General features: G+C 36.9%; 2 protein-coding genes across 2 annotated transcripts; both read left to right on the plus strand.

Moving 5' to 3' along the window:
* Positions 1–111386: 111386 nt before the first annotated feature.
* On the plus strand, positions 111387–199663 carry INTU (inturned planar cell polarity protein). Its single transcript, XM_047091957.1, has 16 exons — positions 111387–111529; positions 125335–125873; positions 135268–135353; positions 146909–147112; positions 151174–151292; positions 157483–157572; positions 165108–165185; positions 172228–172417; positions 174127–174180; positions 174850–174912; positions 175718–175939; positions 176541–177023; positions 178857–178954; positions 183250–183439; positions 189843–190000; positions 199525–199663. The coding sequence occupies exons 1-16, from the start codon at positions 111387–111389 to the stop codon at positions 199634–199636; spliced, it is 2829 nt and encodes a 942-aa protein (XP_046947913.1). The 3' UTR covers positions 199637–199663.
* Positions 199664–206009: 6346 nt separating this feature from the next.
* On the plus strand, positions 206010–233770 carry SLC25A31 (solute carrier family 25 member 31). Its single transcript, XM_047092158.1, has 6 exons — positions 206010–206253; positions 215500–215627; positions 224697–224814; positions 227614–227768; positions 229262–229387; positions 233570–233770. Exons 1-6 carry the CDS (start codon positions 206010–206012, stop codon positions 233768–233770), a joined length of 972 nt encoding a protein of 323 aa, XP_046948114.1.
* Positions 233771–245674: the final 11904 nt, after the last annotated feature.

The raw sequence follows: 245674 nt of genomic DNA on the forward strand, positions 1-245674 counted from the left end.
TGGAACAGCTTCAAAAGAATCTGTATTAACACTTTTCTAAATATTTGGGAGAATTCCTCTGGGAAGCCATCCAGCCCTGAACTTTTGTTTATTGGGAGATTTTTGATTACTGTTTTAATTTCTTTGCTGGTTATCAGTCTTTTCAAATTTTCTATTTCTGCCTGTTTGTTTGATAGTTTATATGTTTCTAGTAATTCATCCATTTCTTCCAGATTGCCCAGTTTGTTGGCATATAATTTTTCATAGAATTCTTTTATACATTTGTTTGTATTTCTGTGGTGCTGGTTGTGATCTCTCCTCTTTCACTCATGATTTTATCTACTTGGGTTCTCTCTCTCTCTCTCTCTCTCTCTCTTTCTGTCTTTAATATGTCTGGCTAGAGGTTAATCAATTTTGTTAATTCTTTCAAAGAACCAGCTCCTAGTTTCATTGATCTACTGGGTTGTTTTTTTTTTTTAAATATATTATTGGTTTCTGCTCTAATCTTTATTATTTTCCTTCTTCTGCTGGTTTTGGGCTTTATTCACTGTTCTTTTTCCAGCTCCTTTAGGTGTAAAGTTAGGTTGTATATTGAGACTTGCTTCCTTTTTTGGGAAGGCTTAAATTGCTATACACATCCCTTTTATGACCACCTTTGTTGCATCCCAGAGGTTTTGGACTATCATGTTTTCATTTTCATTGGCTTCCATGTACTTTTTTATTTCCCTTTAATTTCTTTGTTAACCCATTCATTTTTTAGTAGGATGTTCTGAAATTCCAGTATTTGTGTCCTATCCAAACTTTTTCTTGTGATTGATTTCAAGTTTCATAGTGTTGTGTTCTGAAAATATTTATAATATGATATCGATCTTTTTGTACTTGTTGAGGGCTGATTTGTGACCCAGTATGGAGAAGGTTCCATTTGTACTTGAGGAGAATGTGTATTCTGCTGCTTTAGGATGAAATATTCTGAATATATCCATTAAGTCCCTCTGGTCCAGTGTGTCATACAAAGCCATTGTTTCCTTGTTGATTTTTTGCTTAGATGATCTGTCCATTGTTGTAAGTGGGGTGTTAAAGTCCCCTACTATTACTGTCTTATTATCAATGAGTTTCTTTATGTTTGTGAGTAAATGATTTATATATTTGGACACACTGAGAGGCTGGAAACTGGGTTTTTTAATTTGCCTATTTTGGATTTCTTGTAAGGTTTTGCATCTCTTTACATACTCATTGGTCATTTGGGATTTTTCCTTCTGTGAATTGCTTATTTGTGCACTGTGCCCATTTAAATTGGCTTTCCTATGTTATCCTTGCTGATTTGCTGAAGTTTCTTATATATTCTAGGTATTAATCTCTTTCTGGTTATACATGCTACAGATGTCTTCTCTCAGTCTGTCCCTGTCGGTTGCCTTTGCCTAATACTTTCCCTTTCCTTGCAGTCCACCCAACTTTCCCAATCTAAAACATCGGGCAGGTCACAACTTCAACCAACTTTATGTGTTAGCTATTTCAATCTTATCACTGCTATCCTAGTATTTAATGTTCTGAATAAAATATCTTAATACAAAATACAAATACCTTAATACAAAATACCTTAAAGGCTGTCAGATTCTATAATATTGAGGATTTACCAATGAATTTGCCCAGAGAATAAGTTTGCCCCAGCTGGAGGAATACATAATGTTAGAAAATAGCAGGCTATATAAAGTGGTGAAAAGAAATACTGTGTTTTCTTAAACTTAGTCTACCCCCCCCCCACACACACACACACAACTTCCCCATATCTACTTATTTGCTTATGAGGAAGTAAAGTGCGGTGGTAAACCTTTCAGATGACAGACATGATTTAAAATCCCAGAGCCTCCATTTTCTATATAGAATCAAGTTAGTAATATCTACCTCACAGGACCTTTCAAGAAAAAACAATCGTGTATGTAAGTGTTTCTTTAGGAAGTGCCTGGGCTATAGTTAATACCCAGGAAATAGTAGCCATGATTATCACCTAGATAGCCCTTCCTCAGCCCATTCTCCTTTGCAACCTGGCAAAAGCCCTTCTACTTATCTTTCAAAGCCCATTTCAAAAGACATTCCTTCCATAAAATTATCCCCGAATCAGTGCAAGCCAACTCTAGCACACCACTGCTAAAACCTCACTTTCACTCCAAAATATTAATCACTCTCTTTTCTGTGGTCTCGAGCACATTATTCATTTGACTTGTATGTATCTGAGAATACTGTGATGAACTCAATACATGACTATTTACTATAATAAAATGTGAACTCCCTAAATTCAGGAATAATTACCGAGGTCACCAGTCTTTAACACAATGAAGGGTTTTCTTCTTAAATACAGCAAGCAACTAGGCTAAACACATTATATAGATACAATGATAAAGGGACCAGAGACAAGAGAAACAATTTTGACCTATCATTTAAAAAATTATCTTTTAAAATCACAGAAGAAGGAGGAAGGAGGAGAAAGAGGAGGAAAGAAAAAGGAAGGTGGGGGAGGGCAGGGGAAGTGGAGGAGAAAAAGCTTGTGAAAAAGAAACCTATAGAAGATTTGAAATATTATGATATCCTATAATACTAACCCCTTTGCAAAGTTCAACTATACACACTATATGAATTTCATCAGTAGAGTGTATTTAAATTGCTATTTTAAAATAAATATATATCTACCATTGATTAAAGGCAAAGTGTCAGTCACCTTTCATTTTTAATTTTATGTAAAAGTTACAATCATTTTTTTCAACAAGTCATTGTGAAAGCCCACAAGGTGAGAAACTTTACCTACATGTGGAAACTTTCACTTCTGGGTGAAAATTAAGTGCTTAATTAAAATGGTCTTTTATGGGCTCCCTGTCTGTAACACTCATCTTTCTGAAAACGGTGTCATATATCACAACACCCATAGTGTGAAAGCCAAATGCTAAAAATATTTCTATTCTGTTTTAATGATGAAAGAATAAAGAAAAGAACATATATATATGATTCAACATTTAAATAAAATATAGTTTAATCTTAAAATACAAGGTTTTTATTTTTACTTTAATTTTTGACTTCTGAGGTAAAATAAGACAAGTTACTTTTATTTAATAAACACATACTTGAATAATGTTTACCCTACTTCCTGGTGGTTAACTCATTTTTAAAATTAAAATTTTAAATCATAATTAAAAATGAGTACCAATTACTTGATATATAATTCTTATCTTTGAGTATGTCCTGGTTATCTATTTTGACCAAAAAAATCACTCTAAATTGAAGTGGCTTAAAACAGCAATCATTTTATTATTTTCCATGGTTTCTATGGGCCAAGAATTTAGGGAAGTCTCATCTGGGGGAAACTGGCTTTGGGCCTGTCATGTATACCATGTATTTTATGATGCCTTAGAACTTTCTGAAGTCTTACAAATAATACTCTAGCCATATCTATCCCTTAGATCTTTGTCCCTTTTCAAATCTGAAAATGATTTGCTATCTGAAAAGCCTGCTCTGAATCCTTTGCATTTTCTATGATTTCCATTCAAAATTAAATAATTTGTTCATTAGTTCATCACTCTATTTTCATTGTATTATAGGCAGCAAAGGAAGCCACATCACTGAGTTCATGAGGCCCACAGTCTATGTTCCACATTCACATAGGCAAGAATTTTGCTAAACTTACTGCCAGTACATAACAAGGGTTCCCTTTTCTGCAACTTCCAATTATGTTTTCCTCACTCTGCTTTAAGCCCTCACAGACAGACTTCTTGAAGCCCTGTAGGCTTCTGCTAACACTCCTCAAGTTCCTTCCAGCTTTCAGTAACATCCTCCCTAGGTGCTTCAGGATTTCACTAACAGTCTCTTCCTAAAGGATTCTGTCCACATTAGGTTTTTCCAATGTCAGCACTCCATTTCTGCATCAAATTCTACTCCAATTATCTATTGCTGCATGATAAATCACCCCAAAATGTAGTTGCTTAATACAAGAATATTTTATTATCTTTAATGATAATAGGTCAGGAATTCAGAAAGGGCTCAACTTACAGTTCTGGCACAGTCACTCATTTGTAGTCACACAGTAGCTGGACTGGAACAATAAGGAGCTGGAGCATCTGAGATGGCTAGATTTATGTCTCTTTCCATGCAAATTCAATATTTCTGCTCTTTCCATGTGGCTAATCTGGGCTTCCTCACAGCACATCAGTATCAGGGGATTTGGTCAGTTTACATGGTCTGACTTCCTCTAGAGCAGTCATCTCTTGAGAACCAAATAGAAGTTTATAGTCTGTTCTTAGCTAGTATCATGCAAAGTCACCTCAGCTACATTCTGTATGTGAAACAATTGCAATCCCACCCAAATTCAAGGCAAGGGAGTGAATTAGACACTTTATGGGTCAGTGGCAAGGTTCTAAAAGTACATACCAGAGAGTTATTCTGCAACAATTTGTCAAAAATACAATCTGCTACTTAATATTACTTTTAGACTTTGTTCCATATGGTTTCTTTCTCTGGGTTTTTTTGTTGTTGTTGTTGTTGTTGTTGTTGTTGTTGTTTTAAGCAGGAAGTGAAACAAACTATTGGCCATTGAAATAGGATCCCAGTGGGGGCTAGAGGGTGGGGCCAACATTTAATACTTGGTAGCCACTTTTTTTGTTTTTTGTTATTTTTTTAACCATGACTTCAAAATTGTGGATCCATAACCCTGACTGCTACATGAAATTGGGTTTTCAGCATATACTCAAAAGGAAAGCTTGTTTTTTCATGAAAATGTTTATATATAAATAAAAATAAATACAACTGTTTTGTTCTTCTATGAAATGCTAGAATATATTTCTATTGCACACCTTAATTCCTATACAGTGAATGGTGTAAAATATCAAACATTTATTTCTTCACTCATTTTCCATACATATAGCACCATTTATAAAGTTTTCTTCTAAATAACTTTATCAACACACCAAATAATAGCAAAAGTCGTATCTGGTTGGTGGTGTTAAAACTAATTTTTACCTTTTTTCGAAACATTTTTTACAGTGACCAAATCTTCCAGTGAAAGTTACTATTTCTGGGGCACCTGGGTAGCTCAGTTGGTTAAGCGTCAGAGTCTTGACTTTGTCTCAAGTAATGATCTCACAGTTTGTGGGATGGAGGTATGCACTGGCAGTGCAGAGCCTGCTTGGGATTCTCTCTCTCCCTCTCTCCCCTTGTGTCCTCTCTCTCTCTCTCTTTCTCTCTGAAAATAAACTTAAAAAATGAAAAAAAGGAAAAATTATTTCTATTATTAGAAAAAAATCAAAATTCTTTTCAATTTAACTTTATCCCCTCGTGTGGTGTGTTAATATGCTGGAAACTTAAGAAAGATTATATTTTCAGTGATTCCAACACCTCCAAATTTCAGTATATGTTGCCATAAGCACATAATTAGTAGAAAGACAAATATATGAAAATAAAGTATAATAAGCAGTTTAACACATTTAATACCATATATACACATACAAAACTTTCTCTTGCTTTAAAGAAGTATTAATAAAATGATACCATATCCCCTAGAAAGAATGACCCATCCATTTGTGATTCTGTTGCAATTTGGGAAAGCAGGCCCTCTGGACCCATTCCCACTATCTATACAATGCCCCATGTGTCTTTATAGCTAAGGAAAACACATAATCAGACAGTGTAAATTCCTTGTCTCTATCTCTGAGTAAAGTGACTTTTACTTGAATGGAACATACTGTTGATTTTTTGGACAGCCCAATTCCAAAGGTTGTGTCTTATAAGTGTGTTTATATGTCTCAATTTTTGATGGAGAAAATCTAGGTCTTCCATCCTAACACCTCTAGAAAGTCCTATGCCAACACATAAGCATCAGTCCAGGTGCAAATATAACTTGGCATCACTGAAATGGAAAGTGCATGGATTTTGAAGTCATAAAGACTTCATCAAGCCCTACTGGCTCACATATTGATTGAGCTTTGATTGTAGTGATGGTTTCACAGGTGTTTAGGTATGTTCAAACCCACTGAATTATATGCATTAAATATGTGCAGTTCTTTCATTATCAATCACACCCCAATTAAGCTGTTTGAAAAATAGTATATGGTATAATATCCCTACCTCAGAAAGTAGATTTGGGAGATATATGGAAGAATATAAAGTATGGGCCACATGAATAGTCTGAAAGCTATTTTTTGGTAGTAAAGGTTTGGCTTTTTTTACTTGGATTATTGCAAGGTTCTAAGAAATGCCGAGAGAAAAGAGGAAGTGGAAGTATAACTGGACTAGAGAGAGTGTCTTCCCTTAAAATAACTTTGCTTTCCTTCAAAAGCGATAGAAGTCATTTCCCTGAGAAACAGAGCCTGCTAAATTAGGCTAAAGGAGCATTTTAGCTTTAGCTCTATGAGAATGAGACCCTGATTCCAACTGCAATCTTCCTATGTTGACTAGTCAGGGTTCATACCCATTCTAATGCAAACACATGAAAATAATTAAACAGCTAAATTCCAGCCTGGTTTCTCAATACTATGGCTTATTTAGCTCTTAGCAGGGGATACTGCTGTGGCCAAAAAAACCTGGTTTACCACAGAGTGATTTCTGCAGAGAATGCAAAATCATATCAGCAGGTTTGTTACAAATCATATCTTGGCAGCAGAATAAAGCTTGAATATTCAGTTGGCAGTGTGTTTGTATACCTCCTGTATGACCATATCTACCCTAGAAGATTAAAGTGGAAGATTAAAAATAGCCTAGATAATTTGGGGAAGAAGAACAATAATACAACCTGCTGTGTATTCATGGAGAAAAATGGTGATGGTTCCAATATATGAATTATATGAACTCAAATATTTGGAACATTTATACTTACAGATAATTTTATCATTATATTTACAGGGAATTAGCCATCTTTCCACTTTCTTTTATGTGTTTTGACACAGCTCAATATTATAGTATTAGCAGAATCAAGATCTTCTAAAGACTTTAGTTTCCACCACCAGACTCAAACCTTCACATTTAAATCCAGCTAAAAATATAAGTAGAATTATTTTAATTTCTGTAAACCAAGATAGAATCTTTTTCAAAAGATGCAACAACTGGAGGATCTCTAGATAATCGAGATGGCAACTCATTTTTAATCATATAAAAATTATGCATTTCACATCTAGCTATCATGGAGCAACTGAGACATTACTCGGAGATAAAGTTGAAGTCTGCAGAAATAATATGATAATATATACTAAAGCTTTACATCATATATGTGATTTTTCATTCATCATAAAAATGTGTGATGTAAGCAAAGGTAGTTTGTCTCCAGGTTATGAAAATAATTACTCAATAAAAACAGAAATGGAAGGAATAAAACATTATAAATGTTCAGGAAATCAGTAGGGACATATCCCAAAACTTTCATATTAAAAAAAAATTGGAAGAATCTTTCCTCTGGAAATCTCAGATTGTAACAGTTCAGCATATTCAAAACCATAAAGACCATATTGTTGATTCCATATTTTTCATGTCATGGCATTTTCCTGTAAGTTACTTTTCAAATGATTATATCCTTCCCTACAATAAAACACATAATTTCCTAAATTAGAGGTAGCACTTGCTAAGGAGAAAAGAATGAATGAATAAGTGAATGAATTTCACAATATTTTTAAACACCAGAATCTTGAAAATGGAAATGAAGAAAAAGAAATTTAGTCTCTCTTTCCAAGTTAGTAACCTAAAAATCAGTCTTTGCTCATGAAATAGTAACACAGAATCCTTTTCCAGGAACTTTATATAAATCACTTTTTTCTTGTGAGTAGAGTCTTACTTCCTTCCTCTAATATATAAATCACTAATCCATTAACTTTCTAAAGCTTATCCAAGACGCTTGTATGAGGAGATGGGTCCTCTTTTTCATGGAATTCTTTTATGGTAAAACATACATATAACATAAAATTTGCCATTTTAACCAGTATTAAGTATCATTAATTACATGTGCAGTGTTTTGCAAACATCGCCACTGTTTGATAGGCTCCCTTTGCCCAGAGGAGAGCCAAAATTTTTCTTAGAAAACAATTCTGCAGAAATCAGCATTGAGTATTATTTTTCCTTCACTTTTCTAGACTCTCAAAACTCTGTTCTCTGAGTTAATGACTTACCTAACTATATGTTCATAGAGTGTGGGACATCATACTTTCCAAACATACAAAGTGTCACTGCCAATTTCAATTAAAAAGTTATTTCAAGAATCTGGGGTATTGGGAAGTCTAAAGCCTATATGAGTCAGAGATCAGAACAGTCATCTCCAACAATCCCTCTTTCTCTGTAGCAAGAAGATAATGATGAAGATACAGAAAGTAGAATATTCCTTTTTCTCAAAAAAAAAACAACAATTTTTAGGTTAGAAGACAAAGATTATGGTGATTATCTATTCAGACAAGAAAGGTGGTTGGATCATCTCATTTTTACAAGACAATTGCAAACCTATCTTTTGCTCTTTTTTTCCCCAAGATGATTTCTATGCATATAGATCTGCTCTTAAGAACACAGAACACATGAACTTAGGTTCCTTGCCAAAAAATGCAGCCTCCTGTTGCCTATTAACCAATTTTTATCAAAGGCCTAGCTACAAAAAAAAAAAAAAATAGCATTACTGAAAGGATACACAATCCATTCATTCCATGAAAAGTTTAAATTTTATTCCTGTATATTAAGATAATATTTAGAGATATCAAATCAAGGTTTCCATCATCCTACAACCAGTTTTCCAGCACTCTGCCTTCAACTCTGAGGCACTAGCAGTAGCTTTCCATATAAACTGTCCCTGGGCTAGAGCAGTTACACAAGAAAACAGTCAAATTCTTGGCTTTCAGGTTGGTAAGTGGACTTTTATAAATCTGTGGCATAGTCCTGGCTCTGAATTGCACTGCTAAGGTACAAGAAAGTAACAGAGTGTTTTGAATTTTTTTTAATGTTTTTGTTTATTTTTGAGAGAGACAGAACATGAGCAGGGAAGGGGCAGAGAGAGAGACAGAAACACAGAATCCAAAGCAGGCTCTAGGCTCTGAGCTGTCAACACAGAACCCGATGGGGGGCTCGAACTCATGAATCATGAGATCATGACCTGAGCCGAAGTCAGACACCAAGTCAGACACCAAACCGACTGTGCCACCCAGGCGCCCTTGAATTGTTTTTTAAGATTAACTTCCTTAAAAATATAAAAATTCAGGAGTGCCTGGGTGGCTCAGTTGGTTAAGCATCCAGCTCAGGTCATGATCTCATGGTTTGTGAGTTTGAGCCCTGCATTGGGCTCTATGCTGACAGCTCAGAGCCTGGAGCCTGCTTCTCTCTCTGCCCCTCCCCTACTCACTCTCTCTCTCTCTCTCTCTCTCTCTCTCTCTCTCTCAAAAATAAAATAAAAATTTTAATATATACATATAAATTCAAAACCTAGTATATATACTGTGAATATAGAGTAAGGAGGCATGTTTGATAGCATAAAATCAGATTTTTTGCCCCCAAAGTAATAAGAATTCAGTGAGAATGAGAGAGAAAAAGATCCGAGAATATATGGCCAGGTGTGAGATGCTAGTAGGTACATGAGAAAGGATTCCAGTACTCTGTTCCCAAATCATAGTTGGATCTAGAAGCTAGGCATTTTCAGATGGAGCAATGCTGTAAAGCAGGCTGCTCTATCTGCAACGGGAGATTGTTAACTCTTTGGGGCTCCTGTTCCTTGGAACTTACAGTAAAGCATCTGGTGGTAGGCCTGGGGATGCTGTTGGTCAGTAGGGCAGGCAGTCAGGAAGGAGAAATAAAAGCAGAGTGGAGAAGTACAAGTATGAATGGAAACTGCTGGCATCTTGGCATGCCTTCACTGCCTCTAACTGATGACAACTTTCCAAATATAATGGCTGCTGCTTTAATTTCTGCCTCTCAAATCTCCTACAGCTTCACTTATGGTCAACTTTAACTTAGAATCTTACCGTGAAACATAGTTCACAGCGTGAGCGAATTTATAATAGAAGAATCTAGCACAAGAGATTAGACTACTGAGAGATGAAGTAAGAATTAGAGGATTTGTTAAGCAAGGATACACAGAAAGGAGGGAAGAAGGCATTCCAGATGAAGCAACAGAGTGACCAAAGGCACAAAAGTGGAATAAACAAAGTTTAGATAGGAGTCCAAAACCTGTAGGAGAGCAAGAGGACACAGGTTGCTAGGTTAGTTAGGGAAGCCATGGGAAGGAGGGCACAAATGTCAAAGTTTACAGATAGAGTAAGTTCTTGTGGAAATTACTAACATGATAGAAGATTAGCATAAGCTTAGCATGCACAGTGATTTAGAGTGGAAAGAGGCTCACAGGGGTCACTTAGGTGATTGCTCAATGTGAGATTATGAAAACATGGACGAGGGTAAGTGACAATGTGACAGAGAAGAAAAAAAAATCTAAAAGACATACTAATTGACAAATCAACAGAACTTAACACCAACCATAAGGCAGAACTTCCAGAGGATAAAACATTGGGTGGCAGTTTAACAAAAGAATGCTTTCATTGATTTATTCCACTGACATGATTTGGAACTATGACAACTGAGTTAAGATTTATGCACTAGAACTCTTTACCACCAATTCTACTGAAATATATAAAGCAACTGGGATAAAACAGCTTCCCCAATTGTGTAGACTGACCCCTTGCTCAAGATGGTGTTTGTTACAGTTGACCACTAACTACCTTAGTTCAGCCTCCTATGGGCCATTTCATTTCCTGGTGTGGGAATATATGAAGATAACCCATATGAAAACAAATACAGGCTATTTATTCAGAGTTTGCTGTATCAAGGGAGTCAGTCATCATCTCTTGTGTTTGGCAAAGATGCAAAAGCAGGTGGGGGTGAGAAATCTTTATAGCACGAAAAAAATGGAAAGGCTTCAGGTATGCTCCAATTGGAAGTTGTTGACATAGGGAAGCTGGAGATGAGCTATATCATGTTATTGGTTTGGAGAACATATTTGGCTTTCTCTAATTGGTCCTGATTTGGAAGTAGTGGCAAAAATAGGAAAGTTGGTTGTCATTGACCAGCCCTGAGGTATGGTTTGGCTTCCTGGGCTTTTTCCCAGTGTCATATATGATCTGGCCGTTGTTCATTTACATAATTAACACTTTCACTGGAAATATTTGGATGATAGTACACTGGTTTTCATTAATTCAGTAGCTTCACAGATTTATATATCTGTGAGTTTTACTGCCCAAACTATGTAATTGTGTTTAAATACATGAAAAACACTAATTATAATGGAAATCTTCCAAGGGGAAGAAAAAAGGTAGTTGTTATCCTGGAAGAGGAGTGTATTTCTCACTACATCCATAATAGTGGTATAATCTTCCTATAACACAACTCTTATCATGTCATAATTCAATTCAAAAGTCTATGATGACTTCCTGATTTTAGCCTTCTTTGCATAATATCAAATTTCACCATCCGTTTATCTCTCAAACAGTTATTAAGTGCCTACAACTATTAGGCATTGTGTTGAATGTTGGGGACACAGTATCTGCCTGAATAAAAAAGCCAGTGATTAATATGTAATGTTATAAATACCAATACAGGACATTGTGAGAACATGGAGGAGGAACATTAAAAGCAAATAGGATACCTCCCAGCCCTCCACCCAGTGGCAGAAGGCAACCACCAAACCCAGGCTTTCACAGTCCTCCACACATCAGCAAGACACTGCTGTTGTCTTCTGGTCCTCCACCCAGTGGCAAAGAGTAACCCAGATACAATGTCTCTTGACCTTTCACCAGTGGCAGAAGGCAGCCACAGGAGGCACTTTCTTCCTGCAAAAGCAGAGACTGAGCAGGAAACACACTGGCACTGTTTGACCAAAGAACCCACCAGGTGAAATGCTTTCCATCCCAAAACGTCCACCATCCCCCATTCACCATCTAGTAACATGGGAGGCCCAACGAAGATTTTCTGTCCCCACAAGTGCCACCAGCAGGGACCAAATGGGAGCCCAAGCAGTAGGAAGAACAAAGCAGACCAGAATGCATTGAAAGCATTCTGAAAATTAAAATGTCATTAGAACGACATTCCACAAAAGTAAGCCAGAACCTACACACTAACACATAAATAAGGTGACTGTGGTTAAAAGAGAAGATTTAAATAGAATCAAGATTCTTCTGGGGCACCTGGGTGGCTCAGTTGGTTGAGCATCTAACTGTTAATTTCCACTCAGGTCATGATCCCAGAGTCATGCATCGGGTTCTGCACTGAGCGTGAAGCCTGTTCTCTCTCTCTCTCTCTCTCTCTCTCTCTCTCTCTCTCTCTCCCTTTCTCTCTCTCTCAAAAAAATCAAGACTCTTCTAACATAATATCTAAAATTTCCAGGATACAATAAAAAAGCAGTCATCATTGCAGAAAACAAGAAAATCATAACTTGAATAAGAAAGGATACTTGTCTGACACCAAAACTGAGATGAATCAGAAGTTGGAATTATCTAAGAGGGATTTAAAAACAACCATCATGGCAAAGATTCTTGAATAGGCAATTACAAAATCTCTAAAAACAAATGAAAAATAGAAAAATCTCAGCAAAGAGAATTTATTAAAAAAAAGAACCAAATGGAAATTCTAGAGATGAAAAGTCTAATAACCAAAACAAAAAACAAAAAAACTTACTGGATGGGCTCAGTAGAATAGTAGAGATGACAGAGAATAGAATCAGTGAACTTGAGGACAAATCAATAGAATTTATTCAATCTGAACAGGAAAAAACAGATTTAAAAAAATGAACAGAGCCTCAGAGATCTTTAAGACGTTAACAGAAGGTCTAACATTTGTATCACTGTAGTCCCAGAAGGAGAGGAGAAAAAAATGTAGGGCTAAAAAAAGTGTTCAGAGAAGAAAAATGGCTGAAAACTTCTCAATTGGCAAAAAGACAGAAATATACAGTTTCAAAAAGCTGAGAAAACCCCAACTAATGTAAGTGCAAGTAAATCCATACCAAGACACATCATAATTAAACTTCTGTAAACGAAAGACAAAGAAAAAAATCTTAAAAGCAACCAGAGAGAAACAACACATATGCCTATCGGGGAAACACCAATTCTAATGATGGCAGACAGCTTTTTTCATCTGAAACCGTGGAGGCCAGAAGGAAGTACAACATTTTCAAGCGCTGAAATAAAAAAACTGTTGACAGCAAGTTCTATATCTGGGGAAGTATCCGCCAGAAATAAAGAGGAAATAAAGACAAAGAAAAAAATTAAGAGAATTTATTACTAGCAGACATACCCTTAAAGAATGGCTGAAAAAGCTCTCCAAACAGGTAAGATGCAACAGAAGAAGGCTTGGAATGTCAGAAAGGAAAGAAAATCAGAATGTTTGAAAATCTGGGTAAATGTAGTAGACTATCCTATTCATTAATTTTTGTAATCATTTGATAGTTAAAGCAAAAACTATGACACCATCTGATGTGGACCTCAATATTTAGAGAGGAAATACTTAATACACTTGTATTCAAAAAGTGAGGAAGGCAAAGAGACCTAAATGGAAATAAGTTTCAGTACTTCACTTGAAGTGGTAATATAGTGTGACATGCAGTAGGTTGTAGTTAATTTTGTATACATATTGTAATAGCTAGAGCAATCACTAAGAAAACTATCTGAAGTAAAATACTCAAAAATGCATTTAATAAGTTAAAAATGGAATTCTAGGGGCGCCTGGGTGGCGCAGTTGGTTAAGCGTCCGACTTCAGCCAGGTCACGATCTCGCGGTCCGTGAGTTCGAGCCCCGCGTCTGGCTCTGGGCTGATGACTCAGAGCCTGGAGCCTGTTTCCGATTCTGTGTCTCCCTCTCTCTCTGCCCCTCCCCCGTTCATGCTCTGTCTCTCTCTGTCCCAAAAATAAATAAACGTTGAAAAAAAAAATTAAAAAATGGAATTCTAAAATATGTCCAAGTAACCCAAAGAAGTCATACTGGTCAGGCCCCTTGCAGTGCTCTGACTTTCTGGAAAAAATGTGAGCAAGTTGATCAGAATCATCTTAGCTTGGTCCAGTCAACCTGTAATCTAGCAAGAAGTAATTTCAAAAATTCTGTTTTTTTTTTTTTAAAAAAAAAGCTTTGTTTTTTTACAATAGTTTTAGATTTACAACAAAATTGAGAGAAGGGTAGAGAGATTTCCCATAGACCCCCTACCCTCACACACACACACACACACACATACACAGCCTCCCCCATTATCAACATCACTCACCAGAATGGTATATTTCTTTCTTACCAAGTATAACTTTACATTGACACATTATAATTACCCAAAGTCCACAGTTAAGTTTAGAGTTCACTCTTGGTATTGTACATTCTATGAGTTGGGACAAATGTTTAATGACATATATCTGCCATCATAATATCATACGGAGTATTTTTACTGCCCTAAAAATCCTCTGTGCTCAGCCTGTTCCTCTCTCCCCCAACACACACACACACACACACACACACACACACACACACACCCTGGCAGCAATTGACCTTTTTATTGTCTCCCTAGTTGTGCCTTTTCTAGAATGACATAGAATTGGAATCATACAATGTGTAAGTAATCTTTTCATATTGGCTTCTTTCACTTAGTAATATGCACTTTACTTTCCTCCATGTCTTTTCATAGCTTGGTACCTCATTTCTTTTTAACACTGAATAATATTCCATTGTCTGGATATACTCCAGTTTATCCATTTACCAACTGGAGGACGTCTTGATTGCTTCCAAGTTTTGACAATTATGAATAAAGCTGCCAGAAACAACCTTGTGCAGGTTTTCTGTTAGACATAAGTTTTCAAGTCCTTTGAGTTGAAATAGCAAGGAAGATGATTGCTGGATCTTATGGGTAAGAGTATTTTCAGTTTTATAAGAAACTGCCAAACTATGTTCCAAAGTGACTGTAGCATTTTGCATTCCCATGTGCGATGCCTGAGAGTTCCTGTTGCTCCATATCCTTGTCAGCATTTGGTATTGTCAGTGTTCTGGATTTTGGCCATTCTAATAGGTGTGTAGTGATATCTCATTGCTTTCTTCATTTTCATTTTTCTGATGACATGAAATGGGGGAGCATCTTTTCATATGCTTATATGCCATCTGTATATTCTTTTTGTTTTTTTTTTTTTTAATTTTTTTTTCAACGTTTATTTATTTTTGGGACAGAGAGAGACAGAGCATGAACGGGGGAAGGGCAGAGAGAGAGGGAGACACAGAATCGGAAACAGGCTCCAGGCTCTGAGCCATCAGCCCAGAGCCCGACGCGGGGCTCGAACTCACGGACCGCGAGATCGTGACCTGGCTGAAGTCGGACGCTTAACCGACTGCGCCACCCAGGCGCCCCTGTATATTCTTTTTGATGAGGAATCTGCTTCGGTCTTTAGCCCATTTTTTTTTTTAACAGAATGTTTGTTTTCTTAGTGTTGAGCTTTAGTCATTCTTTGTATATTTTAGATAGCTGTCCTTTATCAGATGTGTCTTTCGCAAATATATTTTTCCAGTCTGTGGCTTGTCTTCTAATTGTCTTGTTATTGTCTCTCACAGAGCAGAAGTTTTTGATTTTAATGAGGTTCAGCTTCAATTCTTTCTTTCATAGATAACATCTTTGGTGTTGTATAACAAATGCTGTTTTAAGACACTACATTTTTTCAGTTATTTGTTATGCACAGTAGTTAACTGGTACTCACCTCAAAAGCCATGACTAAAAAAAAAAACCTAAATTGATCAACTTCATTGCTGTGAAAAATATGCTTTTCCTATTTAGTTGATCTAGTTAGCCTAAAATCTAGGTGTCCTCCTAGTGTCTTCCCACTCCTTAATTTATTTTATTCTATAGACAAAAAAGAGCCTCTGAAAGATTTTAAGCAGGGGAAACATGATCAGATTTATACTTTAAAAGGATCTATACCAGCAGTTCTTGAAAGGTGGTGTAAGAAGCTCTAAGGTCCCCAAGACTATTTTAGAAGGTTTGCAAAGTCAAAAATATTTTCATAATAATACTGTTTACTCTCATTCTTTTATGAGTGTACAGTGAAGACTTACAGAGACTACATAACATTTGACACCCCAGCAGATTGAAAGTAGCAATAGATATGTGAATCCATGTGTCTCCTATTAAATCAAACATTACGGAGACTTGCAAAAAAAATTTTTTTTAATGCCACTCTTCTCACTAAATTTTATTTGGTTTTGTAAAATGTATTTTTAATAAAAATATTTATGTTGACATGAAATGAAATTTTTTTCATCTTAAAATTTTTAACTGAATTTTTAAATTTCTCAGTGTTAATTTCTAATGTGGAAAATATTTCTATCACTGTTATAAACAAAAGCTTTCTCAGGTTCTCAGTAATTTTTGGGGGTGTAAAACATTCTTGAGACAAAAAAAAATTAAAAATACTTACCTAGACTATAGGCAATATGGTAGATATTTTTTAAAAATACCAGATTATAGGCAAGAAGCTAGGTTGGATACTTTCAGAGTGAAAGGTATGCCAACATACATAATAGCAATGTGGATGGCAAGAAGAGATGGATAAAAGAGATGTTAAGGAGATAGAATCAATCAACCATAAAGACTGAAGGCATTTGTAGAGAATAAAGGAATGGAAAGAATCTAGGAAGACTCTTCCATTTCTAGCTTAGAAAATTATCCACTTGAAAAACTACAACTTATCCTTAAAGCCCAGGTCTTCTGCTCTGTGAAGCCTTTATTGACCTAACCAAGTTTGGTGTCACCTATGACTGAAATGCAACTCCATTAATATGCCTGTGCCACTGATTACAATCATTTGTCTGATATGCTTGTACCCTCTCTTGAACTTGAGTTTCCTGATGTTGGAGATAATACCTTATTCACTTATGTCCTCAGTGCCTCCACAGTACCTGCCATATGTAATAGGCACTCAGTAGATGTCAGATGAATGTGTAATAGGTAGAATACTGATTGATCCCCACCTTTTCTGCTCACAGAATGGATCTTGTCTTGATCTGCTAGCTTCCCTGCCACTTTGGCCCATCCAGATGAGTTCAGTTTTTCAAGAAATTCTTAGATTTTGAGAGAGGGACAAACTGGAAAAGCAAAGAGAGAAGACAAAGAAAATTAAGAGACACAGAGCCAGGTTTGAGAGACAGGGACATGAGAGAAGCGGGAAGAAGAAAAGAGCTTCTAGAAGTGTTACTAAGGGTTACAAACTCATTGTTCATTTCTTATTCTTAAGGAGGCCCAAATAAATGTGGGAATTACTTTTTAATTACTTTTGGTTGCTAGACTGTGTTTCTTTAATGTGGTACTGTGCCAAGACCGGGCCATATGGGGCTTAGGAGTTTATTTGGATTATAAATGAAGCAGGCATGCATGAACTAAATATGAGGCATTTTTTTGCTAACAGAGTTTGTGTGTCATAGTATTCTATGTGCATTTTTGTTAAGCATGTACAGGGGCTTTGGTTTCAGCTTAAGTTGTCACCTCTGCTGGGGTTCAGACACATCTTGGCATGTCTGATGAGGTAGTAGCAGCCCACAGGAGTCTGTACAAATTGATCCACCTAGACTTGCACTGTGGCTGCAGAGAACAGGGTTTTTCAAGGCATATTATGGGAGACTGGGACTTGAAGGGAATAACATGGTGGCTATCCTACTCAAGACTCATAGACTCACATTTGAGCTCTAAGGAGAGAGAGGTACTACAGGGCACAAAACGAAAAAAACTGTTTTCCTTAAGGAACTTAGGAGACACTGTCTAAAACCCTCTTTGTGTGTCCTCTAACAAAATATATTCTGTGTGGAACACAGCTTGTATCTGGGCCAGGGTCAATTGCAGGCCATGCAACTCTATCTCGTCTCTCAAGTTTGTAGCTTGGGGGATGACAGCAGGCAACAATAGCACTGAGGTATTTTCTCAAACAGGGAACAGCATTGAGCAGAATGGCTTTATGGGTGCATTGGAGAGATAAAGATACCTAACAATATATTTGGCAGGGAATTTTCAGGAGGCTAATGCTCTCGAAGTCTAGTAAGATTTGAGTTGTTAGAGTTAATGTGACCTCGTTGGTGCCCGATTCATAACACAAATGATGACACAAACCTAACACCATGCTTTGAGGAAGCCTTGTTAAAATACAAATTACTGTTGCACTGATGAGTGGATCTCTTACTTTATTCAGTGAATAAATCTTACTGCATTTCAAAAGGGATTTGAGGCAGCTGGGTACTAATTTAATGGAGTTGCGACCTGAAGCTATTCAGTGAAAGAAACAGTTTTTCCCTAAAACCTAAGAGACATCATGATCAAAAACCCTATTTGTTAAGCATTTACTCACAAATAGTGTTACACTAAGGCTCTTCAAGAAGGCTTTACAAACATGACCCACGTCCTTCAGAATTCTGCAGTGTAAAGTAGGTTAAGAGCTCATTTTAGGAATGGAAGGATGAAATTAGAAGTTTCTATTTATAAAGAATGAGAAAAAGGAAAAATTAGCATTCAGGTACAGAAGCAGGTGTCCTCTATACTGAATGTTGTATACAACACATGTTTTGTTTTCTTTTGTAACAAGACTGTATAGAAACCTTCTTTTCCCTGTACATCATCTATTACAACCATTTTGGATTTTCATAGCATATGCACCCAAAGGCCTCACAAATCTCTCAAAAGATGTAATAAGGTAGAGGATATGTGCTATTTTGTTTTGTGATAGTGAATCTGTGATAGTCCTTCAAAGAATAGTTTACTCCCGTGCACGTGGTTTTGGTTTTCACTGATAACTGAGTGAGAATGTGCCCCAGAGGTGAGATGACCTGCAAAGATCTGAATGAAGAACAGGAAATGGATCAAAATTAGCCTTCAGGAGTCTAAAAATATGCAATATCATGGTTCTTCTTGTTTTTCCTTCCCTACAAGTTAGAAACTTTCTCCCAAGACACCATTCTTTTTCATTTCTAAAACACCTAACATAAAACAGGGAAAATCTTTTTTTATTTTTTTTATTTTTTTTTTAATTTTTTTTTCAACGTTTATTTATTTTTGGGACAGAGAGAGACAGAGCATGAACGGGGGAGGGGCAGAGAGAGAGGGAGACACAGAATCGGAAACAGGCTCCAGGCTCTGAGCCATCAGCCCAGAGCCTGATGCGGGGCTCGAACTCCCGGACCGCGAGATCGTGACCTGGCTGAAGTCGGACGCTTAACCGACTGCGCCACCCAGGCGCCCCGGAAAATCTTTTTTTTAGATTGGTTTTACTTTTTCTTTAGAATTCCTGTATACCCTTAGAAAGGATTTATCCTGATTCTAATGCCAGCAAAAGGAATCTGAAATTTGATCTGCTTTTGGTAGTAAATTAAATAAAGATTTTTAGACACCAATCGAATCTCATACTACTTCACAGATGAGGCAATGAAAAAGTCAAAACCTGTTACAGTTTCCAATTAGTAAACTGCTCCTTTCCATTGCTGGGCTGGCAGATAAACACAGGTACTGTGATAAATGTGGAGATACAGAGGTTTGGGCCATGGTCAGACATTACACAGGTGTCCTTCATAAATGTCAGAGACAAAATCAACTATTCCTTGGAGACTGGAGTTTTCAGGGCTAAAGCTCTAGACACATTCATCACAGAAGCCGGCAAGATGCCATTGCCCCGAAGCAGAGCCAAGCCAAGCATGCTTAGTTACATTAAAATCTTGCAGCACATCTAGTAATCAGAGGCCCTAAAATGGAAACCCAAGCATTAGTGTAGAAAAGTCATCATGGGAAGTAAAATCACAGACGTTCAGTTTCAACTTGTGAAGCTTATGAGAGAATTGCAGGCATTTTCTCTGGACTCTCTACAGCAAAAGGAAATCAAATTATTCCAGGAGGAAAATATGCTGTGGTTTTCTTTTCCGAGGAAAACACAATTTGCTCTCTCCTATTATGTTTGACTGAGGTCAGAATTGACATTGTTGCCAGTGTGTCTGCTATTAAAAGTCTTGAATAAGCCTCTAAATAATGACATGTTAAAATACTGAGCAGAAACAGAAAACCCCAAAGGTTTTCTTTTTGAAGATAATATGAATCATTCATTTATTTCAGTAGCTTGAGACATGTGTGTATAAACACACTTAGAAGAATTAGTGATACTATACATAACATGAGTCATTTAAAACCTCATCTTCTTTCATTAGAAAGTCCAATCGTTAAACTTGCTCAGTTTGGGCAAATGTTTCGTGAGTCAAGCATTCATTCTGTATTTTAGTGCTAGGTCTACAACTTAGCTTCATTCTAAATGTTATTTGACCTAAATTTTTAGGTTTGAGTTTCCTCTCAACCAGTTAGGAATTTCTCATTAAAAAACATTTATTAAGAACAGCCAATAGAATTTAGGAAGTTTATACTAACCCAAGCATAAAATTCTTAGAGAATTCTAAGACAGTGATTAGTGACAGTTTAGATTAAACAGCTATAACAAAGACATCCAAAACAGAGTGGTTCAAACAAATGGAATTTTATTTTTCTTCCATGAAACAATTCAGATACAGATGGCTAGTCCACAAAACCACCCGGGACCCAGGTTCCTTGTATCTTTTTATTCTGCATCTCCTAAAGTGTTGTCCTGCACCATATGGTCAAAATTGAGTTACCAGCAATTAGGTGTTCCAGCCAGCAAGAATGGAGAAAGATAGAAAGTACAAGGCAAGCAACTTCCTTTTAAAGGAGTAATACAAGTTGCCCCCATCACTTTTGCTCACATTCTACTAGCAAAAACTTATTTGCAGGGCCAAAACTGGTTATAAAGAAGCTGGAAAATATAGTGTTTAGCTGAAAGACTATGTGCCTACCTAAAATTCAGAGGTTCTCTGACTAAAAGAACAAAGAGAATAAGTACTGGAGGAAAATTGCAGCCTCTGCCGTAGACAGTATATCCTGAAGTGGTTTAAGGAAACACTAGTTCTGTAAGATGTCCGCATCTTGCCAATAAATAAGTTCTTTATATCTGGATTTATCAGAGCCTTTAATACACTAACTTTTTTTTTTCTAATTTTTATTGATTTTTGAGACAGAGACAGAAAGAGAGGCAGAGAGAAAGGGGAGAGAGAATCCCAAGCAGACTCTGTGCTGTCGTGCAGAGCCCAACTTGGGGCTCGAACTCACGAACTGTGAGATCCTGATCTGAGCAGAAACCAAGAGTTAGACACTTAACTGACTGAGCCACCCAGGCACCCCTGATACACTAACAGTTAAACTCAATGAGGGAGGAATAGATTTGCTACATTCCTCATATTTATTTGACCATGGATCCCATTTTTCAAAGGTCAACTCTTAGAACTAATATGTGGGGGAACACATTTTGGGAACCACTACTCTAGAATACTACATTTAAAATTATTAACTCTGGAGGCACCTGTGTGGCTTAGTCGATTAAGCATCCAACTCTTGATTTTGGCTCAGGTCATGATCTCACAGTTCGTGTGATCGAGCCCTGTGTCAGTCTCTGCACTGACAGCATGGAGCCTGCTTAGGATTCTCTCTCTCCCTCTTTCTGCCCCTCCCCAGCTCACACCTCTCTCTCTCTCTCTCTGCCTCTCTCTCAAAATAAATAAACTTAAAAAATAATAATAATAAAATAAATTTATTAACTCTGGCTACATATCAAAATCTATCCAAGTGAAAAATGAAAACATTGTCATATGTTCACATGCTATACATTTGTGAAAGCATCTTGCTTTTTCCTTAAAAAGTGGGGAAAGGGAATTTCTTTATTAAAGGCAAAATAATGGTCTAGCCCAAGCTAAATTAGTAAGCCTCTAAAACCAGGATCATAGGGCCACAAGTCAAACAGCTTAACAAATGAAATATCAGTTACACAGTGTTTAAAGTGCCAGGTCACTGGACTCTAACAAGCAAAGCTATAGGGCAGGGTCCAGTTAATTAGAGCCCTCGTATCGCCTTGCATACACATTGCTGGGGTACAGGATGAGGCAGTGGAAACTAAAGAGCATTATCTTTGCTACACAGGCCAAGAAAACAGTCTGAGACTAGTCCATAGGTCATATCAGCAGAGTCATCACTAGTGCTTATTTTTCTTATCTTCAAGGAAAGTCAAGAGTCTAAGACACTCTAATGTCATCATACAAAAAATTACTACCAAGTCTTGCCATTTGGGAAATGGATTTTTATATCATTTGTGTGATTTACGTTGCCTATATCAGTGGGTGGTTTCCCTTACCCTGAATGAGCACTGCTAAAATCGTGGTAAAAAGATCTTTGGAACACACCAGACTTGTGTTTGAATTCTGGTGTCAGCACTTCCGTCCTGTGCTGCTACAAACAAGCTATCTAACACGATCCTCAAGTTCCTCATCAATAATACAAAGACTATAGTATCTACCTCATAAAGATTTTGTGAGCATGAAATGGGAGGTAGTATATAAAGTACCTAGCACAGCGGCTGCCACGTAATAGTGGTCCTAAAATGTTAGTTTTCTTCCATTCTTACCACTCTTCCCCAGCATAGTGATTAAGATCATGGGTGATAAAGACATATATACCTAAATTTCAGTCCTTGCTCTACCACTTAGTAGCTATGTGACCTTGAACCAGTTATTTAATCATTCTAATCCTCTGTTTCCTCATCTAAAAACTTAGTATTTAATAGTACTTACCTCACGGGCTTATTGAGGATGAAATGTAATATTAAGGGGGTGCCTGGTGGCTCAGTCGGTTAAGCGTCCAACTTTGGCTCAGGTCATGATCTCAGGATTCATAGGTTCAAGCCCCAAATAGGACTCTGCTCTCAGAGTAGAGCCTGCTTTGGATCCTCTGTCTCCTTCTCTGTCTGTCCCTCTCCTCCTCTCAAAAGTAAACATTAAAAAAATAATACAAAGAAATGTAATATTAAGAAAATAGTACAGTGGCTAGTATACGTTGTACTCCATCAAAACTAAGACTTCATCAATTTTAAGATGCATCCTGATTTCATAGATGGTTAAACATGGAAGAAAAATATGTGCACCTTAGAATTGATAAAATATGGTAAGAAGCACTTCATAAATATTAGTTGTTGTTATCAAATATAATTTATTATTAAGGAGATTTATGGGGACACCTGGGGTAGAGCTTATAGAGATTGGAAAGATCAACAACTTTCATCCTAGAAAGCTAAATGAAACTAAGAGAGTTAGCATTACGGCCACAATATAGTGTGATTAATGTAATATAAAACTATATCTATGGTGGGGAGATACCAGAGAAAAAGCTACAGTAAACTCTGGTTTAAGATTATGGGGCAGGAAAGTTGGAAAGGAAAGGCTTCACAAAGAATTGATTCATAAAAAGTGTTTTGAACAATAAACAAAGTGTTTAGCAGCTAGGAAAGGACATCCCAGACAGAAGAGAAAGCAGCTGAGAAATCACCAGTGTTGGAGGAACACAAAATAGCTCAGCATTACTGGAATGTAAATTGCTTTCATCCTGGATGAGAGAGTTCACAGGAATCCACATGGCCAGCAAAGATAAGCTCTCTTCGTTCCCTAAAGGGACAGCTTCTAAGTAAAGGAATTTAAATCCATTCAGAGAAGAAAAAAAATAAATGTACCTAATCGCCTAACCCTGTAGGATAATACAAAAGAGATGAATAAAATCTCTCAGGCAATAAGAAAAATAGACTTGGAGATCCTATTTCCTAAAGAAAAGTATGTCCTAATCAAAGAACAAAAGATGACAAATTTGAGTGCCCTTCAGGTTTCCAAGAGACTAGTCCCAAACAAATCCATTAGCAATTAGATCATTCTTTAAAACAATAAAAACACTAAGTCAAGCACATTTTATTTCCATTCTAAATTTTAAAATTTACTTTGCTACCAGTACAATGATCCCTACTTTTTGGTCTTAAAGCACATTCAATTTCATTCCAGTTCTTGTGCTAATATCAGTTTCTAAATAACAATTGCATTTTGTACATATTCTGAGTATTACATATTTTACAAATGTGTAGAAAATACACTCTGACCACCAAATCATTTGGTATCAGTAGACAGTCGATCTTTGATCCAAAAATTTGCAGCAGAAAGGTCAAGATGAGAAGAGCATGTTACTTTTTTTTTTAATGTTTATTTATTTTTGAGGGAGAAAGACAGAGATGGAGTGAGAGTAGGAGAGGGGCAGACAGAGAGGGAGACCCAAAATCCGAAGCAGGCTCCAAGCTCTGAACTGACAGTACAAGAGCCCAACGCTGGGCTCAAACTCATGGACCACGAGATCATGACCTAAGCCGAAGTCTGACAGTTAACTGACTGAGCCACCCAGGCATCCTGATAATCCTCATTCATGATATTTCATGGGTAGGACATGGAATGAATCTCAAGTTTCTACTTCACTCTTGATGTACTACACTTTCAGTCTTTCATATATGCCTATTTATGACCACTTTGCATATATAATGAGAATTTTAAATGAAAGCAGAAAATGAAAAACACGAACCTTACACATCTTGACAAATCGTTTAGTTTTTGAATACCTTGTTTGGCACTGTATGAGAGGGTATACTGAGATTCTCCCTGCAGTATTACTGAGGACATCGTCTAGGAATACACAGAATGGGCTACGATATGGCAGGGCTCCAGCAATGATCACAGTAAACATAAAACCCTGCTTTCGGGGGCGCCTGGGTGGCTCAGTCAGTTACGTGTCCAACTTTTGATTTCAGTTCAGGTCATGATTTCATGGTTCATGGCATAGGGACCCCCATTAGGCTCCATGCTTTCAGTGTGGAGCCTGCTTGGTATTCTTTCTCTTTCTCTCTGCCCCTCCCTCACTTGCTCTTTCTCTCTCTCTCTCTCTCTCTCTCTCTCTCTCAAAATAAATAAATAAACATTTCTTAAAAATTTATTAAAAAAAAAAACTCTGTCAGGAAGCATATGTAGACTAAGTCAAACAATAGAAATGAAAAGCAAGAAACAATGAGAATAAACCCTACATTAGAGGATTTATTCTCTACCTGGAGGTGGATTCTCTCTGTGGAGACAACATCTGAGAGGCTACCACTGGAGTCCCCTGACCCAAGGCACTGACACCAGTGGTGTTACAAAACCAGTGTCAGGGTTTGGTTGCACCAATCTGTTCCTCTCACCCTCCTTCCCAACCTCCAAATATAAATACCCAAAGGCACCAACCCTATTTTAAACTGCTCTTGACCATCAAAATCTTAGCTGGGATTGTGTGACCAGCCACTGTGAAAAAGAGTGAGACTCAGGAGGATCAGAAAGGAAGAATAGGATACTCATAACAAAGAGGAGCATGTGCCCAGGGTCTGCTAATGCTCAAGTGCTTTCCACTCAAGACCCCTTTGGCTAGTGTTTGCAGGCTTTCTCAAAAAGCAGCATGTCCCCTTTGGTTCCCTAATCCCCAATCACTGGTTGAGGTTTCTCTGCTTTAGTTCTATTTCTTTTCCTTGTATGAAAGAATTTCCTTAAATTCCCATCACCCTCCTCCGTTATGTTTAGGTTCCATAGCAATCAGTTGGGGGCAACATTTAATGATTTACAGCTTTGAGGCTTTTTTACAGACTATTTTAAGATAGAGAGGGAGATTTTCATGTCACAGAATTGAGCTGTTACAGAAATAGAACAAGGGAAAGAATTTCACACCTTTCATTACACCCTTACAGCTTTTGCTCTCTGTGCTTGGGGCCAAGGGTTGGTCTCCGTAGAGGCCCTCTCCTCAGGGTAATGACAGCCCTGAATCTGAGGCCAGGGAAGACTGAAGATGCAAGAAAGTAGGGATGTGGAGCGCCTGGGTAGCTCCCAATTCTTGATTTTGGCTCAGGTCATGATCCCAGGGTAGTAGGATCCAGCCCTGCTTTCAGGCTCCACCTCTCTCCCCTGCTCATGCTCTCTCTCTCTTTTTCTCTCTGTAAAATAAATGTTAAAAAATAAAGAGAGAAATTAGGGATGCAACCAGGGCATGAGGAATTAACAGAGAATCAGTAATAACTAACATCTCTTCTTTTTTTTAATTTTTTTTTCAACGTTTATTTTTTTTGGGACAGAGAGAGACAGAGCATGAACGGGGGAGGGGCAGAGAGAGAGGGAGACACAGAATCGGAAACAGGCTCCAGGCTCCGAGCCATCAGCCCAGAGCCTGACGCGGGGCTCGAACTCACGGACCGCGAGATCGTGACCTGGCTGAAGTCGGACGCTTAACCGACTGCGCCACCCAGGCGCCCCTACTAACTTCTCTTCTTCCAGCCATTCTTTGTCATCTCAGAGGACATATTTGGCTTTGAAAAACATTTTCTAGAAACAGTGGTTGTTCTTTCAACACAGAAAAAAAAAAAAAGAATATCTTTTGAAAGTTTATTTTACACAAAGTCAGAGGACAGAGGCAGGGGCAGTAGACTATGTGCACAAAAGAAGTAAACAGTTAATAAGCAGAGAGAAGCAGAGACAGACCAGGGTGGGTAAAATGCAATGAGGATGACTTCGGTAGAGTAGCTCTTGCAATTTGTGATCTACAGGCTGATCTCTTGATAGGCATTCTGTTTAAAAAATAAAAATCCCCAGGGCACCTGGGTGGCTTGGTCAGCTGGGCGTCCGACTTCAGCTCCGGTCATGATATCATGGTTCATGAGTTCAAGCCCCGCGTTGGGCTCTGTGCTGACAGCTTAGAACCTGGAGCCTGTTTCAGATTCTCTGTCTCCCTCTCTTTCTGCCCGTCCCCTGCTTATGCTCTCGCTCTCTCTCTCTCTCTCTCTCTCTCTCTCTCTCTCTCTCTCTTTCTCAAAAATAAATAAACATTAGGGGCGCCTGGGTGGCTCAGTTGGTTCAGTGACCGACTTCGGCTCAGGTCATGATCTCACAGTTTGTGAGTTCGAACCTCAAGTCAGGCTCTGTGCTGACAGCTCAGAGCCTGGAGCCTACTTCGGATTCTGTGTCTCCCCCCTCTCTGCCCCTCCCCTGCTGATGCTCTGTGTGTCTCTGTCTCTCAACAATAAATAAATGTTAAAAAAAATAAAAATAAGTAAATAAACATTAAAAAAAATAAAAATTCCCTGGGAAAAAAATTATCTTCCTCATTATAAATGTCCTTTTCTTCCTTTCTGATGCCCTTAAAATAAAGTCACTCTCGGGTACCTGGGTGGCTCAGTGGGTTAAGCCTCCAACTTCGGCTCAGGTCATGATCTCACTGTTGCTAGATTGAAGCCCCAAGTCAGGCTCTGTGCTAACAGCTCAGAGCCTGGAGCCTGCTTCAGATTCTGAGTCTCCCTCTGTCTCTGCCCCTCCCCTGCTCATGCTCTGTCTCTCTCTCAAAAATAAATTAACATTAAAAAAATTTTTTTAATAAATAAGTAAAAAAATAAAATCAATCTCTCATGATCTGAGCTTACATCTCAATCTTGGTCTCACTCACTGGCTGGTAAAATAATTCCGGCTAAGTTTTTAACTTGATAGTCAAGAGCAGTTTAAGTTGAAGAAACACATAATGAAGCAAATTTAAACTGTATTTGTATTTCTAGAATTCCTCTAATTTGCAGTGAAAGGGGTGGAGTAGAGGTGAATACACTGCATGTTTCCTAAATTCATTTTTCCATAGAGCTCTTTTTCTTTTTTTTTTTCTTTTTTTTTTTTCAAAATATACAAAGAGTTCACTATTTATTTGGGAATAAAACAGCAATCAACAATACCAACAGGACTTCTGGGAATCTTCTTGTTTTTTTAAGATCCAAGTAGTTAGGTTTAAAGCCTGGAGTCCCTCAAATGTTCTTTTCCACAGTGTGTGTGTATGTGTAAGCTCATGTTTTGATACTTGCCAAGAAAAGAGGGTGGGATCTGTTGAGATTTCAGGATAAATTCATATGGATCATAATGATTCTTTTCACTCTTAGAATGAGGGACTAGTACATGGTGGTTAAAATTTCTTACTGAGACTATGCTAATAATAACCTACACTCTGGGAATTAAAGGTTGGGTGTTGGTCTTTTTTCTCTCTGCAAGTCACTTAGTAAGAATGGCAAGTTAGTCTTTATGGCCTCTCCAGAGGTTCCATGTAAATCTTTCAGGTTGAAACGTCAGGCCCTCCCTTGTCTGTTCCTGTCTCTCATCTCCAACATGGCAGATGAGCATCTAAAAGGGTGCATGCTTCCTCCTTAGACTCCAAAACATTGCCAATGCGATTGATAACATTACTAACTCTAGGAACCCATGTTTCCCTTCTAAATTATAACCGTCTATAGCTCATTTAGAAGCATTACTTGTGGACACGTGGGAACTCACTTAGTTCTTCACTTCCAACCACATCTTGATTTTGGACCTGTAATGTCTTTATTATTTTTTTTCCAAGGCAGACTGTGTTTTATGTTATTTTATTATTAAATTTATTGTCAAATTGGTTTCCATACAACACCCAGTGCTCATCCCAACAGGTGCCCTCCTCAATGCCCATCACCCACTTTCCCCTCCCTCCCACCCCCCCATCAACCCTCAGTTTATTCTCAGTTTTTAAGAGTCTCTTATGATTTGGTAGAGCTCTTTTTCTAAGCACTTTATCTCCTCATGGAAGACAAATATGTATGAGGAAATATTGGGTTCTGTGCTAAAGCACAGTATTTTGGTCTCAGGACTCTTTTGCACTCTTAAAAATTATCAAAGACCCCAAAGGGCTTTTGTTTATTAATATTTGCCACATTGGAAATTAAAACTTAGAAAATTTAAAATTTGATTAATTCTTTTAAAAAGACAATAATAAACTTGTTACATGTTCACATAAATAACATTTTTTGTTAAAAAAAAAAACCTATTTTCCAAAACAAAAATATTTTCTGAAGAGATTGGCATTTAGATTTTTGCAAATCTCTTTAATGTCCGGATTAATAGGAGACAATTAGATTCTCATATCTGCTTCTGCATTACATCTATTGTGTAAGTCATGTAATCTCTGGAAAACTCTCCTGTACACTCATGAAAGAATAAATGTGAAAAAGGCCAATGTCATCTTAGCATTGTTATCAAAATAGTTTAAATCTCAAGGACTCCCTAAAAGAGTCTGAAAGATCCCCCACAGGACCCCATACTCCCATACTTTGAAAACTGTTGGACTAGGGCATGAATGGCCTGTAAAAAAGGAATGGGAGAAAGGAAAGAACAAACCATTTATGAGTGTCTACCACACGCTAAGAAAGTTGCTAGGAATTTTCATTAACGTTAATTCACTTCACCTAGAAACGATTTAAGGAGGTAGTCATTATTTCCTTTGTCTATACAGGTGAAGAAACAGATTCAGGAGGATTGTGTAATTTACCTAAGATCAAACAGCTAGTAAGACACAGTGCTAGTTTGAGGCTGATTTATGGACACCAACATATCTTAAAGAAGCAGTTTTCAATGCTATGTCACTGTGCTAGTTTTCTATCGCTGTATAACAAATTACCACAAATTTAGCAGCTTAAAACAACATCCATTTATTCTCACAATTATGTAAGTCAGAAGTCCTAGAGGTGCCCAAGTGGGTTCCCTGCTTTAGGTCTCACATTCAAACTATTAGCCTCATCCAGAGGTTCTGAGGAAGAATGTGCTTCCAAGCTCATTAAAGCCATTGGCCAAATTGAATTCGTCACAGTTGTAGGACTGAGATTCCCATTTTCTTGCTGGCTGCTGGTCAGGGGTCACTCTCAGCATCTTTTTATTCTCAGGTCCCAGACTCTCAGCTCTCTCCATCTTCAAACCAGGAATGGGAAATCTCCCTTATGTGCTTAAGAACTTTTGCATCCACTTGCTTCTTCCATTTCCCAACCTTCCCAGAGCTGAAAAATATGTGCTAACCTCAATGTGCATTCTGTTCCAGGATGAATGCATGCATCTGGGGTCAGTAGCCCAGTCCTGTCCCAGGGCCACCCTCAGTGTATGACACAGAGCCCGGCAGACAAAACCTGTTTCACGGCAACTGAGCTGTTACCTCCCTGCACCTTCTGGATTCAAATAGCCAGTCTTGGCTTCTCCCCCCAGACCCTGTGGTTCCATGTCTCCAACTTTAAATAAGGAGAGGGATTAACTTCCACGGGTCACACTGCCAGCCCTCTTTCATCTGCTCTCAAAATGTCTTTTCTCCTTTTTCCTTTCCTCCCCATAAAAATAGATTCAGACCTTCTTATATCACTCCTTTCAGATAGTACTAAATGTAGAGATCATCTCTATAGAACTTGCTACAAAACAGCTTCATTAAGTGCATAATACATGATTTTAGGATTAAAGGCTTTGGAGTTCTACAAATCCTAGTCAAAACATCATTAAATATTAAAGAGAATTCATATTAATTTTGTTTAGAGAAATTTATAAGAATATTACAAAAGCATTTAATGTAGCTGAAAATCAACTCCCTTTCCTCCTTTCCTGCTGAGTTGTTGTAAAATTAATGCCATCCAAAAAGCACAGCATGCTTTATAAGCAGACTTTTTTTTTGCTTTACTTTTATTTATATACATTTTCACTTCTAAATTTTAAAAAGAAAACATTCAGAGAATAATGTCACTAATCATCTTCCACATGTAGATACTCATGATTCATGTGGAATACTAATTTAATTGGCACTGGTAGGGGAATTAGCTCAGGGATTTGTGAATTGGATTACAGCAGTCACAGAGCATGTAAAGGACAGGAACAAGAGAAAGAAAAGAAATGAAGTATGAAGAGGAAAGGAGAGGGAAGAGGAGTCAGGAAGAGCCATGAAAAAGAAGTACAAACAGAACATTAACATACCATAAAAAAAAAGCAAAGATTATCAGAATTATTATGCTTTAACTGACCAACTAATATTTGTTCGCTTAGGCACTTTTAGGATCTTCTATTTGTGTCTGGAGATACACACAAATAAATTTCATTGTAAATCTACCAGTCAGAACTTTAAAAAATTTGCATATTGGGGCACCTGAGTGGCTTGGTCGGTTAGGCATCCAACTCTTGGTTTTGGCACAGGTCATGATCTCACAGTTTATGGGTTTGTGGGTTTGAGCCCTGCGTCAGGCTCTGTCAGCACAGAGCCTGTTTGGGATTCTCTCTCTCCCTCTCTCTCTGCCTCTCCCCTGCTCGCTCTCTCAGTCTCTCTCTCAAAATAAATAAATAAACATTAAAAAAAAATTCACATATTAAGCCATGAGTCAGGTCTAAGTCCCAAGGTTTTGGCCTGGAGATCCAAGTGCAAATGCAATAAAAGAAAATTTTAGAAACTCCAGTCAATGTGGAATTGCCTCTTTGGATGTATATTCATGCATAGGTAACAGTATTAATCTAAAAAGTAGAAAATCATACTTTTTTAACCAAAAAGAATCTGTGTGGTTTGCTCAAATGGTAATGTGATTATAGTTCCTGAAGAATGAAAATTATACCAGTCAGTACCATCCTTTTGACAGCACTTGTGTCCAGATTATTTGCAGGTATAGACATTTTCTTTTTTTTTTATTTTATTTATTTTTTTTTAATTTTTTTTAACATTTATTCATTTTTAAGAGTGAGAGAGACACAGCATGAGCAGGGAAGGGGCAGAGAGAGAGAGGGAGACACAGAATCCGAAGCAGGCTCCAGGCTCTGAGCTGTCAGCACAGAGCCCAACACGGGGCTTGAACTCATGGACCATGAGATCATGACCTGAGCTGAAGTCAGACATTTAACCGACTGAGCCAGCCACCCAGGTGCCCCTAGACATTTTCTTTAATACTTTTCCTTTCTTTTTCCAATCATTCACAGATAGACTCTCATTCTTTACAAGTCTCCTGTGTCATTTTGATATAGTTTTTTGTTGTTTGTTTGTTTGTTTGTTTGTTTAATGTAAGTTTGCTCTGGCTGCCATAACAAAGTACCTCAAACTGGGTGGCTTAAACCACAGAAATTTATTTCTTCACAGTTCTGGAGGCTAGAAGTCCAAGAGCAAAGTGCAGGCAGGGTTGGTTCCTTCTGAGGGTCTTTCTCTTCTGTTTGTCACAGCCATCTTCTCCCCATATCTTTATATAGCTTTTTGTGTGATCTGTCTCCTAACCTCCTCTTTTTGTGAGGACTAGGGCCCTCCCTAATGACTTCATTTTACCTTGGTTACCTCTTTGAAGACCTGATCTCCAAATACACATTCTGAGCTACTAGGAATTAGGACTTCAACATACGAATCGGGAGGCGGGGGTGGGGGGGGACATAATTCTGCCCATAACAGTGGTCCTTCGAGAAACTTTACTCTGATAAAATAGATTCATATCTGTGGATATAAGTCATTTTAATCAACTGTTGCTGCCATGTTTAATGCAGATTTTTGCATTAAAAAGACAAAACCCACCAAGGTTTTCACAAATATAAACTCTGAAAGAAAAGTTTCAAAACAGGCAAAAGAACAAGCAAAACCTCGTTTAATCCCTTGAGTTTTACATTCTACTTGTGACTTTCTCACATTAATTCTGACTCTACTACCATGCCATGCATGAAGGAAACATGCCCCTGTTTTCTTTTTGTTTGGTTATTTAAAATTTGCTTAATTTATTGCCTTTAATAAAAGAGGGTTGTAAAACATTTTTTTAATGTGGAAATTATAGCTTTAAATTCAGGTGAGCTCTAAAAAAGCCTAACCAATGAATAACTGAAAATAATATTTAAATCCTACCTCTGCAACTCACATAAAGCTAGGCTGCCTACTATTCATATTTTGTGCCTTAGTTTCTTTACCTGTATAATAGGAACAGTAATTCCCCTGTGGGCACAATGAAAAGAATCCCAAATCTGGTGGGTTTGGACAGCTAACATTGGCACACTCCTGCTCCCTGGTGGCAGTTTTTAGAAATATGTGGGAAAAGACAAGGGCAAAACTAAAATGTGGAAGCCATGAAACAAAAACCATGAGATGACTTCCACTAACGCTTCCAGTACTAACACTAATACTTCCAAGATGACTGCCAGCACACTTTTTAATTGTAATTTTCTTGCCTTCTCAATACATATTCCCTCCTACTACTATCAGTAGTCCAAAACAAACAGCACAGGAAATTTCAGAAGTCATTCCATTACCCCAGAGGAATTGTGGTATATATTTTTTATCTTTATTTTTCCTTCTCCTCTAAACCACAAGGATTCGTGACAAATATCCATCTTTTTGTCATTAATGAGTTTTTCTACAATTGTGATAAAATGCACATAACATGAAATTTACCATCCTAATCCTTTGTAAGCATATAGTTAAGTACATTCTCATTATGCTAACCTGAAAAAAATTTTATTGTGTTTTCCTAATTAAAAAAAATTATTATAATCATTATAAATAGTTTAGAGGTATGTTAAAAACAGAAGTAAAATATTACCCCAAATTCCACCACCAGAAAAAAAAATCATTTTTTATGTTGATGAACTTCTGTGAATATCTAACCCAAACATTAGCTACAGTCCCCGTGACTGGTGAGACTCATGTATATTTTGGCACTAACCCTAACTGCACTGTTTCCCCACCTCCATTCTGTGTTTCTATGCATAGTGACCCAGCTGGCCACTGCTCTACCTCTTCACTATGCAAAATACTTCCTAATGAAGGCTATACGTGTAGTATAAACCACAGATTCTTAAGACAACAGTAGGGAGAGCAGAGAAAAGTAATCAAGGTAGGGGTGCCTGGGCTCAATAGTTGAGTATTCCACTCTTGATTTTGGCTCAGGTCATGATCCCAGGGTTGTGGGATCAAGCTCTGCTCAATGTGGAGCCTGCTTAAGATTCTCTCTCTCCTCCCCCCCCTCACCGTGTCTCTCTCCCTCCCTCTGCCCCTCTCCCGTGCTCATGTGCTCTCTCTAAAATAAAAATCAATGTAAAATTTCATTTTATGCATCCTGTTCTTTTGAAGAAGTCCCTAAGCCATTTCTTCTCCAAGAAAATTTTTACCTACCACATGTTCCGTCTTCCCTGCTGCTGTATAACCTTCTTATGTCTTCGCTCTCCACCCTCTCTGGCTAGCATCTAATCCCAAAATTCCTTTGAATTTCTTCCATAGAAGAGTTCAGCTTTCTCTTTATCCCTTTCCTACCTGTAACAGCTATGCCAACAGAGCCTCATCTTTATGAAGGAGCACACCCATCTAAAATAATCACTGTTTTCTCCCAGAGAATTCTGAGCGCATCATTTAAATACTAGTTTTTTCTCTCTACATATATATAAAATTTTAAACAACAACAACAAAAATAGTATCACACTATCAGGGCTACTACATTGCTCTATTCTGGGGGCACTATTCACATCCTAGTCTATGTGGATGGGCCTCCCTGAGATTGGTGTCTCTATATCTCTACACAAAGAGTCCCTCAATACTATACTTCTTAGTTTGTAATTCCGCAGTGCCATGGACATTTTTCCCTGTGACTAATTATGGTTTCATATCATTATTTTTAATAGCTGTGTAGTATTCCATATTATATAATGTTCCATGGTCTATGACAGACACTCATAACTGACCCTTATTTCTCATTATTATGAAAAATGCTGTAATTAACTCTGCAAACACATACCTTTGTGAAGATATCAAATTATATCCTTAGAATAAATTCCTAGATACAGAATAAAATATATATACATTATAAATTTTGCCACAATTCCAAACTGCCATCTTAAGAAGTGCTAGATTTTACTATATGGGAGTTCTTTTTCTTACACACAATTTCCAGTCATCGACATTATTATAATCTTTCTCCTTTTTTAATATGAAAGGTAAAAAGGACATCTTAATAAGTTTTTTTTTCTTTTCTCTGATTATAAGCAAAGTTGAATGTCTGTTATGTATATGTATTGGCTATTTGCACTTCTCCATTTGTGAATAATATCTTTATCATTTGGTCCACTTTTCAATCAGTGGATTTATTTATTCCTATCAATGTTTAAAACCCATTTAAAAATTAACAAAATACTTATCTAATGCTCATTTTTGTTTTCCATTTTGGAAATTCCCTTTCTCCTCAAGGCCCTCCCACAATTCAAACTAGATCGTGACAATGAGACATTGCTTCAATAGCGTGATAAACATGATGAAAAGAAAAAATTCAGATTCTTGACTTTAAGTTCCAAGATAACCACTTCTGTAGTACAGAAGATAATCTCAAAAGTCAAAACCTTTGATAGAAAAAAAAAATTATGTTCTAGTCCATATCTGTCATATATGTTCCCAATATTTTTATGGGTTGTTTTGGTTTAGTCTTTGTTTCTTTATTTGTTGCCTTACAGATCTTTGAATTTGTTCTTTTATTTTCTTGATTAGATTTGAAGTTTTCTTAACCCCCATATCATAAAAATATTCAACATTTTCTCTGTTAGTCTTATGGCTTCATTTCTTGTAATTAAAACTTTGATGCATCTAAATTCATTTAAGGGCAGAGACTAAGAGAAGAAATCCAGCTATTTTTTTCCAAATGATCATCAACTTTCCCAACATGATTCATTAAATAGTTTATATTTTCCTTAAGAAGTTTAGGAATTGCAATTCATTATGAATTACATTTCTATATATACAAGAGTCTATATCTGAATTTTACTTCATTAATCCATATGGCTACTAATACACCAGACTATTTTAACTGCTAAAGCTTCATAATATATTTTAATATGTGACTGATCAAGTATCCCCTCATTAAAATTTATTTTAAGAAATTTTCTAAATGTGATTAGATATCACATATTTCTTCTTTCAGATAAAATTTAATTTTGTCAGAGTTTGCCCAAAATGTGTTTTCAACTTTTTATTTATATTCAATGAAATTATAGATTATTTTTGTACCACCGTGTCTTCCTATTCAAAATAATTTATGAATTAACATATGGAAATTAGTAGCCCTCCTCTATACAATCAATAACCAGTTAGAAGATGTAAATGAGGGGAAAAAAAACCATTAACAATAGCAGCAAAGAAGTTAAAATTCTTGGGAAAAATTTACCAAGAAATATGCAAATCCTGTATTAGGAAAACTTTAAAACACTCCTGAAAGACATAAAGCTGAATAAATAGAAAGCGATTCCTTGTTCTTGGATAAAAATACTCAACATCTTAAAGATGGCAGTTGTTTCTAAGTTGATTTAGAAATCTAATACAATCTCTCAGTAAAAATACCAACACGCTCTTCAATGGAACTAGACTAGACAGTTGATACTGAACTTCATGTGGAGAAATAAACATGTAAAAATAGTCAGAAAAACATAGAAAAGCTATGATGGAAGGAGTAGTGACTAACTCTACCAGGTATTAAAATACTATAGAGGGCACCTTGGTGGCTTAGTTGGTTGAGCATCTAACTTCAGCTCGCGTCATGATTTTGCAGTTAGTGAGTTCGAGTCCCGTATCGGGTAAGCTCAAGCCCCACTTTGGGTAAAAAACACACGAGCCCCACTTCGGGTAAGCCCTGCTTCTCTCTCTCTCTCTCTCTCTCTCTCTCTCTCTCTCTCTCTCTCTTTCTCTCTCTCTCTCTCTCTCTCTCTCTCTCTCTCTTTCTCTCTCTCTCTCTCTGCCCCTTGCTCACTTGCACCCTCTGTCTCTTGTAAATAAATAAAATAAATAAATACATACATACATACATACCATAGAACCATGTTAATCAAAAAAATGTGGCATTGGTATTTAAACAGACCTGTCAAACTAAACAGAAATTCAAATAATAGATTCAGAAAATATTAAACTTTAGTATATGATAAAAATGGCCTCTCAACTCACAACAGCAAAAATGGACTTTATTATCAATGGGACTGCAGCAACTGTTGAGCCATCTAAAGGAAAAAGAAAAGATAAAATTAGATCCATACACCAGAGTATATACACACACATATACACATATCCAAATAGAATAAAGAGCTTAATGTAAAAAATAAAGCTATCCAAGTACTAGGAAAAAAAACATGGTTAAATTCTTCATTAGCCTGGCATAGGAATTTTCTAACCATGACTAAAAACCCAGAAGCAATTTTTCTTTAATTTTTTTAATTTTTTTTTAAATTTATTATTGAGACAGAGAAACACAGAGCATGAGCAGGGGAGGGGCAGAGAGAGGGAGACACAGAATCGGAAACAGGTTCCAGGCTCTGAACTGTCAGCATATAGCCTGACGCGGGGCTCAAACTCACGGACTGTGAGATCATGACCTGAGCCGAAGTTGGACGCTTAACCGACTGAGCCACCCAGGTGCCCCCTTTCTTTAAAAAAAAAAAAATTATTTTTAATGTCCCAGAAGCAATTTTTAAAAGATTGATAAATTTGACTCCATAAAAGATAACAACTACATTGCAAAAAAAAAAAAAAAAAAGGCGGGGCGCCTGGGTGGCTCAGTCCGTTGGGTATCTGACTTCAGCTCAGGTCATGATCTTGCAGTTCGTGGGTTTGAGCCCCGCGTGGGGCTCTGTGCTGACAGCTCGGAGCCTGGAGCCTGCTTCACATTCTGTCTCCCTCTTTCTGCCCCTCCCCTGCTTCTGCTGTCTCTCTCTCTCTCTCTCTGTCTCTCTCTCTCTCAGAAATGAACAAATATTAAAAATTTTTTAAAAAGTAAAATGATAACTGACAAAATGAGAAAAATATTTACAACATGTATCACAGATAAAAAGCTAATATCCCTAATATATAAAGAATTCTTAAAAATTGAGATGTTCTGCGTTGAATGTTCTGTGCTAAGTGTCTGAGAATTATGAGAGCAAAGAAGAGGGCATTCAACAGACTAGGAGGGGAGGGCTTCTTGGAAGAAGTGATGCCTAAACCAGTATGAGTGAGGCAGAAAAAGAAAAGGAAAGGGAAGGTCAAGAGATAAGAACTTGCACTTCATCATATCCACAAGATAGAGTCATTGTGGTATCTTAAGGAAAATGGTAGTGCTTAATTCCACAGGAGATATAATCGGGACCAGAACACCTAATGGCTAACAGGCCATTGCACTTTACAGTATGAGCGGACTCTTTAACTCTGCTTTTTCTAGCTTCCATGACTGACTAGTGCTTTCCGTAAGTGAGAGGATACATTCAATCAGGTTACAGTGAAGTCTGGCTCACCTGGGGGCCATTTGGATTTTTACAGTCGGATCATTCTGTGCTAATATTAAACTTTCCCTCCCAAACGGTAATCTGATTCCCAAACTCTTGGGAAATACCTCAACACAGAGCCCATCTCAGGGTATAAATGGTCGGGTGCATATTTCAAATACATATATCATTCTTTCTGTAATGTACATAACAGATTGCAGACAGCAATGACTTCCCAATATGAAAACCAGGTAGTGGAATATAGAAATGGTCTAGCAGAGAAATGATGAGAATCCAACTAGGGTAATCAGGATGGGGATGAAGAGAAGGGGCCTGAAATCACAATCTTCCTCCCATGTATGCAGAAATTACTTTTCTCATTATAAAGCAGAAGCCTGAAAATATCTTAAGCTAGAATTAAATTAATATTATCAAGAATATCCCATACACAGTAAAGCAACTTTATAACTTCATTTTTATTTTTTAGTTCAGAATTTGATCATTGGATTAGTATTTTTCTGGAAAGAAAGAAAGAAAGAAAGAAAGAAAGAAAGAAAGAAAGAAAGAGGTATTTGTGATGATGTTCATTGAGGTAGAATTTACCTGGCACCATAAATGGACAGACTTCATGTCAATCTTGTAAACAAACATAATATGAAAATATAATCACAAAAGTGACAGAATTAAAATAATGATCAGATTTCTCGTTATGAATGAGCCTCAAGAAATGAATTAGCAACATCTCCAAAAATGGCACTTAGTGATTTTACAGAGGGTCTGGAAGAGTTACAGAGAAAATAGCACTTTTTTATGTTTGGTTTCTGTTAACTGTGCTATTTTCCAAAAGGAATTCTCTTTCTTTTTTTTCTTACTCACTTCTTGTTCTTGGTTGTAATCTCTCAATATTATGTAGCCCAATAAACTTTAATTGCTTTATATTTAAACTACTTAAATTAGTTCCTTTATTTCTTTTTAGGTGAGATTCTTTTCTCTCTGCACCTATGCTTTTCTCAAACTACTCACAACTATGTGTGTGTGCGTGTGTGTGAACCTATGTATATGTACATATATATACATAAATATTACATACAATATGTTTTGCAATGCAGCTTCACTTATCACATAATATAGGTACATCACAAAAAACAAGAACTTCTTTTTCTATGAATCTTTACCTAGTAGCTTAGGAAAGGGGTCTTTGTAAACTTTATCACTTGCTATTGAGTTATAGAATCAATAGTAAGGTTGAGATTGCAGTAGCATTTCCTAACTTCAACAGCAAAAAACTGTCTCACACAGGAGATGAGAGTCTGATTAAATCTGCAAAAGTTTTCCTTCTAGAAGTGATGAACATTTTTAAAATTTAGATATCTGGTATTTTATGACTTGCTTGAGAATTACTTAAAATCTTACACCACATAGGTCTTTAAGAGTATTTGCCTCTTACCTAATGCCATCTGTTGTAGATCAACTTATTATATATAGCATCATCTCCAAAGAATTCTCTGCATTATTTATAAATATTATAATATGGGTTGTAATAAGTTATGAAAAAAATGCAAACACATCTGGAGGTCATTTAACAGAAATCAATAAATCCTTTATGAATTGAATTATTATTCAGATCTTAATCTGATTGGCTCACTAAACATTTCCATTGTTTCACTAAACATTGCCAGTTTGTCCAAACATGCCTCAAAAGTCGATCAAAAGACTCAGTGACTACATAAAACACTAATTAAGTTTTTCATAACACTATTCCTTAGAAAGCTATAATCCTCTCACATTGGTGAATCTTTATTTGGTCAACAGAAATGTAAGCATGGAAATTCTGGCAATAGAATTGCAAACATTTAAAGCTACACAGGCAAAAGGAAATATATTTGTAGAGGGCAGTCCATATAAGAGAAACTACTCATTAAAGATTACTTTGTCCAGTTTTCTAAATCATTACTTCAAACCTTAACACCCCTTTGTCTATGCCAATATAAGTATCACAGAGCCCCAGAAAAGGAGTCCTTTGTACATTTTCAAACCACCAAAACCACAGTTACACATATTTAGAATCCCAATGGACTTTCCCTTGCAAGATTCCCATTGATTTCAGCAGGACACACCCATTCCCCAGAATACAGTCAGCTTTTCTCATCTACTCTAATGAGAGAAAACATTCTATTAACAAAACAGATGGCAACCATTACAAATGTCTTATTAAATATTAAGTAGTGGGTGCTTTCTCTGAGCCAAGGAACAGTAATAGGCAATATCCATTATGTACACTGTACTGGCAAAGTCAGTCTTTTATAGACTCTCACCAGAATTGAGTGGTTTGACACCTTACCCTAAAAGACAGGAAGGTCACAGTTTCTGCCAGCCTACCTTGGACTAAGCACAGTATTAGATACATTATATGCATTATTACTTTACAAATAACTGAGGTTCTTATAGGTCACAATAAATTACCTACTACAGAACATTATTTTAAAGGGTCAGGCAGACTCCAAAGTCCAACCCTTCCCACTTTACTATACCCTGCACAACCTAATCTGAGGTATAAAACAAAAAAAATGTGAAAGCATTGTAAATTAACTCACATATCAGCCCAAGTGTTACAGAGATAACATGGCTTCTTCACTTTGAAGTTAATATGGTTTTTCTTCATCAGCCCCCACACTGTATATAGGCAGAAAAACTACTAATGTCAAGTCTGGTTTAAACCTTAGTGCAATCCAATAATTTTAACTGTCTCCACAGGTAGCATCTAGTGGTCCCTTTAGAGCATACTCTTCTAGTACAGAGCAGCACGACTCATGTTCTGGATGGCCAGGCAAGTGGCACCCCCTCTACCCTAGAAAGGAGTGCTCCAAATTTGTTCCTTGTTAATGATAAAGGGGGGAAACATGATTTTGAAAAACGCTTTCTCATTGATAACCTGGCTTGCAATACTATGGTCTTGGAGCAAATTTGAATTCAGGAGCTACATTTCTTCCATACCTTCTCTCCATCCCCGCCCCAAGTAAATGGATTTCTAAACCAGCCAGAGCTAAGTTTATGTATTCAGAAAAGCAAAAGAGAAAATCATATTAATAAATTTCAAAATAAGTTCGTTTTACAATTCATTTTATAATCATACAAGCATGGATACATGCAGCTAGTCCAATAGGACCACAATTTTATAAAATTATTTTTAATTTGAAAACATAAACTTTTAATTATTAACACATAGCATATACTATATACACAGTGGATGATAAATTATTGCAGAACCCTTTTTAAAATTTTTTTTTGTTTATTTATTTTTGAGAGAGAGAGTGCAAGCAGGTGAATGGCAGAAAGAGAAGGAGACACAGAATCTGAAGCAGGTTCCAGGCTCTGAACTGTCAGCACAGAGCCCGACATGGGGCTCGAACTCACGAACATGAGATCATGACCTAAGCTGAAGTCGGATGCTTAACTGACTGAGCCACCCAAGCACCCCTGTTGCATAATCTTTTAAAATGGTTTGCCTACTCAATTTCCTTCGTTAAAATATTTAAGTATTAAATTAAGAATCAATTCACAAAATAAAGCAAATATATGTATATATATTCATAATAATTTCCCTTGCACTTCACTTCCCAAGGTAACAAGACTAATGTTAACATCCTTGTCTGTATTTTTCCACACCTACACCCACACTCATACAAGTATATAGAGACATGCAGACATATGAATAGGGATTTTTGTATCATTATATAAAAAATCTATATATATTACTCTGCAACTTGCTTTTTTCATTTAACATTCATTAAAATTTAATTCTCAAACTGGTTAAAACAAAACCCCACACAAATAGTATGGGAACATGTTTAAATTTCATTTGACTCACTAATGAGGGAGTCAGCAGAATAACAACATTGATTCCATTTCAATACAAGAAACTTGGACTTAAATGAACAGTGAAAAAAGGAATGCTATAAATAAGACTGCTAGATTAAATATAAAATTGGTCATTGTCCTACGGGGAAATAAAATATAACCTTTGGGGTTATCTGCTTTACTATGCAGAAAAAAAAAATCATCACACCTTATTGGATTTCTACAAGTTAACCTTTAATTTTACCGAGTTGTAAAATGCCTGGGCCCTAATCAGCTGTAAACACTAAGTCAAGTCAAATCTCTCTTCCTCAAGAAAGAGCTAGATGACCCTCAGACTGGCTTGTAGAAAATGCTATAGCAAGATATTAAGAGCATGCAATCATCTTTGTTTTTTTTTTTTACCTTACTTCCAAGTTTTGGAAAATTTTCCTAAACATAACAGATCATGGATGTCCCTTTGGATTAATAGATATGTTACTTCCAATTCATTTTTTAATAACTGTATAATCAATCTGTAGTATAAGTGCTCTACAAACAATCCAACAATCTCCCTACTGATAAACATACAGGTTTTTTGTTTGTTTGTTTGTTTGTTTGGTTGGTTGGTTGGTTGGTTGTTTTCAGGGATAGAATTTAGTGATTCATCCCTTACATATACTACCCAGCACTCATCCCAACAATTGCCCTTCTTAATGCCCATCACTCATTTAGCCCAATCCCCTCCCACCCCCCCACCAGCAACCCTCAGTTTGTTCTCTATAGTTAAGAGTCTCCTAAGGTTTGCCTCCCCCTCTGTTTTTAACTTATTTTATATTTTTCCTTCCATTCCCCTATGTGCATCATTTTGTTTCTTAAATTCCACATATGAGTGAAATCATATGGTATTTGTCTTTCTCTGACTGACTTTTTTTGCTTAGCGTAATACACTCTAGTTCCAGCCACGATGTTGCAAATGGCAAGATTTAATTCTTTTTGATGGCTGAGTAATATTCCATTATAGATAGATAGATAGATAGATAGATAGATAGATAGATAGATAGATATAGAGGTATAGATACCACATCTCTTTATCCATTCATCAGCCAATGGACATTTGGAGTCTTTCCATAATTTGGTTATTGTTTTTAGTGCTGCTATAAATATTGGGGTGCATGTGCTCCTTTGAATCAGTATACTTCGGATAAGTACCTGGTAGTGCAGTTGATGGGTCATAGAGAAGTTCTATTTTAAACTCTTCGAGGAACCTCCATACTGTTTTCCAGAGTGGATGCACCAGTTTGCATTCCCACCAGCAGTGAAAGAAGGTTCTCCTTTCTCTGCATCCTTGCCAACATCTGTTGTTTCCTGATTATTCATTTTAGCCACTGTGACAGATGTGAGGTGGTATCTCATTGTGGTTTTGATTTGTATTTCCCTAATGATGAGTGATGTTGGGCATCTTTTTGTGTGTTTATTAGCCATCTGCGTGTCTTCTTTGGAAAAGTATCTGTTCATGTCTTTTGCCTATTTCTTCACTGGATTATTTGGGTTTTTTTGTGTGTTTGATAAGTTCTTTATAGTTTGATAAGTTCTTTATAGATTTTGGATACTAACCCTATATCAGATATGTCATTTACAAATATCTTCTCCCATTCCATAGGTTGCCTTTTAGTTTTTTGATTATTTCCTTAGCAGTGCAGAAGCTTTTTATCTCAATGAAGTTCCAATAGTTCATTTTTGCTTTTGTTTCCCTAGCTTCCAGAGACGTGTCTAGTAAGAAGTTGCTGCAGTTGAGGTCAAAGAGGTAGTTGCTTGTGTTCTCCTCTAGGATTTTGGTGGTTTCCTGTCTCACATGTATTTTTTTTCTAACCCCCTCCCACCACACCCATCTCACATTTAGGTCTTTCATCCATTTTGAATTTATTTTTGTGGATGGTGTAAGAAAGTGGTCCACTTTTCCCAACACGATTTGCTAAAGATTGTTAAAAAATTGTCTTTTTTCCATTGGATATTCTTTCCTGCTGTATTAAACATTAGTTGACCATATAGTTGTGGGTCCATTTCTTAGTTTTGTTGATTGTTTCCTTCACTGTGCAGAAGCTTTATATCTTGATGAGGTCTCAATAGTTCATTTTGCTTTTGTTTCCCTTGCCTCCAGAGGCATATCTAGTAAGAAGTTGCTGCAGCTGAGGTTAAAGAGGTTGTTGCCTGTTTCCTGCTCTCGGATTTTGATGGTTTCTGTCTTACATTTAGGTATTTCATCAATTTTGAGTTTATTTTTGTGTATGGTATAAGAAAGTGGTCCAGGTTCATTCTTCTACATGTTGCTGTCCAGTTTTCCAACACAATTTGCTGGAGAGACTCTTTTTTCCATTGGATATTCTTTCCTGCTTTGTTGAAGATTAGTTGGCCATACACCTGTGGGTCAGTTTCTGGGTTATTTATTCTGTTCCATTGATCTTTGTTTTTGTGCTAGTACCATACTGTCCTGACAATTATAGCTTTGTAATACAGCTTGAAGTCTGGAATTGTGATGCCTCCACTTTGCTTTTCTTTTTCAAGATTGCTTCAGCTATTCAGGTAATCTTTTCTGGTTCCATACAAATTTTAGAATTGTTTTTTTAGCTCTGTGAAAAATGTTGGTGTTATTTTGATAGGCATTGCATTGAATGTGTACATTGCTTTGGGTAGTGTAGACATTTTAACAATATTTGTTCTTCCATCCATGAACATGGAATGTTTTTCCATTTCTTTGTTGTCTTCTTCAATTTCTATCATAAGTGTTCTATAGTTTTCATAGTACATATCTTTTACCTCTTTGGTTAAGTTTATTCCTAGGTGTCTTATGGTTTTTGGTGCAACAGGTTTTTTCCCAACATTTTGACCATGGCAAATAATGCTACTTTAGTATCTTTGTATATATGTTCTTTGATACTGATGCTTCTATTGCTAAAATAGAGTTCCAAAAGCAAAGGCATCAAGATCAAAGAAAATACATATTTTAATTTAACACCTATTGTCATACTCTTTTATGAGTGTTGACAGTTTTGGATGTAGTCTTGTGTATATTTTTCTCCCAGTTAAGTCAAAATAATCCTAACAAGATTGAAAATGCTAATACCTACCAGGTGTGCCATCCCATGAAAAGATAACAAGTTTCATGCCATCAAACATAATGACAATGACTACTCAAACTCTGAATCAATAATAATAATAATAATGTATACATTTATATTGATTCAAAATAAAATGTTAACTTCTTTGTTATTTGCTTCCCTTGTTGATACTAAATCATTGCATTTGGTACTATTTGGCACTATTGATTTATTGATTAAATTTCCCTTTTAGTTATTATATACTAGTTTGTTTCTTGTCTAGTTCAAGAAATTGCTGGGGCGCCTGGGTGGCTCAGTCGGTTGAGCGTCCGACTTCAGCTCAGGTCACGATCTCGCGGTCCGTGAGTTCGAGCCCCGCGTCAGGCTCTGGGCTGATGGCTCAGGGCCTGGAGCCTGCTTCCGATTCTGTGTCTCCCTCTCTCTCTGCCCCTCCCCCGTTCATGCTCTGTCTCTCTCTGTCTCAAAAATAAATAAACCTAAAAAAAAAAAAAAGAAATTGCTGAAGTAATCAGGTTATGCTATTATTGTTTCCAAAACACTCAGATCCATGAACTTCCAATAGCAGGAATAATACCGTATTTTTAATTGAGCTTTTAAAGTTAATATCAAGTATTTGTTAATATAGAAAATGTATAAACAACTTGCATATCCCTCAATATGATCAAATATGTTATAAACTGATGAAATATATTATGCTACCTCCATATTCCATAATACTATGCAGTCTTTCCTTCAACCATAACTTCTTGTTTCTGCCTTTGTGCCAGGACTGTATCAGACACTGAGAATATAAAAGTGCTCCAAAAAAACCCCCACAATTATAGTTGGGAGGATACCAGTAAACACACTAATAAATTTATAATTACAAACAAACTAATAGTCTGAAAGAAATACAGTTGTGTAAAGGTCTATAACAAACAGGATTCATCTAGACTTGCCCTGATCTGGGATCAGTTAGCAAAAGGGAAAAAAGAATTTTTCAGAGGGACAAGCATGTGCAAAGAATCTGGAGAATGTAAATGTGATAAAATATATTATACTTCATTCTGCCTTGGCCTGAGAGATCCTTTTCTTACACCCAGCAAAGAATGAAAGAAGGATGAAACTCCAAGCTGGTATGGAGAACTGTATCTGGGTGCTTCACATTTCCTGCTGTGTACCCAAGCTGTATCAGTGCAGCCTTGAGTCTTCTTCTTTAATGGCCTGTGTCAATTGTTAAATAATTGTCTCAAAAAAAAAAATAATTGTCTTGGCTCCAAAACTACTCTTCTATGCTCTGATTTGTGATGCTAGGGCTGGCATTCTGCAAACCACACATCAGCTTTGCCAGCTAACTCCCTGTTTAGGCTTTTCCAGTGGTGGTGGGTGGGGGAAGTTAGGGGAGGCTGAAAAGGTGAAGGAGGGAAAAGAGACATGGTCCTTCCTTATTGCTTCCTATAGGCTTCCCATCTTCTTGCTGTTCCCAACTCCACCTCTTCATCCCAGGAGCAGCAGCTCCTTCCCATTAACAGGCTTTGACTACAGTTGTGACTTTTCCAGTATATTCAGAACCAGCCTCAAGCATCCCTCAAAGGCTCCAGGACCAACCAAGCAATAGACCCTCCACAGAGGTCTGAGTTTCAACTCTGCAGGGCTCATGCAAGTTTCTAAGTTTTAATAATTCTAATATTTTTTAGTGTTTATTTATTTATTTTAATGTTTATTTCTGACAGAGAGAGAACATGAGCAGGGGGGGAGGCAGAGAGAGAGAGAGACACAGAATCCAAAGTAGGCTCCAGGTTCTGAGCTGTCAGCACAGAGCCTGACACAGGTTGGACACCCAACCGACTGAGCCACCCAGGTGCCCCTAATGTTTATTTATTTTTGAAAGAGAGAGAGAGAGAGCACAAGCAGGGAAGAGGCAGAGAGAGAGAGAGGGAGGCACAGAATCTGAAGCAGGCTCCAGGCTCTGAGCTGTCAGCACAGAGCTTGATGTGGGGCTCGAACCCACAAACCTCGAGATCATGACCTGAGCTGAAGTCGGTCGCTTAACTTGCAACTGAGCTACCCAGGCACCGTTAATAATTCTAATCTTTAATAATTCCAATCCCTTGGTTCCATATTGTACTAAACGCCCCTGAATTGTTCACTTCAATATGACTACTTTTATGTTATGACAATTTCACTTTAATAAAAACAAACAAACAAACAAACAAATAGCTGGTGTGGTTTCCACCACCACACTGGGCCCTGACTAATAAGTGGGCCTTCATTACACAAATAGCAGCCTTTGAGTTTGCTTTTACTGTCTAAGCCACGTAGTCTCTCATCAGCCCATGTTCTTGTCTATTTCTCTAGTTCCTGCTGTTCAGGAGATGACTGACTGTCAGAGGAAAGCATTGTCTTGACCTGTGCTGTCCAGTACAGTAGTCACCAGCCACATATGGCTATTTAAATTTAAATTTAATTAAATAATTCTGTTCCACTTACACTTTTCAAGTGGTCACTACCCTCACTGACTAGTGGCTACAGTAGTGCACAGAATATTTCCATCATCGCAAGAAAGTTCTACTGAATGGTTGTTGGTCCACACCTCCTCAAAGTTCTTTCCAAAGTATTTTGTGGCTGTTCATCAGCTGGTAGTTAACAGCCTCCCTTGGAGCCTAAATGAGAAAAATCAGGAAAGAGGAGGTTGGGTCAAGAACATGTGTCTTTGCAGCTTTCAACACCTCACTCTGCCTTTTCTTCAACCCATCAGCTCCATTCTTATTCACCACTCTCCCTACATACACATCAGCAATTACTATATGTGTAAGTCTACATTTATTTTGATTACATACTAGTTTGACTGTGAAATTATAAACTTCTCCAGACCAGTGTTTGGGTTTTTTTCATATACCCTCCCCACATTCATGGTATATTCCTTGAACACTCTTATTGAACATCCGAAGAGGCTAGCTCTGGTTTCAGGGGATTAATTCCAAACTGAAAAAGTGAAACCTCTGCCAGCACAGTGGTGACAACCTGCCTAAATAAACAGAAGTGATTTGAAATGCTCTACTCCTATGATTTCTTCTGGTTTTGATTTTTTTTTTTTAATGAGCATACCACTTCAAAAACATTCCTAGTGTGGTTCACCCCAGATAACTCTAGTAGGAGATGGTAGCTTTCCTTTGTGAAAATCAGCCCAGCCCCAAATCCTTTTTGTTCTTGGGTCACAGATCAGATCCAAGATCAACCCTGAGTGATACAAGACAGAGAGATATGCTGAATGCAATGCCCTTCCTTCAAGATTTTTCCCTGACCGTGCTTCCTACTTTTAAAAGATACACTGAGGCGTATTAAAACTTTTAAGGTTGAACAAAAATTTGTTCGAATAAGGCAGTACCAAAGCAGAAGTGGTTAGGAGCACTCCACAGACAGGAGTTCAGGGAAAGACTTTCATAGAGAAAAGGCAGGAGCAAAGTAAGGAAATTATTCACTGGCTATAGTTTAAAGCCTAGTTGGCTCTTTGTGATTGGTTCTTCTTCTGTTTCAGTTGCATAACCTTGAGTATTTACAGTCTTAGATTTTGGTTTGCTTACATAGGCCAACATGGCATTAGGGCCACCTCAGTCCAATGGCCTCATTGTTTAATTAATTTACAATGTTTTGTTGTGTGGCTTTCAGGGAAGGCCCCTGAATGTCTGAATGCAAGGTTCCAATCATAAGGTTAACTGATCAGTAGTAGTAGTTGAATGACTTTTTGTAAGCTTTCATCAGGTTTTGAAATATTAGTCTGTAGGTTATGACAACTTTCTCAATATTTATGAAACCTGAATATGGGTTTGAGGAAAAATTTGTGCTTTGTGTAGTTTACAGACTATGTTTGCAGGCATAAATCTGTGTTGGGTTGGTAAGGAGTATTTTCTTCCTACTTTACTACACATATGATATTATCATTCTACATTGAAAGTGGGAATGATCAACATTCATGAATGCTTTGGCAAGTAGCTCAACCTTGCTTACTAAAGGAATAATAAAAGAAAATATTAAAAAAGTAAAGTGGATAGGGGCACCTGGATGGCTCAGTCGGTTGAGCGTCTAACTTTGGCTCAAGTCATGATCTCATGGTCTATGAGTTCGAGCCCCATGTCAGGCTCTGTGCTGATAGCTCAGAGCCTGGAGCCTGCTTCGGATTCTGTGTGTGTCTCTCTCTCTGCCCTTCCCCCGCTCATGCTCTCTCTCTCTCTCTCTCTCTCTGTGTCAAAAATAAATAAACATTAAAATTTTTTTTAAATTAAGTGGATAAATAACAGAGTCCAATTGATATGAGGCCTTGAATATTCCATAAAGATATCCATGTGGTTATGTGAGCCAATTATCATTGGCACTGTCACATTCCCATCTCTTACTTCTACTTCCTCTACTACTTTCTCTCTCCACACTTACAGAAATGACTTCCCTCTCTCTCCAAGTTATATTTGGCCAGTTTTCAGAGTGGTTGACACATACGGAAACCCACTTTAAAATTGTGAGCAGATGAATATAGAGTGGTAGAAGCCATCGGTGCCTTTCCCATATCGCCTGGGGCAGGGCTTTATCAGTCCTGTGCCCTTGGGCTGACCTCCAACTGATAACATCTGCATCTCTTTGCCTGCGGGCCTTCTCACACAACAGAAAGGAAGTATCAGGGAATTAACACCTCCCAGGAGAAGTCTTTACCCAATGATGGATGACAGTTGGTAAAAAATACCCAGTTCTCTTGCCCCTTGGGTGAGATCACTGTGAAATGTATGTTCCACATTGGCTCCCAGCATTTTCCAGTGGGATGAAGCCCTAGTTTTCCAGGGTGGTAACTTGCCTTTATTGGCTGCCTTCTCTTCTATTTCACATCCTCACTGACTTACTGATGTTTACTGGGATCATCTCCCAAATAAACTACTTGCACTCAGATCTTTGTTTCAAGAGCTGCCACTTGAAGACATATGGTAATGATAATAGTTATCATTTGTTCAGCATATGTCATATGAGAGACACTGTTTTAAGAGCTTTATATGTATTCCTTGGATAAGGTAAATACTATCATTATTAGGCCCAGTATACAGATGGGGGAGCTATAGCACAGTAAGATTAAATACTTATCATTTGAACCTAGCCAGCATTGTTCCAGAGCCTGTTCACCTATACTATGCTATGTTGCTCACTGACTCAAATAGGCCTTTGAGAAATAAATAAAAGTGAGAAAGGAATAAAATAAAAAAGAATTAATTCATAAATTTTAAGTGCCTGGCAAAGAAAGAACTAGCAGACTTGGGTACTTATTAAATAAGAAGTCAAGAGAGGGGAGCAAATATGAATGCAATGATGAAAGGAGGTATGCCCCCTAAATAAAAATTACATTGACTCTAGAAGATTAAAGATGGTGGCATATGTTTTGCTACTCCTCCTATTGAGAGGTGGAGGTTAATTTGTCTCCTTCTTGAATCTGGACTGGAATCAGTGAATTGCTTGAACAGTGGAATGCACAGGAAGTAATATTCTGACCTCCAAAGTTAGATGCAAGAAGCCTTGCAGCTCTGCGTGGGTCTTTTAGGAAACTCTTCTCTGGGAACCCTGTACTACTATGTGAGAAGTCTGACTAGCCAGAGGCGGCCATGCTGGAGAGGCCACAAGTAGGAGGTCCAGCTGATACTGTCAGCTGAGCACAACTTTTCAGCCATCCCTGAGAAGGCCCCAAACATCCGGGACACTCCAAACCTATAGTGTACCAATCTGTCTGAAATGCAGGCAATAAATGGATTCGTTATATGCACAGAATTTTAAAAGAATAATAAAACAAACAAAATGCTGGTCTGCTTTTTATTATCACCATGAACTAGCAATTCTTATCAATGTCAGTGATAAACTATTACTACCTAAAGACATCTTCTATTGCCCTAATTTATAAATAATTGCTATGGTTACTGTTTAGTTTTAATAATATGCACGTAAACTTCAAATTAGCATATTTGTGTTACTTATCCTTCAACAAACACTATATTCTACATGGAGGTCAATGTGGAGAATTCCCAGTTATACAGTCAACCCCCAACACATCCAATCTCAGCAAAAGCATGATCATTTCAAGCTCTCAAAAAAGGAAAAAATCTCCCAGATTTTCACCTATGTAGGGAAAGACCCAGTTCTTCCCTACCAGGTGTTTCTTGTGTGTCTCCATTACTACTCACACAGAACACTTCACTTCTGACACTTCTGGTCACCAAATGTGTGGAGGTTTTTCCCCCAAACAAGCAATTCTCTCTGACACCAGCTGAGTGTCCTACAATGCAACTCATTATCTGACTCTAACTACCAGGAGAGAGCATCAGACCCCACAAGTTAAGGGCTCAGACCCACAAGACTGCCCTCCACATACACACGCTTCAGACACTAGTCACAAGTCCAGGTCATTCCCTGTGCTTCTAACCAATCAGTTACAAGTTGGAGGTACCAATGACCTCCTCCTTGAGTTCAATTAATTTGTTAGAGCAGCTTACAGAACTCAGGGGAAACACGTTTATTAAAGGATATGATAAAGGATATAGGTAAATAGCCACGTGAAGATATACATGAGGCAAGATCTGAGAGGGTCCCAACTACAGGAGCTTCTGTCCCTGTGGAGTTGGGGTGTATCATCCTCCTGGTGTAGATGTATTTCCAGCCTGGAAGCTCTCCAAACCCCTACTACTGGGATTTTATGAAGGCCTCCTCACCTAGGCACAATCAATGATTAAGTTCATTTTTAGCTCCTCTCCCCTCTCTGGAGGATGGGGGATGAGGCTGAAAGTTCCAAGCTTCTGTTCATGGCTTGGTCCTTATGGTCACCAGTCCCCATCCAAAAGCCTTCCAGGAGCGCACACAGAGTGACTTCAATAGAACAAATGATGTGTCTAGTGCTCATATCACTTAGGATAAGTGTTTACAAGAGTTTTAGGAGCCCTGTGCCAGGAAGTGGGGCAGATATAGATAGATATAGATATAGATATAAATATAGATTATAATTTCACTCTCTATGTGTGGATATTGTGGTGGTGTGTGTTCTCCAGTCTCTGGAGGACTACATATTCCTGGATTTAGAGGATAGACTCCAATAAACAATGATAGAACAGTAGTTGCAAAGACAAAGAAACAAAACTTCAATTTAATCATTCTATCTGAACACTTGGATGTTTCTTTGTATTTTAAAAATCTAAAACACTTGGCACAAAAACAGACACATAGACCAATGGAATAGAATAGAAACCCCAGAACTGGACCCACAAACGTACGGCCAACTCATCTTTGACAAAGCAGGAAAGAACATCCAATGGAAAAAAGACAGTCTCTTTAACAAATGGTGCTGGGAGAACTGGACAGCAACATGCAGAAGGTTGAAACTAGACCACTTTCTCACACCATTCACAAAAATAAACTCAAAATGGATAAAGGACCTGAATGTGAGACAGGAAACCATCAAAACCTTAGAGGAGAAAGCGGAAAAGACCTCTCTGACCTCAGCCGTAGCAATCTCTTACTCGACACATCCCCAAAGGCAAGGGAATTAAAAGCAAAAGTGAATTACTGGGACCTTATGAAGATAAAAAGCTTCTGCACAGCAAAGGAAACAACCAACAAAACTAAAAGGCAACCAACGGAATGGGAAAAGATATTTGCAAATGACATATCGGACAAAGGGCTAGTATCCAAAATCTATAAAGAGCTCACCAAACTCCACACCCGAAAAACAAATAACCCAGTGAAGAAATGGGCAGAAACCATGAATAGACACTTCTCTAAAGAAGACATCCGGATGGCCAACAGGCACATGAAAAGATGTTCAGCGTCGCTCCTTATCAGGGAAATACAAATCAAAACCACACTCAGGTATCACCTCACGCCAGTCAGAGTGGCCAAAATGAACAAATCAGGAGACTATAGATGCTGGAGAGGATGTGGAGAAACGGGAACCCTCTTGCACTGTTGGTGGGAATGCAAATTGGTGCAGCCGCTCTGGAAAGCAGTGTGGAAGTTCCTCAGAAAATTAAAAATAGACCTACCCTATGACCCAGCAATAGCACTGCTAGGAATTTACCCAAGGGATACAGGAGTACTGATGCATAGGGGCACTTGTACCCCAATGTTTATAGCAGCACTCCCAACAATAGCCAAATTATGGAAAGAGCCTAACTGTCCCTCAAGTGATGAATGGATAAAGAAATTGTGGTTTATATACACAATGGAATACTACGTGGCAATGAGAAAGAATGAAATATGGCCTTTTGTAGCAACGTGGATGGAACTGGAGAGTGTGGTGCTAAGTGAAATAAGCCATACAGAGAAAGACAGATACCATATGGTTTCACTCTTATGTGGATCCTAAGAAACTTAACAGAAACCCATGGGGGAAGGGAAGAAAAAAAAAAAAAAGAGGTTGGAGTGGGAGAGAGCCAAAACATAAGAGACTGTTGAAAACTGAAAACTGAGAACAAACTGAGGGTTGATAGGGGGTGGGAGGGAGGGGAGGGTGGGTGATGGGTATTGAGGAGGGCACCTTTTAGGATGAGCACTGGGTGTAGTATGGAAACCATTTTGACAATAAATTTCATATATTAAAAAAAAAAGATATTATGAGCAAAAAATAAAATTACCTTAATTATTCTCAAAAAAAATAAATAAATAAAATAAAAATCTAAAACACTGAAACAAAGTGCAAATTGTGAAGTGTAATATTAACGATTGGTAAGTGAAAATTCATACATGAAAACTGGCTCAATTTAAATAATATTTCTACAAATTAAAGTTTGTTCTTCTATTTTAATTTTAATTGTTTTAAACTTAAAAAACAAATACAGAAAATACAATATTATATCAATAGTACAATTTAGTAATTGCCCAAACTGTACCAGTTGCAGACTTTTCAACTGTTATAAAATTCATTTATTAGTGGTTGAACAATTATTTACTTAACATATTATTATATCACACTGTAACCAAAAGTTCAAACTATGTAGATTAGACAGAAAAACTACTGAATAAATAGTTGTGCATTTCCCTTTTTTATTGTACTGTATGTAGTATCTTTTTTTTTTAACTGGTATGATTATTTATACAAAATTCAACGAAAATTTGTTTTCACTATCTCCATTTCTTTTGTGGGCATTGTTAGTTTCATTTCATGTTGTTATTGAGAATAGAAATGTTCTAAACAATTATCTATTCTGTGCACCAGGTACACAGATACACCAGACCAGTTCATCAGGCAGCTGAATAACAAGTGACCAACATAAACACCACGTAGAATCACCTAGCCAAGCCCTGCCTGAATCTCAGAGTCATGAAATATAACAAAATAATCATTGTTTCAAGCTGCCATACTCTAGGATGGCTTAAGATAATGGCAAAAGATAACTGAAACATTTCCAAAGCTGGAAAACTAGAATGTTTATAAGATTCTTCACTTTCTAAAATGGTTTAACATGAATTTGAGTTTTTTCATGCAAGGCTTGATTTATTTTTTGTTATTTATAATTCTAATAATCAGTAGTTCTCAACTCATAAAGTTCCCTGGCTGATTCTGATAAACTCACTTCCCAAACCACTACATTTCAACATCTTTGAGAAGAAAAGCACTAATTAATGATAACTGGAAATATATCATAATCTGAGGGTTTCAGGGAGTCTGGATTTAATTACTTTAACAATATTTGTTGACCTATTATATGCCAGGCACTCTTGTAGGCACTAAGACGTAACAGTGAGCAAGACAAGGTCCCTGCCTTCACAGAACTTATAGCCCAGTAAATTATGATAATGAGTTTACTTTCAGATATGTTTTATTTCAGAGACCACTGGAATATTCAACTGGCAGTATACAGTAGACACCTAGAAACAAAAGTAAGTGCTAGCAGACAGAACTGAAAACTCAGATTTTAAAATGATTAGAATTTGGCATGTGTTTTACTCAGTGATAAAGACTAAAAGAAAATTTTAATTACATGGCTCCTCATTAACTGGAAGGCCAACATAAGCATCAGGCACACCTGGATCTGGATGCTCAAAGAAGACCACAAGGGTAGCTGCTCTTTTCTATTCCTTCAAGCTGCTTTTTCTTGTGTTAACTTCATTCTTGGGTAAGCCTTCCCCTCTCCTTGTGGCAGTACTGATGGCTATAGACAAGTCCCGGTTCATGTCATTCAGAGTCCATGCACAGTGCTCGGCACAGAGTATGCAGTCAATAAGTATTTGGTAAATGAATTTCATCTTATAATCCCAGATTTTAAGAAGTGGCCCTCCCTCCCCCAGCACCCATATAAAAATCCCAAATGGACTCTGATTAGTCCTGCTTTCACAATGTGTCCATACCTAGACAAATAACCATGTTCAAGAAAGACAAATTTTCTAATCTGGCTCAGGTGCCAACCATGAAAGTCCCACTTGTAATTCTTTGGCATGAGAAAGGGACAATTCTTAAAAAGAAAAGATACCTAACAGGCAAAGTGGTGACAGGTATTTTCCCACAAGTGTGAAAAAGAGAAAAACAGAGTGGCTACAAAAAAAGTTAAAACAATATTCACAATAAAAGGCTAATAAAAGAAAAGTCTAAAAGTAGGGACTAAATCAGGAGTATGTAATACTCTAGGAAGTAAGGGATAGAGATGGTTTCAAATAGCACAGAGAACTCAACAAAACCTAATCCAGCACATGAAGGAGGAAATCAACCAAGAATGAATCCCCAAATAGCATGATTTACTAGAGATTTTAGAGATGTGTAATGAATGTCTACTATGTGCCAAGTCTGTGCTAAGGACTGGAAATATATTGGTATCTTCATGCAGTTTATAGTCTCTTTTGGAATATGCAGAAGCAAACTGGCAAACGCAGAGCAAGAGCTTTGTCTATAGAAAGCACTTGTGGCAAGAAGCATAAAACCATTCCCACAGTGGCTACAGTGTATTTTCAGGTATTTACCCTTAAGTCTTTGTTGCATATTAATCGATCAGTAAATAGGGGAGCTTGGGTCGCTCAGTTGGTTAGGCATACGACTTCGGCTCGGGTCATGACCTCACCGTTCATGAGTTCAAGCCCTGCATCGGGCTCTGTGCTGACAGCTCAGAGCCTGGAGATCTCTTTGGATTCTGTGCCTCCCTCTCTCTCACCCCCTCTCTCTCCCCCTCCCCTAATCACACTGTGTCTTTCTCTCAAAAATAAATAAAATTTTTTAAAAATCAGTAAATAAATAAACAAGAGCAGATGAAAATAGAAATTTTAAAAATAAGTGTTACATTATACTTCTACTAGTGTAAAACTGTCCTTAATGCTACAGATGACCAAATGCCACAAACATAGAAAGTGGCTTGCAAACTGTTTTTATCAATTCCATGGTCCAAAGGATATATGTAGAGTCCATTTTATCCCAAAATGTAATAGAGTTGTCCTAAAAATGTTCTATAATATTTTAATTCTAATCAGTGTGAGGCTCTTTGAGTATTAGAATTCACTTAGCGTGGTTCATAAGTTACATGTAAGATATCAAAGACCCAGGGGCACCTGGGTGGCTCAGTTGGTTAGGCGTCTGACTTTGGCTCAGGTCATGATCTCAAAGTTTGTGAGTTTGGGCCCTGCAACAGGTGGGCTCTGTGCTGACAGCTCAGAGCCTGCTTCAGAGCCTGCTTGAGATTCTGCGTCACCCTCTTTATTTCTTTCTGTCTCTCAAAAGGTAAACTTAAAAAATTTTTTTAATTAAAAAACATTTTAAGATATCAAAGACCTAAATAAATGGAGACATAGACTGTGTCCATGGATTAGAAGAATCAACAGAGTAAAAATATCAACTCTCCCCAAATTGATCTATAGATATAATGCAAATTCTATCAAAATCCCAGCAAGCATTTTTATACACATAAACAAACTTATTCTAAAATTTCTATAGAAAGGCTCAGAGCACAGACTAGCTAAAACAATTTTGAAAAAAAAATAATAAAGTCAAAAAAATCACTGTACTCAATATTAAAATTTTCTATGTAGCTATGGTCACTGTGGTATTGGTAGAGACAAAGATACATAAATCAATAGAATAGTGTAGAAAACCCAGAAATAGACCCACACAAACACACATAGCTGGTTTTTGACAAAGGTGCAAAGTTAACTCAGTAGAGAAAGGATAGCCTTTTAAAGAAACAGTGCTGAAGCAATTGAACATCCACAGGCAAAAGAGCAAAGTTAGACCTAATCTAACCCCTTATACAAAAATTAACTCAAAACGGATCATATACTTACATGTAAAACCTAAAATTACAAGATTAGAAAATAAAAACATAGGAGAAAATCTTTGTGATCTAGGGTGAGGAAGAATTTTTAGACTTGACACCAAAATCACAATCCATGAGAAGATAAATGGATAAATTTGTCTTCATCAAAACTGAAAACTTTTAATCTGCGAAAGACTGTGTGAAAAAGATGCAAAGACAAGCTACAAGCTGGGAGGAAATATTTGTAAACCACATATCTGAAAAAAAACTAGTATGTAGAATATATGAAGAACTCTCAGAATTCAATGATATAAAATAAAATCCAATTAGAAAATGGGCCAAAGACATTTCACTGAAGAGGATATGCAGAAGAATAATAGGCACATGAGAAGATCAACATCATTAGCCATTAAGGAAATGCAAATTAAAACCATAATAAGATGGTACTATACAGGGGCGCCTGGGTAGCTCAGTTGGTTAAGCGTCTGACTTTGGCTCAGGTTATGATCTCACAGTCCGGGAGTTCAGGCCCTACGTTGGGCTCCATGCTGACAGCTCAGAGCCTGGAGCCTGCTTTGGATTCTGTGTCTCCCTCTCTCTCTCTCTCTGCTCCTCCCCCTGCTGGTTCTCTCTCTCTCTCTCTCTCTCAAAAATAAATAAACATTTTTTAAAAATTTTTAAATAACAATAAAAAACATTTTTAAAAAAGATGGTATTATACAGCTATCAGAATGGCAAAAATAAAAAACAGTGACAACACTAAATGCTGGCAAGAATTCATAGAAACTAGACCACTCCTACAGCTCTGGGGGAATGTAAAATGGTATGGACACTCTGGAAAACAGTTTGGCAGTTTCTTATAAAACTAGACATGCAACTACCACATGACACAGCAACTGCACTCAGCAGTAAAAAAGAATGAAGTATTAATACATGCAGCAATAGATGAACCTCCAGGGAATTATGCTGAGTAAAAAGGCTAATCCCCAAAGATTACTTAGTGTATGATCCAATTTATATAACTTTCTCAAAATAACAAAATTTTAGAAATGGAGAACAGATTTGTGGTTGCCAAAGATTAGGAATGAGGAAGGAGAATGTTGTAAAAGGGCAACACAGGGGATCCTTGTGGTAATGAAACTTTTTTTATCTTTCTTTTATCTCTGGTGTGGTTACACAACCCTACAGATGTGACAATAAATTGAAAAAAACTAAGTGCCAGTAAATATGAAAAAGATCCGTGTATTACCTGTAATATTATACTTTAGTTTTATAAGATGTTACCATTAGGAAAAACTGGGTAAAGGATAACATAGCATCTCTCTGTATTATTTCTTACTATGGTGTCTGAATCTATATTTATCTCAAAATGAGAAGCTTAATTTTAAAAAATTATCTCTGGATTTTAGTCATCAAAATAATGCAGTATACTAATACTAACCCTTAACCCATAACAGTTCTCATGAAGTTGGAACAAGGATCCCAGGTCTCATTGATTTTGCCCAGTCCTGGTTGCTGCATTATGCAGCATTATATGAGATGATTACAATCAAAAGAATTAGAATCACCTTGGTTGGATTGTATGCTGCTGGGTAAAAATCGTGAGGCACACAGGAGCAAAAAAAGGAAAGTGGCAGCTTCTTACAAGAGAAGCTGTGTTCACTGCCTTACAAATGGGTCCACAAAGCCGAAATTAAGTCAGAATAGGTCTTTGTAGATGGACAATAGCCGATTCACAGAAGACACCAACACAGAAGAAAACAATCAGGTTGGGTGTATTGTTAAAGCCACCGCCAATTTGGAAACTGCCGCCTCTGTCTTTGCTGCCCACGTGGATTCAGAGGATGGAGAGCCCCACTGTCTCTAAAGAAAAGACTGCAATTCCCTCTTTAGAACAATGCCAGTAAAACTATTTCACAGATAAAGAAACCAAAGGGCAGACGTGGGAAGTGAATTGCCAACATCTCAGAGTTAGTAAATGACAAAGCCAGGATTCAAAACCCAGTTCTCTAATTCCAAGGTCGTATTCCCTCCAAGGTCAGCTACCCCACGACTGCTGCAGCTTAGACAGACTTTGGCTAATAACCGTGCAGAACATTTCAACTGGCAGAAGAAGAGCTGCACGATTACATCGAACATTCTCACCTTTCATCATGTGGATTTTGAATATTACTTGGAGAGATAAACCTTTGAGTTCATATGTAGAAAAACTCTATTACATATGAATATTTCATTTCATTAATAACATATTAAATGCTTTCAAGTACACTTGATCCTCACACAATCCTATAAAATAGGTAGGCCTGGATTTCTTATAACCATTTATTAAAATGAGAAAAATGAGGCTCAGTGAGACTAAGTAACTTGCCAAGGATGACATAGTTTTATATTAGAGGTGGAATTGGAACAAGAACACATTCTCTATCCACAGTTTTTTACACTTCTTTTTCTATTTTATTAATTTTCTTTTACCTACAAAAGGATGTACATTACGATCAACCACCCAGCTTAAGAAACTGATCTTAGCTTAGATGTTGAAATCCCTGTACTCTCCTCCCCAAGGGTTGCTGTGCTTCACAACTCCAGCAGTCATAGAATATAGTGGAAAGGGTGACCCCTGGAGTTGTTCCCCTGAGAGCCTGTCCCCAGCTCATCTCTCCTTTCCATTCTGAACTGTGTTTGTCATTATCTTACTTTTCTTGATATTTTACCATGTATCTTTATTACTCTAAAAAAATAGTTTAATTCTGCCTACTTTTTTAAATATTTATTTTAAGAGAGAGAGCATGCACGCAAGTCGGGGAGAGGCAGAGAGAGAGGAAGAGAGAGAATACCAAGCAGGCTTCATGCCCAGCACGAAGCCCCGACTCAGAGCTTGATCCCACAACCCCGTGAGATCATGACCTGAGCTGAAATCAAGTGTTGGATATTTAACTGACTGAGTCTCTCAGGCGCCCCTAATTGTGCCTAATTTGTATAATTTTTAAACAGAATCATACTGTTCATAGTCTGCCACAACTTGTTATTTCACTCCCTGTTTTGTGTGTGAACTGTATTCATGTTGATGCAAGTAGCTGTACTTCATTTTCTGCTGCAGTTTGGTATTCCACAATATGAATTTGCCACAATTTGTTTGTCTAGTCTCCTGACATTGAACCTTTGGGTTGTTTCCAGATTGGCACTATTGTAAACAATGCAACTATAAATATTCTTGTACATGTCTCCTGATTCATATGTTTAAGAGTTTCACCTAGGCATAAAAGTAAGAGTGCAATTACTAGCTTGTAAGATTTATACATCTTCAACAAAACTAGATAATTTTTAATTATTTTCTAAGATTTTGTACAATTTATATTTCTAACATCAGTGTGTAAGAATTTCTACTTTATTCACATCCTTAGCAACCACTGGAATTATACATTTTATTTTTTACCATTATAATGTATATAAAACAGTACTATATTGTATCTTATGTAGTTCTAATTTGTATCTCCCTGACTACTAATGGATTTAAGCATCTTTTCATAATTTTTTGGTTACCTAAGTCTCTTCTTCTGAGCAACGGCTGGTCCTGTACTGGCCCATTTTTCTGTTTAGTTGCTTACTTTTTTCTTATTGATCTTTTAAAAGGAATCTGTATATTTTAGGCAACATTTCTTTGTCAGTTATATATGTGGTAAATTCTTCTCTCAAATTAAGTCTTGTGTTTCACTTAAAGTATCTTTTGATAAACGGATCTTGATTTTAATACAAGCATGTTGATAGAGTAATATTCCATGCCTCATGGTTTCTCTGTGGAAAGATATATACCTACTAATTCAACTTCTTCAAACGTTATACAATAACTCGTGTTTTTAAAACCTTCTTAAGTCAATTAGGGTAAACATTTTCCTAGGAATTTGTCCACTTTGTTTTTAAATTTATTGGCATAAAGTTGTTTGTGGTTTTCTCATGTCTTTTTTAATCTCCACTGTATATGTACTTAGTCCTCTTTTTCATTCTTTGTGACCTTTCTCTTTTTGATACAAATCTTGCTGTGTACTTGATAATGTTACTAGTATTTCAAAGAATCAACTTTAGACTTTTTGATTACCTTTATTGTATCTTTTTTAAATTTTATTACTTTCTCACTTACCTTTATTGTTTTCTTACTTTTACTTTACTTATACCATTCTCCTGTGCTTTTCTAATTTCTAAAGAAACTTGATAAAGTCAATAATTTTTAATTTTTTTTCTTTTATAATACAAAGTATTTAAGGCTATAAGTTTCCTGCAAGTTCTTTCTTATTCCAGAACAAATTTTCCTCATTCCTAACAAGATTTTTTCTTTGATCAAAGAACTATAGAAAGGTTTTTTTTATTTCCAAATATAAGGTGGTTATTTTGTTACCTTATTGTTTTATTATCTTATTGATTTCTAACAACTGTCTTGAAGTCAAAACACATGAACTATATGATACTGACTCCTTAAATTCTTACTCTATGTCCCAGAATATAATCAGTTTTTATAAATGACCCATGAGCTTGAGAAGTATGTATATACACCAATTGTAGGGTTCATTTCTATATATGTCCATTAGATTTAACTTGTTAATTATTATTTAAATCTTTTATATCTTCACTGAATTTTTTTGGCTTAATCTATAAATTACTGAAAGAATTATTAAAAATTTCCCCTAGTGTTCAGTGATATTTGCCAATTTTATAAATGGTGGATACATAGTAAATATATCAGTTTCTAATTATAATTCTACTAATTTTTGCTTTAATACTTAAAGTTATGTTATTAAATACATCTAAGCTTGGAATGATAAATTAAACCTTTTAAAATTAATTATGTGCTGATCTTCTTTTCCACTCTTTGATATTAAAATCTATTCTGTCCAACATTAATATGGCTATGCCAGCTTTCATTTCATACATATTTCCTTATCTTCTGATACCCTTTTACTTTCAACGTTTGGTATCTTTATACCCTCAAGGATGTATGTGTGAGAGAGTGTGTGTATGTGTGTGCCTGTGTATTCCAGGCTGACAATGTTTGCTTTTTTTTTTTTTAATTTTTTTTAACGTTTATTTATTTTTGGGACAGAAAGAGACAGAGCATGAACGGGGAAGGGGCAGAGAGAGAGGGAGACACAGAATCGGAAGCAGGCTCCAGGCTCTGAGCCATCAGCCCAGAGCCTGACGCGGGGCTTGAACTCACGGACCGTGAGATCGTGGCCTGAGCCGAAGTCGGATGCTTAACCGACTGAGCCACCCAGGCGCCCCGACAATGTTTGCTTTTAACTGGAGAATTCAGCTAACTTATTTTCATTGAAAACACATATACTTATGGAAAACATATATATTTGGATTTATTGTTTATTTTGTACTTTCATTTTATCCTATATTTCTGTTTCTTTTTTCCCCTTGTCTTTTTTTTTTTTTTTGATTGATTTTTCCCCTCTTCTTTTTTCATTTCTCTCTAATGACTGGGAATATGTATATTCTATTTCTATTTTTCTTCCATCTCCCCAGAAACTTAAATACATATTAAATCTAACAAAATCTGAAATTAATCAATATATTTACTGTCAACTAAAGAATACATAAGATTTGGAATGCTTTAAATATGCTTTTAATCACCACTGCATCCTCCACTTAAATAATAGCATGTTGCCTAATAGAAAAAATTAGACCAGAACAAGGGGACTCAGGAAAGCTGGGAAGAATGAGACAGGATGCAATTTTAAATATAGTGGGCAGGGGCACCTGGGTGGCTCAGTCGATTAAGCATCTGACTCTTGGTCAGGTGATGATCTTGCAGTTTTGTGGATTCAAGCCCTGCATCAGGCTCTGCACTGATGGCTTAGAGACTTCTTGGGACTCTGTCTCCCTCTCTCTCTCTCTCTCTGTCCCTCCCCCACTCAGGCTGTCTCTCTCAAAATTAAAAAAAAAAAAAAAAAGTTTTAAATACAGTGGTCAATTTGGACAACATTGAGAAGGTATTTGAGCAAAGATGTGGAAGAGATGGTGTTAGGCATACAGAATCTAGGGCAACAGCATTCCAATCAAAGGGATCAGCAAGTGCAAAAGCCCTAAGGAAGGAACAAGGTTGGAGAGTTCTAGGAACAGCAAGGAGAACAGTGTGACTGGAGCAGAGTGAGTGACTTGGGGGATAGTACTAGAAAATCCAGTCAGAGGGGCGCCTGGGTGGTTCAGTCGGTTAAGCGTCCAACTTCGGCTCAGGTCATGATCTCCCGGTCTGTGAGTTCGAGCCCCGCGTCAGGCTCTGTGCTGACAGCTCAGAGCCTGGAGCATGTTTCAGATTCTGTGTCTCCCTCTCTCTGACCCTCCCCCATTCATGCTCTGTCTCTCTCTGTCTCAAAAATAAATAAACATTAAAAAAAGAAAAAAAGAAAATGCAGTCAGACAAGCAATGGAGGATGGGTTCAGGTGAGACTTTGTGAGCTATTTTGAAGACATGTAGCTTTTACTTAAAGTAACATGTGCAGGGCGCCTGGGTGGCGCAGTCGGTTAAGCGTCCGACTTCAGCCAGGTCACGATCTCGCGGTCCGTGAGTTCGAGCCCCGCGTCAGGCTCTGGGCTGATGGCTCAGAGCCTGGAGCCTGTTTCTGATTCTGTGTCTCCCTCTCTCTCTGCCCCTCCCCCGTTCATGCTCTGTCTTTCTCTGTCCCAAAAATAAAATAAAACGTTGAAAAAAAAATTTTTTTTAAATAAAAAAAAAATAAAGTAACATGTGAAGATTTTAGAGGGTTTTGAGCTGAGAAATGACATGAATTGACTTTTACAATTCAAAGCCTCTCCCTTATTTAAATACTAAGATACTAGAGAGCTTTCCTCAAAACCGATATTTTATTTCTACAAATACATGCATGTACAAATGTGTTTTACTTGGACAAAGGATCTAAAGAAATCTCATGAAAGATGATTTTAAATATTTGCTTTTATGCTAACTAAGCCTTTCTTTTTTTTTTTTTTTTAATTTTTTTTTTCAACGTTTATTTATTTTTGGGACAGAGAGAGACAGAGCATGAACGGGGGAGGGGCAGAGAGAGAGGGAGACACAGAATGGGAAACAGGCTCCAGGCTCTGAGCCATCAGCCCAGAGCCTGACGCGGGGCTCGAACTCACGGACCGCGAGATTGTGACCTGGCTGAAGTCGGACGCTTAACCGACTGCGCCACCCAGGCGCCCCTAACTAAGCCTTTCTTAATCTAAGTTTTGGGTAGAAAAAGTTAAAAGCATAGGTGATCAGAATGAAAAATTTTGCCCTTGTTACCCAACTACTCCATGTGTAAATATATAATATATAAAAATCTGTTGCCTAAAAGACACATGAAAAGATGCTCAGTATCACTAATTATCAGGGAAATATAAATCAAAACTACAATTAGATATCACCTTACATCTATCAAGATACCTAAAATTAACAACACAGTAAACAACAGATGTTGGAGAGGATGTGGAGAAAGGGGAACTCTCTTACACTGTTGGTGGGAATGCAAACTGATGCAGCCACTCTAGAAAACAGTATGGAGGTTCCACAAAAAGTTAATAGAATTACCATATGATCCAGCTATTGCACTACTAAGCGTTTACCCAAAGAATACAACATTACTAATTCCTGATGTTTATAGCAGCATTATCAACAATAGCCAAATAATGGAAAAGGCCCAATGTTCATCTATCCATGAATGGATAAAGAAGTTGTAGTATATATATTCAAGGGAATATTACTCTGCCACCAAAAAGAATGAAATCTTGGGGTGCCTGGGTGGCTCAGTGGGTTAAGTCTCTAACTTCGTCTCAGTTCATGATCTCACAGTTCATGAGTTCAAGCCCTGCATCGGGCTCTGTACTGATAGCTCAGAGCCTGGAGCCTGCTTTGGATTCTGTGTCTCCCTCTCTCTCTGCCCGTCCCATGCTCACACTCTCTCTCTCTCAAAAATAAAAAACATTTTTTTTTAAATTAAAACAGGGGTGCCTGGGTGGCTCAGTCAGTTGAGCACCCGACTTCAGCTCAGGTCATGATCTCATGGTTCATGAGTTCGAGCCCCACGTTGGGCTCTGTGCTGATAGCTCAGAGCCTGGAGCCTGCTTCAGATTCTGTGTCCCCCTCTCTCTCTGCCCCACCCCTGCTTGGGCTCTGTCTCTCTGTCTTTCAAAAATGAATAAACATAAAATAAATTGTTTTTAAATAAAAATTAAAAAAAATTAAAACAAAAAAAAGAATGAAATCTTGGGCACCTGAGTGGCTCAGTCAGTTGAGCATCCAGCTCTTGGTTTCAGCTCAGGTCATGATCTCAGGTTCAGGAGTTCGAGCCCCACATTGGGCTCCACACTGGCAGTGCAGAGCCTACTAGGGATTCTCTGTCTCCCTCTCTGTCTGCCTCTCCCCTGCTTGTGTTCTCTCTCTCTCTCTCTCTCTGTCAAAAAAAAAAATAAGTGAATAAAACATAAAAAAATAAAAGAATGAAATCTTGCCATTTGCAATGATGTGAATGGAGCTAGGGTATTACGCTAAGCAAAATAAGTCAGAAAAAGACAAATACCATATGATTTCATTCTTACATGTAATTTAAGAAACAAAACAGATGAAAATAGGGGAGGAAAAAAGAAAAAAGGGAGGAAAACAAGCCATAAGAGACTCTTAACTATAGAAAACAAAGTGAGGGGTATTATAGGGGAGGTGGGCAGTGAGATGGATTAAATAGGTGATGGGTATTAAGGAGGGCACTTGTTGTGATGAGCATTGGGTGTTGTATGTAAGTGATGAACCACTAAATTTTAAATTTTACACCTAAAACTAATATTACACTGTATGTTAATGAACTGAAATTTAAATAAAAACTTAGGAGGACAAAGGAATAAAAACAAAACAAAAACAAAAAATCTGCTTTCCACTTAATAATACACTACGAAATTTTCCATCCAAACAAATATATACCCAAATTTGTTTTTCATGGCTAGGTAATATTCCACTAAATACTTGGACCATAATTTACTTTTTCCAGCTTTATGAGATATAATTGATATATAAGTTTAAGGGATACAATGTGTTGACTTGATACACATATATTGGAAAATGATTACCATTGTAGTGTTAGCTAACACTTTCATCACCTCTCACATAATTGCCATTTTCTTTTTGTGGTGAGAACACTTCAGATCTACTCTCTTAGCAATTTTCAAGTATATAATACAGTATTATTAACTATAATCGCCATATTGTACATCAGATCCCCAAACTTACTCATAACTTAAAGTTTGTGTACTTTGACCAACATTTCCCCATTACCCTCACCCCACAGACCCTGGTAACAACCATTCTATGCTCTGTTTCTATGAATTCAGCTATTTTAGATTCCACATATAAATGATAATATACTATATTTTCATACTGGCTTATTTCACTTAGGGTACCTTCAGGGTCCATCCATGTTGTTGCAAATGGCAGGATTTCTTTCCCATGCTGAATAATATTCAATTATATCATATATATGTATATATTCCTGATTATATGATATTCAATAATATTCAATCCTGATTATATATGTGAATATTTATATCACATATATATATAATCCTGATATATATTATACATATGTATATAATCATACACTTCTATTCATTCATCTATTGACAGACATTTAAATTATTTCCATATCTTGTCTATTTATAAGTACTGCTGCAGTGAACATGGAGGTACAGGTATCTCTTCAAGATCCTGATTTCAATTCCTTTGGATATATACACAGAAGTGAAAATACTGGCTCATATGGTGGTTCTGTTTTGTTTTTGTTTTTGTTTTGTTTTAGGTGCCTTCATATTATTTTCCACAGTGGCTGTTCCAATTTAAGTTCCCACATATAGTGCATAAGGGTTACCTTTTTTCTTCATCACCACCACATTTGTAATCTCACCTTTTTGATGATAGTCATTGTATCACGTGTGAGGGATATCTCAATGTGATTTTTATTTGCATCTCCCTAATGACAAATGACATTGAGCATCTTTTCATGTACCTTTTGGCTTTCTCTGTATATTCTTTGGGAAAATGTCTATATATAAAGATCCTCTGTCCATTTTTATTTTTTTTTATTTTTTTTTTAATTTTTCAACGTTTATTTATTTTTTTGGGACAGAGAGAGACAGAGCATGAACGGGGGAGGGGCAGAGAGAGAGGGAGACACAGAATCGGAAACAGGCTCCAGGCTCTGAGCCATCAGCCCAGAGCCCGACGTGGGGCTCGAACTCACGGACCGCGAGATCGTGACCTGGCTGAAGTCGGACGCTTAACCGACTGCGCCACCCAGGCGCCCCCCTCTGTCCATTTTTAAATGAGATTGTTGGGTTTTTTTGCTTTTGAGTTGTATGAGTTCTTTATATCTTTTAGATGTTAGCTCCTTATTAGATATATGACTGGCAAATATTTTCTATTTGGTAAGTTGCCTTTTCATTTTGTTGATAGTTTCCTTTGCTGTGCAGTAGCTTTTTTGTTTAATGTAGTACCACTTACTAATTTTTGCTTTTGTTATTTGTGCTTTTAGTGTCATATCCAAAACAACATTGTCAAGACCAATGTCACGGAGCTTTTCCCCTGTGGGTTTTTTCTAGGAGTTTTATAGTTTCAGGTTTCATGTTTAAGTCTTTAATCCAATTTGGGTTGATTTTTGTGAGTGTTATAAGATAACAATCCTTCTTCATGCCTCTGCATGTGGTTTTTCAGTTTTCCCAATATCATTTATTGAAGGGACTATCCTTTTTCCATTAAGTATTCTGGCTTCCTTGTCAAATATTAGTTATCCATATAGGTTAGGGTTTATTTCTGTTATGTTCAATTATGTTCCATTGGTCTATGTGTCTGTTTTATGCTAGTACCATATTGATTTGGTTACTATAGCTTTGTAGCATAGTTTGAAATCACAAAGTGCGATGCCTCCAGCTTTGTTCTTCTTTCTTGGGATTACTTACTCAGGATCTTTTTTGGCTCCATACAAATTTTAGGATTGTTTCATCTGTTTCTGTGGAAAATGCCACTGGAATTTTAATAGAGATTGTATTGAGTATACAAATGGCTTTGGGTAGTATGGACATTTTAACAATATTAATTCTCCCAACTCAAGAACACAGAATATATAAACAGAACAAACTATTGTTTGTGTCTTCTTCAATTTCTTTCATCAACATCTTAAAGTTTTTCAGTGTACGTATCTTTCACTTCCTTATTTAAATTTATTCCTAAGTATTTTATTGGTTTTGATGCTATTATGAATGGGACTGTTTTCTTTATTTTTCTGATAGTTTATTGTTAGTGTCTAGAAATGAAACTAATTTCTGTGATTTTGTATTCTGCAACTTTACTGAATTAGTTGATTAGTTCTAACATTTTTTTGGTAGAGTCTTTAGGATTTTCTATATATAAGATCATATCATCTGCAAACAAATACAATTTTACTTCTTCCTTTCTAATTCATTTTACTCCTTCCTTTTTTTCCTGATTAATTGCTCTGGCTAAAACTTCCAATGCTATATTAATAGGGGTAGTGAGAGTGAGCACCCTTTTCTTGTTCCTGATCTTAAAGGAAAAGCTTTCAATCTCTCACTACACAGCATGATGTTTGCTATGGGTTTGTCATATATGGGCTTTATTATGTTGAGGGTTGTTTCTTCTATATCTAACTTGCTGAGAGTTTTTATCATGAAAGTATGTTATATTCTGTCAAATGTTTTTTTTTTCTGTATCTATTGAGATCATTATGTGATTTTGATCTCATTCTATTAATGCAGTGTGTCACATTTATTTATTTTATTTTATTTTTTATTTTTTAAAATTTACATTCAAATTAGCATATAGTGCAACAATGATTTCAGGAGTAGAATCCTTAGTTCCCCTTACCCATTTAACCCATCCTCCTTCCCACAACCCCTCCAGTAACCCTCAGTTTGTGCTCCATATTTATGAGTCCCTTCTGTTTTGTCCCCCTCCCTATTTTTACATTATTTTTTTCCCTTCCCTTATGTTCATCTGTTTTGTCTCTTAAAGTCCTCATATGAGTGAAGTAATATGATTTTTGTCTTTCTCTGACTGACTAATTTCACTTAGCATAATAGCCTCCAGTTCCATCCACACAGTTGCAAATGGCAAGATTTCATTGTTTTTGATTGCCGAGTAATACTCCATTGTGTATATATATACCACCTTTTCTTTATCCATTCATCCATTGATGGACATTTGGGCTTTTTCCATACTTTGGCTATTGTTGATAGTGCTGCTATAAACATGGGGGTGCATGTGTCCCTTCGAAACAGCACCCCTGTATCCCTTGGATAAATGCCTAGTAGTGAAATTGCTGGATCGTAGTGTAGTACTATTTTTAGTTTTTTGAGGAACCTCCATACTGTTTTCCAGAGTGGCTGCACCAGCTTGCATTCCCATACATTTATTGATTTCCATATATTGAACCATCCTATTCCACTATGAGGCTTACATCACTCCCATAATTAATTTTTAAAATATTTTTTAATTCCCCTAAATATTTCCATATACATTTAAGCTGTTTCTTATTTTTGCTATTATAGACAACTCTTCAATGAGCAGCTTTGTATTTACAACTTTGTTTACCTGCTGCATTACTTCCTGACTATAAATGTCTAGATGTGGTATTGCTAAGTCATTTTTCCAATTTTCAAGATTCCTAACTCTTTGGAATCTTCTTGTTCATTTGACTTTCTGGAAAATGATTGAATGCATTATTTCAATACAGTCATCCCCACCCTGTTGGTCAATAAATCCAAGTATTACCCAAGCTGCATAGTGCCAAAGAGTATTTAGCCAGGTGTGGACAGAGAAAGAACAAGCCAGCTAATCTGAATCCTTTGGGATGTGTGCATGATGGTCTTCTCCCACAAGGAAAACAAAACAAAGACACGGCAACATCTCAAAGAAAACTTTGGAAAGCTAAAACCTGCTATTCTTTGGTTTCAGCATTTCTGATGATTATTATGTCATTTGCAAATAATGGTCCAGGTTATTCTGCTCAGATAACACATATTTCTCTTCTCCAAAGATGTTAGCCTTTTATGTCTTCTTTCTAAATGTTCTACAAAATGTTATCTCTGGAGAAAAGAAAAGAATTAAAAACAAGGAAGAATTTCTGGCAGAACAGTATGATCTGCCCCATTAAATGTGCTCTGTCTTTCCTCCAGTTTCTCCCCTACTTAATAACTCTCCAGAAAAAAAAAAAATTTTTTTTTTTTACTGATAGAATTATTTTCCGTAATCTCTGTGTAGTTTTAATTTGGAAATAGTCCTAGACCAACATCCAAAATAATTTAGGACAAGTGGAAAAGGTGAATCAGACTTGACCAAAATTCAAGTAATCACTCTTGGTTGGTTCTGTCAGAGGAACTGGTGATTGGAAGGCAGAACTATGGCAGGAACTAACAGAGAAAGGCTTCAACCTTCACCTCCCTGAGTGGTCCAGAGCTTGCTGGTTGGAAGAGTTGGGCAAGAACGTGATCAAAGAGTGAAGTGGCATCCTGTAAAGAACACCAAACTGGGAATATAACAGCTTTGGTTTGTAGTTTAAGACCCAACTGCTCCAACTATCAACTTGGAACACATTGTCATTTAGAAGCAGTAGAGTATGGTGGCCCAGCTTTCAAATCAAGCAAAGGAAAAATAGAAAGCCTTGTCCCAAAACTTAAGAAGCTTGGATACCGGAATTTTTTTAGTATCTAAACAAAAAACATTAATTGTCAGAAAGCTTCTTTTTATAGCAATCTCACTGCCAGTCAAGAGGAAAATTGCCTCTACCTCTGAATCCTGTGTCTGCTGTTTATTGAGACTCTGGTCTTGTCTAAGTTTCTTTAGTTCTCTTAGCCTCAGTGTCCTTATCTTTAAAATAGGGGGTAATAATGTCTACCCCACATGGTTGTCATGGGGATTAAATGTATAAAGCGCTCAGTAGAGTGCTTGACACAGAATGCTATAGCTATGATTATATTATTATGATTATCCTTACTAAATCACAATTGACTCATCTGTGATATAAGATGTTACTTATTACTACAGCATCTCCTAATTCAATTTTTCAATTGTAATTCAAGTATCTTACATTTAGAATACTGTGCAAGTCGGGTGCCTGGGTGGCTCAGTCGGTTAAGGGTCTGACTCTTGATTTCAGCTCAGGTCATGATTTCACCATTCGTGAGTTCAAGCCCCACATCGGGCTCTGCACTTACAGCACTAAGTCTGCTTGGGACTCTGTCTCCCTCCCTCTCTGCCCCTCCCCTGCTCATGTGCACACACTCTCTGTCTCCAGATAAATAAATTTTTTATTAAAAAAATTTTTAATAAATAAATATTGTGCAAGTAGAAAAAAAAAAAGATTGGCGGGGGGGGCACCTGGGTGGCTTGGTTGAGCATGCAACTCGATTTCAGCTCAGGTCATGATCCCACGGTCATGGGATCAAGCCTTGAGTCAAGTTCCACGCTGAGCATGGAGCCTGCTTAAGACTGTCTCTCCCTCGGCTCCTCTCTCCCACTCGCATTCCCTCTTTTGTGCAAGTACAAAATCTGGCCCTACACTTGAGATTTAATCATAGTGCTTTAGCTTTAAAAATATATATGTTGTTCACTTGTAAACTATTCTCAGATAAACAGATCATCATGGTTAAATGCCTGTCACCGTAACTAACAACTGAGTTCTCAACTTCCATTTAACCCAGTGAGGTACAGAATATAAATATTCAAGAAAATTATTTTAATGTTTATTTATTTTTGAGAGAGAGAGACAAGACAGAGCATGAGCAGGGGACGGGCAGAGACAGAGGGAGGCACAGAATCTGAAGCAGGCTCTAGGCTCTGAGCTCTCAGCACAGAGCCCCACGCAGGGCTCAAACCCACGAACTGGGAGATGGTGACCTGAGCCGAAGTTGGACGCTTAACTGACTGAGCCACCCAGGCACCCTCAGAACATACACATTCAAACACATGATCTCTTCCCCTGTCTTCACCTCTCTGAGCTCATTTTCTGCAACACTCTCTCTCCTTAGCCCTCTCCAGCCTCAGTAGTCTCTTTTTTATTCCTCTGAATACGCAGTGCACAATCCCAACTCAGAGTGTTTATACTTGCTGTTCCCTCTTCCTAGAACATCCTTCCCCTAGATGTTCACAAGTCTTGCTGCCTCATTTCATACAAGTCTCCCATCAGAAAGGCTTTCCCTGACCACAACCCTCTATGTTATCAGTCTGTATCCCTATATCCTCAGTATTTATTGCTCTGTATATTACATATGTTTCTGTTCGTGCCCTTCATTACAAAGTATTTTCCATAATGGGATATATTTTATTCCTGTCCCTACCTGGATCCCCAGAGTCTGGAAGTATGCTTGGTATATAGTAGGAACTCAGTAAACATTTGACAGTTGAATGAATAAATGAATGAATGGATGGATGGATGAATGGATGAGAAAGAAAGGGAGGAAATAAAGAAATAAAGACCCATGAAGAATGGATAGAGGATTAAAAGGGTAATCTGTTATTCCTTTTCTGAAAAATGTGTATACAATCTATTAGGAGCCTTAATTACTTCCACTCATATGCACTTTTTTCCTTTCTTTCTTTTTTTTCCTTCTAGCTTTAGCAAGAAAGAACAGTGTTAATTCAAGCATATGTTTGGTTGTAGAGAGTTGAAGGAAAGAGTGTCTTAGACTGGGCCAGAATTTACTTAGCCAAGTTTGTGAAGATGCTCAGCTATAGAAGTCCTGCTAAGTAAGTAAAGAGGAGAAAACTGTAAGTTGTGAGTCTTCAGGAAATATGGAAGCCCATCTCCACACTACCAGCTGGGAGACCTACTGTCTTTTTCTCTTTAAAGGGGTTGCTTGCTCCTCTTTGAACAGAAAGTTGGAGGAAAAATGGGTTTTGATGTTCTTTGTCTTCTTTACCTTGAGCTAAATGAAGACGGGAACTAACCCATAACAGAAATACAATCACTTTTGTTTTTACTCACGATAAAATTTTCTGATTTTTTTCTTAATTTTAAGTTAACAACCAAGAATGAGTTTAATTTTGCTTCAATAGTCTAAGCAAGTGTTATAAATTTAATTCCAGGGGCACCTGGGTGGCTCAGTCGGTTGAACTTCTGACTCTTGGTTTCAGCTTGGGTAATGGTCTCACAGTTCATGGGATCAGGCGCCGCTACAGGTTCTGAGCTGGCAGTGTGGGGCCTGCTTGGGATTCTCTCTCTCCCTCTCTTGCTTTCTCTCAAAATAAATATTTTTAAAAAGTGTTACCAAAAAAAATTAATTCCAGGCCCAAGGAAAATTTGAAAGACAATTCTTTTCATATGTACTCCCAAATAGAAAATTGACTTTATTATGTTCCTGCTGGCATGAAGAGGGGACAAAATCTGTCAGAAAGACACCTTTTCAAAGAATTCCTAGTATTATGGTTTAGTCCTATGGGTCTTGCCTTTCTGCACTGTTCCTGCTAATACTCCAACAAACAAGAGTTCCTGATATTGAAAACAAACAAAAAAAGCAGTCATAAGGAAGAATGTTTATATTTATAGACATTCTCTTATATGTACCATTTTATCAATGATAAATACAATGGCTTATTTCAGCAACCCTTTGCTGACTACCATATGCCCTAAGTTTGGGGCTAGATACCAGAAACAATGGATGTATCTGAAGCAGCTCCTGCCCATAAGAAGTTTTCAGCCTAGGAGGGGACACAGAGGAGTGTGATGATAGGAAGTGGTAAAGGGTAGTGCAGAATAATCAATAGGATTGGAAGGAGGTGGCATGTGACACAGGCAGGGGCATGTGGACATCATTCACTCACTGAACATTTATTGAATGCTTATCTACAAGCATTGTTGGGGCACCTGGGTAGCTCAGTTGGTTAAGCATCCGACTTCGGCTCAGGTCATGATCTTGTGGTCCGTGAGTTTGAGCCCCGCGTCGGGCTCTGTGCTGACAGCTCAGAGCCTGGAGCCCGTTTCAGATTCTGTGTCTCCCTCTCCCTCTTACCCTCCCCTGTTCATGCTCTCTCTCTGTCTCAAAAATAAATAAACGTTAAAAAAAATTTTAAAAAAGCGTTGTTATGACCAAATATTCTTAGTTCTTGCCACAAAATCCTTGAGTTCCACCTGTGTTATTTTCTGCATCCTATTTACAAAATACAAAAGCTCATTTTTTTACATAATACATTATAGATTCCTTTTACATACCGCATGCATACCACAAAAGTTATGTGCACATTTTGAAAAGTTACATGAATTTTTAAAGACTATTTTTAAAGAATGCTTATATGATTATACCAGTAATGAACTGCAAAGAGTTTTGAAAAAATAGAAAGAAACAACAACAGTTTTACCATGCACACATAATCTCTGTTAATAATTTATTGTAGGGGCATCTGGGTGGCTCAGTCCATTAAGTGTCTGACTTTGGCTCAGGTCATGATCTCAGTTCATGAGTTCGAGCCCTGCGTCGGGCTCTGTGCTGACAGCTCAGAGTCTGGAGCCTGCTTCAGATTCTGGCTCTCCCTCTCTCTGCCCTTCCCCGCTCACCCTCTGTCTCTCTCTCTCTCTCTCAAAAATAAATAAACAATAATTTTTTTAATTTATTGTATTACACACACACACATGCACACACACACACACACATCCACACATGCACAGCACATACACACTTAGGCAAACATACACTTTACACATAGTTGGGATTATACAGGGCATACAGTTTTGTATTGTGCAGTTTTCACTTAAAATTAAATATGCAATATCCTAAAGGGGGTATATACAACCTTCCCATGTGATCATATGTGCAATGACAATTCATTTCAAAGAATTTTTTGTCAGTTCCAAAAAGTCTAATTTGCATTAAGGAACTCATCTGTTATAACTCTGAACTTTTCTCTTGAAGGTTTTATTAAAGCAAAATAAATTTATAGAAATAAATTAGCTTGAGAATTTCTTCTTTCCACCTATAATAAAGAAACACTAATCTGAGACCTTTATTTTTTTCTGCCTTTCATAAAAGAGTACCAAGTAAGTTGTATATTTCCACCTTATTATGATAGTGACCATGCCATAAACATTTTAATGTCCTTAATAATAAATTTATAAATTTATTGGCAAAAAATTAGGAAATTAACTGGCTTGATAAAAATAAAATGTCCAGCATGATATTTTAAAAATTCAGAATGATCATTTTTAGAACGTTATTTTTCCTATTATAAAAGTGATACATGCTTCTTAAGGATAATCTGAGAAATGTAAATGTAGAAAATGCAATAGAAATACCACCCCAAGATATCTTTTCTAACATTTTGCTGAATATACATTTTTTCCACTTCAGTGATTTAAAAGTTATAATCACAATTTGTCTCATGATTTTTAATTAACATTATAAAAATCATTAAATCCTGCTTATAATTTTAAAACATTGTTTTAATAACATAATATCCATCATGAATGGAGTGCCTGGGTGGCTTAGTGTTAGACCTTACCAAGTTGGAGGTGGCTGTGGGGCACACAAATAACACTATGTAACACTAAATTATCTAATTTAGAAATTTAGACCTGGACTGCAAAAGTGAGGTCAATAAAAACCTAATTACTTATAACGTGTTCACACCAAGTCAAGTGAATGTGTTGAATGAATGTGTCCATGTTTTTCCCTCTTATAAGCAGTTTGAGCTGCAAATAGCAGTTGGTATAGAAAGCCCTTTCCCCCAACAGTGCTTTCCACAAAGTTCCCCCATTATGACATACTTTAGAGTCTACATGGATTCTGGAAAAAAAGAAATAGAGGAAAAGATTTTGGAAAGAAGTGTTCTACAAAATGATTAAAATCTTGATTAAAATCCAGAAGCTTCACAACCTCCCTACGGGTGAACTGACCCTGGACCTCTGGAAAGATGGGAATTTCATCTTATTCAAGTATATATCCTCATGGCAGGTGCTCAATAACTAATTACAGAAGGAAAGAAGGAAGGGAGGAAGAAAGGAAAGAATACAGGGAGGGAAAATGCCACATTTACCAATGGATAAGTACATTGTCATTAAATGTTATGCAAAATGGCTGTAACAAAGTGAGATGGTGGGAGAAAAAAAGGGAGAAATCGTTTCAGGACCAAGAAATATAGTTACTATCTGGGATTTAAAGTTCAGAATTATTTATTCAGATGTACTTAAAAAGTAAGAATCAATAGTGAAACCAGTTGTACTGCACTTAAATTATTATATATTTTATAAATATCCACTTTTTTGTATTGAACAGATGGTCAAAATCAAGTTTCAGGCAATAACCAAGTAACTTTGTGCAACATAAACCTATAACTCACTTTCGGAATAGTTGTACATTTGGAATGGAACCATAGAACACACATGACTAAACCCCATTCTCTGGTTAAGCAACTTTATACCATGCAAATAAGTGGACAGTCTGTAAGTGAGACCTAGGATTTATACAATTTTCCAAGTTTTAAAAATAAGTAATGTATTTTAATGGTCTTAATATTTTTAAAATCTCAGATACTATTTTTATGATAAAAATGGATTCCAGATCATACCACAAGCATATATTATGTATACATTAGAAGGATTAACTTAATCAAAGTAATTCCCCTGATAGCTCTGATCTACATACAGATTTTTAGCTGAAAGGTGCATACAGCATGAAATACTTTTCAACCTTAAAGAATAATTCATTAAGTGTATGGATTTTGCATAATTAATAATAATAAGTGAATAAACAGGAAAAAATCAAGTAACATATGATTAAGTACTCCGGCATCAATATACGTATTTCTGAAATAAATGAAATCTCATTTCTTTGTCAGTTATCTATTTCTGATTGGGGAACTACTTCTCTCTCTTAAAAAAAATATTTTTTAGTGTTTTATTCCCTTTTACTGTCCAAATATGCCATTTACTTTATATATACTATGCTAAAAAGGATATTTTTTCTATACATAGTCTCCAAATCCACTGGTTAAAAATAACTATAAGGATGCTTAGGTGGCTCAGTCAGCTGAGTGTCGAACTTGATTTTGGCTCAGATTGTGATCCCAGGGTCGTGGGATAGAGCCCCACATCAGGCTCCATACTGAGCATGGAGCCTGCTTGGTATCCTTTCTCCCTCTCTCTCTCTCTCTCTCTCTCTCTCTGTCTCCTTGTGCCCCTCTTCCCCATTCATGCTCGCACTCTCTCTCTCTCTCAAATTAATTAATTAATTAACTAATTAAGTAATTAAAGGAAGCACCTGGATGGCTCAGTTGGTTAAGCATCTAACTTTGGCTCAGGTCATGATCTCATAGTTTGTGGGTTCAAGCCCTGCATGGGGTTCTGTGCTGACAGCTCAGAGCCTGGAGCCTGCTTTGGATTCTGTATCTTCCTCTCTCTCTGCCCCTCCCCTACTTGTGCTCTCTCTCTCAAAAATAAATAACAAACATTAAACATTTTTAAATTAAACATTAAATAAATAAACATAAAAATAAAAAATTTTAAATAAAAAATAACTACAGAGGAAATAAAAAGCACAAATATTTTTAAAACATAAAAAATTAAAAGATCTATTAAGGGCACTTTGTAACACTTCAATGACAGCTAAAGTTTGAACATAATAGAAAGACATAGGATAAGTTTTGAATAATAGTTTTTGTTCTTTGAAAAATTCTCAAAAGTCCCTAAGAACTTTTGTAAGTCTGATTCTTTATTCCCCAGATGACAAGATATTTGCTACAGATTTTAGCTTCAAAGCCTTTCTATTTTTAGGCTACATTAAGATTTTTTGAGAGAGAGAGAAGGGGGGAGAGCAAGTGGGGGGGAGGGCAGAGGAAGAGGGAGAGAGAAACTTCTTTTTTTTTTTTTTTATGCTTATTTTTTGTGAGAGAGAGAGTCAGAGTGCAAGCAGGGGATGGGCAGAGAGAGAGGGAGACACAGAATCCAAAGCAGGCTCCAGGCTCTGAGCTGACAGTAGAGCCCAATGTGGGACTCAAATTCACAAACCATGAGATCATGACCTGAGCCACAGTTGAAAGCGTAGCCAACTGAGTCACCGAGGCACCCCAAGGGAGAGAGAGAATCTTAAGCAGGCTCCACACCCAGCGTGGAGTCCAATGCAGGCTCGGTCTCATGATCCTGAGCTCATGACCTAAGCTGAAATCAAGAGTTGGTCGCTTAACCAATTGAACCACCTAGGCGACTCAAGATTTATATTTTTTATGTTGGCTCTGCTACTTATTGTTTAACTTTGGGGTAGTCAAGCCCTAGTTTTCTTATTTGTAAAATGGAAACAATAATATCTGCCTCATAGGTGTTTGTGAGGATTTAAAGAAATATCATAAAGTGCCTAGCACAGGACCTGGCCTGTTATACACAGCCAACACTTGGTGGCAATTGTGGTGGAGATAGAAGTGGTGGTGGTGGCTATTGATTGCCTATGCAAGAAAACAGAGAAGTGTTTCCTGGACTTCATTATAGAGAACAAACTGGAAGGTGGATGGGAGATGGGTGAAATAGGTGATAGAGATTAAGGAGTGCACTTGTCTTGGTGAGCACTGAGTAATTAAAATAAAAACTTAAAATAAAAGAATACGTCAAAGTAATTATACAATTAAATATGCTTTTTAAAACCAAATATGCTGTTCTGGGGATGCCTGGGTCAGTTAAGTGCCTGACTCTTGATTTCAGCTCAGGTCATGATCTCACCATTTGTGAGACTGAGCCCCATGTCAGGCTCTGTGCTGAGCATGGAGCTTGCTTGGGATTCTCTCTCCCCCCTCTCTCCATCTCCCCCACTCCTCCACCTCTCTCTCTCTCTCTCTCTCCTCTCTCTCTCTCTCAAAATAAATAAATAAACTAAAAAAAAGAACTAAATATGATCTTCTGAATTCTGATGTCACCACCAGCTACTTTCCAGAATACACCTCACCCCCCTCCCACACCAGACACATCTACAATATTTGCACAAAAACACTGACTCTAAAACAGAGCCATTGTTTACAAAAACAGTGAGTACTTTGCTCCCTCAGACCTAATTCCATACTCAAAGGACAGCAAATTTATTAGTCAAACTTTCTAATTATCTGCACTAAAAAGGGTAACTAAATGCAGAAATAAAAAATAACAGTGAATAATCCAAAAGTCGTATTTCTTACTTTGGAATGCTAACTGATTTACTTTTCCAATTATGTTTAATCTATTGCTGCATTTCCTAATCCTACATTGATTTATAATATGGAGACAGACCAGAAACAGTGCTGATTGAAAGAAGCCAGTGGAAGTTCCAAACATGTTAGAATAATCCAAAAAACAGATAACCCAAATACAGAAACTTGAGACCCAAGATATTATAAGGTTAGTGACTTAAAAAATGGAAATAACTTTTTGCCATCTTTTTCTCATCCTGTAGGTTGGTAGCATTACAAGACAATTGAAAAAATCATTTTTATAGTTCTGTAATTTTCCCTCATTTGACATAATTTTCCCTTGTTTTTATCTTTGCCTTTCTCTTCCACCTTCTGATGTACCTAGAAACTATCCATCAACTAGATTGTCATTTCTCAGGAAAGCAGTGAAGCAAAAAGGAGGGAAGAAGTCATAAGATGAGTTATCATCCCTGTTTTTTACAGATAAAAACAGTTACCTAATAAATATCAAAGTCAGAATTCAAACCCCAAAGTGGCAACGTTGTGCAGTTAAAGAGCACTTTAAAATTTTAAAGGGACTTTCTACGTATTATTTCAATTTATTTAACTTTCAGTAGACTCCTCCTTGATCTGAAAAAAAATGAGTTTCTAAAGGCAGGGGTGAGACATGTTAAGATTCATGTTTATGACACTTGGAGTCAAAAAATTTTTCATATATATGCAAAATTTATGGCATAAATGTTAAGTTTATTGAATTAAATAATTTTATTAAATTAAAGTTAATAAATTTTAATAAATAAATTAAATTTTATTTAAAATGCATAATTTATGGCATAATCTAAAAATGTTAAGACAATGTTTGTTTCTTTGGATTCTTGTTAAACCATGTAGTTTTATAAAGTTACCTGTATATAAAATTGTTAGTGTGACTTTACCTATTGTGGTCTAAAATCAAGCAAATAAATATTTAATCATATGACTAGTCCAAAAAAATCGAGGCTAAAAGAAATCACTACTTTTTTCGGTCATTTCAAGGCAAAATCTGCGAGGATTTGTACTTATCCTCAAATTATTTGAACACACTTTGCTGTGACATACACACAATATTTGAGAATTGCGATACCCAACACAATGCCACAATACCTTGTGAATGCAGAATGTACCCTAAAAAATAGTTGCATTCATAAATGAACAAGTTAAATGGTATAAGGCACCAAGAATAGGAAGATAAAATAAGGAAGATTTAGGGGTGGCTGGGTGGCTCAATCGATTAAGCTTCTGACTTCAGCTGAGGTCATGATCTCACATTTCGTGAGTTCGAGCCCCGGGACAGGCTCTGTGATTACAGCTCAGAGCCTAGAGCTGCTTCAGATTCTGTCTCCCTCTCTCTCTGCCCCTCATGCTCTGCCTCTCTCTCTCAAAAATAAATAATAAATCATTAAAAAAATATTTTTTAAATAAGAAGGATTTAGAATGTAAATAAAAGTGGGGCAACTTCAGTGATACTTTATATTAAAATGACAATTGAAGAGTGCATAAATTCATTTAACTCATTGATGTTACTTCTACATCATAATTTATGTTTATATTTTTAAATTCCATATGCATTTAAGTAAAGGTAAGACAAATGTTATGTCAGGTTTGTTTTTCTATGCTGGCAATTCTGAAAATGATATTTTGCATTATTTGTTGATATATTTTAAGAGAGACTGTCAAATTATTTAAGGCTTTGTTTCCATTATAAACTTCAGTATATATTGAGTATTCTTGTGCCCTATTGCCCACTCATCCATTTTTTATTTTTGCTTTTGTTTATTTGTTTAGTATTCAGTGGTATGCTATTTCTGTAAACTCCTGGCTTAGCTGATTTTATATAAATCTAAACTATTTTAAAATACAAATTCAGTAACCAACATTTTTACATTTTCTAACACATATTATTTTTAAATTGCCCTGCTAGTAATTACTATCAATATTCCGTATGCTGACATATTTTAGAAAATGAAAATTTTCATATTCTATTTCTCAAGAGTATGAACAAATTGCATTGGAAAGTATAAAAATAAAGCATACAAATGTCTTTGAACAGAGCAATGAATGCCCCCTAGTGTTTCTTGTTAGAATATCAGTTTTGATAAGATAAATTGAATATGTATATGATATTTTTATAGCTACTTAAAAAGTAAACTCACAAACAATAGAATCTGAATGTGTATAATGCTTTAAATTTCACCAAAAATGGAGTGGCTAGACATTTAGCTAAAAGGTGTCTTAAGTAAAGAATAGATCATTATATTGCATACAGAAGGGTGACAGAAATCACAGCTGTTCTGAGAGTTACTCAGATATGGGGCAGCTGACACTCCTGAAACACATATCCTGCCTTTCTTCTAATGCCTTTCTAGCTAACTCCAAACTAAAGTCATTACAGGACTTATTTTTTTAAACAGCAATATACAAGTAATTAGTCCCAAAAGCCACACTTGTGCCCTGTCCATGGGCATGCCTATACAGAGCTTCTAACCCTGGAGATGAAACACTATTTCCATGACCATCTTCTGCCTCTGCTCTTGTCCCCCTGTTGGTAATGGCCACGATGAAAATAGAAAGGAGCAAAGGAACACAATTTACTTGGGCATGTGTAAAACCTGCAATGTTTCAGTGTACCTTGCCTTAACTTTACACAATGGCACTCATACCAAAAATTAAAAAAATGCCAATGCCTCAGTGGTCAAGAGCCAGTCTCTGATCTATCTAATGCAGTATTTGCTTAGAGAGAAGGAGCAAATGCACCAAAAAAGCATGTTGGTGGATACCTGAGTTCGTCACAACTTAACAGATTACTGCATTCTTATCTCTGTAACTAAGGAAAATGATTATTACTACCACAGACAAGCAAACAAACAAAAAAACATTAGAAAACATTTGAGTTGAACACATCAAGCATTGGTATTTGTTATTTTTTTCTTTCCCGGTATCTCTTTGCCTTTTGGGGGGCACCACCCCTCTCTGGTGCATGGGTCTGATATTGCATGGAGGATATTTTACCTTCACAGGGCTAAGAGGTGGGCACAGAATGCAACCTTTACCAGACTTTAACTTGAGAAATATGAATCTTAGAACAAAAAGAGGATGCAAAATTGCTCCCTAGATCCCCAGAGCTGCCTATTCCTGCACATCATAAGGCACAGATGGTCAAGTTTTCCTTGGAATCTGTGTGAGATACCTGTATCTTATTAATTTCTCATTTTCCTTATGTTAACCAGAATAAGGATTTCTAACAGAACTACTTCATAATAATAATGTTACACTTATCACATTTAGGTTGCAAAAAATATGAAGAATAAAGTGGTAGAACTGTGTTTTAACTATAAATGAATAATTCATAGGCAATATTTTATTATTATAGAATAACATTGTCAGCTACAGTTTAAAACAGAGTTTGTGAGGGGTGCCTGCATGGCTCAGTTGGTTAAGCGACCAACTTTGGCTCAGGTCATGATCTCACAGTTTGTGAGTTTGAGCGCCGCGTCAGGCTCTGTGCTGACAGCTCAGAGCCTCGAGCCTACTTCAGATTCTATGTCTCCCCCTCTCTCTACCCCTCCCCTGCTCACGCTCTGTGTCTGTCTGTCTCTCAATAATAAATAAACGTTAAAAAAATTTTAAAACAGAGTTCGTGGAGATAAGTTACACTATCAATATACTTTCATGAAAACCTCCCAAAAAAGCACAATAAAAAAATATTAGAGCAAAAATATTTTTTATGCTCATATTTGCAAATAAATAAAAATGCCTTCTTTCATTCTTTGCTTTAGTTGTCAGGAGGTATAAATATGTCCTCCTTCTTCCATCACTACGATTCAAACTAAGAGAATTATTTCTCAATATCATCCAAATCATTCACTCAGTTTAAATTTATACTCACTTTTGTTTACATTTTTAGCTTTTCAAAGGGTAGTTCCATGATAAAATTTTTTCTTCATGACTAAATAATTCATATATTTTATGTGACAGAAGCAAAGCAAAATAAGGCCACTTTTGTTTATTTAAACTGTTTATGTGTGTCAATTATACTTTAATTAAATTTTTTTATTTAAATAGTTAAGAACATTTTTATTTAAGAAATCTCTTAGCATGGACCATAAAGTCCATATCTCCTATAAAAGGTCAGAATACCTACTGGCCTTCTTTAGCAGATATTTTCATTAGAAATACAATTCAAAGGGGGCACCCGGGTGGCTCAGCTGGTTAAGCGCTCAACTTCAGCTCAGGTCATGATCTCACAGTTCATGGGTTCAAGCCCCACGTCAGGCTGTGTACTGACAGCTCAGAGCCTGGAGACTGCTTCAATTTCTGTGTCTCCGTCTCTCTCTGTCCCTCCCTGGCTCGCACTCTATCTGTTTCTCTCTCTCAAAAATAAACATTGAAAATAAAAGAAAGAAAGAAAAAGAAAAATACCATTCAACAGTGGTGCCCTGCTGACTTAGTAAAGCATACGATTATTGATCTCTGGGTTGTGAGTTTGAGCCCCACGCTCAGTGTAGAGATTACTTAAAAATAAAATCTTTAAAAAGAAAGAAAGAAAGAAAAAGAAAGAAATACAATTAAACAACAATAGTATAACTTTAATATGGTGCTTTGGCTTCCCAAATGTTTCCGTGTGAATTATTTCATTTAAGTCTAACGACTATGTGAGTCAAAGATTTGTACCACCATCTTACAGATAAGGAAACTGAGGCCAAAAGAAGGCAAGTGGCTTACCCAAACTTGAGAGTTATCATGTAGTGAAGCCAACTCGAATCCAGATACTCTATCTCTCAGGCTATGGTTCTTTCCATTATGCCACGCTACAAAGTAGTGTAAAGTTTTATTTTCCTAGAGTTGTATTACCTCTTAGTGATACTATCACTATACTTACCATCAGTAATACTTAGTATCAGTGAGTCAAAAGTAAACCAAGGACATAGCCATGACACAAGACCCCTGGGCAATTTCCAGGAGTTGTAAGTTACCAGTGCCCAGTGCCTTTCTATCAAAACTGCAATGTTTTTCACTCTATAACATTGGTTATTCTCCAGAATATTCCAATAATGTATGCCCCCTTTCAATGATAAAGCGAAACAAATCTGAATCCACATTTGAATCATCACCAGCACTTAATATTAAATTGTAATACTGAATATAATTGATTGTGTGGGTACAAAGATGATGTTAAAGTCCCTCCCTCCATACATTAAAAAAAAAATCTTTGAAGGTATTTTTCTAGAAGAGGTGTTGGATTTGCCTGGATTAATCATCACTCTTGCCCAAATGCCATTTTGACTGATACAAACAATGAGACTGTTGGTTAACTTAGAAATCCAACATGTGGCCATGGAATCTCAAAGCTGAGTGTCCTCAAAGGACACATGCCCTTTTCCATACATACACTAATTAACCAAGCTAGGAGAGACCCAGACCTGATTTTAAGATGTCAAAATCTAATTTAATACATAAGAACCAGATTTTAGACAACCCAGCCACTAGAATATTACATATTAGATAATATTATTATTAATATTAGATATTCATAGATATGGCTCCACTTTCATATTTTCCACAAAACTTCCAGGAGTGGTGTTGTGTTAGTCCAGAATCTCTAAGAAGCAAGACCAAGACAGGATTAAACATGCAAAGATAGGGGCAGCTGGGTGGCTCAGTCGGTTAAGCATTCGACTTCAACTCAGGTCATGATCTCATAGTTCGTGGGTTCGAGCCCCACATCGGGCTCTGTGCTGACAGCTCAGATCCTGGAGCCTGCTTCAGATTCTGTGTCTCCCTCTCTCTTTGCCTCTCTCCCACTCCCACCCTGTCTCTCTCTCTCTCAAAAACAAACATTAAAAAACATGCAAGGATAGACATTGATGAAAGTAACTGAAGACATCACAAACAAATGGAAAGATATATCATGCTCATGGATTCAAAGAATTAATATTGTTTAAATGTCCATACTACCCAAAGACATACATGTGCTAATAGACACATGAAAAGATGTTCAACATCATCATCAGGGAAATGTACATTAAAACTGCAATGAGATATCACCTCATACCAGTCAAAATGGCTAAAATCAACAACACAGAAACAACAGGTGTTGGTAAGAATGTGGAGAAATGGGAATCCTCATGAACTATGGGTAGGAATGTAAATTGTTGCAATGACTGTGGAAAACAGTATGAAGTTTCCTCAAAAAATTAAAGATAGAAATAGCATATGACCCACTAATTCCACTATGGGGTATTTACCCAAAGGAAACAAAAACAGTAATTCAAAATGATATATGCCCTTCTATCTTTATTGCAGCATTATTTATATGGAAGCAACTGAAGTATCTTCAAGGTATTTTTTGATAGATGAATAGATAAAGAAAATGTGGTACACACACACACAGACACACAGACAAAATGGAATATGACTCAGTCATAAAAAAAAAGAATAATATCTCACCACTTGTGACAACATGGATGCCCCTAGAGGGTATTATACTAGGTGAAATAAGGTAGAGAAAGAAGAATACCATATAAGTTCACTTATACGTGAAACATAAAAAAAAACAAAAAACAAACAAACAAATGAAATAACAGACTCTTAAATACAGAGAACTGGTGGTTGCTAGATGGGAGGTGGGTAGGAGGATAGGCAAAATAGATGAAGGGGATTAAGAAGTACAAATTTCCAGGTATAAAGTAAATAAGTTACAGAGATAAGTTAACAGAGGAAACATAGTCAATAATATTGTAATAGCATTGTATGGTGACAAATGGTGACTGACTATACTTACCATGGTGAGCACTGAGTAATGCATAGAATTGTCTGATCAATATATTGCATATATTGATATATACTGAAGCTAATATAATGTATGTCAACTATACTTCAATAATTTTTTTTAAGTAGAACTCATAGAAGCAGATAATAGAAGAGTGGTTATCAGGGGCTGAGGAAATAGGAAGACATTGGTCAAAGAGTACAAATATGCAGTTATATAAGATGAATAAGCCAGAGATCTAATGTACAGGCAGATGACTATATTTAATGTTACTGTACTGATTACTGGAAATACGCTAAGAGAACAGATTTCAGGGGCACTCACACACACAAAATAGTAGCTGTATGAGGAGGAGGTGAAATGTTAATTAGCCTGACTCTGGTCATGCCACCATGCATATATGTATCAAACCATCATGTTGCACACCTTAAGTTATACACAATCTTTATTTAAAATGCATAAATAAATGAAAAAATGCAAGGATTTTATTAGAAGGAAATGCCTGTGTGTAAAGAAATAAGGAGGGAGCTGGAGAAAGCTGGGAGAGCTGTCAGACTGTATGCAAGTTTAATCTGAAAGAATAAGATTGCGGGGGGTCGCCTATGTGGTTCAGTCGGATAAGTGTCCAACTTTGGCTCAGGTCATGTTCTGGCGGTTCGTGAGTTCAGGCACAACCTCCAGCTCTGTGCTGACAGTTCAGAGCCTGGAGCCTCCTTCAGATTCTGTGTCTCCCCTCTTTCTGTCCCTCCCCCACTCACACTCTGTCTCTCTCAAAAATAAACATTAAAAAAAATTTTTTTTTAAGAATAAGATTGAGAGATGGTTGAACGGTTGAATGGACACATCTGAGACTGCTGTGCAGTCTAAGGAAGGTTTGGCAAAACCCTAGGGAAGTACTGGAGTCAAAGTGGGCCAATAAAGGAATCACACCTATCTTCCAGAACTGAGAATGGGCCTCAATACATCACTGTATTCAGTCCTTAGATGGAGCAACCAATGAGAAGTATAGCCTGGAGCAAACCAAGGGGTGGATGGATCTCAAATAGTAGTTGCTGGGGCCCTCCCTCTGTGAGAGGCATTGTTACTGTTCTACCACAGATAGATATAAAGGACACGCTTAGGAGAGAAACTTTTCTAAAACTTTTTAAAACATTAGAGGGAAGGGGTGCCTGGGCTGCTCAGTTGGTTGAGCATCTGACTCTTGGTTTTAGCTAAAGTCATGATTTCATGGTTCATGGGTTCAAGCCCACACTGGGCTCTGTGCTGACAGCGTGCAGCCTGCTGGGGATTCTTTCTCTCCCTCTCTCTCTGCCCCTCCCCCACACACTTTCTCTCTCTCTCTCTCTCTCTCTCTCTCTCTCAAAATAAATAAATAAACTTAAAAAAAGAAACATTAGATGAAGCCCATTTTTGTAAGAAATGAATTAGTTTACGAACAATATTTAGCATTACTATAAATAGAATAGAATACTGAGCAAAGCATTCTGAATTATAATTTGTAGAAAATGAAAAATTATAAATCATCAAATAAAAATTGTTCAGTAGTTTTGTTCAACACCAGGTGGAGCTCTTTTGCTTTTTAAAACAGTGAAAGAGAATTTTTTTTTTCTTAATTTAATACAGGTTTAGGCGGATTATGCATAGCTCTGAAGTCATCTTTTAAAATCATGTGAGTGCTTTCACACCATATATGTCACCATCGTAAATCTGATCTTTTTTCCAAATACCACAGACTAGATCAAACTACAATGTTACTAAAATAAGGCCACTAAGGCTAAAAATACTGTTAAATCCCTAAAAGAAAGTTGTAAATAATACCACTTCAAATGTCTACATTCTTCTAAAAGAAAGTTAAGAACCTAATTTAAATCTCATAGTCAATCTTTAAACAAATCAACAGCTACTGCAAATCCTCTCCCAAGTCTTCAAGTTGCTCCATAATCATTCTCTTTTTATGCAAAATACCTTCTCCGTAGGACAGATACTAAGCAGGTTTTAGATTATAAAGATAAAGTATAATATTTTCACAACTTTCCTATGCCAATTCTCAGAAGAACCTAAAGGATTAAATTAGCTATGTTTATACTGTAGACATGCTGTTTCACCAGTAACTTGTGACACCTGGGAGGCATTACTTTGTGCCTGTGCTTCAGAGTTCTTTCATATTCATTGCAGGGCAACAAATACAGATACAAATAAATGAGTCTTTGCAATCAAAAAGTAATTTTTTAATGGTAAAGTTAACATACCTTTAAAGGAACATATTTACTGCAGTAGTTTATATATCTATTTATTCTCTCATCCATTCAGGAAATACTTATAGGGAGCTTGCCATATGCTGAAGAGATAGGAAGGAAAAAGACAAACAGTGCCTGCTGTCTTGGAGCATGAGAGTTCAGAAGACATACAATGAAGCAAGCAGTTATAATATAGGCTATTGTAATTAAGAAAAAAAAAATAGAGTACTAGCGGATCACAGAGCAAGGGAACTTAATGGCTGACCTGATCTAAGAGACAGAGGAAGACCTTCCCAAATAAGTGAAATTTAAGCTGAGACTCCTCTGTAAGAGAAAATGAGGTGGAAAACCAAAGGTTTTAAGGATGTTTAAGGTGAAGAAACAGCTTTTACAAAGTCCTGGGGATGAGATAGAGCATTTCAGCATAGCTAAAACACAAGGTTCTTGGGGGAAGGGAGAAAAATAAAAGATTTGGAAAGATTTGTGAGAACTGGATTGTAAGATCTGTTAAATGAATTAAGAAATGGGAATTTTATCCGAGAACAATTGGAAGTATAAATCAAGGTTCTAAGTTAAAACTTTAAAGGATGTGATAAGCAGGCTAAGAAATGTTCAGTGTCTAAAGGAGCAGTATGTTGGATGAATGATCAATATCTCTAACAAAATAAACTACTTAGATGTGGTCATTTTCACGTTTCTAATCCATTAGGGCAATAACATTGAAATACAGACTCAATTCATATAATGACTGATGGTTTCAATGACTTTTTATCATAACAACTCTTAAAAAGTTATATTGCTTTTCAGACTCTTTTTTCTTGTTATAATTATATTTATTCCCAACCCATGCTAATTAAATTCACTGTAAATAGTGATATTTCAATGTTTCAGTTTTAGAAAGACAGTCACTAGTTTACTCAATACATTTCTGGTTGGGACATTGCAAATGGAGTGCATTTGAATTGAGCTCCACATCTGGAGGATCCAACATTTTGCTAAGCAGACCTCTGTACGCCAAAAGATCTGTGCTCTGTAGTTTGTCAGCTATTTCCATGTGTTTCAAAGCTCTCTAATGTTTTATCTTGCCCTGAAGTTGTTTTCAATTGCTATAACTTTATTTTTAGTGCAAAATAATCATGAAGCTTCTTCAGGTCAAACTGATGAAGATCGTGTAGAAAGAACGCACCTTTCTAAGAATGACTGTTTTGCACCCTCTTCCACCACCCACTATGGTATGTTTTATGGTAGGGATTTCAGGAATGAAATAGTATCGCCAATGCTGAAGACATGTCAATAACTGTAACTAAGCTTCCACAAAATAAGAAATTATAACAGGGAAATAACCATTAAAACAGGGTAATTTTAAAGTTATAAGAGATAACTTTGTAAATGAATGTGAACTAGATGAACTGAATAATTTCCTAGGAAATACCTAGGCCAGTAAAGGAGAGATATATGGGTTTGAAAGCCCCACTCCGGTAACTAAGGAGTGTATCTCTGGGCACAGGTGACTTCAACCCCTAGGCCCACCTGGCCCCCCCGGAGGCATTCCAGATGATGACTGAACCTAGTCGGTTAATGTACAGAATGATTCATTTGTTCCTAGGTGCATTGTCTCTCTGAGAATGTGTGAAGCATGGGTTTCTAAGACTTTTTCAGCCCCTTCCTGGCACCTCAGACTGAGGCAAACGCATTGTTCTTCTGGCCTCATGTGGTTAGGAGGTCATGTCCCTGTAACTGTTCCGCTTGAGGTGTTGAGAAATGGAGGGCCTTTCATGAGAACAGCAAACGCAGATTATAGATAAACGCAGATGCATAATGGAATAATGTAAGAAATTAATCAATAATCAAAGGGTATGCAGGAAAATTAGGGGAAAATCGCCATGTTATTTCTTAAAGGTTGTTTACACATAGGAACATTTTCAAAATTAGGTAATGTTAGAAAAACATAGATGATGTATGCTACAAGGAAATCGCTAGCATATAAAATGCCACATTTACTACAATAAATCGGCCAGTTGAACGCACTGCTGTTGTCTGTGTCCATTATTATTTTAGTTTTAGTTTTTTACTTTAGTTTTTTATTTTTTAGTTTTTTTTATTTTGGTTTTATTTTATTTTCACCAACGCCGTTCTTCCTTCAGAAACCCCTGGTTGCTGGAGCTGGTCTCCAGCATCATGTGGAAAAATAAACATGGAAGAATATCTAGGAAATCCTGAAAAGTAACCACCATAAGAAGAGAATAGCTCTACCAGAAACTGAAATATAATAAAAAGTTTTAGAATGAAAAGAGCATGATGCTAATGAGAAGTAGACCAGTAGAAAAGAACTGAAATTCCAGAAATGGACCCATGTATATATGAAAGTTATTTTGTTACTGTAACATAGGTAGCATCTCAAATCACAAGGAAAGGATAAGATTTTTAATAAATGCTGTCCTGTATAATCATTTGGAAGAAGATAAAATTAGATACATACTTTTCACCATACACCATAATAAATTCCAAATGGATAAAATCAACTCATATATAAAAAGAAAAGGAAAAGAAACCATATAAGGAGTAGAAAAATAAGGGAAAATCTTATATAATCTGAGTGTGGGAAAAGCTGTCTAAAAGTGACCTGCAGGCACTTGGGTGGCTCAGTAGGTTAATTAAGCATCAGACTCTTGATTTCTGCTCAGGTCATGATCTCAGGGTTCATGAGCTCGGATCCCGCATCAGGTTCCATGCTGTCAGTGCAGAGCCTGCTTGGGATTCTGTCTCTCCCTCTGTCTCTGCCCCTTTCCACTCACACTATCTCTCCCTCTGTCTCTGTCTCTGTCTCTGTCTCTCTCTCTCTCAAAATAAAACAATATTTTTTAAGTTTATTTATTTATTTTGAGAGAGAGAGGGAGAATGAGTGGAGGGAGGAGCACAGAGAGGGACAGAGAATTCAAAGTGGGTTCTGTGCTGACAGCAGAGAGCCTGATGCAGGGCTCAAACCTACGAATCTTGAGATCATGACCTGAGTGGAAGTCAGATGCTTAACTGACTGAGCCACCCAGGCACCCCTAAAAAGAACAAAATGTAAAGGTGATCTGAAACGCAGATGCAACAAAAGAAAATGTTAAATAAATTTGACTGCATTAAAAAAAAAAGCTTTTTCATGAAAAATAAACCACTGTAAACAAAGTCAAAGGATAAATGACAAACTAGGAGAAAATATTTGAACAGATAGCATATATAAATGACTGATCTCTCCAATATGTAAAAAATTCATAAAAATGAGGGGAACCTTACAACCATAGCCGTAATGGAGTAGCAGAGACTAGATTACTGTTATATCTGAAACAGCTGAAAATCAGACAAAACACATAAAAGAATGGTTTTCAGACACTGGACCACAAGCAGCATAAGGCATGATCCATGAGAGAAGCAAAACAAATGAAGTCATGCCTTTGATGGCCCCGGCTTCTGCCTGAAGAGAGTTTCCAGGCCACAACAAAGAGAGGGGGAGCCCAAACAGAGCCAAGCTGTCTCTATTGAGTTGAGGAGACAGAGTTAGAATTTGAGGAGGTGAAGATGGGGCAGAGTACTGAAGAGGAGAAGATGCATGGAGAGGAGAGGGCTGTGTAGCTAGAGAAGTCCAGGGATCTAAAGAAGATTCCTCTTGAGTCTTAACTAAGTACTAGGAATAACATGCATGTGAGGGAAACTCCTGAGGCCAGAGAAGGAACCACTGGAAAGGAGCAGATGGAACATTACTCAGAGCTTTTACAGCCCTGGGAATAGCTTATGTCCCCACTAGCCAGAGCAAAGAAACCTCAAAGAAAGTGGGAAATCTGGTAGAATAAGAATCTGTAAATTACAGAAGGGAGGTCAGTGCTTGCCCAGGGATGGGAATAAGGGATGAAAAAGAGATGGATTACAGAGACAAAACTTTTCAGGGTAATTAGACTATTCATTATACATATACATAGGTTAAAACTCAACAAGTTGGATATTGTTAAATTTTTTTTTCAATGTTTATTTATTTTTGAGAGAGACAGACAGAATGCAAGTGGGTTAGGGGCAGAGAGAGAGGGAGACACAGAATCCAAAGCAGGCTCCAGGCTCTGAGCTGTCAGCACAGAGCCTGACTCAGGGCTTGAATCCACGAGCTGTGAGATCATGACCTGAGCTGAAGTCGGATGCTCAACCAACTGAGCCACCCAGACCCCCAACGAATTGGATATTTTAAATGTGTGCAGTTTATTGTATATCAATTATACCTCAATAAGACCATAAGTCTTAGATAAGTTTTTAAAAAATAAGAGGAAGAGAAAACACAAAAGAAAAGAAAGAAAAATAAATACCCTTTCAAGCATATTTAAAAATGCATAATTTTCACCAATAATAAAAGAAATGCACAATACTGATGTCATTTTTACCTTTCATATTGGCAAACATTGAGGAGCTCTTCTTTTTCTTTATTTTTTAGAGTTTATTTATTTATTTTGAGAAAGAGAGAGAGAATGTGAGAGAGGAGGGTCAGAGAGAGACAGAGAGAGAGAATCCCAAGCAGTCTCCATGCCCAGTGTGGAGCTTCATGCAGGGCTCAACGTCATGAACCATGAGATCATCACCAGAGCCCAAATCAAGAATCAGACTCTCAACTGACTGAGCCACTCGGATGCCCTAGGACCTTTTCAATACACACTTGAAATTACGAAGAAACAAGAATTCATAAACTTGCTAGGTGGTAGTACAAAATGGTATAATCCATTGGGTGGGGATTGGCACTGTCTGCCAAACCTGTATGTGCATTTATTTTTTGTTTCAGCATTCTCACTTCTAGGAATTACTCTGAAGATACACCCCTCACAAAAAAGAGTTTATTCAATGTGGCATTACTGGTAATAGCAAAATATTTGGAATGCTCTAAATGCCCATCCATAGGAGTCTAGTTGAATAAACTATTGAACATCCATACAACTGAGTAGCTCTAAAGTTGTATTTCAATAAAAACAAATGAACCTAATTATACATTGAATTGATAACATAATTACAGAAAAAGAGAATTAATTAGAGTATCTTTAAAATATAGTAATCTGGAGTGCCTGCATGCCTCAGTAGGTTGAGCATCTAACTCTTGATTTTGGCTCAGGTCATGACCCCAGGGTTGCAGGATTGAACCACAGATTGGGCTCCGTGCTGAGCGTGGAACTTTTTTGAGATTCTCTCTCTCTCTCTCTCTCTCTCTCTCTCTCTCTCTCTCTCCTTCTGCTCCTCTCTCATGCTTGCATCTCTCTTCTAAAATAAAATTTAAAAAAAAAATTTTTTTTAATGTTTATTTATTTTTGAGACAGAGAGAGACAGAGCATGAATGGGGGAGGGGCAGAGAGAGAGGGAGACACAGAATCGGAAGCAGGCTCCAGGCTCTGAGCCATCAGCCCAGAGCCTGATGCGGGGCTCGAACTCACGAACCGTGAGATCGTGACCTGAGCTGAAGTCGGACGCTCAACCGACTGAGCCACCCAGGCGCCCCTAAAAAATTTTTAAAAATAAAATAAAATATAGTAATCTGAATGTATCCTTAGTTGACATACTCCAAGGACAAAAAGAACTGCTTAGAAGATTTAGTTTTAGTTGGCATAATAATTCTAATCTGAATTTATATCATATCCTAATTGTAGGAGAGAACAAAGGAGTGAATATATTGATATTTTGGGAACTGAAGTTCTCTCTCTGTGGAAGAAGAAAACTGTAAATATGGGTTAGAGGAAGGAGAGGAAGAGCTTTGTGGCACTGTTTTGGAATAGGAGGTATTAATATATCAACTTATTTTTTCAACATATTTCCTATTCTCCCATTGAAAGGGTGTAGAAGCAATAGTGTCAGTGAATACACCTATTCCCCATCTCGAGAACCGTACAGGGTGTGAGATTTTGTCCTACTTACAACTTAATAAACTAGCCTGCCATAGTTTCACGAACGCTAGCAGAACACAAGGAACTCTTGGGTTAGCAACAGAGGATTTATCACAGAAATAGCAATCACCAGAGTATCAGCATTTGTGCCAGCTCCCCAGCCCCAATTCCCACAGGACAACATGGAAAGAACCAGGTGATGTCTGTACATGCAATGGATTCAGTTGCAAAAGGACCCTGAACCTAAGAAATCCAAATATTATAGAATGAGAAGGCTATCTTGCAGATATTTCCATTCCATTCTATATAATTCACCCCAGAGGACATTAGTTTTACTATATTGGACAGTAAGCAAACTAGTCTTTATCTCTACCTTCTAAGGCTGTTCACTACATAAACATCCTTGAAAAAAGAGTCTAGAACAAAAGGCAATTACAGCATCACTCACAAGATGTACAGAAACATGAGAGAACCATGGAGAATTGTCTCCCAACACCCAGATCTTGCTGTCTAAATGTCACTCCCCACTTAAAAAAAAAAAAAAAAAAAGACCACTTTGATAAATGGCTGATTATAAGTTTGGGGCAGGAAAAGCGCAGGTGAGTCTGGAATGTCTTAGTGTGTCAGAAAGTAAGGGAAGGCTGAAAAACTGATGAATACATTCAAAGGAACACAGGAGCTAAGACAATTTGAGCATCAAAAAGAGTAAGTGCAGGGGCACCTGGGTGGCTCAGTCAGTTGATCATCCGACTTTGGCTCAGGTCATGATCTCACTGTCCATGAGTTCAAACCCTGCGTGGGGCTCTGTGCTGACAGCTTGGAGCCTGGAGCCTGCTTCAGATTTTGTGTCTCCCTCTCTCTCTGCCCCTCCCCCACTCATGCTCTCTCTCTCTCTCTCTCTCTCTCTGTCAAAGATAAATTTTTTAAAAAAATTAAAAAAAAAAAAGAGTGAGTACAGGGGCACCTGGGTGGTTCAGTCAGTTGAGCATCCAATTCTTGATTTCGGCTCAGGTCATGATCCCAGGGTCATGGGATTAGGCCCTGTGCTGAACATAGAGCCTGCTTAAGATTCTCTTTCTCTCCCTCCACCTCTCTCTCTCTCTCCCCTGCTTTCTCTCTACAACAAAAATTTTATTTAAAATTTTTTTAATCTTTATTTATTTTAGAGAAAGAGACAGACAGAATACAAGCTGAGGAGAAACAGAGAGAGAGAGAGAGAGAGAGACACAGACACAGCAATTATAGAATAGATTATAAGACATTAAATATTTAAAAAAAAATCCACAAGGACACAGTAATCCTTTGAAAATGTGGTGGAGGGAGCTCATTTTTACAGAAGAATGCCAGCTAATAAATGAATAAGCAATGAAAGAATGAGAAAATAAATATGAATCATCAATGAATACCTGTTGGTTTATAAACTGGCCCCTGTACACAGAGGGCAATGAGAGACTGCATTGGTAATAGCTGCACAGCCCTCTCCTCTCCAAGCATCTTTCTCTTCTCTGGTACTCCTGTCCCACCCTCACCTCCCCAAATTCTAACTCTGTCTCCTCAACTCAGTATATTGTTTTTATCTGTCTTCATTCATAAATGTGCCCCCAAAATAAACATGAGCTGGATGTGATAACCACCAGCTTTCTGTGTGGCCATTGCCTTATTTCCCTTTAGATTTCATCTCATTTCCTTAATTCTCAGTTATGTGGACACATCATCTTTATTTTTACCACTTTACCCTGTCATTATTTATATTTGGACCATGACTGACTAAAAGGTACTTCACAAAGGCACAGGGGTTTTGTAGCACTTCCCTCTCTATTCTTCCCACACAGGTTCTTACACATTCTTACGGCTAACCTCACCCTCATCTCTGTGGAGCCCTTAAAAGTAGAGTGAAGAGTGGTACAGTCCATTATTAAACAACATTACCGTCAGAGGCTCACACAAACACACAGAGAACCCACGAGCATGTTCAAAACCCTTTCCCATATTCCAAGACTGAGTTATATCTTCCAACTCAAGAAGGTAGGGGTATCACTAGCCGTTTTTCTACCACTCAGATGATCCCCAGCTCCTGAAGAGGGAAGTATATGCCAGACCCCAGGGAGAGGAGCAGGTGAGAGGAGTTCTTCCCACCTATTTTGTTCTAAGGGCTTGCACACAAAAAGGATTTGGATCCAGGCATATGAAGCTTTATCTACCTGCCTATCATTCTGTCTGTCTATCTCTCCACACATTTATTAAATGTGTTGTGTGAGAAAGCCTAAATGTGGTTTCAGTGGTTTGGGGAATGGCACGTGTGTATCAATAGAATGTCATATAGTGGAAGTGTAGATAGACGGTCCTACTAGGAGTAGGAGAGCAGTGGGAACAGCCTGAGACAGGGCACAGCATTGTAGGTTTGAGCATAGAGCCAATTCCTTAAAAAGCAGCCAGGATGCCTGCTGAGCATCAAACAAGATGCCTCCACTAGTTCAGAAGATGAAAAAGGAACCAAGTGATAGAAAGTTTTTAAGGGATCTTTAAATGACAACACAGTAATATTCATTTAGGAGTACTCATTAAATATTTGTTAAATAAGTGAAAAAAAGTCAGAAATGCTAAATTGTTATAACTTTGCCATTCTGCCCCCTTAATGTCTGGAAGAAATATAAACAGGTATCGGTCATTAGCAGAAAGAAGACAATCTTACAATTCAATCATAAACACACAGAGTCCAAAGGGCACAAAACAGTTTTTTACTATCTAACATAGGCTGGTATGTATCCAGAAGCCTATTTTTCTTCCTTATTCCTACCCAGCCTCCCTGTCACTTCTCACCTATTGCATCCTTTCCCTACCAGGGACCCATCTTTCTGGTGTCTTTTGTGATCAGGGCTTGCAAAGTTTTTGTTTTTTTTTTTTGTTCCACTTTCTAGTGCAATAGTAGATTCTCAAGTTCTTCATAAAGAACTTATTAGTTGACTTATTAGTCAACTATTGGTTATTAGTCAACAAATTAGTCAGCAAATAAAACTGTCCTGATAATTGAAAATAATTTCAATTTATCTTTAAGCTAAAAGACTCCTCCTAAATGATAAGGTGTAAAAGAAAATAGAGGAACCTGTTCTGCCAATTAGAAAAGCCTAAGAAAGCTAATCTCTCCCGGTGAAGATCGAGATATTTCTATAATTTAAAAAATCTAAACATCTGATGTTCGTAATGTCTGAGGGAGTCGAAGTAAGACTCCGCTTTATGCTTTCACCCATGTTATGTCTTTTTCCTAAGTCAGAGAGTACACAAATGGTCACCACCTCAAAGCTGCAAGGACCCTGCAGCCTCCGTTGATAACTCCTCCAGTGATGGAGGGCCCTGTCACTCTAGTGAGTGTGTTATATTGTATTAGATGCTGTGATGCACCACCACAATCCTCTTTCCACACCCTCTCTGCCCCTTTTAGGAGGAAGGCATTCATTCTCCACCCTGCTGGGAATGCTGACTGGTGAGACTCTCAGCTGAGTCCCTCTTCAGAAACTGCCCTCAGCTGGAGAGTCACTTTGCCCAACATCATATCTCTTTTCTGAAATGATAAGATTTAAAAAAGTCTATCCCTTTTGCCTAAACTCAGGGCAACTCTGAAGGATAATCCCGTATCAAGCCCACAGGATTGAGTGTGTCCCTTGTTGACGCTGCACTGAAGTTCAACTTCTTCCTCTGCCCAGTCCTGCTCCCTTCATTCTCCCCACTGTTGATCCCAACAGCACTTTCCAGTAAACTTCCTACATGGAAATCTCCATCTCAGAGTCAGCTTCCCAAGAATCCCAGCTTGCAGTATATATTAAGTATAAATCCGCCTTCATATAAAAAATTCTCCGTATCCTAATTCTAACCTCAGAAGCTGTACTGGATAAAACAATCACTGTTCCACATAATGGCCTTTCAGATATTTGAAGGCATTTATTGTATGTCTTGAGGGGAGCATTCCAACCTTTAGAGTTTGTGAGAAGGCAGAGGAACCTGATGATACAACAAGACGAAAGCCAGGAGAGTGTAGTGTCTGGGAGAGCATGCCTGCATCTGAGCTGCCAAGTACTGCTGGAGATATTTCCACCCACAGGACCCACGGGTTCCATAGACAATTTCTCATAACCAACCTTGAAAACGCTTTGCATTAGTTTTCTATTATGCAAACGGTTCCTACATTAAAAAAATTACCATAAACTTGGTGTCCTTAAACAACACTCATTTATCAGCTCACCATGCTGTAGGTCAGAAGTCCAGGAGGGCTCAACCAGGTTCTCTGTTTGCGTTTCACAAAAGCAAAATCAGGGTTTCTTTTGGGTAAAATCTTAACAGGAGGGCCTGGGAAAACATCTTTTTCCAAGTTAATTCAGGTTGTTGGCAGAGTTTAGTTGCTTGTATTGTAGGGCCAAGGTTCCCATTTCCTTGCTGGCAGTCAGCCAGGGCCACTTTGTGCTTCTAGAGGCCCCCACTTTCCTTCGTGAATAGTCCCTTCCGTCTCTAAATGAGCAATGTCTTGGACAGTTCTTCTCATGTGGAACTCTCTAACTTCCTCTTCTGCCATCAGTCAGAGAGAGCTTTTTGCTTTTAAGAGCGAACAAGTAGCTATAGGTACATCTCACTTTAAGAGAGTATAACATATGTAAACCCAGATTTATTATGAAAACATAATTGAATAGTGATCTATAACACTATAGACTTCTCATAAAGGAGGAAGGGGCGCCTGGGTGGCTCAGTCGGTTAAGCGTCCGACTTCGGCTCAGGTCATGATCTCACGGTCCGTGAGTTCAAGCCCCGCATCGGGCTCTGTGCTGACAGCTCAGAGCCTGGAGCCTGTTTCAGATTCTGTGTCTCCCTCTCTCTCTGCCCCTCCCCTGTTCATGCTCTGTCTCTCTCTGTCTCAAAAATAAATAAACGTTAAAAAAAATTTTTTAAAAAAAAAAGGAGGGAAAAGTTATCTAATAATTACAAACAAAAGATAAATTACTAAAAACTTAAGATAAAGCAGTAATTATCCAGTATAGTTACACAATAATTATTCTTATATAAAAGATTTGTAATGGGCCTTTTAAAAAAAAAACAGGTTGGGGCGCCTGGGTGGCGCAGTCGGTTAAGCGTCCGACTTCAGCCAGGTCACGATCTCGCGGTCCGTGAGTTCGAGCCCCGCGTCAGGCTCTGGGCTGATGGCTCGGAGCCTGGAGCCTGTTTCCGATTCTGTGTCTCCCTCTCTCTCTGCCCCTCCCCCGTTCATGCTCTGTCTCTCTCTGTCCCAAAAATAAATAAACGTTGAAAAAAAAAAATTTTAAAAAAATAAAAAAAACAGGTTATCCATGTATCCTTAAATAGTACAATATTCTGCAAAACCACTTATGTATATCTGAGAATGGAAATCTAAAAGAGATCACTGAAAATTCTCACCGGTGGAATTCAGTTACTAAATTTTCTTCAAATGATTCCTTTTACATATTTATATGGGACTACGTCCTGATTCTAAAAGTAATATATATTTACTGTATAAAACTTTGAAAACTACAGAAAAGCATTAAGGAGAAAATTAAAATCACAATTCTACTTCCAGATGCAATCATTTTTAAGATTTGGTGAATATCCATCCAATTTCCTAATTTTTACATAGTTAACAAAGTCTGAATATATGGTTTTGTCTCTTAAATATTTGCTAAAGTTTAAATCATAAATATTTTCTCACGCCATTAAGCATTCTATTTAAATTTCATTTAAAAAAGTTTTTTAACGTTTTATTTGTTTTTGAGACAGAGAGAGACAGAGCATGAACGGGGGAGGGGCAGAGGGAGAGGGAGACACAGAATCGGAAGCAGGCTCCAGGCTCTGAGCTGTCAGCACAGAGCCTGACGCGGGGCTCGAACTCACGGACCGCGAGATCGTGACCTGAGCTAAAGTCGGCCACTTAACCGACTAAGCCACCCAGGCGCCCCTAAATTTCATTTTAGTAAATACATATGTTTCATTGTATGAATGGACTTTAACCTATTTAAGTATTACACTAGTTTTGCATACTTATACCTTTTACATATTTGTTATGATGACATACAGTAATGAACATCATGATCTTCATTTTTTTATTATTTCTTTAAGATTAACTTCTGAATTAGGGCACCTGGGCATCTCAGTTGGTTGAGCATCCAACTTTGGCTCAGGTCATGATCTCACAGTTCATGAGTTCCAGCCCCACACTGGGCTTGCTGCTGTCAACACGCAGCCAGCTTCAGATCCTCTATCCTCCTCTCTTTCTGCCCCTCCCTTGCTCACATTTTCTCTCTCAAAAACACGTAAAATAAACCTTTAAAAGAAGATTAATTTCTGAATCAAAAGACATTTCTAGATTCTTGAAACTCTTGGACCAGGCAGAGTGTAGAGCAGAGGTGAAACAAGACAAAGGATGTATTTAAGACAGAAGGATTAAGTGAAAGTCTATATTTATTAAGAGATGAGATTGCCATGGCTCATCCTCTTTATCCACTTGGTTCCCAGAACACTGGCAGCCAGGATTCAAGAACCTAACCCAAGAGAAAAGTCCTACATACAGTGACATTTGGAAATCCTACAACAAATAGCCAAGTCCTAACTAATAACCCTACATCTTAAAGTCTATCACTACTTAATAATTAATCTGCAATCTATAATCTATAACCAGTGATTTATCCACCATTATGGTATCAGACAGAATAATTTCACTGACCTAAAAATCCTCTGTGCTCTGCCTATTCATCTCCCCCCACTCTCCCTGGAAATCACTGATTCTCAGTTTTGGCAATCATGAATAAAACTATAAACATCACATCTTTTTACTTTCATCATAGCTTTGCCTTTTCCGGAATGTCATACAGCTGCATCATTCAGTATGTTGCCTTTTCAAATTGGCTTTTTCACTTAATAATATGTATTTAAGATTCCTCCATGTCTTGGGGCTCCTGGGTGGCTCAGCCGATTGAGTGTCCAACTTTGGCTCAGGTCATGATATCGTGTTCATGGGTTCAAGCCCTGAGCCTGACAGCTCAAAGCCTGGAGCCTGCTTTGAATTCTGTGTCTCCCTCCCTCTCTGCCCCTCCCCTGCTTATGCTCTATCTCTCAAAAATTAAAATAAAACATTAACAAAATTAAAAAAAAATATTCCTCCATGTCTTTTCACAGCTTCATAGCTCGTTTCCTTTCACCTATGAATTATATTCCATTGTCTGGATATACCACAGTTTATCCATTCACCTACTGAAGGACATTTTGGTTGATTCCCAGTTTCGGCAATTATCAATAAAGCTGCTATAAGCATCCACGCGCAGGCTTTTTTTGTGGACATAAGTTTTCAATTCATTTGGGTAAATACTGAAGAATGTGATTGCTGGATTATATGGTAAAACTATATTTAGTTTTGTAAGAAACTTCCAAACTCTCTTCCAGAGTGGCTTTACCATCTTTTATTCCCACCACCAATGAGTGAACACTCCTGTTGCTACACATCCTCATCAGTATGGTGTTGCCAGTGTTTTGGATTTTAGCCATTCTAATAGGTGTATAGTGGTATCTCATTGTTGTGATAATTTGCAATTTACTAATGACATACGCTGTGGCTCATCTTTTCAGATATTTATTTAACATCTGTATGTCTTCTTTGGCGAGGTGCACGTCAGGTCTTCTGCCATTTTTTAAATCAGGTTGTCCCTTTTCTTATTGTTGAATTTTAAGAGTTCTTTGTGTATTTTGGATAAGAGTCCTGTTTCGATATGTCTGTAGCAAATATTTCCTCCCAGTCTGTGGCTTGTCCTCTCATTATCTTGACAGCATATTTTCCAGAGTTTTTCATTTTATTGAAGTCCAATTTATCAATTTTTTTTTCATGACTCATGCTTTTGGTGTTGCATTTAAAAATCGCCATATCCAAGGTCACCTACATTTTTCTCCTGTTATATTCCAGGGTGAAGTGTATTTTTAAAGCTCACAGATCCCAAAAGAGAATATGGACATTAGATTGGACAGCAGCCACTTTTTATTCGTCCTTTTATCTCTGAAGACTAGAACTCAAGCCTGGCACATCACAGGTAACCAATATGTTTACCAAGATTTATGAACGTATGTCGCTTCTTTAGGCAGAATTTAAATTCCCACCAACAACTGAAACCTAACTCGCCTCTCTTTCCCACTCCCTTTCCACTCTTCCTTGGGCAGCCAGAGCCACGGGGAGCCTTTCATTGCCTCCTCCACTCCTCCTCTGCTCACGGTCCTCCAAGCTGCAGGTGGTAGCTTCCTTTTCTGGGGGCGGTGCCTGGACACCGGTGTCCCTCGCCCGGGACAGTCTTACTGTCCAGGAAGGGGGAGTGAAGAGCACTAGGCGGCGAAAGAGCTCAGCCTTGGACAGCCGGGCCGGAGGCACTGGCCGGCTCGTCGCGCGTGCAAGGGACCTCGAAGCGTGGTCCGGCAAGTTGGAGGGGTGGAGGAACCAGGACGCGGAAGAGGGGGACCGAGGGCTTGGCCAGCCCCGGCGGAGGTGGCGGCCGACAGAGCACCCACCTGCCTCCGGGGCCTCCAGCGCCAGGGTGGCCGCGCAGCCCGCCTCGGGGCTCCAAGACCCGCGCGGGTTACAAGAGGGCGAAGGACGGGGACAGCCGTCGCTGCACACCGCTGCCTTTCAGTCTCAGGTTTTTGAGTGTCCAAAGCTGACAGCCTTTTCTTTCAGCTCGGGGTTCCCCAGCCGCGGCCCCAGCTGTGCCCGAGGCAGGCGGCGCTGCGAGTGCCGCGGGAGAGCCCTCGCCTGTGACCTATTGTACGCTTTTTGCAGCGAGTCTCAAGTGGGCATGTTTCAGGTGGGCAGGTCCAGCATCCCCAAACCTGCCCCCCGGAACCTGGAGGACCTGGACTCTGTACAGCGCGTCCTCTTACACAGGTCAGTGCTGGGCCGGGGGGCCCGGGAAAGACCGCCCTCTGGTCCGGGGGATTATGGCGAGGGGAGGGGCAACTTTCCTGCGGCGGGGGGGGGGGGGGGGGGGTCCTGCGGGAAGAGTCTTGGGATTCTTCCTGCTGTGCTGCTAGCCGCGGGAGGCCGTTGGGACCTGCACCCCACCTTTTCCAGAGTTGGATGCTCCGGATCCACCCGGTCTCGCCGCTGGGAGTCTGGCCCCGGTACCGGGTTATCCACCCTCCTCCAGAAAACACCACTTTCTAAAGAAGAGAAAAAACAAGCAAAGCTGTTCTTTAAACACCTCTACACTTTCTCCAGGAAAAAATAGCTGAGAGTTTCGTTTGGACTTTGGTTGTGATTGGAGTTAGAATGAGTCACTTTTTAACAAATCTAAATCGTTAGCGCACACACACACACACGCACATACACACCCACACACGCGCGCCCGCGCGTCTACACGCAAAACTACACAAAGGAAATTTAAGAGTTCCTCTAAGAAGGATAAGAACCCCAACTTTCCGTAAACTGCTAGTGTATTAACTTACTGCTGGTACCTTCGTCCAACCGTATACTTTATGCAAAATAGACCAAAGAATATTAAATTACATGGTAACTATGATGGGTTTATAGAGCAGAAAGAAGTAAGAATCCACATGGAGAGCAAATTTTCTTTCCATTTTAAGGTTAAGAGAGGATGGATGAAATGTCAGGCACTTAATGCTGCTTTAAGTCCAGGAAAGCCGGGCCTTCTTAAGACATAATATGGGGAAAACTTTTAGAAATATATCAAAAGTATCTCTTGAATACTTTTGTGGTGAGAAAGAGTAAGTGGCCCTTAGTACATATCTGTCAGAGGGAGGTTTATGTGAGTTCTCTCATCTGTAAACGTTTCATGTGACCCTTTTAAGTCTTTGTACAAAACCATATGAGCTGTAGAAATCCTGTTCTGTTGGAAGTGTGAGTAAAAAAAGAAAGACATTGTGCAAGAAAGAAATTGGGTCTCTTCGATTTAAAAACCGTCTTCTGAAACCTGCAATTTTCCACAGTTGATTTCCTTCATCCCTCCTCCAAGAGACCCCCTGCCATAGACTATAAAATATTGTTAAATGAGTAGCTAAAAGGGGTTTCTGCTAACTTCCCAAAGACAGATCCCCCCTACATTTGATAAAATTACAGTTCAGCAGTAATCCCCCAAAACATTAACTAGAACCTCATTCACAGCATGACTTTGATAAAGCAGGGACGGGTTTTTGTTTTAAATGCTTAAGACCCTGTTGCAACAGAATTTCATATTTTAAATGTCAGGTGCCAAAAAATTCCAAACTGATTAACACTACAGGGTGTCAGATCCAAAGCACAAATTCATCTGAATGAACCACTGTGAAAGAATATGTTTAAACTATAGTCATCAAGACTGAAATGATTATTTCAGAAGTAAATAGGGGAGTGTTTCTGGAATAAACCTGCTCAGTATATGAAAAACTACTCTACTACTCTATCTGAATTACAAATAACTGCTCCCACATGGTATAGGAACCAATGGAATCTGAAACTATAAACGTGTTTGTCAGTATCATGGCTAATGGCGCTTTATTTTTAACATGGTGTGAAAGTCTTTTTGCTTTTGCAATGTGTCATTTTCATTAGTGGTTATTATTTAATGTTTTCAAACATACTTATTAAAAAATATGAGACATCTGTAGAGGTTTCTCTTTCATTTAATGAAGCTATATTATCATACAAGTTCCTATTTCATCAAATGTCTTTTACTTGTATATATAAATTTAGACATAGTGTAATAGAACTTAGAGAAACCGGATAACTTTTAAATCATGTTCATCTACTCACTATAGCTCTCATTGACTAGTCCAGAGCATGGCCTATTTTTTTATATCAGTTTTATAAAATTTTTATGTTTTTCCTTTAAAATGTCCCTTGTAAGATATCCACAAAATTCTGGCAATTGCATTAAAGAAAACAATAGCCTTGAGCCATAGGAAATGTATAGACAAGAGAAAAATAGCAAGATGATTCTATTTTGTTTTTACATCTCATTTTAAAGGATAAATCTTCTGAGTGTTTTTTTAATTACTTATGTATGTTCTGTTGTGAATATGGTTTTCAAAATGTAAAGCATTAAACTGCTGTGCTTTTTTTTAATGTTTATTTATTATTGAGAGAGAGAGAGAGAGAGAGAGCTTGAATGGGGGAGGGGCAGGGAGAGAGGGAGAAATAGAATCCAAAGCAGGCTCCAGGCTCTGAGCTGTCAGCACAGCACGCCAGACACAGGGCTTGAACTCACAAATTGTGAGATCATGACCTGAGCCAAAGTCAGCCACCCAACTGACTGAGCCACCCAGGTGCCCTTAGATTGCTGTGCGTTTAGAAAGATACTTCAGCCAAACCCAAAGTGAAGCAAAGTTGCAAACTTTTCTCTGCATGAGTGAAGTGTTAGCTACAAAATATGGTCAAGACCAAAATAACAATAGCTGGGATAAAAGACCATCCTGCTTTTTGATTAAAAGTTACATATAGGTTGTCAGAGTCAGGGAAAAGCTTCAAGATTGTCTCTCAGTTACTTTTACTTTAAGTAAATTAACACATATTTGTATCATCTTGATTATAAGAAGTACCCAAATGATCATATTAGGGCTCATTAGTATTTTTGCAGACTTAAAAAAAAAAAAAAAAACTAGGTACAAGGCTATTGCAGTTTAAACATTCCCTTGGAGTCCTATTTCTGTTGTGCACTAGTTGTGTGACTTACAAGACTTTTGACTTGTTTATATTTTCCTGTTCTTCCTGTAATATAAAGGGATAATACCCACTTCATTGGGTGGTGGTGTGAATTTCAGATATGTAAGTGCTGTAAAAAACTAAAGATCTGTAAAATACAAAGGATTATGTTAACCAGTGTCCTAAAAAATTAAAACAAAACACAGAACAATAGGTATTCTTAGAGACTGAGAAAATTCAGCTAAGTGAGTTTTGCCCAAAGCCTAATGGCTAATATATGGGGCTGGTCCAGGCCAGAGTGCTAGTGTGTTCTAACATCTAAGCCAGCAAAGAAAATGAGCAAGAGGTGAGCCTCTGAAAATGTTTGATAACCTAAACTTCATACTTTTGCCAATAGCAAAATAGCATATTTAAAATATCTCAAATATCCAGAAGCCTCAGGGGTAAAGATGTGCCCCATTAGATAATATTCCTGATGAATAAAATATCCTTTAATAAGTTCAAAAAGTAAAAACTAAAAAAAAATACTGAAATAAAAAACATTTTATTATTTTTTTTTAAGTTTACTGAGAGAGAGACAGTGGCACACATGAGGCAGGAGGAGGGGCAGAGAAAGAGGGAGAGAGAATCCCAAGCAGGCTCCTAACTGTCAGCACAGAGCCCAACACAGGGCTTGATCCCACGAACACCTCGAGATTGTGACCTAGCTGAAATCAGGAGTCAGATGCTTAACCAACTGAGCCACCCAGGTGCCCCAAAATCAAAAACATTTAAATATAGCATATAACACACACTCCTCTATTTCTTAAAGTGTGGGACATTAGATTCCAAGGACATTTGGTTCTTAGCAACTCTGTACAGTACACGGGGATTATTATTGTAGTTTTCAGATGATGAAACTGACTTTGTCCATATTCACTTGGTTATTAGTGCCAAAATCAGGATGAGAATGTGGATTCTCTGACTGGAGGATGCATGGCACTTAGGGAATATCAAGCATTTTCACGGTCTTATCAAATTACTGTAGGGTTCGACAATGCAGTAATTTTGTTTCTTTCTTCTTTTTTTATTTTAGATGCTATTGAGGGCACTTGGCACTCATTTATACGCTATGAGTTTGGGGGGAGTTGGTTTTTTGTAATTCTTGTGTCTGCTTTTTGTTTCTGACTTTGCTCTTCATTGGCAGATTGTCAGCCATCAACAATTTCTGCTGCTATTGTATTCCCGTTTTAAGGAGGCCTCCCTTCCTTCTGGTTGGCAGCTACTGATCTATGGCGGTAGAACATTTCATCAACTTTTTACAATTTGTAAATGAAAGTATAAAATGAGAATAACTAGGAGTAAATGAAGGGTTTGGGGTTGAGCTTTGTGCCATCTACCTCAGTTACTTTTATGTTTACCTCTGTGTTCTCATCTGTATTTCATTATTATTCAAATAGAGAATGCACGATTTCTATGGAACAAGTTCCAAACATTTTAACAGGCAATTCAATTTTTATAAAGGAAAATTAGAATCTTAGATCATAATCCAATTCTATAAACATTGGATTGCTGAAATGTTATTCATTTATGACTATCTCAAATTTTAAAAATCCTACATTACGATGCCTCAGTTTTTAAAATGCTGTTTTGCTGGTCTACCAAATTATTATTCATCATTTTTTAAATGATTGGGGTTGTCAGGATTACCACACCCCTCATGAATTATTTCGACGTTCATAGTTAAGATGGTATTAGTTTCTAACAATGCTAAGTTCTGTAAATTTTTTCCTTGCAGTTTAAAATTTTTTAATGGACATGACCTCATGTGGCCCTGTTTTCATTTACTTCTCATTGCTAGCTTCTGTTACCACCAGGCAAAGAACTCTTGAACCTGCCAAAAATACTAAATATTTAATTATGTTCTTATCTGGTGTATTTTATGTCAGAGTTGTGTTGTTTGCCTAACTGAGGGAGTAAAATATGAAAATAAGGACTTTATGTCATATATATATATATATGTCATATATATATATATATATATATATTAAACTAAACATACTTAGTTCTCAGAGATGGCTGGCCATCTGTGTAATGGAAAATAAAAATTGAGAATATACCCCAGTCTCTTTTAAGTCACCAGCAATTGCTAAGTATAAAACAAAGTCAGTATTTTTTAAAAGGCCCTGAAAATAGCAAGTTAATCTTTTCCATTCTTCATCCTCTCTAGTATATCTAAGGTTGTTAAATATTAATTTAGTACAAATATGACATATAAAGTTAGAAATCTGATAAGCTTCACACCCTGAAGACTTAAATAAGAATATAAAATGATTGCTCCTATTTTTTCTTTTGTGAAATCTCAGGAAAGTGGTATCCTTCTGGGGGTGCAGATTTTGTCTTTTAATCTAACATATGGAAGTAGACTAGCCACGGAAGTTAACTCAGAGACATATCTAGTGTGAAGAAGATTTCGTAAAAGATACTTTTATGTGGCACCTCTTGCTCTTGTTCAACCTTATGTAAGATGAAAGATTGAAAACAACAACAAAAAAGACCCAGTTATAACCTCCAGGAATTTGTCATTTGGTAGCAAAGATTCCTAAATAATTCAGACATTAGGCAGACATACTCGTTATAAAACTTTATTAGATATGAGGGGAAGGTGGAAAGAAGAATTGTCACTGAGATAGGAAAAGAGTGTGAGAAATCTTTTGAAAAAGGTACTATTAGAATTGGGTCTTGAAGGAAAATGTAGCATTTCACAATGAGAGAACTGCATGAGTAAAATAAATGATCCATAAAATAGTTTTAAGTTTTATTGATACTTTATGTGCTAGGTATCTTACATACATTGACTTATTAGACCTCCAAACAGTCCTATGAAGTACATATCAATATCTGAATTTACCAATAAAGAAAGTGAAGCTTGGAGAGGTTGATTTGCTCTGTCTGCCAGGCTCAAAATCAGGAGGTGGGAGTGGTTTCTAGCCTATTGTGGAAACGGTCAGTGGGCCTGCAGATATGAAGAATTAGAACTGAGGGAAGGCTTGGGGCAGTGTTTCCCAAGTTTACCTTAATCTAGGGATCATTGAGGGGTGAGAGCATTTGTTTAAAACAGAGATTTCTAGGGCAACTTCCCTGGAGATTCTGATCCTTTTGAGGTGGGACAGGTCTTAAAATCTCTATGTTTAACAAGAACCCCAGGGGTTCTTTTGATCTGGCAAGTTGGGCACACTTGATTAACTTGATTAATGCAGGAAATAAAGCATCTAATTCCTAATTGGTGCTCAATTGTTTGTAGAATTGCAATCTTTTTTTTTTTTTTTTAAGAGACTACCTAGTTTGGAATTTATTCTCTAATGGGGTGGCGTTGAAGGTTTTTGAGCAGCGCATGAAATCATTAGCTGTTTATAGAGAAAAAAAAGTCATTTATATGCAGAAATGTGGGTTTTTTTGTTAATATTTAGAATGTCTTTTTTTTTTTTTACTTCCAATAAGATGTTTTTAAAATATTAAAATTTTTATCACTGGAGATTGTGGTGAGAATAAGTATGTATATTTTAACATGAAACAAGTATAACTATTATATTGATTCCAACTTTTTAAAAAATAATATTGTTTCTCTGATTTTAAAAGTAACTACATTTTTGGGCCTCAGTGCTGATGGAAATATTTGTTTCCCTTCCTTTGGGGATCCATTCTCTTCAAACTTCTAACTCCATTGCCCTCCTTCGTTTTCACCTGGCAAGGTTACCTTCTACTTACCTGAGAAAATAAACACCATTATGTATGGAGAGTGTCTCAACTTCCTGACTAAAACTGGCAAATCAGCATCCACACCTGCACCTTCATTTAGGATCCAGTTTTAAAGAAGACATGTCAGCAAGGTCATGTCCTTCCATCTGTCTGGTAGACACCAGATTCTCCTGCTACCTCAAGGACCTCTTTTGCCCCATTATCCTGTTATGAACTAGTCCCCTGTGCTCCAGTCTGAATGATAGATAGACCTCTTTTAAGGAAAAGAGAAAAATCTGTTGTGGACTTCCAGGAATGAATTAAACTTTTTAAAATTATAATGTAAATAAACAGTTATAAGCTCTGTGCTCTATAGCTCTCATATAGGATAAAAACAATTTTATAAATTGATTCAAATTAAGACAAAACAATATTCAATAGCTGGTATACAACTATGAAAAAACACATTTAGAATTAATGCAATTTAAGTTGAATCTCCAGCACTCATCCATTGAGATCATAAAATATTATATCCTTTAACTTGTTATAACATGAATATTCCCCCTTGCATTATTCTTTGAAAATACTTCTATCATAATATTTATATTTCATATAGAAAAGTGTATTATTTAACTTTTCCCCTATTGTTGAATATTTAGATTGCTTTCAGCTTTCCACTTTCACAAACTTTATAATTGTTTTTACAACCTTTATTTTCTTAGAATAGATCTGTAATAGTTGAATTACTAGATCCTGAGGACGAAATATAATCAAGTAGTTAATGACAGGTTCAATTTTTGTGTGGCTTGGCTGCCTTCTAGCCATGTGACCATTAAGATGAATAACCCAAGCTTCAGTTTCCTTATATTAGTATAAGGATCTTTACTTCATAGTATGTGAATACGTAGTATAGTATATCAATAGAACAAGTAATTTGAGAAATGGCTGACTCTCAATAAAGGCTAGCTATTATTTTGTACTTAGAAAAAAATACTTGTAGGTATTCGTAAATTACCGATAAAATTTACCAGTTTACATTTCCAATTTCAGTGATAATACTTCATCAAATTATAAAATTACAAAATGAACGTGCAGTTGATTTCACATTGCCTCTTATTTTAAGCAATTTACAACATTTGCTAGGGAAAACTATACAAATGTTTGCAACTGTGAAACAGTAAGAAAACCAAAGAAACATTGGAGCGTATTTACATTTACACCTAGTGGACTTTGCTTAAAAGCTTCCCTTCCCAGCACAGATGCAGAGGCCCTGGGGAAAGGTACGGAGGAGTTTCCTTTACTTCATGGGAACCCCAAGCTGAGTGCCTCTACGGCTTTGGGCAGCTGTTCGGCTTAGAAACATAGGGCAAAGTGCAAACTAGAAAAGGGGAAGAAAAAAATGGGTCTCCGCTGTTAATAAACTATAGTACTCTAAAGGAGTGCGTTTAGGAGACTCTAAGTGGTGAAGTTTTTAACTACTTAGATTCCTCCAACTGAGACGCCCTCCTGGAAGTTTTACCTCGTTGGCTTCTTTCAGTAGCTCCGTCTCTCTCTCTCTCTCTCTCTCTCTCTCTCTCTCTCTCTCTCTCTCTCTCGGGAAAGCTTCCTCGTCTCCCTGGCAACTCAAGCTGCCACCAATTGCAGCCAAGGATTGGCGGTCACGTGGCCTTTGCCCTTTCCCTAGCGGAGACAACATGGCGGCTACGGCGAGCCATTGCTGCGAGATTTGAATTAACACTACTAGTAACTACTGCATCCTTGATGATGGCGTCTCCGGTTTCGTATGGTTCCCGTCAGAGCCCAGATGAGCTCCCTGGAGACCATGCTTCACAAGAAGATGAGGATTGCGATTATGAAGATCGGGTCAACGACTCGGGTTCATATTCCTCAACCAGTAGTGATTATGAGTAAGATTCTTGAAGAGGGACAATTAAGTCCATTCTTTCAATCCAGAGAGTGTACACTTGGGCGGCGGCGGCGGGAGGGGGGGGCGGCCTGCCAGAGTGTTGGAGTAGTTGGGATTGAGTGTTTGAGGTTCTATAATTAGTGGGATTTATTTGAGCCACGTTCCAATTGTGAGGGACGTGAGCCGAAATGACGTGCCGTTCTTTGCTGTTTTAGGTTTTTTATGATTATCAGATAAGGTTCTCCTCTTTGTGGAGTGTTCTGTAATATTTAACTGTATATCTGTTAGAATGTTCACAAAACTCTTCGTTCCTATGTCAGTGTCTTCTTCTCTGGTGTTATAATCTTTGTGACTTTAGTGGAGGGATACCCTACACGTTTTATAAGTCAACTATTTATTTAGATTTTTTTCCCTGTTATAAAAATGGATATATATAAAAGAACTAAAATCCACTGATAGTCTTCACCATCAAGGACAACCTCTCAGCATTTTGGGGTATTTCTGCTGTATTTTCCTACACGTTCTCATGGTTTTCTGGTTTTCTACTTAATGTCGTAACATAATTTTTAAAATACAAAATATCTAAATATTATTTTCCACTTTTTAATCTTTAATAATAATGAAAAAAATATTTTGATTCATAAGACCCAGTGTCTCTTTAATTTTGAAGGAATCTATCCCTTACTGCTAAGGATTAAGACCTTTCTGGAAAAGTAAATTAGTGGTAGCTTGAAATAAATGACTAATAGTGAAAAGGTTTAGGTGCCAAAACATCAAGCAATCCCATAATAGACTACCATGCACATTCAGTTTTAGGATGACATTTTAAGTGTATTTAGGAATAAATGGTTACAAGTATTTAATGTGTATTTAGGACTAAAAGTTACTTGGCAATTATTTTCACCTATGGGTATGTAAAAAAAAATTTACCATTATCGTTAAAAGCATAGGGGAAGAGCAGTCACTAATGGCTGCTTACCATACTCTAGAGGCTCAATGAGGACAGATTATATTCTTGAAGACTTGAACAGATTTTAGAGGATCAAGTATTTTGTGTAATCTGCTGTGGTCATTTAAAAAATAATTACAAAATTATGGTTATCAAGAGAGGCACTGGAAGGAAATATAGATTATGGGAAACCTTATTTGGTCTTGCTGTGGGAGTCATAGATCTTGTGAGACTCAAGCTCTTGATTTCTCTACATCTTAGAATCACACACTTTTAGCCCAGAGAGAATCTGTAATTTGCCCATGGTCACACAGCTAAATCAGTGTAGAGATTTAGGAGGCCTCATTTCGAATGTAGTACCTTGATTTTAATAGAATGAAGACAAATGAGCTAGTCCTCACTTAAATTCCTAGGAAATGAGTAATCTGGAGACCTTGTGTTAGGAAAGCTTGTTAATTCAAAGCATTTTGTAAATCAAAATACATGTGTGTATTTCATATATATATAGATTTAAATGGTCATTAAGCTTTCTACATTAATCATTCACTCATCACTCCAGAAGTTCCAGTGTCTTTATCCTCCTAATAGTAAAAGTACAGTAAGTCCCTTTTGTAAAATGTTTTGCTGGTCTATGTTTCAAGTCCTGTCAAGATTCAGATTTTATGTCTACCCCTTCTTGATGTGTAGGTCATGGGAATTGATTTGCTGATCTGACCAGGTAGGCTTCTGTTCTGCTCCTATTTACCTATCTAATCTGCAGAGTCAGCAATGCAGAGGTGATCTTCCCAGTTTGGACAAGATCACTTCTTTTTTTTTTTTTTTTTAAATGTTTATTTATTTTTGAGAGAGAGAGAGAGACAGAGCACAAGCAGGGGAGGGGCAGAGAGAAAGAGGGAGACAACAGAATCCAAAGCAGGCTCCAGGCTCTGAGCTGTTAGCACAGAGCCCAATGCGGAACTCACCTCACAAACCGCAACATCATGACCTCAGCCAAAGTCAGATGCCTAACCAACTGAGTGACCCAGGCATCCCAAGGACAAGATCACTTTTTGATCAAAGGCATTGGGATGTGAACTTAATCTTTCTCATCGAAGCTAAGAGATCCGAATTGCCCATTGTTTTTCATTGCCTACATGGATGATATTGAAGAAGTATGCTAGGGATGCCTGGGTGGCCCAGTTGGTTAAAGCATCTGACTTCGGCTCAGGTAATGATCTCGTGGTTCCTGAGCTCGAGCCCTGCATCGGGCTCTGAGCTGACAGCTCAGAGCCTGGAGCCTGCTTTGGATTCTGTGTCTCCCTCTCTCTCTGCCCCTCCCCTGCTCACGCTCTATCTCTCTTTCTCTCAAAAATAAATAATAAACATTAAAAAAAATTTTTTTCAAAGGAAGTTTATGCTAGTTGTTTATTCATATAAAATATTCTTAACTTTCAGTGTCCTAATAGTTAATTATTGCATATTCTTTCTGGTAATTATTATTTCATACATGCTTTCTAACCAAAAACCAGTTTGAGCTGCATGTGATTGTCAATACAGAATAAGGTGATCATTTTGGGGATAAAATTACTTTAGGGTATGTTCTGGTGAAGTACTTTTAGTAAGTGTGTTTAAGACTTATATAAGAGGACAATTTTAGATTAGAAAACACATTGGCAAGTCCCTGGGGATACTTCAGAGATAATACTGGTAGATGAGTTGAGGAAATCAATGACTAGTTTTGGTATTGAAACAATGGAAATCATACATTTACTTTTAATAATGCCAAGTTCCTTTCCTGTGGTTTCCTTCTCTTTTAACTGTTTTGATCTGTACACACCTATTTTTAGAAATACTACAAATTCTGTTTCCTTCCTTCTTTTCATTTGGCTTATTTGTTTTGTTTCTTAAATTCCACATATGACTGAAATCTTATGGTGTTTGTCTTTCCCTGACTTACTTCACTTAGAATAATACTCTCTAGTTCCATCCATGTCATTGGATTTCATTCTTTTTTATGGCTGAGTAATACTATTCCATTGTGGATGTGTATGTGTGTGTATATACCAACTCTTTTTTACCCCTCAGATCTAGGATTAGGGTTCAGTTTAGGGCTAGAATAAGAGTTAGGATTAGGGCCAGGGTGAGGTTATGTGCCTGTTATCCTGCAGGTCAGAGATCTCTCCAGAGGAATGGCTTTAGAGGTAGGGTTAGGGTTAGGGTTAGTGTTCAGGTTTGGGTTAGAATTAGGTTTAGAGCTAGGATTAGGATTAGGGTGAGAGTATATGTCTCATACCCTGCAGTTCAGAGAGCTCTCCAGAGGTTAGATTTGGTGTTGCAGTTAGGATTAGGGTAGAATTTAGGGGTTACTAGTTAGGGGTAGCATTAGATTTAGGGTCAGGGTTAAGGTTAGGGTTTAGGTTTGTGGTTGGCATCCTTTGCTGTGGTTTTCCAGTTATTCAACTTTTGAGGCAACATTGGTTAGTACAGATTGGTCAGAGTTCTCAATTTTATAACTTAGATTTTGGTTTTTTCAAAGTGAATTTTTTGTTGTTGCTAGATTTTTTTAAAAGCTTGACTTACAGAAAGAGGGATAATTTAAAAAGGGAATTTAGCTATAAAAAGCTAAGGAACTTCCACTGAAAATAAGAATAACTGGAGAAGAAGGGAAATATGTCCTTTACAGTTTTTTTTCTGAGATTTTTTACCATACAATAAACTTCATGTATTTAAAGTGTACAGGAGTGCCTGAGTGGCTCAGTTGGTTGAGTGTTCAACTCTTGACTTCCACTCAGGTCATGATCTGAATGCCGTGTGATTGAATCCCCTGTCAGGCTCTGTGCTAAGTCTGGAGCCTGCTTTAAGATTCTCTCTCTCTCTCTCTCTCTCTCTCTCTCTCTCTCTCTCTCCCCCTCTCCCAGCAGGCTGTGCACTGTCAGTGTAGAACCCAATGTGGGGCTCAGTCTCACAACAGTGAGATCATGACCTGAGCCAACATCAAGAGTCAGATGCTCGGGGTGCCTGGGTGGCTCAGTCGGTTAAGCGTCCGACTTCAGCTCAGGTCACGATCTCGCGGCCGGTGAGTTCGAGCCCCGCGTCGGGCTCTGGGCTGATGGCTCAGGGCCTGGAGCCTGCTTCCGATTCTGTGTCTCCCTCTCTCTCTGCCCCTTCCCCGTTCACGCTCTGTCTCTCTCTGTCTCAAAAATAAATAAACGTTAAAAAAAAATTTTTTTTAAAGAGTCAGATGCTCAACCAGCTGAGCCACCCAGGTGCTCCAGAGTTGCCTCTTGTAGCAAGTTTTCTCGTCTTCATCAGAGGTTTCCCAACGTCCTCCATATCTCCAGGATGGAAAATGCTATGTATTCTAAGGGGCAGTGTGGCTAAAGAGAAAGCTAAAGCCTGAATGTGCAAGCATTTCTATGAAATCTTTGTGTAGGTGACCTATTAAAGACGTGCTTTTCCTCCTTTTAATCAAACTTTTTTTTTCCTGAAAATTTTCAAATATGCACAAAAGAAGAAAGAAGTCCCCTATGTGCTTTCCTTTAACATGAAAACTATCTTCCTGGTATTGAGAAGCTTTACGGGCCTTCATTTATTCTGGTTTTTATTTTAAAATTTAAAATAATGGGATAATTGTGTTAGGGTAGTGATACTACTCTGTATGATACTGTAGTGATGGATGATACATGTCATTATTCATTTCCCTAAGCCCATGGAATATACACCACCAAGAATGAACTTTAATGTAAACTGTGGATTTGGGGTAATTATAATGTATGAATATATGTTTATCCGTTGTAACAAATGTATCCCTCTGGTGGGGGATGTTGATAATGGAGGAGGCTGTGCATGTAGGAGGAAGAAAGTATATTGGAAATCTCTGTACCATTAGCTCAATTTTGCTATGAACTTAAAATGGTTCTAAAAAAAAAGTATACTAAATCATTTTTCTATAGTACTCAAAAGCTTGGTCACCTCCCAATAAATTCCATATTTGCTTTTAAAGCTGTTTTAGATCTGTCCCAAGCCTCTCTGATCTCAGTTTTGATGATCTTCCTTCTTTAAAGCTACCTGTATTCTTACTTGTCTTACCTGGGGCTGCTATTTTAAAAAGAGCATAGACTGAGTAGCTTAAATTATTTTTTCAATGTTTATTTATTTTTGAGAGACAGAGAGAGACAGAGTGTGAGTAGGAAAGGGGCAGAGAGAGGGAGACACAGAATTCAAAGCAGGCTCCAGGCTCTGAGCTGTCACCACAGAGCCCGACACGGAGCTCGAACCCATGAACCATGAGATCATGACCTGAGCTGAAGTCAGACACTTAACTGACTGAACCACTCAGGTGCCCCTAGGCTGAGTAGATTATAAACAACAGAAATTTATTTCTCACAGTTCTGGAGGCTGGAAGTCCTAGATCACTGTTCCAGTACGGTCAGGTTCTGGTCAGAACCCTCCTCCAAGTTGTGGATTGATGACTTCTGTTTGTACCCCCACATGGCAAAGAGCAGAGGGAATGAACAAGCTTTCTCAAGACTCTTAGGAGAGCATATCCCATTCACGAGGCTCCATCCTCATGGCTTCATCTAATCCTCATTACTTCCCAAAGGTCCCATCTCTATACCATCACATTGAGTGGTGGGGTTTCAACATACATATTTTGAGGACACAAACATTCAGTACATAACATTACTACACGGAAATATACACCCTCTCTCATACATATTGTATACTTTCACACCTACACTTTTACCTACTTTGTTTTCTCTGAAAGACCTTTGCTTCCTATCTTGTCAAAATCATTCAGTGTCCCACTTAAGTGCTACCTTCTCCTACAGCCTTTTTTGATACCTCTTAGACTTAATTTCTCCAAACTTGACTTTCTTATAGCAGTTTTTGTTCCTCTGTTTTGGCACTTGCATTTAAGCTAGGTGATGAGCCTTCTGTCTGTCTGACATCTTTAAAAGTACAAAAATGCCCTATCAAAAAATGTTTTTGTTGGTCTATGATTTCAGGGTCAGATCTTATCTCTAAACTTAGTGATATGTAACATGCTCCATTAAGCTGAAAGAGTTGGAGGTAGGGAATGTGGTCCTGGGAACAGGGTCATTAGCATAGTTCCAATGGAGATGTGTTCATGATGTAAAAATTTATTTCGTGCAGTGAGTACACAGTGACTAGTTTACTGATTGATCCCCTCCTTTTCTCTAATATGCTTTACGTTTGTAAATGGTGACTGTGGCTAGGCTAGAAAGAATACCAGTCCATCCCAGGTTCCCCACCCCTCAAGCTGCTATGACAGATTTTAACCATTAAAATTATGGCTTTCTTTTAGAAAACAATCAAAAGACTTCATAGATGAAAATTAGATATCGCTGGTAGGCAGAGCACAGAAAAGCATGGATAGACCAGTACTGAACAAACACCAGAGAGAAACGGTATTCATTTGTCATGATGTTTTTATTGTGTGTGGTTTTTCTCTGTCCCTAGAATTGTCCTGCTGTGCATATTAGCACCATGTAACTATGTGTGTTGGCCACTTTGGTGTGCTTTTGCCTACTAAAAAGGAAAAAAAAAATTCTGTAACAGGGTTGGAGTAGTAGCACAAGTCTGTTTTCCTTCAGGAAATGAACCAGTAGGTTTGACTATTCATAACTTTTCTTGTGATGGCTAAGAAAATTCTAATATTACCAATTGATGAAAAATACTGACAACATAAAGACCTGAGAGATTCAATAATTTAGAAGAAAAAAATTAGTATTAGTATAGAATTCTTGAATATGAATTGAGAAACTTATTTGCATTATCTGAAGTTCATTTTCTTTAATATAGTTATGTTACAGTTTATGTAAGTGAACTTGCTTATTTGCAAATTAGCAAGTCTGTCTTTGGGAAGAAGGATTCTACTCATGTTTACTACATCCGAGCCTTGAAAACCAATTAAAGTGTTCTCAAACTTTGTGAGCAGACTGAATATACAGTTATTTCTGTTTAGAAAACAAGTAGAATAAACAAAGTAATCTCACTGAAAGACACTTACACAATGACAACTTTGCAGCTTGTACCATAGTATCTCAGAAAAGAGATTAAAGCATTCTTATATTATAAAAATCTGAATTAAAGCAGCCAGAGTTAATGCCTTTTTAAAAATAAACATTTTTTTGGAATAAATTTAAATTTTCAGAAAAGTTGCAAACATAGTACAGAGTTCCCATATATCCTTCACCCGGTTTCCCCTGATGTTAACATCTTATACAACTATGGTATATTTGCCAAAACTAAGAAATTAATTAACGTTAGTACGGTACTGTTAAATAAACTCCAGACTTTATTTGGATTTCACCATTTCTCTACTTATGTCCTTTTTCTGTTCTAGGATCTAATCCAGGGTAGCATATTGCATTTAGTTATTAAGTGTCCCTAGTTTCTTTTGGTCTGTGACAGTTTCTTAGTTGTTCCTTGTTTTTCATAACCTGGATCACTTGGTTAAGGTAATGTCTGCAAGGTTTCATCACTGTGAAGTTACTATTTCTCACTTTCCATACTCTCTTCTTTGGAAGCATGTCACTAAGTCCTGTTCACGTTAAAGGGGAGGAAAGATTAAGCTCCATCTCCTGGAGTAGGGAGTATAAACATATAACAATAATTTCTTTAATTTTGTTATGAATAATAGTTGCAGTGAAAGGTTGGGTTTTCCTTGTAGTTGTTTTTAATATACCCTCTCCTGTTAGAACTAGTTTGGAGTACAGTCTTTACAACTCTGTTAAGCTTTCTAGCACTTAATCAGTTATGCTCTTGATGCATCTAAATAGGAATTAATCATTCAGAGTAGGAATAAGGAGCTTTCCAGGAATACTGAACTATGGGAGCCATAGAGGCAGCATCTTTTGCTTTTTATGCCAACAGCACTTAGGCTGGAACCCAGCAAGTAGAGATCACTGGAGACATCTTCATTTATTGCCAGGGGTTGGAAGAGTGCAGAAGTATGAGTGCTGTATCTAATAAAGTTGTAAGTTTCTCTACATTTTTGACTCTGCCAAGCAAGAGGAAAGGAACTAACATTTTTTAATTTACTGTTAGTAACAGCCATGTGAAGTTGCTATAATCTGTTTTCTAGAAGAGATGAGGTAAAGCTTAGAAAAGTAAAAATGTCAATAGAACAGAATTTGAATCCAGGTCTTTGTGACTTCTCAGTTCATTTTCTTTTTACTATACATGTTGCCTTCTGTTTTCAGAGTCTCATACATTCATTTCCTTGTCTTTATTCCTGTTCCACTTATCTCTCTTCTTTTAATTTCTTCTTCCTCTTAAAGTGAAGTATTATTTAAATTTAGAGGTGAGGAAAAAGGATCTCATTCATTGCTGGTGGAAATGTGAATTGATATGGTCTTTGGGTAAAAACATATAAGTATAAATATAAGTATAAGCATAAATATAAATATAAATATAAATATAAATATAAATATAAATATAAATATGTGGTTGCTGTATCATCATCCATAAGAGCAAAACAAAAACTGAACACAAAGCTAATCAGGAGGTGAATGACCAGAAGTGCTACATCCTTGATAGGGTTTAATGCAGCCATTAGGGGTTTCTAAACTGTAGTGTTCAGTGATAAATGATAAAGGTATGTATGTATATATACATATACATATGTATGTACACTTTTGAAAAATGTATGCAATTGCAATCATATATAAAGAGTATATAATAATTCTGGTTTTTCAAAAACAATGACTGAATAATCCTCTTTATGTTTTTATATGATTTTATGATTTTAAGAACATGGGTATCGTGGATATATTGTTTATGTCAGTAAAAAGTAGGTAGGGAAGATAACATGTATTATAGTTATGGTCACATTTATATAAAATGAGTCTGTGCATATGTATGTATAAAAAGATGCATGAAAATAAAGTCACCAACTAGAAATCTAGTCGACATTAATTCCTTCCTTCTCTCATCATCTCATGTAAACAGTCTCAAAGTCCAGTGATTTTTAAGCATTTCTCAAATGTTTTTCTTACTTTCCATGTTTTCTGCCATTGCTTTAGGTACCATCTTGGCCTGGACTACTAAAACAGCTCCCTAACCATTCTCTTGACTTGAGTCTTATCTACCTAAATTCTTCTTCCATTCTCTTGTCAAAGTAGATCTATCCAGGGATATCTGACACCTAAATCTCTACCTAAAACTCTTCATTGATGCCCTCTTACTTATGCTACAAAATCCAAACCCCTTGCCATGGTCTAAAAGGTCTTGCAAAATGAGGACTTGACTACTTTTCCTGTCACGCCCCACCTTTGGCAACCATTGACTAGCTTTGTTTTGTTTTGTGTACAAGATTTTACTAAAATTCTGGTTAGTTAACATACAGTATACGTAATAGTAGTTTCAGGAGTAGAATTTAGTGATTCATCACTTACATACAACACCCAGTGCTCATCACAAGTTCCCTCCTTAATACCCATCACCAATTTAGCCCACTTCCCACCCACCTTTCCTCCAGCAACCTTCAGTTTGTTCTCTATAGTTAAGAGTCTGTTTTATGATTTCCCTCTCTCTTCCTTTCCCCGTGTGTTTATCTGTTTTGTTTCTTAAATTCCACATATGAGTGAAATCATATGGTATTTGTCTTTTTCTGACTGATTTATTTTGCTGGGCATAATACCTAGCTCCATCCACATCATTGCAAATGGCAAGATTTCATTCTTTTTGATGGCCGAGTAATATTCCATTATATATATATATATATATATATATATATATATACACACACACACACACATATATATGTATATGTATATATATATATATACACACACACATATACATACATATACACCACATCTTCTTTATCCACTTATTGGTTGATGGACATTTGGACTACATAATTTGGCTATTGTTGATAATGCTGCTATAAACATTGGGGTGCATATATCCCTTCAAATCTGCATTTTTGTATCCTTTGGGTTAATACCTAGTAGTGCAGTTGCTGGATTGTAGGGTAATTCTGTTTTTAACTTGAGAAACCTCCATACTGTTTTCCAGAGTGGATGTACCAATTTGCATCCACCAACCGTGTAAGAGGGTTCCCCTTTCTCCATATCCTCGCCAACATCTGTTATTTTCCTGTATTGTTAATGTTAGCCATTCTAACAGGTGTGAAGAATATCTCATTGTAGTTTTGATTTGTATTTCCCTGATGATGAGTGATATCAAGCATCTTTTCATGTGTCTGTTGGTCATCTGTATGTCTTCCTTGGAAAAATGTCTATTCATGTCTTCTGCCCACTTTTAACTGGATTATTTGTTTTTTGGGTGTTGAGTTTGGTTAAGTTCTTTATAGATTTTGGATACTAACCTTTTACCTGATATGTCACTTACAAATATCTTCTCCCATTCAGAAGGGTGCCTTTTAGTTTTGTTGATTGTTTCCTTTGCTGTAAAGATTTTTTATCTTGATGAAGTCTCAATAGTTCATTTTTGCTTTTGTTTCCCTTGCCTCAGGAGAAAGTTGTTACGACACAAATCAAAGAGGTTGCTGCCTGTGTTCTCCTTTAGGATTTTGATGATTTCCTGTCTCACATTGAGGTCTTTCAACCATTTTGAATTTATTTTTATGTATGGTGTGAGAAAGTGGTCTGGTTTCATTCTTTTCCATGTTGCCGTCCAGTTATTCCAACACCATTTGTTGGAGAGGCTGTCTTTTTTCCATTGGATATTCTTTACTGCTTTGTCAAAAATTAGTTGACTGTATAATAGTGGGTCCATTTCTGGGTTCTCTGTTCTGTTCCATTAATCTCTGTGTCTGTTTTTATGCCAGTATCATACTGTCTTGATCACTACAGCTTTGTAATAAATCTTGAAGTCTGGAATTGTGGTGCCTCCCCCTTTGCTTTTCTTTTTCAAGATTGCTTTGGCTATTCGGGTAGTCTTGTGGTTCCATACAAATTTTAGGATTGTGTATTGTAGCTCTGTGAAAAATGCTGGTGGTATTTTGATAGGAATTGCATTATAGATTGCTTTGGGTAGTGCAGACATTTTAACAATATTTGTTCTTCCAATCCATGATCATGGAGTGTTTTTCCATTTCTTTGTGTCTTCTTCAATTTCTTTCATAAGCTTTCTATAGTTTTCAGCATACAGATCTCTTATCTCTTTGGTTAGGTTTATTCCTAGGTGTCTTATGGTTTTTGGTGCAGTTGTAAATAGAATCAATTCCTTGATTTCTCTTTTTGCTACTTCATTTGGTGTATAGAAATGCAAAAGATTTCTGTACAATGGTTTTGTATCCTATGACTTTACTGTAATCAGTTCTAGCAATTTTTGGTGGTCTTTCAGGTTTTCTACATAGAGTATCATGTTGTCTACAAATAGTGAAAGTTTGACTTCTTCGCTGATTTGGATGCGTTTTATTTCTTTTTGTTGTCTGATTACTGAGGCTATAACTTCCACTACATTGTCAAATAACAATGGTGAGAGTGGGCATTCCCCTGTTTTGTCCCTGACTGTAGAGGGAAAGCTCTCAGTTTTTCCCCATTGAGGATGATATTAGCGTGGGTTTTTAATATAAGGCCTTTATGATGCTGAGGTATGTTCCCTCTATCCTTACTTTGGCAACTATCAACAAGCTTTAGTTGTCCACATAGGCCATGGAGACTGTCCCTCAAGGCTTCTGCTTATGCTGTTACTTCTGCTTGGAATTCTCTTTTCCTCTTCCCCTTAACCCCCACCATACCTCCTCCCAGCAACTTACTCTTTTAGGACTTAACTTCTGTGTTTCCTCTGCTAGAAATTCTCCCCAACCTCACCCTCCTTCCCAGGCTAAACTAGGTGACCTCTATCTTGCATCTACCTCATGTATTGTTGTGAATTCTTTCTCACTTCCTCTTCCCCACAAGACAAGGGAAGGAACTGATGTTTTAATCATTATAATTCTAGTACTTTACAAGCGCCTGGCACTGTGAATTTGCTCATGATGAAATGCCCTGTGCCCCCTGTCCCCCACCTAAAAAGGTCTTTAAGTTATAGCCTAAAAATGGTTTCACATTCAAATTTTAGAGATTAAGATGAAACATCTTCATGTTTAGCATAGGGAGAAAAGTATTTCTTTGGGGTCACATGTTCTAATACAAATAACATACCAAATTAAAAGAGTGAGATTATAAAGCAAATAATTTCATTCATTTTTTAAATTGATACATATCTTCATAAGTAATTGTATATAATCATGATGTGTACATTTTGCCATTTTAAATTATGATACATGGTTATCTAAGTTTTTTATGATTGGAGACATTTATTTAGAATCTTCAGAGTAGAATTGCAGAGTTATTAAATACGAATTTCTGTGGATGCAGATAGATGTGGTTAAACCAACTGATAAATGGTTAATACCTGGCGCTAAGTGGTGCCAAAATGATGCCACACATTTGATATTTGGGACTAGTTATGCCTTTTTTTTAGCCATTAGTATATAGTTGAAAATTATGTATTAATGACCAACCACAAACGAGATCAGTGGTTAGTTTCAGAGTTGCGTAATAGAAGAGTACATTTTTAGGAGCTTAATTTTCATAGTTTTTAGAGAGATAGCTAACTTTTAAAAGAACCAGAGTTGCTAATAAACACTGCAGAAACAGAAATGTCTGTTTGATGGAATGATTAGAACACAAATTATACCCTTTTACATCAGGATATTACAGCTGATGTTTCGGAAAGACTCTCTTTACATATTATATTTTTCACTGTAACCAGTTTGGCTTTTAAAAATAGCAGTTTGTTGGGGCGCCTGGGTGGCGCAGTCGGTTAAGCGTCCGACTTCAGCCAGGTCACGATCTCGCGGTCCGTGAGTTCGAGCCCCGCGCCAGGCTCTGGGCTGATGGCTCAGAGCCTGGAGCCTGTTTCCGATTCTGTCTCCCTCTCTCTCTGCCCCTCCCCCGTTCATGCTCTGTCTCTCTCTGTCCCAAAAATAAATAAAAACGTTGAAGAAAAAAAAAAAATTTTAAAAATAGCAGTTTGAAAGGTAGGGTGTTCGTAACATTGAACAGGCAGGGTAGAGTTCATGATTAGGTTTGTTACCTTAAGATGAGCATTTTGTTTTTTAACGCTGTTTCAGTCACTTTAATAGCAATACTTTTGCTTTTTTCGGTGGCCTACTTCCCAGTTAAAAGGTTTTTTTTTAAGCAATCACGTGACAAATTATGTAATATGTGGTTTACTTTTCTTACTACAATTATTTACAAAAAGGAGTTTTACAGAAATTATAAGTTATGGAAGCAATCGTTACTAACTGTGATTATAAACTGGTCATTTTGAGCAAGGATTTTATGGTGAGGTGAATGTTTCTTTTTTTGGAAGTTTATTGTATAAACAAATCTTATTGATAGTGGTAGGCTTTAGCTTTCATTTAACATGACAGCCACGATGAATTATTTCTGTGCAAATACCATGTTTTTGTGTCCAGTTTCCAAATGGCTTATCTCTGGATATAATTGCATAATCAACTATTAATGTAAATTATTATCCAGTGAAATGTCTAAAGTGAACAATAACCATACAGAGGCTGAATTAAAATAATAATAAAAAATACCCTTAGATTCTAGAAGGAGGCCATTTCCTTTTTATTTGTTTTTTTTTTTTTCTATCACTGGTGCCTTTTTGATCCCTGTCCTCCAACCCCACTTCTTCAAGACTCTACAAAAAGCATCCTAGGAAATAATGTTGATGTTTACAATAAATTAGAAATAGCAAGGAGACTTTGAAAGAATCAAAGAATTTTCACCACCTCCCACCTCTCTGTACCACCTGTGCCCAAAAGACGTAGCTATTTTTCTTATGTTGGCTGCTATTCAGATTATCTTTTCTCTTTTTCATAGTGATGTTGAACCTGAATGGCTGGACAGTGTGCGGAGAAATGGAGAATTATTTTATTTGGAATTGAGTGAGGATGAAGAAGAAAGCCTTCTTCCTGAGACTCCTACTGTGAACCATGTCAGGTTTAGTGAAAATGAGATTATAATTGAAGAGGATGATTACAAAGAAGGAAAAAAGTATGAACCTAAACTCAAGCGGTTTACGAAAATTTTAAAAAGTAAAAGCCTTTTACCCAAGCGCTACAATAAAAAAAATAGCAATGACAATGAACCAGTGTCCATTCTAAAGCATCAGTCCAACCAGAAAACAGGAGTGGTTGTCCAACAGCGATACAAAGACGTGAATATTTATGTAAACCCCAAAAAGTTAACTGTGACCAAAGCCAAAGAGCAGCTGAAGCTTCTGGAAGTACTGGTTGGGATTATTCATCAGACCAAGTGGAGCTGGAAAAAAACTGGAAAACAGGGCAGTGGAGAGAGACTTGTGGTCCATGGCCTATTGCCAGGAGGATCTGCTATGAAGAGTGGTCAGATATTAATTGGTAAGTGCTGTTGGTGAACATCTGTTCTTGTTTGCAGAGATTCATGATTAGTAATGCCTTTTGAGACATGTGATCAAAACAGAATTATATCCAAAGTCTCAGCAGATTAAGGACTGCTTGATGATATTTGGGACAGTAGTGAAATTGTTTAAGCATTGGTATACTGCAAGGCATAGTGTTCTTTAAATAAGTACTTTGGTGAGTTGAATGTGTGTGTGCCTTGGTTAGGCCAAGGAATAGCTTAACTAATTTTTGAGTTTTGAATTATATAATTTTATTTCATCTTGGTTACATTTCCTGACAAGAAAAAGAAAATAAGTTGATTTTACAGTGATAATTTAGATTTGAATGACCTATACCCAATAGCATAAAATAATATGTAATTTATGAATAAAAATACTTTTAAATTGTATGTTTGCACTTGAGTACACTAAGTTCTTGGAGTGGTTTTAAATTGTTTCATTTGGCATATTTAGCCACAGTGATGTTATACATAAATTTCCTTTCAAGGGTGCTTGTCATAAAATATCTCATCAATTTCAAGGGAAAAAAATAAATCCCGAAGTTATTCTGAATATATATTAAAGTGAGCATTTTGTGTTGCTAATACATTTTTAGCTGTTGGATATAATGGTTGCATCAGTAGCAACTTTATTACTTAGGGAAAGCTATATTAGTCAGATGTGAGAATATATTCTTAATGAAACTTAAAAATCATTAATAAATCTAAAAGCTGACAGTCTTTTAGGTTGACTCAGCCTATAAGATTTAGATAAAGGAACTTTTTATAGATACTTTAGAAACATGTTTTTAAAATATAAAAAAAAAATTTTAATGTTTATTTTTGAGAGAGACAGACAGAGACAGAGAGAGAGAGAGAGAGAGAGAGAGAGAAACAGCACAAGTAGGGGAGGAGCAAAAAGAGAGGGAGACACAGAATCCGAAGCAGGCTCCAGGCTCCAAGCTGTCAGCACAGAGGCCGATGCGGGATTTGAACCCACGAGCCACGAGATCATGACCTGAACTGAAGTAGGACGCTTAACTGACTGAGCCACCCAGGCGCACCTAAAAAATATTTCTTTAAGTCTGAGTTGCATTTGTTTGTTCATTGATTCATTAAATTTTTGAGCATCTGCTAAGTGTCAGGAATACAAAGATTACTCTAATGATCTAGTTACTCCTCTTAGGAAGCTCATACTATGGTGGAAGAGATGAGTCAGAAACAGGCAGACAGTTTCACATAGTATGATAAGTGCCATCATGGGGGTTTACGAGGATGAATCATGTAGGATGAGCATCTGTGCAGTGTGTGTTCCAAATGGTTGCAACAAGATCTCCACGTTCTCATCTTACAAAGTAATGTTGATACTCCTCCCATGGAGAGTTACAGTGTTTGTGTCACCGCCTATACCCCCTGGCGCCTGTCATGGGCCTGTGACTACAGCTCAAATAGTATATGTGATTTCAGAGGTAGGATCATAAAAGGTGATGCAGCCTCTGCCTTGTATTCTTGGAATCTAGTTGCCATTCTGTACAGGAGCAAGGCCGGTGTACACAAAGAGGCCATGAGTAGTACTCTGGCTGAGGCCTCAGCCACCCTGCAACATCAGCTACCACACATGAGTGAAGAAGTCTTCTGGATGACTCCAGCTCCAGCTGGCTGCAACTTTGTGAGGAACCCTGAGTGAGACCCTTGGCTAGTCAACCCCAGAACCAGGAAAGATAATAAATGGTGGTTGTTGTTTTAAACAACTTAGTTTTGGGGTCATTCATTATGCAGCAACGGATAGCTGGAAAAGAAGCTAATGCATGCTTACATTCTCTCAGGTCCTCAGCTTTCTTTTTTGTAAAATATGTCTAAGTTTTATTCTTTTCATTCTATCAGAGGAGGCCAGGATTCATTCTTATAAAATCCTGCTTGGTCGTTGCCAACCACCGTAATTCTAGGTACCACGTGATGGGAAACTCCAGCTAATGTACTGTCTGTATTTATCTGGGGCCTCTGCTCGGGACCTACTTGGACTGATTTATAGACAAATCTCTAAAATTCTTTTTACTCATCCCTCTTGAAACCTAGTAGAGAGGTGGTTAGGTCAGTGAGCATGCACTTCCATGTTTTCTTTCCCCTGATCTTCACTCCTAATACCTAGGCCTTACCTCTAGGCCTGATCTTTCTGCACCAACTGTATGGGAAGAAAGAGAATGAACTACAGAGAGGAAGAAACTACTAGGTAGTCCTGTTGTTAATCTTTAAAATAATTAAAGATACCCAGGATGCTGGTAGTGTACTTTCTGACCTGAATGTGGTTACATGGATGTGTTCAGTTTTTGATCATTTATTGTTGTAACGCTACAATTTGTGCAGTTTTCTGCATGTGTATTGAAAACAATAAAAAGTTAGAAAAATGAGGTTCATGATTTCATTTCCATAATGGAAGCATTTATGATTTACTAATAGGTTAAAAAAATTGTCAGAATAAAATGATTGTTTCATCTTTGGTGCATAGCAAAACACTTGGTTGATAAATAAGCCCTCAAAAACGTTTACTGAATAAATGCATAAACTGTAAAAAATATGTGTAGGGAAAACAATTAGATGTAAATAGAAATACAGCAAAATGCTAATAGTGTTGGGTTAGTGTGGATACATTATGGTTGATTTGTTTCTCTATTTTTTCAGATTTTTAATTTTATGATTATGTTATATATTTTTAAAGTTACAAAAAAAATAAAGTTGATTCTTTGGGAATAAATAATGGACTATTTTAATGTCATGGTCAGTTTGATAATCCCACAAAATGGAATTTCTCATTTGTTTCTTTCATACTTTCATTTCACACTGAAGTCTGTGGGTGAGCTCTGAGGTAACCCTATAGGCAGGAGGATCATGAAAACTTTGTCCTGGTAACGCAGTTTGCTGGGGTGACTTCTGCTATTGTCTAGCTGGAGGATGACCCTCCTTTGCCTAAAGTCCATTAGCCAAGACAGTGAGACTGGTGACTCTTTTCATTCTGTCCTTTCAAGACAGCAGAACTCTATTCTATTCTGATTCTTCTGTATCTGGATTTTGGGGATTTTGCTGCATTTTTCAGTGCCATTTTTGCTCTTCTTACTACCGACTTGCATCTTTATTTTTTATTTTTATTTCTGAGTTTTTCTTAAAGTGTGACAGCTGATTGCTTCTTGACTACCAGTACCAGCCTCCATCCCCAGACCAAAGCAAATCCTCTTTTTGCCTACACCCTAGAAACTGCATGTCACCTTGGTGACTTTTTCTTCTTCAAGATGACCCATTTTTGTTTAACTAGGTGTTTTTTTAAGGATTAGGAAGAATAGGGTTAGAGAAATCACACATTAATATTCTAGACACATACACCCCCGCAGATTGTTTCAGTTCAACAATAACACAAAGTTTTTATTTTTTTATTTCAAAGATTTTATTTTTAAATAATCTCTCTACCCAATATGGGACTCAAACTTACAACCCCGAGGGGTACCTGGGTGGCTCAGTTGGTTAGGTGTCCCAACATCGGCTCAGGTCATGATCTCACAAATCGTGAGTTTGAGCCCCGCTTCAGGCTCTGTGCTGAAAGCTCAGAGCCTGGAGCCTGCTTCTGATTCTGTGTCTCCCTCTGTCTCTGCCCCTCCCCCACTCATGCTCAGTCTCTCCCTCTCTCTCTCTCTCTCACTCTCTCTCTGTCAAAAATAAATAAACATTGAAAAAAATTTAAAAAAAAACTTACAACCCCAAGATCAAAGGTCACATGCTGTACTGACTGAGCCAATCAGGTATCCCTAAAATTTTTATTTTAAGCTCTTATTATGTAACTTCTAATGTTCTCACCTGTGATCACTGAATAGCTTTTTTTGTATGACATATTGTGCTATTTCTCTTTTAAATTTTTTGAAGTTTTCTTTTTTGCTTTTTAAAAATCTTTTTGAGGTATAACATACATTCATAAGATGGACAAATCTTAAGTGTACATTCTGCAAATTTTGTCATATGTATATACCTGTGTAACTGCCACCCAGATCAAAATGTAGAACATTTCCAGTACCCAGAAGTCTCCATGGTCCCTCTTCCCAGTTAATGCCCTCTCCCAAAGGTAATCTGAAAGTCAAGTTTTCTATCAATAGAGTTGATTTTGCCTCCTCCTCTTTTCTTATTGTTTTATTTTGCCTCTTCTTGAACTTCATATAAATAGAAATATATGGTGTGCATTCCCGTGTGTTTATTTTCTTTATTATAATCTGTGAGAAATATCCAAGTTGTTGCTATATAGTATTCCATTGGAATGTACACTATTATATTTCCATTTCACTGTTGATGGACATTCTGGTTGTTTCCAGTTAAAACATTTGAAGTACTTTTTTTTTTTTTAAACCAAACAGTTTTTTTAAATGTTTATTTATTTATTTTGAGAGTGAGAGAAAGAAAGTATGTTAGTGCACATGAACAGGGGAGGAAAGGCAGAGAAGGAGAGAGAAAATCCCAAGCAGGCTCTGCACTGTCAGAGCCCCATGTGGAGCTCGATCTCATGAACCATGAGATCATGATCTGAGCCAAAATCAAAAGTCAGACACTGAGCTACCCAGGCACCCCTGATGTGCTTTTTTAAAAAGATGGGTTTTTTTTTTTTTTGAGTATATAATGGATGGTTTTATTCTTTAATATTTTGCATGTTGTTATTTGATACACATTTTTATTTTCACCTTCTGTAATACTTGCAACATTTCAATTTTCTCATTGAAGGGAACTCTCCTGTGTTTGTCTCTCCTTCCTCACATTTCTTTCCCACATTTTGCCTGTGGTACTTGACTCAGCAGTAAAGGAAAGAAACTGAAGCAGTGAGTTCATTGGAAAGATAGAATTTTAGAGTTTTTAGGCCTTCCTAGAGAACTTCTCATGCAGCTAATTCCTTCTACAGCTGAGTACCAATGGGATTACATGATTTACCCAGGAACAGGGGCAGTCAGTGATAAAGCTGTGACCTACAAGTTCTGATTTCCATTCACAAAGTTCTTTTACTTGCTGTAGTGTTCACTTGAAGGGGTGGGGAAGTGCCAAAGGATTTCTCCTTGAAGAAAAAGAAAAGAAATTATTTAATCCTTTCAAAATGTAATTTGGAAGTAAGGATTAAGCTACAACAATGTACTTTTTAAACCAATTAATCCATTTTGAGACACTTATCCAAAAGAACCTAAAACAGGTCTGTAAACCATGGCCTGCATGTCATATCACGCCTACCACCCATTTTTGTACAGTCTGCAAACTAAGAATGGCTTTCACTTTTTCAATGATTAAAAAAAAAAATCAAAAGAACAATATTTTATTACATAAGAAAACTTTATGAAAGTCAGATATTAATGTTTATAAATAAAATTGTATTGGAACACTGCCACATTCGTTTATTGTTTATTGCTGCTTTCAAGCTACGGTTGCAAATTTGAGTAGTTGCTGCAACAAAACCATATGGCCTGCAGAACCAAAAGTATTTACTTATCTTGCCCTTTACAGAAGTTTGCTGTCCCCAAATGTAAAAGAAGGAAAAACTATGCGCAGGAAAACATTTATTTAAGGGGCACCTGGGTGGCTAATTGGTTAAGCGTTCGACTTCAGCTCATGGTTTGTGGGTTCAAGTCCCGTGTCGGGCTCTGCTGACAGCTCAGAGCCTGGAGCCTGGAGCCTGCTGCAGATTTTGTGTGTGTGTGTCTCTCTCTCTGCCCCTGCCCCGCTCACGCTCTCTGTCTCTGTCTCTCAAAACTAATAAACTTTAAAAAAGGTAAAAAACGTAAAAAACATTTATTTAAACATTTTTTAGTAGTAAAAAATAAAAAAGCATGAAAATGTCAAACTGGAGTATGGTTATTTGAATTATAATTTAATAAATGTATGTGTTATTTGACTATTAAAATTATAATCTAAAAACAGTGTGGGGCACCTGGGTGGCTCAGTCGGTTAAGTGCCAACTTCAGCTCAGGTCATGATCTCACAGTTCATGGGTTTGAGCCCCGCATTGGGCACTATGCTGACAGCCTGCTTCGCATTGTGTGTCTCCCTCTCTCTCTGGTCCCCGCCCCTCCCCGCCTCTCACCACTGGTGCTCTGTCTCTCTGTCTCTCAAAAATAAACAAACATTAAAAATAAATTAAAAATAAATAAAAACAACGAACTAACATCAGAATTCTTACGACTTGAGAGGTTTAAAAGGATGAAATTCCTTTATATCTCATTTGTGCCAATATAGGTAAAGACTAAAAATAATTTGCAAAAATAATTATGGTTACAGTGCTGGGGTCATCAACAACTTTTCCAACATTTCTGTATTATTATTTTCTATTTTAATGAGAAATAAAAACCTTGCACTATTTCTTTTCCAGCCTCATCAGGTAATGTGATATTTTACTTAATCAAACTTTTTGAATGATAGTTACAGTATATGAGTCACCATTATTTAAGGATTTCTAGAATGATAGGTTAGGAGGGACCTTAATTTTCTGCTTATGCCTGCATATTATAAATGAAGGATTGGTATTGAAGCTCAAAAATTACATAATAAAGTTAATTCTCTCAAAACTTAAGAATTTTTCAATAAATGCCTTGATGGTAAATACATTAACTTGAAAGTGTAAAATGGCAGTATGGTAACTATGTTTGAAAAGCCAGATTCTCTTCTCCCTGAAGTCAGATTCAGCCTAATTTAAATAGCCAATTTAAATTCACAGTCTGGTCCCACACCACTGGCACATACATATTTCCCAGTCTTTCTCCTCTAACAAGATTTATTATTTTTCTCCAGCAACCTCTATGTACCTGTGTATCCAGATCTGTTCTTTATTATTTATAGTTCCTGATTCTCATTTGGTGCTTAGCCAAGACTGCTTTGTATTGTTAGGCAGGTGTATTCATTTTCATTTTGTATTGTTAAGCAGGTAATTTGTGCTGTGACAAATTACCACAAACTTAGTGGTTTAAAACAACACAAATTTATCGTCTTGCAGTTCTGGAAGTCAGAAGTCTAAGATGTGTCCTCTTGCACTAAAATCAAAGTATCCGTAGGACTACATTCCTCTGAATTCTCTAGAGTCCCTTTCCTTGGCCGGCATTCAGAGGCCACTGGAATTCCTTGCCTTGTGGTCCTTTCCTCCAACTTCAAAGCCAACAGTATAGTATCCTCAAGTCTCTCTCTGCCTCTGACCCTCCTGCCTCCTTTCTTATAAATACCCTCTGATTACATTGGGCCCACTTAGATAATCTCCCAATGTCAACATCCTTAACTTGATTACATCTGCAAAGTCCCTTTTGCCATGTAAGGTAACATTCACAGATTTCAGTGATTAAGATGTGGACAACTTTGGGAGACCACTAATCTACCTACCACAGTGGGGATTTTTAGGTAAAATAATGAGTTTTAATTTTTTCTCTTTGTAATGGTAGTATTTGTTTAATGTAGACAGTTTAGAAAATATAATTAAGCAAAAAGAGAAAAAGCACATACACCCAAAGGCAAAATTTTTATATGTTGCTTTTCTTTTTCCTGTATTTATGTGTAATAGTTTTGTATTAAAAATAATTTCTTAACCTGTATATTCATTTTGTATATAGTATAAATAGAACAGTAAACAAACTTTGGCATTTAGTTTTTCATGGGCCTTGGTACCCTTCAGTACACATTTGATATTAAGTAGATGCTGAGAAATTGATGGATTTTCTCAAATGATTAATTTTACATTGAGGAACAGATTTAAGCACTGTGATAAACTGATTTCACCTCTTTATATTTTATTTGACTTTGAATGTATCTCGATAAAATTTTCCACCAGCACACACCATTTCTTACCTAACAATTCAAACTAATTCATGCAATTCATTTCCTTTTAGCCTTTGACAGTGCATACTAATGACTTCTGTGTCCTTGTTGAGAAAGAACTTTCCTGGAGTGTATACTGCCCACTTTCTGAGTCACAGAGATGCTGAGAAAAACTTGAGGCAAACAAATATCCGGGAGAATGAGAAGTGGATATAACTCTTCTGTTATAGAAACACAAATTTTTTAGGGCGCCTTCATGGTTCAGTCAGTTAAGTGTCCAACTTTGGCTCAGGTCATTATCTTGCCATTCATGAGTTTGAGCCCTGCATTGGGCTCTGTGCGAACAGCTCAGAGCCTGGAGCCTGCTTTAGATTCTGTGTCTCCCTCTCTCTCTGCCCCTCCCCCTGCTATCACTCTGTCTCTCTCTCCGTCTCAAAAATTTAAAAAAAAAAAAAAAGAAAGAAATTTTTCTACTAAACTTTCAAAAATATTTTGTATACTACACTCACTCTAAAATTAATTTTCATACCTGTTATGATGATATATGTATGGTTCCTAGTTTTAGAGCTTTGTTAAACATGTTTTCAGATGATTACTCCCTGTAACATTATCTATGTTGTCCAAGGCTGTTCACTACATAAACATCCTTGAAAAAATAATTCAGAGCAAGGACTTTCAGTGCCTTAGCTTACAAGATATACAAAAACATGAGAGATTGATGGAGAATTGTTTACCAACACTATTATCTATATACATGTTTATTATCTGTCTTCCCCAAAGCATATGAAGTTCCATGAGGGTAGAGATTTTTGTCTGTTTTATTCAATTCTCTATCTGTAGTGCCTAGAACAGTAAATGGTACATAGTAGGTGCTCAATAAATATCTGTTGGATGAATATTAATTATTTGGTCCATTTCCTAATGATATGATTGATTAGAAATGATAAAAAATAACCCTTGTATGTATATATTTCTATTAATAAAGCTCATTGGTATTTTGATATTACCTCTAATTATGTTGTAAAAGTAAATTTCCATTTTAACATTGATCTTTACTTTATGAAAGCCACCAAATTTAATAAACATACACATTTAAAGAAAAGCCATGGAGAAGGCGATTTTTACCAAAACGTGCTGTGCATTTTGTTATGATTGGGGCCTTTGAAACAAAGGCATAGATCAATAACAGCAAATCCTGCAGCATACTGAGTTATGCCACATGGATTGAATTAAAATTTTAGCTAAATTTTTTCACTGTGGGTTTAAGTGAATAGATTCAGTTTTGCTAAGTGCAGTACTTGTCCTTTGAGTTTACATAATGCTCTCAAATTATATTCAAAATGAGAATATTCATCTCTTTAAATCTCCATAGGTTGTATTTAGTTATGGCACTCTGTTGGGCTGTGTTATGTCAGAAAAGAATGGAGTGGGAGCTTACCTCTGCTGCTAATGAAGTGTATAAAAATACATAATGAGTTCCATAGACTTTGAAGAGGTCAGAAATAGATGCTTTTTAATGTTCTAATTCTAGATCTTTTTGGGTTTTGTATATTCATACAATCACCTTTGTTACTCTGTTTTCAGGTGATATCCTTGTTGCTGTGAATGACGTGGATGTGACTTCTGAAAACATAGAAAGGGTTCTGTCTTGCATTCCTGGACCTATGCAGGTATGGACAATCTTTTTCTATATTCTTTGATGAATTAAAAATAAGGACATCTTGTACTGTTTTCTTTTTTTAAGATTCTGAAAATGACCATGTATAACGTGAATTGCACTTACATACTTGACTGAGGGTTTTTTTTTTTTTTTAATGTTTATTTTTGAGAGAGAGAGAGTGTGAGCAGGGGAGGGACAGACAGAGAGGGAGACACAGAATCTGAAGCATACTCCATGCTCTGAGCTGTTAGCACAGAGCCCAACACAGGGCTTGAACTCATGAACCATGTGATGATGACCTGAGCTGAAGTCAGAAGCTCAACTGACCGAGTCACCCAGACGCCCCTACATACTTGACTATTTTAAAAAATTTGGCTCTTGTTAACATTTTTAGCTTTTGGAGATGATTCTAAATAGAGGAGAAATATCTACAAATAAAACTCCTCCTGGGGTGCCTGGGTGGCTCAATCAGTTAAGTGTCTGACCCTTGATTTCCACTCAGGTTATGATCTCATGGTTCATGGGTTCAAGCCCAACATTGGGCTCAGTGCTGAGCATTAAGCCTGCTTGGGATTCTCTCTTTCCCTCGCTCTCTGCCCCTCCCTGGCTCGTGCTTGCTCATTCTTTCTCAAAATAAATAAATAAACTTAAAAAAATTAAACAAAAAAACTTATCCTAAGTAAGCAGGAACAATGACAATAATAAAAAGATCTATAATGACTAACCTGTCATTATAACTACCATATATGTTGATGAAAATCCAGTTCCTAGAAAAGTCATTTTGAACAGTCATGGAATTTTCTTTTCTGTAATTTATTAAAATCACTATTAAGTTTTTTAAAATGTGGTTTTGTTTATTTTAAAAACTATACCATTTTGTTGATTTTTTTCTGTTATCTAGTTTAACCTTATTCCCAAGCTCTTATTTAGGTATTTAGTGAATTATTTTTCATTCCTTGTAGGTAAAAATAAATCTCTTTCATAATAGTTATTTTGATAGTCTAAGCATTGACATTTTGTATCATAGATAACATTTTTAGGTCCTTAGATGAATTTTTAAAGTGCTATACTTTCTATTTATGAATGCTTTGCTCTTGTTAGTATCAGGAATTAGCTGGGGTGCCTGGATGGCTCAGTCAGTTAAGTGTCCGTCTCTTGGTTTCAGCTCAGGTCATGATCTCACAGTTTGTGAGTTCAAGCTCCACATTGGGCTCTATGCTGACAGTGTAGAGCCTGCTTGGGATTCTCTCTCTCTCTGTCTCTCTCTCTCTCTCTCTCTCTGTGTTTCTCTCTCTCTGTCTCTCTGTCTCAAAAATAAATAAACTTTTTTTTTTTAAAGTTAGACTGTGGGAGGGGCGCCTGGGTGGCGCAGTCGGTTAAGCGTCCGACTTCAGCCAGGTCACGATCTCCCGGTCCGTGAATTCGAGCCCCGCGTCGGGCTCTGGGCTGATGGCTCAGAGCCTGGAGCCTGCTTCCGATTCTGTGTCTCCCTCTCTCTCTGCCCCTCCCCCGTTCATGCTCTGTCTCTCTCTGTCCCAAAAAAAATAAATAAATAAACGTTGAAAAAAAAAATTTAAAAAAAAAAATAAAGTTAGACTGTGGGAGAATGAAGCAACTTTCTGGATTGATCAGGATGATTTGAGATTCTGAAATATTGGCACCCACGATGAAATTCTTTATTTTCTAAGAAATAACATTTCCCTTATTTCACTTTTTTCTCTTAAAGCACACACACACCAAACATATACATGGATGCTCTGTAAAAGTAGCTATCTTTGGAAATGCAAAATGAAAGTGCTGGAATAAGTATGGTAGCTAGTGACCAGCAGTGCTTAGGAATGGATAGAGAGATATCGATGGAGACAAGGTGGTGTTCGAAATATTAACAATCAGGCAGACACCAGCCATACTGCTGAAATAGTGTATACTGTTGTCTCCTTTGGTTGCCAGATGTGGAGAGGTCAGCCAAGGTACTGTGGTTCCTCAGGGTGCTCAGATAGCAGCTACTTACCAATCAGTAATGAAGAATTATGTATTTTAACAACTGAACCAGCTTCACCCAAGTAAACTGGCTGTATGTCAGCCCTGGGTAAGGGCTTCTCCTTTCTTGCCTCTGTCAGTTGCCAGTGTCTGCCAGTCTTGCCACAGTTCAACCATGTCTCTTCAGTCTTCCAAAAAAGAAAAATTATGTTTACAGTGGAGTCACATTATACTTAGGTTTAATTGTCATTTGCAAATTCAGCTATGCGCACTCAGAAGAAAAAGAAGAGGAAGAAGTAATGATTTAAATATTTTGGTCCAGTTCCACCCACCATTTACATGTCCTCGTTAAGTGTGAAGTAGGAGTCGTTTATCTGCTCCTTGCCCAGTTTGCGTTTTACACCGTGAGCATCTTGCTGCATGAAGTGTGGTTCTGGATTTAAACACACACACACACACACACACACACACACACACACAGCTTTTATGTGCCAATATGTACATCTTGTACCTAAATGAAGAAATAGCAGTTTGTTTTGAAGATGGAAGAAAAACTGTTTTGAGTTGCTTGAATTTATCATATTGAGAGAATATGTTAATGCTCCAGTACTCTAGCACATTCTTGCCTTTCCTAATGTAAATTGAAAGTGATTTTGACACTATATAATTTGAAAATGTAGTCCCGTATTAAGATGTGTATTATTAAAATCTTTTTATTATTTAAGGAAATAATTTTTTCTTATTATAAAGGTAATACATGTTCACTGTAAAAAAAAAGAAAATGTAAGGGACAAAATCTTTTAAAATCCTGCCACCTGAGGATATCTAGTATTAATATTTTGGAATACTTTATTCTAATTTAACCCCTTGAGTATAAACATGTATACATTTGTTTGCTTTACTAGCAGAATCGGTATTATAGCTGTGTCATAGTCAAAAGCAGGCACCAGCATTTGGGACAACATGTCTTGAATAATGATTTAGAACATAGTTAAAATTCTTTTAACTAGAAATAATGTTTAATTGGTAAACCACGTTTTTCTTACATCATTAGTATTGAAAGTGGGGAAAACTATAAGCTTCTCTATACCAGCCATGTAAACTAGGAGGCTCAGGGAGGGTAAGAGTAGGCCTGGGAAGGGAACTAGTGTTTGTACGTGCCAGGCATATGTCGGTGTTTTGCTAATATCGTTTCACTTATTCTTTATAACAGTCTGTAAGATGCCAGTAATTGTATTTCTATTTTACATGTGAAGAAAAAGAATCTAAGAGAGATTTAATGATTTCTCCTAGGTAGTAGAATTAATAACTCAAGGAACTGAAACTGACTCCAGTGCACAATCCTTCCCTTTGTCACAAAACCTGGGTGGGTCTTCACTCCTACTGGGTCAGAACTAACTGAGGTGAACTTATCCCAGAAAAAGTTGTTTTACCTGCTTTGTATCTATGGCATCTAAAACAGTTATTTAAGCAATAAGAGGAGAGGAATGCTAATTTATAAAGAATACCATAGGAGACTTTTTAGCATTTAAATTTGAAAATATCTAACAGCAACATTTTCAGCTTCTACTCAGGGTATAAAAATGGTCTGAAGGCTTCATGTGACAGAATATGGCCTGGGAGGTACCTACAATGTGGTAATGTGGTAGGATGAGGTCAGATCTCCATTTTAAAACCCTGCTCTGAGCAATTTGCCAGATTCTTCAGGGCTTCAGTTTTCTCATCTATAATCAGAGTAGATATGAGCAAATATATCTGAGCCCAGTTCCAACTCTGCAGTTCTGTGTTTGGTTTTTGAATAAGTTCTGTTACAAATAGATTCCAAATACCAGAATGAGATCCAGAGGTGAAGCCTATATGCTAGGTAAGATATAAAAAGCCCAAATCATTTTCTTTCAAAGCCAAGTTTTAACATTCTGCAAAAACAGTTGTCTTAGAGTGTCCAAAAATTTAACTATCATGAAAGGAAAAAAAGGCTGGAGAACTATTCTAGACTAAGGCAGACTGAAGTGACATATAACTAAATACAGTGGCTAATCCTTAATTGATCCTGGATTGCAGTGGGAAATAGTCATATTGGGACAATTGGGAAAATTTGGACACAGACTTTGAGAACAATATTGTATTGAATATTCAGATTCCTAAATGTGATCATTATATTTGGTTGTATAGGAGAATGCCTCAGTCCTTAGTACATACATGCTCAAGTATTTAACAATGAAACATTAAAATGTCTGCAGATAATTCTGAAGTGATTCAATTTTTTTTAATGTTTTATTTATTTTTGAGAGAGTGCACAGAGGGGAGGAACAGAGAGAGGGGAACAGAGGATCTGAAGCAAGCCCTGCACCGATAGCATTAAGCCTGATGTGGGACTTGAACCCACAAACCGCGAGATCATAACCTGAGCCAAAGTTGGATGCTCAACTGACTGAGCCACCCAGGTGTTCCAGTCAATATTTTTTTAGTACATAGAGTGGGAGTGAGGATGGAAGGAGAGAGGAATATGACAGAGAAGAGAAGGAGAAAGGAAATGTAACAAAATGTTAAGCATTGTTAAAACTGGATGAGGAATAATACATGGGTAATTATTATATTCTTGCAACTTTTCTGTAGGTTTGAAATGTTTTAAATTAAGAAGTTGTAGGTTTGAAAAAAAGAGGTTTTAGGTATTTAAAATGACAACAAAGGTGCAAGTACCCTTCTAATTACCTACTTTTGTGATTTTGATCTCCTGCCACAGCTCTGTGCACTCATTTATTCTACAAGCACATAATTGTGCAGGTAGTATACCACCCACTCCTGGCTTGATCAGGGTTTTTGTGTCCACATTTTGCAGTTTACCAGGGTTGATTGCATTAAGTACTGGGCCATAGTTCATTTTCCTGGAGATTTGGAGGGAGCCAACTCCTATTAAGGAGATTGGCCTGTGGAACATTAGTCCTGGACTCTTACCTCTCAAGTACTTCTTAGGACCAAGAGAGGGGGGAAAAGTTTTCTTAAAGGAGATGATATTTGGGTGGAATTTTTTAACTTTTATTATTTTCTTGTTACACAAAAATGATATTCATATATGCTGTGGAAAGATTAGGAAATTGACTGGCAAAATTTTTAAAAATATGTATTTGGGGGCTCCTGGGTGGCTCAGTCAGTTAAGTGTCCAACTCTTGGTTTCGACTCAGTTCATGATCTCACAGTTCATGAAATCAAGCCCTGAGTCACGCTCTGCAGTGACAGCCCAGAACCTGCTTAGGATTCTCCTTCTCCTTCTCTATGCGTCCCTAGCTAGCATGCTGGCTCTCTCTCTCTCTCTCTCTCTCTCAGAATAAATAAATAAATTTTTTAAAAAAGTGTAAACCTTCTCTGTTTCAGAACCCAGAAGTAACCATCTGTGTTGATATTTTATTTTTAAATTTGTTAATGTTTTTATTTATTTCTGAGAGAGAGAGAGAGAGAGAGTATGAACAGGGAGGAGCAGAGAGTGGGAGACAAATTATCTGAAGCAAGCTCCGCCCTGACAGCAGAGAGCCCTATGTGGGGTTTGATTTAACTCACAAACCGTGAGATCGTGATCTGAGCTGAAGTCAGATGCTTAACCAACCGAGCTACCCAGTCTTGATATTTTTAAAGTGGAGGACTGACTTGGTCAGATTTGCATTTTAGGAATATTTCACTCTGAATGGGACTGGAGTTTGGGAAACCAGGTGACTGGCTTCACAGCTGTCAAAAGAGAGGCGATAAAGGCCTGAGCAAGGTTTTGGCTGTGGATATGGAAGAAGGAGTAGATTACATTTAAGATAATGTGAATTGAAGAGGATACTTCCTGCAGAAAAAAAGGAAGTCCAAGGTGCCTTCCAGGTTTTGTCTTGAGTAACTCAGTGAGATTGTCCAAAAGAGAAGAGGATCAAGCGGAGAGAATTTGCTGACTCAGACTCAATTCCTTCAGAATTTTGATGGAGGAACTTTCAAAGCTTCTGTCAGACAAAGGAGAAAGGATCAGACATGCAGATATAGCCAGGTGTTGTGAGAGAGACTGTGAGGGCCATAAGGCAGAAGTGAGAGACTGGTCAGCTCTTGGAGCTGCTTCAGATTCTGACAATCTCTCTCGTTCCCATCTCTGAAGAGGATGGCATGGAGAGAAAGAATTTGCTTGTTTGACAGAGGCTGAAGAGACATTGGTGGTTACATGGAAGGGTTAAAGATAGAAGTAGAGAGGGGGTAATTAAGGAAACAAGATTTTGGAAGTGATGAGTTATAGAGAGCATGTCCTTAGACCCTGAGGAAAGGCACATCATCTCCTGAACTGCAAGGAGAGGAAGAAAGAAAGAATGGGCAAATTGCAACACACACACAAAAATGTTTTGAGAGAGACCCACAACAAGGAGTGATAAAACATGTCACAGGTTAACATCTAGGAAGGAACAACAGACATGAAAACCCTTTTATAGGAAGTTTCATGTAAACTATTTTACATTAGATGTTTCTTAATAAAAGTTTTTTTCTATAAAAAATTCTATGTATATCAACCCCTTTTTAAAAATAGCACTTACCTTTTAATTTAGTTGTCTCACCCATTTTCATTTTATCAAGGCAACCAGATATCCTGACATTTTAGAGCTACCTAACATGTAAGCTTTTCAAAATGTCTGACCAAAGTGTAATTATCTTTGCACTTGAAGCTAACTTTACTTAAATCAGAAGAATGGTGGCTAAAATAGTTCTTAAAAGAATTTTAATGGATGGTTCTGCGGTCTTTGTATTTGTTTGAGTTTGTGACATGGTGAGGGGAAAACATCCTTACACCACCGAAAAGAAGTTCAGTTGTTTGCCAAGTATAACATTCGTTTTGAAGTATGTCATTTTTCACTAAGCATAGCAAACTAGTCTTAAATTTTAGGTTGTTGTTGCTGCCTCAAGTAAAATTAGTGAATTTTCATTTTGAGTTTACCATCTCATTTCCTTTTGTCATTTTTGGTTAGTTACACCTGGTTTTTTGACCTCTCCACCCACAAGAATCTCAGCTGGAAAAGATGCCCTCCCTGTGCTGAAACATGTTTCTTTCTCTGAAGACCACCTTTCTCCTTGTTCACCACTGGTATGCATATCTCTTACAGACACTCCCAACACAAACCCAGCCTGTCTCTCTGACACCTATTTCCCTAGGATGTCACTCATCATGTGCTCCCTGCAGTCAGATTTCTCCTCCCCCACTCCACTTATATATATGGTTCCTCGCCAAAGCCCACTGCTGGGGACAATCTCAAATCTCCCATCTATCCTGTCATAAGGTCTAGGTTCTGAATTCCCCCAAATTCTTAGGATTTCTCACATTTTCAAGGAACACCACCAAAGGCTCCCATATATTTTCTTTTGGACACACTTAAATTCCTATTCTCAGATAAAAGGACCCTCAACCACCAAGCCATTCACTTCATGAGATCCTTGTTCAAGGATTTTATATGTCTATGCTTATGTTTGTATTTCTGTTTATGCAGACATATGTTGAGCATTGCCCTCTACTACAGATTCAACTCTCAGAACATAGTCTTTCAGGCCATCTAATGCTTACCTGTTGCTTTTTTGGATCAAAACCTCACACCAAAGGGGTGCCTGGGTGGTTCAGTTGGTTGAGCGTCCGACTTTGGTTCAGGTCATGATCTCGCGGTTTGTGAGTTCGAGCCCCGTGTTGGGCTCTGTGCCGACAGCTCAGAGCTTGGAGCCTGCTTCAGATTCTGTGCCCCCCCCCTCCACCCCACCCCTGCTTGTGCTCTGTCTTTCTCTGTCTTTTAAAAATGAATAAACATAAAAAAAAAACTCTCACACCAAATATTCTTTTTCACATCCTTCTAAGATCTTTTCTAAAGCAACATCTCTTCAGCTATCTCTCACCGTCATCTTAAGTTTCATCAGATAATGCTTGATTGTTCCCATATAGGATCTCTAATTTTTTATATTTTTATTTAGTTTGCCTAATATTTCCCTCCCCACCCCCACCCCTCGCCCCAAATATACCAATTTTCTATTCAGCCTTTTTTGGACACAGTGTTGTAATATCAAGAGCCCATTTTTCAACATTAGGTTTATGGCAAACATGAAAAATTTAGTAAAGGTTTATCTTTTCTGTTTGGAATACAGTTACATGTTGTAAAGAAAACCATGATTATCAGGCCTCAGGAAAATTTTATGAAGAATTTCTCCCCTCCTACTTTCAATACAGACTACTGCTGATCTTGACCTAGTTTCTGTTTACCTTAAATATATACATATTGATGAATTTAGACTTCATGTCTCTTTTCTACTTAATACCATAAATCTGAGATTTATTTTAGAAAAGATGTTTATTTAACTAAATCCACGTTAGGTAGACAGAGATAATTTGGTGCCCCTGAAATGCCACAGACAGACAATTACAGATAAGCAAAATGGAATACAATCATAAATAGTCCCTCCTTGCTAACAAAAAAGGACATTTTTCTTTTGGAAGGTTTTATTCATCAGGACAAATTTATTGTATAGTCTAATACTAACAATAATTAGATGGGCTGGTGTGATTATGAATGAGTTTTTAAAAATAATATGCTTAATATTTTTTATGAAAACATATAAATATATAAAGCTCACTTTTAAAAAGAATGACTACATATGTTGGTATTCATCATGTATTTAAAGTTGGCCTTAACAAAAACAGACACACAGACCAATGGAATAGAATAGAAACCCCAGAACTAGACCCACAAACATATGGCCAACTCATCTTTGACAAAGCAGGAAAGAACATCCAATGGAAAAAAGACAGCCTCTTTAACAAATGGTGCTGGGAGAACTGGACAGCAACATGCAGAAGGTTGAAACTAGACCACTTTCTCACACCATTTACAAAAATAAACTCAAAATGGATAAAGGACCTAAATGTGAGACAGGAAACCATCAGAACCTTAGAGGAGAAAGCAGGAAAAGACCTCTCTGACCTCAGCCGTAGCAATCTCTTACTCGACACATCCCCAAAGGCAAGGGAATTAAAAGCAAAAGTGAATTACTGGGACCTTATGAAGATAAAAAGCTTCTGCACAGCAAAGGAAACAACCAACAAAACTAAAAGGCAACCAACGGAATGGGAAAAGATATTTGCAAATGACATATCGGACAAAGGGCTAGTATCTAAAATCTATAAAGAGCTCACCAAACTCCACACCCGAAAAACAAATAACCCAGTGAAGAAATGGGCAGAAAACATGAATAGACACTTCTCTAAAGAAGACATCCAGATGGCCAACAGGCACATGAAAAGATGTTCAGCGTCGCTCCTTATCAGGGAAATACAAATCAAAACCACACTCAGGTATCACCTCACGCCAGTCAGAGTGGCCAAAATGAACAAATCAGGAGACTATAGATGCTGGAGAGGATGTGGAGAAACGGGAACCCTCTTGCACTGTTGGTGGGAATGCAAATTGGTGCAGCCGCTCTGGAAAGCAGTGTGGAGGTTCCTCAGAAAATTAAAAATAGACCTACCCTATGACCCAGCAATAGCACTGCTAGGAATTTACCCAAGGGATACAGGAGTACTGATGCATAGGGGCACTTGTACCCCAATGTTCATAGCAGCACTCTCAACAATAGCCAAATTATGGAAAGAGCCTAAATGTCCATCAACTGATGAATGGATAAAGAAATTGTGGTTTATATACACAATGGAATACTACGTGGCAATGAGAAAAAATGAAATATGGCCTTTTGTAGCAACGTGTATGGAACTGGAGAGTGCGATGCTAAGTGAAATAAGCCATACAGAGAAAGACAGATACCATATGGTTTCACTCTTATGTGGATCCTGAGAAACTTAACAGGAACCCATGGGGGAGGGGAAGGAAAAAAAAAAAAAAAGGACGTTAGAGTGGGAGAGAGCCAAAGCATAAGAGACTGTTAAAAACTGAGAACAAACTGAGGGTTGATGGGGGGTGGGAGGGAGGGGCGGGTGGGTGATGGGTATTGAGGAGGGCACCTTTTGGGATGAGCACTGGGTGTTGTATGGAAACCAATTTGTCAATAAACTTCATAAAAAAAAATAAAATAAAATAAAGTTGGCCTTAAAAATGGTAACTCTTATAATAAATTATTAAAAATTAGAGATTATTTATTACTATCTTGATATATTACTATCTTGATAATAGCTTTTAAAGATTTCCCCTCAAAATATAACTTAATGTGTACAATTTTATCTGCTTTTAAATATTGGCTAGACATTCCCCCTGCTTTATTTGGGTTTGATTGACAAAAATTGTATATATTTAGGTTGTGCATGATTTCTTTTAAAGGATGCAGTGTGATGATTTAATATACATATTAAAATATGTTGAGCAGACTTCTTTATTCTTGATCAAGCATGAATTTATCGTCTGACTTCAAATTTAACCTAATTTTAAAAGAGTCATTACACTTTAATGTTTAAATTTGAAACTTTATGGATTATTACAGTTAGAATATCCTGTTTTACTCATCTATATTCTGATAAGATTTTAAACACAGGAGTACTTTGTGGTTATATAGCTTATGATGATGTCCTTACTATACCAAATTAGCTATCTCTAGTGAAAACTTCTTTTAGTCAAGATACACACTGGTGCTTCTTTAAAATGAATGAGTTATCTTTGGCCAACTCATGGCAAACTCAACTATCTACATCTCCTTTTTCAAGGAAAGGTAATTGAGAAGTGGAAGCTTCCTTTCAGCAACTGGAATATGGATGGCCACATTCTGGCTCTTACCAATCTTGTCAACCATGGAAATAAAACTGTCTTGATAACTGATAATCTTCTCAAGGTCATGGTCCGAGATCCAGCACATTGATAGTTTTCCTTGGTCTTTATTTAAAAAAAAATTTTTTTAACATTTATTTATTATTAAGAAACAGAGAGAGACAGAGCATGAGCATGGGCGGGGCAGAGAGAAGGGGAGATACAGAATCTGAAGCTCTGTATCTCGACAGTGGGCTCGACACTGGGCTCAAACCCATGAGATCATGACCTGAGCCCAAGTCGGACACTTAACCAACTGAGCCACCTAGGCGCCCCTCCTTGGTCTTTAATTTAAAGGACCTCAAAGAATGTCTAAGAAAAATGTTTGACTATCACCTCGCTTGAAAGGAAAGCTAATCTGGTTTTATGAAGTTCCTTTTAATCCTAAATCTTCTTTTTTCCCTTCTCCAGATGAATCAGTGCTATCAGCATTCATAGTAATAGTGTTGCTGTTTTTGAAATTATGAGATCATATGAATTCTTGTTTTTCCATGGCATTTCCTTTTGTTGTCAGTAACTTAGAATACAGTGACTAAATAAATGAATTTTTGTACACGTAATTATAAATTCTTACTCAATAAATATTTGTAATAATATGTGCTAGGCTAGGAGCTAGAGATAGAAATGTAAATAGACTACATAGTCCCTTCCGTAAAGAGCTCACATTCTAGGATGATATTTAGATATACTGTGTGTACCTGAATATATATGCATGTACAGACCCTTTTTTGTGAAAACTGCTGCTGACTTTCCCTTGTTGAAAAATCAGCACATTGTTTAATTGTTAAAGGTAAAACTGACATTTGAGAATGCATATGCTGTGAAAAAGGAAACAACTCAACCAAAACAGAAAAAGACACAGTCGAACACAAGTGATTTAGTCAAACTTCTGTGGGGAGAAGAGGTTGAAGGGATCCAGCAAAATATCCTAAACACTCCTCATATCGTTATGTATCTCACACTACAGCTTGACTCGGAAACATCAAAGGAAGAGGTGAGTGCCTTCTCAAAAGTGCAAAGGAAAAGAATAAGTCTTTTCCTTTTATAGTCTTCCAGGTGAATAATAAGCACTTTTTTCAGTCATTCTGTGTCTTTATGGTTTTGGTATGTCTCTTACACAATCTTCTAATTGACAAACCTAATGAGTCCATTTATAGATTACTGAAATATTTGAATTTGTTTCTACCATCTTCTTTAAAAACTTCTATTTGAACTACTTTTTCCATAATATTTTCTTACCTGTTATTGGTTGCTGTAGTCTTTATTTCTATTTTTTTAGTAATTGCTCTTAAAATTTTGTCATATTTATCTTAGCAGACTCTAAAGCAGTACCTTAACTCTTTTTTAAAATAATTCAAGGCCCTTGGTACACCTTAATTCCAATTTCCCCTCTTCACATACATGCTATTTTCCTCAGTATTTTCATGCTATCACTTTTTAAAAAATTCCAGAAATTGGGTGTAATTATACTAGTGTTACTACTATTAATTATTGTGACATTTTATATATTATAAAATATGTAAGTAATACATTATAAAAATGCATGTTTTATACATTGTATTCCATACAAATGGACCTTTAAATTTACATAAATGCTTACCACTTTCTTTACTATCTTTCTTATGTCTCTAGCTGTCCTTATTTGATCATTTTTCTTCTTCTTAAGACATATATTTTAGGTATTTCTTTTTAGTGAAAGTCTCTTGATGATAAATACTTTTTGTTGTTATTTATCTGATGATGTTGTTTTCACCTCCTTTGAAAGGTGCTTTATAATTATTACTACATTGTGTTAGTCAAAATAGGCCAATCGTTGTAACAACTCTGATGTCTTAGTGGCTTAACATAATAGTTTGTTTCTTATTTCAATATAAATGTTCCTGCTCATGTTGCTCGGTGGTCAGAGCCCTTCATCTAGTGGTTCCATGATTTCCAAAGGCTTCAGAGCCATAGATCATTTTGCATCTAGTTCACCAATGAAAGAAGAGAGAAAGCATTTAATATCTCATGGGACATTTCCGAGTCCTAGCTTAAAAATTAGAACATCACTTCTGCCCATGTTCCAGTGTCTTTAACTAGTTATATGGTCTCTCCCAATGCAAGGAGGTAAGAAAATGTAGTTTTTTTGTGTGGCTGAGAAGAAGATGAAGTTAACGCATACTATTGCTTATTTCATTCAGGTAGAAAGTTATTTTCTCTACTGGTAGTCTTGTCTTAGTGATTTTATACTTTATTTCTGTAAGTATTTCATGTATATTCTGTGTTCTTCTGTATCCTTTATCTGCCCATTCTACCAACTCTGAGTCCTCTACGTCCTAAGACTTGTGGTGGTTTGCCTTCTTGTGTCCTTGGTGATCACTGACTAAACTTAACTGCTTGATTTTTATCTTTGGGAGTCCTGTGGTTTAAAAGTGGGAATGCCTTCCTCCAGAGAGAATTTGCTGCTTCTGCTTCTGCCACTGACCTAGGGTACTTCAGCCTTACTCAAGAATCCGGGTTTAACACAATGGTGCTAAGTTCAGCTTACCTACCTAGCCACTAGCTCAATACTCAGTGTCCTGTCTGACACTATTGTAGGCATCAACCCTCAAAGCAACCCTGCCTCTGTCCTTCGGCCCACCACTCACCACTCCGACCACTCCCAGAACTTTGCAGTTCTGGGAAGGGGCTTGAAAGGATATGGAGAAGATGTCCTTACATATCTAGCAGTTCAACAAGTTATGTTCGAGCCATAACTCTACTTGTTTTACAGCGTAAGGGTCTCTCAAAGCATCTAGTTTACCATAATGCTTCAAGCACAAGGCAGATCTAAAAAGTTTTTACCTAATTTACATTTCTTTGCTTTTGAAATCCTTGCAGCCTATGTTCTCATTGCCAAAGCCATTTTATCCAAGGAGTGTGTTTCCTCGTCTTGCTTCTTTTTTTTTTAAATTTTTTTCAAAAGTGTTGCTTTTTGTATATCAAAATTTAGTCAATAATTGAAATGGAAAAGAAAGGATTTACTTATGTGTATTTTTTATAATTTTCTGTGTTCTGAAAACAGAAAGACCTAAAGTTAATTATTCTGATTTCTTGCATGTATTACTAGTTAAATGAGAAATTTAACCATTTATTATATAAAAACACACAACAAAATCCTGGGATGGTAACACCCTGAAACTTTCTAGGTCATCCTGGAGTAGAATACTGCTGAGGCCTTTTGTCATCTTTGCCTTTCTTTCCATGGGAAAGTGTGTAGATGTCTCTCAAATGAACAAGTTTCTGTCTGTTGACAGCCCTGTATCAACACTGTAATTAGGAGAGGCTTTTTATTCTTACTGAACAGAGTGGAAGCTGCTGCAAATGCATGCCACTAACAAGTGCCTAAAAAGACAGCTAATTAAACTGGTTAGAAACTGTTGAGTTTGCCAGATCCTTAACAGTGAGGCTTTCTGGGCTGGTTGCTGCAGAGGTTGGAATAGAGACTTTTTCAAATGACTTTTTTTACTAATATGACTTAGCATACAATAAAATGTCATAGGGTCATTTAGTTTTCATGTGAGTTACATAGTTAATAACTTGTATTCTCCAAGTTATAAGATTTGAAAATTTCAAAAACTTAATCAAAGAGTATATGGTTATTTGTTTAAAGTGGTGTTTGGTATTTGACCAAATGCAATAAGTGTATTTACTAGTCAAGGTTTAACTTTACTAAGTAAGCATAACAGAAGAGCTTAACTGATGTTTGGCTTAATTTTTAAAGATAGGATTTTTGTAACTGTTTTACAGTAGAAATATTGCAAGAAAATTTGAGGGTTAGGCAGAGTGTATTTGGCCAACATATTCTATAGCAATTTGCATATATTGAATGTGCTTAATAAGTATAAAAAAAGGTGTGTCCAGTTTATTAATTATTTGTATTTGTCATGATGTAAAAGTTGCCAAGACATGGACTCTAAGTCACATAATTATTTCTTGTAACGAGAGATCAAAATAAGATGTAGAACACTCTTTAGAGAGAGAATCAAGGAAAAGATCCAAGTTAGGAGTTTGGCTTTTCAATAGTGACTGTATTAATATTTACAGATATTAAATATTAAATAGCATAACTGGGAGCTACTTTGAATTCTCTATGATTTCATATAGAAATTTTTATTTTGCCTGCTTTTAATTTAACCTGTGAGGAAAATAGCATGTTGTTTTAACAACAAAAAAGTGAGGTACAGAATGATTCATTCCTTTGTGTAAAAGGTCTAGCACAATGCCTATCCTGATTTTGAAATTTATTTTATTTTATAAAAACTGTTTGTCTCTTGGGAACATGCTTTTCTTGAAAACAAAAAAATATACATTAAGCATTTTGTGAATTATCTTATAGATCTAGTTTTTTCCATAATTTAAAATGTGCTTTCTTTTAAAGTTTAATTTGTGGTGGGCAAACCCTTTTACATTTAAGACAGATAAGATATTATAATATCATAATACTGCTTTCTCTCTACTTGCACTACTTTCATTTTGTATTCTTACTTTGTAAATTTAATTGTAGTACCGTCTTATGTTTGAATAAGGATTTAATGATTTCACCAAAGATGATGATTATCTTTTAAATGTCAGTAATGAAAGTAATTAAAATTAAAGACTCTTACAAGTTACATGTGGTATCCATACAGATACACTACCACAGGAGATCAGAAAATTTGAGTAATTAAATATAATAAAATATTATTATGAGAATTTATTGTAAAGGAGATTAAAGTTTAAAACATTGAAATTAATTGTAATTATTCTAACTAATGAGTGTCCTACTCAGTATATATTTTGGTATTATGACCAATTTTGACAGTTTGTAACTGACTTCCAAATGTAGTGTTTTAAATACTAGGTAATGTGTTAAAATTCCAGACATACTTCCTTTCTTGTGTTTGTTTGAATGAAACTTCCCCTGAAGCTGAAAGGATTCATTTTTTTGTTCTTTTCTTAATAATACAAAGCCTGAAGTTTCCATGACAAAAGTAATGGTTGGAAAATTTGCGGGGGGGGGGGGGTTGATCACTTCTCTTTCTTTTCATTTAACAGCAGGAAATTCTTTATCATTATCCAGTTTCTGATGCATCTCAGAAACTGAAAAGTGTGAGAGGGATATTTCTCACACTCTGTGACATGTTGGAAAATGTAACTGGGACACAAGTTACTAGGTAAGAATTGATTTTTATTTAGCTTTTATTCTATTTCTTGCAAGTTCTGTACCTTGGTTCTGACAAAATACTAATACAAGTACTTATTATACAAATATATTTGTATCTATAATGTAGATATCTATATAGCAGTTATGATGTCTGCAGATATTTTGTTTCTTACCTAACATTTCTACTGGTCACCTATAAGGTGTAAGTTCTCAATACAGCTGTAGATCTGGGTGTTTGGCATACTTTAAATAACAAATTTGGACTAATGACATATATTGTAGCATTTATTCATGAAGGTGGTATTTCTTAAGCATGACATTATGTTGAGTCTGGGCTCTTTCATGTTTTTGTCTTGATTATTAATTTGCTAGGCAATACTCCTGTGGTTGGTAAGAATGACTGAACACTGCATTTTTCATGTAGTTCAAAATAGTCTGTTCTACAACGACAGAAAAAAACACAATACACATACACTTTAAGAAGAGGAGCCAGAATGTTCCTTGTATCATCTGTGCAAGTTAACTTGATGAATAAACAAGACTGATGTGAAATAATTTTTTGAAAAATAAAATATACCATATACTCAGTTATAGAGCCACACATCCCATTCAAAGTCGATTTAGTAAGCCCTGACTTTGAAATGCCACAGTTAACTTATGGGAGGAGGATGCTCAAAACTTGGTTGAGTTTTGTTTTTTGTTTTTTTAATAAAATAAATCTAGGGATTACAAACCATTTTTCTTTCTTAATATTTCAAAAGTTTTAGAAATATAAAGTTGGATTTTCTAAGGAACTTTTCCCATCTTTTGGTAAAAATGACACCTTTAAGATTCTAAAAGATAAGATCTGCAGGATAATAGCAAGAAGAATTTCCTTGTTTTCTAAATAAAAGTCATGTTTAATTCTGGGACTCATTTTCCAGACACTAGTAACTGAGGCTATATTTAATATATAAATTTGCATTCAAAAACACATGTTGAGTAAAATCATATGATATTTGTCTTTCTCTGACTTATTTCACTTATCATAATACTCTAGCTCCATATATGTCATTGCAAATGGCAAGATTTCTTTTTTTTTTATGGCTGAGTAATATTCCATTGTGTATATATTTATACCACCTCTTCTTTATCCATTCATCAGTCAGTGGACATTTAGGCTCTTTCCATAATTTAGTTGTTGTAGATAATGTTGCTTGTAGATAATGTTGCTATAAACATTGAGGTGTATATATCCCTTTGAATTAGTGTTTTAGTAATCTTTGGGAAAATACTTAGTGCAATTGCTAGATGGTAGGGTAGTTCTATTTTTAACTTTTTGAGGAACTTTCCTACTGTTTTCCAGAGCATCTGCACCAGTTTGCATTCCCCCCAACAATGCAAGAGGGTTCCCTTTTCTCTGCCAGCACCTATTGTGTCTTGTACTGTTGGTTTTAGCCATTCTGATAGGTATGAGGTCATACCTCATTATAGTATTGATTTGCATTTCCCTGGTAATGAGTGATGTTGAACATCTTCTCATGTGTCTGTTGGCCATCTGTATGTCTTCTTTGGAAAAATGTCTATTCATGTCTTCTGCCCATTTTTTTAGTTGGATTATTTGTTTTTTGGGTGTTGAGTTTTATAAGTTCTTTATGTATTTTGGATACTAACCCTTTATCAGATACGTAATTTGCAAATATCTCCTCCCATTCCATAGATTGCCTTTTAGTTTTGTTGACTGTTTCCTTCACTGTGCAGAAGCTTATTTTGATGATGTCCCAGTAGTTTATTTTTGCTTTTGTTTTCGTTGCCTTAGGAGACATATCTAGAAGTAAGTTGCTACAGCCAATGTCAAAGAAGTTACTGCCTGTGTTCTCCTTTAGGATTTTAATGGTTTCCTGTCTCGCATTTAGATCTTTCATCCATTTTGAGTTTATTTTTGTGTATGGTGTAAGAAAGTGGTCCAGTTTCATTCTTCTCCATGTTGCTGTCCAGTTTTCCCAACACCATTTGTTGAAGAAACAGTCTTTTTTCCCATTGGATATTCTTTTTTTCCTCTTTGTTGGAGATTAATTGACCATATAGGTTTGGGTTTGTTTCTGGTTTTTCTATTCTGTGCCATTGATCTATGTGTCTGTTTTTATGCCTATACCAAACTGTCTTGATCACTACAGCTTTGTAATAAAACTTAAAGTCTAGAATTGTGATGTCTCTAGCTTTGCTTTTCTTTTTCAAGATTACTTTAGGGGTGCCTGGGTGGCTCAGTCTGTTAAGCGTCCGACTTCGGCTCAGGTTAAGATCTCACGGTCTGTGAGTTTGAGCCCTGTGTCGGGGTCTGTGCTGACAGCTCAGCAAGACCTTGTCTTGTTCCTGACCATAGAGGCAAATCTCTCAGTTTTTCCCCACTGAGGATGATATTAACTGCAGGTTTCTCATATAAGGCCTTTATTATGTTGAGATATGTTCTCTATAAACCTGCTTTGTTGAGGATTTTTATCATGAGTGAATGTTGTACTTTGTCAAATGCTTTTTCCTCCTCTATTGAAATGATATTTTTAAATTTTTATTAATGTGGTGTGTCACGTTGATTGATTTGCAAATATTGAACCTCCCTTGCAACTCAGGAATAAATCCCACTTGATTGTGGTGAATGAGTTTTTTTGTTTATTTTTTACATTATTTGTACTGTTTGTTTATTTTTGAGAGAGAGAGAGAGAGAGAGAGAAAGAAAGAAAGGGGGGAGGGGCAGAGAGAGAGAGGGACAGACAGACGCTGACATCAGCGAGCCTAATGTGGTGCTTGAACCAATGAACTGGGAGATCATGATCTGAGCCAAAGTCAGACACTCGACCAACTGAGTTGAGGCAACTCAGGTGCCCCATGAATGATTTTTTTTAATGTGTTGTTGGATTCAGTTTGCTAGTAGTTTATTGAGAATTTTTGCATACACGTTCATCAGAGATATTGGCCTAATGTTCTCTTTTTTAGTGGAGTCTTTATCTTTGCAACAACACAGATGGAGCTAGAGAGTATTATGCTAAGCTAAATAAGTCAGAGAAAGACAAATACCAAACGATTTCACTCATATTTGGAATTTAAGAAACAAAACAAGTTAGCAAAGAGAAAATAAAATGAGAGAGCTAGGCAAACTAAGAAACAGACTTTTAACTATAGAGAACAAACTGCTGGTTACCAGGTGGGAAGTTGGTGGGAGGATAGGTAAAATAGATGATCGGGATTAAGGAATGCACTTGCTGTGATGAACGCTGGGTGATGTATGGAAGTGTTGAATCACTGTATTATACACCTGAAACTAATATTACACTGTATGTTTAATTGGAATTTAAAGGATTTTTAAAATTTATTTTATGTCTTTATAAATAGTTATTTAATTTTGAGAGAGACACAAAGCACAAGTGGAGGAGGGGCAGAGAGAGAGGGAGAGAGAGAATCCCAGCAGGCTCTGTGCTGTCAGTGAAGAACCCGACACATTGCTCGATCCCACGATCGACGAACAATGAGATCATGACCTGAACTGAATCAAGAGGTGGACACTTAACCATCTGAACCACCCAGGAGCCCCAACTAACTGGAATTTAAATAAAACTTAACAAAAATTTAAAAAATATAATGATAGTAATGCCTGAAGATGATGTTAAAAAGATTAAAAAATATAATGTCTAGCAAATAGTATGCACTTGATTATAATAAAAAATAATAACAATAACAAATAGTATGTATTAAACATTAGAGAAAATAATTAAAATAATGATATGAAAAAATATGTTGCAGGCCTCCTTTTATTTTTTATTTTTACTTTTTAAATGTTTCTTTATTTTTTTTGAGAGAGAGAGAAAGAGGATGCCCATAGGGAGGGGCAGAAAGAGAGAGGGAGAGAGAGAATCCCAAGCAGGCTCCATGTTCAGCATGGCGCCCAGCACAGGGCTCAATTTCACGACCATGAGATCACAACCTGAGCCGACATCAAGAGTCAGTTGCTTAACTGACTGAGTCACCCAGGTGCCCTCCTTTTATTTTTTTTAAACAGCTTTATTGAGACATCATTCATTTATCATACAATTTGCCCATTTAAAGCGTACAATTTGGCAACCATCACCACAGTCAATTTTAGAATATTTTCATGATACCCAAATAAAAACCTATACTGGACATTTCATGTGAATGAAATCATAATACATGCTTATTTATGACTGGCTTCTTAGGATAATGTTTTCAAAGTTCAGGCCTCCTTTTTAATCTTATTGGAAAGAAATTTTGTTTTAAGTTTCTCCATGTGGATTTGATTTTTTCTTTTTACTCTAAAGGATAGATGTTATTTTACTTGATGTTTAGATCTTGTTATTAATGATAAGATATGAATTAAACATGTGGAAAACAGTAAATGTAGGTAGAAAAACTTTTTTGTAAAACAGTAAATATGAAAATGATTATTATTTCAGGGATTCCTTAGCAACATGTACGTCTTGTATACACAGTTTTAAAACTATAGTGATATTAATGTCTGAGTATAAAAAGAATCTAATATTTGTCAAAAAGCATATATATTTTTAAACTTTATTAAGACAAAAGTAATATTTCTTTTGAAAAAAATCTATTTAGCAATTCATGTTTAAAATCCCACACACTTATCTCTATTGTAGTATAGAATATACATTATATTCCAAGGACTCAACCAATGAAAACTGATGTGTGTATTCTCACTTAAAGAAAAAAAAACACTAAAGAAAAAAAAAGGAAGGGGTACATCTGGGCGACTTAGTCAGTTAAGTGTCTGACTCTTGATTTTGGCTAAGGTCATAACCTCATTGTTTGTGAGATCAAACCCCCCATCGGGCTCTGTGCAGACAGCGCGGAGCCTGCTTGAGATTCTCTTTCTCCCTCTCTCTCTCTCTGCCCCTTCCCTGCTTGCACACATGCACATGCTCTCTCCCTCTCAAAAATCAATAAACTTTAAAGCAAGAACAAACACTGAATATATTTTCTTCACACCATCTACCCGCATTACAAGAAGGATCATACTCTGTTTTCATAGTTCTTTATTATATCTCTTTTTATTTTTTTATTTTTTTTAAAATTTTTTTTTTCTTCAAAGTTTATTTATTTTTGGGACAGAGAGAGACAGAGCATGAACAGGGGAGGGGCAGAGAGAGAGGGAGACACAGAATCGGAAACAGGATCCAGGCTCTGAGCCATCAGCCCAGAGCCTGACGCGGGGCTTGAACTCCCGGACCGCGAGATCGTGACCTGGCTGAAGTCGGACGCTTAACCGACTGCGCCACCCAGGCGCCCCTATTATATCTCTTTTTAGAACACATTTAATATGTTTTCCAACTTGATTGAAGTAGAGTAAATTGCATATATGTAAAATATACAATTTGATCAGTTTTGACAGAGGTGTATGACCCTGAGACCATTACCACAATGAATATATACATTATCCCAAAAGTTTCCTTGAGTACATGTTTAAATCTGACTTATATTTCGGTTCTTTAAGTACATGTGCCCCATATTGAATTATCACTTGTGAGCTGGAACCATGTTGTCCTTTCTTTGCAATTTCTCTTAATAAATAGAAATTTCTCTTAATAAATTATCTTAATAAATAGGCAACCAGAAAAGATTTGATGGGGCGCCTGGGTGGCGCAGTCGGTTAAGCGTCCGACTTCAGCCAGGTCACGATCTCGCCGTCCGGGAGTTCGAGCCCCGCGTCAGGCTCTGGGCTGATGGCTCGGAGCCTGGAGCCTGTTTCCGATTCTGTGTCTCCCTCTCTCTCTGCCCCTCCCCCGTTCATGCTCTGTCTCTCTCTGTCCCAAAAATAAATAAAAAACGTTGAAAAAAAAATTTAAAAAAAAAAAGAAAAGATTTGGTAAATTAGCACAGTAATGGAAGCTTTCTTTTGGGAAAAAAATAGTGTATAGTCACTTAATTTAGCAAAAGAATTTCAATACCTTTTACTGTAATGTGACTACTTTTGTTTGACCTGGAGCTTTTTATAGATATTTAAAAGAATATTTCAGAATACATTATTGTTGTTATACAATTCCTTGCCTTTTCTGTGTGACAGATAAATGCCAAGAAACTTGCTTATTAAGCATGAGGTTCTTAAATCATACCATGTGTAATCTTTTGAGTGACTGTTTATAATTTTATGACATTTAAAGATATTCTGACTTTATTTTCACTCTATTTTTTCTTAGCTCATCCCTTCTTTTAAATGGGAAACAAATCCATGTGGCTTATTGGAAAGAATCTGACAAGTTGTTGTTAATTGGCCTGCCTGCTGAAGAGTAAGTTGAGATCTTTGTTTACCTTAAAATCTTTTCTAATATATTGCTAACAAAATCTGTTTCATTAAAACTATGACATTTTTGTCAAAAGGCAAACTCCTTTAAACAGTCTTATGTTGGGGCACCTAGCTGGCTCAGTCTGGTTAAACCTCCAACTTCAGCTCAGGTCATGATCTCATGGTTGGTGGGTTTGAGTCCTGCATCGGGCTCTGTGCTGTCAGCTCAGAGCCTGGAACCTGCTTCAGATTCTGTGTCTCCCTCTCTCTCAGACCCTCCCCTGCGTATGCTCTGTCTCTCTCTCTCTCTCAAAAATGAATAAACATTAAAAAAAAATTTTTAATAAAAAAATAGTCTTATGTTTTAAATATCTGTTCCACCAGTGCAATAGCTACCTATGTTAATTTGATATTAAAAATATAAAAAGCGCTGGGAACACCCAGCTAGACCAATTAGTAAGAAGAAGGACTTTCAGCACACTTTCTTATGAGATGTGGCCAGTGTGAAGGTGGCTGAGAGATGACCTTCTCTGCTCAAACTTTTGACAAGATCGTGGTTTGGATTTTGTGTGTTCGGTTTTTTACTGTTGGAGATTTTGGAAAATTAAAAGTCAAGGAAAAAGGTGTTTGGCCCTGATGTTGAGCACCTTTGACAAAATACAGTTGACCCTTAAACAACGTGGATTTGAATTGTGCTGATCCACTTATATGTGGGTTGTTTTCAATAAATATATTAGAAGGTTTTTTGGAGATTTGTGACAGTATGAGAAAGCTCACAGATGAACTACATAGTCTAGAAATATTGAAAATTTTGAGAAAAAGTTACGTACGTCATGAATGCATAAAATATGTGTAGATACAGTCTGTTTTATCATTTACTACCATAAAATATACACAGATCTATTATTAAAAGTTAAAATTTATCAAAACTTAAACAAATACTTACATGGAGCTATTCGCAATTGAGAGAAGTGTAAACAAATGTAAAGATGCATTATTAAATCATAACTGCATAAAATTAACCATAGCACATACTGTACTACTGGAGTAATCTTACTGCTATCTCCTATTGCTGCTGTTGCAGTGACCTCAAGTGTTACCTACTTACAACCCCCCGTGACGTTAATCATCTCTGTGTGAGCAGTTTGTCTTTCCAGTAAATTGTAGTAAAAAGTGATTTCTTGCAGTTCTTGCATATTTTTCTTCGTGCAATAGTGTAAACCTTGAATAACACCGTGGGACCCATATGAAATGCCACTAGTAATGCTGGAAATGCTCCCAAGAAGCAGACAAAAGTTAGGACATTACAAGAAAAAGTTAAATTGCTTGATATGTACTATTGATTGAGATCTGCAGCTGCAATTGGCCACCATTTCAACATAAATAAATCCTGCATGAGGGCCATTGTAAAAAAGGAAGGGAAATTCCTGAAGCCATCACTACAGTTAGGCCAGCAGGTGCAAAAACATTGCACTTTTTGTGTAAAGATCTTATTATCTCGTATTGAAAAAGCAATTTTTATGTAGGTGCAGGATTGCTAGAAGGAAGGCATACCTATAGACTAATATGATTTAAGAAAAAGCGGTCATGATGTGACAACTTAAGGCAAAGGGAAGGTTAAGGATCTAAAGCAGGAGAATTTAATGCCAGCACAAAGGATGGTCTGGCTATTTTAGAAGCAGGTTTAGCTTTAAAAATGTCAAGATATCAGGAGAAGCAGATTCTGCTAAGAGACTGCAGATGACTTCCCAGATGTCATTAAAAAAATCAGTGAGGAGGAAGGATATCTGCCTCAAGGTTTTTTGTTTTTTGTTTTTTAATGTTTATTTATTTTTGAGAGAGTGCAAGTGGGAGAGGGGCAGAGAGAGGGGGACAGAGGATCCGAAGCGGGTCCTGCAATGACATCAGCAAGCCCAATGTGGGGCTTGAATTCATGAACCCCAAGATCATGACCTGAGCTGAAGTCACACACTCAACCAACTGGGCCATCCAGGTGCACCTCAAGGTTTTTAATACAGACAAAAGTGCCCTATTCTGGGAGAAAGAAAAATGTTGCATAGGACATTAGTTAAGAAGAAAAGTGAGCACCAGAATTTAAGGTGGGAAGGAATAGGCTAACTCTGTTTTGTGAAGACACAGTCAGGTTTATGATTAGGACTGCCCTTATGTATAAAGCTGCTAAGCCCCAAACCTTGAAAGGAAAAGATAAACACCAGTTGCCAGTCTTTTGGTTGTACAACAAGAAGGCCTGGGCAATGAGAATCCTTTTTCTGAACTGGTTCTGTTGATGCTTTGCCCCTGAAGTCAGGAAGTACTTCACCAGTAAGGGACTGCCTTTGAAAGTTCTTTTGATATTGGACAATGCCCCTGGCCACCCAGAACCCCATGAGTTCAGTACCAAAGATGTCAGTCTACTTGCCCCCAAACAAAACATCTCCAATTTAACCTCTAGATCAAGGGGTCACAAGGGCCTTTAGACATCATTACACATGGTACTCTATGGAAAGGATTGTCAATGCCGTGGAGGGGGACCCCAATAGAACATCATCAAAGTCTGGAAGGACTACACCACTGAAGATGCCATTGTTGTTATAGAAAAAGCCACAAAAGTCATCAGTCCTGAAACAATAAATTCTTGCTGGAGAAAATTGTGTCCAGATGTTGTGCATGACTTCACAAGATTTATGACAGAGCCAATTAGGGAAATCATGAAAGAGATTGTGGATCTGGCAAAAAGGTGGCAGGGCAGGGAAGTGAAGGGTTTCAATATAAAGATCTTACAAAATTTCAAGAGCTAATAGACACCACACCTGAGGAATGAACAGAAGATGACTTAATGGAAATGTGCCATCTCCACACATGGCCACATCCAATGCCAGCAAACAAATTGACACTAGACAATCCGGCCGTAACGTTCTAATTATTCAGGACTGCTTTTGACCTCTTTTATGACACAAACCCTTCTATGATATGGGCACTAATAATAAAGCAAATGGTGGAAGAAGTTTTGATAACATATAGGAATATTTTTAGAGAAACGAAAAAGCAGAAAAGTCAGAAAGAAATTACGATATATTTCTGTAAAGTTACACCAAGTGTGCCTGCCTCTCCTGCCTCCCCTTGCACCTCCACATCTGCTTATGCCACTCCTGAGACAGCAAGACCAACCCCTCCTCTTCCTCCTCCTTCTCCGCCTATTCAATATGAAGATAAGGAGGATGAAGATCTTTATGATGATCCACTTCCACTTAATGAATAGTAGATAATCATTATGCCATACAGTTAATAAACTTATCTGTTGTGCATTTGTGTGTCTTCATGCAAATCAATATTTGCGAAAATCTAATAATTGTACAGCAAGAACTGTGTCATCATCATCGTTGTGTAAGTATTCATCTTGTAGACATCGCATGCAAGATTTCTGTGGAAGGGAATAGTCTATCCTTATAGAGGCATAAGATGATTGATATTTAATATAAAATTAATAATGTGTTAGTTTTCTTACTGCTTTATAACTTTGCTTTTTGCTTTTCTGCAGCAGTGTTTCCAGTATTGTGTTTATGAATATAATACAGTGTGCCCTAAAAAATTTTTAATGATTTACTCTCTAGTCTATAGGCTAGGCTACCATGAAGTAATACTATCAATTATACTAGGCTACCATAAAGAAATCATATTGCTCTTTCTTCATTATCAACACATAAGTTGTCTGTAAATAAATATGAATTTCTTTTTAACATCTTTTCATTTTGGGTGTCTAGTGTTAGTAATATGTGTAAATCTACAGTGTTTTGTATCGCATAAGACCGTATTAATGTAGGTACTGACAGATGATTCATCTTGTAAACAGATGATACAAACTTATGGTATCAATTTCTCTTCTTACGATTTTCTTAATAACATTTTCTTTCCTCTAGCTTGCTTTATTGTAAGAATACAGTATATAATACATACAAGATATGTGTTAATTAACTGTTATCATAAGGCTTCCAGTCAACAGTAGGCTATTATTATTTAAGTTTTGGGGAAGTTAAAATTTATACTTGATTTTCAGTTGCCTGGGGTGTAGGGACTCCTAACCTCTGCATTGTTCAAAGGTCAACTGTAATGAATATTTAACTTTAAAGTGACTTCTCTAATGGTATGTTTTATATTATTATTTTCACCTTCTTAACTTTTAATTTTAATGTATATATTATTTTTATAGTTGGAGATAAGAGCTGGATTGATGTTTATGAGTAGAATGTGAACCCAGGGACTACGTTAGGTATTTTACATTCATTAATCTCATTTAATCTTCAAAATCAGCTCCAGATGTACATCATGATCTCTGGCCCCATTTTATAAATGAGGAAAGTAAAACCAAGAGAAGATTAAATAACTTGCTAAAGATCACAAAACTAACAAGAAGCAGAATTGGAAATTGAAGGAGAGTCTTTCTGAATTATTTCTGAAACTACATTGCTTCCCTAATGTCATAAGACATTAAAAGCTGGGGGGGGGGGAATGGGGTAGGAATATGGAGAACTGCCCCCAAGGAGAGGTTTTTAATTATTGTTAGACTAGTCTTATGTCCCTGTTCAATGATTTTTTAAAACTTGTAATTTAGATTCTTCCCTGCTTTAAAAAAAAAAAATGGACAACTTCTATTAAACTATTAACACATTTTAGTTTTAACCTTTTGGTGCATAGAACTATCATATATTATCTACCAAATAGTAATCAAATATCAAAATAAATACTATATTATGTGACTGACACAACGTTAGAGAATACCAGTTTAGATAACTTTTCTTTTGGTGTTGCTTTATGCTTCCCAAGGAAGAAAAAAGTAGACCTCAAAAAAATGCATTATACAGCTACTCTAGACATGAATATGACTATTTTCTATTATTGATGATTTTGTTAACAAGATTTCTTTCATTATATAACAGTGTATTAGTTATCTATTCCTAGGTAACAAATTACACCAAAATTTAGGGACTTAAAACAGCAGACATTTATTATCTCATAGGTGTCTTTGTGAGTCAGGAATTCATGAACGACTTAGCTGGGTAGTTCTGACTCAGGATCTGTCTTGAGGTTGCAGTCAAAATGTTGTCCAGGGATACAGTTATTTGAAGGCTTAACTGAAGCTAGAGCATCTGCTTCCAAGATGGCTTACACACATAGCCATTGTTGAGAGACCTTAGTTCCTTGCCAAATGGGTCTCTCCTGTAGAGCTGTTGGAATGTCCTCACATGTCAGCTGGCTTCCCCCAAAGCAAGTTATGGAGAAATAGATTTCTCCAAAACAGAGAAAGAGGGGAAGCTGACTTAGTCTTATAAATGACGCAGTCATTTCCACTATATACTATTTGTTAGGAGTAAGTTGCTAAGTCCAGCCCACACTCAAGGGAAGGGCAATTAAGCTCTACCTCTAGAGAGGAAGAGTAGTGAACAATCTGTTGACATGTTTTCATACCACAAACAGGAACTCCAAAGGAGACTATGGTGAAAAATTATCCAAATGATTGTGCTTTAAACATGTCTAATTTTGGACAAAAGGTTATATGATCTGTCATGAATGTATGATTCAAAAATTTTTTTAATTTCATTTATTTCTGTTCTAGTCTTTATTTTTTTTTCCTTCTGTTGACTTCGGGCTTTGTTCTTCTTTTTCTAGTTCCTTTAGGATGTAAGGTTAGGTTGTTATTTGATACTTTTTTAGTTATCAAAGTAGGCCTGTATTGCTATAAATTTCCCTCCTAGAACAGCCTTTGCTGCATCCCCAAGATTTTGACCATTGTGTTTTCATTTTCATTTGTCTCCATGTATTTCCTGTGTGTTTCAAAATGTTTAACTTGAAGGATAATGGTGCTGTGACATATACTACATGGTGACTCCCTTAACCAGCTAATTTGTATTTTTCTGACTCAAAAGAGACTATGATGAACCCTGCTAGAATACTGCCTTATGTCAGTGGGTCGGATTATGAAAAAACTGAGTTGTTTTGAAAGTATGGGTTTACAAGAATTGTAGAACACTCATTATAAATTACTTTAGGATAAAATAATTATGCTTAGACCTTTATAGTGGCCCAAACAGCAAAAGAAAGAAAACAGAAAATACAATGGTAAGCTGAAGGTAGTGTAGACAGACACAGGGAAAAGGAAGGCCCTGCTAAGGAACTGAGCAGAGGCTGCTCAGCCACATTCTGATGCTATCAGCCAAATTAATTATGCAGATAGAGACAGTTTCCAGGCAAGGTTTTACCCTGAAGCCAAAAAAAAAAAAAAAAAAAAAAAAAAAGGCTGTCCCAGCTGAGCTGAGCTCTGAATTAAGGTTGTGCTGCATAGGGGATGCTCTAGCCAATTTCCCAGTCTTTATTACTGGGTGATGGGGATAGAAAGTGTCTACCCTAAATATTAGTCATTCCTATCCTGGGGAACTTGGTTTGATAAATTAGAATGAATTTGAAGATCCCCTTTATTCTACTCTGTACCAGATTCTTTTCCTCATCCCATCTTGTTTCACATAGCCATGCAAGATAGGAATTATTATTCTACTTTGTTCAAACTGAGAAATAGAGTATGAGAGATCATGCACAAGCACCTCCTCAGTGTCAATTAATAGGTCTTTGTATCTCTAACACTGTGCATGTGGTTTGTAATGGAAGTGGCAGGCCTGGGATTTTTCTCTCATTTGTCTTAAATGCCAGTCTATGCATTTCCTTCTTTGCCACTATGCCTTTTACGAGCAAAATGAGAAAAGTGCCACCCCACAGAAGATCAGGTCAGGTGTATAATCCAGGAACATGTGTTTTCAGAGGGGAGATCATCTTCCTGTGATGGCTGCAGTGAATAGTGGGGACCCAACCAGGAAGTCATTGTGAGGAAGTAGAGAGAGTAACTTTAGAGCTAAGAAGATGGATGTCCACAGGCAGGTTCTACTCCCTTTAAGTCCTTGTACAAGTTACTTAACTTCTTGGGCCTCAGTTTACCCATTGCTATAATAGCAATAATCAGATCTACTTTGTAGAATTTTTGTCAGGCTACCAAGAAAACAGTTAATTCCATTTCTTTCCTCTACTTTCTTTCCCTTCTCCCATTTGTTTAGGGCTGTCTTTTGTCACAGAAGTTGGAGGTTCGGTTGAGATCTGGGTAATACTGGAAAGTGTCAAGAATTTAGCATTTTTTTCTGAGCTCAGATACTGCACAACTTTATATGCATTAATTTAATCCTCAAAATGAACCTGAGAAGGGCTTAGTGATTATTCCCCCATTTTATACATGAGGAAACCGAACCCTAAGGAGGTATAAACAATTTCCACGTAGGTAGTGATATAAAAGTCCTTACTTGACCCATGCTAGAACTCCAAGTCTAGATATCAGAGTCTTCAGTTACTAATTCAGTGAACCATTTTACACAGCCATAGTCGCAGTTGACACACAGACTTTTCACATTTCTTACATATAAAATGGAACGATGTTCTGCTTCTTTTAGATATGTATCACTTGGTTATGTTATAAATGAACAAATGTATTTTTCTTCTTTTTAGAGTTCCTCTCCCTCAGCTAAGGAGTATGATAAAAGATGTTGCCCAAACCTTAACATTTATGTATGGTTCTTTAGATAGGTAAGTATGAATTGAATCTCAAGTTTTTTGTTTGTTTGTTAAAAAAAAAAAAAAAACTTTTAACCATAGAGAACAAACTGATGGTTATCAGAGGGAAGGGAGGTGGGAGGATGGGTAAAATAGATGACTGGGATTAAGGAGTGCACTTGCTGTGATAAGCACTGGGTGATGTAGGAAAGTGTCGTATCACTATATTGCATACCTGAAATTAATATAAAAGAGTGTTAACTATACTGGAATTAAAATAACTTAATAAAAAATAATATTAAAAATAATAAAGATACCAGTGCTCCTAAAAAAATGAACCTCAAGTTTTAAGCACATGATTCCAAATCACCTTTTGCATTTAATACTTTTCCTAGTTTGGCAAGTTAGTTATTTGTTTTGTTTTGTTTTTTTCTTTCTCTGATTTTCTCATCTTTTATTACTGGCTTCATTTTACAGTTCTAGGCACTTTTTCACTTGATCTATTCATTGCTTTTTCATTTTTGGTCTCATGTTAGTTTAGCAAAATAAAGTAAAATAGTGATAAAACCATAATTATATTCTGACTTGATATATTTCTATAGAAGCAAATATAAGGGCATTTCTTCAAAACAAATACAAAAAGGAGTAAGAAGATTTTAAGTTGTGTTGTTCTCTCATTATAAGACCAGTGTCAAATGCACTGTCCTAAAATGTGATTCTTCTTTCTTAAACCAATTTTTAAATTAAAAAAAAAAAGCACTATTAAAATATATAGATGACACAGTAAAGATATTTAGTTTCATGTGTGTCATATGTTTCCTATACAATATGAATACAGTATATATATTCCCTTTTAAAATATGTGTGGGCTCATGTTATGCCTATTTTCCTGCTTCTTGTTTTTTTAACATTACAGTAAAATATGATGCATCTTTCTTGATCTAAAGGAGGCAATTTGAGGTAACTTCAGGATTTGAACACATGAAATTATGGATGAAAAAAAGATTTTTCTGTTTGTGGGATTTTTTCTAAGTTCCAGTACTTCAGAGAGCTAAAATGATACCTTTGCTTTCAAAGCCTTAAGAGTATATAAGTATAAAGATCCAAAACAGTTTATATGTCTTTCCAAACCACAGTGGTATTGGCTCTCTGTTTATCTCTTATGGATCTTTGTTACCACTGTTCTCAAAGCAGCCTGAAATAACTTTCTGTGACATTGGGACTGTGTAGTATACAGAATTCTCCTCAATAAGCCTCTTAGGAGACACATCCCTCTCAAACCTAATTACTGGTAAGCCTTTTCCAAATGTGTGAACTACAAAAGGCCAGGCAGTCACCAACATTGTTTTTAACTTTTACTAATAAGGAAACTTTTAACCAATGAACAGTAAGGATATGGTTGTAAACTACTTCCTTAAATTTACACTGGGTGAGCAAACCTTGCTATGTTTTACCTTAACTGAAGCTTCATGTTTTCATAAAAACAGAGATAATTAAAGATTAAATTCCTGAGATGAATTCCATAACTTAAGACAATCATTTGGGGTTGTTCTGCAAATTCCAAATGGACGAGGTTATGAGCAGAGGGACTCTTCATTTCTGTGAATTTCATTTTGAAATTTAGCTTTCTTTTACTTGGAAGTATCACCAAATTGGCAGCAAGTTTTAGTTTCTTCTTGTTCTAGTGAGAATTGGAAAGGCAAACTAAAATAATGAATGTGAAGATCCATTGAGTTCTTATGACCAAGAAGCAGTATGGATCCAAGATGTTGTTAATAGTCATTTTGTAGTAATTTTTAATAAGGTTTTTTCTAATTATGAAAGATATTAAAGGCCCATTATGAAAAATTATGAAAAGATTAAGAAGTCCAAAGAGTTAATTTTTTTATTTTTTTAAGTTGTGAGCTATTTAGTTCCTGTGACCCACAGAAAAGTGATTATGTATTAACAAGTTTAGGGGCACCTTTGTGGCTCAGTGGGTTAAATCTCTGACTCTTGATTTCTGCTTGGGTCATGATATCATGGTCATGAGATCAAGCCCTGCATTGGACTCCGTGCTGGGTGTGGAGCCTGCTTAAGATTCTCTCTCTTCCTCTTCCTTTACCCCTCCCCTACTCATGCTCTCTCTCCAAAAAAAAAAAAAAAAAAGTTTAGTATTGTGATCATATTAAAGATAGATTTCCTCCACTATTCCTAGCAAAACTATCAGCAGACTCTAAACAGTCTGTCTCCAAAACATACCTCAAATCCATTCATTTCTCTCCATCCTCACTATCACCTTGTACAGCCACCACCATCTCTCACTGCTATAACAATCTCCATTCTTGCCACTTTAATAAATTTCCAGGGATGTTGGCCTGTAGTTCTCTTTTTTTGCTTGGTCTCCATCTGGTTTGGGAATCAAAGTAATGCTGCCTTCATAGAATGAGTCGGGACGTTTTCCTTCCCTTTCTATTTTTTGGAGCAACTTGAGAAGGAAAGGTATTATCTCTGCTTTAGATATCTGGTAGAATTCCCCAGGGAAGCCATCTGGTCCTGGACTCTTATTTGGAAGTTTTGTGATAACTGATTCAATTTCTTCACTAGTTATGGGTCTGTTAAAATTTTGTTTCTTCCCATTTGAGTTTTGGAAGTACTTGAGTTTTGGGAGTACTTCCCGTTTGAGTTTTGGAACTACAGGCCAATATCCCTGATGAATATGGATGTAAAAATTCTCAACAAGATACTAGCAAATCGAATTCAACAACATATAAAAAGAATTATTCACCATGATCAAGTGGGATTCATTCCTGGGCTGCAGGGCTGGGTCAATATTCGCAAATCAATCAATTTGATACATCACATTAATAAAAGAAAAGATAAGAGCCATGTGATCCTGTCAATCAATGCAGAAAAAGCATTTGAAAAATTCAGCATTCTTTCTTAATAAAGACCCTCGAGAAAGTCGGGATAGAAGGAACATACTTAAACATCATAAAAGCCATTTATGAAAAGCCCACAGCTAATATCATCCTCAATGGGGAAAAACTGAGAGCTTTCCCCCTGAGGTCAGGAACACAACAGGATGTCCACTCTCACCGCTGTTGTTTAACATAGTGTTGGAAGTTCTAGCATCAGCCATCAGACAACAAAAGGAAATCAAAGGCATCATAATTGACAAAGATGAAGTCAAGCCTTTCACTTTTTGCAGATGACATGATACTATACATGGAAAACCTGATAGACTCCACCAAAAGTCTGCTAGAACTGATACATGAATTCAGCAAAGTTGTAGGATACTAAATTAATGTACAAAATCAGTTGTATTTTTATACACCAATAATGAAGCAACAGAAAGACAAATAAAGAAGCTGATCCCATTCACAATTGCACCAAGAATCATAAAATACCTAGGAATAAACCTAACCAAAGACGTAAAAGATCTGTATGCTGAAAACTATAGAAAACGTATGAAGGAAATTGAAGAAGATACAAAGAAATGGAAAAACATTCCATGCTCATGGGTTGGAAGAATAAATATTGTTAAAATGTCAATACTACACTATCAACAATAGCCAAAGTATGGAAAGAGCCCAAATGTCCATGGATGGATGAATGGATAAAGAAGAGGTGGTATATCTATACAATGGAGTATTACTTGGCAATGAATAAGAATGAACCCTTGCCATTTGCAACTACGTGGATGGAACTGGAGGGCATTATGCTAAGTGAAATTAGTCAGAGAAAGACAAAAATCATAGGACTTCACTCATATGAGGACTTTAAGAGACAAAACACATGAACATAAGGGAAAGGAAACAAAAATAATATAAAAATCATATTATAATAATAGGGAGGGGGACAAAACAAAAGAGACTCATAAATATGGAGAACAAACTGAGGGTTACTGGAGGGTTGTGGGAGGGGGGATGGGCTAAATGGGTAAGGGGCACTAAGGAATCTACTCCTGAAATCATTGTTGCACCATATGGTAACTAATTTGGATGTGAATTTAAAAAAAAATTTTTTTTAAATGTCAATACTACCCAAAGCAATCTACACATTCAATGTAATCCCCATCAAAATTGCACCAGCATTCTTCTCAAAGCTAGAAACAAACAATCCTAAAATTTGTATGGAACCACAAAAGACCCCAAATAGCCAAAGTAATATTGAAGAGGAAAACCAAAGCAGGAGGCATCACCATCCCAGACTTTAGCCTTTACTACAAAGCTGTAATCATCAAGACAGTATGGTATTGGCACAAAAACAGACACATAGACCAATGGAATAGAATAGAGACTCCGGAATTGGACCCACAAATGTAGGGCCAACTAATCTTTGACAAAGCAGGAAAGAATATCCAATGGAAAAAAGACAGTCTCTTTAACAAATGGTGATGGGAGAACTGGACAGCAACATGCAGAAGAATGAAACTAGACCACTTTCTTACACCATTCACAAAAATAAACTCAAAATGGATGAAGGACCTGAATGTGAGACAGGAAACCATCAAAACTCTAGAGGAGAAAGCAAGAAAAAACCTCTCTGACCTCAGCCGCAGCAATTTCTTACTCAACACATCTCCAAAGGCAAGGGAATTAAACGCAAAAATGAACTATTGGGACCTCTTCAAGGTAAAAAGCTTCTGCACAGCAAAGGAAACAATCAACAAAAGTAAAAGGCAACTGATGGAATGGGAAAAGATATTTGCAAATGACATATCAGACAAAGGGCTAGTATCCAAAATCTATAAAGAACTTTCCAAACTCCACACCCAAAAAACAAATAATCCAGTGAAGAAATGGGCAGAAAACACAAATAGACACTTTTCTAAAGAAGACATCCAGAGGACCAACAGGACATGAAAAGATGCTCAACATCACTCCTTATCAGGGAAATATAAATCAAAACCACACTGAGATAACACCTCACTCTGGTCAGAGTGGCTAAAATGAACAAATCAGGAGACTATAGATGCTGGAGAGGATGTGGAGAAACGGGAACCCTCTTGCACTGTTGGTGGGAATGCAAACTGGTGTAGCCGCTCTGGAAAACAGTGTGGAGGTTCCTCAGAAAATTAAAAATAGACCTACCCTATGACCCAGCAGTAGCACTGCTAGGAATTTACCCAAGGGATACAGGAGTGCTGATGCATAGGGGCACTTGTACCCCAATGTTTATAGCAGCACTTTCAGCAATAGCCAAATTATGGAAAGAGCCTAAATTCATCAGCTGACGAATTGATAAAAAAGTTGTGGTTTATATATACAATGGAATACTGCTTGACAATGAGAAAGAATGAAATCTGACCATTTGTAGCAATGTGGATGGAACTGGAAAGTATTATGCTAAGTGAAGTAAGTCAGGCAGAAAAAGACAGATGCCATATGTTTTCACTCTGATGTGGATCCTGAGAAACTTAACAGAAGACCAGGGGGGAGAGGAAGGGGGGAGGGGAGTTACAGAGAGGGAAGAAGGCAAACCATAAGAGACTCTTAAATACTGAGAAAGAACTGAGGGTTGATGGGGAGTGGGGGAGAGGGGAAAGTGGGTGATGGGCATTTAGGAAGGCACCTGTTGGGATGAGCACTAGGTGTTGTATGGAAACCAGTTTGACAATAAACTATGTTTATTAAAAAAAAAATTCCAAATGCGGTTAAAGCAGTCTTTTTACATTATAATCTGGCTCCTACATATCTTTCTGATTTCAGATCTCAAACCACATTTCCCCTCTGGCTGGTCTGTGGACACCCTGGCCACACTTGTTCCACACTAGGGCTTTTGCACTCTTTTCTCTCCCTAGATCTTCTTGACATTGGGATCTCAGCTAAATGTCCATTCTCAAAGACTCTTCCCCAACTTTTGATATAAAATAACCAACCAGTTACATCACCCATTCACATGATCTTGTTCTCTGTATATCTCTTTGTACAAGTTCTTGTTTTTACTCTTTGTTCATTAGTTGTCTTTCTCCATTAGAACATGAGCTCCACAGAAGCAGAGACCTTGTCTTTTGTCTTGATATTTTTACTGCGGTACCTCCAGCAAGGAGAATAGTGCCTAGAACATAGTTGGCACTCAAGCAATTTGTTGAATGAATCCATGAATATTATTCTGATGTATTAATGGTACATATACTAGCTATTGTGTTATCAAGCAGGCTATTCCAATGAATAGTTGCAGGCAATGCTCTATTATTTTTACATAACTAAAGTCAAGTGTTTAGTGTGTGTGTCTCTCTATCTCTTTTTCGGTTCTTCAGTAGTGTTGCCTACATTAGTGAAGAGGGGAAAAATAACTTAGGCTAATTATGTGCTTACTGTGTTCAGTAAGTAATAAGTATAATAAATAAATAAAGTACTAAGTACTTTGCATGCAAGTCAGATTGTATTATCCCCATTTTTAGAGTTGGAAACAAAAGTTCAAAGAACTTTTCCTGAGATAACTACCTGGTAAAAGCAATGATAAGATTCAAAGACAAATATGTTCTATTACAAAGCTCAAAATTTCTTTATTATTCCATCCTGCCTGAAAGATATTGAGAGGTTAAATGGTTAAGAGATAAGGTAAAAGCAACATTTTTTTACAAACATTACATTTTTTTACAAAAAGGTTACTTCAGTCCATTTTGTTGTAGATATACCGCTTGTGTTAGCCCTGTGGTTCTTCCATAATACCATCTACTCAGTGCATTTGAAAGTAGGTTTTCGGTGCAATAACATTATAGCAGTAATTTTTTTTTAATTTTTTTTAACATTTCTATTTATTTTTGAGACAGAGAGAGACAGAGCATGAACGGGGAGGGGCAGAGAGAGAGGGAGACACAGAATCGGAAACAGGCTCCAGGCTCTGAGCCATCAGCCCAGAGCCCGACGCGGGGCTCGAACTCACGGACCGCGAGATCGTGACCTGAGCTGAAGTCAGATGCTTAACCGACTGAGCCATCCAGGCGCCCCTAGCAGTAATTCTTCATAAGGGAGAGGAGGAAGGAAGAGAGCCTATGTATTTGGGAAAGATCCACTCTCCTAGGGACATACAAAAGATGACCACTATTTCCGTATGTTTTTCTGACTTACAGCTGTTGTTTCTTCAGTGCCTTTTGCCAGGTTGAGAATGTTCCTCGTCTGGATCATTTTTTCATCTTGTTCTTTCAAAGAGCACTTCAGCCTACTAAACTACATTCCAGTGCCAGTTTGAACGCACAACAATATGATGCTTCCAGTGCAGTGCTTTTAGACAGTCTCCCTGGAGTTCGGTGGCTCACACTTCCACAGGAAATCAAGGTAATCCTGGGTGTCATAAATAAAAATCAGAACCAGTTGCCTTGTAATTTTTTATCTTCTCTCTTTTTTAGCCTTTTTGTATTTTCAGGATTGTGGGTAAGAGTTGAAGCCATTGATTGATGAAGTAGGTGATCCAGTACAGTGAACTTAGACAAATATTTCTTTCTAAACAGAAATTAGCTCTCTCATCTTACTGTAACATTTAAGCATTTTCTAAATTTGTAATACTTCTCAGAAATCATAATTATATGGTGTGACTTGCTTTTGTTTATCAGATGTTCTTTTTTTTTTAATTTTATTTTTTTTTAACCTTTATTCACTTTTGAGAGACAGAGAGAGACAGCATGAGCGGGGAAGGGGCAGAGAGAGGGAGACACAGAATCTGAAACAGGCTCCAGGGTCTGAGCTGTCAGCACAGAGCCCAACGTGGGGCTCAAACTCATGAACTGCAAGATCATGACCTGAGCTGAAGTCAGACGCTCAACCGACTGAGCCACCCAGGCGCCCCAGATGGTTTTTTTTTTTTAATGTCATTTTTCTTAAGGTACACTGGAATAATTAAGAGAGTAGATACTTTGTTCTCTTAAGGAATGTGAAGAAACAATTATTTTAACCTTGTACATTAGCCTACAGAGTTCAGTAGCAGGAATAGCAGCCTGTAAGCATTAATATCTGTGAGATCAGAATTAACAAGTGGGTACTTTTCTTGTTGTCTATTATTTTTTACAAGAGCACCAAAGCCACAAAAAGGAGTACATGAAATATTTGCTAGATACAGAAAAATGCAGGTCACAAATGAGTAATAAGTCATAGAGTGTGAAAAGTATTGAAAGGCATGACTAATGTTTCCAAAGCTTTTGTCATCTCAGTAAGACACAGTTTGTGAAATAGTCCTGCAGAGAGTGCCTTGGCCTTTAAAAAGAAAAGGAAAAGGAAAAAAAAGGATTCTTTTCCACAAATCGCATTTATGCCACAAGCTTTAACTGCCTAGTTTTCAATTTATATATATGTATTACAGATTAAACTACAGATTAAATTTATTCTGTTTTTAAATTTTGAATGTTTCATGGAAGAACAAACACATGAAAGAGTTTGGGCAATTTCCATAGAAACAAAAGCTAAATCCTAAGTAAGATTTTTCTAATAACCCTGTAGGGTAGCTAAACTGTGCCAGGTTCCAGGGGAACACTTTTCTTCATGTTTTAATCCATAAATAAAGATTAAAAGTCCTTTTATATAGAACATAGGAAAGAGACAGGGAAGAATGTTTATTTTCCAGGGATCTAACTGTTGAGAAATATACAGCAATAGAGGGGGAAAAAAAACCTCAAAATAGATTGGGTACATTAAGATGGGTTATTTTCCTGTAAGAATTTTGATAGGTTCAAAAATTTCCTAATTCAAAACTAGAAAGCAATTTTTTAACCTCATAAGTTATTTTGCATTGAATACAGAGTGAGGTTCATTTTGTAATAATTGAGATTTAATTGAAAAATGACAATATGTTAAATAATTTTTTTCCATGTAATTGCAAAGCTTAAAACAACATGTTCTATTTTCGGACATTTCTTAAATATCACAAAGGAGAAAGATACTTATTCAATTCTTCAAGTAATTATTAAGCACTTTTATGAGGCCATTACTAAACAATAACCGAGTTAAATGGTTGTGGTTTTTTGTTTTTTGATTTTTGTTTTTTTCCCACATAGATGGAACTAGACACAGCATTGAGTGACTTAGAGTCTGCAGATTTTGCTGAACTGGTAAGAAAGCCAGTGGATTTTAGGCTTAATGTTGATTTCATATATTGTAAATCAGCCATTATTCTAAATATTTTTCAAGTGGGCATGTAATAATCTTGAAATACGTAGCATTGGATCTCTATTTTGACATGAACAAAATTTATTTTCCTTGCCTTAAAAAAACTTCTTATTTATTTAATATTTATTTATTTATTTATTTATTTATTTATTTATTTATTTTGATGTTTATTTATTTTTGAGAGAGAGCAGGGGAGGGGCAGAGAGAGAGGGAGACACAGAATCCGAAGTAGGCTTCAGGCTCCGAGCTGTCAGCACAGAGCCTGACACGGGGCTCGAATCCATGGACCATGAGATCATGACCTGAGCTGAAATCAAGAGCTGAATGCTTAATTGACTGAGCCACCCAGGCGCCCCACTTATGTTCTGTTCTTAAATGTCTCTAATCAACAGTATCTTATAAGAATAAAAAATAAGATTGCTTTCAGCCAAAAATATATGCACATTATTTTTCACCCTAATACCCTAGTATGTTCATTTCTAAAGAAGGCACTATGAAAAGTTCAGTTACTAAAGAATATAATTGCCATTTTTAATTATTATAGCTTTACTAGGATTTTTTTAATCATGAAAAACAAAGAATATAAATCCACTGTGGTTTTGCTCCCCCAGTCTGAGGACTACTATGACATGAGGCGGCTGTATACAATTTTAGGATCTTCTCTATTTTACAAGGTAAGTTGAAGTCTGAAATTTTTATAAATGTCCAACTGCCATATGAAGAGACCTAAAGTAAATTTTCTCAAACTTCTACAAACATGAAAAATACATTTATCTCTTTTCCTTTGAATGTAGTTACCATAAAATTAAGGTCTTCAAAAAAACCCAGTACCTACAGATTTACAAATACAATAAATATTTTTGATATTATTACTTTCATTACATACATTGCATTTGCAGATGTATAAGCAGAAACAGTAATGGAGGAACCAAGTGCGTAGGAGAGAAGAGCAATACTCTCTCGGTTTCTTTTTGCAGCAGTGCACTTTTTTTCTTATCCTCAGACATAACCATGTATCTTTTTAGTAAATCTTCTAACATTTCATTGACTTCCATGCAAAGCAAATTAAGCATCAAATGAATTTAAGTGTTTTGGCACTTCAACAAGATTTTTAAACATGATTTAAAACATATCTAAAAAAGAATCAGACAGTACAGAATGGTACACAGTGAAAAGTAAGTCTGTCCTCACTGTAACTTCTCTTCTCCACTTTCCATGCTCAAAATTCAGTTCTTTTCTAACTTTGCCAAATAGTCAGATTTATACTACTCAGGCCATCTTGCTTTGTGCTAAAGTCTGTGGTAGACAACTTATCATAAATATTTGATCTCTAATTGACCTCAGAAAAAGAACATTTATTTTTGCTATATCTTTATTCTATTTAAAACTGGAATATTTTAAGCTAACTGAAGTACCTGTAAAACTCTTAGAAATATATTATGACATAGATGACTTCTGTTCTTTGTGGTTAAATTCAAGGGTTATTTGATCTGCAGTCATTTGCCTAAGGATGACCTTATTGATATTGCCATATACTGTCGCCACTATTGCCTACTGCCGTTAGCAGCAAAACAAAGAATTGGTCAGTTGGTTATATGGAGAGAAGTGTTTCCTCAACATCACCTCCAACCTTCTACAGACTCAAACACTGAAGTCTTTCAGGAACCTGAAGGAAGATATTTTTTGCTAATTGTTGGCTTGGTAAGTTTACTTTGGTTTCTGTGTGTGCGTTTTGGGGTGGCTTTTTTTTTTTGGCCATTTACTATCTTAAAATACACAAACAAATATGACAGCTTAAAATTATGAGCGTGCCAGATACTAGTATTCAAGAAAATGTTATATGTCCCTTATTCCTTTTCTTTTACATCCATTTAATGCTCATGAAGAAATATTAATGAAGCCCAGAATAAGATTTTATCAGGTTCTTAAGATCTTTTGTTCTCATTTCTGTAGTGGTTTTATCCTCTGGTTTGTCTTGGGAAAGAGAGACATGAAAAGAATATAGAATCAGAAAAAACATGTGATTGTAGATAAAAGGACTTCTAATCACTGTGGCTCTTTGAAAGCTACCTTAGGGAATTCCATGTACCAGAAAGTGGTCTTTGATGGTATACCAAGAGAAGGCAATATGAGATTTGTTTTCAAGGATGATCAGGAAGCATTGAGAATAACTAAGAAACTGAGGCAGTTTTTAATAATCATATGATTATACCATGTTTTTCGTACTTATAAATTTATGCATGCACACTACATATAAACATTTTCATGTAGCTAAATCTCTATTAATATTTTTGTCTTATAGAAGCATTATATGTTATGTGTACTATTAGAAGCTGGAGGCTGTGCATCCAAAGCTATTGGGAATCCTGGACCAGACTGTATATATGTGGATCAGGTCAAAACAACTCTTCACCAGCTGGAAGGAATAGATTGTCGCATAAATGAACGGCTAACATCTCCAAGCCCCTGTTTGTCTTGTGCTGACTGGTTCCTTACTGGATCACATGAAAAATTAGATAGTTTGACAACCTCACCTATCCTCAGTAAGCTTCCAGGTACTTCCAAAGTAGCAACCTCTCCAACATGCAGAAGAATTCTTTTTGGTGACTATTCCTTAAAGACACGTAAACCCAGTCCTTCCCAAAGCAGTGGAGGATCTGACAATGGTTGTGAAGGTGGAGAAGGTATTCACCTGAGTCCCCACTCTACACCAGATACAGTACGGAAACAACAAAGAGAACCTCAGGGCTCTGATGGTTCAGAAGAAAGTGGGGCCTTGCTTAAGGTGTGTGTTCATTTGAGTGTGTACATTTGGGAGCTACTGTCTTTCCAGTTCTTATTTTATAATTGCAAGAAAATTTTTAATGGCAAATCATTTTTCATTTGATCTAGTGGTTGTTTTGGTTATTGTTAGCAAACCAGTGATTTAGAACCAAAAAAGAGAGGGGCGCCTGGGTGGCTCAGTCGGTTAAGCAGCCAACTTCGGCTGAGGTCATGATCTTGCGGTCCGTGGGTTTGAGCCCCGCGTCGGGCTCTGTGCTGACAGCTCAGAGCCTGGAGCCTGTTTCAGATTCTGTGTCTCCCTCTCTCTGACCCTCCCCTGTTCATGCTTTGTCTCTCCCTGTCTCAAAAATAAATAAAACGTTAAAAAAAATTTTTTTTTAGTAAAAGAATAAAAAAAAAATAAAGAAAGAACCAAAAAGAGAAAGAAATATCAAGTAATAAAATAGTAGCATCCAGGACAACTGCTTGACACTACTTACAAGTAGGAAAATTCTTTAATCCTTCCTGCTTTCCCTGTTCATCTTTCTTCTGTCACAAGGTTAACAGAGAACATCCTAGTTGTGTGGGATTTTAGATGCCTGATTTAACTAAATAAGCAATAAAATATTCAGCAGAAACAGAGAATCAGAAACCTAAAAAAATATATTTATGTAAATATATGTGTATATACATGTTATTCTATAGGTTTTTATAGTTTTTTTTTGTTTTGTTTTCATCTGAATCTATAAAGGCTGGTCTCCATTGTCAATAATTTAAAATGTGATTATAAAACAAAGAGAATGTTCATTTTTCAGATTCTTTATTTTTATCCTTTTTCTATGTTTTTGGATACAATAATGTATCCAAATGATCATCAAAGTAATCACCCCGGGAGATCTTCTACTATTCTAATGATGCTCTACTTTCAGAACACTTTTGAAACTTGCTTGTCATTTGGATTGTTGGAAGTGATGTCAGACAAGACATGAATAAGGTAGAATCTGAGAAGGGGCACCAATAAAATATGAGATTCTGAGTGTCATGGCATAAATAGCCATAGCTTCCATCTTCTAATTCCAAACAATACAGCAGTCTTAGAGTCTGAAGTGGATATATTTAGAAAATACCCGCATTCGTCCTATATATTCATTATCCCAGTTGGTGAAATTGGTAGGAAACATAGTTTAAGAAGTAGTAGGCTTAAGAAGCCATGAATAACTCTGAAGAGAAATTAAATAATCTCTATAATCGAGCTATTCAACAAATTTGATTGAACACCTATTATGTGCCAAGGGCCATGCTATACAGAAGAAATACAAAGATGGGTAAGACATCCCCTGCCTTTGAGGAGTGCAAAGTCTAGAGAGGGAGACAAGCACATTTACACATAAAATATAACAAAACTTGGGGCACATGGGCAGCTCATTTGATTGGTTTTGGCACAAGTCATGACCCCAGGGTTGTGGGATCAAGCCCCACATTGGGCTCTGTACTGAACATGGATGGAGCCTACTTGAGATTTTCTTTCTCCCTCTGCCCCTCTTCCCCTCTCACACTCTCTTTCTCTCTCTCTAAGATAAAGAAAAGAAAAAAAAAATGAAAAAAAAAGTGTAACAAAACTTGATAGTGGCTCTGGTAGATTTTCAGGAAGAACTATGACATCCTTCTATGACATGGCCCTAGGTCACTGTTAGCGAAGAATAAGCCAGGAGGTATAAGTTAGCCTCAAACATATTTAAAGGAAACATTGCAAAATACTAAATAGTTCTCTTAGAAAGTTTTCAGTTTTTACACTATTTCTGCTGTTTGATTCCATTCTTAGGTGCAAACTGATCTACTTAACTGCATTTTTCAGGTCACTAAACGGAAGTCTGCTCTTCCAAATCCATTTCATTTGGGGAACTTGAAAAAGGACTTTTCAGATAAAGAACTGGAAATATATAACACAATGAAGTAAGAAGCATCCTTGTATTCTTTTTTTAAAAAACGTGTCTTCGAGCAAACTTTACAGTAAGAAAGTACAAATCCATAACATATAGAGATTTAACTCAAAAATGTAATTGTGATATATCTTACATATTAAAGGTAATGTCTATGCTAATTCACTAATGTTTTTCATTATACAATAGGGAACCCGTACTCCTATTATAAGAGATAAAAAAACAGAGTGATGTTTCAAAATGTGAAAGTCCCCTCTTATCTCTTTTCCACAGGTAACCTCCCTTTTGTATGTCTAATTTTTTTATTATAGTATTTACTGTTTTTAGGCTTTGGTGGATGCTGCAGTCTGCTGCACAGATATTCCATAGCCCAGGGTACTCCTTCCAGTGTTTGGGGATAATGGCTGCTAACTACTCACAGCTGAGTCTCTTGTTCTGCTTGGAAGTTTATTGACTCAGCCAAGATGACAATTTCTCCCTAGAAATAGCCCACATCTAAGGACTAATAGATAAGTTGAATACAAAGACTTGGCCTAAATTCGAGACAACTCTAAAAGGCCATCCAATCTCATAGTTCCAAGTGGTATCTGCTGAGATTTTGTTTCAACCGCAGTGTGGTTCAGCTTTTCCCTCTGCTCAATCCTGCTTCCTCCCACACTTGTGGGACTTGCTCCCACAAGTGTTGTTCCCCAGACTTCTCCCTAGTAAACTTCCTTGCTGCATCTCCCTCTGAGTCCGGGGGTAGGAACTGAGCCTATAACACCCATTTTAGGAAAGAAATGAAACCTCAAACTTACATTAAGTAGGAATTCTGAAGTAAAAGGAACGGAGTGAGAAGAGCATGTCTATAATTATTAAAACATAAAATGCCTATAATTATTAAACTCTGTAATTATTAAAATGTAAAATGTTACGTATTCACTTCTTGTGCAACTATTATGTGGTGACGAGCTGTCTGAGCTTTGCCTGATGTTTAATTATGATGTCATGTGTGGGATCAGTTAGTATAACAAACTCCATTGCACACTTCTATTTGAATAAGCAGACACATAAATCACACAAAAAAAGTTCAGCACTATTACTTTCTTAATCATGAAACATCTTTTTAAAGATTATGAATGTTTATTTTTTTGTTAATGTTTATTTATTTTTTATGTTTATTGATTTATCTTTGAGAGAGAGAGAGAGAGAGAGAGAGGGAGAGACAGAAAGAGAGGGGGAGAAAGAGAATCCCAAGCAGGCTCTACACAGTCAGCATAGAGCTGGACGTAGGGCTCAAACTCACAAACCATGGGATAATGACCTGAGCCGAAATCAAGAGTTGGACGCTTAATCAACTGAACCACCCAGGCACCCCAAAACATTTTATAATAAGTTCAAATATATATGTCACAGAGTTGTCAGAAACGGCTTTTTTTTCCTGACGTTAGAGCAAAAACAAGGTAACTTGTCTGCATAAAATAATGTAATGGGAATCTAATGTGTTAAATTTAATGCCTTCAAAAACTATGGTTAGTTTTTTAATAGTTAAAAATGTTTTTTAAACAAATCTAAATCAAACCTTTTGTAGAGCTTTGAAATACTTTCCCAAACCCTCGTCTTCTATTTAACAACTACCACTCTGAAATTTTATTACCCCCACATCTTACTTTTTAAATGTGTGTGTGTTATTTTTACCTTATCTCTAGTAAAAGAAAATGTTTTACAAGTTCAGGCTTGAACATAAATTCATATACAATGTAAATCATAGGCTGTCTATTTAAAAAGATCCTACAGAGGTGCCTGGGTGGCTCAGTTGGTTAAGCGTCAGACTCTTGATATTGGCTTAGGTCATGATCTCCGGGTCATGAGATCGAGCCCTGTCTGGGGCTCCGTGCTGAGCATGGAGTCTGCTTGGGATTCTCTCTCTCCCTCTCCCCCTGCTCCTCTCCCACTCGTACTCTCTCTCTCTCTCTCAAAATAAAAAAATGAAACATTAAAAAAAAATTTTTTTAAAGATGCTACAGATGCATATTTATTTTCTTTATTGACATGAAAAATGTTCATACTATGTAGTTAATTTTAAAAGTATGAAATAAGCCAGTGTAGATTATCCTAATTTCTGTGTATACACTTTTGTAAAATAAAAATATATAACATATTAAAAATAATATACACAAAGCAGTTCATTTAATAACCAAGTCCTATACTCTACATTCTAATAATTATTTATTCCATTCAACCCCTATTGTTCCTACTGTAGATCAGGCTCCCATTGTCTTACTTGTTTTACTGCAACAGTCTCCCAACTCCCAGCCTACCATGAATCCATTTTCTGCTGTAGGAGTGACCTTTCTCAATAATAAATGACTTAATCTATGCTTTCACAAATATTTTGTCTTCCCATTGGGCAATTGTTTGATGATTTTTAAACTTGCAGTGTATCCACTGAGTTAATATACTCTGAATGAGTTTATGATTTTCAAGAGCTAAATTTCCTCACTGTGTTGTGGATTTTTTTTTTTTTGAGAGAGAGAGAAAGTTAAAAAAGACAACAAAAATGTTGATTCTAAACCTCCCTAAAAAGGAATCTTATTAATTTCTCTTTTTATTTTTTTTTTTTTTAATTTTTTTTTTTTTTCAACGTTTATTTATTTTTGGGACAGAGAGAGACAGAGCACGAATGGGGGAGGGGCAGAGAGAGAGGGAGACACAGAATCGGAAACAGGCTCCAGGCTCCGAGCTGTCAGCCCAGAGCCTGACGCGGGGCTCGAACTCACGGACCGCGAGATCGTGACCTGGCTGAAGTCGGACGCTTAACCGACTGCGCCACCCAGGCGCCCCTTAATTTCTCTTTTTAAAGAATTGTTTCTGTTCTGTACCTTTTCTTAATTTTGAAGACCTCTAAAATAAAATGTATGTTTTAATTTATTTTCCTTTTTGAATAATCAAAATTCCTCTCTTCTTATTTGAGTTACTAATTGAAAAAGATCAGCCACCAGTTGAGTTGTTAATGAGCCAGCCACCTTCTAGAAAAGTATGAGAAAAATTTGCAGATGATCTCCTTTCCGGTCTATCCCTGGTCTGAAAAAAGAACCAAAGCCATAAATCACTAATAAGAAGGAGAAATTATTCTGATCATGCCTCCTAATTAAGAGTTTAACAGGATTTTAACTAGCATGGATGATCAAAGGCAGTATCCAGGCTAAGAGATGTTACATGCCTTTTCTCTGCCTCTGTTCTTATGGCTGGAAAAAAATCAACTGAGAGAATGTTTTAAAAATAGACATCAGAATTAGAATGGGGGCAGCTTGAGTGTTTGAAATGCAAATGGAGAATTGCTGTCCATATGTTTAAAGATTGCCCGTCAGAAGTCATCAGTGGAAAGGAAAAAGTAAGGGATAGTGGAGTAAGCTTCAGAGTTAGCTTAGCTCAGCCACTTAGCTGTGTGACCTCAAGCAAGTTAATCTGAGATCTCTGAACACTGGTTTCCTCGTGTTTAAAATGAGGTGAGTAATACTATTTAATATCTCACAAGATCATTGTTAGAATTAAGACTAAGGTATTTTAAAGCCCCCCTCCCACCCCAGGCACAGAGAGGGCATTCATTATGTGATACTATTAGTATTTTGTTGTTGCTCTCATTGTTATTCTTTAGCTCTTCTTACCATTGGTAGAAATAAATACTATAGATTCTACTGACTTGTCTGAGACCTAAATAGGGGAAGAAAGAATGGAGAAATGAAAATAGTAAGAGAACATGTAAGGGAAGGAAGACGGTGATGATGAATAGTAGAATACTACCAGTAATTGTCATAGTATTCTAGATTATTAACCCAGTTTTGCAGTCACTAATAATAATTTTATTTTTCTTCAGGATCATCAGTCTGACTGTTATGCTACAAACTTAAATGTGTTCATTTTGTTGGAAGGTGTTCTTGTATGTGGTCCACTCTGGACTGATACCTTATTTATGACTTGTAGGTATCTGGGCCAGACAGGGGCTGAGTTATTTATTACCAACCATGGAAAAAGAAGGGTTTAGCCAATTTGGGTTGTTTAGCAAAGGAATAATTAAGTGGTTTGCAATTGGTGTTTATCCTCACATACCATGTAGTATTTGCCTCCATTAACGAATTGATAATAACCCTAGCTGTACTTTAGTTAAGGAGGAAATGGGAATTAAATATTTGTACTAGTTTCCCTGTCCTAATTACACTCCTAATATTATATTGTAGATAAAAACTTAGGAGTCTATAAACATTCAAAATGAAGGAATATTTTTAAGCTTACTTAAATATTTTTTTTCTTTCTTTTGTTCTTTTCAAGATTGACATCTGGTCCTGAGAACACACTTTTCCACTATGTTGCCTTAGAAACTGTGCAAGGGATCTTTATTACTCCTACCCATGAAGAAGTGGCCCAGCTAAGTGGCTCTATCCACCCTCAACTAATAAAGAATTTCCATCAGTGTTGTCTCTCCATTCGTGCAATTTTCCAACAGACATTGGTAGAAGAGGTAGGATACTGCCATAAGTATACTTTTCTGTTTTGTTCCCAGATCTCTAAATATTATCTCTAAAAGGTCTTTAATCAGTATGCCCAATAATTACAGTTTTTATTTAAAAATTTTGTAACAATCACCCAATCTAACTAGAGCACCCAATCTAACTTGAGTGCCCAAAGGATTATACTCACCATATTTAACTTCAAAGCTTTGTTTTATAATACTGAGTTTGATGTCCTGGATTACTAGTTCAGAAAATGGTGGACCTGTGTTCTTCTACAGCAAAGTAGAATATGGTAGTTTGTAATGTAAATTAGCCTCCATATTTGACATTTGTGAGTCAACCATTACTTGCGCAGTAGTATCTACCCGTTGGTAACTCTGATAATTCTTTAAGTATTCCATCAGTAATATAAGGTATTTTGTAATATAATAGGGTAAAATATAGCAGTAGACACAAGACTGTTGTAAATGTTTCAGCCACTTGTTTCATTTCTTGCTTGCTTGCTTGCTTTTTAATCCAGGATGAAGTTTCATTTAATATTATACCTCCAGAAAGTAGTAATGTATATAATTAAAAAATCAATTAGATTATCTTAATGGCAGGGAAAAGTATGTGTTGATTTCTGGAAAAGGATAAACATACAGAAATTCACTTGTCAGTGGTCAAATATCATACAGCCAAAAAAAATTAAAAAATAAAAAACCACAAAACCCTCTCTGAAGATGCTAGTAATGTATACAGCAATATGTGTGTTAAGAATGCTAAGTTTGTGAAGAACTTGGGTTTAAAGTAGAACATTGGACTGGGAATAAGGAATCCTGGACTGAGCCTCAACTCTTCCTATTTCCTTACTGTAAAGTAAGTGGGCTGAATTATGTCTTAGAACTTGTTCAGCAATAAATTCTGTGTCTGATAGGATTTCTTCTTTGAGCTATCAGAAATTAGTATTCAGCAAAATGTTATGTCTGACCATATATCTCTGTGTGCTTTGTGGTCTTACGATCCCCCTTTCCTTGTAACATAACTGGTTGATTCTATAAAGGAATGTCTCATTAATTTATTCATGTAATACTCATGACACAAAATAAATATTACTCATGTAGAGGTCTGTTGTCCCTGTCGGTTGATTGATGAGGTCTCTTTGAGCCAGTTAATTAAAGCTCCATAAGGGTCTTCTCGTCTTATTGTTATATTCCCACCTCTTCATGGGAAGGTCAATTTCACGGATTGGAAGTAAGAGACAGTAAAGCCCTCCTGTGGCCATTCGTACAAGTCCCTATTTAGGGAACAAGTGATTATGCTACCTTTGCACGGTCAGGATACCGCGGCCGTTTAACTAATGTCACCAGGCAGGCACTGCCTCTAATACTAGAAATGCTAGAGGTGATGTTTTTGGTATACAGGCGGGGCTTGTGTTTGCCGAGTTCCTTTTACTTCTTTTAATCTTTCCTTATTTGCATACCTGTGTTGGGTTAACAATTGGTTTGATATTTAGTTTATGGTTAGGTTATATTTATCTTGTCGTTAACTATCAGTGGTTATCCACTCTGATATAAGCTTATGCAAGGAGAAGTATTTCTTGTTACTTATATTAGCATTATTGCTTCTATTGTTGAATAGATTGACCCAGTATTGAGTTAGGAGTTGGTTGCATTTTTTGACATTAAGGTGTTTTGATTGTTGAGCTTGAACACTTTCTTAATTGATGGCTGCTTTTAAGCCAACTATGGTTTATGTTTATGCTTACTCTCTAAGGAAGGCTGTATCCTAGTTCTAAAAAGCTGTACCTTTTTAGATTATATTTTAAACTTACATTAGAATTTTAGGAGGTTTTTGGGGTAAGTTTAAAGTTGAACTAAAATTCTGTTCTGGGTAACCAGCTATCACCAGGCTCGTTAGGCTTTTCACCTCTACCCACAAATCTCACCATGTTGCAACATAGACAAGTTCATCCCGTAAAGATTGTTCATGGGTAGCTCGTCTGGTTTCGGGGGACCTAACTAAAGTTCTCTTTGTTAGGTTGTTCTAGCTAATTCATTATGCAAAAGGTACAAGGGGTAATCTTTGCTGTGTAGTGCTTTTAATTTTTCTTTCATCTTTCCCTTGCAGTACTCTCTCTATAGCGCCAAGTTAAATTTCTATCTCCTATACTTTTAAGGGTAACTGTTTTATTTTATTGTCTAATGTTAATTGAATTTATGGGTGTTTGGGCTAGCTTTGGCTCAAGATGGTCAGTTTAATATGAAATCTTCTGGGTGTAAGCCAGATGCTTTGTTTAAGCTACATCTTGTTTATCCAAGCACACTTTCCAGTATGCTTACCTTGTTACGACTTGTCTCCTCTTGTGGGTTTAGTGGTTTGAATAGTTTTTTTTTTAAGGGTTTTTGTCACTTGAGGAGGGTGACGGGTGGTGTGTGCGTGCTTCATGGCCCAATTCAATTGAGCTCTCTATTCTCAATTTACTACTAAATCCTCCTTTAGTCCTTAGTTTCATAAGGATTTTCGTGGGTATTCTAGTTATAGAAAATGTAGCCCATTGCTTCCCATCTCATGGGCTACACATTGACCTAACTTTTTTGGGTTAAGATACTTGTGCTTACTTTTCTTCCCTTTTTAGGGTTTGCTGAAGATGGCGGTATATAGGCTGATTTAGCAAGAGATGGTGAGGTATATTGGGGTTTATCGATTATAGAACAGGCTCCTCTAGAGGGATATAAAGCACCGCCAAGTCCTTTGAGTTTTAAGCTGTTGCTAGTAGTTCTCTGGTGGATAGTTTTGTTTAGTTAAACTATCTAGGTTTAGGGCTAAGCATAGTGGGGTATCTAATCCCAGTTTGGGTCTTAGCTATCGTGTGGTCGGAGATGTTAAAGTTACTTTCGTGCTGTATTTTTACGTTAATTGTAGCTTTTTACAGCCTAGTTAAGGTTTAACTTTAGTATGAGTTTTTCTCTATAACACGCTTTACGCCGTGGGTCTATTAGTTTGGGTTAATCGTATGACCGCGGTGGCTGGCACGAAATTTACCAACCCTTGTTTAATATAGCTTAGTCGAACTTTCATTCATAGCTTAATTTTTATCACTGCTGTATCCCGTGGGGGTGTGGCTGAGCAAGGTGTCATGAGTTAAGTGGTTGTGTGCTTGATACCAGCTCCTTTAGGTCGCTGAGTGACCTCGAGGGCATTTTCACCGGGGTACGGAGGCTTGCATGTGTAATCTTATTAATAACTAATGGAAAGGCCAGGACCAAACCTTTGTGTTTATGGAGTCTGACGACTCATCTAGGCATTTTCAGTGCCTTGCTTTGTATATTTAAGCTACATTAACGGGGAGGAAGTATTGTATTAAGTTGATTAGGTGTGGGAAAAATATTGCTCAATAGGGACGAATTAGAGCTTAGGTTAGTGTATCTATAGATAGCTGCGAACAGAGATATAAATTAGTATTAGTAGTAATAACAGGGATTTGGTGAATTTATAAATGTTGCTTCTTAGGCCTTATATTTAGGTACAGGTTTAGTCTTGTTTTTTGGGTTTGGTAGGACAGTAATAAACGCATATTTTTACTAATAAGGTTAACGGGGGGTAAGGGGGATTTGGTTAAGCTAGTTATTTACTAAATTAAAGTGCATGTGTAATGCATATATGCGTATGTGTAAACGTGAGTGTACGTGTATACGTGTATGCGTGTGTGCGTATACGTGGGTGCATGCGCGCCGTGTCCCGTGAGACGTCAGGAATTGGAGTATATGTCCTGTAACCATTGACTGAATTGCACCTTATTTGTATGCGTGTGGAGACCCCGCATAGAGAATAAGCCCAGCTACAAGATATTTGACTGCATCGAGACCTTGACGGTCATAGCTGAGTCATAGCAAGTTCCCCTCCTAAAAATTAAAAAATACCAAATGCATGACACCACAGTTATGTGTGATCATGGGCTGATTAGTCATTAGTCCATCGAGATGTCCCATTTGAGAGGGTTGAAGGATTGGAGTCAAGAATTTGATGGCCCTGAGGTAAGAACCAGATGCCAGGTATAGTTTCACAATAGAAACCTCCAGGTTAAGATGGGCCCGGTGCGAGAAGAGGTACAAGTTCAGGCAATGGTTGCTGGTTTCTCAAGGCTTGGTGATTAAGCTCTTTCGGACAGTTGAGGTCCATAGAGGATTAGTCCTAGAACTAATATTATGTACGACTATACACTATTATGTCTTATGTAATATAAATATTACGCATAAGCATTTGCGTAAGTACGCTTAGTAATGCAATGTATTACAATGCTTAGTAATGTAAATTAGCCTTTTCCATATTACTGAACTATTGAGGTATCTACTATGTACCAGACACTGTTCTGGTGCTGGGGATACAGCAGTGAACAAAGTCCCTTTCTTCATGAAGCTATTACCAGTGGAAGAGTCTACATTGTGTGAAGGGAGGTCTGGGTTCTTGTATTCCAGAAAGATTTACATGAGGATCCGTGTTCAAATAAAGACAGCAAGGAGGAAGGTAGCAAGCATAAAACAGTTTGCTTATTTATTTATTTATTTATTTATTTAAAACAGTTTATTAAGGACAGTACACTGGCAAGGTGGGAGAGTGGGCAGGCCCAGAGGTGGTAGCTGCACCTGGGTTAGGGGTCTCTTTTGTTTTTATGTTTGTGTAGGTTACAGGTCATAGCCGGGACAGTCTCTGGTTGGAAAAGGGAGTTTTGGGCTCTGCAGGGTTCTTGCCACAACTGTCATGGCCATCTTCCTCCTTGGTGGGGAGTGTAGAGGTTGAAACCACAATGTAAATATATTATAATGACGCTGTAGTTTACCCTGGGGCAGAGGGAGGTGGAAGAGGAGAGCTTTGGCTCTTGGTCTATCAGCTCCTGGGCATTGGATGCCTTAATTTAAGGCCAGGATATTAAAAGCCAACAAGTCAGGATGTGATGCCCTTAGGCTTCTAATGTGTCACCTATTTATCACTGCCTTTGCCTCCTGCTCACGTTTAACTAACTGCCTATTCTACCAAAACCTATATCTAATGGAGAAGACGAATTAATTGGCAAGTCGTATAATATGTCAGGTAGGATAAGTTTAACAGGAATAATAAGATAGGTAATATTTGAACAAAGACCTGAATGAAGTGAAGAAACGATCTGAAGGCAGGGCTTCCAGACAGAGAAAACAAGTACGAGTGCAATTGCAAAGCCACAGAAGTAGGAGTGGCTGAGAATGCTGGAGCCATTGGGGAGGAGGGTGGTAGGAGTTGAGATGGCAAAGGTTAGCAGGGCCAAATCTCACATGGCCTGATATATTTAAGGACTTTGGGGTTGCTCTGAAGGAGATAGGAAGCTCTCAGTTCTGAGCAGAGGAAGGACATGATCTTAAATTTTTGAAAGGATCACTTGAGCTACTACTGTGCCAAGAACAAGCTCTGTAGTGTAGCAAGGGTAGAGGCAGGGACCAGGAATTTCCATTAGGAGGCTATAGAAATTCTCAAAGCAAGATGATAGTGGCTTCTGGATTCTGGATGTATTTTGGAGGGTGAGCCAAAAGGATCTGTTGACAGATTAGGTAAGGATTTTCAGAGAAAGAGAAGAATCAAGGATCACTCCATGATTTTAGCCTGAGCCTTACAAAGAGTCTTTTTTTTTTTTTTTCCAAATGAGTAATTCTTTTGCTAATGATTTAATCAATGGGAAATTTAGAGTATGCATGAAAGAGGAGACCACAGGCACCTAGGTAGCTCTGTGGGTTAGGCAGCCATCTCTTGACTTGGGCTCAGGTCATAATCCTATAGTTTGTGAGACTGAGTCCCATGTTGGGTTCCATGCAGACAGCCTGCAGCCTGCTTGGGATTCTCTCTCTCTCTCTCTCTCTCTCTCTCTCTGTCCGCCCTTACCCGGCTCATGCATGCGTTCTTGCTTTCTCTCTAAAAAATAAATAAATAAACTTTAAGAAAGGAAGAGACAATACTGTTTTAAGTATATTACAAAATCATCTACTAATTTAGTAACCTATTCATTAGTAATCTCTTTATTAAGCACCTACTATGTACCTGGCCCTGCTGCTTCAAAACATACAAATATGAATATCATATTGTCTCTGCCCTAGCAAAAAGCATATAGTCTACTGGAGAAGACAGATCTATAAACTGCTAATATAATTAATATAAATACTAATAATATAGGGCTGTGAGCAAAATGTTTTCTGGGAGATTTCAAGGACACTTTATCTATAAAGTCTTTTTTAGGAAATGGTATTTATACTAAGTATGAAGAAGAATAAAAATTTTCCCACCAATGAGAAGAGTGTCATTCTAGGCACTTAAGTATTAGGATCAGTCAATTCAAATCTCTGTGTGAAAACATTTTAAAGTAACATTAATACCAGTGAATACTAATAATACTTATTTAATTTACAGAAAAAGAAAGCACTAAATGGTGAAGATCATTCAGGTTCTACAAATTCAGTATCTTCTCTTCACCCTGTGAAAGAACATGGTGTGTTGTTTGAATGCTCACCTGAAAAGTGGACAGATCAGAGAAAAACACCACCAGTTATGGCTTACTGGGTAGTAGGGTAAGTGGGGAAAAAAAGTATTTGAAAGTGAAGTAAAATGTTAGAAAAGCAGTAAAAGAGATAAGCATTTTAAGATGTAGGCGTGGACGGGGCGCCTAGGTGGCTCAGTCGGTTAAGTGGCCGACTTCGGCTCAGGTCATGATCTCGCAGTCCGTGAGTTCAAGCCCCGCGTCGGGCTCTGTGCTGACAGCTCAGAGCCTGGAGCCTGTTTCGGATTCTGTGTCTCCCTCTTTCTGACCCTCCCTCATTCATGCTCTGTCTCTCTCTGTCTCAAGAATAAACGTTAAAAAAAATTAAAAAAAAAAAAGATGTAGGCGTGGAATTATTAATCCAACTATAATATTTTAATAGACTTTAGAATTTTGCTTTATTTACCATCTCCTTAAATTCCTCCCAAGAATTTCTCTTTTTACTCTTTCTTTTTGTTAATGTATTTTTAAATTCAAGTATAATTAACACACAGTGTTATATTAGTTTTAGGCATACAATATAATGATTCAACAATTGTATACATTATTCAGTGTTCATCATGATAAGTGTACTCCTCATCCCCTTTACCTATCTCACCCATCTCCCACCCACCTCCCCTCTCTCAACCACCAATTTGTTCTCTGTATTTAAGAGACTGTTTTTCAGTTTGTCTCTTTTTCTTCTTTGTTTTGTTTCTTAAATTCTACATTTAAGTGAAATCATGTGGTATTTGTCTTTCTGACTGTTGTCTTTTTCTATTAAAAAAAGCTGATTTTGTTATCTTATAAAATTATACTACTAATACACTAAAAGATAATGATTCCACAATTTTACTATTTCCTTCTATCCATCCCTACTTCTTTTCTTCCCTGTCTCCTCCTTTCTTTACCTCTTCCTTCTTCTTTCTCCCCACCCCACCCACCAACTACAAGACCCTGCCTGACCTAGCTCTTGCCCACTTGTTTCCATCTATCATTCCTTCTCCGCCCACTGTGCACAGCCACACTGGTATCCGTTGAATCTCGTTCCTGCTAGTCCTTCTGTGTGAAATGTTCTACCTCTTAACCTTTGTATGTCTGGCTCCTTGATATTCAGATCAATGTTGGCCTCAAAAAAGAGGATCCATGGGTTTTATTCTCAAGTTAGTTAACATAAAGTGTAGTGTTAGTTTCAGGAGTAGAATCCAATGATTCATCACTTAGATATAACACCCAGTGCTCATCCCAACAAGTTCTCTCCTTGATGCCCATCACGCATTTACCCCACCCCCATCAACCCTCAGTTTGCTCTCTGTATTTTGAAGTCTCTTATGGTTTCCCTCCCTCTCAGTTACTGTTTATTTTCTTGTTTGTATATGGTCTTCCTCCCCTTCACTAGAAAATTAGCTTTATGAGATCAGGAATTGTATCCATCTTGTCCACTACTGGTGCCTGCAACAGCATTGTACATAGTCACTTGATGAATATGTAACAATTGAGTAAATGGAGTTGTGCTTGGCAAAATGTGGTAGTGGGAGGGTGTTATGGCAAACACGAAGATAAAGTCACAGCTATCAGTAGTCTTACATCTAGAAGAAGAAATACAAAATATGCTCAAACATATATATATATATTTATTTATTTATTTATTTATGGATATATAGATTTTTTTTAGATAGATAGAATGAATTAGTTGATACAACCAAACACTATGGGAGTTCTGAGGAAGGGGTGAAAACCTATGTTGGGATTACAAAGAAAGGCTTGTAGATTCCATTTGGCCTAGTTTGAAAATGAATTGGATTTGGATAGAACATTCTAGGAAAAGGATGGGATGAAGAAAGACCGAAACAAGGGAAATCATAAGGCATACAGTGAGTAGACTGATTTGCCAGGATGGTAAAGGAATGATATATACAAAGATAAAATGAAAGATCGACTGGAAAGCTAAGTTAGGACCACTGCAAAGAGCCTCCAATTTCTGACCCAGGAATTCAGTTTTGAGCGAAATATTGAGCCACTAAACATTCTTTGAGTTGCAGTAAAGAATTGATGGAAGAGCTGGCTACTGGTGTGGTACCCGCACCTGGCCCCTGGGGGTAGGGGAGCCAGCCCTGACTAGGTAGTGAACTCAGAGGTGCATTGGGAAAGCAGTCCCCTCCTTCGAGTGCTGTGGGAAGAAGATATATTGCCACTCCAAGGACAAATGACCCTGCAGGCACCAGCCAGAGACCTTTCGTCAGCTGGGCGGAGTGGCACTATGGGGCACATGGAGCAGGATCCTTTCAGACATTGGAGTTTGAATCCCAGCCAAGTGCCTCAGAGGCATTGGAGACTGCGGAGTGGGACAAACAGGCTGCTCGCACCTGCACGGTGCTATGAGGATTGTCTGAACAGTGTGGTTTGTGACACCCGGCAGGGGAGCAGAGATTGGGGTGTTACCGTTTTTCTCCCCATCACCAACTTGGTGGGGCTTCAGGGAACAAGACAGCACCCACCACCCCCCCAGTGGAGGCGGGACCTGTTTATACCAAATCCCACCCCTCCGTGCCTGGCAACTGCATATCTACCAGAGCGAGACTGACACTGACTGAACCAGAAGGCTCCTCCTCTAGACCAGCACAGCCGCCAGTTCCAAGGCACCATCAGACATCTTTTTATATACATCTTTTTATACCTCTTCTGTATCTCCTTCTTCTTTATTTTCCTCTCTCTCTCTCTCTCTGGATTAAGCCATGTAGTTTCTCAGAACCTCTGCCTGGTCATTTTTTTTTCCCCACCCCTGTCATTTCTCTCTTTGTATGAAATAAGGCTTCTTTCACCACCACCCCCTTTCTTAATTTTTTCCACATTATTTCAATGAACAAATCAAAGCACACCTGGTGGAAGGTCCAAACCACCACTACAAATAGGAAGATAAAGCAACCAGAGTCACAACAACAGACAACACTTAACACACTCCAAAAACACCTCCTGAAGGGCCAGGCCCTGAACAGTGTATGACCCCTTTTTGATATAGTAGTACCCACAGATGCAGGACACATAACAAACTATTAAAACATGTAAAAGGCAGAACACTAACCAAAATTATGAAACAGAAGGATTTTCCTTAAGAAAAATTCCAGGAAGAAGTGACAGCCAGAGAATTGCTCAAAACAGATATAAACAATATATCTGAGCAGAATTTAGAATAATAGTCATAAGATTAATAGCTGGGCTTGAAAAAAGCATAGAAGACAGCAGAGAATCTATTGCTGCAGAGATCAAGGAACTAATAGTCACAATTAATTAAGAAATGCTGTAAATGAGGTGCAAAATAAACTAGATATAGTGACAGCAAGGATGGAGAAAGGAGAGGAGAGAATAACTGAAATAGAAGATAAATTATGGAAAATGATGAAGCCAAGAAAAAGAGAATAAGAAAATAGTAGACCACGAGGGGAGAATTAGAGACCTAAATGATTCAATGAAATATAATAATATCTATCCATATCATAGGAGTTCCAGAGGAAAAAGAGAGAAAGGGGCAGAAGGTTTATTTGAACAAATTATAGCTGAGAACTTCCCTAATCTGGGGAAGGAAGCAGACATCCAAGTTCAGGAGGCACAGAGAACTCCCTTCAGAATAAACAAGAACAGGTCTTCATCATGTAATATCATAGTGAAACTGTCAATATGCAAAGATAAAGAGAGAATTCTTTAAGCAGCTAGGGACAAATGGGTCTTAACCTACAAGGGTAGACACATAAGGGTAGTAGCAGACCTGTCCGCTGAAACTTGGCAGTCCAGAAGAGAGTGGCAGGAAATATTCAATGTGCTGAAATATAAAATATGCATCCAAGAATCCTTTATCCAGCAAGGCTGTCTTTCAGAACAGAAGGAGAGATAAAGGCTTTCCCAGACAAACAAAAACTGAAGGAGTTAATGACCACTAAACCAGATCTGCAGGAGATCCTAAGGGGGACTCTGAGTGGAATGCTACAAAGACTACAAAGGACCAGAGATATCACCACAGGCATGAAACCTACAGATAACACAAAGACACTAAATCCATATTTTTCAGTAATCACTCTGAATGTAAATGGACTAAGTGCCCCAATCAAAAGACCTAGGATATCATAATGGATAAAAAACCAAGATCCATCTATATACTGTCTACAAGAGACTCATTTTAGACCTGAGGCAACTTCAGATTGAAAGTGAGGGGATAGAGAGCCATCTATCATGCTACTGGAAGTCCAAAGAAAGCTGGAGTAGCCATATTTGTCTCAGACAAACTAGATTTTAAACTAAAGACTGTAAAAAGAGATGAAGAAGGGCATTCTATCATAATTAAGGGGTCTGTCCATCAAGAAGAGCTAACAGTTGTAAATGTTTGTGTCCTCTACTTGAGAGCACCTAAATATATATATCAGTTAATCACAAACATAAGCAATCTTATTGATAACAATATGGTAATCGTAGGTGATGTTAATACTCCCCTTACAGCAATGGACAGATCATATAGGCAGAAAAATCAATAAAGAAACAATGTCCTTGAATTATACACAGGACTAGATGGACTTGACAGATATATTCAGAACTTTCCATCCCAAAGTAGCAGTATACACATTCTTCTCAACTGCACATGGAACATTCTCCAAAATAGATCATATACTGGGTCACAAAACAGCCCTGAATAAATATAAAAGAATTGAGATCATACCATACGTATTTTCAGACCACGATGCTATGAAACTTGAAATCAACCACAAGAAAAAATTTGGAAAGCCTCCAAATGCATGGAGGTTAAAGAATATTGTACTAAAGAATGAATGGGTCAACCAGCCAATTAAAGGAGAAATTTAAAAATATATGGAAGCAAATGAAAATGAAAACATGACAGTCCAAAGACTTTAGGATGCAGCAAAGATAGTCCTAAGAGGAAAATACCTTGCAATCCAGGACTATCTCAAGAAACAAGAAAAATCCCAAATACAAAACCTAACTTCACACTTAAAGGAACTAGAAGCAGAGCAGCAAAGAAACCCCAAAGCCAGCAGAAGAGAAATAATAAAGATTAAAGCAGAAATAAACAATATAGAATTAAAAAAAAAAAACAGTGGAAACAGATCAATGAATCTAAGAGCTGGTTTTTTGAAAGAATAAACAAAATTGATAAAACCCTAGCCAGTCCTCTCCAAAAGAAAAGAGAGAACCCAAGTAGATAAAATCATGAATGAAAGAGGAAAGATCACAACCAACACCACAGAAATACAGTTATTAGAGAATACTGTGAAAAATTATACGCCAAGAAACTGGACAATCTGGAAGAAATGGACAAATTCCTAGACACCCAAAACTCAAACAGGAAGAAATAGAAAATTTAAACAGACCTATAACCAGCGAAGAAATTGAATAGGTTATCAAAAATCTCCCAGCAAATAAGAGTCCTGGGCCAGATGGCTTCCCAGGGGAATTCTACCAGACATTTAAAGCAGAATTAATACCTATTCTTTTCAAGTGTTTCCAAAAAATAGAAACAGAAGGAAAGCTTTCAGACTCATTCTATGAAGCCAGCATTCCTTTATTCCCAAACCAAAGATCCCACTAAAAAAGGAGAATTACAGGCCAATATTCCTGATGAACATGGATGCAAAAATTCTCAACAAGATACTAGCAAATCTAATTCAAGAGTATATTAAAAGAATGATTCACCATGATCAAGTGGAATTCATTCCTGGGCTGCAGGGCTGGTTCAATATTTGCAAATCAATCAATGTGATACATCATATTAATAGAAGAAAAGATAAGAACCATATGATCCTGTCAATAGATGTGGAAAAAGCATTTGACAAAATACAGCATCCTTTCTTAATAAAAACCCTCAAGAAAGTTGGGATAGAAGGAATATACCTTAACATCATAAAAGCCATATATGAAAGGCCTACAGCTAATATCATCCTCAATGGAAAAAACCTAAAAGCTTTCCCCCTGAGATCAGGAACACAGTGGGGATGTCCATTCTCACCACTGTTGTTTAACATACTGTTGGAAGTCCTAGCCTCAGCAGTCAGACAAAAAAATGAAATAAAAGGCATCCAAATTGGCAAGGAAGAAGTCAAACTTTCATTTTTTGTAGATGACATGATACTCTACATGTAAAACCCAAAACACTCCACCAAAAAACTGCTAGAACTGATCCATGAATTCAGAAAAGTCACAGGATGTACAATCAATGTACAGATCAGTTGCATTTCTATACACCAATAATGAAGCAACAGAAAGAGAAATCAAGAAATCAGTCCCATTTACAGTTGCACCAAGAATCATAAAATACCTAGGAATAAACCTAACCAAAGACGTAGAAGATCTATATGCTAAAAACTATAGAAAACTTATGAAAGAAATTGAAGAAGACACAAAGAAATGGGAAAACATTCCATGCTCATGGAATGGAAGAACAAATATTGTTAAAATGTCGATATTACCCAAAGCAATCTACACGTTCAATTCAATTCCAGTTAAAATTGCACCAGCATTATTCTCAGAACTAGAATAAACAATCCTAAAATTTGTATGGAACCACAAAAGACCCTGAATAGCTAGAATAATGTTGAAAAAGAAAACCAAAGCTGGAGGCATCACCATCCCAGACTTTAGCCTGTGCTACAAAGCTGTAATCATCAAGACAGCATGGTATTGGAACAAAAATAGACACATAGAGCAATGGAATAGAATTGAGAACCCAGAATTGGACCCACAAATATATGGCTAGCTCATCTTCGACAAAGCAGGAAAGAGTATCCAATGGGAAAAAGACAGTCTCTTTAGCAAATGGTGCTGGTAGAACTGGACAGCAACATGCAGAAGAATGGACCTGGGCCACTTTCTTACACCATACACAAAAATAAACTCAAAATGGACATAAGACCTAATGTGAGACAGGAGACCATCAATACCCTAGAGGAGGGGAACAACAGGCAACAACCTCTTTGACCTTTGCAACTGAGGTTGCAGCAACTTCTTACTCAGCACATCTCTGCAGGCAAGGGAAATAAAAGCAAAAATGAACTATTGGGACCTCTTCAAGATAAAAAGCTTCTGCATAGCAAAGGAAACAATCAACAAAACTAAAAGGCAAATGACGGAATAGGAGAAGATATTTGCTAATGACATACCAGATAAAGGTTATTATTCAAAATCTATAAAGAACTTACCAAACTCAACACTGGAAAAACAAATAATCCAGTGAAGAATTGGGCAGAAGACATGACTAGACACTTTTACAAAGAAGACATCCAGATGGCCAACAGACACATGAAAAAATGCTCAACATCATTCATCATCTTGGAAATACAAATCAAAACCACACTGAGATACCACCTTACACCGGTCAGAATGGCTAAAATTAACAACTCAGGAAACAACAGATGTTGACAAGGATGTGGAGAATCAGGAACCCTCTTGTACTGCTGGTGCAAATGCAATCTGGTACAGCCATTCTAGAAACAGTGTAGAGTTTCCTCAAAAAATTAAAAACAGAATTACCCTACAACCCAGCAATAGCACCACTAGGAATTTATCCACAGGATACAGAGTGCTGATTCACAGGGGCACATGCATCCCGATGTTTATAGCAGCACTATCAACAATAGCCAAATTATGGAAAGAGCCCAAATGTTCACCAACTGATGAATGGATAAAGAAGATGTGGTATATATATACAATGGAATACTACTCAGCAATGAGAAAGAATGAAATTTTGCCATTTGCAACAATGTGGATGGAACTGGAGAGTAATATGCTAAGTGAAATAAGTCAGAGAAACATATCATGTGTTTTCACTCATATGTGGAATTTGAGAAACTTAACAGAAGACCATGGGGAAAGAAGGGGAAAAAAATAGTTACAAACAGACAGGGAGAGAGGCAAACCACAAGAGACTCATAAATGCAGAGAACAAACTGAGGGTTGACAGGGGCGGGGGAGAGGGGAAAATGGGTGATGGGCATTGAGGAGGGCACTTGTTGGGATGAGCACTGGGTGTTGTATGTAAGCAATGAATCATGTGAATTTACTCCCGAAGCCAAGAGTACCCTGTATACACTGTATGTTAGCTAACTTAAACATAAATTATATTTAAATTAATAAATAATAAATAAAAAACAAAATTTAACCTAAAAAAAATGGTGGAAGAAGTAATCCTGTGTATTGGTCCATAAGATTTTGAATCACCTGAGTCACTTATTAAAATCAGAGATGCCTGTGGCCCACCCCAGACCCACTAACAGAATCTAGGATAGCGGGACTCTATATTTTTAGTAAACTCCTGTGATTGTGATTGTGTAATCAACCAAAGTTGGGAGGAGCATCAGCATAAGCTCAACTCTGTGTAGTCTGATTAGAGATGTGCTACTGTAAGATTACACCAGGAGCAGGAAAGGGAGTAGTGTAGACACAGAGAACAGAGATAAGAACAGTTAGGCATACATGCACATGTGCAGTGGAGCCTTAACTACATTCACAACAATTGGAATAGAAAGAATCAAGAGGTATTGAATTATGATGATGCAGATATGTATATACTAGATAAATTTGGAGCACCTGGGTGGCTTAGTCAGTTAAGGGTCCAACTTGGGATCAGGTCAAGATTTCACGGTTCGTGAGTTCGAGCCCCACATAAGGCTCTGTGCTGACAGCTCAGCGCCTGGAGCCTGCTTCAGATTTTGTGTCTCTCTCTCTGCCCCTCCTTCGCTTGCACTCTGTCTCTCTCTCTCAAAAATAAACAAACATTAAAAAAAAAAAGAATAGAAAAATTTAAGAAAGTCAGGCAAACTATCTCTGATTTAAAAGTTTGATTTGTATATACTAGTGTCCACTAAATGTATCAACAAATTTTTTTTTAATTTTTTTTAATGTTCATTTATTTTTGAGAGAGAGAGACAGCAACAGAGTGTGAGAGGACTAGGGGCAGAGAGAGATAGAGACACAGAATCAGAAGGAGGCTCCAGGCCCTGAGCTGTCAGCACAGAGCCTGACTCAAATTTACATGCCATGAGATCATGACCTTAGCTGAAGTCAGGCACTTAACCAACTGAGTCACCTAGGTGCCCCATAAATATATCAAAATTTTAACTCTCTAAAAAAAATCAAAGTTTCAGTGGTATTTCCAATTGAATACTATCTCCAAAAACAAATCATATATTTAAAATGTTTTAATAATAATTAACATTTAGAAAGTAAATGGCAGTGTTCAGTAACTATTGTACTTAATGATGTTAACATCAACTGGCTTTATTGTAATGATAATGACTACATTTAATATTTTAAAACTGAGGGATATGGTAATTACATATTGATGAAATAGGCTTTTTACACTCTGGAAAAATAGAAATAATTGACCTAAGACATATATTATTTATTTAAAAATTAATCTAGCTGTATTTCCCCCTACTATAGATTTAGACTAGTGGTTTTTAATTCACTACTAATTCTTTCAAAAACAAAAATAAGATATATTAAAAGATTGGAGTTTTTTCCCTTTGATTTTTGTTTTTTGAATTTCTGAAATGAGTGTGTTCTTTTCCTCTACAGGAGACTCTTTCTTCGTCCCAAACTTCAAGAACTTTACGTCTGTTTTCATGATTCAGTCACAGAAATTGCCATAGAAATGGCTTTTAAATTGTTCTTTGGATTAACCTTGTAGCTGTGTTTTCTTGATGCATAGCAACTATGCATGGAACATTGAACAGTGTTAGGATTGCTGAAAACATACACAAGAAGATAAGGTTTAGCTTCTTTTAACTGTTCAGTTTTGAACATAATAATGTTAAATATTGAGATAATATGCTCTTGGGTTTGATGCACTAAATCTTATGTAGTATTGTCAGACTTTTGAAAAGATACTTGATCAAAATAAGAAGGGATTTTTAACTTATTTCCATTTTTGTATGTAATGTTAATTTATTGACCAGTTTGAAATAATGTGAAGTTTTATATAAAATTAATAGAGGAAATATTTATCTTGAGGAAATATTTATCTTGGAAAAATACACAGTTCATAAGTAAATTCACTTGTGTATTTTTCTCAAGACTAATGAGGATATCTGGTGAAAGAATCACAAAACTGGAGGATGTGACCGGGTCCTGTAACTAATTAGTGCTGTGACCATGAACAAGTTTTTGTGCCTCTCTGAGTTCAGAATCTTCATGTATAAATGAGATGACTGCATTGAGACTTCTAAACTCCCTCTTAAGTAACATGTGCAATTTTTTTTCTTCTTGCCTACTCGTCAGTATCTAAATTTGTCATGTCCAAGTACTGACTCCTTATTAGATCAAATACTTTTCTTTAGTTTAAGTGCTTTAATAGATACCTCACTGTGGGGTAGAAGAACTAAGGAATGAAAATTAAACTTTTTTCTCTATTTATTTGATTCTCTTTACTCTTTCAGATCAGCTCTGTTTTGTCCAGAATATAGTTTTTAAACTATTTAGTGTCCATAAACTTTTATTATTTTTCTTTTTGTTGAAATATATTCAGGTATGCACACACATTTTATATAGTTCATGAATTTCAAGACAGCTGTATGTAAATCTTTTTACGAACCTAATCATGTTAAAAAACACTGAAAAACTTGGATTAAAGTAATCCTATGGTGACTTGTTAAGTACTAATTTTTGCCTTACAAATATGTCTCATTATGTGTTGGGTTTTCCCAGAGGGAGGTACCTTAATGAGCAAAAGTTTACTTGACCTTTAGTAGAGAAAGAAAACTAATGAGATAAGAATTTTCTTTGACTGTGACAATTTGGTATATTGAGAAGGAAGGAAAAACATAATAACTGCATTTTTTATTACCATTTACCTAATGGATCCTCCTGAAGTCTCAGATGCCCTTAAGACTACAATACTGGGTTTTTTCTTCTTCAGGACTTAAGCTTTGGAAGGAAAATTATGCCAACACATGTAAAATCAGTTTCTATTTCCTTCCCCTCAGACGCCTGGAACATGAGCCCTCCAGGTTAGAATTAACTGTAAAACATAGTGGGTGCACCATTTGAAATATTTGGTCTTTTTTTTTTTAATTTTCTTTTTAACGTTTATTTATTTTTGAGACAGAGAGAGACAGAGCATGAACGGGGAAGGGTCAGAGAGGGAGACACAGAATCTGAAACAGGCTCCAGGTCTGAGCTGTCAGCACAGAGCCCGATGTCAGCACAGAGCCCGACGCAGGGCTGGAACTCACGGACCACGAGATCATGACCTGAGCCGAAGCCAGCCGCTCAACCAACTGAGCCACCCAGCCGCCCCTGAAATATTTGGTCTTAAAAGAAACACTGTTACCTCTCTGTAATCAGTTTGAGAAATTTTCACCCAGGTATTTAAAATGCAAATGACTATATTTGTTCTATTAGTGACTTGTGGGCCTTAAATTTAACATTGAAATCAAGGCAAGAAAATTTGGTTCTTGAAATGTACAAAATGGCTTAAAATATCCTCCCCTTAAGATCACAGTATTGGTCAGAATGGTAGACTCTTTACCACTGAATTAGTTTAAGGAACTTTGTTTATAAGTATTTATTAAATGTCTTAAATTTCTTAATATGTCCCCCAAACACCATGTGCTATTTTCAATACTGAGATGTATTAATAAATGCAGCTATTAATCCCCTCAGCTTTTCAAACAGACTGAACTAAAATATCTCAGGTTTTATTATAAGGGACTTTTTTAAATTTCATTTAATGAAATTTTGGTCTTTTGAACTGCTTTAATGGTGTCAAAGAATCTTGAGACCACCACTCAATAACTAAAATAAAAAGACAAAGTAGTCTACTTACCTTAATAAGAGGAAAATCCTTTGCTACTTTGTAGATGTATAGCATAATGTTCATGTTGCAGAGACACTGCATTTTTAGGAAATAAAACCAAACATTGTGGTTGTCATCTCTAAATGGATATTGAAGTAAGCATTGTAACTAAATCTAGCCGCCCATTTTCCAAATTTATTGAGATGCACATCTGAAAGATCAATCTGACTATTGGCCAATGACTGCCTATCTGCCACTTTATTTAAAAAAAAGGGACAGGGCGCCTGGGTGGCGCAGTCGGTTAAGCGTCCGACTTCAGCCAGGTCACGATCTCGCGGTCCGTGAGTTCGAGCCCCGCGTCAGGCTCTGGGCTGATGGCTCGGAGCCTGGAGCCTGTTTCTGATTCTGTGTTTCCCTCTCTCTCTGCCCCTCCCCCGTTCATGCTCTGTCTCTCTCTGTCCCAAAAATAAATAAACGTTGAAAAAAAAAAAATTTAAAAAAAAAAATAAAAAAATAATAAAAAAAAAAAAAAAGGGACAAAGTAAAAGTGCAGATACCCCAGAGGTATGTTTTAGCAGATACAGAAACATTCTTAAGTTGGATTTTATTATTAGCATCCTGCAAATGTTCCCTTTTACTAGACTATAAATGCAAAAGACTATAGAACTATCAATTTTGGGAAATACCAGGTACTATTTTATCATCACCATATATCTTGTAGCCCCCCCAAAATTATGTTTTAGATTCTACACCTTCCACCCTTCACCCTCCTCCCCTTTCTTCCTTTGTTTTCTTTCTGTCGGGTTAGAGAACTGTACTTAGCAAAGGAGAGTTTCTTATTTGTGCCAAGAAACTATTGATGATGATGCATACTGGCAAGATAGTAAATTTGCAGTGCCTGCTTTTTTATATTTCTGACACAAATGGGAAAAGTTGCGAAACCAATTTAGTAGGTTTGTCTGCTTTGAAAATTCTTGGAAATAATATTGTGAATAACACTTGTTATCTGTGTAAGTTCCCCCTAAATAGTGCCTGCACAGTGCACACGCTGTAAAAGTGTTAGCTACTACTACTACCACCACCATCTATTATTATTATCCATTGGTTGAAAACCCAGGAGCCAGCTAAATCATACCTGCTACTGTACAAAGTGTTGGGGAAAATCTGAGAAAAAAATTCAGCACTGAACACTTTGAGAACAAGGATGTATACTTTGGATATTCTAAAATACATTATTAAATGTTATTAAAACTTTATACACTAAACTGTGTGAAAATGATTTAATTTTCTAGAGTTGTATTTCTCTATTCTATATAATGAAGCTATTTTTATATTGATAGTCTTTAATAAAGATGGTTTGGAGGTATGTTTGCAGTTGTGTTGTCCTTTCATTCATTCAGCCAACAAATATTTATTGACTTTCTACTCTGTGCCACGCACTGTTCTGGATGCCAGGGGTAAAGCGGTGAACAAAACAGCTAAAAACAGACCTTCATGGACCTGATGTTCCAATGGAAGAGGAAGGCCACAAATAAGTAAAATATGTTGATAAAAGCTAAGAGGGAAAAAAAAGTGAAGGAAGAAATTGGATAGGAAGTGTGAGAAATAGGGTAGCCAGAAAAAGGGTTACTGAGGTGACCCTAGACCTGAACTAAGAGGAAACTAACCATGCTGATTTCTAAGGAAAGCAGAGTGAACAGCTCAAAGGCCCTGAGATGCTGTACTTTTATATCAACATGTAAATCACCGGAACTTTTTTGATCCCAAAATCAGTAAATAAAATGCAATGCAGCTGGTGAAACATTTTAAGCTCAGACTTTAGAAAAGAGCTGATCCACAGCTCTTAAGGTAAAAAGCTACATTTCTAAGTATTTTCACTTTTGCTATCTTCTGTCAATGAATAGATGTCAGAAATAAGCTTGAGGATATGATAAATCAGTGTGCTATAAACATTGTCAACTATAGGGTCAAAAGTGGGGTTTCGGGGGAAAGGGAGTCAAGAAAGGAAGGAAGAGAAAATTTGCCTGGGGAACAACAGAACACTTGCTTTTCTGTCTGAGATATATATATATGTTCCTTGGGACCGGAGATCTTCCTTTGACCTCTCTTGGCACCTTAAGAACACAATCTTGCCTGGAATGTGATTCAAGCATTCCCTGTGCCCCCTTAAATTTCTCCCTGTGTGCTTGTTAATACTTTAATATCCTATAAAGGAGACCGAAACCTCTTTTATTATTCATATTTTTGCAGATAAAACATCAATCACGTCTTGAATTTGCATGGATTTCACAAAGGGTTTTGAAATCCGTGCAATGAGAAGACTAAATCTTTTAAGCCTAGGAATAATTAATGCAATTGCTTCAGAAAGCTTAATCTGATAGCAGCATGTAAAATGGAGAGATTTGGCCGTAAAACCAGTTAAGGGTCGAATAAGCTGCCATGGAAAGGAAGGTAGCACCAAAATGGTACCAGCAGGACTTGCCACCTGCTTTTGTATGAGGTAATCAAAATATAAACAAAATTCCTGCTCTGGAACCCTGGCCTAAATATGGTTTTGTACTAGTGACAAGTAGTATTAAAGGTGTTATAACACACATAAGATAAAAAACTAGAACCTCAAGTTCAAACAACTAACTCCTACAGAGTAAGAGATGATAAAATAGGATCTCTTTATTAGAAACCATCAAATAAGCTATAAAGAAAGAAATCAGGAGTATATTAGATGCTACTACAGAAAGATTTCCAGGATGTACAAAGTGAAAAAAAGCAAGGTGAAAGAAAATACAGCAAGACCTCATGTCCAGGATAGATGTATGTCTACTGCATATACTTGCCCAGAGTCAGACCTGAACCTGGTAACACTCCAGATGAATTCTCAAAACTGTGGTATGCATATAGATGTCACCAAGACCTCCTCGGAGACACCATGAGATAAAAACTTTACTTAAAAAAAATTTTTTTTCATCATTTATTTATTTTTGGAGACAGAGAATGAGCGAGGGAGGGGCAGAGAAAGCGAGGGAGACACAGAATCAGAAACCGACTCCAAGCTCTGAGCTGTCAGCACAGAGCCGGACACCGGGCTCAAACTCATGAACCACGAGTTCATGACCTAAACCAAAGTCCGAGGCTGAACGGACTGAGCCCCAGGCGCCCCTAAGAACTTTTCTTAATAATACTAAGACGTTACTTGTCTGTTTCACTCTGATTCTCTCAGTGCATAGTGGAGTTTTCCAACAGCCCCACGATGTGTGGTATTGCAGTAGACTGGGTACAAAAGCAGCCATGTAAATCCAGCTGTCGTTTATTACGGCAGGAATTGAAGAGATTTTCAAAAATAAAAAACAAGGCTATTCTCATTTGTTTTGAAAAATAGTTACTTTTTATTTAAAAATGTTATTTTTATATGGGCTATTTATTTTAAGTGAATTAATATTTTTTAATTTTCAGTTTCAGTTTCTGAAACGGTATCAATATATAAGAAAAACAGAAGCTTCCTAGTGGTCTTAGTTTTTTTAAAGTGAAAAGCGATCCTAAATTAAGTTTGTGAGGTACTGTTCTAGAATAGGTCCTTGGTTCTCAGCCTCCCCAAGCCCAAGCATTAGTTAAAACAGCATAGCCCTGTCTTCTTTCGGCTGTCTGGATTGAGAAACACTGCTCCAGATGAAATTACCAATTTAAATAAAATCCAAAAGAAAGAGGAGCACGTCGAATTAAGCTATTGGGGTGCAATCAGCAAAGCCAGACTGAAAATGTGACTAGATAAACAAGCCCTGCTAAATTCAAGGAGCAGAAATAAAGCAACTTTTAAGAGAAAATGAAAGGGTAACTCTGGGAACCAAAATTTAAAACTTGATTAACCCCACACGTTGGCTTACTCTACTATGTTCTAGTTTTGCCTACTAAATATCTTTATACTGGACTAGTTCCGCACTCTCCCTTCCTGCACCTCCGCCGTTCAGTACCCATCGCCTGCTAACACTGCGGGCAGCAAGGAAAACCCAGACCCGGGTTTGTCAAAGGCAGCGCTCAGCGCTGAGGAGACACGTGTTGGGAGTCACGTGGCTGGTGCCAGAAGGCGGGAGGCGGTTGGAGGCGCCTGCGCAGCTCCGCGAACTCCCCCAGGCCCTGGCGCGCCGATCTCGCGGCAACCTGAGCGTCGCCTTCCCGCCAGGACGAAGCTGAAGCGGTTTTAGGCTTCCCTTCGTAGATTCTCTCAGGCTTTTTTCCTTGTGCTGCTGCCCATTTTTACCGCCGTCCTCCCACCATGCAGCGTGAACCTCCGAAGGGGAGGCAGGGGAAGAAGTCGGAAAAGCGGCTCTTTGACCCCGTGTCCTTCGGGAAGGACCTACTGGCCGGCGGGGTCGCAGCGGCTGTGTCCAAGACAGCCGTGGCGCCCATCGAGCGGGTGAAGCTGCTGCTGCAGGTGCAGGCGTCGTCCCGACAGATCAGCGCCGAGTCTCAGTACAAAGGCATGGTGGATTGCCTGGTGCGGATTCCCCGCGAGCAGGGTGCGTACCAGAGGCCACCGTGCCAACCTTTCCCGGTCTGGGTCAGCTTGCTGGAAAAGGGGAGAGGGGCGGCAGTGGGTGACTGCACCACAGATGTGCCTGTCCGTGATGCGTTTGTTTCTATACCGTTGACAGTTCAGTTTCTTAGCCAACCTAAGATGCTCCCCTTTCCAGAGCCAGGAAGGGCTGTAACGTGACCAGTCCTGGGTAGGAGAGGCCACCACATTCTCTTTTTTCGCTTAAGTTTCTCCTTCACATCGGGATTTACACCTTGCTGTAGTTGTGCCTGGGTCAGAAGGAAAATGGTTGACCTCCCAGGATTGAGGGAGATGACATTAGGCATGTTAACAGGCGCTTTAAGTTGCTTAAATATTTGTTGAAATAATATTCTTAGAAGTACTCCAAATATGGTAGTGTAGGAGCCTCCCAATACTCTGCTACCTATTGAGTGAAAAGAGGTTCTGTTCATTCTTCAGAACTACTGAAGACCAGGGCTGAAACTAAAGAGGCATTCACCCGTGCACAAATTGGAGGAGGGTACCCCAAAACTCAGTAAAGACAAATGATATTTTAGTGCAGTATTTTAAAAAATCAAAGTTAATTTGAAAAATCCAAAGTGAGCAAAATATCAAAATTTTAAATAAAGACGAGAATAACATTACCAGTTTTTCTTTTTGTATCAGCCCTGCCTTAATTAAAATTATGATTTTTTTTTCATTGTAAAGGTTTTTTTCCAGTGATACCGAAATGATTTCAAGGGATAAATAAAGCGTTTTGTTAACCATTAAATACCCTTCTGTTGCAGAATTGCTCTTAAGTTAGCTAAGTAGATAAGAGGATAAATTTATCAAAAATCTTCTATAAATCACCCATGTAGTTGTATTCAGTTGAAAACTCAACAAGAACTTTAAAAAGGCAATAGGCCTGTTTATTGTGTAGCCTGAACAAGGAGTGGCTTCAACTCCAGGGCCTGCCCTTTCTTCTACTCCTAAGTCTATGCCAGGTTACTCTCCCATGAGAAAACCATTCTCTCCCCAGAGATGTAGTTACAACTCCTCTAGGCCTGTTGGGTGTGGTATTTAGGGTGGAGTGTAACTGTTTTTTGTTTCTGTTTTTTTGTTTTTTGGGTTTTTTTGGTGTGTAACTCTTAAGGCATCATCTAAGCTGTAAATTTAGGATACTCACCTGGAGAGCTGAGCTCAGATCTTTCATAGTGCTTCACATTTCTCCACTCCCATTTGTAAGCTTCCCGTTTCCCCCAAGGTTTTTACAAGAAAGGTAGGAACCTATCTCCACTTGGTTTATATCCTAAGACTTCTTCACAGAAGTAGGGGACTCTTTATTATTAGCTAATCTGCTTTAAATATTTAGTCAGGTAAAGTTAAATATTCTAGTCAGGTTGTGCTGATCAGTGCTAATTTATTTTATATTTTAACTGTTTTAAAGAATATTTAAACCTAAACATATTCAATATGGCTCTTGTAAATTGAGATCATTCTAAATAGTATTCTAGTGCTTGCTTTCTTTACCCTCCAATGAGATGATCATAAGCAGAACTTTAAGATGTTTTATGTTCTTATAAACAAGGCCTTGTTATGAATACACACTCCATGGTATATCCTATGCTAAGAGACTAGTAATTCACAACAGGGATAATATTGCCATCTAGGGGCATTTTTACAAACTTGGAGGGAATTCTTTGTTTAGCACAAAGATAGAAGGGTATAATACATAATTGCAATGATATAAAAGGCAAAATCCAGGGATGCTAAACATTCTGCTGCTGTACATGGCCAGTCCTGTGCAACAAACACTTATTCTGCAACCTAAATGGCTCACTTCTCCCACTAGACATTCATGTAGTAGTAAAACCTGTTTATGATTTTCTAAGCTTAGAACCTAACTCTGATTTACTCGTAAACACAAACTGTCTGGGACATAGTTTCCATATATACTGATTCAGTAATTCAACTACCTTGTGAGTAGAAAGACTATTGTATTTTGTTTTGTTAAGAATTGTACTGAGAGGGGGTGCCTGGGTGACTCAGTCCATTGTCAACTTCAGCTCAGGTCATGAACTCATAGTTTGTGAGTTTGAGCCCTGCGTTGGGCTCTGTGCTGACAGGTCAGAGCCTGGAGCCTGCTTTGGATTCTGTGTCTCCCTCTGTCTCTCCCTGCTTGCACTTGATCTCTCTCTCTCTCTGTCTCTATGTCTCTCAAAAACAAACAATAAAAAAATTTTTTAAAGAATTGTACTGAAAGGTGTTCACCATTGTAAAAACTTAGTTACCAATTCTGGTGATATTTGATCACCACTTAAGCATCATCTTCATTTGTAACTACTGAATTCATGATCATTATATATACATATACACAAATATATTTATTAAGCCCTTTTAAAAGAAATGTTAATGGTATCTAAAGTATAACATTCATTATTAACTGGAAGCAAGCATCTGACAATTTTGTGGTGTGTTCATGCCTCACCAATTTACTAATTAAAATGCCTATTTTAGGGGCACCTGGGTGGCTTAGTCGTTTAAGCGTCCGACACTTGATTTTGGTCCAGGTCATGATCGCATGGTTGTGGGATGGAGCCCCACGTCAGGAACTAAATGAGTGTGGAGCTTGCTTGGGCTTCTCTCTCTCCCTCTCTGCTCCTCCCCCACTCGTGTGTAAGCATTCATGGTGACATGAGCTTTCACAATGGTGAACAGCTCTCAGTACAATTCTCTCTTTCAAAATAAGTAAACATTTAAAAAATAAAATATAATCCCTATTTTATTTAAAATGCGTTTCTTTTCTCTTCCTGTGTGGTAGAGAGGGCATTATATGGATTTTTAAAAAATTGTTGAAGAAGTCACAGTGTTTGACTTCTATTTCTAGATCCTAAAGGAAGTAATGTTAAATATTTATTCTATATAGAGGACTTGAGACTGGTAAGGTTGAGAATCACTAGGGTAGATCATTCTGGAATTTTACTGGGCAATGAAGTTCTGAAATTGTTATTTTCTGGAATTTACCTCCTGTCCCTTTTTTGAAAGTCAAGGCACATCCTCATCTCAAATGCTCTGAGGTTTCTCTTGTGTTTCATGTTTCCTCTAATTTTACTGATAATTTTTCCTTTCTTTAGGCAACATGAAATGAACTTGAGAGACATGAACCCATAAGGCACAAGTAGATGGTCTCTCACTATCTTCTTACTTATCTCTGCTTTCTTTCTACACCAAGGATAGATCTCTTCATTTTAAATCTCTGGACTTAGCTTTCAACATCTCTTTGGGTATCTTTCTACACCCTATAAGCTTTCCTTGGCTTGTAAAAGCTTCTGGATTTATCTTGACTGATGCTGTTCTTAAAGATTTACTCTATGCTTTAGCTGTTTGTGGGACCTTCAAACTTTGTATGCATACTCTTATTTAGTACTGTTTAAACATTTATTACATGAAAAATTCATGTTATAGAAAATTAGAAAATATAAAGAATCAAAAAGTAAAACAACTCACCACTGAAATCCCCACAGGTAACATTTTGGTGTCTGTGCTATAATTTTTCACTGGGCACAATAGGCATATGTGTAAGAATATTTTAAAGTAATTGTTTTTTAAAAAATAATTGTTTTATTTCATATATGGTAAACAAATATTTTAAAGATCTGATCTAGGCAGCTCATTTTTAAGCATCTACCAGATCTCTCTTTCCTCTTTTAGGAGTTTCTGGCTATGAGGTTTTTTATATCTTGAAGACAGTGGTTTGGGATATGGAAAGAAAATACTAGACATCATTTTAAATAAAATGGGAAAGTAAACATAAACATTACTAATATTTGGTATATGAATTGGCACTGGTATCTATGCTTGGGCCAAATGTCAGTTAGAAATCCTAAGACACTAAGGCATTCTGAAAAAAAGAAAATGAATTGCATACTAAAGAGGGGCTGACAGGCACCCTTTCTCAATTATTATGTAATAAACATAGTTTATGTTTGCTCAGTTGGATTTAGAGAGACAGAAGACTGTTTGAATATTTGAAAGTATCAAGAAGACTATTTGAAATATATATTCATGTACACTATTCTTTAACATTTTTAAAAATATTTTATTTTATTTTATTCTTAAGAATGAACCTCACCTCAAGGGTGCTTTGAGATAATAGCAAATAATGGTGTGAAAACATCATAATTAGCAAGATATCTAAATATATTGTTTAATTGTTTAAATGAATGCTAAGTTATTCTCTAATATCTCCTATCTAGAAGTTTTCTCCAACTGCCCTATGTAAATAGCCCCTCCTCAATCTTCATGTCCACATATTATTTTTGTTCTTAAAGCCACTTGACATATTTATCTGTTCATAGTCTGTCTCCCTGGTCTCTCTCCCTTAAAATATAAGCTCCATAAACCCAAGAAATTTGGTCCTTAGTGCTATCCCTAGCAGGTCCACTATGTACTAGGTACCAAATAAAAGGTTTTTAAATGAAGAATCTTTACATCCTTTAATTTCTATTTTGGGTATTTTTACAAATGTGCATAGCAGAGTAGTATAGTAGAAAATATATATAATCTTTTTAATGTGTACATATTTGAGAGTCAGCCTTACATAGTTTTTACTGATAGGCATATTGTCAAAACATGTAGTAGCACACCAGTCTAGAATATATATACCCAAACATGTTTAGCATTATCATGGCTTGGCTAATAAGTTGACCAGTAACTTTTTCTCATTTTCCCATCAGGTCTATATTTTAATTCTTTTGTTTGTTTCAAGTATTTACTTAAATTCCAGTTTATTAACATGCAGTGTAATATTAGTTTCAGGTGTAGAATTACATACACTACCCAGTGTTCATCACAGCAAGGGCCCTCCTTAATACCCAACTCCCATTTAACCCATCCCTCCACCATGTCTAGCTTTTTCTCGATAGTTGAATCTGTTTTATGGTTTGCCTCTCCTTCTCTTTTCCCCCAAGTTCATTTGTTTGTTCCATTTTAATTCTTTTATTTAAATGTGTTTTTTTAATGTTTATTTATTTTTGAGAGAGATTGACAGTGTGAGCAGAAGAGGGGCAGAGAGAGAGGGAGACACAGAATCTGAAACAGGCTCCAGGCTCTGAGCGATCAGCACAGAGCCTGATGCAGGGCTTGAACTCACAAACTGTGAGATCATGACCTGAACCGAAGTCAGGTGCCCCTGTTCCATTTTAATTCTTAATTATTTTCTCAGAATTAAGTTCATGATGGTTTTTTCTCAGCCTTAAATTTTTTTTAAAACATTTATTTATTTTGAGACAGAGAGAGACAGAGCATGAACGGGGGAGGGTCAGAGAGAGAGGGAGACACAGAATCTGAAACAGGCTCCAGGCTCTGAGCTGTCAGCACAGAGCCTCGCACGGGGCTCGAACTCACAGACCGCGAGATCATGACATGAGCTGAAGTCAGCCACTTAACTGACTGAGCCACCCAGGTGCCCCTCTCAGCCTTAAATTTTGAAGAAATTATTTTTTTCTTAGCAATTAAGTCAAAAACTTAGATATTTTGTTATTAGCAAAGAAAGATACCACAATCACTATGTTTTTCCCTACCAATTTTGTGATTATATCTTAGGAAATTGCCCTTTTATTCTGTATGACTAGAGAGTATCAAAATACCCCTACATTTGCATCATCCTTTTCTCTTGTTTTTTTCTGACCAAAAATACTGGTTTTTATCTAGAATGGATTATCTGACCAAAAAATACTATTTTTATCCAGAATGGATTTTTATAGAGAGGCAGTAGAAATTTAATAGATCTAGGTTTGGAGTTGGATTCTGGAATCAAGTCCCAGCCTTTTCCTCACCTTGTGACCTTCAGCAGTTTTTATTTAACCTATCTCAGCCTCAATCACCCCAGTTATATACTGGGTATAATAATAGTACCTACCTGATATGATAGTTGTGAGAGTTAAACAAAATCATGCCTGTAAAATATTCAACCATGTGTCTGTTGCAGTTAGTGCTCAATAAGTTTTAACTCTTTAATAAGTATGTATACTTCCCTAAATTTACAAGCATGTATTCCTGGTATTCATTTATAAATGAGTGTCTTTGATATAAACTTGCATTATACATAGAGTAGGTTTTTGTAATCTTTCTGAGGAAACTTACGTAGGTACCTAGTGTACTATAGATGAATAAAACCCTGAAACCTAGCCCCCAGAAATAACATTCCTATAGAAAATGCATTCAGAATTTCACTTCGAGGTTTCTCTCCCTTTGCACTCTTAGCAGGGACACTGAAGTTCCTAAAAGCATGGTACAGCAGTGAAATGCAAAGAAAGGAATAAGAATAAAGTTTTTAAGGGTGATCTATGGAAAAAGATTAAAACAGGAGTTCTTAACCTGACACTGTAGCTTCAAGGAATCCATGAGTTCTGTGAAATATATGCAAAAGTATTTTATGTATGTGAGATTATATTTTTTTTCAGATATAACCCGTTAAGAGCTGCCAGTTTTCCTGGTATACTTCTAGGGATTTATTTGTTTCTAGATTTTCATTGAGACATTGGCCTGTGTTTTGATGAATTTTCTAGGTTTTTTTCATGCAAATGCAATTTTGCTAAAAAGGATGCATTCATTTTTTTAAAAATTTAAATCCAAATTAGTTAACATATAGTGTAATAATTTCAGGAATGGAATTTAGTGATTCATCTCTTACATATAACACCCAGTGCTCATCCCAACAAGTGTCCTCCTTAATGACCCTCACCCCTTTAGCCCTTCCCCCCCACCCAGCACCCTGCCAGCAACCCTCAGTTTGTTCTCTATCATTAAGAGACTCTATGGTTTGTCTCCCTCTCTGTTTTTGTATTATTTTTGCTTCCCTTTCCTTATGTTTATCTGTTTTGTATCTTAAATCCCACATGAGTGAAATCATGATATTTGTCTTTCTCTGACCTATTTTGCTTAGCATAATACATTCTAGTTCCATCCACATTATTGCAAATGGCAAGATTTCATTCTTTTTGATTGCCAAATAATATTCCATTGTATCTCTATACCACATCTTCTTTATCCATTCATCAGTTGGTGGACATTTGGGCTCTGTCCATACTTTGACAATTGTTGATAGTGTTGCTGTAAACATTGGGGTGCATGTGCCCCTTCGAATCAGCACTCCTGTATCCTTTGGATAAATACCTACTAGTGCAGTTCCTGGGTCGTAGGGTAGTTCTGTTTTTAATTTTTTTAGGAACCCCCATACTGTTTTCCAGAGTGGCTGTACCAGTTTGCATTCCTACCAGCAGTGCAAAAGGGTTCCTAAAAAGAACATATTCTTCAGCCAACTGTAACAAACCTTTTTAATCATAAATCCAGTGCTATGTTATGCTCTCATGTTAATTTCCAGATGTCTTTCCAAAATCTTCCATTTATATACAATTCATTAGCCAAAGTTACAATCCTTTATACTGCTCTTAAATATGACACTGTTTTGTGAGGTATTAATTCAGACTATAATCATAATTATAGAATTATGACTAATAACTTATAATCTAAAACCCATAATATTTCAGTACCATTCAGCTGGGTCAACCATTTCCTAAAAATTTTTTTTTTAATGTTTATTTATTTTTGACAGACAGAGCATGAGTGGGGGAGGGGCAGAGAGAGAGGGAGACACAGAATCTGAAGCAGGCTCCAGGCTCTGAGCTGTCAGCCCAGAGCCCGACACGGGGCTCAAACCCACACATGAGATCATGACCTGAGCCGAAGTCGGACGCTCAACCGACTGAGCCACTCAGGCGCCCATGGGTCAACCATTTTCAAAATGACTATTAATATTTAAGGACCATGTATAAAATGGAAATTCTAATATCTTTGGCTATATGACACTTTTTCTAAACTCAGTTTTTTTTTTTTAAACAAATAATTTTTTTTTCAATTTAAATCCCGGAGAGAGAAGGAGAGAGAGAGAGAATCCCAACCAGGTTCCACACTATCAGCACAGAGCCCAGTGCAGTGCTCTACCTCACGAACTGTGAGATCATGACCTGAGCCGAAATCAAGAGATGCTTAACCGACTGAGTCACTAGGCACCCCCTTAGTTTTTAAACTTTTAAAGCTTCACTTTGTGCATGTATAAAATGGGTACTGTAGGAGAGTCTATATCATAAGCATAATGTGGTGATTAAATGAAATATACAGTCTTGGTCCTGTGCCAGCACATACTAAGTACTTAGGAAGCACTCAGTACCATTACATGTTAAATGTCCTAGTAGAGACTGAATCAATTGTGAATACTCAGATTATTTCTTAGCTATTAAATATGTTTCTTAATTATCTTTGTGTAATTGCTTTATATGCAGTTTGGGACTCACCAAGATTCTTTTTTTCCCCCCACAAAGCAGACTTTCTTATTTAGCAAATAAATATAACTTTCAATTTCTGAACATCAGCCCAGTCAACAGAGATTATTTTCATTTGAATCTTTATCTTTAGAAGACTGATTCTGGGTATTCTCCAAGTTTGGACTAGAGGTATCCTATTCAAAGTAGCAGGATCAAACCATTGGACAATTTGTAATCTAGTAGACACAACTATGGCTACTTAAGAGATAGCCTGTTGTATTCTAGATCGGTTCTGGATTTTAAAGGTAGTTGCGAATTATAGGGGTAACACAATGACTGAATTTTAAGGATTGGTCAATCCATGGAGATTTGAAGTGGGAAGATTATTGGCCTGGAAAGTTTCCTCTAACCTCTCCATCAGGCCTCTGGAGACTGCCTTGAATTGTAAATTGATCCCTTTTCTGGCTAGGTTCCAGAACATAAAGGTGAGGATACTTTAGACTCTTAACAGCTTTCTCATTCTCATATGTATGTACACAAACCAATTCTGTTCTAATAATAGGAATTGTATGTCATGATTTGGAAATGAGGCTAAGGGTTACTAGCTTCTCTGACAAATACTGGTGAGCTCTGTTTTTCTACTAGGAGAAAGCCCTGTATTCAACTGATAATACTTTCCATAGGTTTTGGGGTATTTAAGGCTTTTTATTGGAAATTAACAAAATTGGAATGGGGCACATGGAGTTAACACTGCCTGTTTTCTTCAGTGGATTCACACATAAACTTAATTTTTTCTCATGAGAAAGAGTATAAATTTTAGATAGTTCAAATAACTAAGTTTGTTAAAACTATGGGAATTTTTAAATAATACAAATTTATATTTACTATGTTTTTTGTTTGTTTTTGTTTTTGTTTTTTGGTAGGTTTCTTCAGTTATTGGCGTGGCAATTTGGCAAATGTTATCCGGTATTTTCCAACACAAGCTCTAAACTTTGCTTTTAAGGACAAATACAAACAACTTTTCATGTCTGGAGTTAATAAAGAAAAACAGGTAAGTACATTTTTTTAGGTTTATTTATTTATTTTTGAGAGAAAGCGTGTGCACAAGAGTGTGAACAGGGAAGGGTAGAGGGAGAGAATCCCAAGCGGGCTTTGCACTGGAGCCTGATGCTGGGCTTAATGTCACAAACCTTGAGATCATGACCTGAGCCAAAATCAAGAGTAAGATGTTTAGCCAGCTGAGCTACCCAGGCGCCCAGTAAGTACATTTTAATATCTATCATTTTCTAAGAAATAGTTGCATTTGTCTTAACCTGTGATATTTTACTTGGGGAGGAGGTGCTAAAGTGGTAGAAGAAATAGTAATTAAGACATAGTAACTTTTAACATATCGATATGTATTATGTTATAGAAACTATATTTGAGAAACATAGAATTACATTTTTTACAAGTTTCTCTAAATCTCTTAACACGATTTTAATAACTAAAGGATCTTTTGTCCCAAGATAATATTTGTCTGAATAAGTGTTAATTTTAATATAACTTACATGGTATAATCACTGTTCTACTGCATTAGGAAAGTTCAGCAAAAAAAAGTAGTCAACAGGGGTTCCTGGGTGGCTCAGTTAGTTGAGCATCCAACTCTTGATTTTTGGGTCATGTCGTGATCCCAGGGTCCTGGGATCAACCCCACATCAGGCTCTGCACTGAGCATGGAGCCTGCCTAAGGTTCTCTCTCTTTCTCCCTCTGCCCCTCTCCCCAGCTTGCATGCATGTGTGCCCTCTCCCTTTATCTCTCTCCCTCTAATAAAAGGGGTGCCTGGGCAGCTCAGTCAGTTAAGCATATGACTTTAGCTCAGATCATGATCTCTCAGTTTATGAGTTCAAGCCCCGTGTCAGGCTCTGTGCTGATAGCTTGGATCCTGGAGCCTGCTTCAGATTCTGTGTCTCCCTCTCTCTCTCTGCCCTTCCCCCATTCACAATCCATCTCTCTCTCTCTATCTCTCTCAAACAATGAATAAACATTAAAAAAATTTTTTAAAGCAGTGGACAGGTATGTATTCCTACATATCTGAGGTATTTAATTTCTTTTTTTTAAAAAATTTTTTTTTTTCAACGTTTATTTATTTTTGGGACAGAGAGAGACAGAGCATGAACGGGGGAGGGGCAGAGAGAGAGGGAGACACAGAATCGGAAACAGGCTCCAGGCTCTGAGCCATCAGCCCAGAGCCCGACGCGGGGCTCGAACTCACGGACCGCGAGATCGTGACCTGGCTGAAGTCGGACGCTTAACCAACTGCGCCACCCAGGCGCCCCTAATTTCTTAAAGAAGTACATTGTTTCTTTTTTCTTTTTTATGACTAAGCCTCTAGTTGAGATTAAAATGCATAGGAAGAAAATCAAACAAAAACAGGAAGCAATAAATTGAAGGTAGAAAATTCTTTTTTTTTTTCTTTTAGTTTTTGGTTTTTTGGGTTTTTTTGAGAGAGCACATGAAATCTTGAGCTGGGGAGGGGTAGAGTAAGAAGGAGAGAGAGAATTTTAAGCAGGCTCTATGCCTAGTGCAGAACCCGATGCAGTGCTTGCTCTCACAACCATGAGATCATGACCTGAGCTGAAATCAAGTGTCAGACGCTTACCGACTAAGCAACTTAGGCACCCTCCCCCTTTGTTTTTTGAATTGAAAAAGTGCTTTTTCTTTTCAAGGTAATCACTCCCTTGGTTATAAAATTTCAGTTTTAAAATTGCCTATTCATATGAGCTATATGTCATTTGTTTTGGTTTCTATTTGTTTTGTTGCCTCTGTATACACTAAACCACCTACATTACTCTTAAGGTCTCCCTTTCAAATACCTTACAAAGTCTTCCCCTTGCCCTTACACAGTCTATCTTTGCCTTCTTCCTTTCTCTTTTTCTTTTTCCCCCAACCAGCCAAAGCCAACCAACCAATCTAGCTGTCCTAGCAGATTCTTTTTATTTTTATCTATCTATCTATCTATCTATCTATCTATCTATCTATCTATCCATCTATCTATCTATTTATTTAGAGAGTAGGAGAAAGGGGCAGGGGGGAGAGGGAGAATCTTAAATTTTTTTTAATGTTTATTTATTTTTGAGAGAAAGAGAGACAGAGACAGAGCACAAGTTTGAGACTCGGAGTCTCAGAATCTGAAACAGGCTCAAGGCTCTGAGCTGTCAGCACAGAGCCTGACGTGGGGCTCAGATCCACAAATGGTGATATCATGACTTGAGCTGAAGTTAGATGCTTAATCTACTGAGCCACCTAGGCGCCCTCTAGTGGGTTCTTTATAAAAGCAACTGTTTGTGGAATATTTGTTTGTTGCTGTCTTCTTTAATTTCCTTGTATATCCTTTATTCCCCTTTTTTCACAGTCTATATTTCATTAAGAAATGTTTACGGAGCACTTTGCACCATCTAATATGTAGTGGGAAATATAAAGGTAATGAAGAAAATTCTTTAGACTTAGAATGTCTGGATTTGGATCCTGGCACTGTGTTATTTAGCTTTGTGGGTTTTGAAAGTCACGTCTCTGATCCTTATTTTCCTCATCTAAAAATTGGACAAAATAATACCTCCCTCATAGTTGGTGAAGTTTAGATGACATTACTTCTAAAGTGCTTATTATCATAGTACTGTGCTTGATGATAGGCACTCAGAAAAATATCCCTGTCTTTCTTAGCTGCTAGCTATAATAATTAGAACTTTTCTTGACTCAGAACCTGTATCAGAGGTCCCCAAGATCACCTTCACTTTTAGTGATTAACTAGGACTCAGAGAACACAGAAAAGCTATTATGCTCATGAGTTGGTTGTGTTTTTTTTGTTTTTTTTTTTTTTGTTTTTTTTTTTACAGCAAAAAGGATATAGTTAAAATCAACAAAGGGAAAAGGCAGATAGAGTCTGGGAGAAACCAGATGCAAGCTTTTAGTGGTCTTCTCCTAGTAGAGTCACATGGACAGCACTTAATTCTCCCAGTAGCAATGTGTGACAATACACATGATGTGTTGTCAAATAGGATTGCTCACTTGAGCATTGGAGTCCAGGATTTTTTGGAGAGATCAGTTGCATAGGCAAGGAATGTGAGTGTCCTTAACTACTCAGACTCTAGCCACTACTCCCTAACCCAAGAGATCAAACTCATATGTTAGCCCAATGTTCCAAGCATACAAAACAGGTGTTCACCATAAATTCACATATTAGCATAAACTGTCTGGTGTGGCCCAAAGCCTAAGGCTTTCTTTCATACAAAGAAACTAATCAGAATTTTCTAAGGGCTTAGATGTTATCTTGAAGAAACTGGTCAAGGATGGGTCCTGAAGATCTCAGTATATAAATGGTTTGGGCAGTGCAGGCTTGCTGAGTTAAGTCTTTACTGAACACTTCCCACCCCACCTCCCCCAAAAGATAATTTCTGTAAGACTAAGCCAAATGGAGAATTTAACTCCTGAGTTAACCAGAATATTTGTTACTAACATCTATTCCTAGCAGTATAAATAACATCTCATTACAAGTTTTAAAGTTAACTTTGATCTTTGCTAAGTATTTATAATAAATGTCAAATATTAGAACTTGAGGTAAGAACATCTTTAGTATTTCTATAAAGACATCCTATCTTATTTATAATGTAAAGGTATTCAGTCACACGTAAGAATGTAATATGTATTATTTACTAAATTTGGATATTAATGACCCTTTTACTTCTGACTTTGGACATCAAAATTTTATTTCATCTTTGCCCACCCCTCTAAAGTGAAGAAGAATAATTAAAATAGAAAAATCAGTATTTTTGGTTTTTTTACCTGGTTTTAAAAGAAGTAGGGAAGATAGAAAAAACAAATATAGTATATGAGTTTAAAAGTGATTTTTGTGGGATGCCTGGGTGGCTCACTTGGTTGAGTGTCTTGACTTCGGCTCATGCCTTGTGGGCTCGATCCCCTTGTCGGGCTCTGCGCTGACAGCTCAGAGCCTGGAGCCTGCTTCAGATTCTGTGTCTCCCTCTCTCTCTCTGCCCCTCCCCCACTCGTTCTCTCTCTCTCTCTCTCTCTCTCTCTCTCTCTCTCTCTCTCTTTCTGTCTCTCTCTTTCTGTCTCTCTCTCTTTCAAAAATAAATAAACGTTAAAGTGATCGATCTACCACAATGAGATAGCACTACACACCTATCAGAATGGCTAAAATAGTGACAACCCCAGATGTTGGTGAGTGGAGATGTAGAGAAGCTAGATCATTCCTATATTGCTGGTGGGAATGTAAATGATAACTGCCACTCTAGGAAAGAGAACAATAGTTTCTTACAAACTGAACATGTGCTTATCATACGTCCCAGCAGTTATACCCTTGGGCATTATCCCAGAAAATAAAAACTTACATTCACACAAAAACTAGCGTGCACATGTTCACAGAAGCTTATTTCATAATAGATCAAAATCTAGAATTAACCCAGATGTCCTTCAACAGGTGAATAGTTAAAACTATGGTACATCACACCATGGAATACTTCTCAGCAATAAAGAGAAACAAACTGTTGATAAAACATATATTGTATGATCCCACTTAGGTATCTAGAATAGGCAAATTAAATTCGTAGACAAGAAATAGAATTAAGGGGCCAGGAGGAAAGAAAATGGGGAGTTTTATCTAATGGGTACAGAGTTTCTATTTTGGGATGATGAAGTTCTGGAAGTAGAGAGTAGAAATATTTTTATGATATTGTGAATGTACTTAGTGTCACTGAATTATACTCTTAAAAATAGCTAAAATGGTAAATTTTATGTTACATATATTTTACAACAAATTTTTAAAAAAGAGTAAACTTTTGATACATGCAGGAACTTTGGATGAAAGAAAACAATCTTGAGTTATTTGTTCTGTGATTCCATTTATATAAAATTCTTGAAATATCAAAATCATTGAGATGGAAAACATATTAGTGGTTGCCAGGATTGAGGTAGGTGGCTGTGGCTGTAAAAGGATAGCATTGAGGGATCTTTATCATGGAACTGTTGACTGGTGATGGTCACAGGAAACTGGATATGTGATAACACTGAATAAAACTAAGTACACACACAAATGAATGCATGCAAAATGGGTGAAATCTGAATAAGGTCTAAGTTTTTATCAATGTTGATTTCCTCTACTGTAGTTATGCTGAATACTACCATTGGGGGAAATTAGTTGGAGAGTTTACAGATTCTCTCTGTATTATTTCTTAGGATTCATGTGAATCTGCTATTGTTTTAAAATAAAAATTTTTTTTAAAATAACCATTGTGGGGAGCTATGCACCTATATTGAGCTCAGCTTTATATTGTTTCATTGAATGTTCCCCTCACCTTTTGAGGTATTTTTATCCTAACTGTACAGGTAAGGAAAGCAAGACTCAGAGCTGAGAGCGCTTGACCCAAGTCATTTGTTCAGGTCTTCCTCACTCCCAAATTCAGATTCTTCAATTGAACTCTACTCCTCTCTGAGCTAAGGTGACTAGACTTGGTGAACCTTAGCTGAACCTGGGTACAGAATGTTTCTCTGCCCCCTTTTAGCAGCTTCCAGCACAACCATCAACAGGGAAGATTAGAACTTCTCCCAGCTTTCCTTCATGCCCAGACAAGCTCTGTTAGAAAGAACTTCGGTTCCAGGGCATTTGTTCTTCAGTGCATCATTGAGTCTGGTCACACAATATCTATTTGTCAACAGTTGAAAATAAACAAGATTGGGGCACTGGGGTGGCTCAGCCAGTTGAGCATCCAACTCTTGATTTTGGTCATGATCTCAAGGTTCATTAGTTCAAGCCCCACATTGGGCTCTGCCCTGACAGCACAGAGTCTACTTGGGATTCTCTCTCTCTCCCTCTCTCTTTCCTCCCCTACTTGTGCTATCTCTCTCTCGAAATAAAAAAAATAAACTTGAGAGAGAGAAAAGAAACAAGATTATTTTCCTCCAGAACCCTCAGATTATTTCATCTTCTTGTCTATCCCTGATTCCTCTCCTTGCCCTCTCCTTTTACAATATAGTAATATCTGAATTTATTAATTTATAATAACTGAAACCCTCATTTAAATCAATAAATTACCTCCTCTGGGTCTATTTTATTTGCAAGCTTAACTAGCTTAATCTATCCCTCGATAGATTTTGTTACACGAACACTTGCAGGATTATCATTCAACATAGATACTTCTTTTCTCCTCCTTGCTTCTTTCATTCTTCCCTCCTTCTCTCTTTCTTTCTTCCATCAGAAGGTTGGCCACACTATTTATCCATGTTGTGTCTGTCTGTGTCATTTTTTCAAAGGCCCCACTTCCACTGTCAGAAGTATCATGGTTTGGATAATAAATTATATGATCATCCACCCAGAAACACATCAGTCTGCCTTCCTAAGATCCATGCATGTTTGACAAATACTTTAAACCACTAACAGTGTGTTTATACATAGGTGATTTTTATTGGAAGAGGATCTATAACTTGAAACAGTCTCAAAAAAGACAAAAAAAGAGCTATTTAATAACTTTTCCATTTTTGTCCTTACTGCTAACTGGCATGGAACTGTAAAGTCACATTCCCAAGAAATAGACTCTGGCCCTGTTCATCTTTTTCTACCAGGTTACAGATTATCTTCTAGATTATAGATTAGCTACCTTGGGGTCAAATGCAATCTCCTGATCTAACTGTCTCTGGGTGATTAGGAAACAGGGCTACCCATACAAAACTTAGTAAGTTTTGCTGCAAAGGAGCCATAGGGGTCTGAGGATAGTATGTGGCATTCCTAGTACCTCATTAAACAAATATTTATTGAATATATTACTATTATTCTGGGGAAGGTCCTATGACTTGTATTGTGAAATAAACAGGTAAATTCAGAATCCTGGCATCAGGGCACCTGGGTGGCTCAGTTGGGTGAGACTCAGACTCTTGATCTCGGTTCAGGTCATGATCTCATGGTTCCTGGGTTCAACCCCCACATCGGACTATGTGCGGGAAGGGGATTCTCTCCCTCTCCTTCTGTCTCTGCCCTGCCCCATGGATGTGCACATACACACTCTCTCAAAATAAATGAATAAACATTAAAAAAAAATTCTGGCCACAAAAAAATACAAACAACCAAAATGTCCATGAACTGAAGAATGGATAAGTAAAATGTAAATCCATATACTGGAATATTATTTGTCAATAAAAAAGAATGAGGTGCTAATACTTGCTACCACATGGAAGAACCTTGAAAAACATTATGTTAAATGAAAGAAGCCAGTCATGAAAGACTATCTACTATGTTATTCTTTGTGTAGGAAGTATCTATAATAGACAAATCTATAGAGACAGAGAGGGGCTTAATGGTTACCTAGGACCCAGGGAGATGGGTTGGATGTGGAGTGACTGCTAATGGGTATAGCATTTGGGGTGATGAAAATGTTCTAAAGCTGCTGATGGTTGCACAGTTCTGAATGAATATACATACTATCAATCCATTGAATTGTATGGTGAATTTACATTGGTAAATTGTATTATATTTTAATAAAGCTGTTAAATAATAACCCTGACTTCAAGAAATTTATAGTCTGTAGGAGGTAAGATGAGTACAAATACTTACAAATAGAAGAAAGTGATTGTAAATACTATTTAAGTGAGAATCTGGAACATGTTGACATATTTTACATATTGGTCATAGGATTCACCTTTAATTCTCTGAGAGCTGAAGTATATGGAGAGAGAGAGATGATTACATACAGTTTTGAATGGGTTTGGAGATCAGAAGTTTCATGGAAGAAGTTGAATTTGAATTAGAGTATAAATCAATAACTTTTGTATTTAAAAAAATAGGAAAAAAATGATGGGAAGGTCCTTCTAGGCCAAGAGTTCCAAAGCTGTCTGAGACTTAAAACTATTGTTAGAAATAAAAGCCAGAGAATAAAGCAAAAAACTGAACCTGACTAGAATATTATTCATTTTAATGTATTTTAAATGGTTACAGTGGCCTTGGACCCTAGGTTTTCTATAACCACTCCAATTCAAATATTCTTTTCTTCTCCAGTAAGCTCTAGATGTTAAAAAGAAGTTTACTGGACCTAAGCAGGGCACATTTTAAATGTTTATCAAAAAGAACCTCAATAGCTTAGGGCACCTGAGTGGCTCAGTGATCAAGTCATGATCTCACAGTTCATGAGTTTGGGCTTTGTGTTGGGCTCTGTGCTGATAGCATGGAGCCTGCTTGGGATTCTCTTTTTCCCTCTCTCTGACCCTCCCCCGCTTGCATATGCATGCCCATGTACTTTCTCTCCAAATAAGTAAACTTTAAAAAAAGAACCTCAATAGCCCAAGTGAACCAGATCAGTAAGGCCTAACTTACATGCCACTCAACTATATTATAATTGATTTCTGCCAGTTTTCATGTCAGCAGTTGAACATAATATATTTTTGAGCTGTTAACTTTTGAGCTGTTTAATATCAACTAAAATTACAAAGTGAAATTGTGGCATTATAAAGTATTATTGCCCCCCCCAATACCAAAAAAGAATATAACTAAAGCCTCCATAGGTACCTGACATTTTAGCCATAGCTAACACTAATATTTATTTATTCATTGATTCATTGATTGATTCATTCATGTATGTATGTTAGAGCACCTGTGTGAGCAGGGGAGAAGGGCAGAGGGGGAGATTGAGAAAATCATAAGCAGGCTCAATGCTCAGCGCAGAGCCCAACATAGGGCTCAATCCCCCAACCCTGGAATCATGTGAGCCGAAATCAAGCATCAGGTGCTCAACAAAGTGAATCACCCAGGCGCCCCCTAATACTGTTATTGACAAAAAATTTATATAGTCTAAAGAGATAATTATCTTATGTGGCCTCTTGTTAATTTGGACTACTTTTGCTGGAGGCCATTAAAATATCTTGGAATTTCTGTGTATCAGCATTTAAACTGTATCTCCCAGACTACCTGGAAACAGGCTTTGTGAACATGAAGGGAAATATTTTGCACAATATGATATGCATTATCATAGATGTTTACTTTATAAAAGCATTTTGAAAATCTGACTTTTTAACCTTCATAAAAATAAAAATTTTAAACAGATTCTATAGTTTAATAACCACTTTTTAATTAATATGTTTCAGTTCTGGAGGTGGTTTTTGGCAAACCTGGCCTCTGGTGGAGCTGCTGGAGCAACATCCTTATGTGTAGTTTATCCATTAGACTTTGCCCGAACCCGATTAGGTGCTGATATTGGAAAAGGTATAGAATTTTCAAAAATACTACTCTTCCTTATTTGCGTTTTGAGTGAAGTATTTATTGTAGAGTTATACTATAGCAACATGAAATACATTCTAAAAATCTTATCTCAACCAAATGGTAGAATAATAGGGCCTAAAGATTACTACTTTTTTCTTTTCCCTCAAAAGAAGGAAGGAGAAGGCCATTACTGCAGTAACAAAAGAGCAGATATGAAGATGGCTCGTAACTTCCAGTTTTTTCCTAGAGAGCCACCTCTTAGATCCCTCCCTGAATTTATTCCTGTTTCAACTATGGCTCCTCTCTAGGTTACATGTACAGTTCTAATCCCAGAGATTCCCTTTGCCTCTGTCCTTATTCATCATACCTTCCTCTGTTTTTGTTACACTCTTATTTTGGTAGATTATATTCTTATATAGTCTCCTGAGCTTTTTGAGCAGATAGGAGATATATTGGGATCTTGAATGTCTAAAAATATCTCTGTTTTTACCCTTTTACTTAATATTTGAGCATATTTACAATTCTAGGTTAAAGTCACTTTCTTGGGGCGCCTGGGTGGCTGAGTTGGTTAAGTGTCCGACTTCAGCTCATGATCTCGCGGTTTGTGGGTTCAAGCCCTGTGTCGGGTTCTGTGCTGACAGCTCAGAGCCTGGAGCCCGCTTCAGATTCTGTGTCCCCCTCTCTCTCTGCCCCTCCCCTGCTAGTGCTCTGTCTCAAAAATTTATTTATTTACTTACTTAATGTTTATTTACATTAAAAAAATTAAAATAAAAATAAAGTCACTTTCACAATTTTGAAAACATTTCTCTGGACTGTTGTTTCTAATATTGCTCTTAAGAAACCAATCTCTTTTTTTTTTTTTAATTTTTTTTTTCAACGTTTATTTATTTTTGGGACAGAGAGAGACAGAGCATGAACGGGGGAGGGGCAGAGAGAGAGGGAGACACAGAATCGGAAACAGGCTCCAGGCTATGAGCCATCAGCCCAGAGCCTGACGCGGGGCTCGAACTCACGGACCGCGAGATCGTGACCTGGCTGAAGTCGGACGCTTAACCGACTGCGCCACCCAGGCGCCAAGAAACCAATCTCTTAACTGCCAATCCTTTTGTATGTGACTTTTCTTTTTAATTACCTTTTGTCCCTAATGATCTTGACATTTCACAATGATACATCTTTGTGTGAGGCTTTTTTCTGCAGTTGTGGAAGAACTGGCCCCAGTAGGGGCTATCAATTGGCCGCATTCAGTCTGGAGCCTTGTGTTCAGTTCTGAGGATGGCAGAGGAGTAAGGCACTTGGCTTCTTGGGGGTGAGGTTTTGAGCATTCATATGTTACATTGCTTTCACCTCAAGAGCAATACTCTAATTTCTAAGTCTTTCTGAGGTTATTGGGGTAAAAACAGCTTGCTTTTCTCTCTGCAAGAAAGTAAGTTTCAACTTTTTCTGCTCTACTGAGTGAGTTACCACTCTTCCATCTCCTTTCCATCTTGCTGATATTTGTGGATTTCATTCTGTGTTGTACTGTTCTTGCCTATATACCTTTAAAACTGTTTTATTCTTTTATTACCATTTTAGTAGAATTTCTCAAAGCAAGAGATTTATTTGACAAATACTTATTGAGTACCTCTGTGATCAAGGCCCTGCCTCAGATATGAGATTAGAGACACACATGTAGATACTCCACATAAAACATGGAGCTCATGGTACATGGCCCATGTACCTCATGGTCAAGGGGAAAACACAAGTAAGAAAAAAAAATGAATAAATGACTAAAATATACTGTCATTTAGCAATAAACGACATGAAAAAATATTGAGGGAGCAGGGAGTGACATCAGTTTTAGATAAGTGATCAGAGAAAATGTCTCAGAAGGGGTAGCAGTTTGAATAAAGATGAAAATATGAGTTCCAACTATCATGTTTAACTGGCAGTCCAAATTTTCTTGTTATTGCTAAGAAAGTGAAAAAAAAACTCTCTTATTTTTAGTTCAGTTCTGTAATATTTTTCTCTCAAAAGTGGGAGAATTTAGTTTATTTTGAAAGATTATATTCTATATACAATTACTTTAAAATATCGTAAAGGAGTTCTAGGTGAAGGGAAAATAAAAATGAAACCAGCAAACACTAGAAAAATATGATAATTCATCTAAACTATTAATCCTTAAAATTGCTAGTTCTTGGCTTTGTCTTTTTGCTGTGTCTGTCTTTCTGCTTTTCAACTTAAGTAAGTTGTGGAGTATTTTTATTTTATTTTTCTGAACCCTAGTTAGTAGCTTCTGGTAATTTTGTTGAAATGTTTTAGGCAAGTCAAATTGGTTGAAATATATTGCTTTTATTTGCTTTTTTTTTTTTAAGTTTATTTATTTTGAGAGAGAGAGAGTGTGTGTGAGAAGGGGAGGGGGAGAGAGAGAGAGAGAGAGAGAGAGAGAGAGAGAGAGAGAGAGAGAATCCCAGGCAGGTTCCAAGCTGTCAGCACAGAGTCTAATGTGGGGCTGGATCCTATGAACTGTGAGATTATGACCTGAACTGAAATCAAGAGCCCAACGCTTAACTAACTGAGCCACCCAGGCACCCCTAGATTGCTTTTATAAGAGATTAATATTTTCAGTTAAAATATTTTAAGATACTATTTGAAATATTAATTCTCTGTAAACAAATGAGAGGATTTTCATTTGTGTCCTTTTTTATTAGAAAGATTTCTAAATGGCAGTTTCAGATCATTTAAGTCTGTAAGATTAATTACTTTGATTAAAGTGTTTATCTGATATGTAACGTTGCTAATACATTTTAAATGGTTTTATTTTAGGTCCTGAAGAGCGGCAATTCAAGGGTTTAGGTGACTGTATTATAAAAATAGCAAAATCAGATGGGATTGTTGGTTTGTACCAAGGGTTTGGTGTTTCAGTTCAGGGCATCATTGTGTACCGAGCCTCCTATTTTGGAGCATATGACACCGTTAAGGTAATTTGAGGCTTTAGCTGCTGTATATTAAATACCTGGTTTGTTTCTTTTTATTGTTTTAATGAGTAGTTTGTTCAGCAGATATGTTTACTTTTAATTATGGAAATGAAAATAAATGATGAAATAAGAGACATTATAGAATTTTGTTTAATCATGACTTTGCCATAACCTTATTAAATTATAACTTGATTATGGATCTCACTTTACATATAAAGCATAAACCCAAACATTAAGTTTTTGTGCTGTTTGCAACTGAACAACTCACTGTATATTGTGTTACAAATAGAAAACCTGCTAATTAGGCTTACATCATAATCAAATCTTTAGCATATAGAAAGACACCTTCTAACAGGTTTTCTGATTTTCCATTCACTTTATTATCACTTATCATAAAGTAGGAAAGAGGAAGATTGTAATTATAGCTACCATTTTTTGAGTTACTACTTAGTTCTAGGAACTTTGTTAAGTGTTTTCTTGCAATTTCCTAGGGTAGCTTTTAATATCCCCATATTGAAGATAAACAATCTAGAAATCATTAAGTAATTTATGTTAAGTGGCAAAAATCCCATGTTCTCAGTCACTTCCAAAAGGAAGCAATGAAATTAATATCAGTATTACTTACTAAATAAGATGAAGACTTCAGAGAAATTTTGTTTTACATATTGTTTCTGCTTTCCCTCATTAGTATAATATAATTGTTGAAGGTCATTTTTTTTTTAAGTTTCTTTTGAGAGCGAGCAAGTGTGAGTTAGGGAGGGGCAGAGAGGGAGAGAGAGAATCCCAAGCAGGCTTAGCACTGTCAGCATGGAGCCCAGAGCCTGACTCAGGGCTCCACTTCATGAATCATGAGATGGTGACCTGAGGCAAAGTCAAGAGTCATGACGCTTAACCGACTGAACCACCCAGCAGTTCTGAAGGTCATTTTTATTGTGGTCTGGACATGTTACTTTTAGTTTGGTGTGTATTTTTTAGACAGATTAAATTAATGGAAATTAACATGCTTTTATGTATGTTTATTTAGTAATGGAAAATTTTATGTGTGTTCTTCCTCTGCTTTTCTCTATCATCACCTGTAGTAGTTGTGAAATGTAGGAGTGTTTCTTCACTAGCTTAGAGTTTTAAAGCTGCTTATCAAATACTGTTGATGATAATATCAGGCATTCTTTAATTTTTAACTCTATGAGGAAGAGCCATGGAAGAACTTTTTTGGTCACTGGCTGCTATCTCTCCTAGTGTTTGCCGTTAATAACAAATCTCTGATAATAGCAAGTATGCTTTTTTCTTTCAGGTATGCTTTTAAAGTGAAGCCATGTATGGCATACTTCTTTCTTATTGATCTCCTAATATTAATCTTTCCACATTAAATCAAACTGTGTTTTGTTGCATTTGAAGTATAATTGAACTCTCTCTCATTATAGGAGTTACTCTTTGACTTAAGAATTTAAGGTATTTTGGAAATTTAGATGGTTACTTGACATGTTTTTCTTTTCTAGGGCTTATTACCAAAACCAAAGGAAACCCCATTTCTTGTCTCCTTTTTCATTGCTCAAGCTGTGACCACATGCTCTGGAATTCTCTCTTATCCCTTTGACACAGTTAGAAGACGCATGATGATGCAGGTATTATATTATTATTTGTGAACCTAATTGAATTTTCTAATATCTTTGATATTCAAATATAAACTTACTCAAATTTTAGAGAAATTGTGGCCGAAAGGCAGGATGTCTCTTTTATTTACTAAAAATAAATGTATGATGTGTTCTTGTATCCTTTCTTATCTCCAAACAAACTTCATCCAGCAAAAGTTTCTTCCTCTTTTGTTATCAAAATACAAATTCTTTCCACTCCTATAACATATCTGAAAGGTGGAGGGGGATGGCAGGGGTTGGAGGAGGATGGCACGGATTGGATGAGTATGTCAATCTTAAATGAATATTAGGTTAAGTGCAGTAAGCCCTGTCACAAGCCATTGACATGTTATTATTTGTTGTAGTATATTTTAATAAAGGAAATAATTTTTAACTCTGAGGATGAAAACTTGTTTTAATGATCTATGTTCTAAATATAAATCTCCAAATCAAAATTTTGCTACATCCAGCTTATTGATGTTACTTGCTACATTCATTTGTTTAGCAAATATTTGAGTGCCTAATCTATGCTACGTTATGGTGACACAAAATAAGGTAGAATCTGCTTCCAAATTAATAGCATAGTATTAAATGCATACAGTTAATGGTATAAATTGAATGTGCATAGGTTCCAGGAATGCAACAGAGGGATGGATATCTAAATGTTTAAAGTGATCAGATGTCCCGTTGGAGAGCTAAATGTCTGTAAATAGATTTTTTTTCTCTAGATAGTGAGAGAACATTCTAAACAGAGGAGGGGAAACATATGTAGAGGTATGGCTTGAGAAGTAGTTCAGTATACCTAGATGATAGGTTTCATGAGGGCAGTTAAAAATAATGAGCCCAGAAAGCTAGAATAGTAATAGAGTGCTTATTGTGTCCCAGATACTGTCCTAAGCATTTTGCACTTCAACTCATTTAATTGACAGAACAATGCCATGAGGTGTAGTTACTATCATTATCTTCATTTTATGTCTACAAATCCTTTAGGCCACCTGAAAAGGTAAAGCATACCTATTATTACTTCACTCACAGACTATTTTTAGTTACTCCTGTGTTTCCTCTTGATCTATATCTAGCTGTAGTTTAATACATTGAAAAACTTTTTTAAATGGAAAGTTAATTTGCATATAGACTATGGATTAGGTAAATAGTACTGTATCAATGTTATATTTTCTGATTTTGATAACTGTACTTTGGATATGCAAGAAAATATTCTTATTCTTAGAAAATACACATAGAAGTGTTTGAAGGTAAGGGACATGATAATCTGCCACTTATTCTCACAATAATTCAGAAAAAAATTGTGGGTGTATGGAGTTTTAAAGCTTTTTTTTTTAATTTTCATTTATTTTTTGAAACAGAAAGAGGAGGCTGTGGAGGGGCATGGAAAGATGGGAGACAGAGGATCCAAAGCAGGCTCTGCACTGACGGCAGAGAGCCCAATGTGGGGTTTGAACTCATGAACCATGGGATCATGACCTGAGCCATATTCGGACGCTTAACCAACCGAGCCACCCAGGCACCCCTAGGGCTTTAGGTATATGTGTGTGTATTGCTAGAACTGCCATAACAAAGTACTAGAGACTGGGTAGCTTAAATGATAGAAATTTATTTTCTCACAGTTCTGGAGGCTAGAAGTCTGAATCAAAGAGTCCAGCAGGGCTGATTTCTTCTGATGACCTTTCTCCTTGGTTTATAGATGGCTGTCTTTTTCCTTGTGTCTTCCTATGGTCTTTTTTCTGTTTCTCTTCTGATAAGGATGGGCAAATTGGATTAGGCCCTACCCTAATAAGCTCATTTAATCTTAATTACCTTTATAAAGATTCCATATCCAAATTTAGTCACATTCTGAGGTACTGAGGATTAGGACTTCAGTATATTAATTTTGTGGGGACACAGCGCAGCCCATAATAGTACTCTTTAATTTTTGTATTTTCATTTATATTCTGCAACTTTGTTAAACCCTATTACAAATACTAGTCTATATCTACACTCTGAAGTTGTATTTTTTTAAACGTAGGTGTATATCTGTGAATAATACTGTGTTTCTTCCCCTTATCAATTCTTGCACTTTAAAAAAATTTTTTTTGATGTTTATTTATTTATTTTGAGAGAGAGAGAGACAGAATCCCAAGCAGCCTCCATGCCACCAGCACAGAGCCTGATGCAGGGCTCCATCCCACAAATCGTGAGATCATGACTTGAGCAGAAACCAAGAGTTAGCCACTTAACCAGCTGAGCCACCCAGGTGTCCCAATTCTTGCACTTTTTATTTCCTTTTCTTGCCTTTCTGCACTGGCTGAGACTTCTGTTTTAGTGTTATACTAAAGAAGTAATAACTGTCAACCTTTTTTGCTAATCTTATGCCTTTATTGAATTCTTCAGTGTTACATAAATTAATGTTAGCTGGGGGAACCTGCGTGGCTCAATCAGTTCAGCATCTGACTTTGGCTCAGGTTCGTGAATTTGAGCCCCACATCAGGCTCTCTACTCTTAGTACAGAGCCTGCTTCGAATCCTTTGTCTTCCTCTCTCTGCCCCTCCCCCATTCATGTACGTGTGAATGCCCTCTCTCTCTCTCAGAAATAAACATTTAAAAAATAAAGTAAATCTGTTTAAAATTTTTAAAAATGTTACCTGTGGGATTTTGTAGTTATCCTTTATCATATTATGGCTGTTCTTTTCTGTTTTGGGTTGTAGTAGTTTTTAATCATGAGTAGTGGTCATGTTTTCCTATATCTATTAAGATGATTTCATTTTTTATATGTTAACCTATTATATTACATTAATCTGTTTTCCAGAGCTAAACAAATCTTACGTGCCTGGGATAAACCCAGCTTGGTCATTATGTATTATATTTCTAGCTGGGTTTGATTTGCTAGTTTTTGTTTAGGAGTTTTGCATTTTTTCAGTGATTTGGTCTTGTAATTTTTCCTTCCTGTACTGTCGTAGTCTAATTTTGGTACCAGGGTTATGCAGGCCTCATAAAACATGTGGAGTCTTCCACTTGTTCTCTTCTCTAGAATAACTTCCGTAAGATTGGAATTAAATGTTCATTGAATATTTAGTAGGGATCACATTTGAAGCCATCTGGACACATGGTTTTCTCTAAGAGAGGATGTTCAGCAACTAATTGGATTACTTTAATGAATTTCATGTATTATTCCAATGTTTTATTTTTTATTCTGTTGGTAAATTATGCTTTTTTAGGAGTTTGTCTATTTCTTCTGAGTTTTCAATTATCATGAAGTTGTTTGTAATATCATCTTGCTTTTTCTTAATCTCTGGATCATCTGCAGTGATGTTACATTTGATGTTTCTAAGAAATTTAGAGACTTTCTTGTTTTTCCTCAAATAATGTTTCTAGAAATTTTTCAGTAAAATATTTCAAGTAAATAACTTTGACTTTGTATACTTTCTGTTATATTTATTTCCTATTTCCTTTATTTCTGTGGGCTGTGTTCTTATTTCTACTTTCTCTAGGTTTATTTTCTAAAAATGTTTAGATTGTTCATTAATTTTCAGCCTTTCCTTTCTGATATTTCAAAGTCATTAATTTCCTTATAAGTTACTACCCAAGCTTAATTTTAGTTAAGGAGTTTGGTAGTTATTATGAGGCTTTAAATATTTTCTCAGATGTGTTTTTCTTAATAGCCAAACATTTGATATTTTTCTAGTTATCTTTTTTGCTATTGATTTCTCACTTAATTGCAAAGTAGTGAGAGGGTAAATCATAGTATGTGATGTCATCTTTTGAACTTTGTGAAGCCTAACATATGGTCAGTTTTCAAGATGAGAATTCTCCAACCACTGGGTACAGTATTCAGTATATGCCCATTGACTCAACATACTTACTTAATACAGTGTTAATTTAATCTATCCTTAGTGCTGAAAAAAATATGTCTTCAAATGAAAGATATTGGGGCACCTGGGTGGCTTGGTTGAGCAGCTGACTTTGGCTCAGGTCATGATCTCACAGTTCGTGGGTTCGAGCCCCACATCTGGGTCTGTGCTGACAGCTCACAGCCTGGAGCCTGCTTCCATTCTGTGTCTCCCTCTCTCTCTGCCTCTCCCCTGCTTGCTCTGTCTCTCTCTAACATAAACATTAAAAAAAATTTTTTTAAAGATGAAAGATATTAAAATGACAAATTATTTGTCTTTCTTTACATAGAGTGGTGAGGCTGAACGGCAATATAAAGGAACTTTAGACTGCTTTGTGAAGATATACCAACATGAAGGAATCAATGCATTTTTTCGTGGTGCCTTCTCCAATATCCTTCGTGGTACAGGGGGTGCTTTGGTGTTAGTACTATATGATAAAATTAAAGAACTCCTTAATATTGATATTGGAGGTAGTTCATCAGGAGATTAAATTAAGAAATGCATATATTTAAGTTGTTAAACATAAAATTATATAGCTGCCATTTGTATACAATTTGATAGTGTGTTATTATTGTCAGTATTTTTTAGAGTACTGATTCTACAATAAAGCATATGCTTTTTCAAGGGTTTTAAATACTAAAAATCAGATAAATGTGGGTTTCCTTCCTACGTACTTAGACTCAAACTCAATGTGACATTTTACTTATAAGTAGTATGTTATTTCAGTGTTTAAAATTCTTTTCTTTTATGATGAAAAATTAAAAAGTGTAATGCTAAAATCTAAGATATGCAAGTTTATTCTTTTTAAATGCTATTCTCTTAATATAACTGTCTTCCCATTTAAAATCATATGATATATTAAGTATTTCTTAAAAGCTTCTCAGGAGATGTCATCATATTTATGGGTATAAGTAAACTTTCTTCTACAACATCTCTATTAAGACAGCTCAGGTATTGTGTATATTTATGTTATCATATAGCTGTTATAAGTACACTTTCTAGATCTGATCATAAAAAATTGATGACTTTATGACTCTATAAACATGTAGTTGTAAAAGAAAAGATATAAAATGGCATGTCTGCTTTTGTCTTTAAATAAAATCTGGCTAATGTGAATATATCTTGGAACAAAATATATACTCTTGAAAATTAGTTTGTGTACTCTGTATTGATAATAAAGAAAGTTTAAAACTGTTACATGTGAGCTTTTTTCCCCTTGATTCTAACTTTATTAATAAGCAAAGAATAATAAAATTTTTGTCAGAATTTGGAACTGACTTAAAGACAGAAGACAGGGTTTCCAAGGTTTTGTATAAGAGTCTGTCTTGTTTTTCAGAAATGTTGTAGAAGATAGTACATTTGAAATCCCCAGGATTTTAAAGTTTTAGTGGGTAAAGGAATGTTAAGCTAGAGGGGATAAACTGTAGAGAGATTTTTGAGAGGCTGTGAATGGGCAGAAATGGAGTAGGTGAACTTCCTCCTGCACAAAGGCAAAAAGTACATTTCGAGGAAAATAATCCAGACTATACTTTTTGAATATTTTGGTGTTATCACATGAGGAAAAAAAAAAATTCTTGAAAACTCTCAACATGATTTCTTGCAGTGGTCAACATAACATAGAAGGTTATAGAAACAAAGTAGAAAATATCTTCCTTTCCTTCTACACTTTTGCTAGTTGTGTTTGCCATAACAAAAGGAAGATAAAAGATGGCCCACAGAAAAACAACTAAAATAATCAAATATTAGGAATAGTCTTCCCTGTAAAAGTTTTCCGTTTGTACAGAGACATGCTTAGAGGAAAGAAAGTCTTTAAAATCCTGAATGCTTTGAATAGAGGGCAAACAGGAATTTATTAGGGACACCTGGGTGGCTCAGTCAATTAAGTGTCCAACTCTTGATTTCAGCTCAGATCATGATCTCATGGTTTGTGAGTTCAAGCCCCATGTCAGAATCCACACTGGCAGTGCAGAGCTTGCTTGGGATTCTCTCTCTCAGGTTTCCCCTCCCCTGCTCATGTTCTCTCCCTCTCTCTCCCTCCATCTCCCTCTCTCTCTCTCTCTCAAAATAAATCAATAAAATTAAAAAAAATTTAATTATTAAATCACTAGACCAGAAAGTATGTTTTTTTTAATGTTTATTTTTGAGAGAGAGAGAGAGGGAGACAGAGTGTGAGTGTGGGTAGGGAAGAGAGAGAGGGAGACACAGAATCCGAAGCAGGCTCCAGGCTCTGAGCTGTCAGCACAGAGCCTGACGCGGGGCTCAAACCCACGAACCGCGAGATCATGACCTGAGCTGAAGCCGTATGCTCAACCGACTGAGCTACCTAGGTGCCACAGAAAGTCTATTTTTTGAAGTCTGGAAGATGTATACTTAGGACAAAAGGAAGTTAAATGTTACTTATTCTGGACTGAATGAAAACCGTATATTACGTTAAGCTGCTAGTGATTTAAAGTAAGCAAAATCATAATGGAGATTTCATAAGGAAATAATTTTTACAATGTTAATGTAAATGTTGGAAAAGTACATAGCTAAAGTATATTTAAAACATGTACAGGGGTGTCTGGGTGGCTCAGCTGGTTAGTGTCAGTCTTCCAACTCTTTTGATTTCAGCTCAGGTCATGATCTCACAGTCATGGGATGGAGCCCTACATGAGGCTCCACACTGGGCGTGGAGCCTGCTTAAGATTCTCTTTCCCTCTACCCCTGCCCCCCCTCAAAAAAATTTAAAACTTAAAAACCGTTTAAAAAATAAATACATAAATAAAATGTGTACGATTTTCCATCTTAAATTACTAGTGCTGCATCTCCTTGCATAGAGAGTCGTCTTGGGTAGGAGTTTTAATTTCCCACTCTGAAACTATGTCCAAATAATACTTAAAATTTCATCCTTAGAGCTACATTCTTTTAGTTCATCTTTACTTACTTCATTAAAATAACATCCTCCTTACAAAAGATAACCTTTTAAATTTGTAGTCCTTTATATTTAATGAAACATCTATTTTGGTGAATTTTACATTTTTTTCTCACAGCAGGTTTTGTTAGAGAAGGAAAAAAAAAAGACAAAATAAGCAACAAAAAATATGTACTAAGTAAGAATCATGAAGGCCCTGAAGAAATTTTTACTACTTTATATTCCTACTCTGGATTGATGCTTTTCATTAATAGAACTTTGGTATGCTTGAATAAAACTTCTGAAATAGTTCCTTTGTTTATAAATGAAAGTTGTGCTATGTAAATAAGAAGTAATACCTTTGTTCCTCTTTAGCTGATTGACTTAAATGTAAATTCAAAGGGGCTCCTTTTCTTCCACCATATCTTAAATGTCAGTATTCTCCAGGGGCCAGTCCAAAGCTCTTTTCTTACTTTATATGGGTTTCCTAGTTCATTTCTTCTGTGTCTTTAGTTTCAAATACCATTTGTATGCCAGTTACAGTCAAGATTTTCTCTTTAGCCTGACCCAGATTCCTCTTTGGAGTTTCCAGATGCAATTCTGTCTGTTGTACCCCTTTCTCTCTGTACCACTGATTTCTCTAATCCAACATTTCTAAAACCTAACTCACTGCTTCAAATCACACTGACTTCTCTTCCCATAAGCCCTATCTTAACAGTACATACCAATTCTACTCAGTCTCCCACACTAGAAACCTGGTTACCACCTTCTACTTCAGTTCAAACACGAAATAGATCACTTGCTCTTATAAAATCTACTTACTAAAAATTGTACGTTTTTATTTTCTTTCCATTTTGACTGTCATTTCCTTAATTGAGGACTTATTGTCACTAATGCAAGATATTTTAATAAGCTTAGTGAGGGTAAAGGCAAAGATTCTGTAACAAAGACTCAAAAATATAGTGGTTTAAGCAAGACAGGTGTTTCTCTTAAATAATAGTTTGGAGGGGAGCAGTGTAAGCTATCAGGGTATCTGGTCTATGAACTCCTTCAGAGACCCACCTTCCTTCAGACTTTTTGCTCTGATATCTTAGAACAGGGATTCTTAACCATTTTATGCTGTGGATACCTTTGGCAATCTAAAGCCTGTGGATCCCTTGTAATAGTGTTAAATGAATAAAATACAATACACAGAATTACAAAGGAAACAGTATTTGAAATATGGTTATTAAAATATATAAAAGTACAAATTTGTGATATAGAAATAGGTGCTTCTTTTTAACACATAACAAGGTACAGTGGTCTAATAATTACCATAATTTCATAGTATTGATGTCCATAAATGTTTGAAATTATATATCCAACAGTTATAATGTATGCAAATATCTGATTTCTATTGCTGGGAAAAATCACGTACTATTAATACTTCAGTGATTTGTGCCTATATTCATGATTGAAACAAATGTTAACTTTTAGTTAAAGGTTAATTTAAAACATTGCCCCCCCCCCCTTAATTCTGTCTGTGGATCCCTTGGGAACAGGGGGACCGCCCCTGCAGGTAAAGAACCTCTGTCCTAGAGCTTTGTACTCATTTGCATAGTCAAAGTTGGGTCTCTGGGTAATCTGTGTTTCCATTTACAGGAAAAGGGAAAATTAAATCAGGGCAGGTGGAAGGGATTTTAACCAAGTAAGGTGGAAGCTGCTCATGTTACATATATACACACTGGTGACTTTAGTCACATGGCTTTAGTTACAAAGAAGATAAGAAATAATAGTCTGCAGTTGAGCAGCCATGTGTACAAAACAATAGTTTTTTAAAAATAACTAGTAGTCTACTACAGTCTTTTAAGTGACCATTGTGTATCCAGTCTCACCTTGCTCTAATCCATCCTTAACACTTCCACCAAAGTATTTTTTAAACTCTGAATCTGATCATGTCAGTCTCCATCTATTTCAGTGTTTCTAAATATCTTATAGTAGTACTTCCTGACTTGTGGGTCATCAGGATTGGGTGAGGTTGGGGGGCAGTTTTTGCAAGTAATTTAGGAGTCCATATTCCAATTGAAATTGAAAATTGAATTTTAAAGTCAGATTTTATGTATATGTAGCAGTTTTTTTGTTCATATATGTACAAGCTTTAGGGATTAGCAAAATACAAGTATATGTTGAAGTATCCTAGAACTCATGGTACATGAACATACATACTATTCTAATAAATGCTAAAAAAAAAAGTTACTTTGGGAGGCATAATTTTTTGTACATTAAAAATATGTGTTTGGGGTGCGTGGGTGGCTCAGTCAGTTGATTTCTACTCAGATCATGATCTCATGGTTCTTGAGATTGAACTCCACATCAGGCTCTGCATTTACAGCTCGGAGCCTGCTTGGGATTCTGTCTCTCTACCCTTCCCTGCCCTCCCCGCCCCCCAGTTTCTCTCTCTGTGTCTCTCAAAATAAATAAACTTAAAAAAAACTGTCTTAGGGGCGCCTGGGTGGCGCAGTCGGTTAAGCGTCCGACTTCAGCCAGGTCACGATCTCGCGGTCCGTGAGTTCGAGCCCCGCATCGGGCTCTGGGCTGATGGCCCAGAGCCTGGAGCCTGTTTCCGATTCTGTGTCTCCCTCTCTCTCTGCCCCTCCCCCGTTCATGCTCTGTCTCTCTCTGTCCCAAAAATAAAAATAAAAAAACGTTGAAAAAAAAAAAAAAACTGTCTTCATTCTTGAAAAGGTAAACACCTGGCCTACAGGGTAAACGAAAGACTTCCTATTCTTAGTGTGGCATACAGTATCCTTTGTGATCTAGCTCTAGACTTCAGCTGTACATCGTATCTGTCCTAGGCATTGTAGGCTTAACAGTAACCTCTGATTCCCCAAATATGGTATGCTGTTGATGCCTCTCTGCCACTGCACCTTATTTTTCAGTGTCATTTACCTTTTTTGTACTTTTTTCCCCGTCTGCCCATTATTTCCTTTTCATTATCCACCTTAAGAGTTATTCATTTTTTAAAGCACAATTCTAAAGTGGCCTCCTCTGTGAAGATCTTCCTGCTTCCTGCCTTCAGACAAGTGTCCCATTTTTAGCCCTTCAAACACAGAAGCTTCTAGACTTCCAATGCAAATCTCTAGTATAGCATTTATTGTTAGAGTGAATTTCCTACCTATTTTATAACTATTGTGCACTCTCTAGTTCAAGGCCTTCCTTGACTAGTTTTAAAGTATACAAAAACAAATACATTCCATACCCTCATAATCTTGTAAAGGTCATAATCTAGAAGTTATAGTCTAGTAAAATGGACAAAACAACTGGTGGAGGACAGAATGTAAAAAAGGTCGTAAGAAAGAAAGGTACAAAGTGCTAGAAAAGGAAGGAAACAAAGTTAACTTGAGGCAGTCTTGGAGGCCTCATGATACCTTACACTGGATCTTAAACAATATTGAAGATTTTTTTTTAATTTTTATTTAAAAAAAATTTTTTTAATGTTTATTTTTGAGAGAGAGAGACAGTGCGAGCAGGGAAGGGGCAGAGAGACAGGGAGAAAGAGAATCCAAAGCAGCTCCAGGCTCTGAGCTGTCAGCACAGAGCCTGATGTGGGGCTTGAACTTATGAACCATGAAATCATGACCTGAGCCGAAGTTGGTCACGTAACTGACTGAGCTACCCAGGCCCCCCTTGAAGATTTTAATAAAGCATGTAAAGTTTGAGCTATATTCCAGAGAAAGACAGTGGCACAAAAACTTGGAGAAACTTGTCATACTTGAACAATAGTAAGTGGTCAAGCTGGCTGAGATAAAACAATAGATGTAGAAAAGTGATAGGAAATAGGGTTGGAAAAGTAAATTGGTCAAACTGTGAAAGGCTTTCAACGCCAGAGTGAAGAATTTACACAGTGGAGAACCATCACTAATTTTTTGAAGAAGTAAATAACAAAGTCAAAGCAATACTTTAGGAAGATAGCTTGTTACTATTAATAGGAGAAAGACAATGTAAAAAAGAACAGGAAGCAAATTACTGCAATAATCCAGTTGAAGTAGAAATTCTGGATCAAAGGGGTGCCTGGGTGGCTCAGTTGGTTGAGCATCTGACTTCAGCTCTCAGGTCATGATCTCACATTTTGTGAGTTCAAGCCCCATGTCAGACTCTGTGCTGACAGCTCAGAGCCTGGTGCCTGCTTCAGATTCTGTCTCCCTCTCTTTCTGCCCCTCCCCTGCTCAACACTCTGTCTCAGTCTATCTCAAAAATAAACATTAAAAAAAATTTTTTTAATAAAAGAAATTCTGGATTAAATATTTATTGCAAGTATATGAGCTAAATATCTGGCAATATGGCAGATTGAAGTTACACAGATACCTTCCCTCACAAACATGAACATATTGGATAAAATATATCCAAAAGAAATTTTTTTTTAATAAAAAGGGAAATACTATATGTCAGCAACAAAGATATAGCTAGGAACATTGCTGAGAGCTAACACTGCATAGCCTCTCACAGGATTCAGAAACATGTACAGACCTAAGGGTAGTTTTGACACCCACATGTAGATAGGAATTATGAGCGTGGGCCCTAGTAAAGTAAGGGGACTGAAACTGAACTCATCATGCGTACTGAAAGATTGGAAGGAGTGGGTTTTTCTTTTTTTGAAAGCGTTAAGCATATGACTATTTCCATATGTTTTTTATTTGTTTCAATTTTTATTTAAATTCTAGTTAACAGATAGTGTAATATTAATTTCAGGAGTAGAATTCAGTGATTCATTCATCCTCTATGCATAACCCCAGTGCCCAATCATAAGTGCCCTCCTTAATAAACATCACCCATTTAACCCTTACCCTAGTCCCCTCCCCGCCAGCAACCCTCAGTTTGTGCTCTCTAGTAAAGAGTCTCTTTTATGGTTTGCCTCTTTTTCCTCCCTTATGTTCATCTGTTTTGTTTCTGAAATTCCATATATAAGTGAGAGAGATTAAGAAAATAGACCCCAGATATAGTAGACAAGAGGATTGACAACCATTTCAAAGCAGTGAGTAGGAAAAAAGTCATCTATGAGAAATCAAAACACCCAGGTTTGTGCCAGCACAAAGTACAGTTGACCTTTTAATGAATGTGGAAGCTAGTGGTGCCAATCCTCTGCATAGTTGAAAATCCATGTATAATTTTTGATTTCCCAAAAACTTAACTAATAGCCTATTATTGACTGGAATCTTCACTGATACATAGTTGATAAACATATTTTTCATGGTATATGTATTATATGCTGTATTCTGACAACAAAGCTGGAGAAAAAAATCTTACTGAGAAAATCTTAAGGGAAAATAAATTTACAGTATGATTCTGTAGTTAACCAAAAAATCCACATATAGTGGATCTGTGCAGTTCAAATCCATGCTGTTCAAGGGTCAACTGTATTATATACATAAACACTATCTGTATGATATATGAACTCCAAACTGAAAAATTAGAACTGTTCTGGGACTAGTGAGACTCCTCAGCGTTCTGACAAAAAAAATACAAAAGCTTTCTAGGATACTTGTATGACCCAGGGTACACAAAAATTCCCACAGAAAAAGTAGCCTCAGTGAAGGTGAATTTATGGTCAAAATATAATTCATACCGAGGAAACAAGAAAGCACTATGTGGCAGAGTTGGCACATAAAAGAATTAGCACCCAAGAACTAAAAATGTGATAAAATATTCTAAAAGAGACTATAAAATTAGAATGTTTAAAGTGATTAATAGATTTTTTGAAGGGAGAGAAATGATGAAAACAGTACTGTATGAAAGGACAAGTTTGAAAATTAACGTCTAAAAACGGTAGAGTGCTCGAAATTAAAAATAGATGACAAAGAAAGGTTAATAAGAGTCATAGAGGTTAGAATAGAGAGACCCTACGCATTCTAATAGGAGATCCAAAAGAAACTGAAAAGAAGGGGTGAGAAGCAATTATCAAAGGGATAATGTCTGAGACTTCTCCAGAACCTAAAAAATCCATTCATCCTCAGGTTAACAAAAATCTCTGAATAAACTTTTAGAAATCCATACCTAGACACATCGTAATTAAGCTGCCAAATATCAAAGAAAAAAAAAAGACAAACTCATGATTTTCAAAAGAACAATATTTAGGGGCACCTGGGTGGCTCAGTCGGTTAAGCGGCTGACTTCGGCTCAGGTCATGATCTCGCAGTCCATGAATTCGAGCCCCGCGTGGGGCTCTGTGCTGAAGGCTCAGGGCCTGGAGCCTATTTCAGATCCTGTGTCTCCCACTCTCTCTGACCCTTCCCCATTCATGCTCTGTCTCTCTCTGTCTCAAAAAATAAACACACGTTAGAAAAAAATTAAAAACAATAGTCTCTTCAATAATAATGGATGCCAAAAAAATAAGGGAAGGTAACTGAATTACCTTCAAGAATTCTATACAGCTAAATTATTATTCAAAAATTAGGTTAAGAAAAGATTTTTGAGAAGAACAAAAACATAAGTTCAATCAGAGACCTTTATTTAAAGAATTACTGAAAGAAAACTGAACCCAGAAAAGAGTGGGATACAACAAGCAACAAAGTAAACAAATTGGTAAATATATTGGTAAACCTAAATGAGCACTGGCTATAAAAGACTTTTTCATGGGAAAAGTGACTTAACTTGATGAATTGGGGAGTAATTTGGCCTTGTTCTCACTTTTCTTGAGAGCCTACGCACATTCTGGTCTATTCCTCCTTGGATTTTTAGAGGGGTGGTCTATCTCCTTCTAGATAAATCTGCTTAATTCTGGGGTGCAATAATCACAAGCCTATAGATGCACACATTTCTGTAATGTTTTACCAGCAGTATTCATGCTGGTATTTTTATATGCATTGCCTGCTCTTCTATCTCAGTTGTTTGAAAATTCAGGTAGAGATTCAACTAAAATGGTATCTGGAAGGAAATTTATGACTGCAAATACATGTATTAAAAAATAAGAAAGACTGAAAATTAATGAGCTAGGTGTTAAACTCAGGAGATCAGAAAAAGAACAAAGTAAACATAAAAATATAGAAGGAAATAATAAACAGCAGATGAAGTAGAAAACAAAGACATTGTAACAAAGCACCAGTGATAGGAACCAAGAAAAAAAAAAAAGATTCAAATAAACAATATTAAGAATGAGAAAATGGAGGGATGCCTGGGTGGCTCAGTCGGTTGAGGGCCCAATTTCCACTCAGGTCATGATCTCGCTGCTCCCAAGTTCGAGCCCTGCCTTGGGCTCTATGCTGACAGCTCAAAGCCTGGAGCCTGCTTCAGATTCTATGTCTCCCTCTCTCTCTGCCCCTACCCTGTTCACTCTCTCTTTCTCTCTCTCTCAAAAATAAACATTAAAAAAAATGAAAAAAAAATGGACATATAACTGCAGAAGAGATTTTCAAAACTCATAAGTGAGTATTCAACAATGATAGCAAATGTGAAAACTTAGCACGGTAAATTTTCTGTAAAAACATAAATCAATATTAATTCAAGAAATAATAGAAAACATAGACTATAACCACTAAAGAAATTTAACCAGTGGTCATAAGCTCAAGGTCAAAATGGTTTACAGGCATATTTTACCAAAACTTTGCAAAAGAATAAAGAGAGGAAATGTCTCAACTTCTCTGAGGCTAGTATAATCCTGATATCAACAAGATGAGTAAAGAAAGGAAAATTTATTTAAAATGCAAACATTCTAAATAAAATAAGCACAAGCCAAACCCAATAGATCTAAAAATAATCAGAATATCATAACGTAGCTGGTTTATACCAGGAACACAAGGATATTAGAAAAATCTATTAATACTCACATTAACAGATTAAGGGAAAAGAAAAAGATCATACCAATAGATAAATAACCTTTGTTAAGTTTCAATGTCCACTTAGGAGAAAAACTCTTAGCAAACAGGAAAAGAGGATAATTTTAACTTACATCAAAAACACGGAAGTATTTGTTAGGCACAAGATAAATATGCTTATCACTACTGCTCATATTCAACATCATATTAGAGACTTTAGGCAACATAATTAAGAAAAAACAGGTAAAGGATTAAAAATGAAAAAAAGATTAGTTATGTCCTAGGCCACATGATTCTATACACAGAAAATCCAAGAAACTTTACAAATACTAGATTTATGAGAGTACAGCAAGGCTGCTGTATATGGATCAATGTAAATAAGTCAATATTCCTATATTCTAGCAATGGCTAGGCATAACTTCCATTTTTTGGCCTTTTTGGTGCCAACTAAGCACTATTGTTATGCTTACATTATTTAATAATAAAAAAACAACATAGTAGGTGTATTTGTCTTTAACAGATTTTGAACCTTGAGTGTTAAGTCATTTGGCAAGGTCCTACCACTATAAATTAGGTGAGCCTGGGACTACAATCCAAGTCTATGTGACCCCAAAGCTTGTCATGCTTTTAGCCACTAGGTATTATGATTTCCTCCCAGTAATAGTAAAGAATGCGATGATAATCCCTTGCTCCTGACCTCAACTGTTTCTTTTTAATATTTTAAATGTTCTTTAATAGAAATAGAAAAATCATTCCCACATCCTCAAGTTTTACAGACAGCATAGATAAATGGTCCTACGGGAGTTTCAGGATAAATCTGGAATAAATCTAGACGGTGGTAGGCTCAAAAGGATGATGGCAGAAGAAGCAACAGAGGAGGAAAGGTAGAAGCCATGAGACGCCCAGTACGGCTGGGGGCCCAGGGTTCTTTTGGGGGCGGCAGTACCGAATCCCTACTCTGCTCCCACACTGCCTACTGGGAGGCCGCTCCACCCAGTTTGGTAGAGTAGAAGAAGACCGAGGACAGCGTCAACTGGGAGCTACACATTCTCCTGTGTGCTTGTGAAATGGGAGAAAGATGTGACTCCTTAATATAAAAAGACTGGTTTCAAAACAGTACCATACATTCCAGTTTCCTTAGTATTACCGTTGAAAATGGACTTCATGTTCCTCTTAGCAACAGCAGCTGGAGCTATATTCACAGTTGCTGCTGCTGCAGTCGCAGCATTGATAGTAGTAAAAAGTGTAAGTTCTTTAAAGAAGAGAACAAGTAGGAACAAGAAGAGTATTAAAATATCTGGTAAAAAATCCTATTTCAAGAAGGAAACAAATAGGAAACAAGAAACATACAAAGAATTGGGTGAAAAGGAACAGGGAACCCACAAGGAACTGAACAAGAAGGAACAGGAAACCCACAAAGAACTGAACAAGAAGGAACAGGACAGTAAAACTCTGTAAGTGTAAACTATAACTTGATTAATTTTCAGATAGACAAAAGATGCAGATCAAATGAAGGCAAGCAGCTGGACCACACTAGGCTCTTTTTCTGCGGACCAAAGGGCGGAGTATGGAGGGAAGGCACAAGTTTGCCTGGTGTCATAGTGACACACAGCTGTAAGGTCACTTTCCTGTAATACTGGTTTTCAGAGGTGAGGGTTAGTGGAGGAGACCGCATCTTTATAATAGTGTAAAGAAGCTACATGAAGGGAAAGTTGTC

This window comes from Lynx rufus, unplaced genomic scaffold (assembly GCF_022079265.1).
Source record: "Lynx rufus isolate CCGP_SWC_20201006 ecotype Redwood Valley unplaced genomic scaffold, mLynRuf1.p SCAF_3, whole genome shotgun sequence".
Lineage (NCBI taxonomy): Eukaryota > Metazoa > Chordata > Mammalia > Carnivora > Felidae > Lynx > Lynx rufus.

Coding starts and splice junctions, on each gene's coding strand:
- SLC25A31 (XM_047092158.1), top strand. CDS start 206,010: ATGCAGCGTGAACCTCCGAAGGGGAGGCAGGGGAAGAAGTCGGAAAAG. Junction 206,254..215,499: donor GCGGATTCCCCGCGAGCAGG/GTGCGTACCAGA, acceptor GTTTTTTGGTAG/GTTTCTTCAGTTATTGGCGT. Junction 229,388..233,569: donor GAAGACGCATGATGATGCAG/GTATTATATTAT, acceptor TTCTTTACATAG/AGTGGTGAGGCTGAACGGCA.
- INTU (XM_047091957.1), top strand. CDS start 111,387: ATGGCGTCTCCGGTTTCGTATGGTTCCCGTCAGAGCCCAGATGAGCTC. Junction 157,573..165,107: donor ATTGGCCTGCCTGCTGAAGA/GTAAGTTGAGAT, acceptor TCTTCTTTTTAG/AGTTCCTCTCCCTCAGCTAA. Junction 183,440..189,842: donor AACAGACATTGGTAGAAGAG/GTAGGATACTGC, acceptor TTTAATTTACAG/AAAAAGAAAGCACTAAATGG.